Source organism: Homo sapiens, chromosome X (assembly GCF_000001405.40).
Source record: "Homo sapiens chromosome X, GRCh38.p14 Primary Assembly".
In the NCBI taxonomy this organism is placed as follows: domain Eukaryota; kingdom Metazoa; phylum Chordata; class Mammalia; order Primates; family Hominidae; genus Homo; species Homo sapiens.
Window position 1 is genome coordinate 80,212,307 of NC_000023.11, and position 288,358 is coordinate 80,500,664.

The window sequence follows — 288,358 nt, forward strand, 5'->3', positions numbered from 1 at the left end:
TGTTCTAAATAATTCAATTGCTTCAATATGTACCTGCGCTTTCATAGTAAAATATGCTTTCATATTACCACTGGTAGTCTTGTCATTCTTTTTTGTTCCCCATTTATGGTATCAGGATGACATTTATTTATATAGCATTTCTTTCCTCAAAAAACATCTAAACATTTTGCAGACATTAGCTTATACATGGAAACTAGAGACATGGAACAAGAAAAAGCATAATGAGATCTATTTGTATACCAAGGACCACTCAGAGCAGAAACTCAACATAGAGCTTCATGATATTAGAGAAAGAAGGGAACTTAGAAATTACTTTCACATTTATAGGTAAGAAACCTGAGGTTTAAAGAGAGTGAGTTGCTTAACCAAGAGCACACAGCAAGTTAGTGGCAATGCTGAGCCCAAAATTTGTATCTTCCAAATCCCACACTATTTATTACCACTAAATTATAATAAGCAAAGGTTTGTAGGATAAGATAAAGGGAAAAGAGAGAGATAAACATATTTATGTTATACCATTTTAGGACACAATCTCAACCAGAACATCAAAGATATTCAATCTTATAAATACTTTGAAGCTGATATGACCATTCACATCCTAACTTTTTAGGCTTGCACTATAGGAGAGAAATAATGCTCTAAGAAGCTCTAGTTACTAGAAAACACTCATAAGGCAGAAGTCATTTAGATAAAGTTGCCATAGTTGCGGGTCACATGTGGCACAGTTGTGTGTCATATGTGGCACGTGGCACATTCATGTATAGCTAAAGTCATGAGTTTACATTAACTTTTAGAGAGGTGAAGTTACCTTTTTCTGCTGTTTGCAGGGAAACTACTGCATTGTTTGAAAAAACAACTAAAATGGAGATTATCTTACCTTCTGGCATGTTAGATAAGCTATGGAAAGAACACAGTAATTAACCCCTGGGCTCATATGTCAGAAATTATTCTTCAAGATCAAGGCTTGAGTAGGTAGAGGGAGCTCCCTGAAAGAAATGTCTGGCAGATATAGGGCTTCCTGCCTATTTTAGAAATTTCACAAGCTACTTATAGTTGCATTCCTCAAACTGTGGAATGTGACACTCTGGAGCATCTTATCAAACTCACAGGTGTTGCACAAGTTATTTAATAATTTTGAAAAAATACAGCATTAGTCAACAGCTGTCACACACATTGTATTACTAGTTCTACTGGTCTGAAATAAATACAGTTTAAACTTTATATCATATTACATTTATTTTGACTATGTCTTTTTTTTGTGAAGCTAGGTTTACTGCAGTTGATGTGACAAAAAGTAAGTACTTAAAGGGATGAGGAGATGGTGGGGAATAGAACAACATAGTTCCTTTGTGGTGATAAAACAGTTTTATATTTTGATTGTGGTTGTAGTTACACAAATATGTACATGTTATAATATTGCACAGAACTATAAATACATATACCAATAAATGCATATAAGAACTGATGAAATCTAATTTAAATCTATAGATTGTATCATTATTACTGGCTTTTGATACTGTACTATTGTTATATAAGATATTACCATTGAGGGAAAACAAGATGATGCTGAGTCATTCATGAGGGGTACACTACCATGATCCACACACCTCCCAACACGCTGCATTTCCAAAACTGGGGATTCCGTTTCAACATTAGATTTTGCAGGGACACGATTCAAACCATATCAGATACCCAACAATATTAGTCATCATGGAATTACAAATCAAAACCACAATAACACAAAACTCTACAACAGGGTGAAGGGTAAACAAGATCTCTATATACTATTTAAAAAAATAAACTTATTGAGATATAATTCACATACTGTACATCATGCCCAATAAATGTACAAGTCAATGCTCTGTAGTGTATGTAGAGTGTTGTGCAACCATTAACACAATCAATTTTAGAACATTTTCAACATGCCAAATAGAAATTCCATACCTTCTAGCTGTTAATCATCAATCTTGTCATTTCCCCCTTTCTAACCAATTACTATTCCAGTTTCTGCCTTTATATTTGTTTGTGTCCTGAAAATTTTGCATAAATTGAATCATACAACATGTGGGCTGTTGTAACTGACTTCTTTCACTTAGCGTTACGTTTTTGAGGTGCATCTATGTTATAGCATGTATAAGAACTTCATTCCTTTTTCTTCCCTAAAAATATTTATTGCACTCTCCCTCTCCCTCTCCCCACGGTCTCCCTCTCCCTCTCTTTCCACAGTCTCCCTCTGATGCCGAGCCAAAGCTGGACTGTACTGCCGCCATCTCTGCTCACTGCAACCTCCCTGCCTGATTCTCCTGCCTCAGCCTGCTGAGTGCCTGCGATTGCAGGCGCGCGCTGCCACGCCTGACTGGTTTTCATATTTTTTTGGTGGAGACAGGGTTTCACTGTGTTGGCCAGGCTGGTCTCCAGCTCCTAACCGTGAGTGATCTGCCAGCCTCGGCCTCCCGAGGTGCCGGGATTGCAGATGGAGTCTCGTTCACTCAGTGCTCAATGTTGCCCAGGCTGGAGTGCAGTGGTGTGATCTCGGCTCGCTACAACCTCCACCTCCCAGCTGCCTGCCTTGGCCTCCCAAAGTGCCAAGATTGCAGCCTCTGCCCGGCCGCCACCCCGTCTGGGAAGTGAGGAGCGTCTCTGCCTGGCCGCCCATCTTCTGGGATGTGAGGAGCCCCTCTGCCCGGCTGCCCAGTCTGGGAAGTGAGGAGCGCCTCTTCCTGGCCGCCATCCCGTCTAGGAAGTGAGGAGCATCTCTGCCCAGCCGCCCATTGTCTGAGATGTGGGGAGCGCCTCTGCCCCGCCGCCCTGTCTGGGATGTGAGGAGCATCTCCGCCCAGCAGCCGCCCCGTCCGGGAGGTGGGGGGCAGCCCCCACCCGGCCAGCTGCCCCGTCCGGGAGGGAGGTGGGGGGCAGCCCCCGACTGGCCAGCCACCCCGTCAGGGAGGGAGGTGGGGGGCACCTCTGCCCGGCCGCCCCTTCTGGGAAGTGAGGAGCCCCTCTGCCCGGCTGCCACCCCGTCTGGGAGGTGTACCCAACAGCTCATTGAGAACGGGCCATGATGAGGTTGGCGGTTTTGTCGAATAGAAAAGGGGGAAATGTGGGGAAAAGATAGAGAAATCAGATTGTTGCTCTGTCTGTGTAGAAAGAAGTAGACATAGGAGACTCCATTTTGTTCTGTACTAAGAAAAATTCTTCTGCCTTGGGATGCTGTTGATCTATGACCTTACCCCCAACCCGCTGCTCTCTGAAACATGTGCTGTGTCCACTCAGGGTTAAATGGATTAAGGGCGGTGCAAGATATGCTTTGTTAAACAGATGCTTGAAGGCAGCATGCTCGTTAAGAGTCATCACCACTCCCTAATCTCAAGTACCCAGGGACACAAACACTGCAGAAGGCCCCAGGGTCCTTCTGCCTAGGAAAACCAGAGACCTTTGTTCACTTGTTTATCTGCTGACCTTCCCTCCACTATTGTCCTATGACCCTGCCAAATCCCCCTCTGCGAGAAACACTCAAGAATGATCAATAAAAAATATACATATATATATATATATAAGTTATTTATTTATTGCATGGATATACATATTATTTACTCATTTAACAGTTTATGGGCATTTGAATTTTCCTATTTTTGACTATGAAGAATAATGAGGCTTTAAACATTCATACACAAGTTTTGTGTTGGCATATGTTTTCTTTTTAAATTTCTGTTTTTCAATTCTCAGATATATACCTATGCTGGAATTACTGAGTCATATGGTAACTCTGTTGTTAACCTGCTGAGGAATGGCCAGGCTATTTTCCAAAGTGACTTTGCAATTTTATATTCTTACCAGCAGTGCATGAGGGATCCAATTTATTCATTTTCTGTCTGCTATTATTTATCTTTTAATTACATCTGTCCTAGTTGTAGAGTTTTATGTCATTGAGGTTTTGATTTGTAATTCCATGATGACTAATAGATGACTAATATTGTTGGGCAACTGATATGGTTTGAATCGTGTCACTGCAAAATCTAATGTTGAAATGGAATCCCCAGTGTTGGAAGTGGAGCATGTTGGGAAGTGTGTGGATCATGGTGGTATATCTCTCATGAATGACTCAGCATCATCTCCTCAGTGATGAGTGAGTTCACAGGCAATCTGGTTTCAACGTGTCATTTCTCCCCACTCTTGCTCCTGCTTTTTCCATGTGATGTGACTGCTCCCATTTTGCCTTCTGCCATAAATAAAAGCTCCCTGAGGCCTACCCAGAAGCCAGCAGATATTAGCACCATGTTTACTGTACAGCCTGCAGAAACGTGAGCCAATTAAACTTCTTTTCTTGTAAATTACCCAGCCTCATATATTTCTTTATAACAATGCAAGAATGGCCTAGCACAGTAAATTGGTAGTGAGGAGGGGGGAATTGCTATAAAGATAACTGAAAATATGGAAGCAACTTTGCAACTGGGTAATGGGCACAGGTTGAAAGAGTTTGGAGGGCACAGAAGAACACAGGTAGACAAGGGAAAGTTTGGAACTCCTTAGAGACTGGTTAAATGCTTGTGACCAAAATACTACTAATAATATGGACAGTGAAGTCCAGGCTGATAAGGTCTCAGACAGAAATGACAAACTTATTAGAAGCTAGAGTGAAGGTAATTCTTGATATGCCCTAGCAAATAACTTAGCTGTATTGTATTCATGTCCTAGGGATCTGTGGAAATTTGATCTTGAGAGTGAGCACTCAATGTATTTGGTGGAAGAAATGTCAAAGCAGCAAAGCATTCAAGATGTGGCCTGGCTGCTTCTAACAACCTACACTAAGATGTGGAAGCAAAGAAATGACTTAAAGTTGGAATTTATATTTAAACTGGAAGCAGAGCATAAAAGTTTGAAAATTTGCCATCTGGCCATGTGGTAGAAAAAAGAAGCCTATTTTCCAAGGAAACATAAAAGCAGGCTGTGGAGAAACAATGTGCTTGAGAAATTTGCATAAATAAAAAGGAGCCAAGTGCTAATAGTCAAGACAATGAGAAAAAAACCTTGAAGAATTTTCAGAACTTTGTGGTGGCTCCTCCCATCAAAGGCTCAGAGGCTTAGAAGGAGAGAATAGTTTTGTAGGCCAGGACTAGGGCCTTGCTGCCCTGCAAAGCTTCAGGAAACTGCTCCCCACATCCTGGCCACTCCAGTTCCAGCCACATATCAAAGGGGCACAAATACCATTCAGACCACTGTTTCAGAGGGTGCAAGCCATAGTAAGCCTTGGCAGCATCCATGTGGTGTTTAGTCTGTTGGATAACAGAATGCAAGAGTGAAGGAAGCTTAGCAGCATTGGCTTGATTTCACCAGATGTATAAAAAAGCCTGAGTGCCCAAGCAGAAGCCTGCTACAGATGTGGAGCCCTCACAGAGAACCTCTACTAGGGTAGTGCAGAAGAGAAATGTGGAATTGGAGGTCCCCACTGGGTCAGTGCCTAATGCAGCTGTGAGAAGGGTGTCAACATCCTCCAAACCCTAGAATGGCAAATCCACCAGAAACTTGCACCTCACATCTGGAAAAGCTGCAGACATTTAATAAACTCTGAAAGCAGCCCTGGGGCAGAGTTGCTGAAGGCCTTGGGAGCCCACGTTTTGCACCAGTGTACCCTTTGTGGTTTTGATTTGTAATATAGTCAAAAGAGATTATTTTGGAGTTTAAAGATTTAATTACTTTCCTGCTGGGTTTTGAACTTTTGTGAAGCCTGTAGCCCCTTTCTCTTGACTAATTTCTCCCTTTTGGATGGGGAACGTTTAACCAATGCATATACCCCCATTGCATCTTGGAAATAAGTAACATATTTTCAATGTTACAGGCTCATAGGCAGAATAAAATGAGTCTCAGATAACACTTAAAACTTTGGACTTGGTGCTTGAATGAGTTCAGACTTTTAGGGGAGTGTTGGGAAGAGATCTCTATATTTTGCAATGTGAGAAGAACATGAGATTTTGGTGGCCAAGGATAGAATCATATGGTTTGGATTTGTGCCCCTGCCAAATCTCATATTAAAATGTAATCCTCAGTGTTGAAGGTGGGACCTGGTAGGAGGTGTTTGGAACATGGGGGCATATCCTGTATGAATGGCTCAGCATCATCCCCTGGGTTATAAGTCTGTTCACCCAAGATCTCATTGTTTAAAGGTGTGGCAACTCCCTTGCACCCTTCCTCCTGTTTTCAACATGTGATGTGCCTGCTCCTGCTTCACCTTTTTTCATGAGTAAAAGCTCCCTGAGGTTTACCCAAAAATCAAGCAGATGCTGGTGTTGTGTTTCCTGCATAGCCTGTGAACTGTGAGCCAATTAAACATCTTTTTTAAAATAAGTCACTCAAATAAAATAAAATAAATCATGCACTCTTTGATATTTCTTTATAGCAATGCAAGAAGAGGTGAACACAGCATTCTTTTACATATTTATTGTACTTTTGTATATTTCAAATTATATATATGTATATATATACATGTATGTATAAATGTTTAGAGTCTTTTGGAAAAATGTCTATTGATACTTTGCCTATTTTTATTTTCATTCGTTAATAAAATTTTAACTTTTATTTTAGACTCAGGGGACACATATGGAGGTTTGTTACCTGGGTATATTGTGTAATGCAGAGGTTTGGGATACAATTTTTTCTGTTACCCAAGTCCTGCACATAGTACCCAGTAGTTTTTTTAACATTTGTCTGCCTCCATCTCTACCTCACAGTAGTCATCAGTGTCTATTGTTGCCATCTTTATTTCCCTGAGTTTCCTTTGTTTAGCTCCCACTTATCACTGAGAACACGAAGTATTTGGTTTTCTGTTCTTGCATTAATTCACTTAGACTTATAATATCCAGCTGCATCTGTGTTGCTGCAAATGACATGATTTCATTCTTTTTTATGACTGTGTAGTATTCTTTCTTAGTATGTTTCCGTTTTTAAAATTTTTTCTACATCCATTATAGGTTTCTGCTTTGTGGCCACCATGAGTCTTGCAAATAACATCTTGTGGCCAATTATTTTGAATTGATGATAACTCAATCACAAAGAAAAAAAAAAAACTAAGAAAATGTAAAATATCCCACTTTGCCCTCCCCAATTCTTGACTTCTGTTGTTCCATTTATGTCATTTTTATTGTCTCTCTATTAACACATTATTGTAGTTATTTTTCATAGATTTATCTGTTAGTGTTTCTACTAAAGATATGAGTGGTTTATACAAAACATTTGCAGTCTTAGAGTATTCTTGCCTGTGTGCTTACTTTTGCTAACATGTTTTATACTTTTAGATTATTTCTAGTTGATCATTAGTATTATTTTCTTTCATAATAAGTAACTCACTTTAGGATTTCTTGTAAGAGAGGCCTGGTGTTCATGAAATCTCTCAGCTTTTGTTTGTCTGGGAAAGTATTTCTTCTTCATGTTTGAATAATTTTGCTTATTCTAGGTTGAAATTTTTTTTCCTTCTGTATCTTGGAATGCCATCCCACTCCCTCTGACCTGTAAGGTTTTCACTGAGAAGTCTCCTGAAAGACATGTTTGAGCTCTTTGTTATGTTTTCTTTTTCTTCTTCCCTCTTGTCACTTTTAGAATTTTGTTTGTCCTTGACATTTGTGAATGTAATTAGTAAATGCATTGAGGTAGTCTTATTTGGGTTAAATCTGCTTATTGTTCTTGATCTCATTGTACCTGCAGATTCATATCTTTCCCTAGGTTTGGAAAGTTTATTATTATTTATTTGAATAAACTTTCTAATCCCATATTTTCTCTACATCTTCTTTAAGGCCAACAACTTTTTGATTTGTCCTTTGAAGTCTAAAATCTAGATCTTATAAGTGCACTTTGTTCTTTTTTATTATTTTCTCATTCTCCTTTGACTCTGTATTTAAATATAGCCCATCTTCAAGATCACTAAATCTTTCCGCTTGATCAATTTTGTTGTTGAGACTGTCCATTTTTTAAAACTTTGTCAATTGAATTTTTCAGCTCCCAAGTTTCTGCTTGTTTTTTAAATCTGTTTGTTAAATTTCTCTAATAGAATTCTGAATTTATTCCCTTTGTTATTTAGAATTTTGTTGAGCTTCCCTAAACCAGCTATTTTGAATTCCCTCTGAGTGGTTACATATCTATCACTGTAGGATTGGTTGCTGATGGTTTATTGATTCCATATGGTGAGGTAATGTTTTCCTGCATGTTTTTGATGCTTGCACATGTCAGTTGATGTCTGGGCTTTGAAGAGTTATTGATTTGGTTTGGCTCTGTGTCCCAATCCAAATCTCATGTCAAATTGTAATCCCTACATGTCAGGGGAGGGACGTGGTGGGAGGTGATTGGATCATGGGGGCAGATTTCCCCAATGCTGTTCTAATTATAGTGAGTTCTCAACAGATCTGATGGTTTAGAAGTGTGGTACTTCCCCCCCACCCCACACTCTCTCTCTCTCTCTCTCTCTCTTTTGCCACCATATAAGTTGTGCCTTGCTTCCCTTTCACCTTCCACCATGAATGTAAATTTCCTGAGGCCTCCCTAGTCATGCAGAATTCTGAGTCAATTAAACCTTTTTTCTTTATAAATTAAACAGTCTCAGGTATTTCTTCATAGCAGTGTGAAAATGGACTAATACAAAAAATTGGTACCAGGAGTAGGGCACTCTTACAACAATAACAGAAAATGTGGAAGCAACTTTGGAACTGGGTAACAGGCAGAGGGTGAAACATTTTGGAAAGCTCAGAAAAAGACAAGATGTGGGAAAGTTTGGAACTTCCTAGAAACTTGTGGAATGCTTTGCACAAAAATACTGTTAGTGATATGGACAATGAAGTCCAGGCTGAGATGGTGTCTGATGGAGATGAGAAACTTATTGGGAACTGGAGCAAAGGCCACTTTTATCATGCTTTAGCAGAGAGACTGGTGCTATTGTGTCCCTGCTCTAGGGATCTGTGCAACTTTGAACTTGAGAGAGATGATTTACAATATCTGGTAGAAGAAACTTCTAGGCAGCAAAACATTAAAGAAGTCACCTTGCTGCTCCTAACAGCATACAGTCATATGGGTTCACAAAAGAGATGGTCTGAAATTGGAACTTATGATTAGAAGAGAATCAGAGCATTTCTGTAGTGATCAGTGATGTTGAGTTTTTTTTTTTACATATTCTTTTTGGCCACATAAATGTCTTCTTTTGAGAAGTGTCTAGGATTGTTTGTTTCTTGTAAATTTGTTTAAGTGCCTTGTAGATTCTGGATATTTGGCCTTTGTCAGATGGAGAGATTGCAAAAATTTCCTCCCATTCTGTAGGTTGTCTGTTTGCTCTGATGATTGTTTTGTTGTGCAGAAGCATTTTAGTTTAATTAGATACCATCTCACACCAGTCAGAATGGCAATTATTAAAAATTCAAGAAACAATGGATGCTGGAGAGGCTGTGGAGAAAAAGAAATGCTTTTACACTGTTGGTGGGAATGTAAATTAGTTCAATCATTGTGGAAGACAGTGGGGTGATTCCTCAAAGACCTAGAACCAGAAATACCATTTGACCCAGCAATCCCATTATTAGGTATATACACAAAGGAATATAAATCATGCTATTGTAAAGATACATGCACACATATGTGCATTGCAGCACTATTCCAAATAGCAAAGATATGGAATCAACCCAAATGCCCATCAATGATAGACTGGATAAGAAAATGTGGTACATATACACCATGAAATATTATGCAGTCATAAAAAGGAACAAGATGTTGTCATTTGCAGGGACATGGATAGAGCCAGAAGCCATTATCCTCAGCAAACTAACACAGGAACAGAAAACCAAACACCGAATGTTCTCACTTATAAGTAGGAGCTGAACAATGAGAACACATAGAAACAGGGAAGGGAACAACACTCATTGGGGCCTGTTCAGGAAGCAGGGGGAAGGAGAGCATCAGGATAGATAATGCATGTGGGGCTTAATACCTAGGTGTTGGGTTGATATGTGCAGCAAATCACCAAGGCCCACGTTTACCTGTGTAACAAACCTGCATGTCCTGCACATGTATTCCAGAACTTAAAATAATTAAAAAATAACAAATTTAATTTTTTTAATAATGAAAAATGAATCACAGCATAAAAGTTTGAAAATTTTGTACCTTGACTATGTGGTAGAAAAGAAAAAAAAACACATTTCTAGGGGCCTTGCCTAGTGGAGCTGTGAGTAAAGGGCCACCATATTCCAGAAGAAAGAATGTTAGATCCAATAACAGCTTGCACTGTGTGCTTGGAAAAGCCACAGGCACACAATGCCAGTCCTTGAGAGAAGCCATGGGACCTGAGCCCTGAAAAGCCACAGAGGCAGAGCTGCCCAAGGCCTTGGAAGCCCACCCCTTGCATCAGCATGCCTTGGAGGTGAGACATGGAGTAAAAGGAGATTATTTTGGAGATTTAAGATTTAATGACTGCCCTGCTGGGTTTCATACTTGCGTGGGGCATGTAACCCCTACGATTTGGCCAATTTATTCCATTTAGAATGGGATTATTTACCCAATGTCTGTGCCTTCATCGTATCTTGGAAGTAACTAACCTGTTTTTCTACTAATATTTTACAGGCTCATAGGCGGAAGGGACTTGTCTTGTCTCAGATGAGACTTTGGACTTGGACTTTTGAGTTAATGGTGGAATGAGTTAAGACTTTGGGGGACTACTGAAAATGCATGATTAATTTTGCAGTGGGAAAAGAACATGAGAATTGGGAAAAGCCAGAAGAGGAATGATATGGTTTGGCTCTGTGTCCCCATACAAATCTTATGTCAGACTGCAATCCCTACGTGTCAGGGCAGGGATATAGTGGCAGGTGGTTGGGTCAAGAGGGCAGATTTTCCCCATGTTCTCATGATAGCGAGTTCTCATGATATCTGATGGTTTGAAAGTGTGGCGCTTCCCCCCTTGCTCTCTCCTTCCACCACGTAAGACATGCCTTGCTTCCCCTTTGCCTTCCACCATGATTGTAAGTGTCCTAACACCTACCCAGCCATGTGTAACTGTGAGTCAATTAAACCTCCTTTCTTTATAAATTTCCCAGTCTCAGGTAGTTCTGTATAGTGGGTAAAAATGGACTAATACAGTTAGGTATTTATTTCAACCCTTTGCTTGTTTGTACTCATCCCTCCTGAGAGGACTTTCCAAATATTCAAATGGGATTGGGTGTTGTCACCTAAGCCTGTTGTAATTATAGCCATTTCAGCACTAGGGGACAACCTAAGCCCAGGAATGCTGTGACTCTTTCACATTCAGATACGTAGCCTTAGTGGTCTTGAAGATAATAATTCTGTCGATTTCCATGTAAAGTCCCTCCTTCCATTCCTCCCACTTTCTCCCAATTAGGAGTATCTCTCTATGCTGGGCTGTCTGGAGTTGGGTGAAGGGTGATGCAGGCACTTCCATGGCCTCCACAGGTGGCATTTCACTGTATTGCACCTGTAACCCATGGCCTTCCAGACCAGCACAGTACTGGGGCTCAGCCAAGGTCCACAGCCACTACTGCCTGATGGCTGGTGATGTTTATCCAAGGCCGGAAGACACTTTTTAGCAATATAGTGAATCTTGCCAGAACGGATTCTATCCCAGCAGGACATCAGATTCCCTTTTGGCCTGTGGTGGGTCTAGAAATACCATCCAACAGGGACTTCAGAAATCTCCCTGGTGCTTCTTCTTCTGTAGTTATGCTAATACCCAAGTTGCAAAACAGTGTCAACACCCAAGTTGCAAAATAATGTCCTCTGTGCTCTTCCCTCTCCTGCTCCAAAGCAGAAGTAGTCTCTTCCCTTGCTTTACTGCTTAAAGTTGGGTGAGGAGGTGATGCAGGCACTCCTATGGCCACTGCAGCTGGCATGACACTGGGTTACACCACAAGCCCACTGCTCTGAGATCACTGGAGCACCAGGGATTGCCCAAGGAGTGTAGACACTGTGGTCTGACTTCCACCCAAATTTATTTGTGTCTCAAGGATACTTTAGTCAGCTAGTGTTGAAGGTGGCTGGGATATAGGTTCATCCTGCTAAGATGGGAGATTCCTCCAGGCCCAAGGCTAGTGGAAGTGCTCCCTCTGTAGGCACCAGCTGAATTTTTCATAGTGCTGTCTTCCCCTGTGACATGGAGTTACTGACTTCCAATGCAAAGTTTTACCCTCATTTTACTTTTTCTCTCCAAGCACACAGATTCTCTCTGTGCTGTGCTACCTTGGGTTGGGTAGGGGTGTTATAGGCAATGCAAGGCTATCCTTTCTACCCTCTTCAATGCTGCTTCTCCTATCATTTGTTAAAACAAGATGATGTAATTTCTCATCTGGTTTTTGTTTTTGTTTCAGTTTTGCTGTTGTTTGTCTAGTTGTTTTTTTAATGAAGGGTCTTTTGCATGGATACTTGTACAATTTGGTGTTCCTGAGGGGAGATGATCACTGGAGTGTTCTATTTGGCCATCTTACTCCACATCCTCTCAGAAAAATAAATAAATAAAAAGTTAATGATATCACATTTTATTTATCTGTTCATCTGCTGATGGACAGGCTAATTCTGTATCTTGGCTATTGTGAATAATGCTGCAATGAACAGGAAAGTCTAGATATTTATTTGAAATATTGATTTCATTTCCTTTGGAAAAATAGCCAGTAGTGGGATTGGTGGATAACATGGTATTTTTATTTTTAATTTTTTAGGTAACCTCTATAATGTTTTCCAAAATGGCTACAAATTCCCACCAACAATGTGTAGTTTCTTTTCTCCACATCAGTTTCAACACTTTTTGTAATCATTCATCTTTATATATATATATATATATATATATATATATATCTTTATATATATATCATCTTTATATATATATCATAGCCATTGTAATGGACATGAGGTGATATTTCATTGTGGTTTTCATTTGTATTACAACATAAATTACAACATAGGCTGTACAAAAAGCATGGCATCAGCACCTGCTTTTGGTGAGGGCCTCACAGAAAGTTTCCAATCATGGTGGATGGGGAATAAGAGGCAGCATGTCACATGGCAAAAGAGAAAGCAAGGCAGAGAGGAGGAGATATCAGGTTCTTTTTTAACTGACAGGTCTCATGAGAACTAAGAGTGAGAACTCACTCGATCCCATGAGAATGACACGAAGCCATTCATAAGGCATCTGACCCATAATCCAAACAATTTCAACCATGCTCCACCTCCAACACTGGAAATCAAATTTCAATATGAGATTTGGAGGTGATGAATATCCAAATTAAGATATTTGGCCCATTTTCTAATCAGGTTGCTTTCTTCTTATTGAATCATATAAATTGCTTATATAGTTTGGACATTAACCCCTAACAAGATGTATGGTTTGCAAAGACTTTCTTTCATTCTGTAAGTTGTCTCTTCCCTCTGTTGTTTGTTTTCCTGTGCAAACACTTTTAGTTGGGTTTAATTACAGTTAATTTGCTGTTGTTGCCTGTGCTTTTGTAGTCACATCTAAAAAAAAAAATTCATTGCCAAGGCTAGTATCATGGATCTTTTCCTTATGTTTTCTTCTAGTAACTTCAAAGTTCTGATCCTCTGTTTAAGTCTTTAAACCATTTTGAGTTTATTGTTGTATATGGTGTAAGAGAAGGATCTAATTTCATTCTTCTGCATGCAGATATTTAGCTTCCTCAACATCACTTATTAAAAAGACCATCCTTTATGTTTTGTGGTCTTGGCAACTTTGTTGAAAACCAATTGACTGTAAATATGTGGATTTCTTTCTGGGCTCTCTATTTTGTTTTATTGGCCTATGTTCTATTTTTATGCCATTATCATTTTGTTTTCATTACTATAACTTTGTAGTATATTTTAATATCAGGTAGTGTGATATTTTAGTGTTTTTTTTCCTCAAGGCTGCTTTTCCTATCAGGATCTTTTGTTGTTCCATAAAACCTTTTTGATTATTTGTGAACATTTTTGTGAATTTTTATTAAAATTTGAATAGAGACTGCAGTAAAACTGTAGATTTCTTTGGGTAGTATGAAAATTTTAATCATATTAATTCTTCCAATTCATATTTATTGGAAATCTGCCCCCTTGACCCAACCACCTGCCACTATATCCCTGCCATGACACGTAGGGATTGCAGTTTGACATAAGATTTGTATGGGGACCCAGAACCAAACAATATCATTCCTCTTCTGGCTTTTCACAATTCTCATGTTCTTTTCCCACTGCAAAATTAATCATGCATTTTCAGTAGTCCCCCAAAGTCTTAACTCATTCCACCATTAACTCAAAAGTCCAAGTCCAAAGTCTCATCTGAGACAAGACAAGTCCCTTCCGCCTATGAGCCTGTAAAATATTAATAAAAAAACAAGTTAGTTACTTCCAAGATACAATGAAGGCACAGACATTGGGTAAATAATCCCATTCTAAATGGAATAAATTGGCCAAATTGTAGGGGTTACATGCCCCACGCAAGTATGAAACCCAGCAGGGCAGTCATTAAATCTTAAAGCTCCAAAATAATCTCCTTTTACTCCATGTCTCACCTCCAAGGCATGCTGATGCAAGGGGTGGGCTTCCAAGGCCTTGGGCAGCTCTGCCTCTGTGGCTTTTCAGGGCTCAGGTCCCATGGCTTCTCTCAAGGACTGGCATTTTCATTTTTATGTGTCTTAATTTCTTTCATCAGTGTTTTATAGGATTCAGTGCATAGGTCTTTCACTTTTATTAAACTTGTTGCTGAGTATTTCATTGTAACGTATTGCTGAGTATTTCATTGTAATGTATATATTAGAATGCCTTATAGAAGTGAGTAATATATATTTCATTTCTAGTTTTATTTTAGATTCATAGGGTACATGTGCAGGTTTGTTACATGCATACATTGCATAATGCTGAGGTCTGGGGTATAGATGATCTGATCACCCAGGTAGTGAGCACAGTATCCTATATGTAGTTTTTCCACACATGGCCTCCTCCCTTCCTCCCACTTCTAGTAGTCCCCAGTGTTTTTTGTTCCCATCTTTACATCCATGTGTACTCAATGCTTAGCTCACATTTATAAATGAAAACATGCATTATTTGGTTTCTGTTACTGTGTTAATTTATTTAGGATAAGCCCTGATCCAGTTTCTCTGTGTTTTTAATCATTTAAATTAAGCTTTAAAAAAATCTTCTCAGGTTGTGGTAAATTTGTGATGCCAATTTTCCCACCCAGTCTTGCCCCACTCTTCTAGCATTAGAGCTTGCAATCAGCTCTGGGAAGCTACAGGTGCCTCTAAGAATCTCCCAGGGTTGTGCATGGGGGTCTGAAACTAAAGAACCACACTATCAGTCTTTCTTTGTCCTTGCATAGACCTGAAATCTCCTCTTATCTGCATCATAACTTCCAAGCTTAGACGACCACATGCTAAACTGGGATACCTAGGAAGGCTCTAACCTTGCTTGTGCCTACCAAACTTTAACTTCATCTTCAAAACTCAGAGCCAATGTGCTATGGTAGAAAAATGACAAGCAATGACATAAAATGAGATTTGAGTGAACTGAGAGTGATATAACTCTACTGGAGGGGTGAAACAATATTGTAAATATACCAACACTCCTACCCCCAAATAAGCCATAATTTCAATGCTATGTCAACCAAAACCTCAATAAGCATTTTTTCTTAAAAAAACTAATTTTAAATTCATATGTTAGGGCAAATATATAGTAGCCAATTCATGTTTGGGAAAAAAGGCACATGGAGCAGAATCTGTTCTACTAGGTATTATGACATGTGATAGAACCATAAAAATTAAAACAGAGTGGTATCAGTTGAAGACTAAACAAATAACTCAACAGAATTATAGAGTTTGGAAACAGATTATATAATTAGTATATCACATAATTAGGATATATAATTAGTATTATGATTATATAAAAATATATTTAGCAATTAGTTTATTATATGAATATATAGTTAGTAAATAATAAAAATAGGTCTTCAGAGTAGGGGTGAATAAAGTATTTAATTGTTCACTTATTGGGACAATTGGTTGTTGATTTGGAAAAAATAAAATTAAAGCCATATCTCACATAATTCAGAAAATTCCTTTAGAAACAAAGTCTTCAAAATAAAAATCAAGATTATAATAGCATTAAATGAAAGTACATGATATATAATGTGGGTGTTAGGAAATACTCTTTTTAAAGAAAAAAACAAAATGCAAAAAATAATAAAGTTTATTATATCACTAGAAAGTAGGCAGAAGACATGAACAGACTTTTCACCAAATAATATATACATGTGATAATAATCACTTGGAAAGGTGTTCAATATGCGTAGCCATTAGGGAAATATAAATTAAAACTATGTTATCACTACATACCTATCAAAATGGCTAAAATAGACAACAGTGACAGTACAAAATGCAGGTGAGGATTCAGAAAAGCTAGATCATACATTGTTGTTGGGAATAGAAAATGCTACAGCCACTCTGGAAGAATATGACTGTTTCTTATAAAGTTAAAAATACACATCATATGGCCCAGTAATTTGCACTTTGGGGCATTTATTCCAGAAAAATTAAAACTTATTTTTACAACAAAAACCTGTACACACATGTTCATTGCAGCTTTATTTGTAATATCCCAAAACTGTCAATATTGCAGTTGCCTCTTAGAAGGTGAATGGTTAAACAAACTGGTGCATCTATACTGTGGAATACTATGCAGCAATAAAAATGAACAAATTATTGATACATGAAAAACTTTCAAAGATCTCAAGGATATCTTGTTTAGTGAAAGAGTCAATCTCAAAAGGTTAAACACTATATACTTTCATTTATATAACAATCTCAAAATGATAAAATTATATTCAATCCAGGGGACCTAGTACTGGTAAAGGCACTTCCCTTCCTTTCTCCCTCTCTAGGCCCAGATTGGGAGGGAAGATTGGGAAGTACACTGTACTTCTTTCCACTCCTACAGCAGGGAAGGTCACTGGAACAGATTCTTGGATTCATATACTCAAGTAAACACATGGGGAAGCTGACAGCATCACTTCCATCAACCCAGAAGAGCACCCAAAGTACCAATGTGAAAAAATCTGGGACCTCAAGCTAAAAATCACAAAAGATAAGTGTTAATAATTGACCTTCCATGGATATCCTCTTTATAGTCTTGCCTATGCTTGCTGTTCTTACCTTTGTTTTGTTCTTCACCATGAGGCACCTTTACCAAGGGTCCATTAATCCTGAACACGAACAGAAATACCTACTCCCCTCAACAGTTATCTCTTTTTTAAAGTTTAATTGCTCCCATACAATATTTAATTTCTTTCATCAGGGGCACAATATTATTTTCAGAATGATTAGTATATTTCACTTCTCATTTCTGTTATCTTTGACACTAGATTTGTTCCCTTTAACTCCTCTTTGTATAATACCCATATTTGATCCATGCATAGTTAGCCTTGTAAAATTTGTTTCTTCTTGCCTACAGGCCAACAAACTCCAGTCACGCAACCAGAGCCTCAGACAATGGCTCCCTTTTACTGAGGACCCTTAGATAGGCCTCTGAGAGAAATCTGATTGTCATTGCCCCTAAAACAATGCCCCTGTCAGCAGGAAGCAGCTAAGATCAGTCATCATCCCTGTTCTAACGGCAGTTACATGTACCTCTTCAGAGGGGGAAATGATAGAGGGAGGAGGCAGAGAAATCCTAAAACAGGGGCAGGTACCCAGTGAAATCCCATCTTCAAGCCAAAGACAGTTTAAACCCTAAAGGCCAAGTTACAAGTAAAATTCACAGACCAGGTTGCAAACCCGTCTTCCCATTTCGCATGCTTTCCTTTGATCCCCACCTTTCACCTATTTTACATATATCTACCCTTCCTTATTTATTTTTACACTGTGCCCACCTTTGACTGTATCAAATTTTTTGAGGGGTTTGGACATGAACAACTTGAATTTTTTCAAAATCTTTTTGCCCGTCTATTGAGATGATCATATGGTATTTGTTTTTAATTTTGTTTGTGTGGTGAATCACATTTATTGATTATAAATCACATTTATTGATTTATTGAACCAGCCTTGCAAATCCAACTTGGTTGTGGTGCATTAACTTTTTGATGTGCAGCTGGATTCAATTTACTAGTATTTTGTTGAGGATATTTGCACCTATATTCACGAAGAGTATTAGTCTGAAGTTTCCTTTTTCACTTTGTCTCTGCCAGATTTTGGTATTAGGCTGACATTGGCTTCACTGAATGAGTTAGGGAGCAGACACTCCTCCTCAATTTTTTGGAATAGTTTCAGAAGGATTACTACAAATTCTTCTTTGTTCACCGGTAGAATTCACCTGTGAATCCATCTTGTCCTGGGCTTTTTTTTTATTGGTAGTTTTTTATTTTAATTACTGATTTAATTTCAGAGCTCTATATTGATCTATTCAGGGTTTCAATATATTCCTGACTTAATTTTGGGAATTTGTGTTTTTCCAGGAATTTATCCATTTACTCTGGATTTGCTAATTTGCATGCACATAGTTGTGCATAGTATTCTGTGAGGATTGTGGTCTGAGTGTGTGCTTGTTATGATTTCAATTTTTTAATGTTTTGAGACTTCCCTTATGACTGGGCATGTGGTCAATCTTAGAATATGTTCCATATGCAGATGAGAAGATTATATATTCTATGGCTGTTGGGTGGAGTGTTGTGTAGATGTCTTTTTAATCCAATTGGTCAAGTTTCAAGTTTAAGGCCAGAATTTGTTAGTTTTCTCCCTTGATGTCCTGTCTAATGCTGTCAGTGTGGTGTTGAAGTCTCTCACTGTTATTCTGTGGTTGTTGAAGTCTTCGTAGGTCAAAAAGAACTGTTTTATGACTCTCAGTGCTCCAATGTCGGCTGAATATACATTTAGTATAGTTATGTCTTCTTCTTGTATTGTATGCTTTATCATTATACAATCTCCTTAATTTTTATTGGTTTAAAATCTGTTTATCTGATATAAAAATAGCAACACCTGCTCTTTTTAATTTGCATGGTAGATCTTTCTCCAACCGTTTACTTTGAGCCTGTGGGTGTTGCTAAATGAGATACGTGTCTTTTGAAGAGAGCAGATGGTTGGGTCTCATCTTTCTTCAGTTTGATCTATTCTGCTGTTAATACTTCCAATTTTATTATGAAATTCTTGTAGTGAGTTTTTCAGCTCTATCAGTTTGGTTCTTTGTTAAAACGGTTATTTTGTCTTTCGGCTCATCTCATTTTATTGGATTTTTTAGATTCCTTGGATTGAAATTTTAACTTTCTCCTGAAACTTCCTTGCCATATAAATTTTGAATTGTATGTCTGTCACTTCAGTCATTTCCAAAATGTTAAGGACCATTCTTGGGGAGCCAGTGGACTTGTTTATGGGTAGGGGGACACACTGGCTATTTGTTTTGCCAGAATTCTTGGGCTCGCTCTTTTTCAACTGGGAGGACTGACATTCCTTCAACTGTATTGTAATTTGATTATAGTCAGTTGGCTTTGTTTCTGGATGTTTTCAGAGGGCCAAGGCTCTGTGGTGGGCCTTTTTTGTGGCTGAAATATTGCCCTTGGTTTCACAGATGAGTATATTAGCAAAATATTTTTGGTGTTCTAGTTCGGGCTGCAATTCAGTAGATGGTGCTTAAGAGTAACAGTAAATAGGCTCTTATTACACCATGTGGCTCCTCTGTATTTCTTCATGCTTTCGGGTGTGCTCTTTGGTGTGGGGTGGAGAGAGGTGACTCCCTCACTAGGTCCACTCTTGTGTCTTGGAAGAACTCCCTACAATCACTGGCATGGCATACGCTTTTCTTTTGTTAGGCATTCTAGGCTGCAGGACTTCCATGGGCAGGGGCCATGACAGGGAGATAGGCCACACCTTTCCCAGGTGGAACCTGCAGATGGAGGCATGCTGTGTTTCTGCACAGTTCCTGAAGCTTTGACTCTAACCTCTTAGGGCTCTGAGAGTGTGGGTTCCTCTCCTGCTCGTGTGCTGGCCACAGATCACCATTTGGCACTCCTAAGCTGTGCACAGTAGCCCTGGGGTATGTTTAGGCTTCTTGTTCTCTACTCAGCTTGGGGGCAGCAGGGGTCGGGACCTCAGCAGCAGTGATGGCAGACGGGCTGTCATTTGTCTCTGGGAGCTAGCTATATGACAGAGAAACACAGAGCCACTGCAAATTGGAATGATCAGCTGGGGGTGACACTTCTTTGCTGCAGGCCAAAGCCAGAGGGCCCTGCCTGGTGAAGAGATGGGGTTGGGGGGTGGCTGATGGGAGCACAGTCTGACCTCCTCTCTATAGGGTGGCTGTAGCATGCTGGAGGTGCAAGTAAAGTACTCAAGCTCTTTGTGACTCTTCCACCCTGGGGGCAGCAAGGGTGGGTACTGTGGAAGGCAGGAGCAGAGGGACTATCAGTTGCTTCTGGGAACTCCACCTCAGAGAAACAGAGCTACTGCCAATGGAATGTTCATCCAGGGGTTGTTACCAGTGGCAAATCTGTACAGGTCTGCAGCAACCTCTACTGTTGACTCCCCAGAAGGCTTTTGACTGAGGGGCATAAGGCAGAGTGAAAAACCAAAGCAAGTTGAAAGCAGGCCTAAAAGTATGTTAAAAAGCATTAGAGCAGGAAAGAAAGAAAGTGAAATACTCTTGTAAGAGGAACAAGCGGGTACTTCACAGATAAGTGCACAGTTTGACCTTTTGACTTGGAGTTTTTTATATGTTGGTAGGCTTCAGGGGTCTTGTGTCCCTTCTCTGATTCTTCCCTTGTGGTGGGCTGTCCACATGTGCAGTGACCTGCTAGCACTTGGGAAAGGCCACAGGCACAGTGAGTTTACTGGAGTTGTATGCATGCTCTCTTGAGGAGTTCTTCCCTTACCAGTCAAATGTCCCTAGAAGGTCATATACCAGTTAAACTCCAACATTTTGCCTCTTGGTGCACATGCCTGAGCCCACTCGCCTGGCTCCTGAGATCTCATCAGGAAGCTGATCACCAGTTTCAGTATTTTCCTATTGGGCGACCGCCTTTCCCTTGCACACGCTGTGACCAATTATTACTTTAGAGAGACACTTAAAAACCACCTGACATTCCTGGTGTGTGTGTGGTGAGGGAGAGACCTCTCCTGCTCTGCTCATGTCTGACTAGCTACTTACTGTACCATGTCCCCTCTCAACAATCCAAGACCCCAATTCTTTGGGGAAAGTTGATGTAAGTCAGTCTTCTGTAATTGTTTCCTGCTGACAGAAGTTAGCTGTCAGAGCAGGGTGGCTCCATGGATTGGTGAAAGTCGTAGCCACCCAGGCCCAAGGAAGACAGTGGCAAGATTTTGCCTCTGTCATGTTCCACTGATGGGCAGTCTAGGGGTCCCCTCTAGAAGTGTGACTCTAGTATTGAGAGGACAGTATCCATCACTGAGCATCTTTTGGAGCTTGATGGCCTGAACGCAAGAAAAGACAAATCAGGTTAGTAGATTGAGAAGAATGTCAAAACAAAATAAGGGGGAGATGACACCTCCAAAAAATCCCGAGGCTGCCGACATGCCCCGGTAGTTGGTGGCTATATTCATGCCTGCTAAGACGTGGGTGCATGGGGTTGCTAGCCAATTATTCTATTGCCCAGAATTAGAACATTGATTCAGGTTTTTGCATGACCCATCCCTCTTGTTTCTTCTGAGTTGTAGCCAGAGTTCACCAGTTAGTTCACAGGAATAAGCAGGGTTAGTCTGAATTGCAGACAAAAACTCAAAAACAACTGATGAGACTAGAATCTAATAATAAGTATACCATAGTTCTTGAAACATGATTTTTATCTTTCCAGTCCTCCTTTGTTTAAAAAATATCATGATAGGATTGATTAGTTTGCAGAATAAACTTGTCTTATTATACTTGGCCTGATTATTTGCATAAACAACAGCAAGAATAATTATTTGCCATATAGGCTCCCTTTTAAATTGTCTTTGATGGAACTTCATTTCATGAGGAATCAGATAAGACTTTTTTGAAGACTTAATCCCAGCCATGGGTTAGTGTCATCAATTACCTATATGAGTTGGGGAAATTCCTCTCCTCTTGAGGTCCCAAGATAACTTGGGGCTCCTTGGCCTACTGGAAAATAACATTCTTTACTTACCAGAGGTCAAGAGCTGTGTACAGAGACTATTTAGACAAGGTATGAGGCCAGTTTTCCCAAGGTGTATTTATTGGCTTTATAAGTCAAAGTTGATTCCTTAAAGCAACCTGAAACTATGCCATTCCAGTCAAAGCCTTGGTAAAATAACCAGTTTCTCCAGTTGTGTCCTGTGTAAAAGAAAATAGATTCTTACTGCACTAAGGCAAGTAACTATATTGCCATAAGTTGAGAATACTTACAAGTAGTATCTAAATTCTGGAGAGATCAAGTAAAGAGAAAACAATATGCTCTAAGTTTTGTTTACAGGGACATACTTTACTCAATTGTTAAAAGCTGTAAGGATTATTTAGTCTTTTATTAGTTTACTCCATGAAGTTAACTCCTGTTCTGCTTGATATTCATAAACATTTCAGCTTTCCACGAGAGTTCTGAAAGTTTTTCCTCTATTCTAATGTCACAATCTCCGAAGTTATCAAAAACCTGCATTTAAGAGCACCTGTTACGAGTTTTATAGTTGATTTTAAAAAACCACCTTTTAAATAGAATTAAAACAACAACTGTCTATGGATAACAAAAAGTCTTAGGGCACCCATAGTCAAAGATACAACTAAGAAGGATATTTGTTACCTCTATGGCATAATAATATAACAATTATAATTATTACTGATAACTTATATTGTTATATCAGAATTATAGGAGTTTCACATAATTTTGGAACACATACCAACAACACATTTATAAAGAGTAGATTAATGCTTTAATAAAACTCTGTTGTGCTTTTATTCCAGTGTTTAATTTATGGAAAAACTGAATAATACTCCTTTAACTTTAGGCAATATGTTTACATACAGATTTTATTTTACAAGATTAATCTTTCAAAAAACTTTCACAACTTGCTTAAATATTCAACTTTATCCTATCTAACTTAAAATAATCATTTAACCCTCTAAACCAGGCATGTACAGCTGTTTTTCCAGCAATCTCAAGTACATGTTACACTGTTAACTCTTAGCAACTTTTACTTTTGGTGAAAAACTTGATAAATAAGTGATTCTAATTATGTACTAGGTTTGGAGCCTAGGACACCAGACAGAAGTGCAGATAAGGTTTGATTCCAGTATAGCTAGAGGCATGGCTAACTCTGTGTGTCCCCATTCGTTACCTAGGTTTAAAGCAGGCAATTTGTACAGTTAAGTAATAGTAGCAGTTTATGGAGCATTTAGTAGACCAAATACCCTTTAAAATTGTACATTTTTATAACTTCTGTTTCATGATTTTTTTCATAACTTACACAGACCACCTATAACATGCTTCGACTTTCTGACTTGTCCTAAAATCCCTCTTTTTAAACAACAAGTCATTTTATTTTAGGACAATAACTTACCATACAAGATCCTTTTTTTTAATACAAAATCTTTTTCTTTATAACTTTCCTTACCAGAAATACCTTTACCTTTATAACCTTTGGATTAGACAAAAATAATTTTACTTCTGTTAGGAAGTTATGGTTTGAACTACATGTTACTGTATAAGTCCTGTGAAGGGCAGAAGATAAGGAGTTTATCTGTGTACTGTAGAGGTTTTGCCCCAAAGAGATGTGAATCTTTTCTTTTGGAGGGAGGTGGTGCTATATGCCCGTGTTACCCAACAGGATTTGGAAGAGAGTTGCTTAGGGGAGAATTAGCACAGAGTAGTCAGCTCTTGAACCCAAAAGAGAAATTTATAATTTTACTTGCCACCTCCAGAGTTGCCCTTGGCTTTGTAGTACCATTGATGACACTGATGTCTGATTTAGAAGCCAGACAGAGCAGAGAGCCCCTTCAGCTGAAGGCCATCAGGAGTTGGGATTCTGTTCCAGAGGCCATTTGGCCCTCTTGACAGTCCCATTTCCAGTGGCTGAGCTTGTGGTAGAGGGGGCAAGTCATGCACAGCTTTTTCCCATTTATTCCATTAGGACAGTTTGCCTTCCAGTGGCCTGGCTTCCTGCCCCAATAGCAGTTACCTAGAGGACTGTCCTTAGGGCAATTTGAAGGGGGCTGGTGGGCTTGCAGGGCAGCCAACAGTTGAGTCTGCCTCCTTTCCCTGTGTTTCTCCTTTTCCTTGGCCCTGTACTCCTTATTCTACTCTCAGTTATAAGAGATAGAGGAGGCTAATTTGAGGATTTCCTGTATAAGGGCACCAGGCTCTAAGGCTGACTTTTGTTATTTCCTCCATTTATTTTATAGGCCAAATAGTATTACAAAGGAAAACTAGTTGTTTAAGGTTTGGAGAAATCACACTTCCCAGTTCTGGGGGATGCATCTGAGGGGATCTGAGAGGCATGTCTTGTGGTATGGAGACATGATTACCCATCTGTGAAGAGAGAACTGAAGAGAAAAGGAAAAAAGGGAAAAAGGTATGCCCTCTTACTTTCCTCTGATCCTTAATAGGGCATTCCCCATTCTTCCTTAGGGTTCTCAAATGAATCAGTCTTACTGTGTACCCTTAACCTTAGTCTCAACTCATCACAATTACCCACTTGAGAACTTGATATACTGGAGTGAACAGTGGGCAAACTATTCATCCTTGGGGTTCCATGATGAACTCGTCTTACTCTGTACCCCTAACCTTGCTATCATCTCTGTTTTAATAGTAATTTGTCAGCCTGGGACCAACCTTCGTCTCTATCCTATTGGTCTCTTGTGCTTGCAGCCTTGGGCTTGCCTATATCCTTGTCTTCATGAACTTATAGTGACTCTCATTCAGTGCATTCTAACAACAAAATAATTATCGCTTTTCTCGGATTCCCAATTCCCATGTTCTTTAAGTAAAGGAGAAGCTTATTTTTCAGTAAACTGCCACAAGGGGGCTGACCTTCCCTTCCCCATGAGGAATACTCATGGAGTGCCTTCATATGCTCGCAAAAATAGCAGCACTTGGATTTGAGAGGGCAACGTTTATTTGCCCTCTTGATACAAAATGGTAACCTTTGGAGTACTTGGGGTTTGAGGTAAGAACATACAAATTGCAAAGGGAGAATTTCCCTTCCTCCCAAAAAGATGCTGACTCAAAAAAAGCAAGTGGGTGGGATCTTAAAGGGCCAGAGTGAGGCCATATGCTGGTGGACAAACTGCTTCAAAAGCCACCAGAAAATGAAGCCCTTGGCATAACAGGAATGAAAAGCATATGGTAAGTCATAAGGAGCTGGCAGAGCCTGAGTTTCAATTAGTGTCTGTCCCAGCAATGTGCTAGCAGACAGGGGAAGGGCTGGAGGTCATCTGAACTGGTAGGGTAAAAACAAGTATAAATCTCAGGGGATATCTGGAAGGCAGCCTGTGTCTTTGATGCTGTGCAAATGCAGCAAGAGCTGCAGGTGCATGAATAACAGGCAGTATCTGTTTAAGAAGTCACATGGCATGCAAAGAGGTGGATTTGACCCTGGGGTGGTTGGTCCAGAGTGTGCAAGGCCGTTTCAGAACACACACAGAAAAAGCACGGCAATAGGCAGTGTGGGTGTTTGAGAAAGAGACCATTTTAGTTGAAAAAGCAGAAGAAACCCCAGACATTGCACAGTTTTGAGTGCTAGCCCTACCACTCTTGTGAGCCTCCTGTCCAGGAGGGCCATTAGTGCCTCATTTCTACTTGGTGCATACCCCAATGTCCTTCCTACTCCCACAAGCCACTCCTCAGGGTGAGCTGAGAGATAAGCCAGGGTGAGGAGAGCCACTTTTGGTTGAGAGGAATCATTTTTGGGGTTGGTTAGTAAGCAGGAGAGAGAAAGGGAGAAGAAAAAAGGTATACAGGGGTTGAATACCTCCAGCCAAAGAAGGCGGGGTATAGAGGTCTCTTACCACTAGGGAACGTATCCATATCCAAGTCACTCAGCACCAAAGTATGTTAGTGGTAAAAAGTACCTGAGTCTCATAGCACCAAAATATGTTACTGGCAGCAAATCTGTATGGATCTGCAGCAACCTCAATCCTTGCCTCCACAGAAGAATTTAACCAAGGTCATAAGGCAGAGTGAGAAACCAAGGCAAATTTTAGAGCAGAAATGGAAGTTTATTAAAAAGCTTTAGAGCAGGAATGAAAGGGAGTAAAATACACTTGGAGAGGGCTAAGCAGGTGACTTGAGAGATCAAGTGTATAATCTGACCTTTTGACTTGGGGTTTTATATGCTGGCATGTTTCCAGGTTCTTGCGTCCCTTCTCCCCTGATTCTTCCCTTGCAACGCACTATCCACATGTGCAGTGGCCTGCTCACATTTGGGAGGGGCCACAGGCACAGTATGTTTACTAGAGTTGTACACATGTTCACTTTAGGCATGCTTCCTATATTAGTCCATTTTCATGCTGCTAATAAAGACATATCCAAGACTGGGTAATTTATAAAGAAAAAGAGGTTTAATGGACTCACAGTTCCACATGGCAGGGGAGGCCGTACGATCATGGCGGAGGGTAAAAGGCATGCCTTACATGGTGGCAGGCAAGAGAGAATGGGAGCCAACCAAAAGGGGCAACCCCTTATAAAACCATCAGATCTCATGAGAGTTATTTACTACCAGGAGTACAGTATGGCAGAAATGGATTATCTCCAACAGAGTCCCTCCCATAACACATGGGAATTGTGGGAGCTACAATTCAAGATGAGATTTGGGTAGTGACACAGCTAAACCATATCAACTTCCCTTACCAGTATAGTATTCCTAGAGGGAGGTCATATACCGGTTAAATTGAACCATTTTGGTTCTTAGTGTACATGCCTGAGCCACTTGCCTGACTCCTGAGATCTTATTGGGATGCTGATCACCAGTTTCAGGTTTTTTTCTATTTATTGGGAGACTGCCTTTCCCTGGTTTCAGCTGTGACCAATTATTATTTTAGAGAGACAGTTAACCACCTGACCATCACTTGATGGTCGCCTGACATTCCTGGTGTGTGTGTGGTAGGGGAGGGGAGGGCAGAGCTCTCTCCTGCTCTGCTCATGTCTGACTAAGCTACCTACTGTAACAGGGTGGGGTGGCTGTACTATGGGCCCAAGCGAGGGGCCCTGCCTGGTGAAGAGCAGTGTGTCAGAGGCTCACAGGGGAGACAGACTGGTCTCCTCTCTGTAAGGAAGCTGTGGTGTGCTGGGGGCATGAGCAGAGAAATCACATATTGTCTTCTAAAAATTATTAACCAATAGTTACTTGTGATAAATGGGATATAAATATTTAATAATGTAAGTAATTTAAACAATAATTATTTTATTTAATAAATAATTCTATCTTGATGGAAAAAATAATTGACTAGACGTATTTTCTGTATTATTTCTCATTACCAATACCTGTGAGAACCCAGGGCTGGTTTAATAGGGCCTCATGCTATTCACCTTTTACTTTGAGAATGGCAGGCCATGATATCCAGGAATAGTAGAGTTATACTTAGCAAGTGGAAGTCTAAAAAATTGACCTTTATTGTCTTAAGGATAGACATTGTATAGATCATTTCCTCTATCCTTAAACTTAGCTCTAATTTGTGTGGCAAGTAAATACAAGCATACCTCACTCTATTGACTTCACTTTATTGTGCTATGCAAAGATAGCATTTTTTAGGTTGAAGCTTTGTGGCAACCCTGTATCAAACAAGTCTATTTGCACCATTTTTCAAACAGCATGTGTTCACTTTGTGTCATTGTGTCACATTTTGGTAATTCTCATAATATTTCAAATGTTTTCATTATTATTATATGTTATGATTTGTGATTGATTATAATTAACGTTACTATTATAATTGTTTTGGAGTACCATGAACCACACTCTTATAAGACGGTGGGCCAGGCACGGTGGCTCATGCGTGTAATCCCAGCACTTTGGGAGGCCGAGGCGGGCAGATTGCCTGAGCTCAAGAGTTCGAGACAAGCCTGGGTAACACGGTGAAACCCCATCTCTACTAAAATACAAAAAAAAGCTAGCCGGGTGTGGCAGCGTGCGCCTGTAGTCCCAGCTACTTGGGAGGCTGAGGCAGGAGAACTGCTTGAACCCGGGAGGTGGAGGTTGCAGTGAGCCGAGATTGTGCCACTGCACTCCAGCCTGGGTGACAGAGTGAGACTCCATCTCAAAATAATAATAATAATAATAAGAAGAAGAAGATGGCAAACTTAATCTATAAATGCTGTGTGTGCTCTGACTGCTGCACTGACGGGCTATTCCCTTATCTGTCTTCCTCTCCTCAGGTCTCTCTGTTCCTTGAGATGCAATAATATTGAAGTTAGGCCAATAAATAATCCTACAATGGACTGTAAGTGTTCAAGTGAAAGGAAGAGTTGTACATTTCTTACTTTAAATCAAAGCTAGACATGACTAAGCTTAGTGAGGAAGACATGTTGAAAGCCAAGACAGATCAAAAGCTAGGCCTCTTGTGGCAAACGGCTAAGATGTGAATGCAAAGAAAAGTTACTGAAATCCTACTTCAGTGAACACATGAATGATAAGAAAAATACAGCCTTGTTGCTGATATGGAGGTGGTTTCAGCGGTCTGCATAGAAGATCAAACAATCCCCAACATTCCCTCAAGTCAAAGCCTACTTCAGAGCAAGACCCTAAATCTCTTCAATGATATGTAGGCTGTGTAAACTAAAAATAAAATTCTAAGCCCCCCACTGACTGAATGGACCCCACTGTGGCCAAGGGACCCCAGAAAAACCTTAAAAATAAGTTCCCAGTTATGATGGGACAGGAGGTCAGACAGGCTTCCTTATACTTCCTCCCTTTTGCAGATTAGACACAACAACTGACCAACATTTATGCCAAAATAGAGATCATAAGACTGATGGAACACACTCTTTTTGGCAATAGGATACCAAATTATAAGGGACCTAAGCCCATGCCAGACAATGGTTAAGTCACATACCCTTAAATGTAAAGAATAAACTATGTTCTAACTGCCACAAGGTTTTTCTTTTTCTCTAGCAACTAAACAAGCACTAGCCTCGAGATAGGCAATATTAAAACAATTACAACTCATCCAGTTCACAGATGCTAACCAAACCTCTGTTCTACTAGCCACAACTATAGATTTCACTGGAAAAGAGACTGATTTCAATAACTTTATCTTGGTAAGGAGACCACTGACCATGGACTGGCTCTGGCCAGTTTTCAGAGGTTGCACACTCATGTGCCTTCATGTCCTGAAAAGACTTTTTGATGTATAGTACCTAATTGTAATAAATTTAAATGTTTTCTCCACCCCAAAGTGAACATTAGTTATATGTTACATGCATGTTTCTTCAGTATGGAAGTGTCAGGACCACCTTCATGAATATTCAAAGCTCCTCCTGTAACCTGTCAAGTATGTATGTTTAGCTAGCCTCTTTAGCATAAACTTCCTACTCCAACCCCTCCTTCTTTGAAGTGCTTGTTTCTGGTCTTGGCTGCAGGCTGTGCTTCCCAGCCTGTGGGATGGCCACCTTTTAGGCTATATGCCTTATAAGAAATAAAGTCTCTTCTCCTTTTCTAATTCATACTTTTCCCGATTAACAATTGAGAGAGGCAAGGAAGCTGCAGATGAAAAGCATACAGGTAGCAGAGGTTGGTTCATAGGTTTAAGGGAAGAAGCTGTTTCCATAACATAAAAGTGCAAGGTGATGCAGCAAGTACTGATGTAGAAGCCACAGCAAGTTATCCAGAAAATCTAGCTAATACAATTGATGAAGGTGGCTAGAGTAAACAACAAATACTCAGTGCAGACAATACAGTTTTCTATTATAAGAAGATGACATCCAGGAATTTCATAACTAGAGAGGAGAAGTCAATGCCTAGCTTCAAAATTTCCAAGAACATTCTGACTCTTATTAGGGACTAATGGAGCTGCTGATTTTAACTTAAAGTCAATGTTCATTTATCATTCAGAAAATCCCAGGTCCCTTAAGAATTATGCTAAATTTTCTCTGCCTCTGCACTCTAAATGGAACAACAAAGCCTGAATGATAGAACATCTGATTTCAACATGGTTTAGCGAATATTTTAGGTGCACTGTTGAGACCTGCTTCTCAGAAAAAAAAAAAAAAGATTCCTTTCAAGATATTATTTCTCCCTGACAATGCATTTAGTCACCCAAGAGCACTAATAGAGATATACAGGGAGATTTATGTTGTTTTCGTGTCCTAGAGTTAGAAGGAGAGCCTGAAGATGTGACTGAATTGCTACAATCTAACAATAAAACTTTAATAGATTAGGAGTTGCTTATTTATAGATGAGCAAAGAAAGTGGTTTCTTGAAATGGAATTTACTCCTGGGTAAGATTCTGTGAGCACTGTTGAAATTATAACAAATGAGTTAGAATATCACATGAAGTTCATTAATAAAACAGCAGGATTTGAGAGGATTGACTCCAACTTAGATTCTAAGTTTTATTGTGGGTAAAATGCTGTCAAACAGCATCCCATGCTACAGAGAAATGTTTCATAAAAGGAAGAGTCAATCAATGTGGCAATCATCATCATTGTCTTATTTTAAGAAATTGTCACAGCCATCCCAATCATTAGCAACCACTACCCTGATCAGTTAGCAGCCATCAATGAGGCAAGATCCTCCACCAGCAAAAGATTATGACTTGCGGAAAGCTCAGAGGAGTGTTACAATTTTTTAGCAATAAAGTATTATAAATTAAAGTATGTACATTTTTTTAGACATAATGCTACTCCACACTTAATGGACTACAGTATAGTGTAAACATAATTTTTTTTATTTCTTTTTTAAGGTGGAGTTTCACTGCTGTTGCCCAGGCTGGAGTGCAATGGCATGATCTCAGTTCACTGCAACCACTGGCTCTCTGGTTCAAGTGATTCTCCTGCCTCAGCCTCCCGAGTAGACGGGATTACAGGCATGCATCACCACGCCCAAATAATTCTGTATTTTCAGTAGAGATGGGGTCTCTCCATGTTGATCAGGATGGTCTCGAACTCCTGACCTCAGGTGATCTGTCCGCCTTGGCCTCCCAAAGTGCTGGGATTACAGGTGTGAGCTATCACACCTGGCCTGTAAACATAATTTTTTTTTCTTTTTGAGACAGAGTCTCGCTCTGTTGCCCAGGCTGGAGTGCAGTGGTGTGATCTTGGCTCACTGCAAGCTCCAGCTCCCGGTTCACACCATTCTCCTGCCTCAGCCTCCTTAGTAGCTGGGACTACAGGCGCCCGCCTCCATGCCCAGCTAATTTTTTTTTTGTATTTTTAGTGGAGATGGGGTTTCACCGTGTTAGACAGGATGGTCTCGATCTCCTGACCTCATGATCCGCCCACCTCGGCCTCCCAAAGTGCTGGGATTACAGGCGTGAGCCAGCGTGCCCAGCCATTAACATAATTTTTATATGCAATGGGAAACTAAAAAATATTTTGTGACTCACTTTATTGTGATATTCACTTTATAGTAGTGGTCTGGAACCCAACATACTATGTCTCTGAGTTATGCCTATATCAGCCACTTTACACTCATCTTTGGCTTGCAAACACATCATTTGCCTTTAAGCTTTGTCCTAGAAGGGATGCAGAGAAACTCATTCAAATGAAATTGGCAGAAACTATTGTACTGGAGAAAATTGTTTTTCTGCTACCTCTCATCATCCCTGGTAGGGAATGGATGCTAACATAGCAATTAAGACAAATGCCAGTTGAATATAAAGGAATCTTTAAGGTTATTTCAAGTTATCCAACTTTGAAAGGGGGTAAAAATGATATACTTTAAAATCATATTTTTGTTCAAAGTCAACACAAGAAATACTATCCCTTAACAATCAGGAGACCATTATGGGCTACACATGTTTATTTGGTTTTTAGAAATGGTTGTATAATTTTCTTTAGTTCTTTATTAAAGGCCAAATTATCTTAGAAGCAGTAGAATATAGTGGTTAAGAACGTGAACTCCAGAGTCAGTCAGATGGGTTCTTGATTCTACCATTTATAAGTGTGTGGTCTTGGTCAAATAACTTCTATCTCATTTCCCTCATCTGTAAAATGGGTATAAGTTAGTTTGAAGGACTAAATGAGGTTTTCATGTAAAATGCTTAGAATAATACCAGACAGTTAGCAACTGATGAATAAATATTATCATCCCATCTAGTGCGACATTAGGCAGGACTACTGTACCTTTTTATTTATTTTTTAATTTACCCTTAACCTTCATCTATCACTGTCAAGTTTATACCACCAAAAATAATGGCCTTCTAATTAGAGGCATTCAAAATACCTGTCTGATTGTCTGACTGACCTACTATACCTACTTCCAAGAAGTTCTGTTGAATAATAATACTAGACTACAATATTTGGTCATCTATTATGTGAACTTGTTATTCATTCTCTCTCTTTCTCTCTCTCTCTCTCTCTCTCTCTCCTGCCTCCCTCCATCCTTCTCTCTCCCTCTGCCAATCCCTAGAACATGTGAATATGTTACTTTACATGGCAAAAGGGCTTTGTTACAGATATGATTAATGTTACAAACCTTGAGATAAGTGCTATGGTTTTAATGTGTCTCCCAAAGTCCATGTGTTGGAAGCTTAATTCTCAGTGCAACAGTGTTTAAATATGGGATCTTTAAGTGGTGATTAATCCATCCATGAGGATTAATGTCATTATCAGAGGAATTGGTTTGGTATAAAAATGAATTCAACCTGCCTTGTGCTAGCATTTTCTATCTCTATATATACCCCTCCCTCCCTCCATGAGTCTCTTTCTCTCTTTTTCCTGCTCTCTTGTCCTCTGCCTTCCACCATGGGATAACGGAACAAGCAGGCCCTGACAGATGAGGCCCCTCAACTCTGAACTTCCCAGCCCTCAAAATTGTAAGAAATAAATATATGCTTTTTTATAAATTACCCAGTTTCAGGTGTTCTGTTATAGTATCATAAGGTAGACTGAAACAATGAGATTAGCCTAGATTATCTGAGTGAGTCCAATAAAACAACACATCCTTAAAATTGGGAGAACTCTGTGGGCTGTGATTAGATGTGACCAAAGAAGAATGGTCAGAGATACGCAATATTGATGGCTCTAAATATGACAGAAGGGAGTCATGAACCAAGTAATACAGGTGTCTTCTAGAAGCTGGAGAAGGCAACAAAATAGAATTTCCCCTACAGCTTCCAGAAGGGGGCATAGCCCTTGATTTTAGCCCGGTGAAACCCATGTTGAACTTCTGACCTACAGAAATTTCCAGTAGAAAATAATTAGGATATCTTGACAAATTTCTCTAAGCCTCTGAACCCCTTATCTTTCCATTTCTTTTCAGGAGTATGGATCCAATGGCAACTCAAGATATTCTGACTGCACTAAAAGGAAGTAGAAGGAATTCACATTCCCTAAGAAAGAAGCAGGATGGTCTTCTATTTTCTTCTTCTTTCCCTATTCACCTTTAGCCCTATAATTCTCAATCCATTAATGGAACACACCTAACATACAAGTCGGATTTTTTTCACGCCTGATTCTCCCTTTGGAGATGGTCCCTACCTGGTTGTAAAAAGGTCAGCTTGACCAGTATTTCTTTTTTTTTCTGCCTTTAGTAAATGCCTGTAGTAATTTATTGGGAACTTTTCATTCCAACTTTGCTCTTCCTCTGGTAGGATTTTCAGCTGAACTAGAAAGAAAGAGATAGATACCTGGGGAGCAAAATAATTAGGAGATATTTCAAGCCACATTTCTTGCTACAAAGGGTCAAAATGCCTGTGCAACGTATTTCAAACACAGCTATGCCTTCTCTTTATTAAACTCAGTTGGAGGGATTATGGAACAGGAATACTCTCTTCATGGGTATCTGCCTGGAAGGCAATACAAACTTCTTCCTCACAAGCAAGGCTAACTGCATATTTAACTGCAGAAAAGATGGAGCTGAACTAAGCATGTCTTAGGGAGACTTCTGAACAGCAAGTGTAGCTTCTGTCACCCTCCAATCTCCCACTCCTTCTCCACATTCTTTCATTTCTTCCCTTTTCTTATCCTCTCCCTCTCCCCTTGCTTCCCATTCTCTTTCATTCCTCTTTTCCTTTCTGCATCCTAAGAGATGAAAGGTACTTGTTGCCTAGATGAAAGCTTATAATCGCCATCTACTGGATACAGGATTTAAGTACGGGTTGCAGCAGGGTATTTATGAGTATTTGCATGCTTGAATATTGTCTGTCTCTATTAAGTAATTATTTCTCTCTGACTGCACAGTTGAAATTGCTTCCTGAAAAAACACAATCTTATGCTGTTTATCAATGCTTCTTTTTCATAGAATGTGCTTCAGAGTTTTAAAGTTACAATTACTAAATTATAATTTACTAAGCCCCTCCAGGAGAGGGATTCTGCTCAACTCAACAAGTGCTTGGCACATAGTAAGAATTAGTAAATGCATTTGACGAAATATTTGAATCAATCCCTTGGCACAGAAACAAAGCCTCTCTTTCTCTGTACATCAAAGTCAACTGATTACAACAATAACCACCTAACTAGATTCCCTGAATTTTTTTTTTTTTTTTTTTTTTTTTGAGATGGAGTCTTGCTCTGTCGCCCAGGCTGAAGTGCAGTGGCGCCATCTCGGCTCACTGCAACCTCCGTCTCCTAGGTTCAAGCAATTTTCCTGCCTCGGCCTCCCAAGTAGCTGGGATTACAGGCACCCACCACAACACCCAGCTAATTTTTGTATTTTTAGTAGAGACAGGGTTTCACCATGTTGGCCAGGCTGGTCTGAACTCCTGACCTAGTGATCTGCCCCCCTCGGCCTCCCAACGTGCTGGGATTACAGGTGTAAGCCACTGTGCCTGACCGATTCCCTGCCTTTATTACCTTCTCCTCTAATCTAATCCATTCCACATTTGTTGCATTAATTTTCCTGAAGTTGAACTCTTTCTTGACAAGAGCATTTAAAAAAGTATCCAATACCTCCCTGTTTCCCACATAACGAGGTTCAGAGTCATTAGCCTTACTTTCAAATCTCCCACCCTTCAAACTTCATCCTAATTTGCTGACTTTATCTCCTATAGCCCCCTTCACAAACAAAATGATTTATTTGTTCCCAAAACATTCTGTTCATTTCACTGTCTCTGTGTCTTCTATTCAGAATTCGTCTCCCCTTCCTGTTCTTCATCTTGCAAACCTTACCTTGTCTTCAAGTTCTTCTTGTAAACTGTGTTCCCTTTTAAACCTTCTTTAGTTGTCTGCAGCATGTAAGTTCTCACCTTTAAAGTGACTCTCTTGCTTCTGAACTCCAATATCACTTTCTCTTAATGTTTCTTATCACTTTGCACTTTCTAGTTTGTATTCTAATTATTTAATACATGTTGTATTTATCCTACTAGATTGTGAGCTTTATAATCATGATAGCAAATATTAATACCTATTGAATTTTTATAGGTCAGGGTTACTGAGAGGTACTATAGGACCTAGTACGTAGGAAAGGCTTTATAAATGTTATCTATGTTAATGTTGCTGTTGTTCATTTTTTTAAAAAGATACTGCTGAGCTTACCCATTGTGCTTTCAAAAATCTTCAGCTTCAGCAGTAAGACAGAATCCAACTGTGTTTTCATCACTCAAAACTTTAATTTCCTTTCTTTTATGGATTTGTTTTTTGAAAATTCTTAGAGGTAGGCAACAATCGGAGAGCCAAGCTGCTTATTTGAAACTTCACAGCTGTGTGACCTCAGGCATGTCAATTCCTGTGTGCTTCAGTTTCCTCATCTATAATGTGGGAATAATAATAGTATCTACTTCACAGGGTCATTGTGATTATGTAAGTTAATGGGAATTAAGTGCTTATAACAATGTTTGATACATAGTAAATACTATAAAATTGTTAGCTGTTATTGTTATTGTTATTAAAGGAACAACAGCACGAAACAGGCACTTTGACATACATTGTCTCATCTAATCCTCAAAACAACTCCTTAAGGTAATAATTACTTTTTGTTTTGCAAACAGGCCAAAGCTCAGGAGAGTTTAACACTCCTCTGAGGGTACACAGTTAGTAGAGTCAGAGCATAATTCTAATCCAGATGAATATGTTGTACCCTAGAAAGCTAAGAAAATACTAATGTTAATGTTCTGAAGAGCTAAGAACATGCATAAATGTAGATATAGGAGGCAACTGTCTATATAAGCATGATTTGAAAAAGGCCCTGCCACAAAATCCTTCCACTTCCTTCAGTTTCCTTCTCTTCCTTCCTTCTCCTTCCAAGGTCTTTAATACTACTGCTATTACTTCATTCTACAGGTTAAGCATTACTCTCTTTAGACTCTTGGAAGGAATAGCATCTCAGCATGAATGAGTTTATCACATTAATACTAATAGGCATTATTTGAAGAAAGGAATCCCCAAATGGGAACCACTTTCCTTAGGGCGGCTCTGATAATAGTGCACTCCATTCAGGAAACCTGATCTAACCTGGGTTCTCCATCTCAATTTGGAAGCAGCAAATTTAGGGTAACTGACATAGGCCTAAAATATCACAGCTTTGCCACTTCCTAGACATATGACTTTGGGCAAATCACTGATTCTGTTTCCTTATCTATAAACTGAGGCTAACGATATTTCTAGTTTAGAGAGTTGTAATGATTAAATGATTTGATGCACACGAAGGGCTTACTGCAGTTCTTGACCCCTGACAAGTATTTAAGTAACATTAGCTGTTTTATTCTAGCTTCTGTTGGCTCCAGAGCAGGACAAGACCTAGCTTCTCACCTGCTCAAAGGGAGCTTTATCAGTGTGGTAAAAATAATCATAATCATAAGCATACCATTAACATTTATATGGCTTTAATTTTTTTTTTTTTTTTTTTTTTGAGACGGCGTTTCGCTCTGTTGCCCAGGCTAGAGTGCAGTGGCGTGATCTCGGCTCACTGCCAGCTCCACCTCCTGGGTTCACACCATTGTCCTGCCTCAGCCTCCCGAGTAGCTGGGATTACAGGCGCCCGCCACCATGCCCAGCTAATTTTTTGTATTTTTAGTAGAGATGGGGTTTCACCGTGTTAGCCAGGATGGTCTCGATCTCCTGAACTTGTGATCCACCCGCCTTGGCCTCCCAAAGTGCTGGGATTACAGGTGTGAGCCACCACACCCGGCCATGGCTTTAAGTTTTTAATAAGGACTTTGTAAATATTTTTGGTACTCCATAATTGAGGTAAACAAATAGCTTATATTCTCTACTTCATGTATGATGAAACTGCGGCCCTTTGCCAAAGGTTCAATGATTTATCCAAGATCACATCTTCAGTGAGCAAAAGCACAGACTAGGTCTAGGTATTCTGGCTTATGATTTTTCCATTCAACTAAATTAACTCTAAGGGACCTAGATTTGAACTCTCATAATTGTCTAGTTCTTTTGCTCGCAGCCTTTACCTCTTATGTACTTTTTCATCCTCTGCTAATGGCCTTCCCTTTTCTTTCCTCAATACAATCACCTTGTTTTTTCTATTTTAAGAAAAAACATAAGTGACTTAGACTTGCCAGTAACTTTTTTAGGTTCAGCATAATGTACAACCACAAATATGATTTAATTCGTTGTTATCCGTTTCTTGATCAATTTCAAGTTCTTGATAAATAGCATGCACACCATGCATACAAAAGTGTATTTCACCAATGAGGAAATAGAAAGCCTGTCCAGGAAGGAAATGGCCCGTAATTTTCAATTGATAAAACTGAGTAGCAGAAAATGACTAAAAAGTAAAGGTTTTCCATTGTCTGCTAGTTTTTTTTTTCCCCTGGTTTTCTTTTTCTCTTTCACCTTTTTTTCATTTTCTTTCATTTGTTCTTTTTACTCTCAAAACACCAGATTAGGAAAGAAAGTCAGGGCAAGCCTTGGGTTTCAGTTGTCCTGTTAATAGCATCTGGGCCTTGTTACTTGGTTTTCCTTTATGGCACATAGAATCATATTGCAATGTAATAGGGGTCACAGTACTATTTTTCCTTAATTTTTTATTTTCTTGGAGGTGAGGTCAAGTAGTGGTGATAAGTAATTCACATAGGAAAGAGCCAAAGAAAGAAAACTTTCAGATCATCAATTATCAAGAAGGAGGGAAATAGAGAGAATATGATCATTTTCTTTCTCCCACTTTCCCCTACATCAGTGGAATTAAAGCAGGCAGATGTTGTCCTTCACTGGTCTCTGCTAGACAGATTTCATGACTGTACTACTTTGCTATGTCTCATTTTCATCAACTAACCAACATTAATCAAACTTTTGGAAGCATCCTTATCAGTGCTGCATAATGCATCTCTGTGACTTCCTGATTCTTTCAGCTCCTGTTTGCCTCTTGTTTGGCTTTCATGTAGGGGAACAGAGGTCAGTCACTCTAGGAGATATGAATAGTCCCTTCAGCTCCCATGTATTGCTGTCACTCCACCCTGCTGCCTGTCCCCACATACCTGCAAGATGTATTTCTATTAACCAACACTGATTTGCAGGAGCCCATTCTTCAGTTCCATTTAGGTCACCTAATCTGTTTGCTGCTCACTGTCCAAGGGAATTAATTTAACATACACACGTGTGACAAACTCTCCAACATTCAATATAGTTACCAACTGTCTTGAAGTTTCTGGGGCATTCAGTCTTTGGCTACCCAAGGAGACCCAAGAACAATGAGAGAACTCTTCCAAGTTGTTTTGTTTTCTCCTTCCCTCTCTCTCATTTTTAAAAAAATAACCTGATGGGAAATTATTTAATTTGTGCATCTGAGAACTATGCATTATGATGATCAAAGGGAGATAATACGGAGTTCCAATTTAAATCAAAAGCAAACTCTAAAAACAATTTAATGAATGCCACATTATTATGGAATTATGAACTAAACAGTGTGTGTCTTAACAGTGGCTGGCATATTTCATGCTTTGTGTGTGCTGCAAAAAACATTTTGTAAATCTGTAACTTTTCCTGATTCCCAAGGTTCTCTACAAAGAATCACAGTGATATACATTTGTAATGTGTCCAATTAGGTTTTCAAATAATATTTTATTTGGAAGATATTCCCAAATTAAATATACACTCTGTCTATGTACGCCTGAGATTCTCAATGCTCTCTTACTGGACGTTGTTCAAACAACAATCTGTGCATTTTATATGAGGGTGAATGCAATAATGTTTCTTAAGAGAAAAAAATAAAGATGAAACAAATAAATTGTGATTCATTCAGTTCCCTAAAGAAGACACACCATGTTTTGACAGTCCCTGTTTGGCAACATCTGGCATCTCATGCATAGTAAAGAGTAGCAAGATGCATTGTGAATTAGCTTAATGAGGAAATTATATTTGTTGCATTTGCTTGAGACATTTAGCAAAGCCTTCATCTACATGATTTCGTCAACAAAATTTGAGAAATATGCCAGCAATATTTTCACCCCTATTTTAGGATTCATTTTCCATAGGTCACAAATGAAAAGAAATTTCTTAAACTTAGATGTCATCACACCCACTTTTAAACAACAGAGTAAGAGGCAGGAACCATAGGTTTCTGTTCCAGCCCTGTCAGTTTCCAGCTGTAAGGCCTGGGGCAAGAAAATGTGGCTTTTTTTGCTACAGCCAGTGGCTTCAGTCAAATACAGAAAACTGATGCCTTTTTACTTTCAAATTATATGAGAGCTTTCTTTTAAAAAGTAATTATTGCTCTTTTGTTTTTCCTACTGAATCATTTAAGAGTAAATTGCAAAAATCATGACTCTTCACTTCTAAATATTTCAGTGTGTATTTCCAAAGAACAAGCACAGAATTTTACATAATAATGGTACAATAATCAAATTCAGGACATTTAACATTGTCCCTTTGTCCTTGCCCTTCTTGCTACCTGGAATACCCTTTCTTTACTCCAACACTCATCTTCCAAGGTCCATTTTCTTCACAAAGCCCTCTCAGATTCCTCAATGCCACACTGAAGATTTAATGAAGTTTTAAAACATTGAAGCAAGACAGAGAGTGTACATCTTTGCTTCTGCCATTTTCTAGCTGCATGATTTTAGGAAAATTACCTAATCTCTCCAAGGCTAGGTTTCTTTATCAATTAAATAAAAATAAATATTTACTGACTCAGGCTCACCTGGGGATTAAATGAGAACATGTATATACAATATTTAGCATAGGTACACAATAAATCATACTTCTATATTTTATTACAATTTCTCTTTTCCCTGAAATCATGTAGGAGTGAATACTTTCTACTTTGTATTTCAAGCATTGGTGAAATTATTTATCTCCCTTATCTCTGACAATAATCACTTATGTATGAGTCAGAATTTTCTATGTGCAATTGGTAGAAACCCAACTCAAATTGGCTTTAGAAAAAAAAGGGAATTCATTCATAATTGAAAACTCTAGGAAAATCCAGAGTCTCAAAAATGTCAAAAGGAGTTGGTCTCTATTTTTCTTTCTGTGTATGTATGACTGGGCATGGGGGTTGCCTTCAGTAGCTCTATTCCTATATCTGACTAACTACAAATCCAGTGGAATGAAATGGATTCGTTCCAACAGATCCAGCAAAAATTAGGGAGTTAAATCCTAGACAAATTTGCCCATCCCTAAACTAAATATCTATGATTTAGGTGGCAATGATTCTGGTTGGTCAGATCTGGGTCATGTGATAACCCTGCTTGTTTCAGAGTGATGTCATCCCTGCCGGACCCACGTAGACAGAGAGTGAAAACGGGATGTTTACCAGAAAAAAATCAATGTGTGGTGACTATAAAAAGAAGGAATAGATGTTGGTAAAAAAAAAATTATATTATGGCATTTTGTAAGCCATACCCTACCTTATAAATATGGAAGATATCATAGCCAATATCCTTAGTCTCCTGCAATCAGTCTCATCCTAAGTGGCCTTCAAGACCACATACACGCTGAAGTCAATATCCTGTATAACCATGGAGGGACATACTGCAAAGCAGCTATCTTGAATATCAGATCACATTCAGTTTCCTCATCTTCCATATCTGGTCAAAATGGAGTAACAGAGACCAGATTCACTCTCCTACCTGAAACAACCAAGAGAGCCAAATAAAATATACGAAATGCAAGTTTTTAAGGCACTGGATATCAGGCAAAAAATGATAGTGATCCCTGAAAGACGGAAAAGAAATGAGGTGAGCCCTATGATTGTCCAGGTTACTGTCATCAGAGTTTCCAGGCCACAAAATAAGGACACGGAACTCTGGCAGAACATACTCCCTGTGTTGAGGAAAGAAAGCTGAGAGTCCAAAGAGAACCAATTGGTAGAGTCTGCAAAACAAAATACCAGAGAGGAGAGAGCTGCAGAGAAATAACTTTGGGGAACTGCAGAAGATACCCTTTGAATATTCAGTAGAGTACTCATCAGTGTATGCATATAAGGAAATTACTAGAGAAAAAAAGATAGATAAAAAAAATAGTGTTCATAGATGGCTAGAATTAGTTCCTGTTACTACCAGATTGGAAAACTTCACAATTCAGTCAATAAGGTACTTATTGACTGAGCTTGATTTATTGACTTATTGAGCTTGCCTCACTTGTAGGGAATAATGAGACTTGAATCTAGACTACAGACTAAAGGCCACTCTGGTTCCCTAACAAATTTGACAACAAATACATAGAATAATAAAAATCTTTCCAAGTAATTTAATTATGGCCCAGAATAAAGCTTAAGAATATTTATAGAAATTCAAAAATACCCAGTATCCAAAAAGGTAAAATTCACATTTGACATCTATCCAAAAATTAGCAGTCATGAAAAGAAGAAAATACATGCCCTAAGAAGAAATCAACCAATCAAAAGTAATTCAGAATTGAAACAAGTGTTAGAATTAGCATACAGGGATGTTAAAACAGTTTCTATAACTGTATTCCATATATTTAGTAAGCTAAGTAGAGACATGAAAGATATAAAAAGGCCCAGGTCAAACTTCTGAAGATGAAATCTACAATGCTTGAGATTTAAAATTCATTGGCTGGGATAAGCAGCAAATTACAAAATTACACCTCTCATAACAAAAAGTTAGTGAATTTGAAGACAGAGTAATACAAAAAATTCGAAATGAAACTCATAAAGGAATAAAGAATTTGAAAGAGTGAAAAGAAACATCAGCTACCTCTGGGACAACTTCAAGAGACCTAATATATGTGTAGTTACAGTATTCAAGAAAGGAGAGGCAGACCAATATTTGAAGACATAATGGCTAAACATTTTCTAAAGCTGATGAAATTTACAAATTCACAGATTCATGCAAGAAGTTCAATGACACCCAAATATAAGAAACATGAAGAAAACTAACTACACTGAAATACACCCTAATCTAATTGCAAAAAAAAAAAAGTGATACAGAGAAAATCTCAAACTCGCCAAGAGAAAAAAAACAGACAATACATACAGAGGAACAAAGATGAGAATGACAGCATTTTTCTTCTCAGGAATGATGCAAACAGAAGACACTGGAGTAACATCTTTAAAGTATAGAAAGAAAAAACAAAAAACAGCAATCAAGCTTGATGTTTGGATGTGTATCCCCACCCAAGTCTCATATTGAATTGTAATCCCCAATTTTGGTAAAAGGGCCTGGTGGGAGATGATTGAATCATTGGGGCAGACTTGCCCCTTGCTGTTCTTCTGATAGTGAGTTCTCATGAGATCTGGTTGTTTAAAAGTGTACAGCACCTGCCTCTTCTCTCTCTTCCTCCTGCTCTAGCCATGTAAGATGTGCTGCTTCCCCTTCACTTTTCGCCATGATTATAAGTTTCCTCAGGCCTCCCCAGAATCAGAAGGCTGTACAGCCTGCAGAACCATCAGTCAACTAAACCTCTTTTTAAATTACAAATTACGTAGTTTCAGGTATTTCTTTATAGCAGTGTGAGAATAGATAAATACAGAAAATTGGTGCCTAGGAGTGGGACTCTGCTATAAAGATACCTGAAAATGTGGAAGTAAATTTGGATCTGGGTCATGGGAAGAGGTTCGAACAGTTTGGAGGGCTCAGAAAAACAGGAAGATGAGGGAACATTTTGAAATTCCTAGAGACTTATTGAATGGTTTTGACCAAAATGCTGATAGTGATATGGACAGAGATGGGCAGGCTGATGAGGTCTTAGATGGAGATGAGGCACTTATTGGGAACTATCATGCTTTAGCAAAGTGACTGCTATCTTTGTGCCCCTGCTCTAGGGATCTATGTAACTTTAAACTTGAGAGTGATGATTTAGGGCATCTGGCAGAAGAAATTTCTAAACAGCGAAACATTCAAGATATAACCTGGCTGCTTCTAACAGTGTATATATATATGCATGAGCAAAAAGATGATCTGAAACTGGAACTTCTATTTAAAAGGAAAGCAGAGCATACAACTTTGGAAAATTTGCTGCCTGACCATGTGGCAGAAAAGTAAAATCCATTTTCTTGGGAGGAATTCAAGAAAACTACAGAAATTTTCATAAGAGGAACCAAATGTTAATAGCCAAGACAACGGGGGAAATGCCTCCAAGGCATTTCAGAGACCTTCGTGGCAGCCCCTCCCATCATATGCCCAGAGGCGTAGGAGGGAAGACTGGTTTTATTGGCCGGGCCCAGGGTGCTGCTATCCTGTGCAACTTTGGGACACTGCTCCCTGTGTCCCAGACACTCCAGCTCTAGCCATGGCTAAAAGGGCCCCAGATATGTCTCAGGCTGCTGCTCCAGAGGGTACAAGCCATAAGCCTTGGCAGCTTCTATGTGGTGCTAAGCCTGCAGGTGTGCAGACAGCAAGAGTTGAGTCTTGGAAGCCTCCACCTAGATTCCAGAGGATGTATGGAAACATCAGGATGCCCAGGCAGAAGTCTGCTGTAGGGGCAGAGCCCTCAGGGATAACCTCTACTAGGGTAGTAAGGAGGGAAAATGTGGGGTTGGAGCCCCCATACAGAGTCCCCACTGGGACACTTCCTAGAATAGTAGATCCTTGAATAGTAGATCCACTGATGGCTTGCACTGCGTACCTGGAAAAGCCACAGGCATTCAACACCAGCTGTTGAGTGCAGCCATAGGAGCTAAGCCCTGCAGAGACATAGTGGCAGAGCTGTCCAAGGCCTTGGGAGCCCACCTCTTGTATCAGTGTGGCCTGGATGTAAGACATGGAGTCAAAGATTATTTTGGAGCTTTAAGATTTAATGACCATCCCACTGGGTTATGGACTTGCATGGAGCCTGTAGCCCCTTTGTTTTGGCCAATTTTTCCCCTTTAGATCAGGAGTATTTAGCCAATGCCTGTACCCACATTGTATCTTGGAAGTCACTAACTTATTTTTGATTTTACAGGCTCATAGGCGGAAGGGACTTGCTTTGTCTCAGATGAGACTTTGGAGTGTGGCCTTTTGAGTTAATGTTGAAATAGATTAAGACTTTGGGGGACTGTTGAGAAGTGATTATTATGTTTTACAATGTGAGAAGGACATGAGATTTGGGAGGGGCAAAAGGTAGAATGATACGGTTTGGATTTGTGCCTCCCCACCCAAATCTCATGTTGAATTGTAATCCCCAATATTGGATGAGGGACCGGGTGGTAGGTGACTGGATCATGGGGGAGGACGTCCATGGTTTGGACTTGTATCCCCCTCCCCAACCTCATGTTGAATTGTAATTCCCAATGTTGGATGAGGGGCCTGGTGGGAGGTGACTGGATGATGGGAGAGGACTTCCCCCTTGCTGTTCTTGTGAGAGTGAGTGAGTTATCATGAGAGCTGGTTGTTTATAAGTGTGTGACACCTCCCCCTTCTCTCTGTTCCTCCTACTCTGGCCACATAAGACCCATGCCTCCTTCCCCTTTGCCTTCCACCATGATTGTAAGTTTCGGGAGGCATCCCCAGAAACAGAAGCCTGTACAGCCTGCAGAACCATGAGCAAATTAAAACTATTTTCTTTATAAATTACCCAATTTCAAGTATGTATTTGTAGTGTGTGAGAATGGACAAATACAAAGCTATAATACTACACTAAATAAAATATTTTTCAAAAATGAAATAAAGACTTCTTAACATATATAAAAGTTGAAAGAATTCATCACCATCAGACTTGAGCTACCAGAAACATCAAAGGAAATGATTTGGGCAGAAGGAAAACAATACCAGATGGAAATATGTACCTATATAATGGAATATAGAGCAGTGATAATGGTAACAACATGAAAATATCCCTCTATGTACATATATATATATATACCTTATTTAAATGTCTTTAAAAGATGACTGTCTTTAGACAAATAATTAAAATGTAATGTGTTATTGAAAACATATGTAGAAGTAAAATATATGACAATAGCAATAAGGCTGGGAGAGGGAAAAATGAAAGTAAACAAAGGCAAAGTTCCTATACTATACATGAACTAATATATATTTTAAGGTAGACTGTAATAAATTATAGCTAACAAGGCAACAAAAGAGTAAAAATGACATCGCAAAAATGCTCAATCCAAATGAAGGCAGAAAAAAATGAAAAGGTACAATTAAGAGATGGGACAAATGAAATACAAACTAAAAGGTAGATTTAAGCCTAACTATATCATTAGAAACATTAAATGAGAATAGTTTTTTAATGCCCCAATTAGTCATAGTCTTTTAATGCCCCAATTAAAAGGCAGAGGTTGTCATGTTGGATAAAGAAAAACAATACTCGAGGATATACCTACAAGAAATTCACTGCAAATATAAATACATAAATAAGTTAAAATGTAAAAGGATGGAAATCGGTATACAGTGCTACCATTTATCAAGTGAAAACTGGAGTGATTAATATCATACAATTGATGCTGGGAAAGGAAGTAAAAAACGCTATTTTCACAATGTTTGCTTGTATATATCAATAAACAAATGAACATTTTGAATCCACGCAGAAGCTAATAAAATTTTACAACTGAGTCTCTGAAAACAAATAAAATGAAAAAGCCCTGATGTGTTGTTGTGTGTGTGCTCCCACCATAGCCATTTTCAAGCTACTTGATGTCAACCAGCTCACATTTTCTGAAAATTTAAACATAGACTCTTAAGAGCCAGTCCTATTTACCACTGATTCCAGGCTATCAAAATGTGAGCATATAGTCATCATATCCTGCCAGCTGGCTCTCCTTTGAAGCAACTATATTTAGAACTTAGAATACAGTTGCTTCAAAGGAGAGTTGTTTAGAATTTAAACGCTGAAACATTAAAGGGTACACAAATGATCCATGGGCTATGAATGTATATGGTCTAAATAAAACAGGATTTCTAACAGCATTCTCCACCCTTCCTCCTTACTAAATAGTTTAGCCATTCTTATGGCCTCAATAAATCTAGGTACCTGCTGAACAAATCAACAGAAATCAGGACATTAACATTTCATCATGGAAACTATGTATGCCTGCAGAAGATGAGAGGACAGGCCTTTGGGGATGTTCAAAGTGATTCTATTTGTTAACTTCTTAAAGAAAAGTTAGTGTGAATGTCATAAATTTTATTAATTTGCAGGTCATATCAATTCGTTTTAGTCTTTTATAACAGACTGAAACTAATTTGTAACACAGATAGAGGGCAAATTAAGGGTTCTCATGATTAATCGTAAAGGAAATCTTTACAGATGCTGACTTTTAAATCATGTATTTATTATTTTTAACTTTTTAGTGTATGGGACAGAGAGGGAAAAAGGGGATGCAGGTGGATTTAGTTTTTGCTCTTTAAAAATTATTGGTAGGTAGGTGCTGAGCAATTCCACACATGGAATCTCATGTACAAAATGGGGTAGTGACAATAAATAAATTGTTGTGGGCTTTCAGGCACCATACCTTAAATATCAATGAGATAGTTTCTCATAAGTGAGACTTTTAAGCTACCACACATAACATGGCATGGGAAGTCAATTCCTCTGCCCTATCTGGCATAAGGCTGGCCTTAACTTTAAGACTAAACACACCATCCTCCCCTCAGCCCACCTCTAACCATCAAATAATAATTTTTTTAGACTATCATCAAATCTGACCAGAAACAAAAACTATCATGTCTTATCTGGAAACTAGATAAGGATGGGGAGATATATCCTGTTCAATATATGCAAGTTTTCTGTTTAGTGTGTTAGGGAGACTAAAGCAGTGTGTACTAGTTGAATGAGGTCCAAAAGTACAGACTGTTAGAAATATGCAACCTTCACTTCTCAGTTCAGAAGGATCCCTAAGTTCCTGTGCTTTACACAGCCTGTGAGGGGGAATCTTAATCACATTAATATCATGGACTCTAAAAAGAAGTAGTCCTGGTGTTTAATGGTGCATGGCAGGTCAGCCTGTGTTTATAGCTCAGGATATGAAGAGTAGGGCTTGGGAGCTGGGGTGGTGGGGGAGGAAGGCAGACAGGGACAAAATGAAGTACAGAATGTGAAATGGTGGCAAAAGCTTAGGACCTAGCATCAGCAATACTGGAATCTCCCCTGAGCTGTGCCACTAATTTCTGGTGACCTGGACACGTCCTTCTTCCTCCCTGAATTCCATTTGTATCATCTGAACAATGAAGATGTAGGACTAGTGGTTTCTAAAGGTTTTTCTTTTTGTTTGCCCCAAGAGTCAATGACTTTAGGGACTCCTTTAACCTGTCTGGCAATGATTCTTTATATCTGCCTTAAGGGAAATGGTAAGAACTCATAACCTCTTATAGGTATAAGGCCTAGTTCAGTTTACAAAGTGCTCTTCACATACATATGTTCTTTGATCCATCCTAGCAATAGCCTTCTGAGATAGGTAGAGTAGGTACTTTCATCCCCAGTTGACAGATAAAGAAACTGAAGCTCAGAGACTAACACTTAGTGAACACTTACACTTTATGTGCTAAGCATGTTACATGAATCATCTCCCTTAGTCCACACAATGACCCTCTGAAGACTTTTATGGTAGTAATATATTATTTACATTTTACAGATGAAGACACTGAGGGACAAAGAGGATCCCTGATTTGCCCATGGTCGCTTAGGTGGCAAATGCCTACGCTTCAGAGCCTTGCACTTTATACTATATACTGCTTATTTTGTAAGGGACCAAATGGAGTCTTGCCTTTGGGAACAGGGTGTAAGGATAGGAGAAACACCCATAATTAGAGAAAGCACAAACCTGCTTTGGGCAGGCATGCCCTTGGCAACACTGTGAATACAGTTTGCCTTTGCTGCCTTCTGACATCTCTGTCCCCATCAGGCATCCAGTACCAATCAAGATTTCCATAGGCCATATTCTCTAAAGCCCATAGAGGTGGTAAAGCATTTTCTACAGCAGGGGTTCCCAATTCTCGCTGGCCAGCTGGGAATCTTTAGCCTCATTTTAGAGAATTAGATTCAAATAGTTTAATTCAGCGTCAAGGTTTAAGCTTTTCGGGTGGTTCTAACGTGCAGTCAGGGTACAGAACAAATGTTCTCAATCTTGGCTGCACATTAAAATCATCTGGAAAGATTTCCAAAGTTAATGAAGTGCACAACCACCAGAAATGCTGATGTAATTGTTTTGGGGTATAAACTTGATCTGGAGATTTTTATAAGCTCCCAAGTGATATTAATGTAGATACAAGGTTGAAAATCACACATCTACCCAGAAGACCTATGATCTACTATATAGGCTTCACCACTCATTAGCTAAATAAACTTGGGTAAGTAACTTAATGTCAGACATAGTTTCTTCATCTTAAACATAAAGAAAATAATAACATTCACACTGTGAGGTTACTCTGAGAAGTAAATAACGTTTGTCAAGGGCTAATATCTGGCATGTAGTAAGTGCTAAAAAAACTAGCTATAATGATAAATTACTATGCAGGATAAAAAGTATCTGATAAACAAAATCTCACTGAGGCAATGGTTCTCAAACTTTAGCATCCATCAGAATCACCTGAAAGCTTATTAAAACACAGATTGCCTCTCTCTAGCTACATTTCACGTCTGGGGTGAAACCAAAAATATGCACTTACAGTAAGTTCCCAGAAGATACTGATGCTACTAGTTTGAACTTATAGTTCAAACTAGAGAAGCTCCATAATAAAATATTAGCTTCAGTTTCAGATTCCCCTCCAAACGAGGTTTTTGTTTGTTTCATTTTTGTTTTTTGAAAGAGTCTCACTCTGTTGCCCAGGTTGGCATGCACTGGCGATCTCGGCTCACTGCAACCTCTCCTTCCCGGGTTCAAGCGATTCTCCTGCTTCAGCCTCACAAGTAGCTGGGATTACAGGCATGTGCCACCACACCCAGCTAATTTTTGTATTTTCAGTAGAGACAGGGTTTCACCATGTTGGCCACACTGGTCTCGAACTCCTAATCTCAAATGATCTGCCCATCTCAGCCTCCCAAAGTGCTGGGATTACAGGTGTGAGCTACCGTGCCTGCCCTCAAATGAGTATTGATACATTCAAAAACCCCAAGGATGTTATTATGGTGGAACTTAAGATACTTCGGTTGACAAATAGTGGGGAGATATTTGGGGACAGGCAATATCCTTGTAAAAAGCTGACTACTCCACTTAATTTTAAGGTGAGTCCATGTCAGCTTCCCTGGGCTATTTTCCAAAGCAGGGGAGACAGAACAGAGGCTGCTCTAAATGAGATTTTGTAACAGAGTAGAGGAAGCTTCATGTTTTTTTTTTTTTTCTTTTCAGCACCATTTAATGAGAGCTGCCCTTTCCCCTCCTTCACTCTCTCCTCTAATTTAAAAAAGATCCCACTAAAGTGGCACGTCTTCACAGAAGGGTTAAATTCATGTTTAAATGTATTTCAAGGCTTATAAAACACATTAATATTGACGGGAATGTGATTATTTCCTACCAAAAACTGTCACAGAAATAAGAATGTTTTCCAGTGTCTCTGGAGAGGTTCTGACAAATAGACTAAGGCTGACAAATTTCTGCCCCAACCCTGACAGCTACTGAAGTCATCAATTCTGGAAGGGATAAGGCAGGCTGCGAGCCCAATAAGGAGGCTGGCAAACGTGTTTGCAGCATACTTTCTACTTTTCTGTGTCCCTGTCAAGTACTCCCCTCCAGCACTGGATTCCCAACTCTTCAACCATCACTCTGTTTCTGGGCAGCAGATATTATCCTTGATAAACTCCACCCCAACCAAAGTCTATTTGGACTTTTTAATTCTCTAATATCTGGCCAAGGCTAGGCAGTTGACTTGCTGAATTTAGATACATAAATTCACACTGGCCAGGTGTGGTGGCTCACACCTGTAATCCCAGCACTTTGGGAGGCTGAAGCAGGCAGATCACCTGAGGTCAGGAGTTCGAGACCAGCCTGATCAACATGGTGAAACCCTGTCTCTACTAAAAATACAAAATTACCTGGGCATGGTGGTGCATGCCTGTAATCCCAGCTATCAGGAGGCTGAGGCAGGAGAATCGCTTTGGCGGAGGTTGCAGTGAGCTGAGATTGCTCCACTGTACTCCAGCCTGGGAAACAAGAGTGAAACTCTGTCTCAAAAAAAAAAAAAAAAAAATCACCTGGATGCGGTGCCTCACGCATGTAATCCCAGCACTTTGGGAGGCCGAGGCCGGCAGATCACCTGAGGTTGGGAGTTCCAGACCAGCCTGACCAACATGGAGAAACCCCGTCTCTACTAAAAATACAAAATTAGCCAGTCGTGGTGGCAGGCGCCTGTAATCCCAGCTACTCGGGAGGCTGAGGTAGGAGAATCGCTTGAATCCAGGAGGCAGAGGTTGCAGTAAGCCAAGGTTGCGACATTGCACTCCAGCCTGGGCAACAAGCAAAACACCATCTCAAATAAATAAATAAATAAATAAATAAATAAAAATCACATTGAGGCCGGGCACGGTGGCTCACGCCTGTAATCTCAGCACTTTGGGAGGCCGAGGCAGGTGGACCATGAGGTCAGGAGTTCGTGACCAGCCTGGCCAACATGGTGAAACCCTGTCTCTACTAAAAATACAAAAAGAATTAGCCAGGCGTGGTGGCGGGCACCTGTAATCCCAGCTACTTAGGAGGCTGAGGCAGGATAATCGCTTAAAACCGGAAGGCGGAGGTTGCAGTGAGCCGCGATCATGCCACAGCACTCCAGCCTGGGCAACAAGAGAAAAACTCCATCTCAAAAAAAAAAAAAAAAAAAAAAGCATCACATTGAATGTGTGAGTGGTAGGTACTGCTTAATGGGATATTTTTTTCCAAGGAATTTGTAGCAAAAGCAGCAGCTCAAATGAATGAGTCTCAAATAGCGGAAAGCCAGGCAATGCGGCTGGTGGCATAGTTGGTAAAATAATTTGGTTGCTAGGGTGGCATTTGGGCAAAGCATGCCAATATTTTCTAGAGCAGATAAAGTGGTGGAGAGTCCTAGAAACTTAGTTCCACAGGTGGATGGGTTTGACGCTTGAGCAATCACTCAATATCTTTATATCCTGTCACTCATCTATAAAACGAGGTTAATAATATCCTGCCCTGCCTCCCTCTTTTGAGTTTTGAAATTGAATTTTCATGGCACATGTGAAGGCATGCTGTAAATTAGCAGGTGTTAGAGAAATTCAAGTTTTTGAATAGTAATGACAATGATGACGATGATGAAATAAGTGATAAATCCTTAGCCACATGAGAAAAATAGATTGAAGGTTAGTAAAGTTTCACACACCAGAAAAGATGTACTGAATAAAAAGTACTCTTGGCTGGGCGTGGTGGCTCACGCCTGTAATCCCAGCACTTTGGGAGGCCAAGATGGGCAGATCGCCTGAGGTCAGGAGTTCAAGACCAAGCTGGCCAACATGGCGAAACCCCATCTCTACTAAAAATACAAAAATGAGCCAGGCATGGTGGCACATGCCTGTAATCCCAGCTACTCAGAGGCTGAGGCAGGAGAATCACTTGAACCCAAGAGGCAGAGATTGAAGTGAGCTGAGATTGTGCCACTGCACTCCAGCCTTGGTGACAAAGCAAGACTCTGTCTCAAAAAATAATAATAATAATAAAAAAGAGGAATGTTGATGTCGTCAAATTAAATATTACCATACCTCATATCTTGGAGCCACGAAAATCCATTGATTTGATGTGGATAGAGCATATTTATCAGGCATGTCCTTCTGTGGGTCTCAATGTCCCCATCTGTTCCATGAGGGGGTAGGAGGCCTGGATATTCACAGGTAACACAATTTTCTGGGTATTCATAGGGAGGAAAGAAGCCACCAAGGAAGCTGGCTGCCACTGCTTCCTCCTCTCCTGCTCAGAGGGGATAGCTCAAGAGCCAGAGAAGAAACAGTAACACTTTGTAGGGATCTGTACATTGGAGGCTTCTTGGAGGACCCTGAGTAGCCCACTGCTATTCCCTCCTAGTGAGCTGATTTCAGTAGAAGATTTACAAGTACTCGAGACCCTTAAGGACACTAAGACGCTGGTCTACACTAGCATAGCTCCAGGTCATAAGTAGGAAATGATAGCTCAGTCAATAGCAAATACTCCAAGGACCTGAAATGATCTGAGACCACTTCGCTTTGAATCATTCTACTGTAGAGAAGCAGCTAACTTACAGGCTCTTGATGTATTTGCCCTAGTAATGGCAACCCTCAGCCCCTACCTCTCAATAGTAATTTACATGAGCAAAGCCTGCTCATGCAGAGAAGGCTTAAAACAATAAAACTGTGTGTTCAACCCCAAAGACCCTAACAGTCTGCCATCCTCAGAAGAGCAGTGACTCCTAGCTGGTCAGACCCAGTACCCATGGTTATCCAGCACGACTTGCTCCAGGAGAAAAAGCAGAGGGCTGCAATGAGGAGATTGTTATCCCTGCATAAGGTAGGTATCAAGTCATTCCATAGTTGCATTGGGGCTTAAAGATTGGGGTTGCAGTGGTGGGTAACAGACGGCGTTTCTGATATGTTTATCTCCACAAAGAAAAGAACCTCAGACAGAGATCACCCTATAAATAGAAGCACTACAATCTCTCACTTAAAGAAAATCTTATAAACCTAGCCATTATGCCTCAAATTCTACTGGTAGTGTTTAAGTATTACTGTTTTCTGAGTCCTTAAAATGGGAAACAGTACATCTACTGATAAAGAGCCAAGGCTCCAATAAGGGCTGGGCTATTTACTAACTCTTCATCCTAGTCAAGTTGCTTAAGTTTTCTAAAGTTTAGTTTCCTCATGTGTAAAAAAGGGTAAGCAATACCTTCACCAGAATTGTGATTAGCAATAACATTTAGTAAGTGCTTAACACAGTGCTCAGTACATAAGAAATGCTTGGATAAAAAAAAAGGTAGCTGCTATTACTACCTAAAATCCAAACTGTCCTGCAGAATAAATCTCCATTAGTGAGTATGGCAGACGCCTCTCTTTCAGAGACAATTTGGCAGAGTGTAAACATTACGGGCTTTGGATCCAAACAGACTTGGTTTTAAATCCAGCCTCTTTCACTCTCTAGGGCTGAGATCACTGTATCGTTATGAACCTCAGGTCCAGAGTATTACAAAGTGGGAATAATATCTTACCTTACGGGACTTTTGGGAGAATTATGACATAAAGTTTGTGACATACCTGGTACATAGTAAGCACCCAACAAACATTAGCTTTTTTCTCAGGAAAGCAATGGACTCTAACACGACATGAGGGAATGTTGCTGAAAGTAGAGCAATGGGTGTTATAAGGAAAAGGTGGGACACTGGAGACAAACTTATGTCCTGTGGCCCTGATCTAGGAGGTGGATAATTTACTGAGTTAATGGAAATGATGTAAGAATCCAGTGCCATAGAAATGTCAGTACACCATAATAAAAATGGGCTCAGGGGGTCAGACAATGTACAAGCCAGGACATTCAAGGTTTCTTCCATGCTCACTGTACTCTTCTGAGGTGTTCTTAGCTGACCATCCCACATCTGCAGACACATAATGGGCTTTTTGACTGGCTATGAGACAGTCTAGCATGAGAACTTTACCCAGTAGGTGGGCTGCTGGGACACTGATGGGATAATCCCTTTGGATCCTCTCTCATACAGTATAAAAGAAAAATTGGTTATGTCAATAATGGGTGCTGACTGGAGAAGAAACAGAGGAAGTTGATGATGGTGATCATTACATCACCACAAAGCTGTAATTCTAGAGGCAGAAACAACAGACAACAGCTTCTGAGGAGAACATTTATTAGAATTATTAATAATCCAGATCTCTTGTCAGACTGCCAAAGCAGTCTGTTTTTGCAGTTAGCAAAATGGTGTACCGCCCTCTGTGACACGTGTTTGCACGGTTAGCAAAATGGCGTACCACCCTCTGTGATTCTCCACATATCCTTATAATAAATCATTTTTAGCAGAGGTGGCCTGAGTATATCTAGGTTCCTAAGAACATAGAAGTATTTGGGTGCAAATTTCAGCCCTGCCACTCACTAGTTTTCTCATATGTAAAATGGGAAGTGTAAGGATTGAGTTAGTACATGCAAAACATTTAGACTAGTGTTTGGCACATAGTAAGTGTTCAAAAATTGTTACCTATTGAAGTAACGGCTTCTGAGTCTGTTTTCTTATCTGTAAAATGGGATTATATTTACCTCCTGAAGTATTTGGATTAGATGCAGTAACACAGGTAAAATAGTACATAGCTATATATCTGGTACTTCACATATGTTGACTATCATTTTCCTTCCCTTAAAAACAAAATATTCAAATATTTTGAATTTTGAAACACTCTTCTAGGCAGAATAGTAAAATAACTTTGAGCTTTGTGCATTGCAGGTGCTGAATATATAGATACTGTGAAAAGTTTCCACTTCAATGAGTGTTGCCACTGTGAACTTCTCTCTCACCCTCTACCCTCATATACCCAGGCTCAGAAGAATTGGGATGACTCAGGTATGGTTTTATTTGGAGATTTATATCAAAAATCTTCCTGTGGGTCCAGGCCTTCCTGGTGAGTTAAAAGGAAGCAAGATAATGTCTGGTCTCTTGCCAGTGGGATGATGTCACTATCCTCAACTTAGCTAAGCAATGCTCATTCTTTATGAGGCTTACAATAAGTGTCACACATAGAAATAAAATAAAATTTAGCTTCAGATTCAAAATTATTTATTCTGTAAATGGGCATTTCCACCTGGAGGGTCTCAAAAAAAGAATATTAAGCTAGTAAATCTCAATAAATTATAACAATTTAAAATTTTTCTTTTCCCCATCTTTACCTAGAAAAGCATCCTCCATCACTGCTCTCTCCTTTTAATTTAACCCCAGATTGGTTCTTAGATTTTATGTCTGATTGAATCTAAACAATAGTCAAAATTCCATAGAGAAAACCCTTGTTAATTATTACTTCAACACCCAGGTCCCTTTAAGTGGCAAAATCACTATGCTATGTTTTTTTTTAATGTTTTTATCTTTTCCTCACAATTATTTCATGTCATTTTGATAAATTAAAAGCTAAACATAGCAAGCTTCAGCACGATCAAGTTTCAGCAAGATTTCTAAGAAATATATATATAGAGTTCATTTTATGAACTTTCATTTGGAATATGGGACCTAACTTTAATGACCAAGCAACATATTAAATGAAGAATTTTTTTCTTCCCTTACAAAATTTAAGAACATAAAACAGTCCAGGTAATACATTTTACATGAATAAATGTCCCTTTAACATTCAATTTGGACTTTTCTAACTGAAGTTGGAAGGCTTTCAGCTGTCTGGTAGACAAAATGGATTAGTGGTTAACGTATAAACTAGTTATTAAGTACCACAGGCACTTTAGTCATTTATTTGTAGCAAGGCCCTTTCAACAACTTTGTACCTGCTACTACAGTAAGGAAGCAGTATATTTACAAGAATATAAGCAATAACAATAGACAGATTTCATTTTGGAAATTTCAGTTGAATTATTTTACCAATAAATCTTCTTGCTTGAGAGCATTTTCCAGTGTGGAAAATGAAAAGCTTGAGTATGAATACAACTTAGTTAACTTTGTAACAAATTGATTCCATTTGTTAACTTGTGGAAAAACTGCTGTGATTTCTAAGGAAGGAAAGTCTTATTTTTCTGACAGTTCACAAGGAGGAAAAAAGAACCAATCCTCACTTTGAAACATTCTGCTAAATACCTGTTTGTCTCTGGATGAACTGCCTTCAATCAATCATTTTATTAGTAGTTTTCATCGTCTGTCTCAGCAATAAAATTAGCATATGATACACTTCGAACAGCATTATGGATGAGGATTAAGACAAGGTGTGATATAGTGGGATGAGTACTAGATTTGAAATGAGACATAGTTGTGATCAAATCCCAGCTGTTTCCTAGCTGTATGAATCCATGCCATCTACTTAAATTGTCAGCCTATTTCCTGTTCTCTAAAAATCAAAATAACAATCACCCCACCTTGCACACAGGATTCTTTTGATGATTAAATAAACTATAATATGTCAAAGTCCAGATCAGTTCCTAACATAAATAGGTGCTCAATAAATGTGGAGGATCTGAATCTCTCTGTTGCTCACTCTCCTCTTCTGTAAAATGGGAGGTGGGGTTAAACTAAATGTTCTCTATGTCTTCGGAGAAAAAAAAAATGCGAAGGTCCATAACACCATAATACCACATTTAGAATTCTTTTGGGGGTAATGGTAGTGAGTTTTGGGGTAATTGCAGTGTTTCACTAGTTCAGTGCATTCCCTTCATTCTTTTCTATTACCCTTTAGGGTAATGCAACCAATGTACTCTGAAAAGATCTGTAGAAAGGGGATCTAAGGCCCAGAAAAGGGTAAAGTATTATCCAAGTTAGCAGTTAGTATCAGAGCTAGGTCTACACCTTACATGAAATCACTGTAATTCAGAACCAGGGCTTTTTCCTTTACAATCTACACAAGAGCCAATTTAGACTTTATTTTGAAGCTGCTATCTACTAGCTTCATTTAATCTATAGCAAATTAAGCTCAGTTTTTGGTTGTTGTTGTTTTCTTTGCATCCTAGCAATCTTAGGTTCTTACTTTATCCATAGATAGCTAGTACCCTTAAATTTCTGTTCAGATAGTCCAGATGGTCCTTTCCTGTAACTTTCTAAACTAGAAAGCAAACTCATCTCTGATCATAATTACTTGTTCTATCTCCTACTCCTGTTTCCTCTCTGCAGCAACATTTGGTAATAAATTAACCAGGCAAAATAATCCAGCCCATAAAGATTATCTAAAATGGTTCACAGGAAGGTGGAAGATTTCAGGTGTCTAAGCATATGAGTAGGGAAGTAATTTTTGTCAGCCACATTGTCTAAAGGATGAAGATACAGCAACATTTTTCTGAGCATTTGACCTTATATATTGAAGTAAATGACACAATCAAATAGATAAGAAAAAATCAGGAGAAAATAAGATTGATGGGCAACTAAAACTGAAGGTAAATTAAAGGTGCTATGATGTCTGTTTTTCATGACAGTATAGTCTGACATGTACTACTTTTCAATTATTAAATCAATTATCCAATTAGAAATGTAATTATACTAAAAACTAAGAGTTCACAGGTAGTGGTGCTATTGGTTTAAGAACAAATTCTAAGAAAGGAATTCTTGTTACATTTGTAAGATAATAGATGAATCTAAAAGTAAAACTTGGTGTCTATCAATGTTTTTTAAAAGACAAGTATGATAGGACTATAAACTAAAAGCATGAGCAGTTATCTTTAGATCAAAATCATGTACATTTAAGTAAGTGGTATTGACAATTTAACAATGTTTATTAAAGTCAAAAGAACAGAAACTACACAATTTCTAACAATGCAAAATAAGAAAACTCTATATTCCATAGACATTTTAGTCTGCCATAATCTCTTCTATGGCTAAAATAAAAACAAACTTACCCTTTTAAGTAGAAAGGACAAAGTATCAATTATAAACAAAATAGAAGATTCCAGCATGGAAGTCACAATCATTCAGTAATCATATTTAAATCAAACATATTTAAATAGGATTAACCCAAATTTATAAAAAGTATAATTTCTCATCTCATTAACCAGTGAATATAGTCTTCACTCATACATGTTCTCATACATGGCGGGAAACACCATATATGAATAGTGAACACTTAGCAAAGAAGTCTCTCCGCAATTGCACTTTGAAAGCCTTCATGACTTACAATGACAAGATTTTCTAAACAGATCTGCTCTTCGATAGAACTTCACAAAATAGTGGAATTTGTTCATGGATCAATCTTGCAGTAAATAAGAAAAAAACACCTAACTTACTTAACCTAGATTAGTAGCATACTTGCTAAAATAAAACTTCATCACTTCTCCACATTTGAGAATGTTATATCAGAAAATTGCATACTCATGCTAATTTGTTAATTTTATCTGGGTAAAATAAAGGTATTCCTGGGGAGATGACAAGTAGTACAACTGGTCATTTTGTTTTTAAACTCAAGGATCCTGGCCTTCCAGAATTTGTTCTTCTTTACAACCTTATAACTTTTGTGTCCCACCCCCATAACCCCATGTTATGATCCCAACTTCCATTGAGCTGGATGTAATTCACATGTCTGAGCAAAACATCTTAAGGTATTTACTGTCCATTTCATTTTCTCCAGTTATTAAAGAGTTGTGTTAAAAGAATGAACACATTTAACCAGGAATTCTAGTACATGTAACTTGAGTTGGTTCAGTTGTGTTCTCACTGTTATTTTGTCAGTTGGTTTAAAAACACAGGTTAAGAGTCATAGAAATCAATCAACAATCATATGAAAAAATGTGTATGATAAGTAAATTATATTAATACCATGTGGATTAACCTCCTTTTAAAATACAGGCCAGGTGTGGTGGCTCACACTTGTAATCCCAGCAATTTGGGAGGCCGAGGCACAAGGATGGCCTGAGGTCAGTAGTTCGAGACCAGCCTGGCCAACATAGTGAGACCCCCATCTCTACTAAAAATAAAATAAAATACAAATACAGCATGATAAGGGTTGAGTAGAAATAGGAGAATCATTAAAATGTGTTTCACAATTTCACTGGAAGTATGAAAAGTTAAATTTTGGGGGGAGTCTTAACAATGATATTTAGCAAAGAGAAAATTGTAAAACTGAACAAACCTTAATTTCTCTGGTTTAATGTTGCAGATTTTTTCTAGTTAAGTAGGAACATTATCAATGGAACTGTTTTTAATTTAAGGAATTTAAATAGTCATTAAATCACTTGTTGAAAATTCTAAAACAATTTAAATTTAAAAGCTGATAAATACAGATTAAAGTCAACTGCATTTCTGCTTGGATAACAAAAACATAAAACACAAAACAAAAATAGGTCATACCCATTGTATGACACTAAATGAGGTGATTTTGACTACGTAAACATTAAATAAACATTTCCATGCTTTTATTTTTATGTATCTCATCTCACTGCAGACAGATTTAAAACTACTTTGAATTTTTAAAATCCCAAAACTTTTATTCTGTACTTCATTCTGTATAAAGTACTTTGCAGTACTTTGGTGCTGAATTTTTTATCTAACTTTTGAGGAAGATGGTTAATATACAAGAAGCTAATGCTAGCTCTGTCAAAAATACATCCCTCACACTTTTACATATAATATATATAGAACTATATATAAAATCTGTCAAGATGGAAACTCCCTGGAATTTCTTAATGTATTGAAAAGTACAGCAAGGCAAAAGAAAGCATTATATATAAATAGTGTATAGGCAAAAAAGCATTCTGACATACATAGTATTTTTAGTGTAAGTGGAGTACAACTTATCTATACACACAAAGAATGCTTCAGAGGCAAGTGAAGTAAACAGAAGCAGCAGCTCTTTAAGTTACATTCAATCATGGTGAAGAGCAAGTCTCTGTGATAGTTTATCCTAGAGAAAGCAAATATTACAAGTCACCAAGGCAGTGAAAAATACATAACACTGTTGAAGGCTGAAAGAATGAGGGTCGTGATCAACTCAGTATACCAATGGAGGCCATATGAGTAAACAGCAAACTGTTTACTCATGAAAGCAGGATATTGGAAAACTGACAAACTGCATCTGCCACCCAGAAGGAATGCTGAGGGCAGTCACGACCCAGGCACAAGTGTTTCTTGTGAATAGGCATATCTGAAGCCTGTTAGCAATAATGTGAACCTGTGATCAATCAAGCAGCTGATCAACCATTACCTCCTCCTCCCTGCTCTTTCTACCCAACAAACACGAAGGGCGGCCAGCACGGTGGCTCATGCCTGTAGTCCCAGCACTTTGGGAGGCCAAGATGGGTGGATCATGAGGTCAGGAAATCGAGACCATCCTGGCTAACACGGTGAAACCCCATCTCTACTAAAAATACAAAAAATTAGCCAGGCGTGGTGGCGGGCACCTGTAGTCTCAGCTACTAGGGAGGCTGAGGCAGGAGAATGGCGTGAACCTGGGAGGCAGAGCTTGCAGTGAGCCGAGATTGTGCCACTGCACTCCAGCCTGGACAACAGAGCAAGACTCCATCTCAATAAGTAAATAAATAAATAAGAAGGGCTGTAGAAGCTCAGGGCTGCCTTTGCTCACTAGAAACAAGGAGCCCCCTGACCCCTTCTTTAAAACAAATCCTTTCATCTTTGTTTTCATTTCTGCATTCATTCCCCTTCGTTCAGTCCCATAGTAACCATCACATAACACTATATTTTAAATAGTCCACATTTTAAATATGATTTAAAATCCTAACTCAAATATTCACACTAAAACCAACATTAAGAGTTTAATTCTTTTAAACTTTTCAGAAAAAAATGAACATCTTAATAGAGCAGATGCTATGAAGGGGAGCAAATTCAATATCCAAACAAAACGTGCATGCAAATAGATAATTCCCATCATTACAGAGCTAAAGGCTGATCACATTTTTCTGATTTATGATATATTACAAAGTACTTTATTACAGTAGAAAAATACTCTTTATAAAAGGTGAATATATATTTACTTATATTTAATTTATATAACATGTTTAAATTATATACTATATATTTATACATATATATATATATGTATATATATATCCTAAATTACTTATATACACATCAAACACACAACAGCAAAGATAAAATCCAATCTCTACCTGTTTCATGGAAGCAACAATTGTGCCAAGAGAATCTATCTGACCCTGTGGTAGTTGCATATTGAGATCAAGGCTACAACTTAAAATTAGCAGTTGGTGGCTGGCAAGCTGGCCGAATAGGAACAGCTCCAGTCTGCAGCTCCCAGCGAGATCAACGCAGAAGGCAGGTGATTTCTGCATTTCCAACTGAGGTACCCAGCTCATCTCAGTGGGACTGGTTAGAGTGGGTGCAGCCCATGGAGAGCAAGCTGAAAGAGGGTGGGGTATCACCTCACCTGGGAAGCGCAAGGGATCCGGAAACTCTCTTCCCTAGCCAAGGGAAGCCTTGAGGGACTGTACTGTGAGGGACGCTGCAATCCAGCCCCAGATACTACGCTTTTCCCGTGGTCTTCGCAACCCGCAGACCTGGAGATTCCCTTGGGTGCCTATGCCAGCAGGGCCCTGGGATTCAAGCACAAAACTGGGTGGCTGTTTGGGCAGACACCGAGCTAACTGAAGGAGTTTTTTTTTTCATACCTCAGTGGCGCCTGGAATGCCAGCAAGACAGAACCATTCACTCTGCTGGAAAGGGGGCTGAAGCCAGGGAGCCAAGTGGTCTAGCTCAATGGATCCCACCCCCATGGAGCCCAGCAAGCTAAGAGCCACTAGCTTGAAATTCTAACTGCCAGCACAGCAGTCTGAAGTCGACCTGGGACACTGGAGCTTGGTGGAGGGAGGGGCATCCACCATTGCTGAGGCTTGAGTAGACAGTTTCCCGCTCACAGTGCAAAGCTGCCTGGAAGTTCAAACTGGGCGGAGCCCACCGCAGCTCTGCAAAGCCGCTGTAGCCAGACTGCCTCTCTAGATACCTCCTCTCTGGGCAGGGCATCTCTGAAAGAAAGGCAGCAGCCCCAGTAAGGGGCTTATAGATAAAACTCCCATCTCCCTGAGACAGAGCACCTCAGGGAAGGGGCTGTGGGCACAACTGCAGCAGAGTTAAAAGTTCCTGCCTGCCGGCTCTGAAGAGAGCAGCAGGTCTCCCAGCACAGTGGTCGAGCTCTGCTAAGGGAGAGACTGCAACCTCAAGTGGGTCCCTGACCCCCATGCCTCCTGATTGGGAGACACCTCCCAGCAGGGGTCAATAAACACCTCATACAGGAGAGCTCCAGCTGACATCTGGTGGGTGCCCCTCTGGATTGAAGCTTCCAGAGGAACAAACAGGCAGCAATCTTTGCTGTTCTGCAGCCTCTACTCCTGATAACCAGGCAAACAGGGTCTGGAGTGAACTTCCAGCAAACCCCAGCAGACCGGCAGGAGAAGAGCCTGACTGTTAAAAGGAAAATTAACAAACAGAAAGGAACAGCATCAACATCTACAAAAAGAATGTCCACACAGAAACACCATCTGAAGGTCACCAGCATCAAAGACCAAAAAAACAAAGGTAGATAAATCCATGAAGAGATAAAACCAGTACAAAAAGGCTGAAAATTCCAAAAACCAGAATGCCTCTTCTCCTCCAAAGGATCACAACTCTTCGCCAGCAAGGGGAAAAAACAGGATGGAGAATGAGTTTGATGAACTGACAGAAGTAGGCTTCAGAAGGTGTATAATAACAAACTCCTCCGAGCTAAAGGAGCATGTTCTAACCCAATGCAAGGAAGCTAAGAACCTTGAAAAAAGGTTACAGGAATTGCTAACTAGAATAACCAGTTTAGATAAAAACATAAATGTCCTGATGGAGCTGAAAAACACAGCAGAAGAACTTCGTGAAGCATACACAAGTATCAATAGCCAAATCGGTCAAGTAGAAGAAAGGATATCAGAGACTGAAGATCAACTTAATGAAGTAAAGCATGAAGATAAGATTAGAGAAAAAAGAATGAAATGGAATGAGCAAAGCCTCCAGGAATACGGGACTATATGAAAAGACCAGACCTACGTTTGATTGGCGTACCTAAAAGTGGCATGGAGAAAGTAACCAAGTTGGAAAACACTCTTCGGGATATTATCCAGGAGAGCTTCCCCAACCTAGCAAGACAGGCCAACATTCAAATTCAGGAAATATAGAGAACACCATAAAGATACTCCTTGAGAAGAGAAACCCCAAGACACATAATTGTCAGATTCACCAAGGTTGAAATGAAGGAAAAAATGTTAAGGGCAGCCAGAGAGAAAGGTCGGGTTACCCACAAAGGGAAGCCCATCAGACTAACAGCAGATCTCTCTGCAGAAAGCCAGAAGAGAGTGAGGGCCAATATTCAACATTATTAAAGAAAAGAATTTCCAGCCCAGAATTTCACATCCAGCAAAATTAAGCTTCATAAGCAAAGGAGAAATAAAATCCTTTACAGACAAGCAAACGCTGAGAGATTTTGTCACCACCAGGCCTGCCTTACAAGAGCTCCTGAAGGAAGCACTAAACATAGAAAAAAAAAAAAAAAACAGTACAGCCACTGCAAAAACACACCAAATTGTAAAGGCCATTGACACTATGAAGAAACGGCATCAACTAACAGGCAAAATAGAGAGCTAGCATCATAATGACAGGATCAAATTCATACATAACATTAACCTTAAATGCAAATGACCTAAATGCCCCAATTAAAAGACACAGACTGGCAAACTGGATAAAGAGTCAAGACCGATCGGTGTGCTATATTCAGGAGACCATCTCACAAAGACATACATAGGCTCAATATAAAGGGATGGAGGAATACGTACCAAGCAAATGGAAAGCAAAAGAAAAAAAAAAAAGCAGGCATTGCAATCCTAGTCTCTGATAAAACAGACTTTAAACCAACAAAGATAAAAAAAAAAACAAAAACAAAAACAAAGAAGGGCATTATATAATGGTAAAGGGATCAATGCAACAAGAAGAGCTAACTATCGTAAATATATATGCACCCAATATAGGAGCACCCAGATTCATAAAGCAAGTTCTTAGAGACCTACAAAGAGACTTATACTCCCACAAAACAATAGTGGGAGACTTCAACACCCCACTGTCAATATTAGACAGATCAATGAGATGGAAAATTAAAAAGGATATTCAGGACTTGAACTCAGCTCTGGACCAAGCAGACCTAATAGACATCTACAGAACTCTCCATCACAAATCAACTGAATATACATTCTTCTCAGAACCACATCACATTTACTCTAAACTTGACCACATAATTGGAGTAAAATATTCCTCAGCAAATGCAAAAGAACAGAAATCATAACAAACCGTCTCTCATACCAAAGTGCAATCAAATTAGAACTCAGGATTAAGAAACTCATTCAAAACCGCAGCACAACTACATGGAAACTGAACAAGCTGCTCCTGAATGACTACTGGGTGAATAATGAAATTAAAGCAGAAATAAATAAGTTATTTGAAACCAATGAGAACAAAGACACAACATACCAGAATCTTAGGGACACAGCTAAAGCAATGTTCAGAGGGAAACTTATAGCACTAAATGCCCACAGGAGAAAGCAGGAAAGATCTAAAATCAACACCCTAACATCATAATTAAAAGAACTAGATAAGTAAGAGCAAACAAATTCAAAAGCTAGCAGAAGACAAGAAATAACTAAGATCAGAGCAGAACTGATGGAGATAGAAACATGAAAAACCCTTCAAAAAATCAATGAATCCAGGAGCTGGTATGTTGAAAAGATCAACAAAATAGAGAGACTGCTAGCCAGAATAATAAAGAAGGAGAGAAGAATCAAATGACACAATAAAAAGTGATAAAGGGGATATCACCATTGATCCCACAGAAATACAAACTACCATCAGAGAATACTATAAACACCTCTATGCAAATAAACTAGAAAATCTAGAAGAAATGGATAAATTCTTGGACACATACACCCTACCAAGACTAAAGTAGGAAGAAGTCGAATCCCTGAATAGACCAATAACAAGTTCTGAAAATGAGGTAGTAATTAATAGCCTACCAACCAAAGAAAGCTCAGAACCAGAGAGATTAACAACTGAATTCTACCAGAGGTACAAAGAGGAGCTGGTCCCATTCCTTTTGAAACTATTCCAAACAACAGAAAAACAGGGACTCCTCCCTAACTCATTTTACAAGGCCAGCATCATCCTGATTCCAAAACCTGGCAGAGACACAACAAAAAAAGAAAATTTCAGGCCAATATCCCTGACGAATGTCGATGCAAAAATCCTCAATAAAATATTGGCAAACCGAATCCAGCAGCACATCAAAAAGTTTATCCACCATGATCACGTCGGCTTCATCCCTGGGATGCAAGGGTGGTTCAACATATGCAAATCAATAAACGTAATCCATCACATAAACAGAACCAATGACAAAAACCACATCATTAACTCAATAGATGGAGAAAAGGCCTTTGATAAAATTCAACACACCTTCAGGCTAAAAACTCTCAATAAACTAGGTATTGATGGAACATACCTCAAAATAGTAAGAGTTATTTATGACAAACCCACAGCCAATATCATAATGAATGGGCAAAAGCTGGAAGCATTCCCTTTGAAAACCAGCACAAGACAAGGATGCCTTCTCTTACCACTCCTATTCAACATAGTATTGGAAATTCTGGCCAGGGCAATCAGACAAGAGAAGGAAATAACAGGTATTCAAATAGAAAGAGAGGAAGTCAAATTGTGTCTGATTGCAGATGTCATGATTGTATATTTAGAAAACCCCATCATCTCAGCCCAAAATCTCCTTAAGCTGATTAGCAACTTCAGCAAAGTCTCAGGATACCAAATCAATGTGCAAAAATCACAAGCATTTCTACACACCAATAATAGATAAACAGAGAGCCAAATCATGAGTGAACTCCCATTCACAATTGCTACCAAGAGAATAAAATACCTAGGAATCCAACTTACAAGGGATATGAAGGACCTCTTCAAGGTGAACTACAAACCACTGCTCAAGGAAATAAGACAGGAAACAAATGGAAAGACATTCCATGGTCATGGATAGGAAGAATCAATATCGTGAAAATGGCCATACTGCCCAAAGTAATTTATAGATTCAATGCTATCCCCATCAAGCTACCACTGACTTTCTTCACAGAATTGGAAAAAGCAACTTTAAATTTCATGTGGAACCAAAAAGGAGCCCACATAGCCAAGACAATCCTAAGCAAAAAGAACAAAGCTGGAGGCATCACGCTACCTAACTTCAGACTATACTACAAGGCTACAGTAACCAAAACAGCATGGTACTGGTACCAAAATAGATATATAGACAAATGGAACAGAACAGAGGCCTCAGAAATAACATCACACATCTACAACCATCTGATCTTTGACAAACCTGACAAAAACAAGCAATGGGGAAAGTATTTCCTATTTAATAAATGGTGTTGGGAAAACTGGCTAGCCCTTGCAGAAAACTGAGACTGGACCCCTTCCTTACAATTTATACAAAAATTAACTCAAGATGGATTAAAGACTTAAATGTTAGACCTACAACCATAAAAACCCTAGAAGAAAACCTAGGCAATACCATTCAGGACATAGGCATGGGCAAAGACTTCATGACTAAAACACCAAAAGCAATGGCAACAAAAGCCAAAACAGACAAATGGGATCTAATTAAACTAAAGAGCTTCTGCTCAGCAAAAGAAACTATCATCCGAATCAACAGCAACCTACAGAATGGGAGAAAATTTTTGCAATCTATCCATCACAACAAAGGACTAATATCCAGAATCTACAAAAAACTTAAATTAAAAAAAAAAACATCAAAAAGTAGGTGAAGGATATGAACAGACACTTCTCAAAAGAAGACATTTATGCAGCCAACAAACATATGACAAAAAGCTCATCATCACTGGTCATTAGAGAAATGCAAATCAAAACCACAATGAGATACCATCTCACACCAGTTAGAATGGCAATCATTAAAAAGTCAGGAAACAACAGATGCTGGAGAGCATGTGGAGAAATAGGAATGCTTTTACACTGTTGGTGGGAGTGTAAATTAGTTCAACCATTGTGGAAGACAGTGTGGCTATGCCTCAAGGACCTAGAACCAGAAATACCATTTGACCCAGCAATCCCATTACTGGGTATATACCCAAAGGTTTATAAATCATTCTACTATAAAGACACATGCACACGTATGTTTACTGCAGTACTGTTCACAATAGCAAAGACTTGGAACCAACCCAAATGTCCATCAGTGATATACTGGATAAAGAAAATGTGGCATATATACACCATGGAATACTATGCAGCCATAAAAAAGGATGAGTTCATGTCTTTGCAGGGACATGGATGAAGCTGGAAACCATCATTCTGAGCAAACTAACACAAGAACAGAAAACCAAACACCACATGTTCTCACTCATAAGTGGGAGTTGAACAATGAGAACACATGGACACTGAGAGGCGAACATCACACACCAGGGCCTGTCAGGACGTGGGAGGCTAGGGGAGGGATAGCATTAGGAGAAATACCTAATGTAGATAATGGGTTGATGGGTGCAGCAAACCACCATGGCACATGTATACCTGTGTAACATACCTGCATGTTCTGCACCTGTATCCCAGAACTTAAAGTATAATAAATAAATTTAAAGAAATAATAATAATTACCATATGAATGTTAATATAGGCATTTTTCTTCTTTACCTAATATGTATTGTAAATTTGAATATTCCATCTTCCATTTTACCTTAGTTTACATAAAAATAAAACAAGTTCAATTTTATAAATATAAATTGAGCTTAAATATCTTCTGAATGTCAACCTTAAGATAATGAATTTACTAATTTTAAAGTATTTTTGTTGAGTCCTAAAAGTGACCCACGTGGAAGGTAATCTTATGATATAAAAGATAATAATACTGGGAAATGATCTGGTCTTCAGAACAAAAGGCCAAACTAATGGTTATCCAATATATTAGATGTACTGTAGATTACCACATTTCCTACTGTGAAGGAAAACTAATATGCTAAAAAAGATAAAACAGGCTAGATAACTCTAGCCTCACCTAATATTTGAGTTAACTTCAATTTCAGTTTTTAGCTCCTGGGCTGCCCTTAGCAGGAATCATTATTTGCATCCAGCCATACAACTGAGTTTCAGAAAAGTTAAGTACACTTGTCTGAGATCATTCTAGTGATAGACATAGGATTTTAATCTAGGTTTGACTGTCTCCAAAGCCTATGATTTTAATCTCCACTGTACCACTCCTCTAGTACATAAACTATCCTTTCTGCGTGTCTCTAAACCATTGGAGTGTATGCCAACTCCGGTATGAAAATACTACAGGGAATATAATATAATGACATTAACAGTCATTATGAGATTTATTATTATTATTATTATTATTTTTTGGAGACAGAGTCTCACTCTGTCACCCAGGCTGGAGTGCAGTGGCATGCTTTCAGCTCACTGCAACCACTGCCTCCTGGGTTCAAGCAATTCTTCTGTCTCAGCCTCTGGAATAGCTGGGATTACATGCGTGCACCACCACGCCCGGCTAATTTTTGTATTTTTTAGTAGAGACGGGGTTTTGCCATGTTGGCCAGGCTGGTCTCGAACTCCTGACCTCAGGTGATCCACCCGCCTCGGCCTCCCAAGTGCTGGGATTATAGGCTTGAGCCATCGCGCCCAGCCCATTGTGAGATTCTATAGACAGATTTTTATTGAAAAAGTAAAGACATAAAATTTAGTTGGGGGAAGCACTAACTCAATCAGCAATTAGATAGTTAAACATCTTTAAAGATGGGCATTGGTGTTTCTACATCAGTGGTTATATCTGTTTCTACTGCCAGTCACCACATATTGACATAGTCTCTTGATTTTTTAGTCACTACCCCAAGGAACATCTGGAAATATCTGGAGACATGCTTGGCTGTCACAACTGTAGGGAGGGGTGCCATTGGTATCTAGTGGGTAGAGGCCAGAGATGCTGCTAAGCATTCTACAGTGCACATGACAGCCCCCAGGATTATCCATCCCAAAATGTCAATAGTATCGAGGTTGTGAAATACTGCTCTAAACCTTATCCAAAAGTTGCCTACTGATTTCATTTACCACTGAGAGTCAGTAAGGCCATAATGTGGCAGCATTCATTTTATAAAACTTCCCTTGCTGCATTTTCAAGCCAAATCGTCTAATTTAGTCTTTAGCAGAAACAGAAACAAGTCCTTAGTCTCTTATAAAGACTATGTTTAAAAGATGGAGTCTTCTGACACAGAATGCCTTTGTTATAATACTTAACAAAAACCACCTTTCTTGTTCCCCTCCATATGGGCTACTTTAGGATTCTAACAAAACAAAATAGCACACAACTTAACCCACAGCCCTGTTCTCGAACATTACAAACCTGATTTTTAATTTATTAATCTCGATTTTAATTCTTTAGCATTAGTGATCTAAAGAGTTGATAAACTTAACTGTTTATTCTAATCAGGTAGTAGCTTAGATAGGATTTATCAACTCTATTTTCCAGATGTCCAAATCTTCTCTTCCCAGGAGAAAAGAAAAAAATAAGACTAAGCCTCATTTCAAACTAGTTCTCTACCTTTGAAAATACATTATAAAACATTAGCATCAATTTTTATTTTTTACTACTACATTATCTTGAACTAAAATTACACCAGAGAATAATAATACAACATGATTTCTACAGCAAAGATATCATAGATAAGTCATTCTCCCATGACATGAAGGGCCTGAAATAAACAGCCCTTCATGTATTATATATCCTGTTTCCAATAGCAATATCACAAAAGGGTATGAATTATTTACTTAAAAGAAACAACCAAATCATTATGCGTAATATTGCTGTCTTCTGAGCCCCTTTCACATTTTGCACATATTACTCAGTTTGCAGTACTCAAACTAGACTTATGACTCAATGGCCTAATCACAGCAGAATTATTTTGGAAGGTCCTTTTTTTAAAAAAAAAAAACTATATATTTCATACATGCAGCGAACAGTAGGTATTGAGCAAATGTTCAAACACTGCTGCTTCCTTTGATCACCTTTGTCTATTTCTTTTCATACACTAAATGAATCTATTTCCAGAGATTTTTAAGAAAATACTAAGATGACTGAAACACAGTCAAATTTTTATGAGCATGGCAAGGAATTGGATGACTGTTTAAAGTCCCTTGAAACACTAAATTCTAGGGTCACAAACCTAACTCTGGCAATTCGTGGTAAAGAGAAATATTTTCATCTATATTACAGAATTTTAGAACCTCTAGATATTAAATCAAGATTTTCCAAAATCACCTGGATAACTTCTTACCTACCTTCATCTGCCATTTCCTGAAGCAGCATATAGAATAAGAAAATGCGGATTTCTATTAAGCATTTGCTTTTTGCATGGTTTTTGGTTTTCTTTTAAAAGAGGGAAACCGGTCTCTAATTTTTTAAAAGAAAGCATTTAAAAAATATTTTGTACCACCAGAGGGAGCTGCATAATTTCAAAATTTTTTTTTTCTGAATAATACTAAATTCTAAAGCTTAAAACTATGAGGTTATGGGGAAATATTAGCAATGAGGTTCACATATAATTTAAATCTTAGTAATATAGATCTCTCCAAGTGAACCAATTTGTAAAAGCTCCATTCTAACCCACTTTACTTTTATTATGTATAATAGATTTAAATTTTAGATTACAATAATCAGAATTGTTCTTTCTGCCAGTTGATGTAAATCTGATATCAAGGCTAACTTTTTCAAATGTCAGAGATGAATAAAATATAAGTATTGAGATATTTACTAAAGTACAGGCATTCTCAGGCAATAGAGTCTGATTAATAATTTAAAAAACTCTTCTAGTTTTTAACTAAGTTATTGAAAATATTTTTAATATACAGGTGGGAATTCTAAGATATGATCCCAGCTCTACCATTAACAATGAGTATGATTTTAAGCCAATCACTAACCTTGCTGTTGGGCCTTAGTTCTTGTTTTCTTTCATTCACTTTAAAAATATTTCCAAAATATCGAAAAAGTTCATGAAATAGTAGATTCCTATGTGCATTAACATTTTGGTTTTAATTCATATCTAAAATAGCATTATTCGTGTTACAAGAATTTACTTAAATTGTATTATACAATGATTTTATTCCATAACTTCCTTTCCTCATTCAACCTTGTAAGATTATATCGAGATCTAGATATCTAGTTCATTCTCTTTAAATTACTGTATGATGTTGCAACACAGAAATAGACTCAGTTTTATTTATCCATTCTATTTTTGGAATTTAGATTTTTCTTAACTTCTCCCTATTATAGAAAATGGTGCAATGAACATTTTCGCACGTGTGTGTGTGTGTGTGTGTGTGTGTGTAAAGAGAGAGAAAGAGATTGATCTATATATATACCATTGTCTACACATGTAGGGGCTGCTTTGTGTATAAATTTGGAAGTGAAAGTACTAGGTTACATACATTTCATATACTGTGATTTATTCAACAATCTTCAAAAATTTTGAACATCTACTTTATGCCAGATATTTTACGTGCTAGGGAGGCACCAATGATGCCCTCATTAAGCTTAAATTCTAGTGTGTACACGAGAAGGGAGGGCAAATAAATTTTTTAAGAAGTATATGGTATATTAGAAAGCGATATATACAGTAGAGAAAAATAAAGCAGGGAAGGTAGACAACAGGAGGCATGGTAGGTATACTGTTGATGCAATTTTAAGTAGGATGGTCAGGAAAAACCTCACTATAAAAATGACTTAAAGACCTAAAGGAGGTAAGATAGTAAGCAACGAGTATGTCTAGAGAAAGAACATTTAAGGGAGAAGAAACTACAAGTGGAATGGCTTTCAGGCAGAAATATACTTGGTGTGTTTGACAAATAACAACAAATCCAGGTGCCTGAGTAGACTGATGAGCAATAACATGTCAGGACAGATCAAGGTAAGGCAGGCCATGTAGAACTTTATGGACCTTTGGAAACAATCTGGCTTTTACTGAGGAAAATGTTGAACCACTTGAAAGTTTTGAGAGGAATGACATGATCTGACTTGTACTAATAGGATTGCTCTCGTTGCTATGCTGAGAACAGACTGTAGATGTTACCAAACTGCTTTTCCAAAGTGGATGTGCCAATTTGAATTCTAATTACTACTCATTAGCAGGGTGTGAGAATTTGGGCAACTAAGTGTGTTCAGCCAGATCTCTCTCCATTTCTGCTGTAAATTTTGGTTAAGTTTTTATGACTAATGTTATATATATATATATATATATATATATATATATATATATGAATGTCTCCAGCACCTGGCACAATACCTGAAACAGGAGAAGGTGCTCAGTGAATGTCAGGTGAATGAGCTGAGAGGCACTTCAGATATCATCATATCCAACTCCTACATTTTACAGTTATGAAAACTGAGGCCCGGGGTAGTCAGTATCTGAGTCAAGGTCCCAAAGTTAATTAGAAGCAGAGTGATGACTAGAAATCAAAGTAACCAAGATAGTGAAACAGAACCTTATAGCAATCACACCCCCTGCAGGAACATCAAATTGAACAACTATCCATGCCAAACAAAAACAACAAACAAACAATAACAACAACAAAAACACCTTCACAAGAGCTAAAGAAACCAGGCGAATGGTCACAGTACCTGGTTTTGGAATAATCACAAGAAAAGATGCAATAAGGAGGGTGGACAGTCTCGCATTGCCTACATTACCCTTTCTGCAACCGTACGCAGCACAGCGTGGAGAGAGAATCTGTCTGCTTGGGGGAGGGAGAGGGAAGTGTGCATGGGACTTTGCCTTGGAATCAGTACCAGCCTGCCACAGTAAAACACAGCACCAAGCAGAACCCTAAGGCCCCTCATTCTAGGCTCGTGCCCAAGGATGGAGCTCCTACATCCGCCACAGGCCAGATGGGAATCTGTGGTCCCAACATGATGAACCCAAGTTGCAGCCTGCTTCACCAACAGCTGACAAAAGTAGCCTTAGGCTCTGAATAAATTTCAGTGGCAGGAAGGCTATCACAACTGCAGTCCTTGACTGAGCCCTGGTGATGCACTGGTCTGGGGCTTTTGGTTTGACACACTGTGACATCAGCTGCAGAGGCCACAGACTATCCACTTCACCCCTCCCCCAACCTCAGGCAGTATAGCATGGATAAAGACTCTTTCCACTTGGAGAGAAAAGAAGTGAGTGAGGGACTTTGCCCAGGGAACTCTCCCTGAATTTTCCCAAGTCCATCAGGGCTGGAAGCCTCAAAGCCCTCAAGAGAGTGGCAGCAAACCTAAGCTTAGGGCACCCTCTAGTGCTGAAACTGCTGCAGTGACCACAAGCTTAGTGAATTCAAAAGTCAGTCATGTTTATTTGAATTCCTGGAAAGCCTTCTGAAGAAGGATGAGGACATACAAGGCCAGACTGCAAAGACTGGAATAAATACATAATTTTTCAATGCTCAGACATCGATGCACATTCACAAGAATCAAGAACACTAAGGGCAATATGACCTCACCAAACAGACTAAAATAACAGTGAACAACCCTGGAGAGATGGAGATGTGTGTACTCTCAGACAGAAAACCCAAAACAGGTGTTTTGAGTAAGCTTAACAAACTTCACAAAAGCAAAGAGAAGCAATTCAGAAATATATCAGAGAAATTTTACAAAGGGATTAAAATAATCAAACAGTAATCCTGGAGCTGAAAAATACAGTGAATGAGATTTAAGAAATGCATTCTTGTCTTATTAGGAGAATTAATCAAGCAAAACAAAGGACCAGTGAGCTTAACAACAGTCTATTTGAAAATAAAGGAAAAAAAGAAAAAGCAATGAAAAATGTTCATGAAATCTATGGGATGGCATCAAAAGGGCAAATGTATGAGTCATTGGCCTTCAAGAGGGAGTAAAGAAAGAGAAAGGGGTAGAAAGCTTATTCAAAGAAAAAATAACAGAAAACATTCTAAACCTAGAGAATGACATAAATATCCAAATGCAGGTAGGTCAAAGATTACCAAGCAGATTTAATCCAAGTAAGACCACCTCAGACAAAAATAATCAAATTCTCAAAGGTCAAGGACAAAGAGAGGATCCTGTAAGCAGTGAGACAAAAGAAGCAAATAGTATACAAAGGCACTGCGATAGGTTTGCTGGCAGACTTAGCAAAAACCTTATAGGCCATGAGAAAATGGGATGAAATACTTGAAGTACTGAAGAAAAAATGCCTGCCAATTAAGACTACTGTATCCAGCAAGCCTATCCTTCAAACATCAAGGTGAGAGAGACTTTCCCAGAAATAGAAAAAAAAGACAATCTTCAAATTCATACAGAAATGCAAAAGACTCTGGATAGTTAAAGCAATCATGAGCAAAATGTACCAAGCTGGGGGCATTAATACAACTTAACTTTAAAATACACCACAAAGCTATAGTAACCCAAACAACATGTTACTGGCCTAAAAACAAACACACAGACAAATAGAACAGAATAGAATAACCAGAAATAAATCCACATGTTTACACCCAACATGTATTTGACAAAGGCACCAAGAACATACACTGGGGAAAGAACAGTTTCTTCAATAAATGGTGCTGGGAAAACTAGACAACCATATGTAGAAGAATAAAACAGACCTCTGTCTCTTACCATATAGAAAACTCAACTCTAAATGGATTAAAGACATAAATGTAAAAACCTTAAATTATGAAACTAATAAAATAAAACAGGGAAATGCTTCATAAAATTGGATCAGGCAAGGAGTTTTTGAATAAGATAACAAAAGCACAGGTCTATTCGTGTGATGGTTACACTGAAAGCTCAGACATTGCTGCGATGCAGCATATGCAGGTAACAAAGCTCCATCTGTACCCCCAAATATAGTTTTTTAAAAAGCACCTTTGGGAGGCTGAGGTGGGAGAATTGCTTGAGGCTAGGAGTTCAAGACCAGACTGGGCAACATAGTGAGACCCCCATCTCTACAAAAAAAAAAAATGAAATTGGCTGGGTGTAGTGGCACATTTGTGTAGTCCGAGCTACTTAGGAGGCCAAAGCAGGAGGACTGCTTGAGCCCAGGAGTTCAAAGTTACAGTGAGCTATAATCACACCATGCACTCCAGCCTAGGTGACAGAGCAAGACCCTGTCTCAAAAACCAAACCAAAAAGCACAGGCAGCAAAAGTAAAAATAGATAAATTACATCAAATTAAAAAGCTTCTGCACAGGAAAAAACACATAAATACAGTGGAGAAAGTACCTACAGAATGGGAGAAAGTAGTTGCAAAAGACCTGAATAGACATTTTTCGAAAGACATACAAATGGCCAACAAGTATGTGAAAAAATGCTCAACATCGGTAATCATCAGGGAAATGTGAGTCAAAACCACAGGGAAATATCACCTCACTCCAGTGAAAATGGCTCTTATCAAAAAGACAAAAAATAACAATTGCTTGTGAGGATATGGAGAAAGGAGAATTCTTAGGCACTGTTTGTAAGGATATTAATTCAGTACAGATATAATGGAAAAGAATATGTAGTTTCCTCAAAAAATTAAAAAATAGAACTTCCATGTGATCCAGCAATCCCCTTCCTGGGTATATATTCAAATAAAATGAAATTAGTATGTCAAAGAGATGTCTGCAATCCCATGTTTATTACAATACTATTCACAATAGCCAAAATATGGAATCAACTTGTTTCATCTAAAGATGAAGAAAATGTAGTATATCTACATAATAGAATACACTACTCAGCCATAACACAAAATAAAATCCTGTCATTTGCTCAACATGGATAAACCTGCAGGGTATAAGGTTAAGTGAAAGAAACCTGGCACAGAAAGACAAACATTGCATGATCTTACTCATCTGTGGAATTCAAAAAAAGTTGATTTCATGGAAGTAGAGAGTAGAATAGTGGTTACCAGGGGCTGGGGATGGAAAAGAGCTGGTAAAAGGAGGGACTAGCAGAAATTTGTCAATGGGTACAGAGTTAGTTTGGCAGAAAGGATAAGTTCTGGTGTTATACAGTAAGGTAGCTATAACTAATAACACCATAGTGTATATTTTAAGATAGCTAGAAGAGAAGATTTTGAATGTTATCACCACAAAGTGATAAACATATAAAATTATGGATATGACAATGCTGATTTAATCACTATAGAATGTATGCATGCACTGACACTGTACTACACACATTTGTATAATTATGTGTCAATTACAAATTAAAAAAAAAAAAAAGCAAAAAAAAAATAAATCCAAGTGTCCTGACTTCAAGTTCTTTCAAATGCAGTTGGGTTTTCTAAACTTCACTGATCATAAAATCACCTCAGGATTCCTAAGGTAACCGAATAAAAATCAGAAACTCTAAGACAGTGCTTCTCAAACTCTGTGCATACAAATCATGTCAGAATCTGGTTAAAATGAAGATTCTGATTCAATATATCTGGAGGTGGGGTTCTGAAATTCTATATTCCTAATGAGCTTCCAGGTTGTGAGAGTGCTCCTGAATCTTGTCCTACACACTTTGGGGAACAAAGCTCTAGGGGAGGGTATAAAAGAATCGTTAAATATATCCTCAATTTAAGATATACACATATATTCTTTCTTCTTAACTCTAAACCCTGAGTATAAGCCTGTTCTTTCATTATTTACCTTTTTGTGAAAAGAGCTGTTTGTGGTAAAATGTTGATGGACAGCTGTCGATTTCTTCTTAATCGACTTGGTAAATCATATTTTTTTCCATATTAGCATCCAAAGTAGTAATAACAAGTTCTCTTTTCATTTGACTAACCACATGTTAGGTGCTGGGATCAGAGAGAAGAGTGATAATGAAATAAATTTTCTATCTGAATATTTAAATTTTACAAAACTTTGTTTCTGACATGTGTCACACACAAACTAATTTCAAATTTTAATTTTCTTCATAGGAGGTCTCTGTCCAGGTTCCAGGTTTAGAAAACATCCTAGTTTTCTGAAAATTAATTCATCTTGTATTTTCTATTTGGTTCACCTCTGACTCATGCATACACAAAACACCTAAAGAGTAGGGAGGCAACATAAGAATATTTGCAATGAGATGAACTAGCTGAGGCATGGGATAATATCTAACACCAACTGGCGTCAGTGAGCCTCTAGTACAATGGCCTTTATCAATAAGTACCACTGGCAGTCAGACAGAACCAGGATCTAGACTCTAGACATACAACTCAGTACAATTCCCAGAACTTCAAAACAAGCTAGGGAAAACGCCTCCTCAGGAATCTGGGGGATGAGCAGTAACTTCCTACCATCATTGTGAAGACACACTATGTTTATTTAGCATTCTAGAGATCATTTAGGCTCACAATACCATTATAATTTGAAGTGAGATAATTTTAAAAAGTTATTCTAAGTAGAGAAGCTATACTTACTTGTGGTGTTATTAGGGTTGTAGAGCTACTCATTTTATCTTCCATTTGTTGTGTTTGAATATCCAGTGTTTCAAACTGGTGTTTGAATTTGTCCATCAAGGCAGAAGTCTGTAAAAATAAATGTGGTTATCAGAAAAACTTACACTGAAAAGATGCTGTCTGAACATAATTCTTTTTTTTCAAGGTTCTACTCCTCAATGAAGCACCCACAGACTTAACTATGCCTCACATGGACTTGTTACCTATTTGGAGGATAAAAACAAACAGTATCCTATGATACAAACAGTCTCAAAGTTTTTGTAGTCTCCTAAATATATTACTTACAAATCAACTTATGAAACTTGTCTACCTTTTCTTTAACAGAAATATACAATGTTATGTATTTATAGTCTAGGCATTGGCTATCTTATTTCTTTGACTTTTCACTTCATTAAAAGACAAATAATTCAACCATTGTGGAAGACAGAGTGGTGACTCCTCAAAGACCTAGAGAAGAGAGACAGAAATAGCATTTGACCCAGCAATCTCATTACTGGGTATATACCCAAAGTAATATAAATCATTCTACTACAAAGACACATGCACATGTATGTTTATTGCAGTACTATTCACAATAGCAAAGACATGGAATCAACTTAAATGCTCATCAATGATAGACTGGATAAAGAAAATGTGGTATATATATATACCATAGAATACTACGTAGCCATTAAAAAGAATGAGAATGAGACCATGTTCTTGACAGGGACATAGATGGAGCTGGAAGCCATTAAACTTAGCAAACTAATGCAGAAACAGAAAACCAAATACCGTATGTTCCCATTTATAAATGGAAGCAAAATGATGAGAACACAAGGACACATAGAGGGGAACAATGTGCACTGGGACCTACTGGAGGGTGAAGGGTGGGAGGAGGGAGAGGATCAGGAAAAATAACTAATGGATACTAGGCTTAATACCTGGGTGATGTAATAATATGTAAAACAAACCCCCATGACACATATTTACCTATGTAACAAACCTATACATCCTGTACATGTACCCCTGAACTTAAAATACAAGTTTTTTAAAAAGACAATTAAATCTTAGTTCAAAATCCACTGCCAAAATCACTTTCCTCACCAAGTACTTTGAATATGTCGCACCTTTACCAGCACCCTGTAGCACCCTGCAACAAATTTTGAGTTCTGATATTTATAGATCTCAAGTCTTACCCTGCCCATTGTTACTGCATTTTGACCTCTGACTGCCACAGCACCAACTCTAGCACTCATTCTTAAGAAATCAATTGCTTGATTTTTCTGGTGGATTGCATTTTCAGCATGTATTCTTGCAGCTTCCTTATTGCCTTTCTGAATAGCCTGTTTTAAACAGAGCAAAAGCAAATAAAGGCAAAAACAAAGATCAAAAGTAAATATTGGCAAAGACAGAGAGCAAAAGTACACATATTTTAAAAAGAGGAAAATAACCCCAAATTAACCTATAATCTGTAAGAGCTTATAATTAGCTTTTCAGGAAATAATTATGCACTTAATTATTAGGAGAATATATAGTCCCATAATTTTTAATCTTATGATTAGAAAATATATATTCATTGATAGTTTAAGAAATTAGAACATAGGCTGGGCACGGTGGCTCACGCCTGTAATCCCAGCACTTAGGGAGGCCAAGGCAGGCAGATCATGAGGTCAGGAGTTCGAGACCAGCCTGACCAACATGGTGAAACCCCGTCTCTACTAAAAATACAAAAATTAGCCGGGTGTGGTGGCGTGCACCTGTAATCCCAGCTACTCAAAAGGCTGAGACAGGAGAATCGCTTGAACCCGGGAGGTGGAGGTTGCAGTGAACTGAGATCACGCCACTGCACTCCAGCCTGGGCGACAGAGACTCCATCGAAAAGAAGGGACGGGGAGGGGAGGGGAAGGGAGGGGAGAACATAAAACTGTAAAAAATTGCCCATAATAACATCACTGAGCCATTACCACTGTTAATATTTTAGCATAGGGCATTCCAAGTACATAAATATATTTATTACTATATAAATATATTACAAAAGTACATACATAGAGCATACTGTTTTGGAACTTGTTTTTTCATGTAATATATTTTTTAAAAAATGTTTTAAAGTCAAAAATATATAACTACGTCATTATTTCTAAAGGCTGAACTGTAAGGATGTACCATTAACCAGGGTTTTCATGTGCTACAAACACTACTGATGGTACAGCAAATGATACTACATGTTATATAGATTTAAGTTTCTTTTCTATGCATTTATTTAAATGTTATATGAAAATAATGTAACTAACATAAATCCATGTTTTTTTCTGGTATAAAAGCTTAGGACAGAGCTAAAGTTAAGTCAATTTTTAAAAAAAGTAAATAAATAGCTCACATGGTCCTCCAATATGGCAAAACCAAGAAGGTAATTAGATTGTTTGTAACTCAAGGGATAAATGCTTGAGAGGATGGATACCCCATTATCCTTGATGTGCTTATTTCACATTGCATGCCTGTATCAAAACATCTCATGTGCCTCATAGATACATACACCTACTATGTACTCACAAAAATAAAAATAAACATTTAAAAGTGACTGAAATTTGACATCGAATATTGGATCTCTGATTATTATATTTTTTTCAATTCTTCAATAATATAAAGAGCAATGTGATAACCACACTAGTACATGCAACCCTACACACTTTCCAAGAATCTTCATAAGATAAGTTCCCAGATTCAGAATTACTGGATGCAGAGGTATGCACAATTTTAATTGTCCCACACCTAATTCTGGTAGGGACTTACATCTCTTCCAGCAGTATAAGAGAGTTTCTGCTTCTCTTGCATAGTCATCAATATGAGGTATTATGAGATATATCTGAGAGGTGAAAAGTGGTAGACAGTTGTATTTCTTTGCTTAAAAGTGAAGTTAAAATCTTTATGCTTACCCATTTGTACTTCTTCTTTCTTGAGCCATTTGTGTCTTTGTCCATCTTTCTTGGGCTTTTTCTTATTGATTTGCAAGAACATTTCATACGAAAATTACTTTTTGTTATATATGGCCTTTTCTAGATTGTTGGATGAACTGCTATTTTGTGTATGTCTGATATAAAAATGTCTAATTCTTTTATAGTCAGGTATTTCCTTTATGGTTTTTTACTATGCTCAAAACATCCATCTGTATCTCAAGGTAATTTTGGCATTTTAATCTTTTAATTACTAAATTTAGCATTTATTTTGGTGAAAAGTATAATGTAGTGATCTATAGTTTTCTAATGCCATTTACTGAAGTATTCCCTCTTTTCCTCCTTAAATATACTTAAAATATTTTTGTCTGGTGCCTAATTTTTGTTATTTTAGCTAGTTTTAAAATTCACATTATAAAACAAATGCATGCACACGGGTACAGTATTCAAGTGGAAAAGAGCATATAGTTAATAATCAGGTGTTCCTCCTACCCCAGTTGCCCTGTCTCATATCCTAGAGGTAACTGTCTTAATATACATACATTCATTTATTCAAATATTTACTGAGCATCTAGCAAATGCCGGACAGTATTCTAGGCATGTGGAATTCAGTAGTGAACCCAAAACACAAAAACCCCTGTTGTTATGGAGCTTATATTCTAGTTAAAGAATCTGACTATAAACCAGATAATTAAAATAGTATGTTAACTAGTGGCAGGTATCAGGAAGTAAAAATAGAGCAGGGAATGAGGATAGGAAGAGTTAGGATTGCGGTTGTTGAAATTTTACAGAAGATAGCCCAGAAAGACTTACTGTGAAGGTGACATCTAAGTAAATACCTGAAAGAAAAATGGTTTTCTCTCTGCTGAAGGAAGATAAGAACCTAGTCATATGGATATTCAGCACAGCAGGAAGAAAAAGAGCAAAAAAGGGGAGCTTATGCAAGCATGTGTCATTTACACAGTAGTACAATGTGTCTGAAGCAGAGTGAATGAAGAGTAGAAGAGCAGATGGAATCAGATAGATAATAGTCAGATCATATATGGCTTTATAGGCCATTTTAAGACTCTGGCTTTACTTGGAGTAGGATGAGAACAAGAACAGACAAGTGACATGATCTGGCTTCTGTTTTTAAAATGCTCTCTCTGGCCGCTGTGTTAAGATAATACTTAGGGGACAAGAGTCAGGAACAGGGAGACAAATTAGAAGTTCACTGTACTAACTGAGGTAAGATATAATGATAGCTTGGGTCACGGTAGGTGCATTAGACATTGGATAAGAAATGATTAGATTTTGAATACATTTTAAAGGTAGAAATGGTAAGATTTGCTGATAGATCAGATGTAATATATGAAAAAACAGAGGGCTAAAACATGACTGTACTCTAATAATGTTTGGTTTTGATTTTGTCTAACAGAATTACCTTTAACTGATTTTAGAAAAACCATATTGGAAAGGATGCCACATAAGGGCTTCAGTTTTAAGTTTGGTTTACTCCTTGGACATCCAAGTGGAAACATGAAATAAGCAGGTGGATAGAGGAGTCTGGAGTTCAAGGGAAAAGGCTAGGCCAGAGATGTACATTGGGAAGTCACATTGTGACAAAAGCTAGTGGTAGGTCAACTGACCACTAGACCAAAGTAAAAGCTTCAATTTTAGTGAATGGTGGTGGTATAACCATAAATGGATTGAGTACAGCAGAGAATGAAAGAAGAGTAATTGGAAAGAATTAATAAATATACATAACTCTTTCATACAGTTTTGTTAGAAATACAAAGAGATCCAGTTTCAGCTTTCTACAAATGGCTAGCCAGTTTTCCCAGCACCATTTATTAAATAGGGAATCCTTTCCCCATTGCTTGTTTTTGTCAGGTTTGTCAAAGATCAGATGGTTGTAGATATGCGGCATTATTTCTGAGGGCTCTGTTCTGTTCCATTGGTCTGTAACTCTGTTTTGGTACCAGTACCATGCTGTTTTGGTTACTGTAGCCTTGTAGTATAGTTTGAAGTCAAGCAGCGTGATGCCTCCAGCTTTGTTCTTTTGGCTTGGGATTGACTTGGCGATGCGGGCTCTTTTTTGGTTCCAGATGAACTTTAAAGTAGTTTTTTCCAATTCTGTGAAGAAAGTCATTGGTAGCTTGATGTGGATGGAATTGAATCTATAAATTACCTTGGGCAGTATGGCCATTTTCACGATATTGATTATTCCTACCCATGAGCATGGAATGTTCTTCCATTTGTTTGTATCCTCTTTTATTTCATTGAGCAGTGGTTTGAAGTTCTCCTTGAAGAGGTCCTTCACATCCCTTGTAAGTTGGATTCCTAGGTATTTTATTCTCTTTGAAGCAATTGTAAATGGGAGTTCACTCATGATTCGGCTCTCTGTTTGTCTGTTATTGGTGTATAAGAATGCTACACCTTATACAAAAATTAATTCAAGATGGATTAAAGACTTCAGTGTCAGACCTAAAACCATAAAAACCCTAGAAGAAAACCTAGACAATACCATTCAGGACATAGGCATGGGCAAGGACTTCATGTCTAAAACACCAAAAGCAATGGCAACAAAAGCCAAAATTGACAAATGGGATCTAATTAAACTAAAGAGCTTCTGCACAGCAAAAGAACCACCATCAGAGTGAACAGGCAACCTACAAAATGGGAGAAAATTTTTGCAACCTACACATCTGACAAAGGGCTAATATCCAGAATCTACAATGAACTCAAACAAATTTACAAGAAAAAAACAAACAACCCCATCAACAAGTGAGCGAAGGATATGAACAGACACTTCTCAGAAGAAGACATTAATGCAGCCAAAAAACACATGAAAAAACGCTCATCATCACTGGCCATCAGAGAAATGCAAATCAAAACCACAATGAGATACCATCTCACACCAGTTAGAATGGCGATCATTAAAATGTCAGGAAACAACAGGTGCTGGAGAGGATGTGGAGAAATAGGAACACTTTTACACTGTTGGTGGGACTGTAAACTAGTTCAACCATTGTGGAAGTCAGTGTGGCCATTCCTCAGGGATCTAGAACTAGAAATACCATTTGACCCAGCCATCCCATTACTGGATGTATACCCAAAGGATTATCAATCATGCTGCTATAAAGACACATGCACACATATGTTTATTGCGGCACTATTCACAATAGCAAAGACTTGGAACCAACACAAATGTCCAACAATGATAGAGTGGATTAAGAAAATGTGGCACATATACACCATGGAATACTATGCAGCCATAAAAAATGATGAGTCCATGTCCTTTGTAGGGACATGGATGAAGCTGGAAACCATCATTCTTAGCAAACTATCACAAGGACAAAAAACCAAACACCGCATGCTCTCACTCATAGGTGGGAATTGAACAATGAGAACACGTGGACACAGGAAGGGGAACATCACACACCGGGGCCTGTTGTGGGGTGGGGGGAGGGGGAGGAATAGCATTAGGAGATATACCTAATGCTAAATGACGAGTTAATGGGTGCAGTACACCAACATGGCACATGTATACATATGTAACAAACCTGCACGTTGTGCACATGTACCCTAAAACTTAAAGTATAATAATAATTAAAAAAATAAATAAATAAATAAAAAGAAATACAAAGAGAAGGAAGAATAGCAAGAGATTAAAATGGAGTCAGGAGACAGTTTTCTTTCTTTTTTTTTTTTTTTTTTTTTGAGATGAAGTTAAGTTTCACTCTTGTTGCCAAGGCTGGAGTGCAATAGCACAATCTTGGCTCACTGCAACCTCCAGCTCCCGGGTTCAAGCGATTCTCCTGCCTCAGCCTCCTGAATAGCTGGGATTACAGGCATGTGCCACCACACCCGACTAATTTTGTATTTTTAGTAGAGACGAGGTTTCTCCATGTTGGTCAGGCTGGTCTCGAACTCCCAATCTCAGGTGACCCGCCCGCCTCGGCCTCCCAAAGTGCTGGGATTACAGGCATGAGCCACCATGCCAGCTGTCAGGAGACAGCTTTTAAAGATTTAAGGATGTCCCTGTGTACACATACCCTAGCACTTAAAGTATAAAAAAAAAAAAAGATTTAAGGATGTTTGTATGCTGATAGGACTGATTCAGGAGAAAGAGTAAAACTGGTGATGCAGGAGAGAGAACTTCTAGGGCAGTAACATCTGGTAGGAAAGAGGGATGGAACCTAGTACACAAAGGGAGGAGTTGGTCGTTGCTAGGAGTATGGACAGTTCATGTATTGTGGGAAGGGAAGGGAGAGTTTCTGGGCAGAGATGCAGGTAAGTATAGTAGTCAGAGATTTCTCAATGAAATAGAAAGCATGGTCATCAGCTGAAAGTGAGAGTGGGAGAGGAGTCTTTTGAGATTTTAAAAAGAGAAGAAAAAATATAAAATTGCCATTTAAGAGAGTGGAAGAATAAATGGATTATGGAAATATCACCAAGTCACATGGATTCTCTTCTCTTTTAAATTCAACAACTTCACAAGATGTAAATAACAATCAAAACATACTCTCTGACCCAGCAATTTTACTTCCAGGAACTCATACTAAGGACACAATCAGATTAACATAAAGATTTATAACTCCATCTCTACAAAAAAATACGAAAAAAACTTAGTTGGGCATGGTGGTTTGTGCCTGTGGTCCTGCCTATGAGGGAGGCTGGGCTGGGAGGATCACTTCAGCCTAGGAAGTTGAGGATAGAGTGAGCTGTGATCACACCACTGCACTACAGCCTGGGCTAGAGACCCTGTCTCCAAAAAAAAAAAAAAAAAAAAAAAGATGCTTATACTGAAAACTACAAAACACTAAGAAAAATCTTAACACTACATAGAAGGGAGATTGAAGAAACTGCAATTATGCTTAACAATATGAATGAATCCCACATATATGCTGAGCAAAAGGAAGCCAGACACAAAAGGGTTTATGCCACATAAATCCACTTATGTAAAAGTTCAAAAGACAAAACTAATCTGTGGTGTTTGAAAGTCAGGAGGGAGGTTACTCTCGATGGAGTAGTGCCTGTTAAGGGGGCGGAGGTTACTCTCGATGGAGTAGTGCCTGTTAAGGGGGCATAAGGAGATTTATATTCTGATAAGTTCTGTTTTCTCATCTAAATGCTTATATCATTTGTGAAAATTCATCAAGAAGCTGTACTTGTATAATTTCTGCATGTTACTTCAATTAAATTTCTACTTTTACAAAATGCAAAAAAAAAATAATGTTCACTTATGGTGGTATTTAAAGTAACAAAAAATAGGTTAGCTATCACTTATATGTCCAATAATAAAAGGAAAATTAAGTAACATTAATATGATAGAATACTGTTTTATTAATCTAAAAAATCAAGTTCCAAAAAATAGCTAATCACAATATAAATAATAGCAAAGGGGGTAGGCAGGTCCCTTCATCCATTCGTATGTCTACTGACACTCATTGAATGCCTATTATGTATCAGGCGCTGGACATACAAAACTGAGTAGGACAAGGTCCCTACTGGTAAAAAGAGACCAAAAAAAAAATGAAAAAAAACAAGGCAACTATATTAGTAGCAAGTCCTTTATTGAAAATAAAACAGGACAACAGGGTAGGGTAATAGAGTAGATGGGCCACTTTAGGCTGGGTAGTTAGGAAAGGTAACTTGAGGGAAATAACATTTAGGTTGAAAACTGAATGGCCAGAAGGAAACAGCCCTGCAAAAATCTGAAGGGAAAAAAAAATATGTCCAGGCAGAGGAAATGCCTAATGCAAAGTCCTCAAGACAAGGTTAAGGGAGATGTGTTCCAGGAAAAATGTGAAGTCCACTGTGTGCTGGAGTAGTGTGACTGAAGGGAAGAGTAGTAAGATATGAGGTTGGAGTTGCATGCAGGGCCATATCATTTAGAGCTTTGATGGTAAGGTTTTTGGATTTTGTTCTAGGTGCATTGGGAAGACACTGAAGGGCTCTAAGCAACACAATGACATGATAATGATCTACTGTTAAATGACCACTCTGGCTATTGAGGAAATAATTGGCCACAGGGGGCAATGGTAGATGCAGAGAGACCAGCTGAGAGCTCAGGGCAGTAGCGCAGACAAGAAATGATGTGATTTGGCTTAGGACGTTAGCAATGGAGGTGGTGAGACCTAGTCAGGTTCAGGATATATTCTGAAGGTAGACTTGCTATGAACTAGATGTGGGGTAAAAGAGTAAGTAATGATGACTCCCTGGCTTCTGGCTTAAACAAATGGGTGTAGAGTTGCTATCGACTAAAATGGAAAATACTGCAGCAGAACAGTAATGATTATGTTTTAGCATAAACAAGAGTGGAAGTCAAGCATTCTAGTTTTTGAAAATATTAGGTTTGTGATGCCTGTTAGATACCCAAGGAGAGATGACAAAATGATTGCCAGATATGAGAGTCTGTAGTACAAGGAAGAAATAAGGGCGATGAGAGTATCTATCTTCCCATTCTTACCTCTCATTCATACCTCAACTTGCTGTAACCTGGATTTTGCCTCCTTCACTCCACTGAAATTGCTCTTCCTAAGGTCATCACTGTCATTCTACTGGCTGTATTTTAACCTTCTTACTTGCTAGATTTTGTGCTGCCAATCATTCATTCTCTCCTTGAATCTCCCTTCTCCCCAGGCTTCCAATATACCGCTTTTACTCCTGGTTCTCCTTCCTACTTCTCTGGTTGTTCCTTTTTGAAACTTTTTGGTTCCCCTTTTTCCACCTTCCATCCCCAATCCCATTAAATATTGATGTTTATCATATAGGCTTTTTCAACCTGGTGTGGTCCTCACTCCTTACCCTCATCTCCCTGATCGATCCCATCCATGTGGATTTATTTCTGGGCTCTTCATTCTGTTCCCTTGATCTATGTGTCTGCTTTTAAAGGTATCACTTTTTTTCATGATCATAAAATTTATAACTCTCAAATTAGTTAAAAAAGTTGAACAACAAAAAAAGAAGACACAAAGGTTATGAACAAGTAGGTCACAAATAAAAATGTCCAACCATAAAAAGACGCTCAAACTTATTCACAAGAAATACAAACTGAAACCATGAAATACCTTATTTCACCAATCATATTGGCATAAGACTAGTTTTTTGATATCTAATGTTGGCAAGAGAGTAGAGAAACTGGCATTGTTGAATAGATGGACAACTGTTCACCTTGCTTTTCTCATTAGCAGTATTCCGTTTCAATATACATGCTTATCTCAGTCTTTTCAATGTCTATGTATTACTCTATTATATGACAGTTTCATAATATAATGAGCAAGAGGGTTCTATCTATTTTTATTTATTTTCTGTTTATGGCAAATGATGCTATAAAGATGAAACTTGGCATGTCCATAAACATATGCAAATGTGTCTTCAGGAAAAAGTCCTAGAAATAGAATTACTATATCAAAAAGTATATGAATTTACGATTTGGAGAGATATTGCCAAACTGCCTTCCAAAATTATAATAATTTTCATTCTCATCAAAGTATTATGTGCCTGTTACCCCATGTCTTGATAACAAAGCATATTAGCAACCTTTCTGATATTTATAAGCCTGAAAAATACTATTTTAATTATATTTTACTTAATTTTTATAATTTTTATTTTTAGTGGGTACATGGTAGGTGTATATATTTATGGGGTACATGAGAGGCTTTGATGAAGGCATGCAATATGAAATAAGTACATAATGAAGAAAGGGTTATCCATCCCCTCAAGCATTTATCTGCTGAGTTGCAAATAATCCAATTACACTCTTTATTTTAAAACATATGGTTATTACTAACTACAGCCACCCTATTGTGCTACCAAGTAGTAGGTTGTATTCATGATTTCTAACTATTTTTGTACCTATTAAGCATTCCCACATCTGCCCCAGCCCCACATTACCATTCCCAGCCTCTGGAAACCATCCTACTACAATGTCCATGAATTCAATTGTTTTTATTTTTAGATCTCACAAATAAGTGAGAACATGTGATTTTTGTCTTTCTGAGCCTGGCTTATTTCACTTAACACAATGATCTCCAGTTCCATCCATGTTGTTGCAAATGACTGGATCTCATTCTTTTTATGGCTGAATAGTAGTTCTCCATTGTGTATACGTAAATTTTCTTTATCCATTCATCCGATGATGAACACTTAAGGTGCTTCCAAATCTTAGCTGTTGTAAACAGTGCTGCAACAAACATAGGAGTGCACATCTCTTTTTGATATACTGATTTCCTTTCTTTTTGGTATATACTCAGCAGTGGGACTGCTAGGTAATATGGTATTTCTATTTTCAGTTTTTTGAGGAACTTCCAAACTGTTCTTCATAGCAGATGTACTAATTTATATTCCCACCTAAAGTATACAAGAGTTCCCTTTTCTCCACATCCTCGCATTTGTTCTTGCCTGTCTTTTGGACATAAGCCATTTTAACTGAACTGAGATGATTTCTCTTTGTAGTTTTGACTTACATTTCTCTGATAACCAATGATGTTTATAGCACCTTTGTTTGTCATGTGTACGTCTTCTTTTGAGAAAGGTCTATTCAAATCTTTTGGTCATATTGTGATCGGATTATTAGTTTTTTTTCTATAGAGTTGTTTGAGCTTCTTATATATTCTGGTTATTAATCCCTTGTCAGATGAGTAATTTGCAAATATTTTCTGTCTTTCTGGAGGTTGTCTCCTTACTTTGTGGATTGTTTCCTTTGCTGTGCAGAAGCTTTTTAACTTGATGTGATCCCATTTGTCCATTTCTGCTTTGGTTGCCTGGACTTGTACAGTACTGCTCAAGGAATTTTTTGCCCAGATAAATGTCCAGATTTACCCAAATGTTTTATTGTAATAGTTACACAGTTTGAGGTCTTAGATTTAAGTCCTTAATCCACTTTGATTTGATTTTTTGTATATGGAAAAAGATAAAGGTCTAGTTTCATTCTTCTGGATATGAATATTCAGTTTTCCCAGCACCATTTAACGTAGAGACTGTCTTTTCTCCAGTGTAGATTCTTCGCACCATTGTGGAAAATAAGTTTGACAAAAATGTGTGGATATGTTTCTGGGTTCTCTATTCTGATCCATTGGTCTGTGTGTCTGTTTTTATACTGGTACCATGCTGTTTTGGTTACTATACCTCTAGTATAATTTGAAGTCAGGTAATGTAATTCTTCCAGTTTTGTTCTTTTTGTTTAACATAGCTTTGGCTATTCTTGATCTTCTGTGGTTCCCCATACATATTGTTTTTTCTATTTCTGTAAAGAATGTCATTGGTATTTTGACAGGGATTGTGCTGAATCTGTATACTGTTTTGGGTAGTGTGGACATTTTAACAATATTTATTCTTCCAATCCATGAACATGGAATATTTTCCCATTTTTTTGGTCCTCTTCACTTTTTTAATCAAGGTTTTAGTTTTCATTATAGAGATCTTTCACTTCTTTGGTTAATTCCTAGGTATTTAATTTTCTGTGTGGCTATTGTAAATGGGATTACTTTTTAAATTTCTTTTTCACATTGTTCACTGTTGGCATAGAGAAATGCTACTGATTTTTGTATGTTGATTTTGTATCCTGCAACTTTACTGAGTTTCCTGATCAGTTCTAACAGTTTCCTTGTGGAATCTTTTGGATTTTTCCAAATATAAGATCCTATCACCTGCAAACAAGGATAATTTGAATTCTTCCTTTCCAACTTGTATGCCCTTTGTATCTTTCTCATCTGATTGCTCTAACTACGACTTCCAGTACTATGTCGAATAACAATGGTAAAAATAGGAATCCTTGTCGTGTTCCAGATCTTCGAGGAAAGGCTTTCGGTTTTTTCCTCATTAAGTGTACTAGCTGTGGGTCTGTCCTATATGGTGCTTACGATGTTGAGGTATGTTCCTTCTATACCCAGTTTTTTGAGGGTTTTTTTTTATCATGAACGGATGTTGAATTTTATCAAGTGTTTTTTTCAGCATCAATTTAAATGATCATATGATTTTTATCCTACATTCTGTTGATATAATGTATCACATGAGTTTATTTGTGTTTGTTGAACCATCCTGTATCCCAGGAATAAATTCCACTTGGTCATGATGCATGCCCTTTCTAATTTACTGTCGAATTTGGTTTGCTAGTATTTTGTTGAGGATTTTTGCATCAATATTCATGAGTGATGCTGGCCCGTAGTTTTTTTTGTGTATGTTTTTTGTTTGTTTTTGATGTGTCTTTGTCTGGTTTTAGTACCAGGGTAATACTGGCCACAAAGAATGAGTCTGAAAGTGTTCCCTCCACCTCTATTTTTCAAAATAATTTGAGTAGGATTGGTATTATTAGTTATTTAAATGTTCGGTATAATTCAGCAGTGAAGCCATCATGTCCCAGGCTTTTCTTTACTGGGAGAATTTTTGTTACGATTTCTATCTTGTTACTTGTTATCTGTGTGTTCAGGTTTTGGATTTCTTCCTGGTTCAATTTCGGTAGGCTGTACACATCTAGGAATTTGTCCATTTCTTCTAGATTTTTCCAATTTATTGGCATATTGTTGCTCATAGTAGCAACTAATGATCCTCTGCATTTCTGCAGTATCAGTTGTAATATCTCCTTTTTCATTTCTTATTTTATTTAGATATTCTCTATTTTTTTAGTCTGGCTAAACGTTGACAATTTTGTTTAACTTTTCATAAAACCAATTTTTCATTGATCTTTTGTCCTTTTTTTCATTTCAATTGCATTTCTTTCTGCTCTGATCTTTATTATTTTTTTTCTTCTACTGTTTTCGTTTGGTTTACTCTTGCTTTTCTGGTTCTTTAAGATGCACCGTTAAATTGCTTATGTAAAGTTGTCCCTGTTTTTTGTTGTAGGCACTTAGAGCTATACATTTCCCTCTTAGTACTGCTTTTGTTGTATCCCACCGGTATGTTTCCATTATCATTTATTTCAATAAATATTTCAATTTCCTTCTTAATCTCTTCATTGACCTACGGGTCATCTGGGAGCATTTCCATGTAGTTGTATAACTTCCAAAACTCCTCTTGCTATTAATTTCTAGTTTTATTCCATTGTGGTCAGAGAAGATGCTTTATTCTATTGTGGTCAGAGAAGATACTTCATATTATTTCAGGTTTTTTTTAAATGTTTTAAGATTTGTTCTGTGGCCTAACATTATGGTTTGTCCTTGAGAATGATCATGTTCTGAGAAAGAGAATGTGTATTCTGCAGCTCTTGAATGAAATGTCCAGTAAATATCTATTAGAACCTTTTGGTCAATAGTGAATATTTAAGTCTAATGTTTCTTTGCTGATTTTTCCCTGGGAAGATCGATCAAATTCTGAAAGTGGGATGTTAAAGTCTCTAGCTTTTATTGTATTGGGGCCAGTCTATCTCTTTAGCTCTAATAATATTTCCTTTATATATCTGGGTGCTTCAGTGTTGGGTGCATATATATTTTAAATTGTTATATCCTCTTGATTAATTGACCCCTTTTTACCATTATATAGTAACATTATTTGTCTCTTCTTATAGTTTTTGTCTTGAGATCTATTTTGTTTTATATAGCTATAGCTACTCCTGCTCTTTTCTGGTTTCCATTGGCATGGAATATCTTTTTCCATCCTTTTTTTTTCAGTCTATGTGTGTCTTTATACGTGAAGTATGTTTCTTGTAGGCAACAGATAAATAAATGGGTCTTGTTTTCATCCATACAGCCAAACTATGTCTTTTGATTGGAGGGTTTAGTGTATTTACATTCAATGTTATCATTGATAAGTAAGGACTTACTCCTGCTATTTTGTTACTTGTTTTTTGGTTCTTTTGTAATCTTCTCTTTCTTCTTTCATTCCTGTCATCCTCTAGTGAAGATGATTTTTCTCTGGTGACTATTTAGTTTTTTGCTTTTTATTTTTTGTGTATCCACTGCATGTTTTTTGGTTTGAGGTTACCATGAGGCTTGCAAATACTATCTTGTAACTCATTATTTTGACCTGATAACAACTTAACACTGTTTGCATAAACAAACAAGTGAAAAGAATACTAATAAAAACTTTGCCTTAACTTCATCCCTCACTTTTTAACTTTTTATTGTTTCTATGTATATCTTATTGTACTATGTCTTGAAAAGTTGTAGTTATTATTTTCAACTGGTTCATCTTTTAGTCTTTCAACTTAGGATAAGAGTAGTTTATATACCACAGTTACAGTGTTATATTATTTTGTGGTTTTCTATGTACTTACTATTACCAGTTATTTTTGTACCTTCAGGTGATTATTTATTGCTCATTAATATCCTTTACTTTCTGATTGAGGTACTCCCTTTAGCATTTATTGTAGGACAGGTCTGGTAGAAATTCCTCAGCTTTTGTTTGTCTGGGAAGGTCTTTATTTCTCCTTCATGTTTGAAGGATATTTTTGCCAGATACACTATTCTAGAATAAAAGTTTTTATCCTTCAGCACTTTAAATATGTCATTCCACTCTCTCTGGGTCTGTAAGGTTTCCACTGAAAGATTTGCTACCAGATGTATTGGAGCTCCATTGTATGTTATTTGTTTCTTTTCTCTTGATGCTTTTAGGATCCTTTCTTTATCCTTGACCTTCGGGAGTTTGATTATTAAATGCCTTGAGGTAGTCTGCTTTTGGTGAAACTGGCTTGGTGTTCTATAACCTTCTTGGACTTGGATATTGATACCATTCTCTAGGTTTGTGAAGTTCTCTATTAGTAACCCTTTCAATGAACTTTCTACCCCTATCTCTTTCTTGACCTTCTCTTTAAGGCCAATAACTCTGACATTTGCCCTTTTAGAGTATTTTTCTAGATCCTGTAGTCATGCTTCATTTTTTAATTCTTTTTTTTCCTTTAGTCTCCTCTGACTGTGTATTTTCAAACAGACTGTCTTCAAGCTCACTAATTCTTTCTTCTGCTAGATCCATTCTGCTATTAAAGAACTCTGATACATTTTTCAGTATGCTAATTGTATTTTTAAGCTCCAGAATTTCTGCTTCTTTTTAATTATTTCAATCTCTCTTAAATTTATCTGATAGAATTCTAAATTTATTCTCTGTGTTATCTTGAATTTCTTTGAATTTCCTCAACACAGCTATTTAGAATTCTCTGTCTGAAAAGTCACATATCTCTGTTTCTCCAGGATTGGTCCCTGGTACCTTATTTAGTTCATTTGTTGAGGTCATGTTTTCCTGGATGGTGTTGATGCTTGTAGATGTTCTTTGGTGTCTGGGCACTGAAGAATAAGGTATTTATTGTAGTTTTCACTGTATGGCCTCATCTGTAGCCATCCTTCTTGAGAAGGCTTTCTAGATATTTGAAAAGACTTGAGTGTTGTGTTCTAAGCTGTTTCTGCTTTAAGGGGCACCCCAAGCTCCATAACCCTGTGGTGCTTGCAGGCTCGTAGAGGTACCATCTTGATGGCCTTAAACAAGATCCAGGAGAATTCTCTGAATTACCAGACAGAGACTTCTGTTCTCTTCCCTTATATTCTCCCAGACATAGAGTTTCTTTCTCTCTCTCTCTGTTCTGAGTCACCTACAGCTGGGGGTAGAGTGACACAAGCAACTCTGTGTCATACTACCAGTATGACTGCATGGGGCGAGACCTGATGCCAGCACAGCCCTGGTTGTCACCCAAGGCCTGCTATAACCACTCCCTGGCTACTCTTTATGTTTGCTCAAGGCCCTGGAGCTCTACAATCAGCAGTTGGAAAAGCCAGCCAGGCCTATATCCTTCCCTTCAGTGCAGCAAGGTCCTCCAGGCCCCATGTGAGTTCAAAAGTGCTGTCCAGGAGTCAGGAACTTCAGTCAAAAACCTTAGAAGTCTACTTGGTATTCTACTGTAATGTTGCTGAGCTGGCACTCAAACTACAAGACACAGTCCTTCCCAGTCTTCCTTCCCCTTTCCAAAGACAGATGAGCCTCACCCCATAGTCAGAGCCACAGCTAGCCAGCAGGAGTACTGCCAGGCTACCACTGATGTTTGTTTAAGGCTTGAGGTCTCCTAAGTCAGCTTGTGATGAATACTGCCTGGCCTGGGACTCACCCTTCAGGGTAGTGACCTCCTCTATGGCCCAGGGCAGGTTCAGAAATGCTGTCCAAGAGTCAAGTCCTGACACAGGGGACCCCAAGAGCCCACTTGGTGCTCTAACCCCCATGGCAGTGTTGGTACCTGAAGCCAGCAAGTCTCAGAGGCTCAACAAGCCCTCAATGTAGTACCTGGGTATCGCTGCTGGTTATTCAAGGCTCAAGGACTCTTCAGTTGGCAGGTGATGAATGCTGGCAGGACTGGGTCCTTCCCTTCCAGACAGTGAGTTCCCTCCTGATCTAGAGTGTGTCTAGAAATGCTGTCTGGGAGCTAGGGCCTGGAACAGGGGTTTCATGACTCTGACCAGTGCCCTATCCTGTGGTGGCTTAGCTGGCATCCAAGATGCAAGACAAAGTCTGCCCTACTCTTCCACTTCTTCTCCTCAAGCAAAACGGGTTTCTTTTGGAGCCACCAGCTGTGCAGCCTGCAATTAAGGGAAGGGTGATGCCAACACTCCCTTGACTGCCCCAGGCAGTGTTTCAGTGTGTCGTGTGTCCACACAGTCTACTGTTTCTGGGCCTACTTCCGCCATAGGACACACCTAAGAGTTGCAGTTCTTTGTTTTGTTTTGTTTGTTTGTTTTTTGAGACAGAGTCTCACTCTGTCACCCAGGCTGGAGTGCAGTAGTGCGATCTCGGCTCACTGCAACCTCCGCCCTCCGAGTTCAAGTGATTCTCCTGCCTCAGCCTCCAGAGTAGCTGGGATTACAGGCACCTGCCACCACACCTGGCTAATTTTTTGTATTTTTAGTAGAGACAGGGTTTCACCTTCTTGGCCAGGCTGGTCTTTAACTCCTGACCTCGTGATCCACCCACCTCAGCCTCCCAAAATGCTCGGATTACAGGCGTGAGCCACCGCGCCTGGCCGAATTACAGTTCTTATGGCCAAGATTGCCTTTCAAGTTTACCTAGAAACCAGGGGCACTTTGACCCTAAGTGGTGAGATTTGCAGGCACTCAAGTTCAGACCCCTGGGATTGGTCATTTCCCTCTGGCTAGGGATGGTTTAAATGTTCCCTGTGTGGGTGGGCATCAGCTAAGTTTGGTCTGGAATTCCTTTCTGCTTTAACAGAACAGCACTGAGTTCAATGCCTTATAACTACTGTCCTCTCCCTCGCCCAGTGCCCAGAGATGCTCTCTGCAAGCAGGCTGCAGCTGCCAGGGGTGGGGAAGGGGTGGTGTCATAGATTCAGAACTGCTTTTTCTATCTCTTCGGTGCCTCTTTCAGCAATATGAAGTTAAAAACAGGTATTGTGAGTGTTCACCTCATTTTCGGTTCTATGAAGGTAATTTTTTCTGCGTAATGTTAGTTGTTAACTGGTGTCCTTGTTGGGGTTGGGGGGTAAGGACAATTGGTGGAGCTTTCTATTCCACTATCTTGCTTCACCTCTGTATCTTAATTTATATTTTAAAAATAATGCATTTAAAGACTGAGTAAGGGTAAGCTCTTTTGTGTTTAAAAGACATTTTATATGCTTTGCCTAATTTTTAATAAATTGTTAGCCATTTTCTTATTAATTGGTTTAAGAGCTCTTTACATATTAAACAGATAAGCTTTAATAGCTCTACAAATATTCATTCCCAGGTATTTTTCTTTTAATTACATTTTTAGATACATGGAATTTTTTTTCAACAGAGTCAAATTTATCAGTCTTTCTTTTTTGGCTTCTGGGTTTTGTGTTTTGCAGCCCTTCCTCCAAGACTGTAAAAAAACTCACCCCTCATTTTCTCTTCTAGTATGTATATGGTTTTATTTTTATGAACTTCTATATTCGATCCACATCAAACATATGTTGTTATATGGATTTACACATTTTGAAATCAAACCCTTTGTGAGTACATTTCAATGAAAAGTGACTTTAATATGTTTTAATAAAAAATGATTGTTGTAGGCCATGTGTTGGGAAGTTTGGAAAAATTAACAGTTAAAGGAGGATGAGGACTGAAAAACTAGAGGAAAAAGCAAAGTAAACTGCAAAGAAATGTTGCAAGAGTAGAATTGCAATGCACTAGACACATGCTAAGGAACCACTACTCCTTGTCAGTCAACCACAAAATAGAAAATTAATTAGGATTGCATATGGTGGAGTAAATTGCATGTTTTAATACTGCTGTGCTTGTCTGAGATTTGATACATTTCTTAATAATTTCTAAACTCCTCAGTATACAAAAATATTAGACCAGAAACCTTTTTGGGGTTTCTTTCTTTGCAATATTTGGCCCATGTTTTTAGAAAGGGATAATCCTAATACATCAACTTTAAGTTTACTTTTTCTGCAGACTCAGCCTAAAGACTTCCATATCCTTTTCTAGAAGTTTTCCTCTCATAAAGTGTTCTCAACTAAGAGTATAGACAAAATACCCTAAGTGACTCAATCGACTCATTTTAAGGATTAGATATACACTATTATATATCCGAATATCTAAAGTAATAACTAAACTAAAATAGATCTATAAATACACACAGAAAAGAATTAGCATAGCATACCTTATACTACTATCCTCAGGTAGGCCTACTTGACGTTTGACACTTGGCTGGCATCTAGGAACTTGGATTTATGGAAGATTCCCAGAATTGGTAAGAGTGGCTCACTGTACCTAAACTGTTTGTACAAACAATGGTGATTTATGCCAAACACCTGATTTCCTTCTGGGGATCTGGAATTTTGGTATGTGCCAGGCAGAATGTGCCCATGACTGACTACTGATTAAAAACTGGGAACTCTTAAGCCCAGGGGAACTTCCCTGGTAGACATTTCACATGTATCATGATAAGTAGCTGGAGGAAATAAGCTTGTTCCATGTGACTTCACTGGGAAAGGAATCTTGCCAGCTTGGACCTGGATCCTCCAGACTTCACCCTATACACACTTTCCCTTTGTTGATCCTGCTTTATATCCTTTTACTCTAATAAATCATAGACATAAGTACAACTATACACTGAGTTCTGTGAATCCTCCTAGCAAATACACAAATCACAGTAAACATTAATGCAATGTTTAGATATAAACTTTAGAACCTGTAAAAATTTAAACATTAGTAAAAAATGTTTGATATTATTCTTAGATATAGGCTTTATACTTCATAGTAAGTGGTTTTAGCTATAAATCAAAGGATAGTCTTTAGATGTATGTAACATAGCATAGTTGCAACTTAGCCTTGTGGGCCATAATTGCACATACAAATAGTATATGCAATTAAACATAGTAATAAAAAAATCCATTATTAACTATGTAGGATAATAAGGAATTTATTTAAATGGATTCTTGGCTTAGAATGCTAAAGATATTAATCTTTCTTCACATGAAATAAACTATGTATAATTAATCATTGTTCCATGATTAATTATGCTCATTTCATGAGTTAAAAAAGTAAATATATTAAAAGTGACTTACCTTTTAATCTTGGCCTTTTCAGCCTTTTCTTCTTTATCACATTTCTTGGCATTCCTATTAAGTTCTTTTGCAGCAAACTTCAAGTAAAATAATGGCTCTGAAAAGAGCCATTAAGGATAAGGCTATTCAAAAAGTTATTTCCCCAACATAACTACCTGCAAACAAGATATTAAAATTATAAAACATATGAGATAAGATTAATATTAACCAACTAGTCACAATGCTTTTGAGGAACTGGAACAATTTCTTTATTCTACACTTGTTTTCTGTTAAAAAATATCAAATTAATAGAAATCATTGATTATAAGGGGAGAAATTACTGTGGAGAAACCGGACAGATACCACTTAACCAAGGTTAACATCACCAGTGATAAAACATTTCAGTATAATTTATCTTCTGAAATGATAAACTGAGAGGGGTATAGCATCGTTTCTATGGCATGGTTGCCGAAAACATAACCTTAATCTACTCAAGAGAAAACATGGGACAATCCTGAACTGAGAGACATTTGATATAACAGACTAGCGTACTTTTCAAGTGTCAAATTCATGAAAAGCAAGGAAAGACTGAATAAGCAGTCACAGACTGGAGGAGACTAAGGAGATATGGCGACTAAATGCAACGTAGGATCCTGGAACAGAAAGAGGATGTTAATGGAAATACTGGTAAATCCAAATAAGATCTGTGGTTTATTTATTTATCTTGTAGTGATGTTGATTTCCTTATGTTGATAATTATACTATGGTTCTGTAAGACATTAACATTAGCAAAAGCTTGGTAGAAGGTATACAAGGACTTGCTGTACTATTTTTACAACTTTTCTTTAAATCTAAAATTATTTTAAAACTTTTTAATTAAAAAAGAAAAAAATCATTAAAAAACTAGGAATAAAAGCACTCCCATAAATAAAACCACATTGAATATCATAAATCTTTCATTTTCATGTCACAAACAAAAATAAATATGAAGTATATGCACATATATATGACAAAGTGCTGCGAATTATTTAGAAACCAACCAGATTATGTAATGACTAGATCACTAAGGTATAGTTTTAAAGGGCTGGCTTTTGGATTGATTGTATCATTATTAGAAAACAAGAATGGCTTGCTTAATCTACCAAAACTAAATAATAAATTAAGCTATCTTCTTTATCTCTCAGTTGCTTCATGGCTCTAATTCAATGCCTAAAGACTCTATGTATTTTATGACCTCTGAAAAAAGGTAAATGACCTCTGAAAAAAGGTAAAATATACTTTTTAAAACCTTGTTTCTGTGTTTCTTTAGGACATTTACAAAAACGATGGAAGGTTCCTTTTTATCTATTTATTTTGAAAAGTGCACACACATGATATGATTTAAAGGGCTGACTTTTGGATTGATAATATCGCTATTAGAAAACAAGAATGGTTTCTTTAATTTACCAAAACTAAAGCTATCTTGTTCATTTCTCACTGGTTTCATGGCTTTAATTCTATGCCTTATTTATGGATAATGACAGGAATAAATGTGCTGCCCTGAGTAGTTTCCAGGCTATAAATTCTAGATATACCTAGAATTGTAAATAAGTGCATATGTATACATTTATGTGTAATTTTAATATAAAATATACCTGAAATTTGTAAGATTTAACAATTTCAGCTTGGTGACTAAGTTATATGCCCTTATATATACACACACAAATATGTATATGTACACACACACAAACACACACACACGGTTTGCCAAGGTTTCTCAATTTGGGGCCAGATAATTCTTTGTGAGGCTGTCCTATAAATTCTAGGAAATTTAGCAGCATCCCTGGCCTTTATCCAGTAGATGTCAGAAGCACCCACTCCTCTCAGTTGTAACAACCAATAACATCTCCAGACATTGCCAAAAGTCACTTGGGGTGGGGGAGGGAAAATGCACCTCTGATGAAAATCAAAATCACTAATATAGATGAAAAATATATTATTTTTCCTTTCTTTGTCTTCATTTTCTAAATTATTTCCCCAATATAATTGCTGTCTCTGTAGAAAAAGTCACTAAAGTTAAAAGCTGAATTATGATACTGACAGAGCAGGAGCACCGTCATCTCGGACAAACACTGCCACTTTAAGTTCCAGCTCCCTTTCTAGACTCATGCATTTCAAGGAAATCACTTCTAACTACAAGCAGCCAGAAAGAGTAGACAGTAAAACACAGATAAGAGAGCTCGGGAACAGTGGGAGGTGGAGGGAAAATCTCTTGGTAACTGCGAAACTTCACCCTCATACAATGGGCCCCAGTAAAACAGTGGGCCTTAGTAAGCACATTTCTTTCCCCTCAGGTACACTAAGATAGGGAAGCTAAAAGCAGACTCAGTGGGGTATGCCTGCAGTTGCAGAAAGACGTGTAGGAACAGACACAAAACTCTCTCTCCCAGATAAGCACAACAAAGAGACAAGAAGGAGTCCAAGCCTCTGACAAACTCTCCCACCCTAAATCCTTAAAAAACTCTTAATCTGTAAGAGTTTAAGTTTAACCTAAATCAGCCAGAAGCCCCTCTCAGGTTTGTTTTCTCTAAAATAAACCTGTCCTTGACTGTCAAGCCACCTTTCATGTTTCTTTCCTCTTTCTTTAAAATTCTTACATTTGGTGCTGAAACCCGGGATGGGTGTTGGGGGCAGAGGCTCTCTTGCAACCCAGGAAGCAGTGGGTAATGGCAGCTCATCCTGAATTAACTCCTGGATCCTGAGGGTCTCTGGCCGCCCACCCCACCTCTACTCTTACTTCACTTTTCAAGCGATTTGTGTGAGGAGGACAACTAATCTGAAGGGAACTGCAAGGCTCAGGCCAGGGCTACTCCCCAGTGGGCTCTCAAAACCCTCAGGTCTCAGGAATCCACCTCTGACCTCACACAATGGGTATTTCACTCCCTAACCCTTGCTCCCTCTTTTTCCCTCTTCTTTCTCTCTCTCTCTCTTCCTCGTGTGGCTCCAGTCTGGGAGGCCCTTTGCCGATTCCAACCAGAACATCCAACAGCAGACACTAATTCAGCTGACTGGTAAGATCTGCCTTCTCCTAGCTTCCTCTTGGTACTGGAGAAAGTCCGGCCTGCCATCCAGGTCCTTGGAGGACTAACGGGACTAAGCTAGAGGAAATCTTGGGGATGCCCACTTCCTTCTCAACTTAACCATCCTCTTTCGGAAACAGAATTCCGAGTCTCTGTCTTTTGTCTGGGGATACCTAGAACAAAACAGACACCCTTGGTTTCCTCTTACCAGTCCACATAGGTGCCAAACAATCCACATTCCTACGCCCTCCCCACGGGGCTGTTGTCTTTGCAACCTCACCAAACTTGGCTTACAGGGGACCCTAAATCCAAAACATTTAATTTTATACTGCAACATGACTTGGCCCCAATAGAGACTAGATAATAACAGCTGATGGCTCAAAAACGGCACCTTTAACTTTCAAATTCTCAGGCACCTTAACAACTTTATCATCAGAAACAGCAAATGACAAAAGGTTCCCCATATTTAGGCTTTCTTCTACCTTAAACCCCGCCCCTCCTCTTCTCCACCCCTTCAAAAACTACTCCAACCAGTCAAACCTCCTCTGCCATTCTCCCCCTACGGTAAGTGTCTATGGTTAAAGGTATTGCTCGGGTTCACGTCCCCTTCTCCATGTCTGATTTGTGGCAGATTGAACAGCTTCTGGGATCTTTCTCTAAAAATCCCTCTCATTATTGCAGGGAATTCCTGCATGTAACCCAATCCTTTAATATAAGTTGGCATAACATTCTTATAATTCCAACATCTACCCTCACCCTTAATAAAAAAGAGTGCTCAGCTTAATTAAAATGGATATCCAAGCTATAAGTGTATTTAAAAGGCCTTTATGTTTTTCTCTTCGTAAATCTTGTTTTCCTGAAAAAGGTTTTTTTTTTTCCAGTTGAAATTACTTTTCTCCACTCTGTCTTTCCAGTCTTGGTGCATGCATAAAAGACCCTAGAATAACTTCTGGTGGTCTGGGACTCCTTGGGAAGACAGAAAAGGCATCACAAATTCCATTTTGGGAAAAATCTGTTTTCCTTATGGAACCCCTGGAATTAGAGGTGAATAAGTACCTCTCAAAATCTGTCTTTGTCTTCCAGCTATGCTTGTCTATTAGGCCCTGAAAATTGTTTTCCTAGCCCTGTTCTTAAAGGGCCACACCCGGAGGCCAATAATCCAATTAGGAAATTAGCAAATGTAAGCCTTCTAACTACTTGATCTTCTTCTGGTTGTCTGTGTGGCTATATATGTGTTATGTGTGCAATGTCTATTAAAAAGAGCCCTAATTAATTGATTGGGCTAAGAAAAATAAGTGGCTAAATCAAATATTTTTAACAAAAAGTAAAAGCTGTGGTACCTTTCAGTTCATGTAATTTTAATACTTAAAAATAAAAACAGTCTTAGGAATTATTGGTAAAATACCAATGTTCTTAAGGTGTAAAAATGTGGTCTACATTATGCAGGTCAAATACTAGGTTTGCTAAATGTTTTAAGGTTGTAAACTGCTTCTTTAGCCTTTAAAAACTGTCAACTTGCCTGCTTCACAATTGGTAAGGCCAGAAACCTATGGAAGATGGAAGTAACTATGCCCCTAACTATGCTGGAAGAAGTCAAACTTCATCTGCATCTAGCACATAATTTAAAAAAAAAAAAACAGGTTTTACATTAAAGTTGAAAATTGCTAAAAGTTACCATTATAAGATGTAATTAAAACTACTGAACATGGATTTGCATGCAAGGTATATAAAAACAGTAAAAAGTGTTTTTAGTTAAAAATTATAGGAAGGCATAAAAATGTACATTTTGCTTAAGAATAAAAACTTGTCTTAAAATTAAATAAAATGGATGGTTTAGCAGATTGTAAAAACATTGTAAAAATTAATCCTGCAAAGAAATCTCTGTGTGTAAACATATTAACTAAACTCAAAGGGGTATTATATGGTTTTTTCTGTAAATTAAACACTAAAAGCACCACAAGGTTTTCTTAAAATGCTAATCTACTCTTTAGCAAAACTTGTCAAGGGTTATAACGGGTATGTAAAAATCTCACTTCATGGACAAACTAGGTAAAATTAAATAAAATTGTCTAGAAGGTTTCATTAAAATTAGGGTTAACATTAATAGCAAACTAATGCAAGGGTAAAATTTAACTTTCTCTCTTAAACAGAATTTTCATGTAATACAAAAGGCTAATAAATGGTTTTTGCTTTTCCAAATTTTTAACTCATCATTTTGGCAAAGCAAAACCAAACAAACAAACAGAAAACTTATGGTAATCTAAAATTATATTTTAATATCAAGCATTTTAAATTTTAAACATATTTAACAGGCTTCTCAAAATCAAATTTTAGTCTCAAAATTGTCTTTCCTAACCCCTGCAGCATCTGGAAAAAAAGGTAAACAGGATTATTTAACATGTTTAGGTACATAAAATTGCCAAAATAATGTCTAATAGGTTATATTTTAGGGAATAATATTAACATATGTTCCAAAACTGTATGGAATGTCTAAGTTTCTAGTGTCTAAATATGTGCTATTAATCACAATCAAGGTTGTTATGTTGGGTTATTGTAAACCACAAAAATGACCAAATTTCTTTGTCAGTTGTGTTTCTAACTGTATCCAACCTGGACATTTTGTTATCTACAGACAATTCTTATTTTGTTTTAATTGTCTTCTAAGATGGTTTTTAACGAAGTGGTGGAAGAAGTGCTCTCAAATGTGGGCTTCTCACAACAAAAAAAATACAGAACTCATGAAAAGCTAAAATGTTTACAAATCTCAAGCAAAACAAAAGTTAATAAAATGGACTAAACTAGTAAAAAACAAAAACAAGTTTTTACCTTTTGCTTAGAACACTGCTAATTTTTAGTTTATTTTTCAGAGTCAAGAAAACTTGTCTTAAGCTAGCTACAGCCTTTTACAACTAACTAAAGTATACTCCTTTAAACAGAATTTAAAGTGTGTTTGTTTCTCTCTGCTAGTTCCTCTAGAATTTGAAAACTAGTTACAAGTATTCTTAAACTACAACAGTATTGTTGTTTGCATCAGTGCAATAAAAATCTATTTTCTTTTGTGGCTGGGCGCAGTGGCTCACACCTGTAATCCCAGCACTTTGGGAGGCCAAGGCCGGCGGATCACGAGGTCAGGAGATCGAGACCATCCTAGCCAACATAGTGAAACCCTGTCTCTACCAAAATACAAAAAATTAGCCGAGCGTGGTGGTGCACGCCTGTAGTCCCAGCTGCTCAGGAGGCTGAGGCAGGGGAGTCACTTGAGCTCGGGACGCCAAGGTTGCCCTGAGCCAAGATCTCACCACTGCACTCCAGCCTGGCAACAGAGCAAGACTCTGTCTAAAAAAAAAAAAGGCGGGGGTGGGAATCTATTTTCTTTTGTAACAGAACAAAGTTGGAAAAACTGGTTATTTTACCAAGGCTTTGACTGGAATGATGTGCTCTCCTTTAAGGAATTAAACTTGACTGAAGGAGCCAATAAAACCCTTGGAAAACTGGCCTCATGCTTTGTGTACACAGTCCCTGTACAAAGTTTCTGACCTGTGGTAAGTAAAGACTATCAATTTCTGACAGGCCAGGAACCCCAAGTTATCTTAAAACCTCAAGAAGAGAGGAATTCAACCAACTCATAGGTATTTAATGGTAAAAATCCATCGCTGGGCTTGACTTTTAAAAGTCTTATCTCAAATACCTTCTATGTAACAAAGTTCCATCAAAGACTATTTAAAAGGCCTATGTAGCAAGTAATTATTCTTGCTGCACTGTATACAAATAATTAAGCCAAGTATAATAAAGATTTGTATTTTAATAAAAATGTGAAACTGAAGACAAAATTGTGTTTCAAAAACTATAGCACACCTGTTGTTAAATTCTAGTATTGCCTAATGTTTTTGTTTTTATTATTTTCTACAGTTTAAATTATATCCGTTACAGAACAACTCCTGGATACATCACACTCAAGTCAAAGCCTAAAGAGCTGAGAAAGCAACCCCTAACAGCCCAGAAAAATACCCTAAATATCAATGTAAAAAAAATAAGAAATCTTATACTGAAAATCATAAAAGATAACTAAGTAAAAATTACTCATCTTACTCAATCTCAACCCTGCCTCACCAAATACTTTTGTCGCTTCTACCTCTCCTTTTAATCCAAATATTAAAACCTTTTTAATGGAAATTTAGTAAGCCACCCTTGTGGGAACTGCTTTACTCACTCTACTATTTGTAGTAGAACTACATACTGTAGCACTATCAGAGTAGAATACCGGACACAGAATCTCAATTACCATAGCATTTTGGTTAATTCTTATCCTCATAGAAGGAGTAACAGTTACTAACAAAAAATAACACATGGGTCTTTCCAAACACATGCCTCTGCCTCTCATTGGGGAAGAAATGTTGCTTCTAACTCAACCAATCGTGCCTAATAAGAAACACTGCTGAAAAGCCTACAACTAATGTTTTAACCCTGCCTAATTAACCTTTTTCGTTTTTTTTTTTTTAACTGACAGAATCATGGCCATTTCGCAGACAACTGCCTCAAAACATCTACACACAGTGTTGCTCCTGCAGGCAATCTGAGACCAAGAAACTCTCCACACCCCCATCAGCAGGAAGTAACCAGAAAGAACACATCGCCCCTCATCCTTTTATAACTATAGGGCCTAGAATGACAGAGCAGGAGCACCATCATCTCAGACAAACACTGCCACTTTCAGTTCCAGCTCCCATTCTAGCCTCATGCATTTCAAGGAAATCACTTCTCTTCTAACTACAAGCAGCCAGAAAGAGCAGACAGTAAAACACAGATAAGACAGCTAAGGCACAGAGGGAGGTGGGGGGAAAGTCTCTTTGTTAACTGCCAATCTTCACCCCCTTTCGAAAGAAACTTTCATGTTTCCTCTTTCTTTAATTCTTACAATACCAATTATTTTTGATGAGTTAATATAGTTAACATATTCTTTTATGTTTTTTAAAGAATGGTTTCAGCTATGATTAAACCTGAAATTTACTGTAAACTTCAAATACTGAGGACTGACTACTGAATACGTCTTATAACTTAGTCTTATTTAATAATTAGGATTACAGTATAAAATACTGGCCAAAAAATAGATCTTTCACAACCGTGCATTCTGTTCCATAATGCTTTTTCCCCCAAAAGACTTGAGCTACTTCTAGAAATATGGAAGCCTAAAGAGTTAGAAAAACACTCTGAAATACTGAATAAACTATAATAGAAGTCCAAAAGAAGGAAAATCCGCTGGGAAAGAACAAAACAGGAAGAAGGAACTATTAGTAAGCAAGCACTGAAGCTCCTGAAACTCCCACAGTGTTGGAACTGAACTTTTTGAATAATGACAGAACCCTTGAAGGTTACAACATTAGCACAAGGGTAGGTAGAAAAATATCTTATCAGCCAGCAAGGGATTATAAGATGATATGATTAACTTTCTACGGGCCTTAGGTGGAAGCTGAGGGTGAAACAAAGGCTCTCCTACAAATTTATAGCCACAGCAATGTCATCATGTGGAGTTGGGTTTCAAATGTGTCCTCCTGGAAGGATCTGGGAAACCCCATCCTGAAATATTAAAATACTTCCAAGTTGGAGAAACATCTTCAACCCAGGAATTTTAGGATTCCCTTAGGTTTCAATGACTAGATGTATAAAACTAAAAATTAAATAAAGTTGAGGAGAAAAATAGCAGACTGTAATACAGATTGCATACAAACAGATTGTAATACAAACTGTAATACAAAATATGTAAAGGTTATATTCAAGGAGATGATGCATGAGACTCTTCGCATAACTGATGAAAGTAACCTTTAATATTTTAATTCAGGAAGCATAAAAAATGCCAAGCAGAAAATAAATCTACACTAGATATATTACAGTAAGCCTCTGACTACCGAAGACAATAACAACTTTAAAAGAGCCATAGTGAAAGTTCAGATAATTTACAAAAGATCTAAAATTAGACTCCAAAGAATTTTCAAACAAAACACTAATTTCCAAAGGAAGTACAATTGATTCATGTTGTCCAAGGTAGTCATGGTCTAATTAAGTTGCTGAGAATACCAAATTAGCAAATACTGAACCATTACTTCTAGGGGAAATACAGGAATAGGTGGTTACATTTTCATCAACTGATCAATATATAACCTTATCCCAAGACGGCCAAATAGTAACAGCTCCAGTCTGCAGCTCCCAGAGTGATTGATGCAGAAGACAGGTGATTTCTGCATTTCCAACTGAGGTACCTGGTTCATCTCACTGGGACTGGTTGGAGAGTGGGTGCAGCCCACTGAGGGCGAGCCAAAGCAGGGTGGGGCATCGCCTCACCCAGGAAGTACAAGGGGTTGGGGGATTTCCCTTTCCTAGCCAAGGGAAGCCGTGACAGACTGTACCGGGAAAATTGGGACACTCCCACCTTAATACTGCACTTTTCCAATGGTCTTAGCAAACGGCACACCAGGAGATTATATGCCATGCCTGGCTCAGCGAATCCCATACCCACAGAGCCTGCTCACTGCTAATGCAGCAGTCTGAGATCGAACTGTGAGGCAGCAGCTTGGCTGGAGGACGGGCGTCCGCCATTACTGAGGCTTGAGTAGGGACACAAAGTGGCCGGGAAGCTCAAACTGGGTGGAGCCCACCATAGCTCAACAAGGCCTGCCTGCCTCTGTAGACTCCACCTCTGAGGGCAGGGCATAGCTGAACAAAAGGCAGTAGAAACTTCTGCAGACTTAAGCGTCCCTGTCTGACAGCTCTGAAGAGAGCAGTGGCTCTCCCAGTATGGTGTATGAGCTCTGAGAACAGACAGACTGGCTCCTCAAGTGGGTCCCTGACCCCCGTGTAGCCTAACTGGGAGACACCTCCCAGACACATCCTGGTAGGGGCCGACTGACACCTTATACAGCTGGGTGTCCCTCTGAGACGAAACTTCCAGAGGAAGGATCAGGTAGCAATATTTGCTGTTCTACAATATTTGCTGTTCTGCAGCCTCCGCTAGTGATACCAGGCAAACAGTGTCTGGAGTGGACCTCCAGAAAACTCCAACTGACCTGCATCTGAGGGTCCTGACTGTTAGAAGGAAAACTAACAAACAGAAAGGAATAGCATCAATGTCAACAAAAAGGGCATCCACACCAAAACCCCATCTGTAGGTCACTATCATCAAAGACCAAAGGTAGATAAAACCACGAACATGGGGAGAAACCAGAGCAGAAAAGCTGAAAATTCTAAAAACCAGAGCGCCTCTTCTCCTCCAAAGGATCGCAGCTCCTTGCCAGTGACGAAACAAAGCTGGACGGAGAATGACTTTGATGAGTTGACAGAAGTAGGCTTCAGGAGGTCGGTAATATCAAACTTCTCCAGGCTAAAGGAGGATGTTCAAACCCATCACAAGGAAGCTAAAAACCTTGAAAAAATTAGACAAATGGCTAACTAGAATAAACAGTGTAGAGAAGACCTTAAATGACCTGATGGAGCTGAAAACCATGGCACAAAAACTACATGACGCATGCACAAGCTTCAATAGCCAATTCAATCAAGGAAGAAAGGATATCAGTGATTGAAGATAAAATTAATGAGATAAAGCAAGAAGACAAGGTTAGAGAAAAAAGAGTAATTTTTACTCTTTTGAACAAAGCCTCCAAGAAATATTGGACTATGTGAAAAGACCAAATCTACGTTTGATTGGTGTACCTGAAAGTAATGGGGAGAATGGAACCAAGCTGGAAAACACCCATCAGGATATTATCCCCGAGAACTTCCCCAATCTAGCAAGGCAGGCCAACATTCAAATTCAGGAAATACAAAGAACACCACAAAGATACTCCTCGAGAAGAGTAACTCCAAGACACATAATTGCAAGATTCAGCAAGGTTGAAATGAAGGAAAAAATGCTAAGGGCAGCCAGAGAGAAAGGTCAGGATACCCACAAAGGGAAGCCCATCAGACTAACAGCAGATCTCTCAGCAGAAAGTCTACAAGTCAGAAGAGAGTGGAGGTCAACATTCAACATTCTTAAAGAAAAGAATTTTCAACCCAGAATTTTGTATCCTGCCAAACTAAGCTTCATAAGTGAAGGAGAAATAAAATCCTTTACAGACAAGTAAATGCTGAGAGATTTTGTCACCACCAGGCCAGTCTTACAAGAGCTCCTAATGCTATCCCTCCCCCCTCCCCCCACCCCACAACAGAGAGTTAATGGGTGCAGCACACCAACATGGCACATGTATACATATGTAACAAACCTGCACGTTGTGCACATGTACCCTAGAACTTAAAGTATATAAAAAAAGAGCTCCTGAAGAAAACACTAAACATGGAAAAGAACAACCAGTACCAGCCACTGCAAAAACATGCCAAATTGTAAAGTCCATCAATGCTAGGAAGAAACTGCATCAACTAACAGGCAAAATAACCAGCTAACAATCATAACGACAGGATCAAATTCACACATAACAATATGAACCTTAAATGTAAATGGGCTAAATGCCCCAATTAAAAGACACAGACTGGCAAACTGGATAAAGAGTCAAGACCCATCAGTGTGCTGTATTCAAGAGACCCATCTCATGTGCAGAGACATATATAGGCTCAAAATAATGGGATAGAGGAAGATATACCAAGCAAATTGAAAGCAAAAAAAAAGCAGGGGTTGCAATCCTAGTCCCTGATAAAACAGACTTTAAACTAACAAAGATCAAAAGAGACAAGGCCATTACATAATGGTAAAGGGATCAATTCAACAAGAAGAGCTAAGTATCCTAAATATATATGCACCCAATACAGTAGCACTCAGATTCCTAGAGCAAGTCCTTAGAGACCTACAAAGGGACTTAGACTTCCACACAACAATAATGGGAGAGTTTAACACCCCACTGTCAATATTAGACAGATCAACAAGACAGAAGGTTAACAAGGATATCCAGGACTTGAACTCAGCTCTGAACCAAGTGGACCTAATAGACATCTACAGAACTCTCCACCAAAAATCAACAGAATATACATTCTTCTCAGCACCATATCGCATTTATTCCAAAATTGACCATACAGTTGGAAGAAAAGCACTCCTCAGCAAATGTAAAAGAACAGAAATCACAACAAACTGTCTCTCACACCACAGTGCAACCAAATTAGAACTCAGGATAAAGAAACTCATTCAAAAACACACAACTACATGGAAACTAACAACCGGCTCCTGAATGACTACTGAGTAAATAACGAAATGAAGGCAGAAATAAAGATGTTCTTTGAAACCAATGAGAACAAAGACACAATGTGCCAGAATCTCTGGGACACATTTTAAGCAGTGGGTAGAGGGAGATTTATAGCACTAAATGCCCAAAAGAGAAAGCAGGAAAGATCTAAAATCAACACCCTAACATCACAATTAAAAGAACTAGAGACGCAAGAGCAAACAAATTCAAAAGCTAGCAGAAGACAAGAAATAACTAAAATCAGAGCAGAACTGAAGGATATAGAGAAACAAAAAGCCCTCCAAAAAATCAATGAAGCCAGGAGCTGGTGTGTTGAAAAGATCAACAAAATTGATAGACCGCTAGCAAGACTAATAAAGAAAAAAGAGAGAAGAATCAAATAGATGCAATAAAAAATGATAAAGGGGATATCACCACTGATCCCACAGAAATAGAAACTACCATCAGAGAATACTATAAACACCTCCATGCAGATAAACTAGAAAATCTAGAAGAAATCGATAAATTCCTGGACACATACACCCTACCAAGACTAAACTAGGAAGACATTGAATCCCTGAAAACACCAATAAAAGGCTCTGAAATTGAGGCAATAACTAATAGCCTACCAACCAAAAAAAGTCCAGGACCAGACGGATTCACAGCCGCATTCTACCAGAGGTACAAAGAGGAGCTGGTACCATTCCTTCTGAAACTATTCCAATCAAGAAAAAGAGGGAATCCTCCCTAACTCATTTTATGAGGCCAGCATCATCCTGATACCAAAGCCTGGCAGAGACACAACAAAAAAAGAGAATTTTAGACCAATATCCCTGATGAACCTTGATGCAAAAATCCTCAATAAAATACTGGTAAACCGAATCCAGCAGCACATCAAAAAGCTTATCCACCAAGATTAAGTTGGCTTCATCCCTGGGATGCAAGGCTGGTTCAACATAGGCAAATAAATAAACATAACCCATCAAATAAACAGAACCAAAGACAAAAACCACATGATTATCTCAATAGATGCAGAAAAGGCCTTCGACAAAATTCAAAAGCGCTTCATGCTAAAAACTCTCAATAAACTAGGTATAGATGGAACGTATCTCAAAATAATAACAGCTATTTATGACAAACCCACAGCCAATATCATACTGAATGGGCAAAAACTGGAAGCATTCCCTTTGAAAAATGCCACAAGACAAGGATGCCCTCTCTCACCACTCCTATTCAACATAATGTTGGAAGTTATGGCCCGGGCAATCAGGCAAGAGAAAGAAATAAGGGGTATTAAATTAGGAAAAGAGGAAGTCAAATTGTCCCTGTTTGCAGATGACATGATTGTATATTTTGAAAACCCCATCATCTCAGCCCAAAATCTCCTTAAGCTGATAAGCAACTTCAGCATAGTCTCAGGATACAAAATAAATGTACAAAAATCACAAGCATTCCTATACACCAATAACAGACAAACAGAGAGCCAAATCATAAGTGAACTCCCATTCACAATTGCTACAAAGAGAATAAAATACCTGGGAATCCAGCTTACAAGGGATGTGAAGGACCTCTTCAAGGAGAACTACAAACCCCTGCTCCACTAAATAAAAGAGGGCACAAACAAATGGAAGAATATTCCATGCTCATGGATAGGAAGAATCAATATCGTGAAAATGGCCACACTACCCAAAGTAATTTATAGATTCAAGGGTATCCCCATCAAGCTACCAATGACTTTCTTCACAGAATTGGAAAAAACTACTTTAAAGTTCATATGGAACCAAAAAAGAGCCCGCATTGCCAAGTCAATCCCAAGCAAAAAGAACAAAGTTGGAGGCATCACGCTACCTGACTTCAAACTATACTGCAAGGCTACAGTAACCAAAACAGCATGGTACTGGTACCAAAACAGAGATATACACCAATGGAACAGAACAGAGGCCTCAGAAATAACACCACACATCTACACCCATCTGATCTTTGACAAACCAGACAAAAACAAGAAATGGGGAAAGGATTCTCTATTTAATAAATGGTGCTGGGAAAACTGGGTAGCCATATGTAGAAAGCTGAAACTGGATCCCTTCCTTACACCTTATACAAATTAATTCAAGATGGATTAAATACTTCAATGTTAGACCTAAAACCATAAAAGCCCTAGAAGAAAACCTAGGCATACCATTCAGGACATAGGCATGGGCAAGGAATTCATGACTAAAACACCAAAAGCAATGGCAACAAAAGCCAAAATTGACAAATGGGATCTAATTAAACTAAAGAGCTTCTGCACAGCAAAAGAAACTACCATCAGAGTGAATGGACAACTTACAGAATGGGAGAAAATTTTTGCCATCTACCCATCTGACAAAGGGCTAATACCCAGAATCTACAAAGAACTTAAACAAATTTAAAAGAAAAAATGAAACAACCCCATCAAAAAGTGGGCAAAGGATATAAACAGACACTTTTCAAAAGAATACATTTATGCAGCCAAAAACACATGAAAAAATGCTCATCATCACTGGCCATCAGAGAAATGCAAATCAAAACCACAATGAGATACCATCTCACACCAGTTAGAATGGCGATCATTAAAAAGTCAGGAAACCACAGGTGCTGGAGAGGATGTGGAGAAATAGGAATGCTTTTACACTGTTAGTGGGAGTGTAAACTAGTTCAACCACTGTGGAAGACAGTGTGGCAATTCCTCAAGGATTTAGAGCTAGAAATACCATTTGACCCAGCAATCCCATTACTGGGTATATACCCAAAGGGTTATAAATCATGCTAGTATAAAGACACATGCACACGTATGTTTATTGCGGCACTATTCACAATAGCAAAGACTAGGAACCAACCCAAATGTCCATCAATGATAGACTGGATTAAGAAAATGTGGCACATATACACCATGGAATACTATGCAGCCATAAGAAAGGATGAGTTCATGTCCTTTTTAGGGACTTGAATGAAGCTGGAAACCATCATTCTTAGCAAACTATCGCAAGGACAGAAAACCAAACACCACATGTTGTCCCTCATAGGTGGGAATTGAACAATGAGAACACTTGGACACAGGGAGGGGAATATCACACACTGGGGCCTGTTTTGGGGTGGGGGTATGGGGGAGATATAGCATTAGGAGAAATATCTAATGTAAATGACGATTTAATGGGTGCAGCAAACAAACATGGCACATGTACACATATGTAACAAACCTGCACATACACATGTACCCTAGAACTTAAAGTATTTTATATATATATAAAACCTTATTTTATATATATATATAAAACCTTATTTTATATATATATAAAACCTTATTTTATATATATATATAAAACCTTATTTTATATATATATAAAACCTTATTTTATATATATATATAAAACCTTATTTTATATATATATATAAAACCTTATTTTATATATATATATAAAACCTTATTTTATATATATATAAAACCTTATTTTATATATATATATAAAACCTTATTTTATATATATATATAAAACCTTATTTTATATATATATATAAAACCTTATTTTATATATATATATAAAACCTTATTTTATATATATATAAAACCTTATTTTATATATATAAAACCTTATTTTATATATATAAAACCTTATTATATATATATAAAACCTTATTTTATATATATATAAAACCTTATTTTATATATATATAAAACCTTATTTTATATATATATAAAACCTTATTTTATATATACAACACCTTATTTATATATATATATATATAAAACCTTATGTTATATGGGTTTCTGTTATAACACATCTAATTTAGTAAATATTGTTGATTCATTAACATTGACTTCACAGGCAACAGCACTGTGATTCATGCCTGAAAGAAGCTTCTCTAACGCATGGATTTTCTCCATAAGACACATCACAACGTTATTGCCCTTAGGAACACTAGGAAGCACTTCAGCAGTAAGCTTGAGGACCATTTTAAACAATAAAATTACCAACAAAAAACACAAAAATACAAAAATATGTGGCACTAAGTAGGAAGCAAAAAAGACACTTGTTTACAGTATGCAAACTGAAGAAAGAAGAACGAGCATTAATTGCCTTGTCCTGCTTCAGCTGGGAACACACACATTGGGCAAAATCAATTTTTACTGCTCTGTTTATGTCCTGGAATAACCATGAAATTGCCCCAACTATTGATTTTTCAGGTTACCAATTTTAGAAGGCAGGAAAATTTGCAAATAGAGAATCTTACGATAATGAATATCAACTGTATTTCATAAGAAACAAAATTATGTTTGACATAATGAAAAGCTTGGTGAGCATAGAGATTAGTAACCACATGGGTAAATCCAGAGAAATACTGATTATACAAGATAATTGTAACGTTTAATTTTGGAAATAAGAAGGCAGAGCTAGCATACACCATGAAAATACAATACAGACAATGGAGTGACTGAAGTTCAATATTTTAAAATCTTTGTATTATTCAGAAAGAAAACATTTCTGATTAAACTGACATTAAATAAACTACCCATGTTAAAATGTCAAGGGTACTGCTGAAGAAGCAGTGTGTAATTTCCAAAACAATAAAGGAAAAAATGGAGTGAATCACTTAATAAATCCAAAAAGCAGCAAAAGAGAAGTGAATCACAAAGAAAACAGGCCACACAGAAATTACACAATAAAAGGACAGAAATATCCCCAAAATGTCAGGATGGACTAAGAAAATATTAAAACAAATTACAACGATGTGCTTTAAACAGGACTTTAAGACATGAAGGCATAGAAAGGCTAGAGGTAAAAAGACAGAAAAAGTTATGCCCAGACAAATACTGTCCTAAAATAAGCAGCTACATCTTTATTAGTATCAATTAAAACAGACTACATAAAGCAGTATTATAATTTTTTAAGAGGGGTCACTATAAAATGATAAAAAGTACACTCATGAATTGATGAAATAATTATAGATTTCCATGTACTCCTAGCATAGCTTCAAAATGTCTTTGTGTATGCATATTTTAAACCGACAGAAATTAACAAGTCTTGGGAGATACCAATAAAACCTTTTCAGTTATCTAACAAAGCTACATAAGGAGATAGAAGTATGAAAGACCCTATTAAGAAGCAGACTTTAATAATTATACAGAGAATTATGGCTAGTTATGCCCCAATAATTTGAGAATACACATCTTCCTCAAGTATATGAAAACTCATCATGTATTGGGCCATAAAGCAAATCTGAAATAAGAGATACCAGACAAATCTACTATCTAACCATTATTCAATAATTTACTAATTGATATGCAAATTCTCTTCATGTTACAAAAAGAATGGATAAATTGTAGTATATTTCTACAATGAAAAACTATATAGAAGTGAAAATGAATATCATGAATGAATCCCAAATATCATTTTGATTAAAAAAGAAAATAGCAATATAATTCCACACATAAAATTTGGAAACATCTAATATATAGCTATATCTTAGGAATGTACATGTGGTAAAACATAAACACATGGAAATCATAAACATCAATGTTTAGATAGTGGTACCTTTGGTGGGAGAAGGAAGGTGAGTTGGTAATATTTTATTTCTTAAGCCTAGTGGTAGGTAACTGTGTTTGTTTTATTTCTTGTGGTTTTTAGGGAGATAAAGATTAAAATTACATAATTTTTTTAAATTATTCAAATAAAAGGTTAGATTAAGAGCTTATGGTCCTTGTTCCATGAGATTGTATCTTCATTTTAAAAAGGAGGGTTGTTTGAAAATTAAAAGAAAAAAAAAAGCTCATATTAAATATAAACAGATGTTCCTCAACTTACAATGAGGTTATGTTTGGATAAGCCCACTGTAAGTTAAAAATATCCTAAGTTGAAAATCCATTTAGCACCTAACCTACTGAACATTGTAGCTTAGCCTAGCCTTCAAATGTGCTCAGAATACTTACATTAGCCTGCAGTTGGGCAAAGATCATCTAACACAAAGCCAATTATGTAATAAAGTGCTGAATATCTCATGTAATTTCTGGAATACTGTAATTTAGTGAATACTTGTTTAAATATACTGTACAGTATTCAATAAATTACATAATTAAATATACTATACAGTATTCAATAAATTACACATTATATAAAGAATGATTGAAATAATGGTTGTACGGGTACTCAAAATATGGTGTCTACTAAATTGCATATCACTTTCACACTACGGTAAAGTAAAAAAATTGAAAGTAAATCACTGCTAGAATATGGACAACACTGTCAAGAATGTCTAACAATATTATTACTGAACATGTTTGTGCTTGATATAAATTTAATATAAAGTAGCAGCTTTTCAGGGCTCTGTTTTCACATATTCTTTTCCTAAACTTTAAGTATACTGTTAGAAATACAAATTTGAAGTTTATACAATGTCAGTAGCTACTTACTTTGAAATTCCTGTTATTTTGCATATAACATTATATACTTTTATGTACTTTACTATAACTCTGTTTACATGTCTAATTCTTCAACTAGACTATGGGTATCCTGGTAATAAGGATGAGTCCTAATCATCATTGTATCATCAGCCTAGTATAATGCTCAACAGAAGTGAAGTATTCGATATCTTTAAGTAAAGGAATAGTAGAAAAGTGTTCTTGCAGTGTTATATGAGTTGTGGAGAAAAAAGCACCACTGATGCTGGGGAAGAAGACTCAGTTATACATTTAAATTTACAAAACAAATTTATACCAAAAGAATGCTGTTTATTTGTGTTACATATTAGGATTCCACATACAATTTCATTCGGAATAAAAGGGCTCTGCTGCTGAAAGAGTTAGAAAACTAATGTCATAGATGTTCTGCAACATTTTTACTTCATGAACTGATATAATTAAAAGTACAAATATATCAGCACCAAAAATGTAGGAAGGAGAGTCTCAGAAGAAAGGGTAGCTCTTAAAACTGAGTACATTTAGCTTTGCAAAATAGATTACCCTTTTTAATTTTTCCCATTTTGACTTGATCATGAAACCTCATCACAGGCCAAAATATTGCACAGTATTTCAAATCTGGTTCATAACTCAATTCAGTAGCTGAATTGATGCTATTATTTTCCACATCAGCAGTCTATTTTCTCCACTGCAACATAGAGAATCCTCACTTATTGTAGTATACATAGAGGATAGTTATTTGAACAGCAGACACTTGAATTTAAGGGAATCTCATATCCTGGTTTTAGAAACTACCCAATAGTTACAAGCAGGATTTAGACCTAGGGATGTTCTCATTTCTGGCTTACCACAGAACATTCATCATCAGAGAAATGCTGGTGTCATAAGCCAACTGGGCTACATATACATATATGAATGTATTTGGCAGTGGTGCTTTGGGCATCCTTTGTTGCAAAATGAATTCCTCTATCTCAAAAGTAATTTTCCCCATGACTCAGTGGATTATTATTCCTATTTCTGCCACTGCTGCCAACGTTAATGCTTTAATACCTTACTTAACCAATATTCTCAAGTATTATGGTGTTTCACATAAAGACATTTTAAGCTGTGGTTCAGGTTCAATTTTAAATGCCTAAACTTCTTTTTTTAAAAACTGGGAATACCTTAAAAATGATTTATGCATCCTTTGAGTAATATACAAAATGGTACATATTTTCCTAATCACTCAGAATCCATCTGATAGTTGTTAATAACTGTTATTTGATGTAATTGATAGTTTTATGTTTCCTCCTTTGATGTCAGGCTGTCAATTGTCACTTCTACTGTTTGTATACCTATGTCTTGTAGCCCTCTCTCTTTCTCTCTCTCTCTCTCTCTCTCTCTGTTGTTAATATGAAGGTCTAAGAAATAATTAAAGATGGTAGATTTTGGAAAAAAATAAGTCAGTAAGTTCTGATTTATAATGACAGGTGGGCCAGAGAGCTCACATAGCTAGAGACAGAACTAGGGCAGTAACCCAGTCCTCTCGTTCACAGTCACTATATTTTCAATACCTGATCTAGGTAGTAGGATTCTTAACTGGAGGTATTCACTTCCTTGGGTTAGATTTATTCAGCCCCTGTGAGGTTTAGCACATACCATTATGCTTGCTTTTCAGTTAATATAAAACATAACCCTGACTCTGAGAAACTGATTTCAAAGGTCTCCACTAATGGCATCAGGTTTCTTTCCTCATCCCAATATCCATGCAAAAGCAAAAAACTACCTCACTTGGACCTTGAGATTGATAAATAAGGAAATCAATAAATAGCTGAACATTTAGATTTCAAATTTTCAAAAAGTATTAATTCCCTTCCTTCCAATTTTACAAAATCAAAATTTAAAATATTACATCATACAAATGTACCTTTTAAATGAGAATATATATGAAACAGACTTGTCTTCAAGAGAATCTAGGCTAGCCTTTCCCATAAAGTGATTGTGTAGATTCACATCTTTTTCAAACTCCTTTTAAAGCAAAACCCCAAGTAGACTATCAATATATAGAAAAAGTAGCTCTGCATAACCCATAGGACTCCATCAAACATGACTTAATTGTGCTGTAAGTTCTAGAGGCACTGCAGAAAATGAAGAGACTTCAGAGCCCAGCCTAGGTCGTTTACTCTATGCTTACAAGCCCTGTGGCTTTCATAGCTTTAATTTCCTCTTCTATAAAATGGAGATAATATCATTTGTCTCCCAGTGCTGCTTTGAGGATCATAGATAATGTACACAAAATCCTCAGCACAAAATTTGGCACATAGTAGTTCAATAAATGAGAGCTATTGTAATTACCTCCTTGTGACTTTGCTAAGTCACCTACATTAATTGGATAATAATAAAAAGTCTGAATGTCTCTTTAAAACATTAATATAATTTCTTTTATTTGTAGTTACACTGTTGATAGAGAAAGTGTGGAAATCAGCTATGTCTTAGATCATTGCTTTGAAATCTAAATAAGAATCATTAGGTTTCAACATATTTATTGTACATATAGAAGGAAGCCTTGCTTTTAGAATTGAATGCAACTATTTTCCTGAATAAAAATTGTTATACTCAGTTTACCATAGAAATTCATAGTAGAAATATGTCCCCTCTGCCTCTCTGAAATGGATGGAAAAACACCAAGTGAAAATAAGTTATCCAAACACAGCATGGCAGAAGCTATTTTATTCCAAGTGTCAAAAGCAGGATGATGCAATCTCCTGGGTACACAGAAGTTGGATAAAAAGCAGGTAAGAGAAAGAAAATAAAAATGTTCCACTAGCAGCTGCCCTAGAATAAGGCAGCGGTACCAATACTATAGATTTTTATTCATGCATTTGACAACAAGTGGCATTTTGCATCCAACTTTCCTCCTTTTAAGCTCACAGCATCTTAAGCATTCTTTGTATATTTAGGGGAAGTAGAGTTTGGGATCACAGAATCACAGGAAGATTATCAGAATTGAAAGGAACTTTACAGATAATTTGTCAACCTCCTCATTTTACTGATGTGAAAACTGAATTCCAGAGATGAATAACTGAGAAAAAATTGCTGAATATAAGAACAAGGAGGAATTCGAGTCCAGCTCAACTCTTATTTCCCTCTTTGCATTTTAACTTTCATAGAGAATTGCTCAGAATTGGCCCTCAAATGGAGTCAAATGATGAACCATAAATAATCATTATATTTAATACTTATTATAAAACATTTTACTGACTAGTCAGGCCATAAATTATAGGGCTACTGTCAAGTAAATTTTAAAAGCAAATTTGAAATATTAATATCTTAGTCAAAATACCATTTTTCAGCACTATCAAAGCCTCAGAGACTAAGAGTAATTAGTTCTGCTTTAGGATTTAGAGAGATTCAGAAGATTCAAAATGGGTAACATTTTTAAGGTAGCTGGCAATCTTTGCCTATAACACAGTCTGAGCTGTCTGGGTGACTATGGAAGGAGACAATACCAATCTAGAACATCCATCTCTCTACTTTCAGAATATGTACAGTACTTATTACCTACTTTGTTGGTTCTTAACCTTTTTCAGGTTAGAATCTCTTAGAGAAAGATGACAGCTGTAGACAGTCTTCCCAAGAAAATGCATATGCTACCATACAAAATTTTGCACACAATTTCAAAGAGTTTAGCAAGTCCACAGTGGGATCAAGAATTGCTGTTCTACAATGAGAACATATGGGCACAGGGAGAGGAACATCACATACTGGGGCCTGTCAGGGGGTGGGGGGCAAGAGGAGGGATAGCATTAGGAGAAATACCTAATGTAGATGACGGGTTGATGGGTGCAGCAAACCACCATGGCACATGTATACCTATGTAACAAACCTGCACGTTCTGCACATGTATCCCAGAATTTAAAAGATAATTTTTTTAAAAAAAATGCTGTTCTATCATTCATCTCAGTTAATATGCGCTTCCTTGTATTGTTATTTATTCCCACCCATGTGTGTCCTGGCTTCACTAGATCAAAAGCTGCTCAAAGTTGGGGATGGATCTTATAACCCTCTATGTATCCATAGCCTAGGTGCATTGTTTAGCCCATGGTAGAGATTCAAATATATGCTAATAATTAAATCTTAATAGAAGGTAACTTATTTTGTGCCCACTATGGCCCAGTGCTGTTTAAGGAAATGAGGATTCAAAGATTATAAATATAAAAGCCATCCTTCAACAACTCACAGTCTAATGAAAGAGATAAATAAGTAAACATATGATTACAATGGGAGGCTTGGGGAGGCTACAGATGGTAAAACATGGGGAAAAGAGGACAGCATAGAAACTGGTGGGAACTGATACTCTCATATTCCTAGTTTTGGAGGGGATGGTAGGTTAGAAGATTAGGAAGATGGAAAACCTCCTGTAAATGAAGCACGCTTGAGCTAAGTCCAACAACAACAAAATGAGTTATGAGTTACCCAGAAGAGAGGTAAAACTGTAGAGAAGCAAAAAGAGAGAAAGCGAGCAAGAGAGAGCGACCGCGTGCGTGTCAGAGAGAGAAAGCTTGGACCAGAAAAGTATCCCTTATTTTTTTACTATTGTTTCATCCCTATAGTTAATCTAACCCTAGTCCCTAAACACCTTGTGCAAATATTGCTCCAAAGACAGAAGTCAAAATGATCATGCTAATCGAATTGTGTCAGCACAGTCTTCTTATATACTATAACAAAGGGATTTTTGCATTTATAAAGGTGACAAGTGTTACTCAAGATAGAGCTCAACTTATTTATGGAAGAGGGCTCTGAGTCCATATGTCATTCTCCTGTTCTATACTCCAAGAAAAAGGTCTGGACTGAACATATTCCACATAAATGAACCAAGAGACTTAATCACAGCCAGATGGTGTGAGTCAAGTTAAAGCTCCTTTTTTTTTTTTTTTTTTTGGTAGACTGAAGGGAAGTTAATCGTTCACTTTTGTTGGGTATTAAACTATTGATAACAGTACCATTAACTTTGATTACAGTCAGGCATTCCTTTCAGTTAAAGAAAATTGGTCAGTATAGTAGTTATCTTGTTACCAGAAATTACATGAGGTAGATTTAGACCAAAAATAACTTGATTAGAGTAGGAAACAAAAACTCATTTAGAGCTATTACCTCAAATACTTCTAAAGGTTCTGGGAAAAGGGATACGATTTGTAATTTATTTCCTCATACTTAAAAGCATGTTCAAAACTTTACAATTTAATAAGCACTTCCATTTCATCTTCACAACAGCTTTATAAGGTTGGCAGGTCAGTTATGCATTACAGATGAGTAAGCTTTGCAGGAGGCTATATGACCTGTCCTAACTCACAGGCTTAAGATAAACTGGGATTAGAAATTGATTTGACTCATATTCCAGTGCTCTTCCCTTTATTATGCTAATACAACTACACTTTCTTTATTATCCTTTAAACTGTAGTGATAAGTAGACCTTTTAGTCATCTACTATGTTGATGAAATGACCTATCGGTGCCCATCAAGGGTTCATATTTTATTCTCGGCCAGTCCGGCACATGATATAATGTTAACAATATTCTCAGTATGGCTTACATAATTCTTTCACCAAATGTCTTTCTATGTTGTAGGCTTACAAACGAATGAAGCTAAAAGAGCTTTAACATGAGCTATCAAACAACTACTATTACTCACATTTTATTATTTTGCCAAGTTTCATTCAGTGGCAGTATACCAAGCTATTCTATTTTCCATAATACCAACTCCTTGAAGAAGAGGAATTACAACATTTCCGTTGTGAAAAACAATTTCATCCTTTAATTCAGGGCTTTAGACAGCTTGGTTCTAAACTCTGACCTCATTTCTTAAGTGGGAACACAGGTGCAATTGATGAATTTTATAGCTTTAGGGAACTATATGAGTTTCCTCATGTGTTAAATCCTATTATTAAGCAAGCAATCATCTTAGTTTGGAGGCTTGGTGTTAAGCACTTTACCTCCTTACCGGTCACCTCCACCCAGGAAAAGAAGTGAAGTTCAACAAAAGCTATCTGCCCTAGTACTGCACTCAAAACCTACACCTACACCCTAAACCTCTGGCAAACTCCTGTTGCCTTGCCTCTGTTCTCGCACAGTTTCCCAACAATTTCAAAGAGGACGAATTCACTAAAGGACAGGTGACAGAAGCTCTCAGAGTGGGAGGGCTCGCGCTCTAAATCTCAAACCAGTGCGGCGACTCCCCTGACCATTCTTTAAAGCAGTCCCACCTCCCCTGATTCTAGGATGGCAGCGAGTCCCAGGAAAAAAAAAAACAAAAAACAGAAAAACTAAAACCAAGCTGCTGGAGCCCACCAATCGGTGCCAGCGCTCTCAGCCCTCCACAGCTAGACCAAAAAGGTCACTACCAGGCACCTCCCAGGGTCCCAACCTCTGCCCTCCCCACCTTTCCCTATGCCCTAAGAGCAGCTTTTCAAACAGGAAAGGATACTCCCCATATTCGACGTGGTCCCACGACTTTTCGCGGGAGGCGAGTGCCCGGGGCAGCAGCACGAGTGGGATGTGAGGTCGCCCAGAGTCCTGCGCTAGTCCTGAATAGCCGGCACGCGCAGCTACTAGGTTTGCAATCCCATTTCCTGTTTCTGCTCCTGGACCGAGGGGGCGGGGCCGGGTGCCTCCGAGGGGCGGGGCTGGTGCAACTCCAAAATGGCTGCCGCGGGGAGCGGCGATTAGAACGGGTTCCAGTCGCTTGGGGGCGTTGGGGGGCTGGAGGGCAAGAGGTTACGCGCCCCAGCTCCCACCTTGGGTCCTTCGCCTGCACCCAGTCTAACCTGGCACCTAAAGGTTTCGTCACCCAGCCAACCTTCTAGTTCTTTCTTTTGTCCTACTCCAAAGTCTTCTTAACCTTCCGCCCCACCTCTTTCCTCAGATTTCACTCTGTCCTTGGCCCCTCACCATTGTCTCAGAGTTTAAGCCTTAACGGATGAAGGAAAAAGGTATAGGGCTTTTAACGTATTTTTCAAAAAATTATAGTCGTATAAAATAAGGGTCTAAGGGATAGCGCGGCTGGTAAATTTGAGGTGTGAAGTTCACTTATGGCGTTAAAAAGCTTCGTGATCCTTAAAGTTGTAGGCTAGACTTAATAGGTAAAGTTTATGTGAAATATGTATTCGCACTAACTTTTTTTTTCAATATATATATAAGATACGAAAATTACTACAAAGTCTATAATGTGCAAGGAGGTTAAGTGAAATACTAGATAGTAGTTGGCGTTTTATATGTGACATGAAAATGTTCCAAAGTTATTAGACACTATGGATTTATGGAAAGGAAGGGCATCCTGGGAATTGTCGATTCGTTTCAATTCAAAACCCTTGGAAATTCCAAGGAAGAACTGAGATTTTGCTTTGGGGAAAACAATTAGTATATTCTCTTACTAAGGAATTTAACAAGTTTGACGAATTTTTTTCCCATCTTTAGTGTTTCAATATATAGGGGAAATAAGCATCTAATTGGATAAGTTTCTTTTTATCTTTGTTTCTTTTTGAAAGAAAGATGGATCTAAAAACTACTGTTTTACTCTTTAGTGTTAATGTAATTGGTGGTAGGCTTCAGACTGTTACCCTAACTACAAACCTTCGATGCTGGAAAAACAAACCTTTTAAAATACAAGGTTCTAGGAAAGTACAGCCTGGAAACCACTTCAGTAGGTGAAACTGTATAAAGATTGCTTTATTTTTGATGTCCCTATATATTTGAGAATTAAGACTTTACAGAAACAGATAAAACTTAGTAGATTTCATCACTGTTTGATCAGTTTCTATACTAGATAAACAGTTGTATTTCGCTGTTGGAGAACTTCTTTTGGTATAAAGATAAAAAACATTAAAAAAAAAGATTTTCCCTGGACTCTTAGTATTTTTTTAACACAGCTATTTCAAAAAAATCCATATATAGACCAGAACAATCCACTAAAGCTAAAGCATTTTCAAGTTTCATATAAAGTTCCTAGACTTATATGTAGCTAAGCTATAAGAATAAGCCTTTTTTAAAAAGTGTTTTGAAAATGTTTTGTGGAATTTCTTAAGGAAAAGGTCTTTAGGATAGGATCAGTTTTTTAGTAAAATTAAAATCTGAAGATATTTGTTGTTAGGGTATTTGTTGTTGATGTCCGCCTTAAGTAAAAGACGAATCGTAGCCTGTGCTGACCATTTAGAAAATTAAGAAGTGGTTTTTGTTTTTGTGAGTTCCAAACTAAATTTGACTCCAAAAATTTCCCTCTTGTTTTTTCTTAGATATCTGATTTCTTAAAGCGAGGTTTATATTTTTCTTAACACTTAGGCACAGAAATAGCATTATTTATTTAAAGTACATGTGTATTCATTCATTTATAACTGGTGTTGTTAAAAGCAACGAACAAATCTGTTAAAGTAAAACTTTTTATTATAGAGAAAATATAAAAAGGAAAGAAAATATAACATTTTAGTTGTATATTAAATATTGAATACCTATAAAATATTTATAAAATGTGTGTGCAAAATAAAAGCAATATTACAAATATATACTTGTGAACTATCACCCAATTTAAGCAAAAGGATATTATACCCTTTAAGTTCCCTTGTATACTCCTTTCTAATCACATTTATTTTCTTCATTTTTAGAGGCAGCTGCTGTCTTGAATTTATGTATAATTTTTCTGTTTTATAGTTGTGCTATAGTATTTGCATCTTTAACCAGCATATCCTTTAGTGATGCCTATTTTTTAATTTTGTATACATGAAATGATACTGCTTTTCTTCTTCTGTGATTTTTGTAACTCATAATGTTCCTCAACCAGGTTATTGTGCATAGGTATGGCTCGCTTATTCATTTTCACTGTTCTAGAGTTTTCCACCATATGAATATATTGTAATTTATCTGTTCTGGTGATGGACATTTGGGTCGTTTCCAGTAAATATGTTAGGATGAAATCTGGATATGCTTATTTTATCATAGTAATGATTAAGGTTAACTTTTAAAAATCCAAATGTTATCTTTAAAAATATAATTTTCCTTTTTTTTTTTGGAGTTGGAGTCTCGCTCTGTTGCCCAGGCTGGAGTGCAGTGCAATCTTGGCTCGCTGCAACTTCTGCTTCCTGGGTTCAAGAGATTCTCCTGCCTCAGCCTCCCGAGTAGCTGGGACTACAGGCCCACGCCGCCACACCCGGCTAATTTTTTGTATTTTAGTAGAGACGGGGTTTCACCGTGTTGCCCAGGCTAGTCTCAAACTCCTGAGCTCAGGCAATCCACCTGCGTCGGCCTCCCAAAGTGCTAGGATTACAGGCGTGATAATTTTCCTCTTTCACTGTAGGCACAATTATTCATTCTTTATTATATTTATTCAGATTTTTTGTTTTGGATCATCTTACATCTTGGCTTTGCTTCTTCCTGTCTACCAGATTTAGTAATACCTTCTACCCTGTTTCACCTAAATAGGTTGCTACCTTTTTCTCCTTTCACCGTTAGAACAGGGCTACAATAGTAGAGACAATAGATGTAGGATCTTCCAAATTGTTCTTTGGGGACCTAATTAACTCTACTTATGAAAGCTTAGCTAAAGTAACATCAGTCACATATTGATAAATCAGATATGGCGGATACTTAGAAGGTGTGAATTTGACTGGGATAATTGAGATGTAAAGAACCAATACAGTATCTTAACTCAGCAGCTATTGAACATGTTAAAATTTGACATGAGCAAAACTAATGTGGAAAATTGTAATTCCTCTGTAAATTGAGTAATTTTTTTATGATTAATTATGCTTAGTTCTCTAAATGTTTTGAACCCAGTGTATTACAGAGAACAAACTTTGTTTAAGTTAAAAACATTTATGAAACAATTCCAGTCAAGATTCTAAGCCACTTAATTTTTAATATTATGATTGTTTTGTGTTAACACATTTTTTGTTGTCTTCTAACAAATGATTTTAAGATGATCAGAAAATTAAATGGTACTTGACAAACTCCCATTGAAGTAAAAAGAGTTCACTAGAAATGAAGAGAGCATAGTGTCATATTTCTCAAACTTTGATGTCCTTTTTAAAAATGCAGATTACTGGGCCTCACTTCTGCAGATTCTGATAGAGTAAATTTGCAGTGAGATCCAGGAATCTGTGTTTTGCTTCTGTTTGCATAATGGAAATAAGTACTATAGAATTATACAAATCATTTATTGCATAAAATAGCTTAACTGGGCTGAAACTTAATAGTTTACAGAATGTCTCATATACATCATTTCATTTGATACCTAAGGTAATCTGAGGTAATCTGGCCAGGTATTATCCTTTATTTTTAACCAATTAGAAAAACAACAAAAAAATTCCAAAACAAACACAGCAACAACAACAAAAACAGAAGCTCAGAGAGATTATTTGGTTTGCCTAGGTATTCAACCTAGGTCTTCTTGATTCCCAGTGCAGTACTTTTGAATGTGTGTAGCAGATAGGCAAAGCAGAATCACAAATAAGACCACTTCTGTTGCTTGGTTTCTATAGCTCAGGTGCCCATTTAGTATAAGAGTAAAATGAGGACTTATTCTAGCTGACTGGAAATCTTTCTAGTTTGTATATGAAGAAATAGACTCAGTTTCCTAAAAATTTGAGAGAGGTCGAAACTGAGGGTCTTTCCTACTTATAATAGAAAAACTGTTTTTTCCCCCTGGGCAAGCAGAGTACACTTTGCTGGTTTCATAGTTCTGGTGTTTTAGGTTTAATTTGAACATTAGACTAGCCTAGAACTCTTCAAGTGACAAGTAAAAAGATTAGAGCTACAGAAGAGGTAAAGCACTATTAAGAGAAGCAAATAGATGATATTGTAGGGAACAGAAGCTTAAAGACAAGAGAAGTGGGTTTTAGTGGTGGTCACAGGTGACCTGAAAAACTATCCAATTCATAATTTGGAAGTGACAAATAAACATAAGGAGACAAGATGAGAAGCTGAATGTAGGATTTAAATGAATAGAATAAAATGAAAAAAAAAGTCTTGGAAAATTAGAAAAAATAAATCTACATGTTTACTATTTCTCAAAGTGCTAATATTTGATCTTTATTTTAATAACAAATATCACGTTTGGTGATTATAATAGATAGTTATCGGAAATATATATATATATATAGAGAGAGAGAGAGAGAGAGAGAGTTATCAAAAAGATTGTTTCTCTAAAAATCTTTGATTTTAACAGAATATCCAAGACATATAATTTCTCTTTGACAGGAAACCTTTTCAAAACTTGAATAATAAAAATGAAGTTTTATTATTACTTGAGTTGATTGATTATTAAAAGATGATATGGTAGGAAATAATAAAACATTTGCTATTATTACAGATACTTTAGGGATAATTCCAAATTAGGTTTGAGAATTGTAGGATTCAAAAATTCTTCAATGTAAGCATAGTGCTCAGAAAACTCATTTTTAATAAACATTTTCCTTATCTCTATGATTTTACTATCCAAGAGCTGTTTGAAAAAAAACTCTTAAGGGAAGAAAAAGCAAAAAGAACAGACTTATCAGAAGGGCAGGTGAGGGCAAGGTTAAAAACAAAGCAAAACAAAAAAGGCTCTCTTAAAGGACTATACTACTCTGGACTCCTGTATCCCATTTTACTGACCATAGAACCTACACATTTAATTCTAGATATGGCTTTTATTTACTGTTACTTTCTTACTACTCTTCATTCTAGATTGATTCTCGAGTCTCTAATCCAAAATCTGTCAAAGTCATGGTTGTTACTACTTTACCTGGTAATTGGTTGGAACAGAGTGTAGCATGCTTTGTAAATTTCTCAATTTCTCTTTGTTTTATTACCCACATTCTATGATTTTTGAATATTTTTTCTAAAATTTGCAATAGTATGTACCAAAATTCTCACCTCTAGATCATAGTTTCTCAAGCAGAACTGTAGACATTTCGGTCTGTACAATGTTTTGAGGAGACTGTCCTGTGTAGTGTAATACTTAGCAGCATCTCTGACCTCTACTGCCCAAATGCCAATAGCACCTTCTTTCCCAAGTTTTGACAGCCCAAAATGTCTCCAGACATTGCCAAATATCCTTTGAAGGACAGAATCACCCCCAGATAACCATTTATCTAGCTATAGAATTATCTAATGCTGTCTTTACATTAAACCAACAGACAAATGATGACAATAGCAACAGAAATATCTTTCAGCCCACTCTTTTTCAGGATTAGCCACAGCAAGAGCAAAACACCCACTCTTTTTCAGGATTAGCCACAGCAAGAGCAAAATAACAACATCATTCCTAGCTTTTGAACCAGTTTTCTAAAGTTGGTAAAATATGAATCCAATACTTTGAAGTCATTGTAAAAATTTTCACTTTGGAGGCAGTGGAAAGAACAGGGCATTTGGAATCATTCATTTGTGACTATGCACATTTGCAAAAATTCTCTGAAGTATTTACCAGAAGTGGGATTACTGAGACACAGGGTAGAAATAGCTATTTTACTGTAAATAAAAGAAATACTATTTTATATGTTAAAAGATTTTATATATTGCAAATGATGATTCAGAAAGGAGTTAAATTAGCATACATCTTACGGAAAAGCTGGCTTTTATATGGGATTTGTGCCTTAAAAGTCAGACATGACTGCTTATTTCAAAAACAGTTCAATGAAATATTGATTGCCTACTGTGTGCTCAGCATTGCTCATCTGACATTATCAGAAACAGAATACTGAGCTGGATAGACTATGGGTCTGATCCAAAATGGCTTTTATTATGTTCTTGTTCAGTCAAAAGGAAATACTATTTACAGGACAAGATCAGTGTATAAGGCAAAAGTCCATAAAGCATATCAGGTTAAATTCCTATCTGATTTGCATAGCTAGCTCTGATCTAGGTTGGTAGTATGCTTTCATCCTCTCTAAACCTCAGAATTGTAAAAACCATTGTTTGTCAGTTGTAGCTGAGGTATACTGAAAATAATTCTTTTCTTTTTTTTTTTTTTTTTTTGAGACGGAGTCTCGCTCTGTCGCCCAGGCTGGAGTGCAGTGGCGCGATCTCGGCTCACTGCAAGCTCCGCCTCCCGGGTTCACGCCATTCTCCTGCCTCAGCCTCCCGAGTAGCTGGGACTACAGGCGCCCGCTACCACGCCCGGCTAATTTTTTGTATTTTTAGTAGAGACGGGGTTTCACCGTGTTAGCCAGGATGGTCTCGATCTCCTGACCTCGTGATCCGCCCGCCTCGGCCTCCCAAAGTGCTGGGACTACAGGCGTGAGCCACCGCGCCCGGCCATAATTCTTTTCTTAAAATGTGTATTGGGTAAGGCATATGAAGATATATAGAGAAAAAATACATATCATTTAACCTACCATGTAACTAGAATAAAAGAGACATTCAATTAAAAGGTAAATTCAAAATAAGAATTTATTTTAAAAAAAGGAACTATAAGAACTATAAGTCAATCTCATGGGTACCCTTGGCCTTAGATGACAGCAACTTACTCAAATGATACTTATCAGACTTTTCATAGAACTTTACATTAAGATGTTCACTTTCACTACAACACGTCTCAAATTCCATATTTGGCCCAAAAACCATACAATTTTGTTTCATAAATGATTGTGTGTCTAAGCTGCCTGAAAATAAAACAGTGAGAGTCTATGGTAACTGAGCTCAACTGTCCCATTTCTAAGTCAGGTCCTAAACTGAGGCTTAATGAGAATGAGGCAATGATCCAGACTATATAGAAATTAATAACTTTCTATTTCTTTTTTATTCAGATTATTTGTGAAAAGAAATTATCTAACACTTCTCATCTATCTAACTGGAGTTTCACTAGCTGGAGGTAAGATAAAAAGGTTAGAGAGAAATAAATTTTTAAATTGGAGGAATAATGAGGGATTATTTAACTTGTTAAAGACCATACATCAGATTAGTGTGAATTAACCCTTTCATTTTTTATTTTAGCTTTTAGACAACCCATAATTCAAGATGTATTTATGAACAAGGTAGAAAAGAGTATCTTGAAAATTCTCTTTGACAATTATGTTAATAAATAATGTATGATTTCAATAAGCAGTTGTTCAAATTTGGAGAGAGAGAAAACATTATGTACATGTGTTTGGCAAGCATATTCTCTATTATATGATTTCTGCTTTTGTCTGTCTTTTGTTTAAACCACTAGCATTTTTTTCTGTTAGTTTCTCCTTTCTTATTAGTCTATCTTTATTTTTTTTTTTACAAATTACCATATTCATCCTCATTACAACTCTCTGGATACTTTTAAGTCAACTTTATAAAGGAAACTCTAGTTCAACCTATTTTCTATACTTTACACCCAGAATAGGATCTACAGGAATTCACAGACTGCAGTACAATTAAGATGAAGATTTAGTTAATAGTCTCATATTATACAAATGCAGCTCATACCAGGTACAGGAGTGCATTAATGCTCAGATATTACATGTTTCTTGATATTTGCTAGAAACCTATTAACTTCTGACAAGGTGCCATCTACAAATTTGGTATTGAACATTCAGAGTGGTGCAGTCACTGTGGCATCCCCTAGTAAACAACTTTGGTTAAAACATAAATTGTTATTATATTTTAATATGTGTGCCTTATTTCTTTAATTAGTTTATAACTTTCTTTAGGACCAGGTCATTTTATTTCTTTTTTTTTTTTTTTTTTTGTCTGAGATGGAATTTCACTCTTGTCGCCCTGGCTGGAGTGCAATGGCACGATCTCGGCTCACCGCAACCTCCGCCTCCTGGGTTTAAGCGATTCTCCTGCCTCAACCTCCCGAGTAGCTGGGATTACAGGCATGCACCACCACACCCAGCTGATTTTTTTGTATTTTTAGTAGAGACAGGGTTTCTCCATGTTGGTCATGCTGGTCTTGAACTCCCGACCTCAGGTGATCTGCCCACCTCAGCTTCCCAAAGTGCTGGGATTACAGGCATGAGCCACCGCGCCTGGCCCATTTTATTTCTTATATGACTTTGGACACCTGGAACCAACAGAACTCCTTGCAAATAGTTTAAACTTTGTATACTTTTAATGGTTTATTTTTTTAATTAGTCACCTTTTATTTTAGGTTCAGGGGTTACATGTGCAGATTTGTTACATGGGTAAATAGCAAGTTGCTGGGGTTTGGTATACAAATTATTTTGTTACCTGGTAGAGTGAACATAGTACCCAATAGGTACTTTTTTGAATCTCAGTCTCCTTCCACCCTCCTCCCTCAAGTAGGCCCTGGTGTCGGTTTTTCCCCTCTGAATCAATGGGTACTCAAGGTTTAGTTCCCACTTATGAGTGAGAACATGTGGTATTTGGTTTTCTTTTCCTGAATTAATTCCCTTAGGATAATGGCCTCAAGATGCATCTATGTTGCTGCAAATGACATGATTTTATTCTTTCTTATGGCTGTGTAACATTCCATGGTGTATATGTACCACATTTTCTTTATCTAGTCCGCCGTTGATGGGTACCTGAGTTGATTCCATCTCTTTGCTATTGTGAATAGTGTTGTAGTTAACATATGAGTGCATGGGTCATTTTGGTAGAACAATTTATATTTCTTTGGGTGTATACCCAGTGATAAGATTGCTGGGTCAAATGGTAGTTCTGTGTTAAAGTTTTTTGAGAAATCTCTAAACTGCTTTCCACAGTGGCTGAACTAATTTACATTCCCACCAGCAGTATGTAAGCATTCCCTTTTCTCTGCAAACTCACCAACATCTGTTATTTTTTGTTTTTTTTTTAATAATAGCCATACTGACTGGCGTGAGATGGTATATCTTATGGTTTTGATTTGCATTTCTCTGATGATTAATGAAGATGAGCATTTTTTTCTTATGCTTGTTGATCATATATGTGTCTTCTTTTTTCCTGATAATACTTTAGTTCAATTGTCACAAGGTTATTGAACTTCAATAACTTTGATATTCATGGATCATAGCAGAAGTGGTAGTGCTTAGTAATGTTCCATGAGTAGCACTCTTCTAGGTTAAGCACACATTTCAAAAAGAAGTTTCAATAAACAATTTCTTAAATAATATTAAGAATAGAAATGTTATATTCTCAATTAAATATTATTACCTGTTTGCTTAAGAGACCCCTTCCCAAGCAAAAGATTAATTTAGATACTTTGAAGCCTGTGAACACTAATTTTAACCCATGTTAGTTTCCAGTGCTTTTCATTCATAGCACAAACTCAATGTCAGTACCTCTTATATGTGCTCTTATACTTAGAAGATCTAGGTCTTTACCTATAAACATAGAAAGAATAAAGAACACTCACTTTTAAAAACAGAATTACTCTCAATAAAATAATGTTTATTTATAATGAGTACTAGTACTCAGAAATAGTGACAGTTTAAGAAACTAGCTGCTTCCTCAAAGAATGGTCAGAAAAGTTGGAACGTTTTTTATTCTTGTTACCTCCCCTTACACCTTTATATAGTTCTTTGTCATATGTCTAGTTTTTCTTGCTATATCCTATATCCCTATATATCCTATATCCCTATATCCATGTATCATCAGAGATTCCAGAGATTCCTTCCAGTTTCGCTTGAGAGTCCCTTTGTAAAATGCCAGACCATTTCCCCTTTGTCCTCACCTCTTCATCTTCCTTAGAACTTAATTCCTAAGGGGATCTTGAAAGATCCACCAAACATTCCAGTAGGTCTTGTAACTGGCAAATTCCTTTTGGAGTGCAGACTATTTGACCTGAGACATCTTTCTTCATCACCTGGGGTCACAATCCAGGTGCATATTGGAGGTGAGAAGTTGCAACATGATGAGGAGTCTACCTAGCATATCATCACTGTGATAAAGTGGGAAAGGTGCTCCCAGGGATTACCCTGTTAGCATCCCTGCCTTACTTGTCCCACTTTAATTTTCCAAACATATGAGTGATTGTTGATAGAAGGATTCCGTTTTTCCTGCATATTCTCTGGAGCAATAGAAACTAGGATATCCATTTATCATTTTGTCTTCAAGCCCTCTCTGTAGCAAATCTTGGCTCTCTCTTTAGCCAGCTTAGCTTCTCCTCTTTTCTTTCTATTGCCAGAGTTGCCTGGTTAGAGCTTACAATGGTAATCTGCAGGGTTTCCATAAGGGTCCCTTTTGCCCTTGCTCTAATTCTCTTGTCACTCTGGCTTTCACCATGACCAAACTGAAGAAAGACCATTTTGTCCTAATCCAGTGTCTTCCTTGCCTTTTTACGTCCTCCCTCCCCAGTTATTGAGAAGTAACTCCTACATTTTTCATTCCTATTCTTGTCTATTTAATAACCCTGTGTATAGATCTGTTATAGTCATATTCTTCATTTGACTGACCCTGGTAATCACTGAACAGTTATAAACCTTCAAGAATTGTCATTTAAATGGAATCATACAGCATGTAATGTTATGTGACTGGCTTCTTTAACTCAGCATAATGCCTTTGGGATTCATCTATAAGTGGTTCACTGTATAAAAAGTGTATTCTTTTTTATTACTGAGTAGTATCCCATTATATGAATGTACCAAGTTTGTTTGTCCATACACCTGCTGAAAGATATTTCGGTTATTCCCAAATATCTTTGGGATATTTACAAATATAACTGCTGTGTATATTGATATACCAACAGCCAGGTGTGAGATTGCCGGGGCATGTGATAAGCGTGCTTAACTTTATAAGAAACTTCAAAACTGTTTTCTGGAGTTGTGATACCATCTTGCATTCTTACCAGCACTATACAAGAGTTCTAGTTGTCACATACCTTCACTGGCACTGAGTATTGTCATTATCTTTTATTTTAGATATTCTTATAGGTATGTGCTTGTATCTCATCATGTTTTTTATTTGCATTTATCTAAAGGCTCATGATAGTGCGCAGCTTTAATGTGCTTGTCATATTTATATCATGTTTAGTCAAGTGTCTGTTGATTATTTTGTTTATTTTTTTGTTTTTTACTTTAAGTTCTGGGATACATGTGCTGAATGTACAGGTTTGTTATATAGGTATACATGTGCCATGGTGGTTTCCTGCACCTATCAACTCATCATCTCGGTTTTCAGCCCCGCATGCATTAGGTATTTGTCCTAATGCTCTCCCTCCCCTTTCCCCCCAGCCCTGGACAGGCCCTGGTGTGTGATGTTCCCCTCCCTGTGTCTATGTGTTCTCATTGTTTGGCTCCCACTTATGAGTGAGAACATGAGGTGTTTGGTTTTCTCTTCCTGTGTTAGTTTGCGAGGATGATGGTTTCCAGCTTCATCCATGGCCTTGCAAAGGACATGAACTCATTCTTTTTTATGGCTGCATAGTATTCCGTAGTGTATATGGGCCACATTTTCTTTATCCAGTATATCATTGATGGGCATTTGGGTTGGTTCCAAGTCTTTGCTATTGTAAATATTGCTGCAATAAACATATGTGTGCATGTTTCTTTATAGTAGAATGATTTATAATCCTGTGGGTATATACCCAGTAATGGTATTGCTGGGTCAAATGGTATTCCTGGTTCTAGATCCTTGAGGAATTGCCACACTTTCTTCCACAATGGTTGAACTAATTTACACTCCCACCAACAGTGTAAAAGCATTCCTATTTCTCCACATCCTTAACCAGCATCTGTTGTTTCCAGACTTTTTAATGATGGCCATTCTAACTGGTGTGAGATGTTATCTCATTGTGGTTTTGATTTGTATTTCTCTAATAACCAGTGATGATGAGCTTTTTTTATGTTTGTTAGCCACATAAATGTCTTGAGAAATGTCTGTTCATATCCTTTGCCCACTTTTTGATGGGGTTGTTTGGTTTTTTTCCTGTAAATTTGTTTAAGTTCCTTGTAGACTCTGGATGTTAAACGTTTGTCAGATGGATAGATTGCAAAAATTTTCTCCCATTCTGTAGGTTGCCTGTTCACACAGATGATAGTTTCTTTTGCTGAGCAGAAGCTCTTTAGTTTAATTAGATCTCATTTGTCAGTTTTGGCTTTTGTTGCAATTGCTTTAGGTGTTTTAGTCATGAAGTCTTTGCCCATGCCTACGTCCTGAATGGTATCTCCTAGGTTTTCTTCTATGGTTTTTATAGTTTCAGGTTTTACATTTAAGTCTTTAACACATCTTGAGTTAATATTTGTGTAGTGTGTAAGGAAGGGGTCTGGTTTCTGTTTTCTGCATGTGGCTAGCCAGTTTTCCCAGCACCATTTATTAAATAGGGAATCCTTTCCCCATTGCTTGTTTTTCTCAGATTTGTTGAAGATAACATGGTTGTAGATGTGTGGTGTTATTTCTGAGGCCTCTGTTCTATTCTGTTGGTCTATATATCTGTTTTGGCACCAGTATCATGCTGTTTTTGTTTTGGTTACTGTAGCCTTGTATAGTTTGAAGTCAGGTAGCATGATGCCTATAGCGTTGCTCTTTTTGCTTAAGATGGTCTTGGCTCTTTTTTGGTTCCATATGAAATTTAAAGTAGTTTTTTCTAATTCTGTGAAGAAAGTCAATCGTAGCTTGATGGGGATACCCTTGAATCTGTAAATTACTTTGGTCAGTATGGCCATTTTCACGATATTGATTCTTCCTATCCATGAGCATGGAATGTTTTTCCATTTGTTTGTGTCCTCTCTTATTTCCTTGAGCAGTGGTTTATAGTTCTCCTTGAAGAGGTCTTTCACATCCCTTGTAAGTTGGATTCCTAGGTATTTTATTCTCTTGGTAGCAATTGTGAATGGGAGTTCACTCATGATTTGGCTCTCTGTTTGTGGTGTATAGGAATGCTTATGATTTTTGCCCATTGATTTTGTATCCTGAGACTTTGCTGCAGTTGTTTATCAGCTTAAGGATATTTTGGGCTGAGACGGTGGGGTTTTCTAAATATAAAATCACGTCATCTGCAAACCAAGACAATTTGACTTCCCCTCTTCCTATTTGAATGCCCTTTATTTCTTTCTCTTGCATGATTGCTCTGGCCAGAACTTCCAATGCTATGTTGAATGGGAGTGGTGAGAGAGGGCATCCTTGTCTTGTGCCGGTTTTCAAAGTGAATGCTTCCAGCTTTTGCCCATTCAGTATGATATTTGCTGTGGGTTCGTTAGAAATAGCTCTTATTATTTTGAGATATGTTCCATCAATACCAAGTTTACTTAGAGTTTTTAACATGAAGGGGTGTTGAATTTTATTGAAGTCCTTTTCTGCATCTATTGAGATAATCACGTGGTTTTTGTCATTGGTTCTGTTTATGTGTTAGATTACTTTTATTGATTTATGTATGTTGAATCAGCCTTGAATCCCAGGGATGAAGCCATCTTGATTGTGATGGATAAGCTTTTTGATGTGCGGCTGGATTCGGTTTGCCAATATTTTATTGAGGATTTTCACATCTATGTTCATCAACGATACTGTCTTGAAATTTTTTTGTTGTTTTGTCTCTACCAGATTTTGGAATCAGGATGATGCTGGCCTCATAAAATGAGTTAGCGGGGAGTCCCTCTTTTTCTATTGTTTGGAATAGTTTCAGAAGGAATGGTACCAGCTCCTCTTTGTACCTCTGGTAGAATTCGGCTGTTATTCTGTCTGGTCCTGGGCTTTTTTTGGTTGGTAGTCTGTTAATTACTGCCTCAATTACAGAACTTGTTATTGGTCTATTCAGGGATTCGACTTCTTCCTGGTTTAGTCTTGGGATGGTGTATGTGTTCAAGAATTTATCCATTGCTTCTAGATTTTCTAGTTTATTTGCATAGAGGTGTGTATAGTATTATCTGATGGTAGTTTGTATTACTGTGGGATCAATGGTGTTTCCCCTTTATAATTTTTTATTGTGTCTGTTTGATTCTTCTCTCTTTTCTTCTAGTCTGGCTAGTGGTCTATTTTGTTAATCTTTTAAAAAAAAACAAGCTCCTGGAATCATTGATTTTTTGAAGGGTTTCTCGTGTCTCTATCTCCTTCAGTTCTGCTCTAATCTTAGCTATTTCTTGTCTTCTGCTAGCTTTTAAATTTGTTTGCTCTTGCTTCTCTAGTTCTTTTAATTGTGATGTTAGGGTGTCGATATTAGATCTTTCCTGCTTTCTGATGTGGGCATTTAGTACTTTAAATTTCCCTCTAAACACTGCTTTACCTGTGTCCCAGAGATTCAGGTACATTGTCTCTTTGTTCTCGTTGGTTTCAAAGAACTTCATTATTTTTGCCTTAATTTCATTATTTACCCTATAGTCATTCAGGAACAGGTTGTTCAGTTTCCATGTAGTTGTGCAGTTTTGAGTGAGTTTCTTAATCCTGAGTTCTAATTTGATTGCACTGTGGTCTGAGAGGCTGTTATGATTTCTGTTCTTTTGCATTTGCTGAGGAGTGTTTTACTTCCAATTATGTGGACGATTTTAGAATAAGTGCTATGTGCTTCTGAGAAGAATGTATATTCTGTTGATTTGGGGTGGAGAGTTCTGTAGATGTCTACTAGGTCTGCTTGGTCCAGAGCTGAGTTCAAGTCTTGAATATCCTTGTTAATTTTCTGTCTTGTTGATCTGCCTAATATTGACAGTGGGGCGTTAAAGTCTCCCACTATTATTGTGTGGGAGTCTAAGTCTCTTTGTAGTTCTCTAAGAACTTGTTTTATGAATCCAGTTGTTCCTCTTTTGGGTGCATATTTATTTAGGTTAGTTAGCTTTTCTTGTTGCATTGACCCCTTTTCCATTACATAATGCCCTTCTTTGTCTTTTTTTTATCTTTGTTGGTTTAAAGTCTTTTTTATCACAGGCTAGTATTGCCACCACTGCTTTTTTTTGCTTTCCATTTGCTTGATAAATATTCCCCCATCCCCTTATTTTGAGCCTATCTGTGTCTTTGCACGTGAGATGGGTCTCCTGAATATAGCACACCGATGGGTCTTGTCTCTTTATCCAATTTGGCAGTTTGTGTCTTTTAATTGGGTCATTTAGTCCATTTACATTTAAGGTTAATATTGTTATTTGTGAATTCGATCCTGTCATCATGATGCTAGCTGATTATTTTGCACATTAGTTGATGCAGTTTCTTCATAGTGTCATTGGTCTTTATATTTTGGCTTGTTTTTGCAGTTGCTGGTACTGGTTTTTCCTTTCCGTATTTAGTGCTTCCTTCAGGAGCTCTTGTATGTCAAGTCTGGTGGTGACAAAATCCCTCAGTATTTGCTGTCTGCAAAGGATTTTATTTCTCCTTCAGTTATGAAACTTAGTTTGGCTGGATATTAAATTCTGGGTTGAAAATTCTTTAAGAATGTTGAACATTGGCCTCCATTCTCTTCTAGTTTGTAGCGTTTCTGCAGAGAGATACGCTGTTAGTCTGATGGGCGTACCTTTGTAGGTAACCTGACCTTTCTTTCTGGCTGCCGTTAACATTTTTTCCTTCATTTCAACCTTGGAGAATCTGACGATTATGTGTCTTGGGGTTGCTCTTCTCAAGGAGTATCTTAGTGGTGTTCTCTATATTTCCTGAATTTGAATGTCGGCCTGTCTTGCTAGGTTGGGGAAGTTCTCCTAGTTAATATCCTGAAGTGTGTTTTTCAACTTGGTTCAATTCTCCCTATCACTTTCAGGGACCCCAATCAATCGTAGGTTTGGTCTTTTTACATAGTCCCATATTTCTTGGAGGCTTTGTTCATTCCGTTTCAATGTTTTTTTTTTCTCAAATCTTGTCTTCACTCCTCATTTCAGTAAGTTGATCTTCAGTCTCTGATATTCTTTCTTCTGCTTGATTGATTCGGCTGTTGATACTTGTGTATGCTTCACGAAGTTCTTGTGCTGTGTTTTTCAGCTCCATCAGATCATTTATTTTCTTCTCTAAACTGGTTATTCTAGTTAGCAGTTCCTGTCACCTTTGTCAGGGTTCTTAGCTTCCTTGCATTCAGTTAGAACATGCTCCTTTAGCTCAAAGGGGTTTGTTATTACCCAACTTCTGAAGCCTACTTCTGTCAACTCATCAAACTCATTCTCTGTCCAGTTTTGCGCCCTTGCTGGAGAGGAGTTATGATCATTTGGAGGAGAGGAGGCGTTCCGGTTTTTGGAATTTTCAGTCTTTTTGTGCTGGTTTTTCCTCGTGTTCGTGGATTTATCTACCTTTGATCTTTGAGGTTGATGACCTTGGATGAGGTTTCTGTGTGGGGGTTCTTTTTGTTGATGTTGATGTTATTGCTTTCTGTTTGTTAGTTTTTCTTCTGACAGGCCCCTCTTCTGCAGCTCTGCTGCAGTTTGCTGGAGGTCTACTCTAGACCCTATTTGCTTGGGTATCACTAGTGGAGGCTGCAGAACAGCAAAGACTGTGGCCTGTTCCTTTCTCTGGAAGCTTCGTCCCAGAGGGGCACCAGCCTGATACCAGCCAGAGCTCTCCTGTATGAGGTATCTATCAACCCTTGTTGGGAGGTATTCTCCCAGTCAGGAGGCATGAGGGTCAGGGACCCACTTGAGGAGGCAGTCTGCCCCTTAGCAGAGCTGGAGTGCTATAATGGTAGAATCCTCCTTTTCTGGATCTGCTGCTTTCTTCAGAGCTGGCAGGCAGGAATGTTTAAGTCTGCTGAAGTTACGCCCACAGCCCCCGCTTCCTCCAGGTGCTCTGTCCCAGTGAGATGGGAGTTTTATCTATAAGCCACTGACAGGCTGCTGCCTTTCTTTCAGAGATGCCCTGCCCAGTGAAGAGGAATCTAGAGAGGCAATCTGGCCATAGCCGCTTTGCCACGCTTTGTTGAGTTCTGCCCAGTGCGAACTTGCAGGCCTTTTTAGCGCTGTCGGGGGAAAACCACCTACTCAAGCCTCAGTAATGGTGGATGGCCTTCCCCCCACCAAGCTCCGTTGTTCCAGGTGGACTTCAGACTGCTTTGCTGGCAACAAGAATTTCAAGCCAGTGGTTCTTAGCTTGCTGGGCTCTTTGGGAGTGGGACCTATTGAACGAGACCACGTGGCTCCCTGGCTTCAGCCCCCTTTCCAGGGGAATGAATGCTTCTGTCTCTATGGGGTTCCAGGTGCCGCTGGAGTACGAAGCAAACAAACAAAAAAAAAAAAAAAAAAAAAAAAAACTCCTGCAGCTAGCTTAGTGTCTGCCTGAACAGCTGCCCAGTTTTGTCCTTGAAACCCAGGGCTCTGATGGTAGAGGCACACGAAGGAATTTCCTGGTCTGTGGACTGGAAAAACCATAGGAAAAGTGTAGTATCTGGGCCGGATAGCGCAGTCTCTCATGGCTTCCCTTGGCTGGGGGAGGGAGGCCCCCAACTCATTGCACTTCCTGGGTGAGTCAACAGCCCACCCTGCTTCTGCTTACCCTCCGTGGGCTGCACCCACTGCCTAACCAGTCCCAATGAGATGAACAGGCTACCTCAGTTGGAAATGCAGAAATCACCTGCCTTCTGCATTGGTCTCCCTGGAAGCTGCAGACTGGAGCTGTTCCTATTCTGCCATCTTGCCAGCAGCCCTTGTTTACTTTTTAATTGGTTTGTCTTATTCTTAAGTTTTGAGATATCTTTGCATATTCTGGCTATAAGTTCTTTGTAAGATGTGTGACTTGCAAATATTATCTCCCAGTTTATGGCTTGTTCTTTCATTATCTTATTTTTTAACTTTTATTTTACTTTCAGGGATACATATGCAGGTTTGTTCAATAGATAAATTGTGTTTCATGGGAGTTTGGTTTACATATTATTTTGTCACCCAGGCAATAAGCATAGTACCCTATAGGTAGTTTTTTTTAAATTTTCGCCCTCCTCCTATCCTCTACCTTCATCTAGGCCCTGGTGTCTATTGTGCCCTTCTTTGTGTCTATGTGTACTCAATGTTTAGCTCCCTTATAAGTGAGAGCATGTGGTGTTTGCTTTTATTTTCCTGTGTTAGCTTACTTAGGATACTTACCTCTAGCTCCATCCATGTTGCTGCAAAGGAGATGATCTCATTCTTTTTATGGCTGCATAGTATTCCATGGTGTGTGTGTACCCCATTTTTTAATCCAGTCTACCACTGATGGTCATTGAGTTTGATTCCATGTCTTTGCTATTGTGAATATTGCTAAAATGAACATATGCATGCATGTGTCTTTATGGTAGAACATTGTATATTCCTTTGGGTATACACCCAACACTGGAATTGCTGGGTTGAATGGTAGATCTGCTTTAAATTCTTAGAGACATTGCCAAACTGCTTTTCACAGTGGCTGAACTAATTTACATTCCCACCTGGAGTGTACAAGCATTCCCTTGTTTCCACAGCTTTGGCAGAATGTGTTATTATTATTATTTTTTTTTACTTTTGAACAGTTACCATTCTGTCTGGTATGAAATGGTATCTCATTGTGGCTTTGATTTGCATTTTCCTTATGATTAGTGATGTTGAGCATTTTTTCATATGCTTGCTGGCCACATGTATGTCTTCTTTACAAAAGTGTCTGTGACCCGTCAGTTTTTCCTACCTGCCTTCAAGAATTTTTCTTTTGTATTGACTTTGGAGAATCTAATGACTATGTGTCTTGGGGACAGTCGTCTTGTATGGTATCTCACAGGGGTTCTTTAAATTTGCATGTTGATCTCTCTAGTGAGGTTGAAGAAATTTTTGTGGACAATATCCTCAGATACGTTTTCCAAGTTGTTTGCTCTCTCTCCATGTCTTTCAGGACGGCCAGTGAATCATAGGTTTGGTCTCTTTACCCCATATTTCTTGGGGATTTTGTTCAATTTCCTACTTTTTAAAATTTTTATCTACCTGCATTGATTCACAGGAGGGGTCTTCAAGCTGTGAAATTCTTTCCTCAGCTCAATCTATTCTGTTATTAATGTTTCCAATGCTTTCTGAAATTCCTATAGTGATTTTTTCTTTTCCAGAAGTTCAGTTTGGTTCTTTCTTAAAATGGCAATGTTATCTTTCAATTCTTGGACTGTTTTACTGTATTTTTTGGATTGGGTTTCAACCTTCTGTATGTCAATGAGCTTCCTTGCTATCCAGATTCTGAATTCTATGCCTGTCATTTCATCCATTTCAGTCTGGTTAAGAGCCACTGCTGGGGAGCTACTGCATTCGTTTGGAGGAAGGAAAACACTCTGGCTTTTAGAGTGGACAGAGTTCTTGCGCTGTTTTTTGTTTTTGTTTTAGTTTGTTGTTGTTTTTAATCATCTGTGTGGGCGGATGTTCTTTTAATGTTTGAAGTTGCTGTCTTTTCGATGGGGCGTTTTACTTTTATTCCATGATGCCCTTCAGGGTTTGATTGTGACATGAGTTGCATTTAGTCAATTAGTTTTGTTCCCGGATGCTTTCAGGGGGCAAGTGCTCAGCTCAGCACAGCACACCTGGGCCATTTGTTCTAACCCCGAGGGCTTTGACCAGAACCACAGCTTTGTTCTCTGGCCCCTTGAAGTTAAGCACCTGCTACACTAGAGTGGCAGAGGTGTTTTCAGTCAGCTGGCAATAACACTCCAAAAGGGGCTGCTGGCAAATTCTACTGGCAGAGCAGTAGCTAGTCATGGGTGAGTGAGCTCTAGTGGGGTTCCGCCTGCAAAAGCACTTTGATGGGTAGCTGGGCTTTGCTGGCAAAAGAGCTGTAATGGTGACTGCTGACACGCACTTTGACTGGGCAGCTGAGACTGTTTTGCAAGTGGGTATGGCCAGGCAGAGGCTCTGGGAGAGGCCAGCAGACCACAGGGGTGCTGAGATTAGACTGGCCCTGTCCCACGGCCAAGATAACCCTGCTCTGTCCAGGTCCAGCAGCTAACAAGGGATAAAGCCACCTAAAGGAATATGGCAAGCCTTGGGAGATGGTTGCCTATGGCCATGCTCCACTGCAGCTGTTCCTGGGCCAAACCTTCTGGGCTCTGCACAGGCTGGAATTATGTCTCTGCCAACTCTCCAGGCAATTTTCTCTGGCAGCTCAAATGTCTGTGGGGGTCGTTGGGTCTCCTACAGCTTGAATTCTGCAGGTTTGTGACCATAGTGAGCCATTCTATTCCCTTTTCACTTACCTCTTTTCTAGAGCTGCTGGGGGCCAGGAATGATTCCTGTTGCTCCACAACCCTGTGTAGGGTTCCCAGCTTCCTCCCTTTTCAGCCTGGGGTCTGCAACCTCTTTCTGTCTACTTTCAGTACATTCTTTCCAAAGATCCGTTAGGAGTGGGCCAGTCTACTTGATGCTGTGGTCTCTCTTGGTAGGAGAAGCTCTTCCCAGCTGGTCTAGTTGACCTTCTTGGCTCTTGTTTATTTACCAACTTCTAGGGTGTCCCGGTATCCTATCTGTGGAACTCCCAGTACCTGCAGTTCATGGGGCCACAGAGGCCAAGGCAGAGCCACCTGGTGAGTGCCAAAGCCAAGAAGATGCAGCCATGGAGATGAGACCCCATCTAGGAAGGCAGTCCCACTTTAAATATTTTGAGGTTTTGTTATTACTTTTTTATATTAGAGCTATTCCTTTTATTCAGAGATAGAACTGTCTTCATATTCAGTTACATATCGGTAATTTGGAGAAATATGCAAATGTTTGAGGGGTAAGAAATTTGGAAAAGATAGAAGGCTTAGAAGAGAAACTCCTAGTTTATTTACAACAGACAAAAATGTCTGTTAAAATCATCTTTCTCCTTAAGTGAATATATCTAAAGTTGAGAGTAGCCTATTCAATATAAATAACAGAGTCTTTTGGCTACTTTTGGTATCAGTAACAGCATGAATCAGCTTCAAACAAAATGACGAGTGTAAAATAGTCTCTTATGAGCCATAGGTGTCTTTGGGCAAATAATGAGAAAAACTGATCAATTTTGGTGCTAGTAAAATTGTTCCTGATTTTATGAATCTGATCTCTTTATGAATGGTGTAATTACAAGTTAGTTGACTGATCTTATAATTTTACAGTTATTAAATATATATTAGTTAGAACACCCTTCTTGTTAGATTACTTTTTAAGAGAAATGTATTATCCTAACGCAAAAGATTCTTATTGTGAATATCTTGAAAAGAACTTACGATACCAATATAGTTAAGTATTAAAGGAAGCAAGTTCTGTTTTATTAATATTTTTAATTATATATTAAGAATTTTAGTATAGAAATGTAGAAAGAAGTTTTTTATTTTTTTATTTTTTAGTATACTTTAAGTTTTAGGGTACATGTGCACAACGTGCAGGTTTGTTACACATGTATACATGTGCCATGTTGGTGTGCTGCACCCATTAACTCTTCATTTAACATTAGGTATATCTCCTAATGCTATCCCTCCCCGCTCCTCCCACCCCACAACAGGCCCCGGTGTGTGATGTTCCCCTTCCTGTGTCCATGTGTTCTCGTTGTTCAATTCCCACCTTGGAGTGAGAACATGTGGTGTTTGGTTTTTTGTCCTTGAGATAGTTTGCTGAGAATGATGGTTTCCAGCTTCATCCATGTCCCTACAAAGGACATGAACTCATCATTTTTTCTGGCTGCATAGTATTCTGTGGTGTATATGTGCCACATTTTCTTAATCCAGTCTATCATTGTTGGACATTTGGGTTGGTTCCAAATCTTTGCTATTGTGAATAGCACTGCAATAAACATACATGTGCATGTGTCTTTAGAGCAGCATGATTTATAATCCTTTGGGTATATACCCAGTAATGGGATGGCTGGGTCAAATGGTATTTCTAGTTCTAGATCCCTGAGGAATCGCCACACTGACTTCCACAATGGTTGAACTAGTTTACAGTCCCACCAACAGTGTAAAAGTGTTCCTATTTCTCCACATCCTCTCCAGCACCTGTTGTTTCCTGACTTTTTAATGATCGCCATTCTAACTGGTGTGAGATGGTATCTCATTGTGGTTTTGATTTGCATTTCTCTGATGGCCAGTGATGATGAGCATTTTTTCATGTGTTTTTTGGCCGCATAAATGTCTTCTTTTGAGAAGTATCTGTTCATATCCTTTGCCCACTTGTTGATGGGGTTGTGTTTTTTTCTTGTAAATTTGTTTGAGTTCATTGTAGATCCTGGATATTAGCCCTTTGTCAGATGAGTAGATTGCAAATCCATGCTCATGGGTAGGAAGAATCAATATTGTCAAAATGACCATACTGCCCAAGGTAATTTATAGATTCAGTGCCATCCCCATCAAGCTACCAATGACTTTCTTCACAGAATTGGAAAAAAACTACTTTAAAGTTCATATGGAACTAAAAAAGAGCCTGCATTGCCAAGTCAATTCTAAGCAAAACGAACAACGCTGGAGGCATCACGCTACCTGACTTCAAACTATACTACAAGGCTACAGTAATTAAAACAGCATGGTACTGGTACCAAAACAGAGATATAGACCAATGGAACAGAACAGAGCCCTCAGAAATAATGTCACATATCTTCAACTATCTGATCTTTGACAAACCTGACAAAAACAGGAAATGGGGAAAGGATTCCCTATTTAATAAATGGTGCTGGGAAAACTGGTTAGCCATATGTAGAAAGCTGAAACTGGATCCCTTCCTTACACCTTATACAAAAATTAATTCAAGATGGATTAAAGACTTCAATGTTAGACCTAAAACCATAAAAACCCTAGAAGAAAACCTAGGCAATACCATTCAGGACATAGGCATGGGCAAGGACTTCATGTCTAAAACACCAAAAGCAATGGCAACAAAAGCCAAAATTGACAAATGGGATCTAATTAAACTAAAGAGCTTCTGCACAGCAAAAGAAACTACCATCAGAGTGAACAGGAAACCTACAGAATGGGAGAAAATTTTTGGAAATGTAGAAAGAAGTTTTAAAATACCCTCTCTAAAATGGAATAAAAAGGAACTATAGTGAAGCTTGTAATCATAGAAAAATTGTGATCAGACACTTCACAAAGAATACACATATTTTATTATAACCAAGAGTTTACCTTTTGCGTGAAGCTGTCTATGGTTTTGTTTATTTTTTATTTTTTTGGAAATATTCTTTGGAGAATAGTTTCTTATATAATATCATCGTACAAATGTCATAATAGTCAGGACTTACCTTTGTTGAATCTAACCAGTCAATTAGTGCACATTTTTGGATACATTCTGTTATTTCACAGCTCAATATAAGAAGGAAATGTAAGACGTGAATTCTGTCCTCAAGGAAGTTACTATGCAGTTGTAGAAATCAAACTGACGTACATTAAACACATGGAAAACATTGTGTTAACTTTGCAGCACTGGCTCTAAGTAGAAGAAAATAGTGTTGACTAGAACGTTTAAGGTTTCATGAAAGAGATAAGACTTAAAAGATTTGGATAGGTCAAGGGATGAAGGAAAGTATTGCCAGATAGGTAGAACAACTAGATCAAATACACAGAAGTAAAGATTAATACCTGTTTCTAACACTTCTCAAAAGTAAACATTTATGCTGCCAACAAACATATGAAAAAAAGCTCATCATCACTGGTCATTAGAGAAATGCAAATCAAAACCAGAATGAGATACCATCTCACAGCAGTTAGAATGGCAATCATTGAAAAGTCAGGAAATAACAGATTCTGGAGAGGATGTGGAGAAATAGGAACGCTTTTACACTGTTGGTGGGAGTGTAAATTCAACCATTGTGGAAGACAGTGTGGTGATTCCTCAGGGATCTAGAGCCAGAAATACCATTTGACCCAGCAATCCCATTACTAGGTATATACCCAAAGAATTATAAATCATTCTACTATAAAGACACATGCACACATATGTTTATTGCAGCACTGTTTACAATAGTAAAGACTTGGAACCGACCCAAATGTCCATCAATGATAGACTGGATAAAGAAAATGTGGCACATATACACCATGGAATACAATGCAACCATAAAAAAGAATGAGTTCATCGTGGATGAAGCTGGAAACCATAATCCTCAGCAAACTAACACAAGAACAGAAAACTAAACATCGCTTGTTCTCACTCATAAGTGGGAGTTGTACAATGAGAACACATGGATACAGGGAGGGGAACATCACACACCAGGGCCTATTGGGGGGTAGGGGGCTAGGGGAGGTATAGCATTAGGAGAAATACCTAATGTAGATGGCAGGTTGATGGGTGAAGCAAACCACCATGGCACATGTATACCTATGTAACAAACCTGCACGTTCTGCACGTGTATCCTAGAACTTAAACTATATTTTAAAAATTAATACCTGTTTCCACTCTAGAGATATGGCTGTGTTGGCTGAGTCAGGAACCCTACGTTAAATCCTAACTGGGAGATTATAGAACTCTGGTTTTTATATAATTAAATGATGTATTTCTTGTTTATTTTATAGCATATGTTCACTGGTAAAACCACTACAAATCAAATAAGCATATTAAGGATAATCTTAATCAACTTTCCCCTAAGTAGTAAATCCATATTAAAGATTGCAGTTGGTTCAGGGCTATGTGATATTAAAAGAGTTTTATACGTTTCTGAATCAGATGAGCGAGATTGAGAAATCAGTTTATAGCTTTTCCTGTACTACCTAATTACAAAATCATCTTTCCCCATTGCACTTAATATAATACAAAAGTAATAATGCCACAATAAGATCTCATTAGTACTAACTCAATGGCCAGAGAACTAGACAATTTATAATTTGTGAATAAAATTCAGGTTATCGATATTGAAAGCCATGTTCTTTTTTCTCCTTTGAAGAAATTTTAAATAACTAACTTTTTTTGGATGAGATGTCTACAGTTCTAATAGAGGAATAACATATAACCCAATTTAGGCATTTAAACCAAAATAAGTGACATTTTGGTTCAAGTATAAATTGGTTAATATTTTGATAGTTTGGATCATTTATTTTAGAAATTGTTGGTGCTAGCCATACTCAAACTGGCAAAATGTTATTTAAGTCAGAATTTTGGAATAAAATAATTTTGCATTTAGTCTAAACTAGAACTATGAAATCGTTTTTGTTAAATTATGATAATTATTTTTCTTAAAGTTTTTGGTCTTAAGAGGTTACTAGGAGGGTTGCAGATTATTGTTGGCTACACATGATATGAGAGAATAATGGTATGTGGTTTATGATAGTCTGTCTCCAGAGAGGTTACAGAAGAGTAGCTCAGATTCTCTGGATATTTGGGATAAAGGCACATATATTGGAAGAACCAAGGAAACTCTTTACTGATAACTGTCCATATTGAAGTAAAATTGAAAAGTATTAAAAAGGTAGTTCCAAGTCAAGCAAATTAGTTTTATGCATTATTCTCAGTATAGCTGACCTTAAGGTTTTTTAGATGAGAATCTTAAAAAGCTGGACATGGTAGCTCTTAAAGATCTAGTTTAACACTTCCATTTTGCAGAGAAGCAAATTGAGGTTCATAGTGGTCAGGTGACTTGCCAAGTGCCATATACAATATTTGAGTCAATGTTAGAATCAAGATCTCCTTCCTTCCAATCTAGTCTTTTTGTTTTTACTGTATTTCCTATGTGATTTAAAGTTTGTTGTTTAAAAGATGCTAACCCAAATATACCTCATCACCGTCCTCTCATACACCTCAGTATTCATGATTCTTATGTTATCCTGTTTTGATATTCCCAAAGGAGATAACTCAATATGGCCAGCAACGTTTCAGTATGAATTAGTTTATCAGTAGTTAAAAGTTTCAAAATCTAGAGGAGATGGGCACAGGTAAGTTTTGATACAGAAATGGAAAAGGAAAGGTCCAGAAAATGTTATGACCGGAGGTTCAAGGAGACTTAACCCGATATTTCCCCTAGGAGCAATGGTTCAGTATTTGCTAATTCAGTGTTTATTGTGACTTTGTAAAACATAATTACTGCAAATAATGAGAATCAACTGTACATGTATTCTTACTGTGTTTTTAGTGCTTCCTAGTCTGATAGGAAATGTCTTTTTTTGATATGTTTTTATCATTTCTTTCAGTCCAATTAATGGTGTATAGCTGCTCTCAAACTTTAGTACATATGTGGAATTATCTCTCTTTATACTTTATTTATCATGTTGAAATTTTTTGATGATAACTTTAGTATATCTTTATTTTGTAATTAAATACAAATTATCTCAAAAGACCTCAGTTTATAGTGTTATAAGTAGCCTGAGTTGCATCAGATGCTTTTAATATTGCAGTGCCACCTAATATAGACACAGTTCTTGGACATGTGTCTACAGCATTGATAAAATTTACTTAGCACTATTTTTAAAATGTCATTATTTATTCATTTAAATTTCAACTTTTATTTTAGATTCAGGTGCTGCATGTGCAGGTTGGTTACATTGGTATATTGCATGATGCTGAGGTTTGGGATATGTGATGCTGAGGTAGTGAGCATAGTACCCAATAGGAAGTTTTTTATCCCTTTCTCCTCTTTCTCCATTCCCCCTTTTTTGGAGTTCTCAGTGTCTATTGTTCCCATCTTTGTAGCCATATGTACCAGGTGTTTAGCTCCCACTTAAATATGAGAATATGTGCTATTTGGTTTTCTGTTCCTGCATTAATTCACTTAGGATAATGGCCTCCAGCTGCATCCATGTTGCTGCAAAAAACATGATTTTATCTTTTTTTTTTTTCTTGAGACGGAGTCTTGCTCTGTTGCCCAGGATGGAGTGCAGTGGTGCCATCTCAGCCCACTCCAAGCTCCGCTTCCTGGGTTCACACCATTCTCCTGCCTCAGCCTCCCGAGTAGCTGGGACTACAGGCATGTGCCACCACACCCGGCTAATTTTTTGTATGTTTAATAGAGACGAGGTTTCACCATGTTAACCAGGATGGCCTCAATCTCCTGACCTCGTGATCTGCCTGCCTCGGCCTCCCAAAGTGCTGGGATTACAGGCATGAGCCACCGTGCCCGGCTGATTTTCATTTTTTATGACTTTATGGTATTTCATCTCAGCCCAATTTTTAAAGTAAATACTTAGTTCTCTTCTACTCCCTATGTAGTAGCTGGCTGCCAGCATTTTGGAGTTTTGCCCTTTGCTTTTTTATTTTCCTTGCTATATCTCCTTTCTGTCCATTTTTTTCCCGCTTAATTAGTTCCCTGTCAACTGATCCAATTTTTCCTAAAATTCCTACCCTAAAGACTTAGCATAATAATACAGCTCACTGTGGTCCCAGAGCCTCTTCCCTCTAATGGGACTCTATTCCATTTAATCCAGAAGTTGCCACTGCTCTTTTTAAAGATTGTGAAATAAAACCAGAAATCAGCCAAATGCCTTAGAAAATTCTTAGATGTAATTAATCAGTGTCAATATCTTCATCTATTATTTTCATTGTCAGAAAAAAAAAGTGTTTCTAGGTTAAGGTAAATATAAAAGGATAATCAAGACTGAATAAAAATCTCAAACCTGTTTAAGATAAATTAACATGTGGAAAACATTGTATATTGCTATACAAAAAAATCTACTAATGCAGTAAGATTTTTATTTTTTCTAAGCTGTTACTAGTTTAATAAAAGCCATGTAATTATAATGAGGAATTTGGGGAGTGTTAAAAAGTACTTAAAATGTCTTTAAGATTCTTATTCAAAATTTATTTTAACCAGCTATTACACTGCTTTTCTGTGTCATTGGCAAGCTTAGATAGGGTCTTTGTTAACTGAATATTTTAAAATACCATGACATTTTGATATATTATTATTGAATTGATAATAAACCAATTACTGCATTTCCTAATTTATAGCATTAACTTGGAACACATTGAATATAAAAACCAAATTTTCCTGTTAAATTAACTTACTTAATGCAAGATGTGGCATAGAAGTCATTTTATGAGTATATCCAGGTTAGAGGATATTTTGACCAATGTTAAAATTTTACTGTTAGTCCCATAAACTTTACAAAGTTAACATTTTGTTCTAAACCCTACTACCAACAGTGACTTTAAAAGTGCATACTTTTATGTCTTTTATACAAAACTATTTAATGGCTTTATTTAATATTTTATTTGATTAACTATATCATCCAGTGTTCATTAATTGCAATGTGCCGTAAAGTTCGAAACACTGTTCTTTATGAAACCATTTCCTGTCTTAGTTTCCATAACATACTGTTCTTGTTTTACTCCTGACTCTGCCCATGCCTTCTCAGTCTCCTTTGCTGCCTTCTCCTCTATCTGTTCTCTAAAGTTGTAGTTCATAAAGCATTTGTCCTGGTTCCTCTTCTGTCTCTATGTTTTCTTCCTAGATTGGTTCTTCCATTTCTGTAATATTTTTGACAAGTAAAAATTGTATTTAAGATATGCGGTGTGATGTTTTGATACATGTAGACATTGTGAAATGTTTAACCACAATCAAGCTAATTAACATATCCATTACCTCACATAATTACCTTTGTGCATGTGTGGTGAGAACACTTGAGATCTACTGTCTTAGCAAATTTCAAGTAAACAATACAATATTATTAACTATAGTCACCATCCTGTACATTATTAGGTCTCTAGAACTTATTCATCTTATAGCTGAAAGCTTGTGCCATTTGACCATTTTCATAACTTTTAGCAACATCTATATACAAATTACTCCCAAATTTAGATCTCCAAAACCCTGAACTCTAGCCTCAAAAACCCCACTGCCTACTTTACAAGCTGATGTCTCTCAGGCATCTCAAATTTAACATGTCTATAAATGAACTAATGATTACCCCTAATTCAGGACAGGTGCATATACACCCATACACACACACACTTTTTGTTACTCTCTTTACTCCACGTGCAGTAAATGACACTGGTATTTGCCCACTTTGTCAAACCAGAAGGCAGAGATTAATTCTTTACTCCTCTTTCTCACATTTCACATTTGATCCATTATTAGTTCCTATGGACTCTACCTCAAAAACATTTCTGGATCTGTTAATTTATCTCTATTTAAAATGAAATGATACTGAAAACTACTCATTGGGTTTCTCAATATGTACTCTATATATAAACTTAAGAGTTTTAGTACAGTTAGGATAGGGAAGGTAAGATTGCATAGGGTTAAAAGTGAGTGAAAAGGCTCTTTGAAGAGGATGAGGAGAGATCAGGGGTCACTTTTCTTTGTTTTTATTAATATTTTGTTTGAATATGTAACTTTGAAGTCTTGACTTAAAATGTATATCTATATATAATATGTAGATATATAAAATATATTACTATATATTAGTTAGAAGTTTCCTCTTTATTTGTATTTCTCACTGGCTGATCTACCCTACCCACAATTAGGTAACTTTTTACTTTTATTACTTTAAAAACATTATTCTAGAGCTTCTGTTTGCAAATATAAATATATAGTGATATTTTATCTCCAAGAGAGATTTTTTTTCTTTTTTTTAATATGGGAAATCCTGCATAAAAAATCCATAGCAAGGTCCTCCCTCATTTGTTGATGCCACTTTTCTTTATCAGGATGGAGAGCATAAAGTAAGTCCTTGGTGCCTTCCTTCAGCCTAGCTTCACCTATGTAGAACAGAAATCTCTCAAAGTTTCTTTCTGGTATGGAGATACCACTCCAGAGTCTCTGGTAATGACAAGGGTTGTTTTTTCTTCTTTACATATTCCATTGGCCATTTTCGTGGGAAATTGTGAGTTATGGAACTTAGATGCTGATATTCAAATTTTGGTGTTACCAAGACATTGTAGATTATACTTTATACTTAAAATTTTGTGAGATCAGGAAAAAATTGTAAGGAATTATATTTCCAAGTTTTCAAAGTACTTTTTTTATTTTTAATGATATAGTTAGTAGTGTTCCTAATGTTAAGAAGCTTATTGTTTATGGAAAGTCACCTGATACAGAGTAAGTATTCTGCTTATTTTCTATGTAAGAAACATCAGAATCATCCACTGCATATGTTTTCATGGCTTGGTGTTTACTTTTTAAATGTGTGAAACATAAAATTTCTGAAATTTTTGTATATTTAGATCCATCTAAAACTAAAGCTCCCAGAAATATAGGAGTCCATAAAGAGTAGTTTTAGGCCAAGCTCGGTGGCTTATGCCTGTAATCCCAGCACTTTAGGAGGCCGAGGCGGGTGGATCACTTGAGGTCAGGAGTTCGAGACCAGCCTGGCCCACATGGAGAAACCCTGTCTCTACTAAAAATACAAAAATTATCCAGGCGCGGTGGCAGCCACCTGCAGTCCCAGCTACTCGGGAGGCTGAGGCAGGAGAATTACTTGAACCCGGGAGGCAGAGGTTGCAGTGAGCCGAGATTGTACCACTGCACTCCAGCCTGGGGGATAGAGCAAGACTCTGCCTCAAAAAAAAAAAATGACTTAAAAGAGATTAAATGAGATAATATACTTAAAGTATTTAGCAAACTACAAGACAGACAATGTTCAATGAAAGGTAGGAGTCATTATTTTATTAAAAGGAGCAGTAATAGAATAATTGTAATAGTAATAGTAGTTGTTCTTGTCACCATATTTTATTGTGTCATAGCAAATGTGAACTCTCTCCCAGGAGACTTTTAACTAACTGATTAATTCAAAGGTCTCACTTGTACTGTTCATTAGTATTTCATGGTATGTTAAGAAAAGTTGACAGTATTGACAGTGTCATTATTTATAATATTAAATAGATCTCTCTAGTGGTGAGTTTGAGAGAGAGAAAGAGAGAAGACAGGGAGTGTGTGTGTGTGTGTGTGTGTGTGTGTGTGTTCCATATGGACTTATTCCACAAATGTATTATGAAGCCTTAATTATACAAATTATTTAATGAAGTAAGCATTCTTATTGAGAAAATAGTAAAATGTCTTATTTACCTAGTACTTTGGGTTTAATGTAGATCTTAATATCATTTACTCTATAAACTACCTTTAGAATTTTGCCTTTTTATTGCCATGCACTTAAAGTAGTAATACTTTCCCAAACAAGTAAAAACAAGTTTTTGCCTGTTATCATTTTACTTATTAAAGAACTTTTTGTAATTTTCCCTTTTCTCACAGAATGCACAAGTGCTAAATGTTTTTGAAATAGCATAACAAATAAGCAGTTTTTAAAAGAAAAAGTCATATATTGTATTCTGCTTGATTTTTAGAAAAGGGATAAGAGAATGAATGCTTTATTAAATACTCACTACACATTTTCCCACTTAATCATCAAATAGCCATATGAAGTATATTATTGTTTTCCACATTTAATAGATGAGAAAACTAAAGTAACAAAGATTAAATAATTTATTCATGATAACAGTTTATGAATTACAGATATTCAGATTAAAGAGCAGTTATGTTAGGACTCCAAGACTATCATATTTTCTACTATACAATTCTGCTTTTAATCTTTATTGAGGAATCTATAATGTTCAAGGTACCATGCTGGGTACACTTACATAATATGTTATCTCATCTTAATTTTCATAACAACCATGTGAGATAGAAAATATATGCATTTTATACATGAAAGATGTAGGACTTTCAGAATGTAAGTAATTTACCAATGATTTTATAGATATGAAATGGCAGAGCTGGAATTTGATTCTCTATCAGTCTAGTAATTCCAGAGCCTAAAATCTATCACACTTTTAAACCCAGAGAGTTAATGGGAAAAGACCCCAATCCAATAACACTTCATGTCTTACTAATCATAATGTGACATGATCCCCTTTACTATGAGTTTTAAAATTTGTCTTAACATTAACAGTTCAATTACAATTAGAATTCTGATTTTGAGCAATCATCAGAGAAACACAAATCAAAACTACAGTGAGATAATCATCTCACCCCAGTTAAAATGGCCGTTATCCAAAAGACAGTAACAACAAATGCTTGATGATGGTGTAGAGAAAAGGGAACATTCGTACACTGTGGTGGGGATGTGAATTAGTAAAACCACTATGGAAATGGTTTGGAGGTTCTTCAAGAAACTAAAAATAGAGCTACCATACAATCCAGCAATCTCACTGCTTGGTATATGCCAATAAGAACGGAAATCAGTATACAGAAGGGATATCTATACTCCCATGTTTGTTGTAGCACTGTTCACAATAGCCAAAATTTGGAAGCAACCTAAGTGTCCACGAACAGACAAATGGATACAGAATATGTGATACATATACACAATATAGTACTATTCAGACAAAAAAAGAATGAGATCCTGTCATTGAAACAACATGAATGTAAATGGAGGTCATTACATTAAGTAAAATAAGCCAGATACAGAAAGATAAACTTCACATGTTCTCACTCATTTGTGGGAACTAAAACATGAAACAGTTGAACTCATGGAGATAAAGAGCAGAAAGTGTTTATCAGAGACAAGGAAGGGTAGTGGGAGTTGGAGAGGGGGAAGTAGTGATGGTTAATAGGTAAAAAAGTAGTTAGAAAAAATGAGTAAACTCTAATATTTGCTAGCACAACAGGGTGATTACAGTCAATAATAATTGTACATTTAAAAATAACTAAAAGAGTATAATTGGATTGTTTGTAACACAAGGGATAAATGTTTAAGAAGATAGATATCCCATTTATCATGTGATTATTATGTGTTGCATTCCTGTACCAAAATATTTCATGTATTCTATAAATATATACACTATGTACCCATAAAATAAAAATAATTTTAAAATTACCCAGAAGAAATAATTCTGAAACTAGTTGAAGAAAAGTTTATCTGCAGGATCCATTCTCTGTACATATTCCCTGGTTTGAGTCAGCAAACTCTGGAATTATATTTCCTAGAACAGTGAGGGCCTCCTTGACTTTCACTCAGCCTGGAGTTCCATCTTTTCTCAAACCCCAGTAATTCCTATTCATTTAAGATGGCTCAGATGTCAATCATAGGAACCTTTTATTGGCCACTCCGCACTGCCTTCTTGTATATTATTCTTTTTACTGGCAGGTTGTATTTATACTTTTTGGGTTATTGTTTCCAACTCTATTGAACTCTTTGAAGGCAGAGATTCTATTCATCTTTTATCTTGTTGGTCTGTCATAGTGCCCGGTGCCTCGTAGGTATTTGAGAATTATTTATTGCAGTCAATTGATTTAAATTTTATGTATATCTTTGCCAAAGCTGTACACATTTGAGCAGTGATTATCTTCCACCAACTGATCTGAGTCATTGCAAGAGGTTGATATGTTTTTATTGGCAACAAGAATTGACTGTAGCTTGAATAAAATGCCTTATACAAATGTACATATTTTTAAAACAGAATTACTTAGAGCTGTTACTGAATTAGTGTTATTGTTATATAGTTATTCAGTCAGTGACACTGAAGATGACAACTGTCAGGTGGGGTTGTGTGAATCTTTTTGGTGTTTAAAATAGCTCCTCATACTCAGAAAGCTTGGGGACCATGGAAATCAGGAACTTGCTGCTTATATCAACCTTTTTTTTCTTTAAAACACCAGTTACTATCACTTGTGAATGGCAAAAGTTCAATATTATGTCTATGTTATTTCAATAAGTATTTCTTCAGCTCTTATTTTTTTGCCAGATCTTTCCCTAGATACTGTCAAGAAAACCCAGAGATATAAAATATTTCTGGACTTGCCCTTGTGTATACACATTGTGGTTATTTTTGCTGCAGTTATCCAGTGATATCAGGTACAAGTGACTTGAGGGCTTAGATTATTCAATTAGTGTCTGTTTTCTTTGCATGGTATTTCACTTATGTTAGACACATTTTAATCAAGAAACTTGAAGTTTTTCATGGACATGAATAGTATTTATTCTATATCATGACTTAAAGGAAAGAGATGTTTCATAGCACATGCAAATGTTCTCAAATAGGAATTCAAAATAAAAATCCAAATGTAAGGAGAATCGTATTTAGATTGTACTTAGATTTTTATCTTTGTCCTGAAGAAACATTCCATTCTGAATGTGTAAAATAAAGGGAATTTTGAAAAATACAACAGTGAAAGATCAAGACAGAAAAAATGCCAGATCCCTAACATTTGAAATGAGTTAGCTAGCATTTAGAAGGAAACTTTATATGTCAATTGGTAAGTTCCAAAGAAAAACAGGTCAAAATACTGTTTATCCCCAACAGCTAATATTATTGTTACCTAGAGTACAGTTGACCCTTTAACAACATGGTTTGCGTTGCACTTGTTCACTTCTATATTTTTTAAAAAATAAATGTAGTTAATCCTCCATACTTATAGGTTCCCCATCTACAGCTAAATACAGATGGAAAATACAGTATTAGTGAGATGTGAAACCATAGATACATAGGTCCCATTTGTCTTATATGCAAGTTTGGCAGGGCTGCCTGTAGGACATGAGTATTATGGATTTTGATATCTGTAGGTGTTCAGGGGGCAGTGTCCTTGAATCAGTCCCCAAAAGATACCAAGGGATGACGGTAGTTTCTTCATAAGCATTTATTTATTTTTATTTTTATTTTTTAGAGAGACGCTCTTGCTGTCTCTCAGACTGGAGTGCAGTGACAAGATCAGACCATAGCTCACTATAGCCTCAAACTCCTGGGCTCAAGGGATCCTTCCACCTCAGCCTCCTGAGTAGCTGGGGTAACAAGTACGTGCCACCACACCCAACTATGTTTTTTTTTTAATTTTTTAAAATTTGTTTTTGGTAGAGATAGAGTCTCACTGTGTAACCCATGCTGGTCTCGAACTCCTGGCCTCAAGTATTCTTCCTGTCTTGACCTCCAAAGTGATGGGATTACTGATGTGAACCACCATGCCTGGCCCACAAACCTTTATTAATTATAGGAGGCAAATAAAAAAACAGCCAAATTGTTTGCATTCAACTCTGATGTGATACGCTACAATTAAACCTTGAGTGGATCATGAAATTATTATATACTTTTTTGACTTAAAGTACTTTTCTGATTATAAAATACATGTTAATTGTTGAAAATACAGAAAAAGTCTTTAAAAATCACCACAAGATATACAATTTATATTTTTCCCAATAGTTTTCTACTCATGTGTATATGTATAGCATATGTTTCACAATTTGGATCATATTATATGCAATTTTGCATACAGTTTTAACATCTTGAATGTTTTTCAATACTATTAAGTAATATTTTAACATGACTTTAAATGGCTGCTTAATAGTCTGTTATCTAAAATGTGTCTGACTTTTACTAGAGGCTTAAGTTTCAGTAAATATCTGTGCATAAATCTTTGTTTATATTTATTTTTTAATTCCTACTTTAAGCAAATGTGCTATCTCATTGGTTTTTTTTTAGTATACTTACAGAATTGATAGACATTGGCAATAAAAGATAAATAAGATATGTTGTTACTTCTAGGACTTGAGGGTCTAATGAAGGAGACAAACTTGTAAACAAATGATATGACAATACAATATGAGGTTTTTAACAATATGAAAAAATATGTATATGTCAATGTGCTAAGGAAACCAGAGGAGGAAACAACTATAACTCTATATGAAACTATATAATTCTTTGATTTCACTTGCTCATGTAAAATTTCACAAAACTTAGTTATTCAGCAGTGATAAGGAGAATAATTTCTTGAGTATTTGGGAATATCATGAGAACCATTCCCAATGGAAGTGTATAATGATTCCATTTTGTTGAGCTGCTTCTTACCTCCTAAGAGAGACTTTCTCAAAGTATGATCCCTAGACTGGCAGTGTCAGCATTACCTGGGAACTTGGAAGTACTATTTTGAGAGAAATCTTTTTTTTCTGAGCAGGAGGTCTTAACAGTGGGCTTCAAATATCCTCTAAACCATGCTATAGACATACAGACTATCATCCAGGCTTTGTTTTTCTATTTATAGGGCATAGAAAGAGTACATTTATCATAATTAGTAAGGATTCTAGGATTTTCAGGATGGTAAAAGAGCATTGGCCTCAACTTAAAGTCACCAGCTGCATTATCCCCTAACAATGGAGAGTCAGCCTGTCCTTTGAAGCTTTGAAGCTAGGCACTGACTTCTCTTCTACAGCTATGCAACTCATAGATTAGATCTTCTTCCAATAGAAGGCTTTTTCATCTACACTGAAAATATTTTGTTTAGTGTAGCCACCTTCATCAATTATCTTAGATCTTCCCGCAGCTTCTCCTTCAGCACTTGCTTCACTTTGCATGTTTGTGTTTTGGAGATAGCTTCTTTCCTTAAACCTCATGAACCAACCTCTGCTAGCTTCAGACATTTCTTCTGTAGCATCCTCACTGCTCTCAGCCTTCATTGAATTGAAAAGAGTTGGGGCCTTGCTTTGGATTAGGCTTTCATTCAAGGGAATGTTGTGGCTTCTTTGAACTTCTATCCAGACCACTAAAACTTTCTCCATATCAACAATAAGGCTCTTACGCTTTCTTATCATTGCATTCACATTTCTTATCACTGGTGTGTTCACTGGAGTATCACTTTTAATGTCCTTTAATAGCTTTGTATTTGCATTCATAAATTGGCTATTTGGGGCAAGAGGCTTAGTTTACAGGAGTTGGATCATCACAGTCCCAAAAGACTAAATCCTGAATGCCATGATACCAAATGTTGATCAAAATCCTGAAAGAGCAAATTCCCTGAAGTTTAAATTACTGAAGTCTTCAATTTCTAACATCTAAAATTCCAAAAATCCCAATCAGAAGATACTTGCATTATTTTAGGCAGAACTGTAACCTTTTAGTTGTCTTTATGTGTAAATTAAGTATGGTTTAAGGAGATGGTTTAAGGGTGTCAAGTTGACAAGGGGTGGACTTGTAGACCTGACTGGATTCAGGAATACCTAGAAACCTGGTAAAGCAATTTGCTATACTATGTATTTCATCTTCACATTATTTTCAATACTATAGGTATAAATTGGGTAGAGACTTTAGAGAATTTTAATTCATTTTGTGTATTTATTTTTGCAAATTTAACTTCACAAAAGCGCATTATCATGATACTGTGTGTAAGCATTGTGTGTATATATAAAAACATTGCAACTTCTTCAATAAATGAAGAGAAGTCTTTATTGTATATCTGTATTTGTGAAAGATAAAATTTCTAGAGATCTCGTCTCGTGGGATGATTGCATATGTAATGTTGAACCATCATGGATTTTGATTGATCTCATAAAAAGTATTAGGTTGAGCCAGGTGCGGTGGCTCATTCCTGTAATCCCAGCACTTTGGGAGGCTGAGGCGTGCAGATCACTTGAGGTCAGGAGTTCGAGAACAGCCTGACCAACATGGTGAAACCCCGTCTCTACTAAAAATACAAAAACTATCCGAGCGTGGTGGCACGCACCTGTAATCCCAGCTACTCAGGAGGCTGAGGCAGGAGAATCGCTTGAACCTGGGAGGTGGAGGTTGCAGTGAGCCAAGATCTCACCACTGCACTCTAGCCTGGGCAACAGAGCGAGACTCTATCTCAAAAAAAAAAAAAAAAAAGGATTAGGTTGCTTGTTACTGTATTTCATATTACCAAAGTTACAAAGCTAGATGCACACAATAATCAACCATAGTGATATGTATTTATACATTTCCCTTTTTGCCTATATCTTAATCAATACAATTTGTCTGCTCTTAACTGTTATACCTACACGACTGTCACTAGTATTGCAAAAATATGTATGTTGCTATTGCCTATTTCATTGTGTAAAGTGGCCTCTGAAGTATCCTGTCATGTGTATATGTTTCTCAAATAAGATCCCCTTTTAAAATGTAAATATACATTTTTAAAAATAATTTTTAAAATTATTTTTTTCAGAATTACATTTCCAGGATTTTGATCATTCAGGATTGTGATGTTCTGGACTTTATAGTTTAGGGATTTTGATTTCTCAGAATTTCAATATTTGGGATCTTGGCATTCAGGATCATGTCTTTTTGGATTATGATCTGCTTCCAATTTTCGACCTGTTGTAGCTTTTGAAATGCCTTATTCACTAAGCTTAATTGTTTTTAACTTGTGATTTAAGGTGAGAGACATGTGACTCTTCCTTTTGGTTGACCATTTAGAGGCCATTGTAGGGTTATTAATTAGCGTCATTTCCATTGTTCTTTTAGTCATGAGGCTGGACTTAGATTTGAATTTGGAGTGAACTCTGGAGAATCTTCTTATAATAGATAAGGAAAATGAGGCACAGGAAGGTTAAATAATTTGACCAAAGCTATATATCTATTCCTCTTGGTTAATCCTTCTCTCCTGATCTCCCATATATATTTAGTCACATCACCAAGTGCAATTGTTTCTAAAGCTATAATGCTTGGCATCTCCCCATTTTTCTGTTTTCTCTTTGCTGTTATCATGCTCCTGGGCTTTTGTCTGTTACCCATCTAATATATTTCATGTATATTTTTTAGATTAATCTTCACAAAAGCATTTTTTAAACTTTTAAGTTCAGGGGTACATGTGCAGGTTTGTTATGTAGGTAAACTCATATGTCATTGGGTTTGTTTTATAGACTACTTTGTCACCCAGGTATTAAGCCTAGTACTGATTAGTTATTTTCCTGTAGCTCTCCCTCCTTCCACCCTCCACCCTCGACCCTCTGAAAGGCCTCATTGTGTGTTGTTTCCCCTATGTGTCCATTTGTTCTCATCATTTAGCTCCCACTTATAAGTGAGAACATGTGGTATTTGGTTTTCTGTTCCCACATTAGTTTGCTAAGGTTAATGACCTCCAATTCCAACCATGTACCTGCAAAGGACATGATCTTGTGCTTTTTTTGGCTGCGTAGTATTCCATGGTGTATATACACCACATTTTCTTTATCCAGTCTACCATTGATGGGCAGGCATTTAGGTTGATTCCATGTATTTTCTATTGTGAATAGTGCTGCAATGAACACACGTGCGCATGATAGAAGATTTATATTCCTTTGGATATATACTCAGTAATGGGATTGCTGTTGCTGGCTCAAGTGGCAGTTGTGTTCTTAGGTTTTTGAGGAATTGCCACACTGTTTTCAACAATTGTTGAACTAATTTACTCTCCCACCAGCAGTATATAAGCATTCCTTTTTCTCCACAACCTTGCCAGCACTTGTTTGGTGATTTTTTTTTTACTTTTTATCCATTCTGACTGTTGTGAGATGGTATTTCATTGTGGTTTTGATTTACGTTTCTCTCATGATCAGTAAAGGTGTTGATAGTTTTGCCATGCAAAAGTTTAATTAGATCTCATTTGTCAATTTTTGCTTTTGTTGCAGTTAAAAGCATCATTTTTAATGGTTCACTTTCATACTCAGAAACTTTAGGTCTCCCTGTGACCTACAAGATGAAACCTAACATATAGATATAGAGGTTGAGTATTCCTTATCCAAAATGCTTAGGACAAGAAGGGTTTCAGATTACAGATTTTTTTGGACTTTGGAATATTTGCATTTTACTGGTTAAGCATCCTAAATCTGAAAATAAGAAATGCTCTATTGACCATTTTTGGGGGGTGTCATGTCAGCTCTCAGAACGTTTTGGATTCTGGAGCATTTCAGATTTCAGATTTTTGGATTTTGGATGATCAACCTGTATTTTCAACTTGGTGTCCTACAATTATTCTATTGTCTATATAAACCTGTCTGATTTTTTCATTTCCTCCCACATGCATGCTTTGTGTATTCCATTTCTGTTCTTTCATTGCTATTGTCTTGCATTCTGTTTCCACTTGTAGTTTAAATTTTTTTCTTTTCTGGAATATTCACTTCATCTCTGTTACCCATTTATCAGAATTCTACCTATCTTTCAAAACAAAACTTAAATTTCATACATAGAAACCTTTTCTGATCATACTCATTCTCTCTGTTCTCTTAGCTGTTATACTCATTTTCTGTGCAGTTAATTGTATATTTAATTGTATGCACTGCTTGTGTTGCTAGTTGACCTTTCGGGTGTATATATCTTATTTTCCTAGCTTGCTTGTAAATTCTTAGTAGGCAAGGACAGTGCCTTATTTTTTTGTGGTCCCTAAAGTGTCTTATTGTAATAGGTGCTCAATAAGCATGTGGTTTGCAATATTGAAGACATGATAACTTTATAAGTTTTGCTGCACTGAAAAAGTCCTCATTGTTTACAGGTTTCTAATTGTATTTTCTACAATTTGTCCATGTATATTTTCAGTCAGTTTAATTCAGGTGACCTTTTCATCCATTTGCTTTTTTTCTCTTTATTTTCTACCTCCTTTGTGTACTCATTTCTGGACAAGAAACTTCTCCATGGAAAACACTGTTTCTATGATGTTGATACAACTCATGTTAATTTTTAGTGAAAGCTTATGTGATAATTATTTCATAGTATTTCTTAACAAAAAGCAGAAACCTTTAGTGACAAATAATGTGAAAACTCAAGTATCTAGCCTACAGAGTTCTGATAAACATAGCCCTCTTTGTAGAGTGCTGTTGGTATTTTTATTCTCTTAAGATTGTAGCTTTGTATTTATTGATGATTCTGGTGAAATGGAATACCTGCTTGTAATAAGTAAGGCAATAAGTACTATTTGCCATATGCTGTTTCATTTTTATTTGATTGAAATATATTTTTATGTGTCTAGATAGTAAATTGGATAACAACAGTTTTCTGAAATGTTCACACTGTTGGGCTAGATAAGAAGTTTCAGTGTTTTTTTTTTCTTTGAGGAGTATATGATAGCTCTCTAAGACAGTTTGGTATATTTCACTACTTGTAGTAATTAACGTTTATGGCCCAATTGTTTATTCCATTTGATTTTAATTTTCCTCTGTTTAAAGAACAAGAAGTAAATACTGAATTTTAAATCTTTTTTTGTTAATCTTCATTTATAAAATCAATAAAGTACTGAAAAGTTTCTGTACTTTACAGTATTTCTGTTTTCTATCATAATTCGTTAATAGTATATACATAAAAATATATCTGCTAGATGGCTATAGTCAGATAATTATGTCTTTTATTTAAACACTGATGGCTGAAATTCATCTTTTTCTTTAGCATGTTACTTTCCTTTATGTATTGTAGTAAATATTAACATCCTCTCCTAATTTCTCGTGTCTAGGCCATCTTTGGTCAAACATTCTTTTTAAATTTAACAGAATGTGCAATAAGCATATGTGTTTTAAAAAACTATTTTTAAATTGGCTAATATTATCATGTTATTGGATCTCTATTGTTCATGTGCTGATTATTTTGTACATAAAATCCCTGCTGGATTTTAGCTCTCCCCATGTAGGTTTTTCTTGCTGAGTAGCCGATGTATGTATATTCAAGGAATAAAATTTAATCTTATATTCTCTAATCAGAAAGTCCCATAGAAAAGTGAATTTTCTGTCAGAGATCTGTAATATATTTTAAGGTCAAACATAGCACTTTGGGTTATTATCCATTGTTTTGAATTATTTATATATCTTCACTTCCATTTTAGCACTCATAATAAATATTTAACAGTTTACTTCCTAGATCATGATACATAGTTAATTACAATAGGAAATTCAAGATATGTTAAGAATATAGTGAGCACCTGAGTCAGGGAGAGGACACTATCAGTAGGGATAATGACTATTATAGGGGCTGCTGGGGTCACTTTGATTATTTCCCCAATTTTTATTTTTTTCATGTTTAGTCTTTATTGCCAATAGACACTCCCAGTGAAAGTCATCCTTGCAGATAATAATCTTAAAGGGTAGGATTATTACAACTTCCTATCAAATAATTGGCAATGATTTTAATTCATATACTTACCCAAACTTAACTTTTATATTAATTGATTATAATGTTGCTAGATTAGTGATAATCATTAATCATTATGCAAAACAGTACTTTTTGAAAATTATACTTTAAGTTCTAGGGTACATGTGCACAACATGCAGGTTTGTTACATAAGTATACATGTGCCATGTTGGTTTGCTGCACCCATTAACTCATCATTTACGTTAGGTATTTCTCCTAATACTATCCCTCCCCCATATACCCACTCCACGACAGGCCCCAGTGTGTGATGTTCCCCGCCCTGTGTCCAAGTGTACTCATTGTTCAGTTCCCACCTATGAGTGAGAACATGTGGTGTTTGGTTTTCTGTCCTTGCAATAGTTTCCTCAGAATGATGGTTTCCAGCTTCATCCATGTCCCTACAAAGGACATGAACTCATCATTTCTTATGGCTGCATAGTGTTCCATGGTGTATATGTGCCACATTTTCTTAATCCAGTCTATCATTGATGGACATTTGGGTTGGTTCCATGTCTTTGCTGTTGTGAATAGTGCCACAATAAACATACGTGTGCATGTGTCTTTATAGTAGCATGATTTATAATCCTTTGGGTATATACCCAGTAATGGGGTCCCTGGGTCAAATGATATTTCTAATTCTAGATCCTTGAGGAATCGCCACACTGTCTTCCACAATGGTTGAACTAGTTTACACTCCCACCAACAGTGTAAAAGCGTTCCTATTTCTCCACATCCTCAGCAGCACCTGTGGTTTCCTGACTTTTTAATGATCGCCATTCTAACTGGTGTGAGATGGTATCTCATTGTGGTTTTGATTTACATGTCTCTGATGACCAGTGATGATGAGCATTTTTTCATGTGTCCTTTGGCTGCATAAATATCTTCTTTTGAGAAGTGTCTGTTCATATCCTTTGCCCACTTTTTGATGGGGTTGTTTGATTTTGTCTTGTAAATTTGTTTAAGTTCTTTGTAGATTATGGATGTTAGCCTTTTGTCAGATGGGTAGATTGCAAAAATGGTCTCCCATTTTGTAGGTTGCCTCTTCACTCTGATGGCAGTTTCTTTTGTTGTACAGAAACTCTTTAGTTTAATTAGATCCAATCTGTCAATTTTGGCTTTTGTTGCCATTGCTTTTGGTGTTTTAGACATGAAGTCCTTACCCATGCCTATGTCCTGAATGGTATTGCCTAGGTTTTCTTCTAGGGTTTTTATGGTTTTAGGTCTAAGATTGAAGTCTTTAATCCATCTTAAATTAATTTTTGTATAAGGGGTAAGGAAGGGATACAGTTTCAGCTTTCTACATATAGCTAGCCAGTTTTCCATTTTTTTAAATAGGACATCCTTTCCCCATTTCTTATTTTTGTCAGGACCATTATTAAATAGGGCATCCTTTCCCCATTTCTTATTTTGGTCAGGTTTGTCAAAGATCAGATGGCTGTAGATGTCTGGTGTTATTTCTGAGGCCTTGGTTCTGTTCCATTAGGCTATATCTCTGTTTTGGTAGCAGTACCATGCTGTTTTGGTTACTGTAGCCTTGTAGTATAGCTTGAAGTCAGGTAGCGTGATGCCTCCAGCTTTGTTCTTTTGGCTTAGGATTGTCTTTGCAATGCAGGCTCTTTTTTGGTTCCATATGAACTTTAAAGTAGTTTTTTCCTATCTGCAAACAGAGACAATTTAACTTCCTCATTTCCTAATTGATTACCCTTTATTTCTTTCTCTTGCCTGATTGCCTGGCCAGAACTTCCAACACTATGTTGAATAGGAGTGGTGAGAGAAGGCATCCCAGTCTTATGTCAGTTTTCAAAGGGAATGCTTCCAGTTTTTGCCCATTCATTATGATATTGGCTGTGGGTTTCTCATGAATTGCTCTTATTATTTTGAGATACGTTCCATCAATACTTAGTTTATTAAGAGTTTTTAGCATGAAGGGCTGTTGAATTTTGTCGAAGGCCTTTTCTGCATTCTCTTGCAGAAAAGGCCTTTTCTGCATTCTCTTGCAGAAAAGGCCTTTTCTGCATTCTATTCTGCATTCCATTCTGCATTCTATTGAGATAATCATGTGGTTTTTGTCTTTGGTTCTGTATATATGATGGATTACGTTTATTGATTTGCATATGTTGAACCAGCATTGCATCCCAGGGATTAAGCCAACTTGATCTTGGTGGATAAGCTTTTTGATGTGCTGCTGAATTCGGTTTGCCAGTATTTTATTGAGGATTTTCATATCGCTATTCATCAGGGATATTGGTCTGAAATTCTCTTTTTTTGTTGTGTCTCTGCCAGGCTTTGGTATCAGGATGATGCTGGCCTCATAAAATGAGTTAGGGAGGATTCCCTCTTTTTCCCTCTTTTTCTATTGATTGGAATAGTTTCAGAAGGAATGGTACCAGCTCCTCTTTGTACCTCTGGTAGAATTCGGCTGTGAATCCATCTGGTCCTGGACTTTTTTTGGTTGGTACGCTATTAATTATTGCCTCAGTTTCAGAGCCTGTTATTGGTCTATTCAGGGATTCAACATCTTCCTGGTTTAGTCTTGGGAGGGTGTATGTGTCAGGGAATTTATCCATTTCTTCTAGATTTTCTAGTTTATTTGCATAGAGGTGTTTACAGTATTCTCTGATGGTAGTTTGTATTTCTGTGGGATCTGTGGTGATATCCCCTTTATCATTTTTATGGCACCTATTTGATTCTTCTCTCTTTTCTTCTTTATTATTCTTGCTAGTGGCCTATACATTTTGTTGATCTTTTCAAAAAACCGGCTCCTGGATTCATTGATTTTTTTGAAGGGTTTTTTGTATCTCTTTCTCCTTCAGTTCTGCTCTGATCTTAGTTATTTCTTGTCTTCTGCTTGCTTTTGAATTTGTTTGCTCTTGCTTCTCTAGTTCTTTTAATTGTGATGTTAGGGTGTCAATTTTAGATCTTTCCTGCTTTCTCTTGTGGGCATTTAGTGCTATAAATTTCCCTCTACACAGTGCTTTAAATGTGTCCCAGAGATTCTGGTATGTTGTGCCTTTGTTCTCATTGGTTTCAAAGAACATCTTTATTTCTGCTTTCATTTCATTATGTATCCAGTAGTCATTCAGGAGCAGGTTGTTCAGTTTCCATATAGCTGTGTGGTTTTGAGTGAGTTTCTTAATCCTGAGTTCTAATTTGATTGCACTGTAGTGTGAGAGACAGTTTGTTTTGATTTCTGTTCTCTTACATTTCCTGAGGAGTGCTTTGCTTCCAACTATGTGGTCAGTTTTGGAATAAGTGTGATGTGGTGCTGAGAAGAATGTATATTCTGTTGATTTTTGGTGGAGAGTTCTGTAGATGTCTATTACGTCTGCTTGGTGCTGAGCTGAGTTCAAATCCTGGGTATCCTTGTTAACCTTCTGTCTCATTGATCTGTCTAATATTGACAGTGGGGTGTTAAACTCTCCCATTATTATTGTGTGGGAGTCTAAGTCTCTTTGTAGGTCTCTAAGAACTTGCTTTATGAATTGGGTGCTCCTGTATTGGGCGCATATATATTTAGGACAGTTAGCTCTTTGTGTTGAATAGATCCCTTTACCATTATGTAATGGCCTTCTTTGTCTGTTTTGATCTTTGTTGGTTTAAAGTCTGTTTTATCAGAGACTAGGATTGCAACCCCTGCTTTTTTTTGCTTTCCATTTGCTTGGTAGATCTTCCTCCATCCCTTTATTTTGAGTCTATGTGTGTCTTTGCATGTGAAATGGGTCTCCTGAATACAGCACACTGATGGGTCTTGAATCTTTATCCAATTTTTCAGTCTGTGTCTTTTAATTGGGGCATTTAGCCCATTTACGTTTAAGGTTAATATTGTTATATGTGAATTGGATCCTGTCATCATGATGTTAGCTGCTTATTTTGCCCGTTAGTTGATGCAGTTTCTTCCTACCATCAATGGTCTTTACAATTTGGCATGTTTATGGAGTAGTTGGTACCAGTTGTTCCTTTCCATGTTTAGTGCTTCCTTCAGGAGCTCTTGTAAGGCAGGCCTGGTGGTGACAAATTCTCTCAGCATTTGCTTGTCTGTGAAGGATTTTATTTCCCCTTCACTTATGAAGCTTAGTTTGGCTGGATATGAAATTCTGGGTTGAAACTTCTTTTCTTTAAGAATGTTGAATATTGGCCCCCACTCTCTTCTGGCTTGTAGAGTTTCTGCTGAGAGATCTGCTGTTAGTCTGATAGGCTTCCCTTTGTGGGGAACCTGACCTTTCTCTCTTGCTGCCCTTAACATTTTTTCCATCATTTCAACCTTGGTAAATCTGACAATTGTGTCTTGGGGTTGCTTTTCTCGAGGAGTATCTTTGTGGTGTTCTCTGTATTTCCTGAATTTGAATGTTGACCTGCCTTGCTAGGTTGGGGAAGTTCTCCTGGATAATATCCTGGTGAGTGTTTTCCAGCTTGGTTCCATTCTCCCCATCACTTTCAGGTATGCCAATCAAATGTAGATTTGGTCTTTTCACATAGTCGCATATTTCTTGGATGCTTTGTTCATTTCTTTTTACTCTTTTTTTCTCTAAACTTCTCTTCTTGCTTCATTTCATTCATTTGATCTTCAATCACTGATACCCTTTCTTCCACTTGATTGAATCAGCTACTGAAGCTTGTGCATGCGTCATGTAGTTCTCATGTCATGGTTTTCAGCTCCATCAGGTCATTTAAGGTCTTCTCTACACTTTATTCTAGTTAGCCATTCATCTAATCTTTTTTCAAGGTTTTTAGCTTCCTTGCAATGAGTTCGAACATCCTTCTTTAGCTCGGAGAAGTTTGTTATTACCAGCCTTCTGAAACCTACTTCTGTCAACTTGTCAAAGTCATTCTCTGTCCAGCTTTATTCCGTTGCTGGCGAGGAGCTGCAATCCTTTGAGTAGAGGTGCTCTGGTTTTTAGAATTTTCAGCTTTTCTGCTCTGGTTTCTCCCCATCTTTGTGGTTTTATCTACCTTTGATCTTTGATGATGGTGACCTACACATGGGATTTTGGTGTGGATGTCCTTTTTGTTGATGTTGATGCTATTCCTTTCTGTTTGTTAGTTTTCCTTCTAACAGTCAGGTCCCTCAGCTGCAGGTCTATTGGAGTTTTCTGGAGGTCCACTCCAGACCCTGTTTGCCTGGGTATCACCAACAGAGGCTGCAGAATAGCAAATATTGCAGAACAGCAAATATTGCTGCCTGATCCTTCCTCTGGAAGCTTTGTCTCAGAGGACCACCCGGTTGTATGAGGTGTCAGTCGGCCCCTACTGGGGTGTGTCTGGGAGGTGTCTCCCAGTTAGGCTACACGGGGGTCAGGGACCCACTTGAGGAGGCAGTCCGTTCTCAGAGCTCAAACACTGTGCTGGGAGAACACTGCTCTCTTCACTGCTGTCAGACAGGTACGTTTAAGTCTGCAGAAGTTTCTGCTACCTTTTGTTTAGGTGTGTCCTGAGGAGGGGTCTGCAGAGGAGGGGTCTGCAGAGGCAGGCAGGCCTCCTTGAGCTGTGGTGGGCTCCACCCAGTTCAAGCTTCTGGCCACTTTGTTTACCTACTCAAACTTCAGCAATGGCGGACGCCCCCCCCCCACTGCCAGGCTGCTGCCTCGCAGTTCAATCTGGGACTGCTGCACTAGCAGTGAGCAAGGCTCCGTGGACGTGGGACTGACTGAGCCATGCACAGGATATAATTTCCTGGTGTGCCATTTGCTAAGACCATTAGAAAAGTGCAGTATTAAGGCAGGAGTGTCGCAATTTTCCTGGTACAGTCTTTCACGGCTTCCCTTGGCCAGGAAAGGGAAATCCCCCGACCCCTTGGCTTCCTGGGTGAGGGGATGCCCCACCCTGCTTCAGCTCGCCTTCCATGGGCTGCACCCACTGTCCAAGCAGTCCCAGTGAGGTGAACCATGTACCTCAGTTGGAAATGCAGAAATCACCCATCTTCTGCATCGATCACGCTGGGAGCTACAGACTGGAGCTGTTCCTATTCGGCCATCTTGGAACAGATCCAAGGTAGTACTTTTAAATTTGCTTTAAAACTACTCAAATTTTGAACAGTGCCCCTTCTATTAATTTATAATTTTAAAAGCTACTTTATATGACATTCCACGATTTTAGAGATATTTCTCATACCCTTTTCCAACTGCAGCAAACTCTGTGATGCTTCATGCAGACTCACTTTATGAGGTGAGCATATCTATCTTTCAGCCACTATAAATGTTGGCCTCTAACAGCTCACAAATTACTCAGTCTCCAGAGAACTGCCCTTGGCTGATGAGTGCCTTCTTTCTTCTAGAAAAGAAGACACAGTTTATAGCCACCAGGTCACTGAATAACTAGTGTATCTTCATATATATAAAAGTACTGATTTTTAAAAAATCAAAATCATTTGTCCTCCAAATAAACTGTTTCTCATTGCTATCATTCCCATTAATAAACAGCAAAACTTGGGCCGGGCGCATTGGCTCACGCCTGTAATCCCAGCACTTTGTGAGGCCGAGGCAGGCAGATCACAAGGTCAGGAGATCAAGACCGTCCTGGCTAATACAGTGACACCCGGTCTCTACCAAAAACACAAAAAATTAGCCGGGCATGGTGGTGGGCACCTGTAGTCCCAGCTACTCGGGAAGCTGAGGCAGGAGAATGGCGTGAACCCGGGAGGTGGAGCTTGCAGTGAGCCGAGATTGTGCCACGGCACTCTAGCCTGGGCGACAGAGCGAGACTCCATCTCAAAAAAAAAAAGTAGTTGAATCTCTGAAAAGACCAATAACAGGCTCTGAAATTGAGGCAATAATTAATAGCTTACCAACCAAAAAAAGTCCAGGACCAGATGGATTCACAGTGGAATTCTACCAGAGGTACAAGGAGGAGCTGGTACCATTCCTTCTGAAACTATTCCAATCAATAGAAAAAGAGGGAAAAAGAGGGAATCCTCCCTAACTCATTTTATGAGGCAAGCATCATCCTGATACCAAAGCCTGGCAGAGACACAACAAAAAAAGAGAATTTTAGACCAATATCCCTGATGAACATCGATGCAAAAATCCTCAATAAAATACTGGCAAACCGAATCCAGCAGCACATCAAAAAGCTTATCCACCATGATCAAGTGGGCTTCATCCCTGGGATGCAAGGCTGGTTCAACATATGCAAATCAATAAACATAATCCAGCATATAAACAGAACCAAAGACAAAAACCACATGATTATCTCAATAGATGCAGAAAAGGCCTTTGACAAAATTCAACAGCCCTTCATGCTAAAAACTCTCAATGAATTAGGTATTGATGGAAGGTATCTCAAAATAATAAGAGCTGTTTATGACAAACCTATATCCAGTACCATACTGAATGGGCAAAAACTGGAAGCATTCCCTTTGAAAACTGGGACAAGACAGGGATGCCCTCTCTCACCACTCCTATTCAACATAGTGTTGGAAGTTCTGGCCAGGGCAATCAGGCAGGAGAAAGAAATAAAGGGCATTCAATTAGGAAAAGAGGAAGTCAAATTGTCCCTGTTTGCATATGACATGATTGTATATCTAGAAAACCCCATTGTCTCAGCCCAAAATCTCCTGAAGCTGATAAGCAGCTTCAGCAAAGTCTCAGGATACAAAGTCAATGTGCAAAAATCACAAGCATTCTTATACACCAATAACAGACAAACAGAGAGCCAAATCATGAGTGAACTCCCATTCACAAATGCTTCAAAGAGAATAAAATAGGAATCCAACTTACAAGGGATGTGAAGGACCTCTTCAAGGAGAACTACAAACCACTGCTCAATGAAATAAAAAAGGACACAAACAAATGGAAGAATATTCCATGCTCATGGATAGGAAGAATCAATATTGTGAAAATGGCCATACTGCCCAAGGTAATTTATACATTCAATGCCATCCCCATCAAGCTACCAATGACTTTCTTCACAGAATTGGAAAAAACTACTTTAAAGTTCATATGGAACCAAAAAAGAGCCCGCATTGCCAAGACAATCCTAAGCCAAAAGAACAAAGCTGGAGGCATCACACTACCTGACTTCAAACTATACTACAAGGCTACAGTAACCAAAACAGTATGGTACTGGTATCAAAACAGAGATATAGACCGATGGAAAAGAACAGAGCCCTCAGAAATAATACCACACATCTACAACTATCTGATCCTTGACAAACCTGAGAAAAACAAGAAATGGGGAAAGGATTCCCCATTTAATAAATGGTGCAGGGAAAACTGGCTAGCCATATATAGAAAGCTGAAACTGGATCCCTTCCTTACACCTTATACAAAAATCAATTCAAGATGGATTAAAGAGTTAAATGTTAGACCTAAAACCATAAAAACCCTAGAAGAAAACCTAGGCAATGCCATTCAGGACATAGGCATGGGCAAGGACTTCATGTCTAAAACACCAAAAGCAATGGCAGCAAAAGCCAGAATTGACAAATGGGATCTAATTAAACTAAAGAGCTTCTGCACAGCAAAAGAAACTACCATCAGAGTGAACAGGCAACCTACAGAATGGGAGAAAATTTTTGCAATCTACCCATCTGACAAAGGGCTAATATCCAGAATCTACAAAGAACTTAAACAAATGTACAAGAAAAAAACAAACAACCCCATCAACAAGTGGGTGAAGGATATGAACAGACACTTCTCAAAAGAAGACATTTATGCAAACAAAAGACACATGAAAAAATGCTCATCATCACTGGCCATCAGAGAAATGCAAATCAAAACCACAGTGAGATACCACTTCACACCAGTTAGAATGGTGATCATTAAAAAGTCAGGAAACAACAGGTGCTGGAGAGGATGTGGAAAAATAGGAACGCTTTTACACTGTTGGTGGGACTGTAAACTAGTTCAACCATTGTGGAAGTCAGTGTGGCAATTCCTCAGGGATCTAGAACTAGAAATACCATTTGACCCAACCATCCCATTACTGGGCATATACCCAAAGGATTATAAATCATGCTGCTATAAAGACACATGCACACATATATTTATTGCAGCACTATTCACAGTAGCAAAGATTTGGAACCAACCCAAATGTCCATCAATGATAGACTGGATTAAGAAAATGTGGCACATATACACCATGGAATACTATGCAGCCATAAAAAAGGATGAGTTCATGTCCTTTGTAGGGACATGGATGAAGCTGGAAACCATCATTCTCAGCAAACTATCACAATGGCATGTTCTCACTCATAGGTGGGAATCGAACAATGAGAACCCTTGGACACAGGAAGGGGAACATCACACACTGGGGCCTGTTGTGGGGTGGGAGGAGTGGGGAGGGATAGCATTAGGAGATACACCTGATGTAAATACCGAGTTAATGGGTGCAGCACACCAACATGGCACATGTATACATATGTAACAAACATGCACATTGTGCACATGTACCCTAGAACTTAAAGTATAATAAAAAAAATAAAAATAAAAAATCTAAAAAAATAAAATAGCAAAACTTGGTAAATTTCACTTCAAATTTTAGTTGTAGGATCGTTATTAATAAAGATAACTCAGTATACAAGGAGGAATTTTTCTTCCTACCTATCCTTGCCCAGTGTGGATTCAGAAATTAAATCATTTTAATTTTGTGAACTGCTTAATGAATCAATTTAGAGAAGATTAGGTGTTTGGTTCATATGAAAACAAAATCAACAGGGCACTACATGAAAAACTGCATATTGAAAAAAACTAGAGTTTAGCTGTTCAATTCTTATGTGAGAAGACAATGGGGAAAAAACCAAAGTGCTAAAATGCTAAGAAAAATTAAAATGTTCAATCTACAATTCCGGACCAACCAGCCTCAGTCATTTGTAGTCCTCTAGAGATCCAGTAAGCATTTATCAACTAAAAGGAAAGAAAAAAGGTAAACAACTCTTATCAAAATGGATAATTTCATAAGTATGCAAAGCTACTCTGTCTTGATCCATGGTGAGTAAAACTGGTTGTTAAATAACTAAGCATAGTTTACATCATGTGGCAGCTTTAAGTATCGAAGTTCCCAGATGAAGAATGCAGACAGTTCCAATGTCAAAGATTGCAGCCAAGGGTCTTCTTAGGGGGCACATCTCCCTCCATGGGATTGGTTCCTGATGCCTTATATACCTTTTGTAGTGCGGTCAGATTTTACTGGTTGCTCTTGATGCTTGTAGATATCCCCCAATTTCTGGGCATTGCAGAGTTAGGTATTTATTGTAGTCTTCATCGTGTGGGCTCATTTGTATCTATCCTCCATGGGAAGGTTTTCCAGATATTCGAAGGAACTTGGGTGTTGTGATCTAAGTTTTTAGTTACTGAAGCCTTATCTGTGCTAGAGAACACCCCAAGCCCAGTAACACTGTGGTTCTTGAAAACTTGTATTATGTACCAGCTTGCTGGTCTTGGATATGATCTCAAAGTATTATCTGGATTACCAGCCAGAGACTTTTGTTCTCTTCCTTTACTTTCCCCGAAACAAAGTCTCTCCTTGTGCTGAGCTGTCTGCAGCTGGGGGCGGAGTGACACAACCCCCGCTGTAGTCACCACCACTGAGACTGCCCTGGGTCAAACCTGAAGCCAGCATAGCACTGGTCTCACCCAAGGCCGAGTATAACCACATCTGGCCACCGCCTATGTTTTCTCAAGGCCTTAGGTCTCTACAGTAAGCAAGTGGCGAAGCTGGCGAGGCTTCTGTCCTTCCCTTTAGGGCAGCAAGTTCCCATATTCCCCAGGCAGGTCCAGAGAACCAGGGTCTGGAGTTGAAAACCACATAAATATATTCTATTCTGTATTCTACTATGGCTCATCTGGCACCCAAACCACAAGACAAAGTCCTTCCCACTGTTCTCTCCTCTTTCTACAGACAGAGCAGTCTCCCCTGCTGGCCACCACTTCCCCAGGCCCACAGGGAATACTTCCAGGATAACACTGATGTTCATTCAAGGGCCAAGGGCTCTTCATTCGGTTTTTGGTGAATGCTTCCAGGCCTGGGACTCAACCTTCAGGGCAGTGAGCTACCCTCTGGCCCAGGGAAGGTCCATAAATGCTGTCCAAGCGCCAAGGCCTAGAATCAGGGACCCAAAGAGCCTGCTTGGTGCTCTCCCACCAAGCTGTGGCCAAGCTCACACCTAAGCTGCAAAACAAAGTCCCCTTTGCTTTTCCCTCTCCTTTTCTCAAGCAGAGGGAGTCTTTCTGGATAGACACCACAGCTAGGAATATGCTGGGTCACAACTAAAATCAATGTGTCACAGAATCTCACGCAAGGCCCATGATGTGTACTGGCCAGCTACCACTGCTGATTAATCAGGGCTCAAGGGCTCCTTAGTCAGCAGATGATTAATCCTGCTAGGACAGGGCCCTTCTCTTCAAGGCAGCAAAGTTCCCTTCTGGCCCAGTATATTTCTAGAAATGTTGTCCAGGTTCTGGGGCTTGGAATGTGAGCCTCACAACTCTGCCTGCTCCCCTATCCTACTGTGGCTGAGCTGGTGTCCAAGTTGTAAGACAAAGTTCTATTTATTCTCCCCTCTCCTCCTCTCAAGGGGAAGGAACAAGTCTCTCCAAGAATTGCTAGTTATACTGCCTGCGGTTGGTAGAGAGGTGGTGCAATTACTTACTTGGCTGCTGCAATTAGTGTTTCATGTTCCCCTCAACCCCCAAATCCACTGGCTCTGAGGTCAGCACACCGGGACCTGCCTAGGATTTGCAGTCCTTGTGATGTAGACTGCCTTTCAAGTTTATGCAGGACTCCAGAGCACTTTACCCCACAGTGGCAAGGCTTGCTGGAACTCAGTTTCCAACCACTAGGATGGACAATTTCCATCTGGCTAGGGCTGTGTCAAATGTTCCCTCCATGATCACTGGCTGAGTTCTTCCTGGTGTTGATTTCTGCTGTGAGAGGGCAGCACTGAGTTCCAATGTGCAGTTCCACAATTGGTGCATTCTCATTCTCTCAAGCGCGGAAATTCTCTGCACCATGTGGCCACTACTAAGGGCTGGGGAAGTGGTGGCATCAGCAATTGAAGACTGTCTTTACTACCCTCTTCAGTGCCTGTCTCAGTGATATTAAGACCAGATACTGTGATCACTCATCTGATTTTTGGTTCTTACAAAGATGCTTTTTTGTGTGTAGATACTTACTATATTTGATGTTCCTGTGGGAAGGATGAATGTTGGAGGCTTCTGTTCTGCCACCTTGTTCTGCCTTGGGTTCTGTAAGCATTAATTTGAGAAGCAAATTAAATATTAACGTAGATTTGCTAAGTAGGCAATTAGATATACAAGTCTGGAGTTCAGCGGAGGGTTTCACCCTAGAGCTTTTAAGTTGAGGAGCCATCACCCCATAGATGGTATTTAAAACTATGAAATTCATGAGATCACTCCAACAGTAGGCATAACATAAAATAAAAATCTTAGTGCTGAGCACACCTCAAATTTACAAAGTCAAAAAAGTACAAATGAAAGATTGAGTAGAAGTGGCCAAAAAGATAGTAGAAAACCAGATGAGTGTGGGTCCTAGAAACCAAGAGAAGAAATTGTTTAGAAGACGAGATTGACCAAGTGTGGCAAATGCTGCTAATACGTCCAGTAATATGAGGACTGAGAAATAACTATTGGATTTAGCAACTTGAAGGTCACTGGGAAACGTTTTAGTGGAGTGATGTGAAGAAATAAAATGGAGACAAGACATATAGCTTACTTTACAAAGAGTATTTTTGTAAAGGGAAAAGAGAAATAGGATGATACTAGAGGATATTAAATCAGGGTAGTGTTTATTGAGAATGGAAGAAATAACAGGAAGATTCTGTTTTGATGAAAATGATACAGTAGAGTGGGAAAGGATGAAACTTCAGGAGAGAGGAGGGAATCAGCAGAACAAAACTTTTGAGTATTTGAGAGGATGGGATATTATACACAGGTGGAGGGATCTGCTTTGGCCAAGAATGTAGGAAATTCATTCATAGTTAACAAGAGAGAAGGTAGCATAGATAGCCATGAATGAAGATAAGTGAGTAGAAGTAGGTTGTAGGAGCTTGTAGAAATTCCCTTCTGACTGGTTTTATTTTCTTATTGAAGTAGGAAACAAAGTGCTCAGATAAGAATGAGAACTGGGGAGGTGTTGAAGCATTAGGAGAGAGGAGAAGGTATAATAATTGTCTAGGAAAGTGGAAGAGAGAATAAACTATAGAAGTTTAGTATGATTGCCTAGCAACATTATCATTTCATTCACTTAGTGGTTATTAATATTAAAGTGAGACCTATAAGCATAGTAGTGTTATTCTCTAGGCACATTCACCTGCATGACTTCTGTCAAGGAGTAGGCAGAGACTTGGCATACCAAGTATATATGATGCAGTGAGACAGAAGTTATGATAACTGACGTTATATATAAGGCACTGATTATAATGAATAAGCATGAAATTTAGGCTCAGTATGTAGAGAAGGCAGGATAGGAACAAGTTGAGGAACAGTGAAAATGTGGTAAGATCAATGATTTGTAGATCTAATGGGAACATAGGACTATTGGAATCAGGGTACTATAACATACAAGCTTGAAAGATAAGATGCTCAGAGAGTAGAGTACTGGAAATTGTGATAATGGAGGAATCGCAGTTTCTAGTCAAGAATATGAACATGGGAATAAATGTCCTCCACAAGGTGGAAGACAAGATCATTTGAGAAGAAGGACAGATACTGAGATGCAAGGGTATTGGAAGAAGTACCTTTATTGTGGATGTTGAAATCTTCAATAACAATGAACGTTCTTGTGTGTATGCTGTTTATCAATATAGAAACAAATATAATTACCAAAAATATTCCTTTATCAGAGTTGCATCTCTTAGAGAAAGAACAACTATGAAACAGAAGAACTGAATTCTAGCCTGGCTCTGTTTGCTAATAATCCTCATGATCTTTGGAAAGCTAATATTCAATTACCTTTCTCAATGTTAGTTTTCTAAAATTTATTCACTCATTTATTCATCAAAAATTTTGAGCACCTTTTATATACCAGCCATGTATTAGGCGTTATGGAATATAATGGTAAGAAAACATGCAAGGTCTCTGCCTACACAGGACATTCAGTGTGACAGTGTGATAATTGAGAAATTGCCATAAGAAAGCAGAAATACATAGTTACAAAAGGGCACAGAGTCCTTTAAGTAGTACATAGCTGCGATATACTAGGGAGGTGAGGTTAATATAATTTTATTCTTTTTTAACTAAAATGTATTTGTGAAAAGATAAAAGCAAATAAAGAGGAATTAAATGATCTTACATTATATACTTTAAACTAAATAATATTCTGCTACTTTTTAAACATTATTCATTCTGAATTATGGCATAATATAAAGCTTTTTACTCCAACTTAAAGTAAAAACTTCTTTCTAAATCATCATGCATTCTTCATTTCTTAAAATTCTGGACATCTTGCTATGAAAAGCCTTCTGGTGTATGTACCTTAACCTTGTGTATAAATGATATGGGAATCTGCTATGATAATAAAAATATATCATGTCTGAAAAAGTGAACCCTGAGAAGTATAAAGTATACACACATTATTTATAAAATATCAGAATTTTGTACTGAAGCATCTATTGAAACTTAAAAGTGGTGGTAAAAAGTATATGTGAAGATGCGGACTAAAAATATAATGAGAAATTATGATGTGATTCTCTATAGGCAGTGTTCATTATATTTGTATTTGGGATAATCGTAGACCCCGTTTAGGGAAGTTTAGTTGAGGTGCCGCTAGGCACTAGACACATTCACTCTTAAAGCAACCTGTCTTTGTTTACTCTAAGTATGGGATAGTATAGCAAACCTCCTGAAAGGCAGTTTGGTATAATAGAAAGAGTAGAGCATGGTTTTTGGAACCAGTTAGGCCTAGGATTTTTATCATGCTTCTACCACTTAAAAGCAATGTTACCTGGAAAGAATTACTTCATTTATTTAAGTCTCAGATTCCTCATCTTTAAAATGTAGGTAATAATATCTGCCTCAAATGATAGCTAGAATTAAATGGCAGAAAGAATATAAATGGCCTAATAATCCCTAACGCTTGGTAAGAGCTTGGCAAGTTTAGTGTCCTTTACTTTTCAGCTCTTTGTGATGTGTTTAAGAAGGATTTAGGTTAATTAGCTCTTTTTAATAATAATCTCTTAAAGAAGGATTTAGGTTAATTAGCTCTTTTTAATAATAATCTCTTAAAGAAACCTACAAATCTTTGTGGGTTTAACCATAACTCTTTGAAATAAACGTTATGCTTTTCCACAAATAACTTTGAGGCACTATTGAAGACCATTCTTAATGGGCCAATTTCTGTGATCTTACTTGGTTTCAAATTTTTAATATTTTATAGCTTTATTCTCATTTTATTCTTTTTTTTTTTTTTTTTTTTTTTTTTTTTTTTGAGACGGAGTCTCGCTCTGTCGCCCAGGCCGGACTGCGGACTGCAGTGGCGCAATCTCGGCTCACTGCAAGCTCCGCTTCCCGGGTTCACGCCATTCTCCTGCCTCAGCCTCCCGAGTAGCTGGGAGTACAGGCGCCCGCCACCGCGCCCGGCTAATTTTTTGTATTTTTAGTAGAGACGGGGTTTCACCTTGTTAGCCAGGATGGTCTCGATCTCCTGACCTCATGATCCACCCGCCTCGGCCTCCCAAAGTGCTGGGATTACAGGCGTGAGCCACCGCGCCCGGCCATTCTCATTTTATTCTTAAAATTTATCTTCTCTAAACTTTTTTTTGCCCTACAATATGATTAAGATTTCAGTGATGCCCATCATTTACATGATAAAAACTCTTATTTTCCTTCTCTTTATGCTTTCTAAAACCCAATTTACACAGTCACATATATGTCTTTAAAAGGCTTTTATAAAAAACTATTACTGGTCCAAGAAGCTACAACAACCTCTGTGTGAAACTGACCCATGGCTCAGGAGGCATACATTCAGGAAAAATTTTTTTATATTCTTTGTGAATTATTTGACAACCAACTTGTTGGTTGAACATAATGTGTCTCGGTGTGTGTATGTGAAAGTTTATTCTGTTTTGGGATCTCTGAGCTTCTTGAATCTGTGATTTGATGTATTTTCTTGTTTTTGAAAATTATTGTCCATCATCTCTCCAAATATTCCTTTGTTCACTATTTTCATTCTGGGATTCCAATCACATTCATATTAAACAATTAAATATTGGCTCACAGGTATTAGATGCACGATTCTCTCATTCATTCATATTTCTCCCCTCACTCCTTCTTTTTTCCCGTTTCTCTCCCCTCCCATTGTGTTTAAGTTTGGGTAATTTCCTTTGTTATTACATATTACAAACTTGTATATATTTATGGGGTACAATGTGATTATATAATTTTTTAATACAATGTGGGATGATTAAACCAAGTGAATTAACATATTCATTATTTCAAATATTTAACATTTTTTGTGATGAGGAATTTTCAAATTTACTAGCAATATTGAAATATAGAATACTCAATTATTAGCTATATTCACCATGCTATGCAGTACATCTAAGAATAAATCAAATTTATTCCTCTTATCTAACTGAGACTTTGTAACCTTTTACTATCATTTCCTTATTCCCATCACCTCCCAGCCTCTGGTAACCACCATTTTACTCCCTGCTTTTATGAGCTCCATTATTCTAAAGTCCCTATATAAGTGAAACCATGCAGTATTTGTTTTTTTGTGTGTGTTTGGCTTATACCACTTAGCATAATATTCTGCAATTCTATCCATGTTTTTGCAGATGACAGAATATCTTCCATTTCAAGGCTGAATAATATTCCATTATTTATATATACCATATTTTTTACCCACTCATTGATGGATGAACACTTAGGTTATTTCCACATCTTGGTTATTGTGAATAGTGCTGCAATGAACATTACAATGCAGACATCTCTACAACATATTGATCTCAAATATTTCAGGTAAATGCCTAGAAGAGGGATTGCTGGATCATGTGTTAATCCTATCTTTAGTTTTTGAGGAACCTCAATACTGTTTTCCATAATGGCTATACTAATTTATATTCCCACCAACGGTGTACAAGGGTTTCCTTTTCTCCATATCCTCACCAACACTTGTTATCTTTCATCTTTTTGATAGTAGTTATTCTAACAGGCATAATGTGATATTTCATTTTGCTTTTGATTTTCATTTCCTTAATGATTAGTGATGTTGAGCAGTTTTTTTTTTTCATGTATTCGTTGGCCATTTGTATGTCTTCTTTTGAGAAATGTCTATTCAGGTCCTTTCCTTTTTTTTTTTTTTTTTTTTTTTGAGACAGAGTTTCACTGTTGTTGCCCAGGCTGGAGTGCAATGCTGTGATCTCAGCTCACTGCAACCTCCCCCTCCCAAGTGATTCTCCTGCCTCAGCCTCCCGAGTAGCTGGGATTACAGACATGCGCCACCACGCCCAGCTAATTTTGTAATTTTTTTAGTAGAGAAGGGGTTTCTCCATGTTGGTCAGGCCGGTCTCGAACTCCCAACCTCAAGTGATCCACCCACCTCAGCCTCCCAAAGTGCTGGGATTACAGGCGTGAGCCACCATGCCCAGCCTGCTTATTTATTTTTTATTATCAATTCTTTATTACAAATTTTAATTAACACATAATAATTGTACATGTTTGTAGGTTACAGTGTGAGGTTTTGATACATGTATACATTGTGTAATGACCACATCAGGATGATTAGTGTATCTCTCATCTCAAATTTTATCATGTCTTTGTAGTGAGAATATTCAAAATTTTCTCTTCTAGCTATTTTGAAATATGCAATACATTATCGTTAACTATAGTCACCCTAATGTGCAATAGGATACCAGAACTTATTTCTCCTATCTAATTGTAACTTTGGACCTGTTGACCGATCTCTCCCCATTCTCTCCTGCTCTCTTCCCTCCCCAGTCTCTGGCAAATACTTGTATTTGCTATTTCTATGAGAACAACTTTTTTAGATTTCACTTGTGAGTGAGATCATGCAGTATTTTTCTTTCTGTGTCTGGCTTATTTTACTTAATGTAAGCTTTTCAGGTTCATCCATGTTGTTGCAAATGACAAGTTTCATTTGTTTTTATGGTTGAGTCATACTCCATTGTGTATATATGCTACATGTTTTTTATTCCTTTGTTCATTGATGGAAACAGATTGATTATTTATCTTGGCTATTGTTAGTAGTGCTGCCATAAGTATGGGAGTACAGATATCTCTTTGACATATTGATTTCATTTCCTTTGGATATATATACCCAGTAGTGGGATTGCTGGATAATATGGTATTTCTGTTTTTAATTCTTGGAAGAGCCTGTATACTGTTTTTTATAATAGCTGTGCTAATTAATATTCTCACCAACAGTGTGTGTTTCCTTTTCTCCACATCCTTCCCAACACTTGTAATTTTTTGTCTCTTTGATGCTAATCATTCTTTTTTCAATTGTAAATTGATAAGTAATAATTGTACATATTCATGGGGTAAGATAGTGATATCTCAATACATATAATTTATAGTGATCAAATCAGCATAATTAGCATATCCATCATCTCAAACATTTATCATTTATTTGTGTTGGGAATGTCAAATATCCTTTTTCTAGCTATTTGAAACCATATATTATTGTTAACTATATTCATCCTACAGTGGCGTAGAAAACTAGAAGTTATCCCTCCTATTCAGCTGTAATTTTGTTATCCTTTAACAAATCTCTCCCTATTCCTCACTTCCCCCTACTCTTCCCAGCATCTAGTATCCTCTGTTTTACTTTTTTGCTTCTGTGAGATGAACTTCTTTTTAGCTTCCACATATGAGTGAGAATCTGCAGTGTATGTTTCTGTTCCTGGCCTATTTTTCTTAACATAACCTCCTCCAGTCCTTCCATATTACTGCAAATGACAGTTTCTTTACTTTTTATGGCTGAATAGCATTCCATTGAGTATATATACCACACTTTCTTTATTCATCAGTTATTGGAAACTTAGGTTGATACCATATCTTGGCTATTGTGAATAGTACCACTGGGAACATGGGGGTGCAGATGTCTCTTTGATGTAATAATTTCATTTCCTTTGGATTAATTCCAAGTAGTGAGATTGCTGGATCATATGGTAGTTATAGTTTTAGTTTTTGAGGAAACTTTATACTGTTTTTCTTTTTTTTTTCTTTTATTGATCATTCTTGGGTGTTTCTCACAGAGGGGGATTTGGCAGGGTCATAGGACAATAGTGGAGGGAAGGTCAGCAGATAAACAAGTGAACAAAGGTCTCTGGTTTTCCTAGGCAGAGGACCCTGCGGCCTTCCACAGTGTTTGTGTCCCTGGGTATTTGAGATTAGGGAGTGGTGATGACTCTTAACGAGCATGCTGCCTTCAAGCATCTGTTTAACAAAGCACATCTTGCACCGCCCTTAATCCATTTAACCCTGAGTGGACACAGCACATGTTTCAGAGGGCACAGGGTTGAGGGTAAGGTCAGAGATCAACAGGATCACAAGGCAGAAGAATTTTTCTTAGTACAGAACAAAACGAAAAGTCTCCCATGTCTACCTCTTTCTACACAGACACGGCAACCATCCGATTTCTCAATCTTTTCCCCGCCTTTCCCCTCTTTCTATTCCACAAAACCACCATTGTCATCATGGCCCGTTCTCAATGAGCTGTTGGGTACACCTCCCAGACGGGGTGGTGGCCGGGCAGAGGGGCTCCTCACTTCCCAGTAGGGGCGGCCGGGCAGAGGCGCCCCTCACCTCCCAGACGGGGTGGCTGGCCGGGCGGGGGGCTGACCCCCCCACCTCCCTCCCAGACGGGGCGGCTGGCCGGGCAGAGGGGCTCCTCACTTCCCAGTAGGGGCGGCTGGGCAGAGGCGCCCCTCACCTCCCGGACGGGGCGTCTGGCCGGGGGGGGGGCTGACCCCCACCTCCCTCCCAGACGGGGTGGCTGCCGGGCGGAGATGCTCCTCACTTCCCAGACGGGGTGGTTGCCGGGCGGAGGGGCTCCTCACTTCTCAGACAGGGTGGCTGCCGGGCGGAGGGGCTCCTCACTTCTCAGATGGGGCGGTTGCCAGGTGGAGGGTCTCCTCACTTCTCAGACGGGGCGGCCGGGCAGAGACGCTCCTCACCTCCCAGACGGGGTCGCAGCTGGGCAGAGGCGCTCCTCACATCCCAGACGGGGTGGCGGGGCAGAGGCGCTCCCCACATCTCAGACGATGGGCGGCCGGGCAGAGATGCTCCTCACTTCCTAGATGGGATGGCGGCCGGGAAGAGGCGCTCCTCACTTCCTAGATGGGATGGCGGCCGGGCAGAGACGCTCCTCACTTTCCAGACTGGGCAGCCAGGCAGAGGGGCTCCTCACGTCCCAGACGATGGGCGGCCAGGCAGAGACGCTCCTCACTTCCCAGACGGGGTGGTGGCCGGGCAGAGGCTGCACTCTCGGCACTTTGGGAGGCCAAGGCAGGTGGCTGGGAGGTGGAGGTTGTAGCAAGCCGAGATCACGCCACTGCACTCCAGCCTGGGCACCATGGAGCACTGAGTGAACCAGCTCCGTCTGCAATCCCGGCACCTCGGGAGGCCGAGGCTGGCGGATCACTCGCGGTTAGGAGCTGGAGACCATCCCAGCCAACACAGCGAAACCCCGTCTCCACCAAAAAAATACGAAAACAAGTCAGGCGTGGCGGCGCGCGCCTGCAATCGCAGGCACTCGGCAGGCTGAGGCAGGAGAATCAGGCAGGGAGGTTGCAGTGAGCCGAGATGGCAGCAGTACAGTCCAGCTTCGGCTCGGCATCAGAGGGAGACCGTGGAAAGAGAGGGAGACGGAGACCGTGGGAGAGGGCGAGGGAGGGAGAGGGAGAGGGAGAGGGAGAGGGAGCTATACTGTTTTTCATAATGGCTGTACTAGTTTACATTTCTACCAACAACATATAGGCATTCCCTTTTCTCTACATCCTCACCAGCGTCTGTTACTTTTTGTCTTTTCGATAATAGTCGTCCTTGCTGGGGTGAGATGATACCTTATTATGATTTTGATTTTCATTTCCCTGTTGATCAGTGATGTTGAACATTTTTTCAAGTATCTGTTGGCCATTTGTTTGCCTTCTATCAAAAATGTTTGTTCAGATCATTTGTCCATTTTTTTTGTTTGCTGTTGAGATATTTGAGTTCATTATATATTCTGGATGTTAATCCCCTGTCAGATGAGTAGCTTGCAAATATTTTCTACTATTCTGTACATTGTGTTTCTACTCTGTTATATATAACATTTCCTTTGCTGTGCAGAAGTTTTTGGTTTGATATAATCCTGTTTGTTTTTTATTTGCTTTTGTTACCTGTATCTTGGGGTCTTTATTTATACAATCTTTTCCCAGACTCATGTTTTGAAACATTTCACCTGTGTTTTCTTTCAGTCGTTTTATCATTTCAGGACTTACATTTATGTTTTTTTTTTCTATTTTGAGTTGATTTTTATGTAGGGTAAGGAGCAGTAGCCTAGTTTCATCCTCGTGTATATGGATATCTAGTTTTCCCAGTACCATTTATTGAAGAGAGTGTCCTTTCACCAATTAATTTTCTTGGTACCTTTGTCAAAGATCAATTGGCTATGGACATGTGGATTAATTTCTGGATTTTCTGTTCTGTTCCATTGATCTATGTGTCTTTTTTTTTTATAATGCCAGTGCCTTGCTGTTTGGGTTACTACAGCTTTGTGGTACATTTTGGGGTCAGAAACAAAATACTAAAATTTCTATGGAACCATGAAAGACCCTGAATAGCCAAAGAAAACCTGACCAAAAATAACAACGTTGCATGTATCATACTACCAGACCTTACTCATTTTTTAAATTAGATTGTTTTCATTCTATAGTGTTAAGTTCCTTATATATTTTGGACAATAATCCCTTCTCATATGTGTTGTTTGCAGATATTTTCTCCCAATCTCTAGGATGTCTCTTCATTTTGTTAATTGTGTCCTTTGTTGTGCAGAAGCTTTTTATTTTGATGAAATCCCATTTGTCTATTTTTGCTTTTGTTACCTGAGCTTTGGGGATCAAATGTAGAAGATCATTGCCCAGAACAGTGTCATGTAGTTTTCTCCCGTGTTTTTCTACTAGTTGTCTTATAGTTTCAAGTCTCATTTTTAAGTCTTTAGTTCATTTTGAATTGATTTTATATATTGTGTGAGATGAGAGTCCAATTTAATTCTTTTGCATGTGGATATTGGTTTTCCCAACACTACTTATTGGAGGGGTTGTCATTTTTGCATTGTATATTCTTGGCATTCTTTTAGAAAATAAATTGACTATAGATATGTGGATTTATTTCTAGGCTTTCTTTTTTTCCCATTGGTCGATGTGTCTGTGGCTAGTGCCATGCTGTTTTAATTACTATCACTTTGTAGTGGGTTTTGGACATAAGCCCGATAGACACAATCTGAATGCCATAATACTGAATGTTGAAATCCTGAAAAATCAAAATCCTGAAAATGTAATTCAGTAAAAAAGAATTTTAAAACTATTCAAAAGACATGTATTAACATTTTTAAAGGGGAATTATTGGAGAAGCAAAAATACAACACAACACTGTATAGGCCACTTTACACAATAAATTGTAAGTAAGTGATTCTCTGCTTTCAGAGCACCAATAATGATTAGCTTTTAAACTTTTTTTTCACCATTAAGTAGCCTTATACACTTACTACAGCCTTTTTGTGGGGAAACAATTTCACAGATCTCTTCCATTGTGTTGTAGGGGATACAGTAAGAAGAAATGATATTTGACTTCCCAAACACCAAATCTGTATTAGGGCTCTCCAGAGAGACAGAAGCAATAAGATATGCATCTAGGTATTTGGGAGGGAATATATTAGGGGAATTGGCTCAGATGATTAAAGTGGCCAAGGCATCCCATTACAGGCCTTCTGCAAGCTGGAGATCCTGGGATGCAAGTAGCATGACTCAGTCCAAGTCTGAAGGCTCCAGAACCAGGGAAGCTAGCTGATGGTGTAACTCTCAGTCCAGGGCCAAAAACCTCAGGACCCAGAGAGATATTACTATTAAGTCCTGTACTCCAAAGGCCAGTGAAGCTAGAGTTCTGATGTCCAAGGCAGCAGATGAAAAGTCTCGGCTATCAAAGAGCGAACCATTTGCCTTCTGAATGTGTTCTTTATGGGTCTCTGGCCTATTGAATTGTGCCTACCAACAGTGAGGACAGATGTTCACTAAGGACAGACTCACATCCTAATTTCCTATGGAAACACCCTCACGGACACACCCAAAATATCACTTTACTGAGTTTCCAGGGATTTCTTAATCCAGTCAAGTTTACACCTAAAATGAAGCCCGCAAATTCATCTCTTGACAACTTGGCATCCACACATATCTCCTTAAATAATACTTAATTTCCAAATAATGACAATAACTGGGTTATAGCTCTGCCTAACATGATGCAGTGAATATGATGCAAATACCCTATATGCAACTGAAAATGCACTAATCTGTTCCCCCGAATTCAGCTTTCAGGATTTCAGCATTCAGGATTATAATCTTTTGTGTTTGTGATTTTCTGGATTTGATGTTAGGGATTTTTAGACTCTAAGGATTTAGACTTTAGGAATTGTCATCTTTTATGGTTTCAGTTCAGGATTTCAACATTCAGGATTATGGCATTCGGAATTGTGTCTTTCAGAGTTATGATAGGCACCTTGTGGTATAGTTTGAAATCAGGTAGTATGATCTCTCCAGCTTTGTTCCTTTTGCTCACGATTGCCTTGGCTGTTTGGGTTTTATGTTTTGGTGGCTCCATATTAATTTTCGGATTATTTTTCTATATGTTTGAAAAGTGACATTGGACTTTTTATAGTGATTGCATTGAATCTGTAGATCACTTTGAGTAGTATGGACATTATAACAATATTATGTTTTTAAATCCACGAATGTAAGCTATCTTTCCATTTATTTGTGTCTTCTTCAGTCTCTTTTGATAACATTTTATAGTTTTCATTATAAAAGTCTTTCACCTGTTTGGTTAAATTTATTTTAAACTATATATATTTTTGTAGCTATCATAAACAGGATTATTCTTGATATCTTCTTTGGAAAATGTGTTGTTAATGTAGAGAAATGCTACCAATTTTTGCATATTAACTTTGCATTTTGTAACTTTACTGAATTCATTTATCAGTTTTAACAGATTTCTGCTGAGGTGCTTAGGGTATTCTATGTATAAGAACATGTCATCAGCAAACAGCAAAAATTTCACCTCTTTTCCTGTTTAGATGCCTTTTATTTCTTTCTTTTGCCTTATTGTTCTGGAAAGGATGTCCACTACTATGTTGAATAGATGTGGTAAAAGTAGGTTTCCTTATCTCGTTCATGATCTTAAAGAAAAAGGTTCTACTTTTTCACCTTTGAGTATAATGTTAGCAGTGGGCCTATTATATGTGACTTTTTTGTGTTGAAGTACATTCTTTCTATACCTAATTTTTTGAGTGTATTTACTATAAAAGGATGGTGAATTTTGTCATTTTTTCTGCATTTAATGAGATGATCATATGATTTATGTCTTTCATTCTGTTAATGTGATATCTCACATATATTAATGTGTGAATGTTGAACTATCTTTGCATCTAGGGATAAAACCACTTGATCATGGTGAATGATCCTTCTAATATGTTGTTGAATTTAGCTTGCTTGTATTTTGTTGAGGATTTTTAAACTATGTTAATCAAGAATACTGGCCTGTAGGTTTCTTTTCTTGTGACATTCTTCATTTGGCATTGGCATCAGGATAATTCTGGCCTTATATAGTTTGGAAGTATTCTCTCTGGAATTTTTTGATAAAGTTTGTGGAGAGTTGGTATTAGCTGTTCTTTAAATGTTTGGTAAAATTCAACAGTGAAACCATCAGCACTTGGGCTTTTCTTTGATGGGAGATTTTTTGTTACTGATTCAATCTTCTCACTTGTTATGGATCTGTTAAGATATTCTATATTTTTCGGGATTCAATCTTGGTAGGGGTTGTATGTGTCTAGAAATTTATCTGTTTTTTCCTAGGTTATCTAATTTTTGGCATATAATTGTTGATAGTAGTCTGCTAGGATCCATTGTATTTCTGTGGTGTCAGTTTTAATGTCTCTTGTTTTATTTCTGATTTTATTTATTTGAGTTCCTTCTCTTTTGTTCTTGGTTAGACTAGTTAAGGGTTTGCCAATTTTGTTTGTCTTTTCAATAAACTAACTCAGTTTTATAGATTTCTTGTATTATTTTTCTAGTTGTGATTCCATTTATTTCTTCTCTGATATTTATTATTTTTCCTTCTGCTAACATTGGACTTAGTTTGTTATTTTTTCTATTTCATTAACATCACATTAACTTATTTACTTGCAGTCTTCTTTTTTGATATAAGTATTTATCGCTAAAGACTTTCCTTTTAGAACTGCTTTTGCTGCAGCCCATAAATTTGGTATGTTATATTTCCATTTTCATTTGTCTCCAGAAATATTTAAGTCTCCCTTTTCTTAATTGGCCCACTGTTTTTTCAGGAGCATGGTATTTAATTTTCATGTATTTGTGAATTTTATATAATTTCTCCTGTTATTCATTTTTGGTTTCATACCATTGTGGCTGGAAAAGTTACTTGATATGATATCAGTGTTCTTAAACTTGCTAAGACTTGTCTCGTAGGCTAACATGATCTTTTCTGTAGAATATTATGTGTGTACTTAATAAAATGTGTATTCTGTTGCCATTAGATAGAATGTTCAGTATATGGCTATTAGGTCCATTTGGCCTAAAGTATTTTCACGTCCAGTGTTTGCTTATTAATTTTATGTCTGGATGATCTTTCCATGATTGAAAGTGGGGTGCTGAAGCCCCCTACTATTATTGCATTGCAATCTGTCTCTCCCTATGGTGTAAAATTATTTATTTATAACGTCCCTATGATGCATGCACAGTGAGAGCAAAGTGCTCCAGAAAGTGGTTCTTCAAATGTTGATGCTGGTAGAATTAAAGGTAATATGTTTCGCTCATATTTGTATTTTTTACTGTTGCTCAAATATTTTCAAGTGAACATGTATCAATGATATTAAAATGCACTCTTATAAACAATCAATTAAATGCATTTCAAGTAAAAATTTAAAATAGTCTGGTTTTTTCTTAAGGTTTAAAAAAATGAATCTTACACAAAAATTAGCCCAGTGACAAGGTAAAATACCCTTAAGACATTGTTATTTACCTGATAACATGCTATTATTTTCCCTTCTTAAACCAGCATTTTCTCGCAGTTTTTACAAAATGATATCTGATGGTTTTAGAGACCTTGGCATCTTTTACTAGCAATACACCTCATTGAATCTGAGTATATATCAGTGCTTTCTAATAACACTGGGTTTCTCAGCCTCAGCACTGTCGACATTTAGGTTGGATAATTCTTTGTTGTGGCAAGCTTCGCTGTGCTTTATAAGATGTTTAGAGTATCCCTAGCTGGATAATTCTTTGTTGTGGCAAGCTTCCCTGTGCTTTATAAGATGTTTAGGGTATCCCTAGCTTCTATCCACCAGATGGCCAGTAGCAGTCCTCATGCCCCTAGTGGTGCCAACCACAAATGCCTCCACACATTGCCAGATATCTGCTTGGGTGGAATTTGTAGATTGCTTTGGGTGGATTGGCCCTTGTAACAATTGTGAGCCCCAAATATCTGAGACAGGTCTCAGTCAATTTAGAAAGTTTATTTTGCCAAGGTTAAGAACACACCCCTGAGGAAGTCCTGAGACATGTGCCCAAGGTGGTCAGGGTACAGTTTGCTTTTATACATTTTAGCAAGACATGAGACATCAATCAGTATATGTACGATGTACATTGGTTTGGTCCGGTAAGGTGGGACAACTTAAAGTAGGGGCTTCCGGGTTAGAAATAGGTAAGAGACAGAAAGATTGCATTCTTTTGAGTTCTTGACCAGCCTTCCACTGAATACACAATTTCGTCTGGTTCAGTGAATCTGTGTTTAATAACATTAATAAAATAATAACATTTATAAAAAGTTTAAAACAATATCATCAGAATGGGATCACAGGTCATTATAAAATAAGTCATTCATTTAGCCAAAGTGATAACTCAGAGATTTCAAAAAAAGACAGAAACCTTTATTCTTTGAGAGTGGAGACTTAATTTCTGAAACAATGTGATGTAATAAAGATAGCACAAGACCAGTTAAATCTGTCTCTCAAAATCTTGTAAAAAATCTATAAAATGTTAATAATATTGACCATAAGATATAATTTCCATAAACCGGTTTGTAACCTTTATAATTTTGTATTAAGGAGTGTGTTAATGCTCCGAGAAAACCTTGTTTATCTGACACAGGGGCCCGCATGCTGGTTTTGTATCAGTGTGCCTTTGATATTAATGGTTAATTTCTATAGAAACTGAACTAATTTTATCTCTTAAAATCGGCCCTTAAATCTCATGCACTCATCTCTTCCGCAATAGTTTCTGGGCCTTGAGGAGTTAATAAAAACTATTGTTTTAATTTCTGGCCCTGTGTTTCACGAATGCAGTTTATTTTGACTGGCATCTTCTACCAGGCCTGAAGATGTGGCTTAAATTGCTGTCAGTGTTTAAGATTTAGCAGGATCTGGTGTCCTTTTTAGATGCAGGAGTCAAAGCCCTGTAACTCAATGGCACAAGGACTTTAAAAACACATACAGAAAGTTACATGGATGTAATAACCTTAATTTAAAGAATTTTTATAATCTCGGTTTTTTTCTAAGCAAACCAAAACTTAATAATACTGACATAGGAATTATTTCAATAAAACATAAATCTGTTAGGCCAGGAAAAGGCAAAAGAAAAGACCTTCTGCAGTGCACAGAATATTGTTGGAAGGAAACACTTCCTTTAGACCTTTAAGAAAACATTTTTAGCATCAGGCCACAAGAAACAGAACCCGAGGGGAAAAAATTATATGAACTGAAAATGAGTTGAAGGAGAGCGTTATTATTTTTCACCCTTTAAAAGGGGAGAGAAAACTGAAAACAGTGAGACACAATAAAAGTTGAACTTTGAGTTTATAAAGAATTAAAATCTCTTATAATTTAAGAGTAAATCAATCTGTTAAGAAAATTTCAGGGGAGGAGCCAAGATGGCCGAATAGGAACAGCTCCGGTCTACAGCTCCCAGTGTGAGCAACACAGAAGACGGGTGATTTCTGCATTTCCATCTGAGGTACCGGGTTCATCTCACTAGGGAGTGCCAGACAGTGGGCGCAGGTCAGTGGGTGCACGCACCGTGCGCGAGCCGAAGCAGGGCGAGGCATTGCCTCACCTGGGAAGCGCAAGGGGTCAGGGAGTTCCCTTTCTCAGTCAAAGAAAGCGGTGACGGACGCACCTGGAAAATCGGGTCACTCCCACCCAAATATTGCGCTTTTCGGACCGGCTTAAAAAACGGCGCACCACGAGATTATATCTCGCACCTGGCTCGGAGGGTCCTACGCCCAGGGAGTCTCGCTGATTGCTAGCACAGCAGTCTGAGATCAAACTGCAAGGCGGCAGCGAGGCTGGAGGAGGGGCGCCCACCATTGCCCAGGCTTGCTTAGGTAAACAAAGCAGCAGGGAAGCTCGAACTGGGTGGAGCCCACCACAGCTCAAGGAGGCCTGCCTGCCTCTGTAGGCTCCACCTCTGGGGGCAGGGCACAGACAAACAAAAAGCAGTAACCTCTGCAGACTTAAATGTCCCTGTCTGACAGCTTTGAAGAGAGCAGTGGTTCTCCCAGCACGCAGCTGAAGATCTGAGAACGGGCAGACTGCCTCCTCAAGTGGGTCCCTGACCCCTGACCCCCGAGCAGCCTAACTGGGAGGCACCCCCCAGCAGGGGCACACTGACACCTCACACGGCAGGGTATTCCAACAGACCTGCAGCTGAGGGTCCTGTCTGTTAGAAGGAAAACTAACAAACAGAAAGGACATCCACACCAAAAACCCATCTGTACATCACCATCATCAAAGACCAAAAGTAGATAAAACCACAAAGATGGGGAGAAAAAAGAACAGAAAAACTGGAAACTCTAAAACGCAGAGCACCTCTCCTCCTCCAAAGGAACGCAGTTCCTCACCAGCAACAGAACAAAGCTGGATGGAGAATGACTTCGACGAGCTGAGAGAAGAAGGCTTCAGACAATCAAATTACTCTGAGCTACGGGAGGACATTCAAACCAAAGGCAAAGAAGTTGAAAACTTTGAAAAAAATTTAGAAGAATGTATAACTAGAATAACCAATACAGAGAAGTGCTTAAAGGAGCTGATGGAGCTGAAAACCAAGACTCGAGAACTACGTGAAGAATGCAGAAGCCTCAGGAGCCGATGTGATCAACTGGAAGAAAGGGTATCAGCAATGGAAGATGAAATGAATGAAATGAAGCGAGAAGGGAAGTTTAGAGAAAAAAGAATAAAAAGAAATGAGCAAAGCCTCCAAGAAATATGGGACTATGTGAAAAGACCAAATCTATGTCTGATTGGTGTACCTGAAAGTGATGGGGAGAATGGAACCAAGTTGGAAAACACTCTGCAGGATATTATCCAGGAGAACTTCCCCAATCTAGCAAGGCAGGCCAACGTTCAGATTCAGGAAATACAGAGAACGCCACAAAGATACTCCTCGAGAAGAGCAACTCCAAGACACATAATTGTCAGATTCACCAAAGTTGAAATGAAGGAAAAAATGTTAAGGGCAGCCAGAGAGAAAGGTCGGGTTACCCTCAAAGGGAAGCCCATCAGACTAACAGCGGATCTCTTGGCAGAAACCCTACAAGCCAGAAGAGAGTGGCGGCCAATATTCAACATTCTTAAAGAAAAGAATTTTCAACCCAGAATTTCATATCCAGCCAAACTAAGCTTCATAAGTGAAGGAGAAATAAAATACTTTACAGACAAGCAAATGCTGAGAGATTTTGTCACCAGCAGGCCTGCCCTAAAAGAGCTCTTGAAGGAAGCACTAAACATGGAATGGAACAACCGGTACCAGCCACTGCAAAATCATGCCAAAATGTAAAGACCATCGAGACTAGGAAGAAACTGCATCAACTAACGAGCAAAATAACCAGCTAACATCATAATGACAGGATCAAATCCACACATAACAATATTAACTTTAAAAGTAAATGGACTAAATGCTCCAATTAAAAGACACAGACTGGCAAATTGGATAAAGAGTCAAGACCCATCAGTGTGCTGTATTCAGGAAACCCATCTCATGGGCAGAGACACACATAGGCTCAAAATAAAAGGATGGAGGAAGATCTACCAAGCAAATGGAAAACAAAAAAAGGCAGGGGTTGCAATCCTAGTCTCTGATAAAACAGACTTTAAACCAACAAAAATCAAAAGAGACAAAGAAGGCCATTACATAATGGTAAAGGGATCAATTCAACAAGAAGAGCTAACTATCCTAAATATATATGCACCCAATACAGGAGCACCCCGATTCATAAAGCAAGTCCTGAGTGACCTACAAAGAGACTTAGACTCCCACACAATAATAATGGGAGACTTTAACACCCCACTGTCAACATTAGACAGATCAACGAGACAGAAAGTCAACAACGATACCCAGGAATTGAACTCAGCTCTGCACCAAGTGGACCTAATAGACATCTACAGAACTCTCCACCCCAAATCAACAGAATATACATTTTTTTCAGCACCACACCACACCTATTCCAAAATTGACCACATAGTTGGAAGTAAAGCTCTCCTCAGCAAATGTAAAAGAACAGAAATTATAACAAACTATCTCTCAGACCACAGTACAATCAAACTAGAACTCAGGATTAAGAATCTCACTCAAAACTGCTCAACTACATGGAAACTGAACAACCTGCTCCTGAATGACTACTGGATACATAACGAAATGAAGGCAGAAATAAAGATGTTCTTTGAAACCAACGAGAACAAAGACACAACATACCAGAATCTCTGGGACACATTCAAAGCAGTGTGTAGAGGGAAATTTGTAGCACTAAATGCCCACAGGAGAAAGCAGGAAAGATCCAAAATTGACACCCTAACATCACAATTAAAAGAACTAGAAAAGCAAGAGCAAACACATTCAAAAGCTAGCAGAAGGCAAGAAATAACTAAAATCAGAGCAGAACTGAAGGAAATAGAGACACAAAAAACCCTTCAAAAAATTAATGAATCCAGGAGCTGGTTTTTTGAAAGGATCAACAAAATTGATAGACCGCTAGCAAGACTAATAAAGGAAAAAAGAAGAATCAAATAGACACAATAAAAAATGATAAAGGGGATATCACCACAGATCCCACAGAAATACAAACTACCATCAGAGAATACTACAAACACCTCTACGCAAATAAACTAGAAAATCTAGAAGAAATGGATAAATTCCTCGACACATACACTCTCCCAAGACTAAACCAGGAAGAAGTTGAATCTCTGAATAGACCAATAACACGAGCTGAAATTGTGGCAATAATCAATAGTTTACCAACCAAAAAGAGTCCAGGACCAGATGGATTCACAGCCGAATTCTACCAGAGGTAGAAGGAGGAACTGGTACCATTCCTTCTGAAACTATTCCAATCAATAGAAAAAGAGGGAATCCTCCCTAACTCATTTTATGAGGCAAGCATCATTCTGATACCAAAGCCGGGCAGAGACACAGCCAAAAAAGAGAATTTTAGATCAATATCCTTGATGAACATTGATGCAAAAATCCTCAATAAAATACTGGCAAACCGAATCCAGCAGCACATCAAAAAGCTTATCCACCATGATCAAGTGGGCTTCATCCCTGGGATGCAAGGCTGGTTCAATATACGCAAATCAATAAACGTAATTCAGCATATAAACAGAGCCAAAGACAAAAACCACATGATTATCTCAATAGATGCAGAAAAAGCCTTTGACAAAATTCAACAACCCTTCATGCTAAAAACCCTCAATAAATTAGGTATTGATGGGACGTATTTCAAAATAATAAGAGCTATCTATGACAAACCCACAGCCAATATCATACTGAATGGGCAAAAACTGGAAGCATTCCCTTTGAAAACTGGCACAAGACAGGGATGCCCTCTCTCACCACTCCTATTCAACGTACTGTTGGAAGTTCTGGCCAGGGCAATTAGGCAGGAGAAGGAAATAAAGGGTATTCAATTAGGAAAAGAGGAAGTCAAATTGTCCCTGTTTGCAGACGACATGATTGTATATCTAGAAAACCCCATTGTCTCAGCCCAAAATCTCCTTCAGCTGATAAGCAACTTCAGCAAAGTCTCAGGATACAAAATCAATGTACAAAAATCACAAGCATTCTTATACACCAATAACAGACAAATAGAGAGCCAAATGAGTGAACTCCCATTCACAATTGCTTCAAAGAGAATAAAATACCTAGGAATCCAACTTACAAGGGATGTGAAGGACCTCTTCAAGCAGAACTACAAACCACTGCTCAAGGAAATAAAAGAGGATACAAACAAATGGAAGAACATTCCATGCTCATGGGTGGGAAGAATCAATATCATTAAAATGGCCATACTGCCCAAGGTAACTTACAGATTCAATGCCATCCCCATCAAGCTACCAATGACTTTCTTCACAGAATTGGAAAAAACTACTTTAAAGTTCATATGGAACCAAAAAAGAGCCCGCATCGCCAAGTCAATCCTAAGCCAAAAGAACAAAGCTGGAGGCATCACACTACCTGACTTCAAACTATACTACAAGGCTACAGTAACCAAAACAGCATGGTACTGGTACCAAAACAGAGATATAGATCAATGGAACAGAACAGAGCCCTCAGAAATAACACCGCATATCTACAACTATCTGATCTTTGACAAACCTGAGAAAAGCAATGGGGAAAGGATTCCCTATTTAATAAATGGTGCTGGGAAAACTGGCTAGCCATATGTAGAAAGCTGAAACTGGATCCCTTCCTTACACCTTATACAAAAATCAATTCAAGATGGATTAAAGACTTAAACGTTAGACCTAAAACCATAAAAACCCTAGAAGAAAACCTAGGCATCACCATTCAGGACATAGGCATGGGCAAGGACTTCATGTCCAAAACACCAAAAGCAATGGCAACAGAAGCCAAAATTGACAAATGGGATCTAATTAAACTAAAGAGCTTCTGCACAGCAAAAGAAACTACCATCAGAGTGAACAGGCAACCTACAAAATGGGAGAAAATTTTCACAACCTACTCATCTGACAAAGGGCTAATATCCAGAATCTACAATGAACTCAAACAAATTTACAAGAAAAAAACAAACAACCCCATCAAAAAGTGGGCGAAGGACATGAACAGACACTTCTCAAAAGAAGACATTTATGCAGCCAAAAAACACATGAAAAAATGCTCACCATCACTGGCCATCAGAGAAATGCAAATCAAAACCACAATGAGATACCATCTCACACCAGTTAGAATGGCAATCATTAAAAAGTCAGGAAACAACAGGTTCTGGAGAGGATGTGGAGAAATAGGAACACTTTTACACTGTTGGTGGGACTGTAAACTAGTTCAACCATTGTGGAAGTCAGTGTGGCGATTCCTCAGGGATCTAGAACTAGAAATACCATTTGACCCAGCCATCCCATTACTGGGTATATACCCAAAGGGCTATAAATCTTGCTACTATAAAGACACATGCACACGTATGTTTATTGTGGCATTATTCACAATAGCAAAGACTTGGAACCAACCCAAATGTCCAACAATGATAGACTGGATTAAGAAAATGTGGCACATATACACCATGGAATACTATGCAGCCATAGAAAATGATGAGTTCATGTCCTTTGTAGGGACATGGATGAAATTGGAAATCATCATTCTCAGTAAACTATCGCAAGAACAAAAAACCAAACACCTCATATTCTCACTCATAGGTGGGAATTGAACAATGAGAACACATGGACACAGGAAGGGGAACATCACACTCTGGGGACTGTTGTGGGGTGGGGGGAGGGGGGAGGGATAGCATTGGGAGATATACCTAATGCTGGATGACGAGTTAGTGGGTGCAGCGCACCAGCATGGCACATGTATACATATGTAACTAACCTGCACAATGTGCACATGTACCCTAAAACTTAAAGTATAATAAAAAAAAAAGAAAGAAAATTTCAGTGTTCTAACCAAGTCTTTAGTGTATAAGTGGTTTTCTTAACATCAAAACCCAATCTCTAGAAAGACTTTTATAAATGATTTCCCTTTAATTATAGACAAATTGACACAAATCATTTACTACATGCTTGAACTTACTGTTTTATCCTAGACATTCGTCTTTCTTAAATAACTAGTTGTTTTATTTTAGGACAAAAATTTACCGTACAAGATTTTTTTCTCATATAAAATTATTTTTCTTTTAACCTTTCTTGCCAAAAATTCCTCTTTATGTTTATAACTTACTTTACATTGTTCTTATTCACTGATTACCTTTACATAATTTTTAAAATAACTTTTAAATAACCTTTGAATTAGACAAAAAGTATTTTTTAATAAGAACACATTTCTTTTTTTCAGAAAAAGTGTTTTCTTGTAATTAAAAAAAATTGGAAATGACCCAGACATTTAATAACTATCAATTATTTAGCTTAATATAACTTTAGATTTTAAATTATATGACAGGATTATCTACAAGCATTTATTCCATTACATTTACCTAATTAATTATTAATTGGCTTTGAGAGTCTACGGCTTTTCGAGGCACATGGTGCAAACTGCCAGTGGAGCTACCATTCTGGGGTTTGGAGGATGGTGGCCATCTTCTCACAGCTCCACTAGGCAGTACCCCAGTAAGGACTCTGTGTGGGGGCTCCAACCCCACATTTCCCTTCCACACTGCCCTAACAGAGGGGCCCCACCCCTGGAGCAAACTTTTGCCTGGGCATCCAGGCATTTCCATACATCTTCTAAAATCTAGGAGGAGGTTCCCAAACCTCAATTCTTAACTTCTGTGCACCTGCAGGCTCAATGCCACATGGAAGCTGCCAAGGCTTGGGGCTCCCACCCTCTGGAGTCACAGCTCGAGCTGTACGTTGGCCCCTTTCAGCCATGGCTGGGGAGCAGCTGGGACACAGGGCACCAAGTCACTTGGCTGCACACAGCAGGGGGACCCTGGACCTGGCCCACAAAACCACATTTTCCTCCTGGGCCCCCGGGCCTGTGATAGGAGAGGCTGCCACGAAGGTCTCTGACGTGGCCTGGAGACATTTTCCCTGTAGTCTTGGGGATTAACACTAGGCTCCTTGCTACTTCTGAAAATTTCTGCAGCCGGCCTGAATTTCTTCTCAAAAAACAGGCTTTTCTTTTCCACTGCATTGTCAAGCTGAAAGTTTTCTGAACTTTTTGCTCTGTTTTCCTTTTAAAATGGAATGCTTTTAACAGCACACAAGTCACCTTTTGAATGCTTTGCTGCTTAGAAATTTCTTCTGCCAGATACCGTAAATCATCTCTCTCAAGTTCAAAGTTCCACAAATCTCTAGGGCAGGGGCAAAATGCTGCCAGTCACTTTGCTAAAACATAATAAGAGTCACCTTTTCTCTAGTTCCTAACAAGTTCCTCATCCCCATCTGAGACCACCTCAGCCTGGACCTTATTGTTCATATCACTATCAGCATTTTTGTCATAATTAATTATTATTTTTTAATAGTTTACCCAGATTACTTATGAAAAATATGATAGTTATTTAAAGTTTAAAGTTTTCTTGTTAAACATTTATATAACCTGTGGATTCCAGGTTTTCCTAAGTAAGAACATTAAAATTAGATAAATGTGGGGTTTTTGTTTTGGTGTTACTATATTTTTTTTTTGCCAGTAAGTCAAGATTTAGTTGTTTTCATTAACCAACCAATGTTAAATGTCTTATTTATTAAATTTTATGTAAACAAAGATAATTCTCTTTTGAGCCACATTTACAGATTTATAACCCTCATACCAAATTTTGACATCTAGCAGAGATAAATAACGTATGCTGACAATTGTGAAGCCATTTCTAATTCTATTTCACCAAATTTTTAAAACCATATTATTTATTAAAGATTTAGTTAAGCCATGTGAACTTGAAAAAGCATTTGGCTTAAAGTCTCTATATTTCTGATTAAGTATTTGATTTAAGCACCTTTTTAAAAAGCCAATTATAGTTCTTTTATACATTTTTAATGGTGAAACATCATATATTTGATGCGTAAATACATAGACATATTCGACATGTAGTTAGGAGTAGACCTTATAGATTCATAAGACATGGTTTTGAAATGTGAGGACATGAGATTTGGAGAGACCAGGGGCAAAATGATATGGTTTGGCTTTGTCTCCACCCAAATATCAACTTGAATTGTATCTCCCAGAATTCCCACATGTTGGGGCATGGACCCAGGGGGAGGTAATTGAATCATGGGGGCTGGTCTTTCCCATGCTATTCTTGTGATAGTGAATAAGTCTCCCAAGATCTGATGGGTTTATCAGGGTTTTCCGCTTTTGCTTCTTCCTCATTTTTCTCTTGCCTCCACCACATCAGAAGTGCCTTTCACCCTCACCATGATTCTGAGGCCTCCTCAGCCATGTGGAACTGTAAGTCCAATTAAACCTCATTTTGTTCCCAGTTTCGGGTATGTATCAGCAGCATGAAAATGAACTAATACACACATAATTTGGAGCTTTCCTTTGGATTTGATCAAGTCAGAAAGAGTTGGTCAAACCCAGTGGGAAAAAGACCAAAACAACAACAAAAACAGAAACAAGCAAACAACAAAAAAATAGTTAAGCAAAGCAAAGAATTGCACAATTTATGTGATTACTGAGCACTCCAGTGGTAAGGAGAAATGAAGATCAGCTGGTTGTTAATCTTAACTTTAGTGAAAACAAAATTCCAATTCAGGTATTTACCTTGGGATGGGTCTGAAGCTGTTCTCTGTCATCCTAGAAGCAGGAAAAAACTCAAACTCTCCTTCCCTGTTGGAAGCAAACTCAAACTCCAGGAAGGAGTTACCTGCCTTCCATCATGAAAGCAGGAAGACTTGCCTTTGTTGTTGGCAGCAAGTAAAACTCCAAAAAGAAGGAGTTGTACAGTAAAATAAACTTTAGATCTTGACTAAAGCTTGGGAGGTCAGGGATTCTCTGGAGGGGGAGCTTCCAGGCCTCAGAAAATTGTCCTATTGGTTTGAACCATAAAGATAGCTCAAGCTGGTACTGATAGATTTGTCATAGATCAGGGGCACCTCCACTCAGAATCCCTTCATGGCCACCAAAATGTGAACCCCAAATATCTGCAACAGGTCTCAGTCAATTTAGGTTTATTTTGCCAAGGTTAAGGACGTGCCCGCAACAGCCTCAGGAAGTCCTGAGACATCTGCCCAAGGTGGTCAGGCGTACAGTTTGTTTTTATACATTTTAGGGAGACATAAGACAGGTCTTACAGTCAGTATGTGTAAGACTTACATTGGTTCAGTCTTGTAAGGTGGGACAACTCAAAGTAGGTGTTTCCAGGTTAGAAGTAGATAAGAGACAAAAGGTTGCATTATTGTGAGTCCTTGATCAGCCTTCCACTGAATACATAATTTAATCTGGCTCAGTGAATCTGCATTTTTACATAAAGAATAGGGGAGAGGAAGCAATGAGATATGGATTTGTCTCAAGTGAGCCTCAGAGGGATGACTTTGAATAGAATAGGAAACAGGTTTGCCTTAAGCTGTTCCCAGCTTGACTTTTCCCTTTAACTTAGTGATTTTGGGGTCCCAAGATTTATTTTCCTTTCTCACAATATTGATTTTTCCTATATATGAACATGAAATGCTTTTCCTTTTTTGTATTATGTCTGATATTTTTATCAGTGTTTTGTAATTCTCATTGTAGCAATCTTTTACCTCCCTGCTTAGATGTATTCCCAGGTATTTTATTCCTTTTGTGGCTATTTTGAATGGTATTGCATTCTTCATTTGGCTCTCAGCTTGGATGTTGTTGGTGTAGAGAAATGCTACTGATTTTCATACATTAGTTTTGTATCCTGAAGATTTGATGAAGTTGTTTATCAGATCAAGAATCTTTTGGGCAGAGCCTATAGGGTTTTCTAGGTATAGAATAATATAATCAACAATCAGTGATAGTTTGACTTCCTGTCTTCCTATTTGGATACCCTTTATTTTTTTGTTGTTTGTTTGTTTTGCCTGATTTTTCTAGCTAGGACTGCCAGTACTGTGTTGAATAGGAGTCTTGAGAATGGGCATACCTGTCCTGTTCTGGTTTGCAAGGGAAATCTTCCAGCTTTTGCCCATTAAGTATGATTGGCTTTGGGTTTGTCATATATGGCTGTTATTATTTTGAGATATGTTCCTTCAATACCTAGTTTATTAAGATTTTTTAACATAAATGGATGTTAAATTTTATCAAAAGCCTTTTCTGCATCTATTGAGATTTTCATGTTGTTGTTGTTTTTAGTTCTGTTTATGTGAACATTTATTGATTTGCATATGTTGAACCAACCTTACATCCCAGGGATAAAGCCTACTTGATCATGATGGATTAACTTTTTAATGTGTTGCTTGATACGGTTTGCTGATGTTTTCATGAGGATTTTTGCATCCATGTTTATTAAGGATATTGGCCTGAAGTTTTCTTTTTTGTTTTGACTTTGCCGTTTTGTGGTTATCAAGATCTTGTTGGCCTCATAGAATGAGTTAGGGAACAGCACCTCCTCCTCAGTTTTTGGGACTGGTTTCAATGGGAATGGCACCAGCTCTTCCTTATACATTTGATAAAATTCAGTGTGAATCTGTCTGGTCTTTGTACTTTCTGATTTTTAGGCTTTTTATTACTGATTTGATTTTAGAACTCATTACTGGTTTGTTCAGGGATTGAGTTTATTCCTGGTTCAATCTCAGTTGTTGTATGTTTACAGGAATTTATCCAGTTATTCTAGGTTTTCTAGTTTGTGTGTGTAGAGGTACTCAAGGTTTTTTTCTTTTTTTTTTGTATTTCTGTTGGGTCAGTGGTAATGTCCCTGTAGTCATTTCTGATTTTGTTTATTTGGATATTCTCTCTTTTGTCTTTACTAATCTAGGTAGTTGTCTATCTTATTTATTCTTTCAAAGAACCAACTCCTGGCTTCATTGATATTTTGAATTTTTTTTTTTTTTTTTTTGCATCTGAATTTCCTTCAGTTCGGCTGTGATTATGGTATTATCTTCTGCTGGTTTGGAGGTTAATTTGCTTTTGTTTTTATTTTTCCTCTTTACGTTATGTTAGTTGGTTTTTTTTTTTTATCTTCCTAACGTTTTGATGTCATCGTTTAGTGTTATAAACTTCCCTTTAACACTGCTTTAGTTGTGTCCCAGGGATTCTGGTATGTTGTCCCTTTTTTCTTACTAATTTCAAAGAATGTCTTGATTTCTGCCTTAATTTCCTCGTTTACCCTGAAGTCATCCAGGCACAGGTTGAATTTCATGTAACTGTATGGTTTTGAGCAATTTTCTTAGTATTGATGTCTGTTTGGGGTGGGGGGTGCTGTGGTCTGAACATGTGGTTGGTATGAATTTTTCTTTCTTTCTTTCTTTCTGGAATTTGCTGAGGATTGTTTTTTGGCTGATTGTGTGGTCAATTTTAGAGTATGTGCCATGTGCAGCTGTGAATTTATATTCTCTTGTTTTTCAGAGAATTCTGTAGATGTCTATTAGGTCAATTTGGTCAGGTGTTGAGTTCAGGTCCTGAATAACTTTGTTAGTTTTCTGCCTCAATGATTTTTCTTATACTGTCAGTGGGGCATTGAACTCTCCTGCTATTATTGTGTGGTTATCTAAGTATCTTTATAGGTTTTTAAGAACTTGCCTTATGAATCTGGGTGCTCCTGTGTTGGGTGCATATATCTTTAGAATAGTTAGGTCTTTTTGTTGAATTGAACCCTTTACTACTATATCATTTCCTGATTTCTCCTTTTTGACTTTTGTTGCTTTAAAATCTGTTCTGTCTGTAATTAGTATAGCAATCCCTGCTTTTTTTTTCTATTTTCCATTTGTATGAAAGATTTTTCTTCATCTGTTTTCTTTGAGTCTGGGTGTCATTATATGTGAGATTGGTCTCTTGAGGACAGCATACCATTGGATCTTGTTTCTTTATCCAACTTTCCAATTTGTACCTTTTACTTGAGGCATTTAAGCCTTTATGTTCAAGGTTAATATTGATATGTGCAGATTTCATTCTATCATCATGTTATAAGCTATTCATTATGCAGATTTGTTTGTGTGTTTGCTTTATTGTATCAGTCATCTGTGTGCTTAAGTGTGTATTTGTGGTGGCTGGTAATAGTTTTTTTTTTTTTTTTTCCACTTTTAGCCCTATCTTCAGGACCTCTTCTAAGGCAGGTGTGGTGGTAATAAATTCCTTTAGCATTAGCTTTTCTGAAAAGAATCTTATTTTTCCTTCGCTTATGAAGCTTAGTTTGACTGGCTATGAAATTCTTGCTTTGAATTTCTTTTATTTAAGTATGCCGAATACAAGCCTCCAGTGCCTTTTGGCTTTTAGGGTTTCTGTTGAAAGATCTATTGTCAGCCTAATGGAGTTCCCTTTGTAGGTGATCTGCTCCATTTTCTCTAGCTTCCTTTAACATTTTTTCTTTCATTTCAACCTTGGAAAATCTGATGACTTTGTGTCTTGGGTAAGGTCATCATGTATATTATCTTGCAGGGATTCTCTGCATTTCCTGAATTTAGATGTTAGCCTTGTTAGTGAGCTTGGGAAATGTTCATGAACAATATCCTGAAATAGGTTTTCCAAGGTGTTTGCTTTCTCTCCTTCTCTTTCAAGGGTGCCAATCAGGTGTAGACTTGGTCGCTTTACATAATCCTGTATTTCTTGGAGGTTTTATTTATACTTCTTTAATATTTTTAAAAATTTTTTTCCAACTGAGTTATTTCAGAGAACCAGTCTTTGAGCTCTGAGATTATTTCCTCATTTTTGCCCTAAAATGCCACAATTCACTCAGTAACATAAAAATCATTCTTACTTGAAAAGGGATCTTTAATGATTTTTTTTTGAGTCAGGTTCTTGCTCTTTTGCCCAGGCTGGAGTGCAGTGGGGCAGTCATGCTTCACTGCAGCCTCGAACTCCTGAGCTCAAGTGATAATCCTACCTCAGCCTCCCAAATTGGTAGGATTACCAGTTCATGCCACCATGCCCAACTAATTTTTTAAATTTTTTTTCAAAGACAGGGTCTCATTATGTTGCCCACACTGGTCTCAAACTCCTGGCCTCAACAGATCCTCTTGCTTCAGCCTCCCAAAACTCTGGTTGATTTAAAAAGTATATGTATCCAAAATGAGTCAAAAGAGAATGACACTATTGGTCAAATTGGGAATTATGACCTTTGGAATGAATGGGGATGAAACCAGAATATTTGGATTGCTAAACAGCTATTTAGCAGTAGTTGTCTTTTGACTTCTGTTTTGTCTTTTCTTCTCCCAAAACTCCTTCCTCCTATCTTCTTTCTCACTGATACTTGTACTATCTTTGTTATTATACTGTTTTGACTTTTTATATTGGTAAAAGACATATTTTTAAATCTTTATAAAAAGATAGTTGAGAATTTGACCTATATCTGATATATGTATTTTATTTTAGAATTTGACCTATATCTGATATATGTATTTTATTTTAAACATGTAGTACTTTACAGAATTCATTATTGCTGATTAATGAAACTGCCTTATGACATTTTCAGATTTCTTTCCAATAACCCTTGCTTGTATATTAAATGGCACCCTACAAAATATCTGATTTCTTATTCTACTTAAAACCCCTCCTCCACCCCCTACCTAGCTAGCTAACTCTTTGTTCATCATGTCCATTTTATCTGTTACTCTTTTCATGAATTTCTTTGCATAATTTGTTTTTTATTTTTTTCAATGGGATCATAGACCCTACCTCTATTCTTCACATTCTTTTGAATGAGGATTGAGTTAATTAAAGCACTTAATACCTGACACATTATAAGCATCATATAATTTTTAGTTATCATTGCCATTTAATTATGTTTAAAAATTCTACACTCAAAAGTTTAAAATTAAAAACTTATATTCAGTATTATATATATCATGTAATGTAATTTTCATATCTTTAAGAAACTGTACACGTATATTTTTCTTTAAAATTAAACTCCAGTGTAACATTCTTTATATACAAGGATTAGGATTATAGTCTTAAATGTTACTAAAAATTATTTATTTCTTTGTCATATATTATACTGCCAGGAAAACATTGAGTAGGTATCTTGTTTTACCTTTGGCCCCTCCAAAATGTATTTAGTCTTTTCTATGTTTTACTGGAAAATGCTATAAATTATCTATCTTAAAAATATCACATGGATCACTGGCTTAGCCAGACAATTTTCTTCCTATATCTACCTATTTGCCTATCTTTGTAATCTTGATATTCTTATTCAAACAGTTATGTGATAGTTTCTATAAATTGGACATACTGTAACAAAACATTATTTTGAGAAGAACTCTGTCTTTTAAATGTTCTTTTTAAAAATTAGTTGTTGGCACTCAAAACAATTATACTTATCAACCATAATACTTTTTTAACTGTTTCTTTTTGAGACAAAGGCTTGCTCTGTTTCTCAGGCTGGAGTGCAGTGGTGTGATCATGGCTTACTTCAGCCTTGACCTTCTGGGCTCAAGCAATTCTCCTACCTCAGCCTCCTGAGTAGCTGGAATGACAGATATGCATCCCCACACCGAGCTAATTTCTTTTTATATTTTTTATAGAGTCGAAGTCTCTCTATCTTGCCCAGGCTAGTCTTGAACTCCTGGGCTCAAGTAATCCTCCAGCCTCAGCCTTCCAAATTGCTGGGATTACAGGCATGAGCCACCATGACCAGCCTCTTTTTAATTGTTTAAGAATTTTTTTTAAAACAAAAACATGTTCACTTGGGGGTAAAAATTAAATAGAGAATATTTTCCCAAATTCTGTATTTCAGAAATTACAACTTAATTTTGAAGTTACATGTAGGCAGTTACAATACTTACAAAACAAAAATGTTTGCCTATCTGTGTGAATCTGCATGGTTTAACTGGTTATTTTCACTATTTTTTTCTCCTTCCTCCCTCTTCACTATTTTTTAACTTAAGTTCAAGTATCTTGAGGAACCTGTTTTTAATCTTTAATATATCTAGTATAACATTGTCTTTTTTGAGATTTGGGACTCAGAATTGCCCTATTTAAATTTATTTTTTGAAAATTCCCCCATCTATAAGAGCATTAATGATGCAATAATAATATTCCTTGTCTCCTGGCAACAGTAACCCTGGAATTGCAGCAAGTGAGGTGTAGAGAATGTGTGGAGATCAGGTGATGCAGAACTCTGGTAAAGGATGTTAGTCTTCAGAGTAAGACTGTTAAATTCAGCAAAGTCTACTATCAGAAGACACGGTGAGCAATCTTGTAGAAAGGGAGTTTTTCTTTTAGTTTTAACTCTGAGCACACATCAAAATTGACGTTTAATTTATATTTTGTCCAGAAACTTATTTGATTCAACTAAAATATCTTTGAAAATTATCTCTTTCATTAATAACTGTGCCCAAAATCATGGCTGTGGTAAAACTGAACTCAGTTAATATGTTTAAAAGGGCATCAATAATTGTTTTAATATTTTATTTTCTGAACTAGCTCAAGAGTAAGAGATAAAAGACATAACTGATACGTTGATATAGTATTAAGAATTATGTTTTTTCAGAACTCTAGAGTAAGAGAGTTACAAAACTCCCTACGTCCTACATTAATTGACTGACACATTGACATCTCAATAAATAGCCTGATGATGGATTATTTTCAAACTTTAATTTGTTTCTGAAGTGAAGTATTAAAAGACTATACCTAATTCCTTTTTTGATATCAAATGTTTTTAATTACTACATACCAGTGAAAGAAAGTTATTGTCAGGTAATCAAGCATGTTTACATATCTGTATTTTTTTTATATAGTCCTGAACTTCCTTTTCAGATTATTTTTTTTCCTTTAAAGCACTCATGTCTTATCTCATTTGTATAGTTTTTGTTTGTTTGTTTGTTTTTTAGATGGGGTCTCACTCTGTCACTAGGCTAGAGTGCAGTGGCATGATCTCGGCTCACTGCAATCTCTGCCTCCCAGGTTCAAGCGATTCTCCTGCCTCAGCCTCCAGAGTAGCTGGGACTACAGGCATGCACCACCACACCCAGCTAATTTTTTTTTGTATTTTAGTAAAGACGGGGTTTCACCATGTTGGCCAGGATGGTCTTGATCTCCTCACCTCGTGATCTACCCGCCTCGGCCTCCCAAAGTGTTGGGATTACAGGCGTGAGCCACCGTGCCTGGCCTCACTTGTATAGCTTTTAAGTACCTTAAGAGTGAAGTTACCTTATTTTCCTCTAGTAGAACAATTTAATGCAAGTAAAGTTTAGAAAAATAATCAAATTAATCATAAACTGAATGGATTTTATTAAGCCAATTGTATTTTAAAATAGCAAAGACTGCATTTTGAAATTGTTTCTTTAAAGAATGCCATTATCATTCACCCTTTTTCTCCTATGAAAATTAACTGCAGATGTGAGAGAAAATATGAGGACCTGAATATCTGTAGCCAAACTAAGAGTAGAAGGTGTTGAAATGAGGGAGGGGACTTCCCCATGATAAGGAGACTTAAGGAAAAAAGTGACTAGAAAAAAATGCCACGTCTTTCAGCAAAACTGCCTTCTGAGCGTGAACTTAAATTTGTATTTGTGTTGGAAATGCTTGAAGAAATGTGAGGAGAAGGAGGAGTTATTTGTGTGTCGGGGGGTGGGAAAAAAAGTGGAGGTTACTGAGTGGGAGGTTGGGAATTCATGGGGCAAGTCATTATTTATAAGAAAAAAAGGGAAAATAGTTTTTGGTATAGGAAAGGAGAAAGGTAGTAGTATCCCATGGGAGAAAGTTCAGCAATGAAGGAGAATGGAAAGTAATAAGAGATCACCCCACCTAGGGTAGGTAGAATCCATATGATTCCTTCTTTCTTTATTTCTCTCCCTTTAAAAAAATGCCTTTCATGGCTGGGTGCAGTGGCTCATGCCTGTAATCCCAGCACTTTGGGGGGCTGAGGTGGGTGGATCACGAGGTCAGGAGTTCAAGACCATCCTGACCAACATGGTGAAACCCCGTCTCTACTAAAAATACAAAAATTAGCTGGGCATGGCAGCGCATGCCTGTAATCCCAGCTACTCGGGAGGCTGAGGCAGGAGAATCGCTTGAACCTGGTAGGCAGACATTGCAGTGAGCTGAGATCGCGCCACTACACTCCAGCCTGGCAACAGAGCTAGACTATGTCTCAAAAAAAAAATTGCATTTCATTTTATCTTTCTTTAATGGCCCCTTCTCTTGCTTGCCTACTAGCAGGCTCCCTCCTGAGCCTCACGCTAACACCACACCCCTGTAGTTTTTCTCCTTGATGGGATGGGTTTGAGGAGAGCAGCAGTTGGTGAGGTAAGTTTTAATGTCTGAGAGGGTGCGGTGAGTAGACGGGGAGAGCTATGAACAGAAGTTTTTTGGGTTTTTTTTGTTAGTAAAAGGCTTTTTCTAGAAACATTGGGATGAGTTTCTACTTTTCTCCTTCCTCAGATAGTGTTTAAGAGGGATGTGAAAGATGTATATGGTGTTGGCTATAATTCTGGAGTCCCCTTCAGAGAATACTTAATTCCTTGAGTGTTGACAGGGTTATCCACAGAGGGGTTAGTGATTTGGAATGATGTGGATAAAGCTTATGAGGTTACTGGGTTTACTGTGAGGGTCATGGCGAGTTGTACAGCATCCAGTGCAGAGAGAATGGCATTTTGGTCTCACTAGGTGGCTTTACCTCCCAGCTTGCTTGAAAGCCTGTTGTACTTCAGAGTATTCTCAGCGATTCCCTTCAAAAGGGGCTGGAGATTTCTCTGGCCAGCTTGCTTCTCTGAAATTGGTGGCAGTTTGGAGAGGCAGCAACTCTGCATCATTTACATCAGAAGCAAGAGAAGCTCACTTGGTGACTGTTGAATTCACATAGCTATAAATCTTTACCAGCTACAGCCACTGGAAGGGGCAGAGGAAGAGTAGGAAGGGGAAGTAGTACTACTGTTGTAGTTTTCCCAATGAAGCAAAATATGTAGCAGTATTTTGTTGTTTGAGATAGTATCCAGAGTTTTTTTTTTATATTTAAGAGAATTAAGGAGCGTGGACACAAGGGTGAATTTCAAGTGAAAGTTTAATAAGCAAAAGAAGAACGCTTTCTGCAGCAGACAGTGGGGCCCAAAGGGGTTCCCCACCATGAGGCCGGGGTTCAGGGTTTTTATGGACCGGGATGGGAAGGAATGTGCATAGTTTGCAGGCTGTTTTGAGGAAAGTGTGATTTAGCTTGGTCTGGGACCAATCAGGAGCTGAAGTGATGATTTATTGGGGCTACCTAGCTTGGCCCAGGACCTAGTAGAAGCTGAAGTGAAAGCTTGGCCAAAGACCTTGGCCCTGGGACCAATTAGGAGCTGAAGCAATGATTTATTTAGGCCGAGCTTACGGTTTAAAGCATGTTTAGAAAAGAAAAAAAAAAAAGTGCCCACCAGAACCTACTGGAGCACCCCATGTACATGCCCACATAAGGAGAAGAGACTATTTCCTGGAAGCCTGCTGGTTATACAAAGGACAAAGACATTTCTATGCAGAGTCTTGTTCTCTTATTACCGTGGCTGCAGGCATGTCTTAGGCACAAAGAACAAAGGTTGGGCCTTGTTTCTTTATCTGAGTGGGCCAGAGGTTTGTGCAAGTTTTCTTATCTGTGCCTGCAGCCTGATTTTTCAGGCTGTTTCTCCAATTACAGGAGTTTTACCAAGGGCCCACCCTAACTGCCACCTTTTCTCTCTTATTCTCCCCCTCAGGAGTGGAGACCCTAACTGCTGTTAGGGAGATTAAGCGTTGATTTTTTTTTTTTAGCTACTTTTTGCTGGAGATGGGTGTTGTGTGGGGAACAGCAACTAGGGTTTCTTTTGGGGCTGGCTTAAGGGTCCTTGGAAGAAAGGCATGTTTATGCATGGTTCCTTTTGCATTACCATTTGTAGCTTGATAGCCGTTAGATGAGAAGAAACAATGTGGGTTATTAGAGTACATGTATTAAAATGAAACAAGGATGGAGGTAAAGAAGCTTAAAAATTCCAAGGCTAAGTGATGGCTAGTTATGCGTGTTAAGATTTGGGTTCATGGGGCTTGGCTTCGGTTAGCTTTCTTGGTTTTACTTTTTAAACAAAGAAACTTGTGGGTTATGCGAACTTTATTTACTTTTATTACCTGGCAGGACTTGTGGGATAATTGCCCAGAACTAGAGTATTGTTTTCGATTTCTACATTACCCATTCCCTTTTGTTTCCTTTGAGTGGTAGTTGGAGATTGCTGGTTGATTTACAGAAATAGGGTTAGTTTAAAATGTAGGTAGGCAAGAACTTGAAAACAACTACTGAGACTAGAAATTAATGACAGCTGTATGATAACTTTTGAAACATAATTTTTTCTCCAGTCCTCATTTTTGTTAAAAACAAATTATGATAAGATTGTGTTGTTTGCAAAATAGACTTTAGTCTCATACTTGGCCTGATTATTTACAGAAACTGCAGCAAGAATAATTACCTTTACATAGGCCTTTTAGATGGGCTTTGATGGAACTCTGTTTTACAAGGAATCTTAGATAGGACTTTTTAAAGCTGAGCCCAGCCATGGGTTTGCACCCTTAAATACCTGTGAGTTGGGTAAACTCCTTTTTTTCTGAGGTTTCAAGAGCATGGTGTTCTGGGCCTGTTAGAAAATGACTTTTTTACTCACCACAGATTAAGAACCCTGTACAGGGACTGTGTAGACAAAGTATAAGGCCAATTTTTCCAAGGGGCTTTTTTTGGCTTTTCAAGTTAAGCTTGACTTCTTAAAGGGAAACACATCCTTTTAGTTAAACCCTTGGCAAAACACCAGTTTTTAAATTGTCCTGTTGCAAAAGAAAATGCATTCTTATTGCACTGATGCAAACAATATATTGTTAGAAGTTAAGAATGCTTACATGTAGTGTCTGAATTTTAGAGGAACCAGGCAGAGAGAAACAAACATGTTTTACATTTTGCTTTCAGGAGTATACCTCACTTAATTGTTAAAGGCTGTATCTAGTTTAAAATAAGTTTTCTTGACTGAAAAACAAGGATTAGCAATATTTTAAGCAAAAGTTAAAAAGATTATATTAGCTTTTTATGAGTTCAGTCCATTCAGTTAACTCTTGTTTTGCTTGATATTTATAAACATTTCAGCTTTTTATGAATCCTGTATGCTTTTCCATTATTAGATACCTGCATTTGAAAGCACCTGTTAAAGTTTTACAGCTGAGTTTAAAACATTTTTTGAAGAGGATTAAAACAAGACAATTGTCTTAAATGACAAAATGATCAGGGTGTTTACAGTTAGAAACACAATTGTCAAAGAAATTTGGTTATTTTTGTGGTTTACAACAGTTTAAGATAATTTCAATTATAATTGATAGCATATATTTAAACATTAGAACTTTAGACATCCCATATGGTTTTAGAACATATGTTAATAATATTTACTGAAGGCTGGGCACAGTGGCTCATGCCTGTAATTCCAGCACTTTGGGAAGCTGAGGTAGGCGGATTACAAGGTCAGGAGTTTGAGACCAGCCTGGCCAATATGGTGAAACCCTGTCTCTACTAAAAATACAAAAATTAGCTGAGCATGGTGGTGGGCACCTGTAATTCCAGCTACTCGGGAGGCTGAGGCAGGAGAATCACTTGAATCCGGGAGGCAGAGGTTGCAGTGAGCCAAGATCACGCCACTGCACTCCAGCCTGTGCGACAGAGTGAGACTCCATCTCAAAAAATAATAATAATAATAATAATATTTACTGAAATATAACCTGAAGAAGATTAAACATTACTTTGGCAATTCCATGTATTTAAACATCTTTAATAATTCTGTTTACCTGTTTTCTGGATGCTCTAGGGGCCCGCTGTAGCATCCGAAAGCTAGGTGTTAGGAAAGTCTATTTATTTTGGGAAGCCCATTAAATATGTTATTGGTTTAAAACACTTGATATTATGAAATGGAATTTTAGATTACCATAAGTTATTTATTTTTCTAAAATGATGACTTAAAAATTTGAAAAATCAAAAGCCTTTTATTAGCCTTTAGTATTACACAAAAATCCTGTTCAAGAGAGAAAGCCAAATTTTACCCTTGCATTAGTTTACTATTAATGTTAACCCCAATTTTTAATGAAACCTTGTGGACAATTATATTTAATTTTCACTGGTTTGATCATGAAGTGAGATTTTTACAAACCTTTTATAACCCTTTACAAATTTTACTGAAAAGAAAACCTTGTTGTGCTTTTATTTTAATGCTTAACTTAAAGAAAAATCTATGTAATACTCCTTTGAATTTAGTTAACATGTATATACAGAGTTTTCATGGTAAGATTAATTCATACAGTTTTTCCACAGTTTGCTTAAATCTTCTGCTTTATTTTATTTAAGAAAATTCTTTATCCCTAGGCAAAATGTACATTTCCATGCCTTCTTACAATTTTTTAGTAAAAACACATTTTACTGTTTTCACACGCCTTGCACGTAAATCCATTTTCAGTAGTTGATATGGTTTGTCTGTGTCCCCACCCAAATTTCAACTTGACTTGTATCTCCCAGAATTTCCACATGTTGTGGAAGTGACCCAGGGAGAGGTAACTGAATCATGGGGGCTGGTCTTTCCTGTGCTATTCTCATGATAGTGAATGAGTCTCACGAGATCTGATGGGTTTATCAGGGGTTTCCACTTTTGCTTCTTTCTCATTTTCTCTTGCTGCCACCATGTAAGAAGTGCCTTTCGCCTCCCACCATGATCCTGAGGCCTTCCCAGACATGTGGCACTGTAAGTCCAATTAAACCTCTTTTTCTTCTCAATCTCAGGTATGCCTTTATCAGAAGCATGAAAACAGACTAATACAGTAGACTTAATTACATGTTATAATGGTAACTCTTAGCAATTTTTAACTTCAATGTAAAACTTGGTAAGTTGTTATAATTATATACTAGGTGCAGATAAAGTTTGATGTTTTTCAGCATAATTAGAGGCATATGGTTACTTTCATATGTCCCCAGACCTTACCCATTGTGAAGCAGGCAAGTTGAACAGTTTTTAAAGGCCAAAGAAGCAGTTTAAAACCTTAAAACATTTAGCAAACCTACTATGTGACTTGCATAATTTAGACTACCTATTTATATTTTTAAGACATTTGCATTTTACCAATAATCTTTAAGGCTGTTTTTATTTTTTAAAGATTAAAGTCACATGAACTGAAAGGTACCAGAGCTTTTATTTTTCCCTTTAAAAAATATTTGATCCAAGGGCTTATCCTTTTTCAAGTTAATTAATTAGAGCTCTTCTTAAATAGACATTACACACACAACACATGTATAACTACACAGACAGGCAGAAGAAAATCCAGCAGCTTAGGGTGGAACCATTTAAGAATAGGGCTCAGAAAGTATGTAGTTTCTGTGGCCTGACAAACAAGCATACCTGGAAGGCGAAAATAGATTTTGAGAGGTATTTATTTGCCTCTAATTTCAGGGGTTTAATGAGGAAAACAGATATTTTTCCCAAAATGGGATTTGTGGTGACTTTTCGGTTTTCTCAAGGAGTCCTGGGTTACCAGAAGTTATCCTAGGGCCTTTTATGCATGCACCAAGAGTGGCAAGACAGATTGGAGGAAAATAATTTAGTTGACTGAGAAAAAACGTTTTCCAGAAAAACAAATTTATGAAGAGAAAAACATAAAGGCTTTAAAAATATACCTATAACTTAAATATCCACTTTTAATTAAGCTGAGCACTTTTTAAGAAAATTATTTTTTATTAATTAAAACTACAGAGAGTATAAACAGTGATTCTTACTATTTCTTTTATCAGTTTATACCACTATCTGTTCACAATAATGTTCAGGTTTTCTAGTTTTCTCTGGAAGAAAGTGGCTGCATTCAGACGGGGAGTTTTTTAGGTGGACTGCAGATCACTCTAGCAGCAAAGCTTGATATTTGAGGAGGTGATTGTCTGTTAGCCAGAGACTTTCCCTAGAGGACAGCAGTCTTGCTATATTGTGTGGGGTGTAAACAGTTAAGTTATTCCCCATGGTTAACCTGTTGGCTTCTGGCACCTGCAAAGCCACCACTGCAACTTCTTAGAGGCAGGCTGGCCATCCTTTAGCCATTAAGTTAAATTCCTTGCTTAGGTAACCCACTGATTGTTGAGCTGCACCTTGAGCCTTAGTTAAAACTTCCAGGGTTATTCCCTTGCTTTCTGATACATAGAGATTAAATGCCTTCCTTATGGGAAGACTGAAGAAAGCTGCTGCTTTCAAGCAAGGCTTGCTTTAATTGTTTAAAGGCTTTTGAGTTTTACGTTCTTAAGTTAGGGAGTGAGTTTTATCTGCTCGAGTTTCTTTTATGAGGTGGTATAAAGGGTGAGCTATTCCACTGTACCCAGGTACCCACAGTCTGCAAAATTCATTAATGCCTAAGAATCCTCTTAACTGTTAAAGTAAATGGGCTTAATCCTTTTCTCACCTGGTGCTCTCATCACTTTTGATAAGGCTGACTTACATACTTTACTGAAGTCTGACAGAGCTGAGCTTTAGATTTTGAGACCCTATATTCCCTTTTAGCTAAGAAATTATGAAGAGCTTTTAGTGCCTTCTAGAGAAGCCCTTCACGATTGTGCAGTGGGAGGAAGGGAGGCCTGGACTGGGGAGGAGAACAGAAAGACCAGCTTCAGTGTTTAGAAGGAAGTTTACCTTCCTCCCTTTTACCTCCAGAATTACCCAGGGCCCCTGAGTCATAATGGCAGTCTGAGTTGATGGAGCCGGGGGGTTGAGCCTCAGGACCCATTAGTCCTGCTGGATCATTTGTGAGACAGGCCCTGGACCTGGTGACTTGCACCTCTGGAGACATTCTGCCTTTTAGTGGTCCCCACCACAAGCTGGACAGGGTTGAGGTGGCTTTTTTATTGCCTGGGCACTCCCTTTTGAAGTGTTCTGGCTTGCCATACTGATAGCAATTAGCAGGTGCACCAGGGGACTCTGGATTTTTGTTGTTGTTGTTGTTTGTTTATTTTTTGAGACAGAGTCTTGTTTTGTCGCCCAGGCTGAAATGCAGTGGCACAATCTCGGCTCATTGAAACCTCCACGTCCTGGGTTCAAGCAATTCTCCTGTCTCAGCCTCCCGAGTAGCTGGGATTACAGGTCCCTGCCACCACGCCCAGCTAATTTTTTTTTTTTTAGTAGAGACAGGGTTTCACCATGTTGGCCAGGCTGGTCTCAAACTCCTGACCTCAAGTGATCCTCCTGCCTCGGCCTCCCAAAGTGCTGGGATTACAGGCGTGAGCCACTGCACCCAGCCAGGACTCTGGATTTTATAGGCCTGTGAAGTGGCCACTACTGCTTCTGTTCTTTTCTTGTGCTTCCCCTCTTTTTCCTGGGCCTCCTCCTCCTGGTTTCTCTTGTAAAAGACCAAGGAGGCTGTCTTCAGGAGGTTTTTATAAGGTACCCTTTGGTCCCATAGCCTGCTTTTGTAGTTTCCTTTTGATACCAGGGGCTTCCTGAGTAATAAATACATCTTTTAAGATTATCTGTCCCTCAATTGAATTACGAGATAGGGAGGTGTGTTTCACTAAAGCTTCTCTCAGCCTTTTTAAAAAGGCCATCTGGTTTTTGATTTAACAAAGACAGTTTAGAGTAATTAAGATGTTTGGTTCTGGTTCTTTGCATTCTATTGGGAATGGGGATCCTGCTTTTTTTTTTTTCTTCACCGTCTTTCCCTTTTTGACTGGGTTTCTCTGTTGACTGGCTATAGGAGACATGGTGTTTGTCTCTGAATCTCTCTGCTGCCTGTAGGGCTGCCTGCTTTTTGGCAGCCATTAGGATTTGGCTAGGAGTAAAAAAACATTTCCCCATGCAAGATTAAACACTTGGGTTAGATTTTGGAAAGCCTTTATATATTTATTGGGGTCATTAGAAAACTTGCCTAGGACACCCTTTATTTGTTTAAGGTTCTGCAATGAGAAGGGAATTTGAACCCTAATAGTACCATGTCCATTGGTCATTTCCTACAGAAGCAACAGCGAAATTAGGGGTTTCTTGGGTGTTACAGCCAGAGGAGCCGATGATATGACTGCTGGGAGCCCTGGATAAGGGGGAAAGGTAGGGCATTTAGAAGTTGCATTTGAGAGTTCCCCAGGGGTTTGTTTTTCTGACTTTGGGGAGTTATTTTTTGTAGGCTTGGCTGATATGACTGCCAAGAAGGGCAGGATTAATTTTACAATGCTTATAAAGATCTGGGTTATCTTGCAAGGCAAAGAAAGCTTGTACATAGGGAACCTCAGACCATTTGCCCTCCAGTCTGCAGAAAAGATTTAGTTGTTGGATAGTATTGAAATTAACACTTTCCTGAGGAGGCCAGGCCTTCTGTCCCTCCTGAAGTTGGTAAGATGGCCATGCACTTGTACAACAGAATATATGCCATTTTTTTTCTTTTGAGTCCTAGGGTCAAAGGAGTTCCAGTGTTTTAGAATGCACTCAAGAGGAATACAGACTGCAGATGGTTTGTTACCCAACTAGAAAAGAGGCGGGGGAAAGATGTCTCCTTTCTCTTTTCTGAGTGACCCAGAGTGACCCTAGCCCTCCATCTTGCTGGTTTCCTAGACACACTTGGCCCATAGGGCTCCCAAGATACCCTAGGGGCCTGGGAGAGATTATGTAGTAGTTGGATTTGGGCAAGACTCTTTAACAGAGGGAGTGTTTTAATACTATCTCTGGCTTCCCTTCCTATGGCCCCAGTGAAACATTAGAATTCCAGAGAATGACACCAATTGACTTCCAAATATAAAATCCCATTGTTGTTTAAATGTCAATGTAGTTACATTCAGAGCATGTGCCTTAAAAGAATACAAAGATTGAATGGCTGTTTTTCCTTTGATGGGGACAGTACCAAGGCTGGAATCTGTCTTACCGGGATGGCTTCCTCCTGGCTATTGAAAGTGGAGTTTTTCTGACTACAAATAGGGTATGGGGCCTGATCACTGATAGAGGGATGTAAGAGAGAAAAAATTGGGGGAACTAGAAATTTGGGGCAAAGAGCTGACAAGGCTCCCCAAGGAGAAAAATTCCATCCCACTAGATGGCGCTGTAAGGTCTGAAATGTTAGGTAAAAACTGACTCCAAATTCTTTTTAGACAAAAGTTAGAAAGAGAGTTTTAGGGCTTGATAGGCTGTCTTAAAGTATGCCTCCCAGCAGAAGAAAATTGTGTATTAGTCTGTTTTCATGCTGCTGTTAAAGACATACCTGAGACTGGACAATTTACAAAAGGAAGAGGCTGGGACACCTGACAATCATGTTGGAAGGCAAGGAGGAGCAAGTCATGTCTTACATGGATGGCAAAAGGCAAACTTGTGCAGGGAAACACTCTTTTTAAAACCATCAGATCTCATGAGACTCATTATCATGAGGCCAGCACAGGAAAGACTTCCCCCATGAATCAGTTACCTCCCACCAGTTCCCTCCCACAACACATGGGAATTCAAGATGAGATTTGAGTAGGGACATAGCCACACCATATCAACTTTTTCATAGAAAAGTATTTTAGTTCTGCTGGGAAGTGCTGGCTTCTCACATGGGAAAAGGAACAGCTTAAATGAAGGAGGGGATAGTTGCTTGGGGAGAAATAACTCCCTGTTTAACTCCATTGAGTGCTATTGTTGGGAGATAAATAGGTTTTCAGATAAATAGGTTTTCTGAATAGATTCAGATCTTGGAATCCCCCATTTTAAGGAAACCACAGAGACAATAATTCGTTGAATTACATTCCTAAGGCTCCAGCTGACTTTGCCCAGTAAGACTATATCCCCAGGTTGCAAAAACACCCACAACATTGCATACAAAGCAGGGATAGGAAACATGATAGTTGCAAAAAACAAAAAAAGAAGGAAAATGTGATAGAAAAAGACTGGAAGTCCTTTTGCCAATTCTCTAATGGGCTGTTGGTGACTGGAGTTAGTCCAAGGGCCCCCAGGTAACACTGAAGTGTAGCCTCAGCCAGATACCTTCAGTTGCCCCAGGACCTCCTTCCGGCCTCACGTGACAGCTAGGTCCTTTGTGAAAGGAAACTGGATTGGAACAAAGTCAACATTTTCAACACGTGAGGGCAAAGGGGGATTGAAAAAGTTCTCTCCAGCAAGCCTTTCCCCTGAGTCTTTAAGTCTGGCAGTCACACTATTCGTTTTTAACTGGCCGAAAGGAACCCACTGTTTTTGTTTGCTCTTGAGAGAAGAAAACTTAAGACAAGAAGCCTTGGAAATGAAAGTAAAGAGTTAATGTTCTGCTCTTACTCATCCTTTAGATGAATTCCTTTCTTCCCAGCCAATGCAACAAAATATGTTGTATTTTTGCCAGTGCACCAAAATATGTAGCAGTATCTCATTGTCTGAGATAGAACATGGAGTTCTTTGTCTCATGTCCAGGAGAATTAAGGAGCGCAGAAACAAGGGTGAGATTGGAGCAAAAGTTTAATAAGTGAAAGAAGAAAGCTCTCTGCAGCAGAGAGGGGTGCCCAAATTGGTTGCCCACCATGAGGTTGGGGTCCGGGGTTTTTATGGACTGGGAAGGGAAGGACTATGCTTAGTCTGTAGGCTTTCTTACAGAAAGTGTGATTAAGTTTGGCCTGGGACCTTGGTCCAGGACCAATCAGGAGCTGAAGTGGTGATTCATAGGGGCTACTTAGCTTGGCCTGGACCTATCAGGAGCTGAAGTGAAAGCTTGGCCCTGGGACCATCAGGAGCTGAACTGATGATTCATAGAGACTGGGCTCACAGTCCAAAGCTTGTCCAGAAAAGGAAACGGAAGTGCCCACAAGAACCCACCATGTACATGCCCACAAAAGGGGAAGAGACTATTTCCTTGAAGCCTGCTGGTTATACAAAGGACAAAAGCATTTCTATGCTGAGCCTTGTTCCCTTATTAAAGTGGCTGTGGGCATATCTTAGGCACAAAGAACAAAGGCATTTCTATGGAGGGCCTTGTTCCTTCATCTGAGTGGGCCAGAGGTTTGTGCAAGTTTTCTTATCTGTGCCTGCAGCCTGATTTTTCACTGCCTAACTTTTCTCTCTTACTGCCACACTACAAGGGAATGGTGCTAAACCTGAAAGAAATCAGGCAATGATTTACTTAGAACAGTGTACACTTTTATCCTTAGAAGCAATAGACAACAGCCATAGCAACACAAACAAGTGAACACAGCAAGAATTGTATTTATCTGGTTTAGGGCCGAGTGAAAAGCATGTGGTAAGATTTCTCTGGGATTAGGGGCAGAAGTTTAGCCTGGGGAAAGCTTATGAGCACCAAGCTTTTAAATTGAGAACTTTTTGGGACTTGTATGCTATTTTCTCTTCGTGTTTATAGGTGCCTAGCATGTTTATCTTAATTGTTCCAATGAACCTTTCACCTAAGCCTCTTAAGTCAAGGATCTTTTAGTATGGTTCCACCTACATATAAGAATTTCAAGAAGTTATTTCCCTATACATCAAATGACAGGAAACTGGGAATTTGCATAAATCTCAGTCAGTAAGAACACTTTGACTCTTAAAATGGGAAATGGAGGCCAGGCATGGTGGCTCATGCCTCTAATCCCAGCACTTTTGGAGGCCGAGGCAGATGGATCACTTGAGGTCAGGAGTCTGAGATCAGCCTGGCCAACATGGTGAAACCCCATCTCTACTAAAAATAAAAAAAAATTAGCCAGGCGTGGTGGCAGGCGCCTGTAATCCCAGCTACCCAGGAGGCTGAGGCAGGAGAATCGCTTGAACCTGGGAGGTGGAGGTCACAGTGAGCCAAGATCGTACCACTGCACTCCAGCCTGGGTGACAGAGTGAGACTCTGTCTCAAAAAAAACAAAACAAAAAAAAAAGGGAAATGGAGCTAAGCATAGTATTTTAAAAGAGATGATCATAAAGTAAAAAAAAAAAAAAGACAGATCAGGATATAAATAGCACTAACATGGAAAGTATATGCCTGCCTCCTTGTAGGTCTGAATAGAAACTAAAACCTTTAACACTCCCATCATCTTTTGGTACAAGATAAATTGAAGCCCTCCTCCTCCCAGCATGGGTCAACCCTGAAACAGATTGCCTACATATATGTCCGAGCATTACCCAATATATAGTAGTTAAAAGTGTGTGAAATAACTTCATTTTAAATATAATTAAAGACATTTTTAATTAAGAAGAATTAAAAATAAACATCTCTTTTTCAAGCTTCACAATTATCTGAGGTACGTTTGTGAGTGGCTATAAATTTTGGAAATGACCACATTCATTAGTAGAATCCTGGACAAGTGAATTTTTGCAAATGTTGTTTTGGTATATGAACCTTATTGCAACTAAAATGAGTTTGTGAATTGACCCAAATTGGAGCTGTTTTAGCATTATCTATAGTAATGTGAGTCATTTTTTGGAAGGAAATTTGAAAATGACTAATACTATAAGTGAACAGTTATTGAGAACTCTCTTCTGAAACTTCGTTTTTTTCTTTGTTTTTTTTTTTTTTTTGAGACGGAGTCTCTCTTTGTCGCCTAGGCTGGAGTGCCATGACACGATCTCGGCTCACTGCAAGCTCCACCTCCCAGGTTCATACCATTCTCCTGCCTCAGCCTCCTGAGTAGCTGAGACTACAGGCATCCGCCACCATGCCCAGCTAATTTTTTTGTATTTTTAGTAGAGATGGGGTTTCACTGTGTTAGCCAGGATAGTCTCGATCTCCTGACCTCATGATCCGCCCGCCTCAGCCTCTCAAAGTGCTGGGATTACAGACTTGAGCCACCGCGCCCAGCCCCCTTCTGAAACTTTGAATGCTATAGACTCATAACATCAACAGTGTTAACATCCACAATGTATTACAGCATAAATGATACAGTATTTTGTGATGTAAGTATTGTTCTGCAATTCAAGCACTACAGTCAATTATATAAAAATCATAATTACACAATAATAAAAGTTTAATATATGCATGCAAACAGCTTAATCTTACTATGACTTCCTCATGCTTATTTAAATCTGTTGTGTTTGGCTGTTAAAATATCACACATCTAGATTACAATTCCAAATTCAACAATACAGAGATAAACTAAATATTATACTTTTTACCTAGATAAAAACACTGGAAACATGTAAAACCGTTTTCATTTAAATTGTTACACTTTTTGATTGAAAACTTTCATCCTTTGCCAGATTTTAACCTGAAATATGTTTCAAGATTGCTTTGTAATTATTTTTAATGTAATGTACTAATACAGAAGTCCTCAAAGAGGGACAGACTAACACATTATTGAAGTCAGTCAACAAATTTTACCCAAGGTATCTATTTTGAACAGATTATAAAATAGCTGCCCATTTAGAACAACTGATAAACACATTCTGATTATGGTATTTATAAAAGGACCTTCATAGGTTGTCTACAGAGCTTAATGTTAATACTACTTCTTATTGAGAACAAAGTTCCTTTAAATATTTTGCATCTACAGTTGGACTCTAAACACATATTTAGTTCTTTCTTTTGTAAGCAAAACTTATCTAGATGTTAGTGGAACAAAAAACTAGTGAATCTAATTGAAAGTAAAAACTGGCTCTTTACAATTTCTTAATTTCCATTTTATTTCAAACACATTTTAAAGCTTTAGCTATTACAGGAATAAATTAGTGTTACAACCATAGATAAAGTATCTGCCTTAAGGTGTTGCAACTAGGAATCTTCATTTAAAGATGGGGTGAACAACATGAGGTCAACTTTCAGTATATGTACCTCTATTTTTTTACACTCTACTACTAGTTTTCCATAGCCTATAATCTAAACTATTCTGTGGAATAATATCTCCCTTTAAATGGGCATATATTCTGATTTGGTGGCTATTCTAAGAATTACTTTAAGGTTATATGGGTATCTACTAAATAGAATATCTGAATATCTTATCTGAATGTCTACTAAATATAGTAGACATTCAGAAAAGAAAATATGTATAATTATTGTAGATTCAAGATATCTGGGAAAATTAGGGAACTCTTTGATGTATAGAGAAAACTGCAAAATATCAATGACTTTTTCAAGGCAAAGTATATTAAAAGTGCATTTGTTTTCAATCTCATTCTTTTTTATTATTATTATACTTTAAGTTCTGGGATACATGTGCAGGACGTGCAGGTTTGTTACATAGGTATACACGTGCCATGGTGGTTTGCTGCACCCATCAACCCGTCATCTACATTAGGTACTTCTCCTAATGCTATTCCTCCCCTAGCCCCCCAACCCCGATAGGTCCCGGTGTGTGATGTTCCCCTCCCTGTGTCCATGTGTTCTCACTGTTCAACTCCCACTTATGAGTGAGAACCTGCGGTGTTTGGCTTTCTGTTCCTGTGTTAGTTTGCTGAGAATGATGGTTTCCAGCTTCATCCATGTCCCTGCAAAGGACATGAACTCATCCTTTTTTATGGCTGCATAGTATTCCATGGTGTATATGTGCCACATTTTCTTTATCAGTCTCATTCTTATTGATACAATAAGGACTATTGGAAACACACTTCTACTTTTAATTAGCTTTCTCTATAATTAGGCAACTAAAGCACTAGGGCTCTCTATTGGTACAGAGATCACTTTTGTCCCATTAAAAACAACTCACTTGCTTTCCTTTTTACTGCTTTTACTATATTTGGTATCTTTTTGCTTTGGGTTAGCACAATAAACAAGCAAAAAAATTATCTGCAGTGTTGATAGTTGAAAAGAAAAGCAAATTTCACTGTCAAGATGATTTGATTAAAAGGATTTCTCTTATTGCTACATAGCTATTTTAATGCTTTATTCCTTTTACAGCTCCCTCTATATTTCCCAACAATTATTAAAAGAATATGATTTGAGCACCCAACTAGTTAACTGATATCACAACTTTATTTTTGAAGAGCAAAATGACAAAACAGTAGACATCTTACATTTTTCATCATGGAGCCAGACACAAAGTTAATGACTGGGTGAGGGATCTTTCTGACCTTGCCTGGCTTATTGGTCCACAAGTATCAAAATCAGTATTTTATTTACTGTTGTTCCTTTCAGTATTGAATGAGTAAAATACCAATGGTAGTTTTCTTTTGGGTTAAAGTAATACTACAGGTTTTACTTTTGACTGAGTGAAAACAATGCAAGACACTTCCGTGAGATGATTAACACTTTATTTTATAGTTTTTTTATTGAAGTATACTATTCAGGGTATTCTACGATCTTATTGAACACAGTATGGAAACACCAAATTGATATTATTTGATAAGCATAATCTTTTCTTCTTGATATAAGAAAATACTATTTTTTTCTGAAATAGGTATCTGTATTTTAAAGGGATAATGGTTGATTATGAGTAAATCATTGTTTAATTAAATACTGAACTGTTATTTCTCACAGACATTAATATTCTCTCTTGGAAACAAATGCAATGTGTCAAATAAAATATCTAATACCTCTTTCCAATAGTCAAATCATGTTTAATACTTCTTTAGACTGGTAAAATATAATACATTCAGACCAAAATCTTGTTGTTTGTTTGTCTATAGGTACGTATATATGGATATATAACTTGAAAGTTTCTAAAGTACAGGAATTCATTTTTATATACAATCATTTATTATAGGTAAGGGAACTAATTAGATTTAGGACCACAATACAAGCTTTAGAAAGACTTTCTACTGGCCTTAATGTCCAGCTCAGAAAACAATATTGCACTGCTGAAATGTTTTCAAAAGTTTATGGCTTAAAAGAGCATTCACTTTGATTAGAATTTTCTGTATTATTTAATGTAATGTTTTAAATTAAGTGGAAATAGCCAAAATATGAGGGACTAGGAACTGCTATTGAGACTACTTTTCCTTTACCGTTTCTTCTCAGTTTTCTTCAGTGTAGCAGTTCTTAAAGTGTCATTCCCTGACCAGCAGCATTAGCATCATCTTGGAAGTTATTAGAAATGAAGATATTCTGGCCCCACATCTGACCTGCTAAATTAGAAACTCTGGAGGTGGGACCCAGAAATCTGTGTGTTTACACACAGATAAAATGATTGCTCTAAAATAGTGGTTGTCAAATTTTAACATGCATTAGAGTTACTAACCATCTGTGTAATTCTAATGCATGTTAAACTTTGAGAACCACTATTTTAGAGCAATCATTTCATCATTTCTTCTGTGTGTATGTATGCGTCTGTGTGTGTATGTATGTATGTATGTATGTATGTATATAATTTTCAGGACTGTCGGCCATGGGGCATCATTATATTATTTGTATATAATATCTATTAAAGAACTTTATTTTTGCTTTTATTATCTTGCAGTTTTTCTGGTTGGTGTATTACTTTATTCAGTGATAATATGAAAATTACTATCTTCACTGAAGGATCTACTGAATAATCATTTTAACTCAACTATATTGCATTCTTGAAAGCAATCCTTTCAATGTAAGTATGATGTCTTTTCTCACTGTCTTTGAAAATATAGTTCTAATATTAATATAGACAGGTAAAGAGTGGCTAACTTCTTATGTTTCCCATCGTCAAAGGGAACATAGAGTTGTAATAGGGAGAACAATTACATTTTCTTTATTATACAAATATCCATTCATAGTCTTTTGTGATATCTTGACAAATTGCTTGCTTTGCTTTGCATTCCCAGATGAATTTAACCAGTTGAATAATGGAAACCACTTTGCATTGATTTTGGCATTTACTGTAGTCAGATACATTACAGGCATACTAATAGGTTAGGCTAGATGGGAAAAATGTTAGCTTAAAGGATAAGTATATTGGGAGAAGACAGGGAGCCAAACAAGATTTAAATATTCTGCAATGTGAACTACTGCTGATCTCCACATTTTGAAAACGATAATTAGAAATTTCATGTTTTGTGCTTCTATTGAGGTTTATGTGGAAAATTATTGAAGAGTTTCTGCCTTGAATTTGGAATTTTAACTTATGAAAATGTAGCTTTATAATTCATACTCAATAAACACACTTTCAGTAAATAAAAGTTGGATTGTACCCAAGACAGTATTATAAGCAATATGGGTGGCTTTGTTGCAGTTTTTCCACCTTTACCATGACATTCATCCAAAGTTTCTATTTAGCCATACTTTTTGCTTCAGAAAATTCAAATTAAGTTTCCCAACAAGTTTTCTGATGTGCTGTTTTTGATATATGGGTGATTAACTCTACTATATGCGGTTAAGTATGGAGCCATAATCTACACATTAAGATAAGTCCTATTACTTTAATGCCATATTTGAAATTTGTACTAATAACACTGCATTGATATTGTACATTATGTGAAAATGAACAGTAGCTGTGCCAAAAGGAGCATAACATTATTGTCAAATCTTGATTATTCATGTTAATAGAGGTCAGCATTTTTGGAGGCATGTATAGATTCCAGATCAGTACAAATCACTTATATTTACTCCATTGTGACATGTATTTTATTATATTTTGTGCTTATATATGTCTATATGTATACATATATATGTTTGAGTATATATGTATCACAAATTTTTATCATAATTAACGCTTTTTTCTAGGGCTAATTTTAAAAATTTGTAATTTTCATTTTCTTATGTAACAGTAGAGGTAGTTAGTGACATGGTAACTCAGAATTTGTCAGTTAGTAATGATATGGAATAAAATAGACTTGATTCCAAAAACAAGCTTTCATAGTTATGGCTAGAGAAAGGTTAAAAAAAACCTAACTGGTTATTAAAGCCTTGATTTAGACAATTGAATAATGTGTTGCTCACGCAAGGACACCGTTTCTCCACATCCTGGCAAGTTGTCATCACTGTTTCTGTAATTATTATGAAATACTAGGCCTAAACTATTTTATGTGTGTGTGTTTAAAGCTTGTAGGTAATTGAAAAGACTAGAATGTTTGGAAATCACTAGCATAGATAATTAAGTGGCAATTGGAAAGTTGCATACTGATGGACAGTTTTTCTACACCACTTTCCTGGTATAAAGTGAAGTTAAATTTTGGACCACTTTCTTATCTTTGCAAGATCTTACTGCCATTCTGTTTGGTAAACAAAATCCTATCTTCTCCCTTCTCTGATATCTAGGAGCAGATCCAAGATATTAAGTAGGGCTTCCAATTTCTTGGTTTGAAGGATATCTCTTGATCAAGGACTTCTGCATTTTGGCAATTTTTTTTTAGTTAAGTCTCTGGATGGTTTTATTTGTATATAAGTGTCCTGTCAACTTTTGTTTGGGAAAGAATTTCGTAATTTCAGTAATGTCAATATAGCAAGATAAATGTTTTCCTTTATTTTCAGATCATAGATGATTTACATGGAGACTGTAGGCCTAGGATTAGACCATTGAATTTTTTAAAATTTTTACTGATATTGACAATGGAAATTTGCCATTAAGGAAAGGAAAATATATATTTGCAAAACAAATTTGCACATGAAGAAGGAATTTTAGAACTTTTGCTGTATCATAAATTAAAATCTTAACAGTTTATATGTGATATTTAAAAAATATTTATTAGGTAAATTGTTTTTCTTCCTAAAACCTTTACATGAAGCCAGCCAGTGTTATGAACTATTCCTTTTCTAGATTGAGAATTTGAGCATAACAAACTGTTAGCTTCTAATAATTCAGTGATAATTTCAGAAGGAACTAGAAAATAAGATTACCAGTTCTCATTGCATGTTGTATCACTTCATGTAGCATCTTGCTCTTTCCAGTGTCCTAAAGATGCTATATAGATCATTTCATTCGATAGATAAATTACCAAATTCTGAAAGCCTGATATGTAATCAGTTTGGTCCATCCATCTTTAAGGATCGATTTGGATATTCACGTAGCTGATCAAACTGTATAAACATTAGTCATTAAAGTGGCTTAAAACAAGCATCCTATTTCATGGGTCATTTCATCATATAATAAAAATAAATATTCAGTCTGTAGTTCATATTTCTAGGGATTACATACAGAGAAACAGAATAGGTTTAATTTTTCCTTCTCACTAACACAGATATGCTGTTGCTTAATAGGCCTTTTGCAAAATGCATGGACTATCAAAGTAGTCCACGTAGATGTCAAATAAGATGATTATGTTTGCTCTAGTTCTACTAGGGAAATACATAATACTAAATTTCAAATATTTATATTCTGTTTTGATAGCTCCTTAGATAGGCAAAATATGAATACTGTCCACACAAATCTTAGGCTTCATATTGTTTTTTATTTCTGGAAGTCAGGAACAAATGCCTAACCCCAAAACTATGTCCATGTTGAATGTTATTTACTTTCCTAGATTTATTTGTTTAGACAACTTATTAGCGTACTTGAAGATCCATGTAATCACTGTGATTGTACATAACAACATAATTGTATCTACTTGCATTTATAGTGTTACAATATATTATAAAATGTTAACTTCCTAACATTCCCTAAACTATAAAATTATCTGAGCATATTATATTGCAAATCTGCAGTGAACATTTTTTAAAGCTTAGGAATCTTATGAGTTTATATATTCTTATTCTCATTTCAGGTACAAATTTAGTAGTCTCATCTGTTTTTCATTTTAAATTGACATTCCTTCAACTAACATTTTTTAAAGGGCTACTGGGCACATAGAAGAGGTGATAAATTAGGTACTTTCCTTATTAAGGAATTAAAGGAGCTCATACTCTAACAGAAGACTTCAGTAATATTCTTTTAAGTAAGAGCAGTTATATATGAGAAACTGAAAAGTATATGAGAGAGTGATCTGATGCTTTTGGGATTAAAGATTATATATATTGTTTGTAAACACTATGCCATTGAGTCCATTGGTTCTAACACAGAGACATGTTATCTGGTCTCACTTTACAATCATGATAATTAATCTCAATGATACATTATGGTTATCCCATGAACAAAATTTATATCACCAAAGAAATACCATCATTATAGTATTTACATGAAGCAAGATTAAAAAAGGCTACCATTTTATATCAACAGTCATTACAACTCCAGAAAATTCCTGAGAAATCTGTTTGCATTCATCAATGTATCTAACATCTTTGACATAATAATTGTGGCTTTTATTTCACTTTTATATTTAAACATGATTAAATATATTGGTAATTTCCTCCCTAGTATTATCATGGTTTATGTTGAGGGTAAGTCTATTTTTAACTTTTTCATATGCTTTAGCATTGGTTTTAAGGTGCTAACATATTTCTTCCCAATATTTTGTTTGCTGTCTAGTGATCTACTGACTTCACAATGTCTGAAATCAGATTCACCAATCTCACTTGGGATCAAGTTATAACACTGGATCAAGTGTTAGATGAAGTAATTCCAATTCATGGAAAGGGGAATTTCCCCACAATGGAGGTAAAACCAAAAGACATCATTCATGTTGTGAAAGATCAACTCATAGGGCAAGGAATTATTGTTAAAGATGCCAGATTGAATGGTTCCGTAGCAAGTTACATACTTGCAAGCCACAATGGAATCAGCTATAAGGATCTGGACGTTATTTTTGGTGTTGAGCTTCCAGGTAACGAAGAATTTCAGGTTGTTAAAGATGCAGTTCTAGACTGTCTACTTGACTTTTTACCAAAAGATGTAAAGAAGGAAAAGCTCTCCCCAGATATCATGAAAGACGCTTACGTACAGAAATTGGTCAAGGTTTGCAATGGGCATGATTGTTGGAGTCTTATCTCCCTTTCAAATAACACTGGGAAGAATTTAGAACTAAAATTTGTGAGTTCACTCAGACGGCAGTTTGAATTTAGTGTAGATTCCTTTCAAATTGTTTTGGATCCCATGTTAGACTTCTACAGTGACAAAAATGCCAAGCTAACCAAAGAATCCTATCCTGTTGTGGTAGCTGAAAGCATGTATGGAGACTTCCAGGAAGCAATGACACATTTGCAACACAAGCTCATATGTACCAGGAAACCTGAAGAGATTAGAGGTGGTGGCCTTCTGAAGTACTGCAGCTTGCTGGTTCATGGCTTCAAGCCAGCCTGTATGTCAGAAATCAAAAACCTAGAACGTTATATGTGCTCTAGATTCTTTATTGATTTTCCTCATATAGAAGAACAGCAAAAGAAAATTGAATCATACCTCCACAACCATTTCATAGGTGAAGGAATGACCAAGTATGACTACCTTATGACCTTGCATGGAGTTGTGAATGAAAGCACTGTTTGCCTCATGAGTTATGAAAGAAGACAGATTCTCCACCTGATCACCATGATGGCTTTGAAAGTACTTGGAGAACTAAATATTCTACCCAATACACAAAAGGTAACTTGCTTTTATCAGCCTGCTCCGTACTTTGCAGCTGAGGCAAGGTACCCTATTTATGTAATACCTGAGCCACCCCCCGTTAGCTTCCAGCCATACCACCCACTGCACTTTCGTGGATCAAATGGTATGAGTTAAAAAATACACATGCAACCATAGAAACTTTGATTTAATTAAACACCATTTAAAAGCAAGTTTCCAAATGTAAAATTCAAGATCTGTTTTTATTTTTGTACAGTTACCAATTATTTTCAATTACAGTTGATGGAATAGTAGTTACCAACTATTTTTGATCAATTAAGCCATCATAGTAAATACAATATCTATAAACCAACCACTTTAAATGTTTTTCAAACGTTATTGACTAGCTATAATAACTTTCAAATGTTGTGTTCCCCTTGAAGTGATTTTCAAATCTTTTGACTACTTGTGACTTTCAAATTTACTGTGACAAATATATTAGAGATGCCTGCATCTTTGACTATAACATAAAAGGACAGATTCATGTTTTAAAATTAAGATGTACAGTGAAGTATCAAATTTTTTATATTCAGTCAGTTCCTTTGTTACATTTAGTTCTTTTTTTCTATTGAACAATACCATCAATAAATGTTCAGTACTTAACAGAAATGCCTAATTTCAAAAGCAACAGATTCAGAAGACATTAAAACCCTGGACTTTTCAAGCATTTTTTTTTGACAATTAAATTGGGTTGGATACAAAAATCCTACTATAGTTTAAAGGAATACTGGAAAAAAATGGTTCTGGAAAGCCCTGGACATTAGTAATTTGTCATCTATATAATAAAACATTTAGTTAATTTGTGGATTTGAATAACAATACCATACAGCTGTGCAACTACTACTGAGATCAGATACAGGGTTTTTTGCCCCTCAAAATAAGTTAAAACGAATGAAAATGACCAGCTCTGAATGTGAAAGCTTTCTATCATCATCTACTACAAAGAGACTCTAAATGGCAAACAGGAAAAAAACAGGCAGAGGTTTATAGCCATAGCATTTACCATTTTATGGCTTATTTGAAAAACATCTTTATGTTGAGAAACATTCCATTTCAGTAAGTTAAAATATTTTCATTGTAACTAAATGAAGCAGGTTTTTCATTTTGCCTTTACCAAAGATCATTTTCTAACATGCCACTCAAGTGCCTCTTCGTGTGAATTTTTGCGTAACACTATAATTTATTCAACAACTGTATACCTTTACAGTATATCTAAATATATACTTACTACATCGAGTATACTGCTAGAAAAATCTACCAGTGGGATTAAAAATGTATTTTCTTCCCATAATGAAAATAATTCATGACCAATATTACCTGAAGTGTCAGAAGAGGAGCTGTCTTAAATTAATATGGATCAGGCCATTGGAAAACTTCAGTATTTCCACTTGGTTATGATTTTTTGTGAGTTTCCATTTCAGTTTTTATTGACCATCACGTTTTCTATCACAACATGACCTGACAGTTGTATCCCGATAATTTGCCAGTTATAGACTGTGCTTATCTTCACTGTATTACAATATTGGACAGAAGTACACCAAATACGGCATTTTCAAATAACCAATATTTCTGAGATGTTTTATACCACAGCACAAGTGGCCATCAGTATATTTTTAAAGAATTATATATCACAGAACCCTGAGGCTTTAAAACACTATGGACTTACCACTTTCTTGACAAAGAATTTGTAATTACAATAAAATATTTAGAAATGAAAGGACTATGATTGTGATGTCATGGGTATAGATTCAGTAGGTTCAATATTTTCCAGAGTGGTATTTGACACTGAATAGCAGAATTCTGAAGCTATTTGGAAATATCTCATACCCCATGTGCTCCCATAGCTTTCTTTGATCCCATTGAGAATTTAAACTCCTTCTTTCCTAAAAAGCAAATTATTTATGGTATTCTCCTAAAGCTTTAAGTCCTGATGGAAGAATGGCCTGAAAGCTAGGTATGTTCTCCTAACATTTTAAGCATGTATTTCCCTTGTAACAGCAAAGCTCTCAGAACTGCTATCTATGATTTTCTCAAGAGAAAGAATTTAAACCTCTTGAATGGGGATGGTATCACTGAAGAAAAAGCTGTAGCTTTATTTCTCATGGCTTGCTTTCTATAGATACCGTTACCAAGCTAGTACTTTGCTCCCAACCAACCAGAAAAATATCAGTCTTCAATAGTGTATGAATATCTCTCCAGGATTAGGCTAGTTCCCTTGAGAAGGAGTATTATTTCATTCTGCTGATTAGGGTAGTAAATGGAAAAGTTTTTCTGTAAATTAATGAATGCTAGCCTCTTTGCCAAAAGGAGTTAATAGAAGTTATTTTTTTAAAAACCCTACTCTAAAGCATATGACATCCCATTACCAAAGAGAAACAGTATTATCTTTGCCTGTTTAATATGTAGCCATTTTATTTTGTACAAACGCAATACTGAGTCTTGGTTTAGGAAGTTTTTTTTTTTCAGGAACCTAACCAAAACCAAAAAAGAAAGCAATTTTTAATATAATTCTAACATTCATATCTGTGAGACAAATTTTGTCAGCTACAGATACATATTTTTTAAACCAGAATATTCTTGTATTTCAAAAATATCCACACATTATTATCAAACTTCTACAAGTAGGGTATTTATAACTTTTAAAGTTTTATATATTCTTCTAATAGTGACTCATGCCCAATTTAGTTGAACAGAATTGAAAGAGAAGGATTAACTAGTTGATTTAATTTAGAGAAAAGCCATCTAAATTCAAGACAAAAATATCAGAGCTAGAAATGTCAACTTCCCCTCAAAACTCGGAAAGCCTTCTGTGCCCAAATTCCATCTTCTTACATCAGCAAAGATCTATTAAAATACATTCAAATTAGAGAGTTTAACATTTGTCTTTAAAGTCACAGTTTAGTTATGCATTGATAAAAATAAGATGAAAAATGCCTCAGATACAATTAAAAATCCTTTTTATTCAGTGCATCTATTACCTGGAAGTAGTCGTTCAACTTTAAAAATATGGGAAGTTAAAGCATATAATTGAGAACATTGTTGAAGTTTTAAAGTTTCCAATACTTTTCAAAATTACATTGATTTAAGAGCGCATATGTCTCACTCATTGAAGATTTTCAGAAATATAACTTACATTGTAAATTAACATTAAAACAGGATTGGGAGATATGTAGAACTATAATTTGGTAAATATTTTCATGAAGACCACTTTGATAAGGCATCAAACCCAACATTTTAACCTAATCTGGGATTTATTTCCTTTACCATTGTAAAATAAAATGCATTTAACATTTTGTTTTTAGTTGTGCTCTCTATTTGGTGGTTATATTCTGTAAGTTATAATGTTAAAATTTATGTAATAAGCATTTGGAAATTTTATTGCTGACCCACTGCTCCATTTAATGAATATTTCTTCAGCACATATTGAAAGTAGCAAATCTGTTGGGATTTCAGTGTTTTGCTCTTAAATCCTCCATTAAGGAAACAGTTTTTCTTGAATTTTACAAGTTTTAACAGAAAACATATTATTTAGCATATATGCTATTTGGAAGCCAATTCAGCATGTAACTCGTGATCTTTGAGCGTAACACATAATTTCTTTTGCTTTTTTATGGGGGAGTGTAAGGTGATTTTTTCACAATTTTCATGTTTAAGGCAGTGCTACATGGATGTATTTGTTTTAAACAACAACAAAAACACACTTTTTGTCTATATGTAACTCTTGAAAGAGCAAAAGATAGACAATAGATGAACAGCTGAATTTTATGTGCATGTGTTTTTTATGGCCCGTCAAATAAACCAAACCTCCCTGTCCTAGAAAAATAGTATCATATAGATATACATTTTAGTAGCTCAGAGCAAAATAATTAGCCCCTCTAAATGCATAAAATGACCTTTCTAAGAAAGAAATGTCTTCAGAGGGCCCTCTTTGAAAAAATTTTTCTTCTTAATTTCCAAATTAAAATTGATGAGTCGAATAACCCAACCCAAGTAATGTCATGGTAATTTTTTTGACAATTCACTTGTTATATATTTTAGATGGTAGAATTTGAACCATTCTCTAAAATGCTAATAAGTAGTCCACCTTATGTTATGAATAGACATGGTTCAGTCACACCTGGTCCTTTGGCTCAACTACAGAACCCAGAAACATGGGATTGAATTCTTGTTTTAGTATTTGTATAACTCCAATATCAGTGGGGGAGGTTGATCTTCATGAAAATGACAGTAGAAGTAGTATGAGTGTTCACACTAATATTCTATTCAGTAATTTCACTTTTATTATAGGAGGACAACATAAATAAAATTTGTCTATATAGCAGGTGGCTTTAATCCCAAAAGGAAAAATAATACAGGCATTGTCATATTTTTAACTTGTAAAATCAGAGTTAAAAAGCACATTCTTCTATTATGTGTAGTACTCACTTCCAATATTTTTAAAATAAAAATTGATATTAGATAGCCATTACATGTATGTGTTTTAAAAGTTATTATAAATGTTCACTTCTCCCGAGTAAAATTAAAGATTCAACACAAACATATGTTTGCAGATATTTGAACAAACAGAATTGTAAATAATTTTCTCTAAGCTTCACATGTAACCTTTTTGAACGCAAAAGATTTCTACATAAATTATTTTCTTTATGGTTTTGGGAGTTTTGTAAGGTAGTTTTGGACATTGAGAGTTAAATGCCTTAAAAAACCAATGGTTGTTAAGGCAGTGAACTTCAGATAACTATTGTCTTATCGAAAGATTTGCCGTCAGGTAAAATGCATTTAATAATGTCAGCAAGTAAAAAGTGTAAATTTTAGCAGTTTTAAGGTTAAAAATTGACTTCCTTTAAAAGCACCTAAATACATATTTCAACTGAAAGGCATTATATTCTTCTAGATAAATAATATGTGTACCAAAACAGAAACCATGCCAGGAAAGTTATCTGATTTCAAAATGTAGAGGACTATATTCAATATGCTGTGAATAGATTTCTATGAAATTCAGCAACTATTTACTAAGTTAGGGAAAGTACCTCTATAGAAGAGATATATAAATTCTGGTAATCCTGACAGTTTCCAAAAAGGGAGCATGTATTCCATTTTCCTGAGGACCAAGTTTTTAATTCCTCCCATTTTGCTTCCTCATTTTCTTCATTTATTGAAATGATACCTCTTTATGCTCACAATGATAAGATGCAAAAAATGACATCTGGGGGCAATTTGTTACTGTTTATATTACCAAAAGACAAAATGACACTATGCCAAGTTTAATTACTAGTGAGGGAGAGTCTAGAAATGTCATGATTATTAGTCAGGTAGAATTGTGTTTGTGGATGGTCCCGTTCTAGAAGAGAAAGCTTTCATGTGTGCATTATAGAGAGTCCAATTTTAGGAGTTCTAATATTTCAAGATTTCCCTTAACTACATATACTAACAAGACTTTAATTCAGAAGCCATGATTCTAGAGATAAAAATTCACTTCTCAGTTCTTGCAAAACCCAGGAATTCTAGGCAGCTAAATGTGAAGAAATGACTTAATTGGCTTACTGTATCATTTAGAGCTCAGACTGGTATAAATTATAAAATACCTTTCTTTAGTAAGAAGTGTCAAAATTATTTTAAGCATCATTACGTGATACTGTGTAATTCCTGGGAATTTTTAAAAGATAAGTTGCATTTCAGTTTAGATTTGAATATATAAAAATTATAAGTAAAATCATTTAAACTTTTAAGAAATGAAAGCCACGTCAATTTAGATTTCATACATAAAATTATGTCAAATCATACAAACTTACACATTTTAAATTCCTATAGATTTTAAATTCCTATAGACTTAATGGTACATTATGATGTAAAACTTTTCCTAGATGATTCACCTTCATAAATTATAATGCAGTATCATATTTACTGAATAAAGTTCAGTATATTTTATGTATTTTATTCAAAAAGATTAAATATTTTTTAATAAAGATTGGAAATAACCCAATGGATTATCTGCATTTTCCAGATCTCAACTCATTGTAATTGGACGATATTGTTATATGAATATGTTTTCAATTTGCCTTTAAGTTCTTTTGACACAGTTTAGTTGTTCAATTTATAGATGGCTGACGCTAAAACTATAAGTTGACATGGCAAACTCTGATTTGATCTTTAAATAAAAATGTTCCAGTATTTTTAAAACAAATCCCGTATATCTCTGGAAACCACATTCACTTTATATCCATACACTACCACTAGACTAAATAGAAAAGTATCATTCTCTTGGCAGTAGTCTCTGTTTAGATTGAGTGAAATCAGTGTTAGTAACTTTTCCTTCTAGTTTGAAATAAGCAACTACAACTTTTTTTTTAGGAAATTTTTATTGTGGATATGTTTAAACATGCACAAAAATACAGAATGAGCCTTCTCCTGTACCCATGCCTCAGCTCAGGTTGTTGATATTTGCCAGTTCTGTTTTACGTATCCCAGCTCTTATACACACACTCATTTGCATGCTTTTTTCCCCCTCTGAGGTATTTTAAAGTAAACTTCAGACATTATGTAATTTCACTGTAAATTTACCAGCCATGTATCTCCAACTGATAAAGTTTAAAAGAAAAATAAGCACTTTACCATTATCACACCAAAGAAAATTATGAATACCTTTATAGATATACCTTATACCTCAATTAATGTTCGGATTTCCCCAAAAGGTCTCAGGAATGTAATTTTACCATTGAGTTTGCACAAATAAAGATCCAGCAAGGGCCACACATTGCCTTTGGTTTATGTGTCTTTCAATCTTCTTTCAATCTTGTCAGTAGTATTTTTGCCCTGCCTCCGCCATTTCTGTTGTGCCATTTGTTTTGGGAGGAGACTGACCGTCTGCTCTGTAGAGCTCCGCAGTTCTGAATCTTTTTGCATCCTCTTGGTGCGCCCTAATACAACATTTTTTGAAGTTCTTCTGGGCATAGAGTTAATGTCTCAACCTACAAAACAGAGAATTAAGAAGAATTAAGACACTTATTCAGATAATTCACATCAGTAACATGTCACTGTGTAATAAACAATGCAACAAATACCTAAGTTATTTATGATCCAAACCATTGAATAACTGTGTTCTCCCATATGAAGCAGACCAAAAATAACTATTACATATGGCACAAGTCCTACAATACTGTTTCACGATGTGTAAAACAATTCATCTGATAAAGAATAAAGTGAGAAGAAGATCTGACTTCAAATCTAAACACACAAATTGGATCCGTAGGTATTTATCTTAAAGATATGTCTGAAGTTTCAGTTAATTCAAATTCAATTGTTTAGCATTAAATAAAATATTAGTGAAAGGAATTATAGTCACTGAGTGGGAAATGAAACAGAAACATCTAAATGTATTTACCCAGAACCCAGTGAAATTGCTGACACCATTTCCTATACTATTAAATTAAGAAGAAGTACAGTTTAAGTAATTCAACTTTTTAGGAAAATTGTGAATATAAATATAGATTTATAAAAATTTTGGACACCTTTTTAGCCTTCTAGTTTATATCACCAGTTCTAGTTTTTTAGTGCAAAAATATTTAAGTGTTCTGAAAAACTTACTGTGTTTCTGTAAATGAATATTTTGAGCAGTATTTCAGTAGTGGGTCATCTAAGACATGACTGAAATTTCCAATGGTGAGTTAAATGTCAATCTTTGCTTTCATGTTGACTATATGTTTGTTAAATAAGAACAGTTTCTTACCATGTTGTTATTCATTACATAGTTCTGAAATGTGTAGCTACTATTTTGGAAAATGTATTTTACTGTTAACAAAAAAATTGTTATATGAGCAGTGTGGGCTCTTTTTGGTGAAAATTATTTTTAAATAGATTATAATAACTGTAATAAGTATAACTGTACTCTTTATTATTTATCTAATAGTTTTTATACCTGTTTTGTCTTGTGCTTTTGTACACTATAAGGAAAAAACACTGTAGAAACTCTGTTATTAGATTAAAATGATTTTTAAAATAAAATCACTGGGAAACATACAGCAATGTGCCACCTCCAAAATGGGTAAATGCCTATTATTTCAAACATCACCAAATTGCTTACAGTGTGTTCAGAACAGTACGTAAGAAGAAAATTTACCCTGGAATTTTTACAGAATCCCCAGTGATTTCATTAGAAGTTGTAAATATGGAGCATGCGAAGAGACTGATCTTCAGTATATTATGGCTCTATATAATTGACTTTTACCATGTACCAAAAAATAACACCGCCCACATAGCTTGAGATAATTATCATATTCTTGTAGATATCTAATGCCCGGGTAGATTCTAAAAAAGACCCAAAATCCTTTAGTTCACCTCATGTGAACAACCCTTGCCTCTTAAAAAAAAATGCATTTTTTCAAAATTCACTCAGTGACCACTATCTCTGAAGAAATGATCTTCTTCACCGATAGCTTCATCATACAAATGGTTTGCATTCATTCATTTCCCAAACTTCATTTGATTTTACTTTGGTAAAGTTTACTTATCTTATTCTCCCTCTCAAATAAGTGTTACCTACAGTATGTTGGATAAAAACATAATTGGTGATGAAATAAATAAAATAACACCATCATTAAGGGAAATTTATCAAAATGTTATGATTTAGCATTGACTCCACCACCTACACACATTAGCATCACACATTTAGCAGAGCCAGATAGTGTATCTAGCCAGGTCTGTATGTGCTGAGCACATATCCAAGCAGTTATCATAAGTGATCACTCCAGTGAAAAAATAGATTTGAATAGAGGCTTTATTAGAAGAATAAGAACTATGGAAAAAGAAATTGTGAAGATAGCACAACGCTCAGTATAGTTTTCTTGAAATTTAAACAACTTCAGCAATAGCCTAGCAACTCTACAGAAGATTATCTTGTGTGAAATATGGATCAATGTGTCTTTTTTTTTTTTTAACTTTAAGTTCTGGGATACACGTGCAGAACATGCAGGTTTGCAGGTTTGTTACATAGGTATACATGTGCCATGGTGGTTTGCTGCACCTATCAACCCGTCATCTAGGTTTTAAGCCCCGCATGCATTAGGTATTTGTCCTAATGCTCTCCCTCAGCTTGCCCCTACCCCCTGACAGGCCCCGGTCTTTAGTGTAAATGCTCTTAAACTGAAAATGGTGCATTTTCTCTACATAATGTAAATTACCAGATGACTGAGGCTTGAAGTAAAAGACATGATTACAATAGAAAGCCCAAGTGATCCACCAACACTATCAAGATGGTTTATCCTTTAATATGCAAGGATAAGTTGTGCCTTGTCTGGCACTTCAAACTTTACCAGAAAGCATAGATACTTTCCACATTTACATAAAAATAGCCAACTGTAAATTTAGTAATAAATTGTGGGAAATAACAAATGCAAGCCAAAAATATCCCTGTGTTTGTCCAATGATGTTTTGTTTGTAACATGCCAGTGAAATCATGGGTAATATTTTTTAACCACCATTTACTTATGTAGTATATTTTATCAAGTACTGTAACATAATTTTGTTATTGAGCATTAGTAGATAAGAGATTTGTTTACTTTGAAAACTATGACAGTGATCCCACTAAGTTACTTGTATATTACCTAATTTCTGATTAGACTAGGTGATTGCTGCACTTTGCCCTCCCTCCACATTATTTCCAATGTCAAAACAAAGTAGAGACACATTATTCCTATAATTATATTCTCTTTTCTGTCCAAAGTGGATATGGTCTCTATTAGGATTATCTAAAATTATCTACTTGCACCATTTCTTCAAAGGTACACTTTTTTAAAAAAATGTGAACAATCGGCGGGGTGCGGTGGCTCACACCTGTAATCACAGCACTTTGGGAGGCTGAGATGGGCGGATCACGATGTCAGGAGATCGAGACCGTCCTGGCTAACACGGTGAAACCCTGTCTCTACTAAAAATACAAAAAAAAAAAAATAGCCAGGCGTGGTGGCGGGCGCCTGTAGTCCCAGCTACTCGGGAGGCTGAGGCAGGAGAATGGCATGAACCCGGGAGGCGGAGCTTGCAGTGAGCCGAGATCGCGCCACTGCACTTCAGCCTGGGTGACAGGGCGAGACTCTGTCTCAAAAAAAAAAAGAAAAAAAAACAAAAATGTGAACAATCTTTACACATGTTTTAAAATAAAATTTTGTTTAAAGACATAAAAGATGAAGAGTAGCGTGCTATTCCCCATCATTACTCACATTAAGTTCTATTACATAAAATGTTGCCCCTCTCAGCTGCTTCTATATTCCTCTCTTTATCCTATGTTATTACAGAATTTTAATATCTAAACTCAACAGTTGCCATGGAAAGAATTACAACATTAAAATAACAAGATTAAAACAACACATTGAGTCTTCTTTAGAATATGCATATACATAGGAAATGAACCCCACAATTTCTCAACACTGTAGTAAAGAGAGACTCTGTTCCCCCACATCCACGTGCAAGCATTCATGGGTGTGGCAAGTACTTAATATACATGCAATGAAGGAAAATAACTTTCACAATTTCAAAGGGAAACAAAAAATTGATATACATGAAAATTGTCTTAGGTTATAGCTAAAATAGTAAAACTGTTTAGTTTTCTAGACACGTAAGATGGTAATAAGACAAGGACATGAATTTGAATTGAGAGGAATTTTCAACTAACTTTATAGAAAACTTTCAGAAAATGAGTCTTCTGAGAGTAGTGTCCTGGGAAGATAATTATCATATTCTTAGGGGTTTCTAATGCCTGGGTAGATTCTAAAAAAGACTCAAACTCCTTTAGTTCACCTCACGTGAACAATCTTTGCCTCTGAAAAAAAAATGCTTTTTTTCAAAACTCACTGAGTGACCACTATCTCTGAAGAGGTGATTTTCTTCACCCACTCCAATGCCTAAATGAAGTAACTTTGAACAGCCCCACAGGGGAAACCCTTAGAGAAATTGCTAAGTGTGGCATTGTTTACTCCTTTCCAAGGACTCAGGCTCCTGTGCATTTGACTGTGCATCCTAGCACCACTACCACTTCAACCCCATCATTTTATTCAGCTCATACATGTGTATATCCTGATGTGATTCTCTTCCATGGGCTGTACTGAGTAAATCCCTCCATGAAAGTATTAAAAGTGAATTCTGCTAATGGCTTTCTTTTCTTAGATCATGTGAAATATCCAGAGTGAAGTCAGTAAAACTGGTGGAGTAAAGACTTCCAAAAAAATTTTTTTGAAAAGAACAGATGGAAAAAAATGTTAGAATTAATATTTTCCAAACTCTGAAAATTATCCAAAGTCTTGCAAGAACACACAGAGAAAATGTGGCTGAATTTTAGTTAGAACAGCAAGCTTTGTGGCATTTTCAGAGCAGTTGGAGGTTCACAGCAAAATCGAGCAGAAAGTACAGATATACATGTATGTTCTCACATGTCCCTTTTCCCTCACACACCCAGCCTCCCCTGCTATCAACATACCACACCAGAGTGATGTATTTGTTACAATCAATGAACCTACACTGACACAGCATTGCCCAAAATCCAAAGATTATATTAGGGTTGACACTAGGTGTTGTACATTCTATGGGTTTTAACAAATGTATAATTACATGTATCCATCATTAAAATATTACACAGCTGCAGTGTCCTGAACTAAGCTGTGTGTTCTGCCTCTTCATCCCTACCTGCCCCCTAACCCCTGGCAACCACTGATCTTACTGTAACCATAGTTTTGCCTTCCAGAATTTCATACAGTTGAAATAATACAGTATGTAGCCTCTTCAGATTAATTTCACTAATAATCATGTATTTATGTTTTCTCCATGTCTTTTCATGATTTTATAGTTCCTTTTAAGTAAAGAATAATATGTCTAGATGTACCACAGTTTATTTATCCATTTACTTACTGAAGGGCCTATTGGTTGCTTCCAAGTTTTGGCAGCTATGAGTAAAGCTGCTATAAACATCTGTGTGCATGTTATGATGTAGCCATAAATTTTCAACTCATTTGAGTAAATACTAAGGATAATGATTCCTGGGTCCTCTTATAAGAATATTTTTAAATTTTTAAGAAACTGCCAAACTGTCTTCCAAACTGGCTGTACCATTTGGCATTCCCATTAACAATGAATGAGAGTTCCTGTTGCTACACATCCTCACCTGAAATTGAAGTATTTGGATTTTTTGCCATCCTAATAAGTGTGTAGTGATATTTTGTTATTGTATTAATTTATAGCCCAGCAGAAAGCATTTCCTTTGTCCCTACAAAGGGAACACCCAGCAGAAAACATTTCCTTATCTTTAAGCCTACCACTCACACTGCATGTACTGGTCACCCTCATTGCTTGTGTCAATCGTGTGGAAGGCAGTTCAGTTCGTTTGAAGCATTCATCTTCCTATGCAAAGCTGCCACATGGATAAGATAATTCAGTCTTGGTATTTTTCCTGAGAGCCACCTACCACATATTTTCATGAGGTGACAATGACCATACGCTTCTAGACCACTTCCTCACTACGCCCCATTCAGGACAGATATCGACAGTGTTCCTTCCTCATAGGACCCAACAGTTTTCCTTGTTTGACTGCTGAGTCCCCTTGATCAGGCAAAAATAACTCAAGCATTTCCATTGCTGGATTTTTGTGGGAGCATGAGGGACTGTACAATAAGGAAGGCTTCTTCACTCTGAAGATCACCGAGCCCACTTCAGTGTGGTACTGGGACTAACCAGTCCAATTATTGTGCATTGATTTTTCTCTATTTCTTGGGTTTTTAAATTTTCTACACATTTTCTTAAATGTCAGGTATTCTACCCCACCCTCAAGAAAATAAAATTTTTTTAAAATACTATACATTGGGAAAGACAAATAGAGCAACACTTCTACAAGTAAAAATAGGCTTGAGGAGCATGACAGTGTAAATGCTTACACAACCAGTCTTACTGAGTATGCTCAAGAGTGAAATGTTATCACCGATTTGTTTTGCCTTTTTTAATCCTTAGGAATTAAACGCAATTTTTAACATAGAACACTTGATCAGTAATGAGTATAACCTTATGTGTCAATACTGTTGTACAAATTGGAGGTGGATGGCTTAGTTCAGAGCTAACCACCCTAACACTGATCCATGGCACCAAAGAGTAAACTGTTTTCATATATGTTATTAACATTCTTGGCAGCAGGAAATTATGAAACGACCCCTCCTTTTTCATTTACATTGCCAAGGGAAATATAGCAGGCTGCAGGAACCCAGTACAGTTGTAAAGAGGGCTGTGGCCTGGAATCCTGATGCCACACACATTTCCCTTGCACATCCCAGGTCGTCTTAAGCACCACAAGATGATGCCCAGCAAGCCCACTCACTCTTGCCAATTCCTGCCCAGGAATTTGATGGAGATGCCGAGAATAGCACACATGTCCTTTCTTAGATTGTACTCCCACTCCCCATCCCCCATTCTTAGCAGAAGAAAGCATAAAACATCTTTTGACTTGAATATTTGCCCATTTCAGAAAGCCACACCGTCACCATATAAACTTAAAAAAATAAATCAAAACATTGTGTTCACTGGGTTGACACCCAATCCATTTCAAGTGTTCTCTAAGCATGTTTTTTAAAACCAGTGTATCATCCTTGAGAGACTTTCTTCCAACTGACCACTGTTCATGTAAATTATTTTAGCAGTGCCTTTATAACAGTGTTTTCAAAGCATCTTACAAGTTCCTAATTTCTATGAACTTTGCCACCAAACAAGTGAAGAATGGGAAATGGGAAGGAAAACTTGTTGACAGCTATTTGGAAATCAGTAACAGTGGGAAAGAGGAATATGTCACATAAAAGTTTGAAGGACCTAGAATGAAATGAGCTATCTGGAAACTTACCCTGGAGGGGTGAAGATTCCCAGAATGTTAGGCAAGATAAAGATTCAGCTTGTGTAATTACACAGATTTGTTCTAAAGTCTTGTAAAGGACTGAAATATCAAGTCTTCCCATTTCTACTGGCAAACTAGAAAAATGAAACCCCCTGCATACAGGCCCCTCCGGATGCTTGCCTGAAAAGAAAACCAGCTAAGAAACTCTGGATTCTCTCCTATGATGTGTCCTCCTAAAGCCCAACTCAATTGCTTGTTAGCAAATCTATGCTTCTGAGAACTTAGGTCCAGCTATAGGCACTGCTAACAGTAGTGGAGTGAGGTAGCCGAGTGGTGCAGAAGAGGTGTCTCTTTTCGCACCTGTATGCAGTGATTACATCAGGTCGTCCCTTGGACATCTTCCTTCCATTCCTCAGCAGGCTGCACCACAGAGCTCTGTTCAGTATCAGGAGACTCAATGCAAGAAGAGTGCCAGAAAATCCAACTGATAGTGGGATGAGGATTAAAACCTTAATGGCTTATTAAGCAATGAGGTCTGCAATGCCATCCAAAGGACGTCCAATCTTGATGTTGGTCTCTTTCCAGGAGACATGAAGGATTCATGATGCCCACATCTAATCCTAGTGTGGCATCCACTTTTGAAGCCTGGAGATTGTAAGCAACTTTTGATACACAATGAACTGGAAGTTTAAAAAAAGGAAATCAAAACAACCAAATTGGGCCCTCAATGGATTGAATAATGGCCATCAACATTAAAAAAAAAAAAAGGATCTTCTTGATTCAGTGTACTGATACAAATACCAAGTTTTTTCTGAATAACTCTCACAGACACCCAGAAATGTTTTACCAGCTATCTGGGTATCTTTTAGCTCAGTCAAATTGACATAAAATTAATCATTCCATACACATTCATACACTGTCTTATATTGTTTGCCCCAACATTTGAAACTATGTTGCAGACTTTATAACAATTTACCTCTAAATAATTCAGCATAATTTTTTAAGAATAAAGATATTCTCCTACATAACTACATTATCACATAAAACAAAATAAATAAATCTCTTATGTAATCTAATATCCAGTCTGTATAACAATTTTCCTAATTGTCCTACAAACATTTTTAGAGATTCTTTTCTATACCTGAGTTTAACCAAATTTCACATATGCTGCATTTGTTTTTACAAACAATTTATTTTGACTACCATATTTTTCTGCCTAAGACACATATACATGAACACACACAATAGTAACAGATAATATTTATGCATCTACTACTACAGGTACTGTTCTGTGTATTCCATAGATACATTTAATTTTTGCAGCAATTCTGGAAATAGACACTGCTATTATTGCAATTTTATAGATGAAGCAATTAGGGCACAGAAAGGTAAGTAACCTGTCTAAATCCTCACAGATAGTACGGAAGAAGAGTCAAAATTTAAAATGTAAACTCAGGCATCTGTTTTAGTAGTCCTGTTTTTGACCACTATATTATCCCACACCTTATATATCTACACATATGCTTACATGCAGCACAGGCACAAAAATGCGCATACACAGAATATATGTAGTGGTGGCTGTGGCTTGGTTATTGCATCACTCTTTGGATGAATTTGTGTCATAATTTCCTCATCTATAAAATAGAAATGATTAGTTTCTACAACATAGGGTTATTTTGAAAGTTACCTTTCTAAAGTGTACAGAATACAGTCTAGCAGAGTAAATGCTCTAAAAATTTAGCTCTTATTATCATTATCCTCAGACAGAATGTGAGTTCCATTAACAATACTATTATTTCTATTTTTATTACATTTGTAGGTAGTATGTCACTGGATAAATTTTACACTGAGCATTAAATTATAGCATTGCCCAAATGCCATGAAATACGGCACAATTGTGAATGGCATAAACCCTTTTTAAAATAAAGTTTCCAATTATTTCAATTACATTTATTTTTATAGTTCAGTCTTAAAGAGGCCTTACTCAAATTCCTTGATGGATTTGTAAAAAACATAGAATTTTTGTTACATTCTTGGGTTAAAATCTCATATCCACCTTACTTAAACTCTGAATACCTGTGTCTTTGGATACATTATTTAATCTCTCAAAATGTTTTCTTCTTTTTGGCATGGTGAGAAAACTAGAAAAAAAAACCCAGAACATTTCTGAGAGAACTACTCACTTTTCTTTTTAAAAAAAGTATTACAAAATTTAGAAAAACTACTAGACATTCTGCTTTGGATGTAGTGCTGACTAAAAGAGTAATAAGTAAACCAAAAATAAATGTGACTTCTGAGAGAAATTGATTATGTTAGAGCCAGTGACAATGACAGGTCAATTATGTGTTCATTGGATTGCATTCAAAACAGTTTTGAAAGCAGAATTTGGACCATTTATGTAAGATAATCACTTAGTTAACTTCAAAGAAAGAACAAGTTTTCATTTAACATTTTGATGATGTCAACTCCACTTCCAGCAGTATTGTCTGTGAAGGTAGTAGTGGTGGAGCTTCTGTAAGCAACCAAAAATCTTTATTGGGTAATCTAATTGTATTATTTAGGATTCTCAAGAAAAAAAAAACAGAATGATCTCACAGACTCTCTCTCTCTCTATATATATATATATAATTTGTGCACCAAGCCCAGTGATACGTAATTTACCTATGTAATACACCTGCACATGTACCCAACTCAACCTGAAATAAAAGTTAGAAAAAAAGAAAAACCTCATTTTTATAATTCTGTTTCTCCAGAACCACTCTTGGTACCAAAATCTGTGTGAGGGTTCTCCAGAGAAAGAAATCCAGTAGAATATAAAAAAAGTAAGGAAATTTATTATGAGAATTGGCCGATGTGATTATGAAGGCCCATAATACTCATTGGTGATTCTAATAAAAATTAAAGTTTGAAAGCCACTAATACAGATCATTGCTATGATGGTTAGAAGTATAATAGTTAACTTTAAGTATCAACTTGGCTGCACCATGGGGTGTCCAGATATTTGGTGAAACGTTATTTATGTGGTCTGTGAGGATGTTTCTGAATGAGATCAGCATTTGAAATCAGTAGACTCAGTAAAGCGCATTGCCTTCCCCAATGTGGATGAGCATCATCCAATCCCCTGAAAACCTGAATAGAGCAAAAGCTGGATGAAGGGAGAATCTCTCTCTCTCTCTTACTCTTTCTCTGCATAGGTCTTCTCCTGCATTCTGACTTGGGCTGGAACTTACACCATTGTCTCTCCTACATCTCTCTCTCTCTCTCTCTCTCTCTCTCTCTCTCTCTCTCTCTCTCTCTCTCTATATATATATATATATATATATATATATATATATATATTTACTACCTATATATAAATCTCTTTCTCTCTCTCTCTCTCTCACTCTTTCTCTGCATAGGTCTTCTCTTGCATTCTGACTTGGGCTGGAGCTTACACCATTGTCTCTCCTACTTCTCAGACTTTTATATTGCAAATGTTGAGACTTCTCAGCCTCAATAATCACATGAACCAATCTCATACATACATATTTATATATATATATATGAGAGATTTTATATATAGGCGATTTATATCTATATCTATAGATATAAATTGGTTCATATGTTTATTGAGGCTGAGAAATATATATTATATATAAATACATATATAAACATATACATATATAAATACATATATAATATATAATATATATTATATATATTATATAATATATAATATATATTATATATATTATATAATATATAATATATATTATATAATATATAATATATATTATATATTATATAATATATATATTATATATTATATAATATATATATTATATATTATATAATATATATATATATGAGATTGGTTCTTGTGATTACTGAGGCTGAGTCTCAACATTTGCAATATAAAAGTCTGAGAAGTAGGAGAGACAATGGTGTAAGTTCCAGCCCAAGTCAGAATGCAGGAGAAGACCTATGCAGAGAAAGAGTAAGAGAGAGAGAGAGATTCTCCCTTCATCCAGCTTTTGCTCTATTCAGGTTTTCAGGGGATTGGATGATGCTCACCCACATTGGGGAAGACAATGTGCTTTACTGAGTCTACTGATTTCAAATGCTGATCTCATTCAGAAACATCCTCACAGACCACATAAATAACGTTTCACCAAATATCTGGACACCCCATGGTGCAGTCAAGTTGATACTTAAAGTTAACTATTATACTTCTAACCATCATAGCAATGATCTGTATTAGTGGCTTTCAAACTTTAATTTTTATTAGAATCACCAATGAGTATTATGGGCCTTCATAATCACATTGGCCAATTCTCATAATAAATTTCCTTACTTTTTTTATATTCTACTGGATTTCATTCTCTGGAGAACCCTCACACAGATTTTGGTACCAAGAGTGGTTCTAGAGAAACAGAATTATAAAAATGAAGTTTTTCTTTTTTTCTAACTTTTATTTCAGGTTGAGTTGGGTACATGTGCAGGTGTATTACATAGGTAAATTACGTATCACTGGGCTTGGTGCACAAATTATATTGTCACTTAGGTAACAAGCAGAGCACCCAATATGTACTTTTTTGATACTCTCCCTCCTCTCACTTTCCACCCTCAAGTAGGCCCTGAAGTCTCATTTCCTTCTTCATGTCCATGTGTACTCAATGTTTAGCTCCCACTTATAAGAGAGAACATGCAATATTTGGTTTTCTGTTCCTATGCTAATTCCCTTAATATAATAGCCTCCTTGCAGCTAACAAGATGGCCAAATAGGAGCAGCTCTGGTCTGCAGCTCCCAGCGAGATCAACACAGAAGGTGGGTGATTTCTGCATTTCCACCTGAGATACCCGGCTCGTCTCACTGGGACTGGTTAGACAGTGGGTGCAGCCCCTGGAGGGCGAGTACAAGCAGGGTGGAGAGTCGCCTCATCCAGGAAGTGCAAGGGGTCAGGGAACTCCCTCCACTCACAAAGGGAAGCTGTGAGGGACTGTGTCATGAGGAATGGTGCATTCTGGCCCAGATAATGTGCTTTTCCCATGGTCTTTGCAACCTGCAGACAAGGAGATTCCCTCTGGTGCCTATGCCACCACAGCCCTGGGTTTCAAGCACAAAACTGGGTGGACATTTGGGCAGACACCGAGCTAGCTGCAGGAGTTTCATTTCATACACCAGTGGTGCCTGGAACACCAGCGAGACAGAACTGTTCACTCCCCTGGAAAGGGGGCTGAAGCTAGGGAGCCAAGTGATCTAGCTCAGTGCATCCCACCCACATGGAACCCAGCAAGCTAAGATCCACTGGCTTGAAATTCTTGCTGCCAGCACAGCATTCTGAAGTCAACCTGGGATGCTCCAGCTTGGTGCGGGGAGGGTCGTCTGCCATTACTGAGTCTTGAGTAGGCAGTTTTCCCCTCACAGCATAAACAAAGCTGCCCAGAAGTTCTAACTGGTCAGAGCCCACCACAGCTTGACCAAGCCACTGTAGCCAGACTGCCTTTCTAGATTCCTCCTCTCTGGGCAGGGCATCTCTGGAAGAAAGGCATCAACCCCAGTCAGGGGATTATAAATAAAATGCCTATCTCCCTGGGACCGAGCACTTGGGAGAAGGGGTGGCTGCGGATGCAACTTCAGCAGACTTAAATGTTCCTGCCTGCCATCTCTGAAGAGAGCAGTGGATCTCCCAGCACAGTGCTCAAACACTGCTAAGGGACAGACTGCTTGCTCAAGTGGGTCCCTGACTTCTGTGTCTCCTGATTGGGAGACGCCTCCCAGCAGGGATCGACAGACACCTCATACAGGAGAGCTCTGGTTGGCATCTGGTGGATGCCCCTCTGAGATGAAGCTTTGAGAGGAAGGAACAGGCAGTAATCTTTGCTATTCTACAGCCTCTGCTGGTGATACTCAGGCAAACAGGATCTGGAGTGGACCTCCAGCAAAATTCAGTAGACCGGCAGCAGACAGGCCTGACCGTTAGTAGGAAAATAACAAACAGAAAGGAATAGTATGATCATCAACAAAAAGAATGTCCATACCAAAACCCCATCCAAAGGTCACGAACATGAAAGACCAAAGGTAGATAATTCCACAAAAGTGGCGAGAAACCAGTGCAAAAAAAGCGTAAAATTGCAAAAACCAGAATACCTCTTCTCCTCCAAAGGATCACAACTCCTCGCCAGCAAGGGAACAAAACTGGACAGAGAATGAGTTTAAGGACTTGACAGAAGTAGGCCTCAGAAAGTGGGTAATAACAAACTCCTTCACGCTAAAGGAGCATTTTCTAATGAAATGCAAGGAAGCTAAGAACGTTGAAAAAAGGTTAGAGAAATTGCTAACTAGAATAACGACTTTAGAGAAGAATATAAATCATCTGATGGAGCTGAAAACACAGCATGAGAACTTCGTGAAGCATACACAAGTATCAATAGCCAAATCACTCAAGTGGAAGAAAGGATATCAGAGATTGAAGAACAACTTGATGAAATAAAGCATGAAGACAAGATTAGAGAAAAAAGAATAAAAAGGAACAAACAAAGCCTCAAAGAAATATGGGACTATGTGAAAACACCAAACCTACATTTGATTGGTGTACCTGAAAGTGATGGGGAGAATGGAACCAAGTTGGAAAACACTCTTCAGGATATTATCCAGGAGAACTTCCCCAATCTAGCAAGACAAGCCCAACGTTCAAATTCAGGAAATACAGAGAACACCACAAAGATACTCCTCAAAAAGAGCAACACCAAGACACATAATCATCAGATTCACCTACTCCTTGAGAAGAGCAACACCAAGACGCATAATTATCAGATTCACCGAGGTTGAAATGAAGGAAAAAATGTTAAGGGAAGCCAGAGAGAAAGGTTGGGTTATCCATAAAGGGAAGCCCCTCAGACTAACAGCAGATCTCTCTGCAGAAACCCAACAAGCCAGAAAAGAGTGAGAGCCAATATTCAACATTCTTACAAAGAAGAATTTTCAACCCAGAATTTCATATCCAGCCACACTAAGTTTCATAAGTGAAGGAGAAATAAAATCCTTTACAGACAAGCAAATGCTGAGTAATTTTTGTCACCACCAGGCCTGCCTTATAAGAGCTCCTGAAGGAAGCACTAAACATGGAAAGGAACAACTGATACCAGCCACTGCAAAAACATACCAAATTGTAAAGACCATTGACACTATGAAGAAACTGCATCAACTAATGGGCAAAATAAACAGCTAGCATCATAATGACAGGATCAAATTCACACATAACAATATGAACCTTAAATGTAAATGGGCTAAATGCCCCAATTAAAAGACACAGACTGGAAAATTGGATAAAGAGTCAACAACCATCAGTGTGCTGTATTCAGGAGACCCATCTCACATGCAAAGACACACATAGACTCAAAATAAAGGGATGGAGGAATATTAACCAAACAAATGGAAAGCAAAAAATAGTAGGCATTGCAATCCTAGTCTCTGAAAAAACAGACTTTAAACCAACGAAAATCAAAAGAGACAAAGAAGGCCATTAAATAATGGTAAAGGGATCAATTCAGCAAGAAGAGCTAACTTTCCTAAATATATATGTACCCAATACAGGAACACCCAGATTCATAAAGCAAGTTCTTAGAGACCTACAAAGAGACTTAGACTCCCACACAATAATAGTGGGAGATTTTAACACCTCACTGTCAATATTAGGCAGATCGAGACAAAAATTAACAAGAATATTCAGGACTTGAACCCAGCTCTGGACCAAGCAGAACTAATAAACATCTACAGAACGTTCCATGTCAAATCAACAGAATATACATTCTTCTCAGCACCACATCACAGTTATTATAAAATTTACTACATAATTGGAAGTAAAACACTCCTCAGCAAAAGCAAAAAATGGAAATCATAACAAACAGACTCTCAGATCATGGTGTAATCAAACTTGAACTTAGGATTAAGAAACTCACTCGAAACCACACAACTACATGGAAACTGAACAACGTGCTTCTGAATGACTACTGGGAAAATAACGAAATTAAGGCAGAAATAAATAAGTTCTTTGAAACTAATGAGAACAAAGACACAATGTATGAGAATCTCTGGTACACAGCTAAAGCAGTATTTAGAGGGAAATTTATAGCACTAAATGTCCATAAGAGAAAGCAGGAAAGATCTAAATTGACACCCTAATATCACAATTAAAAGAACTAGAGAAGCAGGAACAAACAAATTCAGAAGCTACAGAAGACAAAAAATAACTAAGATCAGAACAGAACTGAAGGAGATAGAGACACGAAAATGCCTTCAAAAAATCAATGAATCTGGGAGGTGTTTTTTTAAAATATCAACAAAATAGATAGACCACTAGCCAGACTAATAAAAAAGAAAAGAGAGAAGAATCAAATAGACACAATAAAAAAATCATATAAGGGATATCACCACTGATCCCATAGAAATAAAAACTACCATCAAAGAATACTATAAACACCTCTATGTAAATAAACTAGAAAATCTAGAAGAATAAATTCCTGGACACATACACGGTCCCAAGTCTAAATTCCTGGATACATACACGGTCCCAAGTCTAAACCAGGAAGAAGTTGAATCCCTGAATAGACCAATAACAAGTTCTGATATTGAGGCAATAATTCATAGCCTAACAATCAAAAAATTCCCAGGACCACACAGATTCACAGCTGAGTTCTACCAGAGGTACAGAGAGGAGCTGGTACCATTCCTTCTGAAAATATTCCAAACAATAGAAAAAGAGGGAATCCTCCCTAACTCATTTTATGAGGCCAGCATTATCCTGATACCAAAACCTGGCAGAGACACAAACAAACAAACAAAAATATTCAGGCCAATATCCCTGATGAACATCAGTGCAAATATTTTCAATAAACTACTGGCAAACAGAATCCAGCAGCAGATCAAAAAGCTTATCCACCATGATCAAGTCAGCTTCAACCCTGGGATGCAAGGCTGGTTCAACGTATGCAAATCAATAAACATAATCCATCACATAAACAGAACCAGTGACAAAAACCACATGATTATCTCAATAGATGCAGAAAAGGCCTTCAACAAAATTCAACACTCCTTCATGTTAAAAACTCTCAATAAACTAGGTATTGATGGAACGTATCTCATATAATAAGCTATTTATGACAAACCCACAGCCAATATCATACTGAATGGGCAAAAACTGGAAGCATTCCCTTTAAAACCAGCACAAGACAAGGATTCCCTCTCTCACCACTCCCATTCAACATAGTATTGGAAGTTATTGCCAGGGCAGTTAGGCAAGAGAAAGAAATAAGGGGTATTCACATAGAAAAAGAGGAAGTCAAATTGTTTTCAGATGACATGATTGTATATTTAGAAAACTCCACCATCTCAGCCCAAACTCTCCTTAAGCTGATAAACAAGAGCAGCAAAGTCTCAGGATACAAAATCAGTGTGCAAAAATCATAAGCATTCCTATACACCAATAATAGACAAACAGAGAGTCAAATCATGAGTGAACTCCCATTCACAATTGTTACCAAGAGAATAAAATACCTAGGAATACAACTTACAAGGGATGCGAAGGACTCTTTAAGGAGAACTACAAACCACTGCTCAAGGAAATGAGAGAGGACACAAACAAATGGAAAAACATTCCATGCTCATGGATAGGAAGAATCAATATCATGAAAATGGCCATACTGCCCAAAGTAATTTATAGATTCAAGGATATCCCCATCAAGCTACCATTGACTTTCTTCACAGAATTATATAAAACTACTTTAAATTTCATATGGAACCAAAAAAGAGCCCACATAGCCAAGACAATCCTAAACAAAAAGAACAAAGCTGGAAGCATCACGCTACCTGACTTCAAACTATACTACAGGCTACAGTATCCAAACCAGCATGGTACTGGTACCAAAGCATATATATACCAATGGAACAGAACAGAGGCCTCAGAAATAACACCACACATTTACAACCACCTGATATTTGACAAACCTGAAAAAAAAAAAACAGCAATAGAGAAAGGATTCCCTATTTAATAGATGTTTTTGGGACAACTGGACAGCCATATGCAGAAAACTGAAACTGGGCCCCTTTCTTACATGGTATATGAAAATTAACTCTAGATGGATTTAAGACTTAAACGTAAGACCTAAAACAATAAAAACCCAAAAGAAAACCGAGGCAATATGCTTCAGGACATAGTCATAGGCAAAGACTTCGTTACTAAAACACCAAAAGCAATGGCAACAAAAGCCAAAATTGACTAATGGGATCTAATTAAACTAAAGAGCTTCTGCACAGCAAAAGAAACTATTATTGGAATGAACAGGAAACCTACAGAATAGGAGAAACTTTTTGCAATCTATTCATCTGACAAAGAGCTAATATCCAGAATCTGCAAAGAACTTAAACAAATTTCCAAAAAAAAAAAACCCACTCCATCAAAAACTGGGTGAAGTATATGAACAGACACTTCTCAAAAGAAGACATTTATGCAGCCAACAAACATATGAAAAAAAGCTCATCATCACTGGTCATTAGAGAAATGCAAATCAAAACCACAATGAGATACCATCTCACACCAGTTAGAATGGCAATCATTAAAAAGTCAGGAAACAACAGATGCTGGAGAGGATGTGGAGAAATAGCAACACTTTTCCGCTGTTGGTGGAAGTGTAAATTAGATCAACCATTGTGGAAGACAGTGTGGCAATTCCTCAAGGATCTAGAACCAGAAATACAATTTGACCCAGCAATCCCATTACTGGGTATATAGCCAAAAGATTATAAATCATTCTACTATGAAGACACATGCACACGTATGCTTATTGCAGCACTGTTCACAATAACAAAGACTTGGAACCAACCTAAATTCCCATCAATGATAGACTGGATAAAGAAAATGTGGCACATATACACCATGGAATACTATGCAGCCATAAAAAAGGATGAGTTCATGTCCTTTGCAGGGACATGAATGAAGCTGGAAACCATCATTCTCAGCAAACTAACGCAAGAACAGAAAACCAAACACCACGTGTTCTCACTCATAAGTGGGAGTTGAAAAATGAGAACACATGTTCACAGGGAGGGGAACATCACACAGCAGGGCCTGTTGGGGGGTGGGGCGCTAGGGGAGGGATAGCATTAGGAGAAATACCTAATGTAGATGACAGGTCGATGGGTGCAGCAAACCACCATAGCATGTGTATAACTATGTAACAAACGTGCACACTCTGCACTTGTATCCCAGGACTTAAAGTATAATTTAAAAAAAATTAAAAAATGATTATAGCCTTCAGCTCCATCTATTTTGTCTCAAAGGACATGATATCATTCTTTTTTATGGCTGTGTGATATTCCATCACGTATGTGTACCATATTTTTTATATCAAGTCCACCACTGATGGGCATCTAGGTTGATTCCATGTCTTTACTATTGTGACTAGTGCTGCAGTGTACATAAGCATGCATGTGTCTTTATGGTAGAATAATGTATATTCCTTTGGGTATAAATCCAGTAATGAGACTGCTGGGTCAAATGGTAGTTCTGTGTTAAGTCCCTTAAGAAATCTCTAAACTGCTTTCCACAATGGCTAAACTAACATACATTCCAACCAACAATGGCTTGACCAAGCCACCCAATCGCATCAATTCTTCCACCAAAACTGGAGAAAATTATCTAAACAATTTCAACTTACCCAAAGACTAGCTAAACAAATTATCCTGCGATGCCCAGATTGCCAGCTCACAGGCATGTACCTTCCTTCAACAGCTGTTAACCCTGGAGGACTAGGACCTAATTATTTATGGCAAACAGATGTTACACACATCCCTGAATTTGGAAAAGTTAGATACATGCATGTATTCGTTGATACCACCACTCATCTAATTAGTGCACATGCACTTCCTGAAGAGTCCACTCGATATGTCATTAAACATCTTCTTATAACTTTTGCATTTATGGGGAAGCCCACAAAAATTAAAACTGATAATGGTCCAGCTTGTGCCTCTCGCAATTTCAACAATTTTGTCACACGTGGAATATCCAGTATTCCACAGGCATTCCATATAACCCCCGAGGACAGCTATAGTAGAACGTGTCCATTTCACTCTTCAAAAATATGCACAAAAAACAAGGGGGAGTATGAGTAAGGACCCTGCAACACTACCAGCACAAGCCTTATTACCCTTAATTTTTTAAATTTAGATGATAAATCTCAATCAGCTGTAGAAAAGCACTTGCAGGTTTGCAGTTTTATGGAAAGATGTAAACAGTAACGCAGGGTGTGGTCCAAATGAATTGTTAACGTAGGGAAGAGGATATTCTTGTGTTCACACCCCCTCAGGTCCTCTTTGGATTCCAGCATGATGCATCAAACCATACTATGGCATGGCTAGGACCCAACCTGGTACCAGAAATGAAGGAACTGCCCTACAGGACTCGCAGCCCCGGATGATGCAGCTTCCTCGAACGACACGAGTCCTGGACATTACCTGGGGGATGCTGAAGAAGACAACTCAGGAGGCTGAACGAATTCTGCTCCAGACACAGACACCATTCACTCCGGATAATGTGTTCCTTGCTATGCTCTCTGTTGTACATTGCAACTTGCATAGGGTATTGATCCTTCTTATGCTCTCACTTTGTCTGCAACCTGTACCTGCTACACTCTATTGAGCTCGTATCTTAGATCCGCCTTTCTTTCACCCTGTCACCTGGCCAGACACCCCCTTCCCTGCCATTAATAACGTAACTGCTTGGCTAGGAGGGATAGATTTACCCCCAGTGGGGTTCCTCATTAATGGCACACAATGGACTAAGGTGCCAGGTAACACTACATATCACTCTACTATCCTCTCACTGTGTGTAAGTTATAAAAGTTTTAGCTCTTACTGTGTACCTGCCCAAACACAATTAAGGCTACATTATGGCAAAGGAAATGCCTTAACAGTCTTAGCTGCAGGTAGCCTCAAACCGGGCAATGCAATAAATGCCACTTTCCCAAACATTCCTTCCTGTGCTAAAGAACAAAGCTGGGGAAGTAATGGATTCCACTTTAGCTGGGAGGTCTGTCATGGGGGGCAAGCCTGTAGCCTCCAGTTAGGTAATTATAACATCTTAGGCAGCCTTACTGATGTCCTCATCCATCATGGCATCAATCACAGTTTCGCAGCCACATCTCATTCCCCTATGATTTGGACCAATGAGGGGATGAGATATCCCAGACTCCAAGGAAAATCCATGCCACCCCAAGACACTTTATGGTGCCTGGGACATCTTAGCACCTCCCTTGACACCTGGCATGGGGCATATCATAATTTCAGTCACAACTATACTATAACCTTTATTGATAATCACACTGATTAGTGCCTAATTTGCACTACCTATCCATATTTTTTCCTTATGGGAACCAATATTTCTATTACACCACAAAACCCTGAGTTTGTGACCTGGGTGCAGGGACAAGCTTGGTTCGCCTCATGTATCACTAATTACAATATATCTAATTTAAATATTACTAGTGTCATGGTATTGAGGAGACAACCTGAGGCATTCCTACCAGTCAATTGACACACAATTGGCAAGGTTCCTCTGCCTTTGCCACCTTAGAATGTGCTCTGTCCTAGGTCAGAACCAAAAGATTCATAGGCACACTTATAGCCTTTATAGTCTCAGCCATAGTCATCCTAGCAACTGCTAGTGTGGCTGTAGCATCTATTACTGAATCAGTACAAACAGCTGCTTTTGTAGATAATTTGGCCAGAAATGTGTCTAATGAACTTCTCTTACAGCAGGGTATAGATCAAAAGATTCTTGCATGTCTGCAAGCCCTCGAGGCTGCCTTGGAATATGTAGGGGAGTGACAAGATGCACTGGCATTCTAACAGCAATTACACTGCAACTGGGAGCATAAACATGTCTGTGTCACTTCTCAACTATGGAATCAATCAATACATAGTGGGGATGAGAGGAAACAACACCTCTGGGGAACCTTTCATGACAATTTAACAGCAGACATAAGGCCACTTAAAACTAAAATTTTAGAATCCCTTCACACCATAGATCTACACACCCAACAAACAGCAATATGGAAGGGTGTGTGAGATATTCTCTCCTGGATAGACCCCCACTCCTGGGGGTCACTCTTTGATTGGAAAAGAATGTTGTTGATCATACTCATGTTTGTCTTATGTTATTTGTTAATTCTAGGTTGCAAAGCCAGAATAAGAGCAGTGACCACCTTGCCTGACAGACCTGTTGCTGCACACCTCTGTACTCTTCAATCAATAAAGCTGGATGCAAAATAAATAAATAAATAAATAAATAAATAAATAAATAAATAAATAACAGAAAAGGGGGATATGTGGGAGTTCAGTCAGGGTGGTGGGAAAAAGTATAGTGAAAAAATTATAAAAATAGTTATAGGAAATAGACACAAACCTTCTTGAAAGGCCAGGGGGATTGCATAGCTTCAGTAAAAGATTTGGCTGAAGGCAGCCTAATCCTCTTATCTTGAGTTAATAGCTTAAACTAGATACAATGGAATGTAAGGAAGTTTATCTAAATAGCTTGTGTACTCATGTGGTCCTAAGACCAACCTTTGATCATTTATGGGCAGAATGGCTCTGGTGGGGGAGGGTGACCAGATTAATTACCCACAGGTGTGTTGACTCAAAGCCTTTGTCATTAAATCTGTGCTGAATAAATGCCCACAGGGCCAGCTTTATCAAGGCTGATGCTGCAGACTCGAGCAGCAGAGCCCCTTAGCCGGACTGACAAATAAAATATCTGCGTCAGTGTACATCTTTCATCGGTTGCTGGGTCAGGGTCTGCAGGACGAACCCCACATCCTGCTCTCTCCTGTGGGTATTTCGTGCTATAAATTTTCCTCTAAGCACTGCTTTAGCTGTGTCCCAGAGATTCCTGTATGTTGTGTCTTTGTTATCATTGGTTTCAAAGAATGTATTTATTTCTTCCTTAATTTTGTTATTTACCCAGGAGAAGCTTGTTCAGTTTCCATGTAGTTGTGTGGTTTTCAGTGAGTTTCTTAATCCTGAACTCTAATTTGATTGCACTGTGGTCTGAGAGACTGTTTGTTATGATTTCCATTCTTCTGCATTTGCTGAGGAGTGTTTTACTTCCAATTATGTGGTCAATTTTAGAATAAGTACAATGTGGTGCTGAGAAGAATGTATATTCTGCTGATTTGGGGTAGAGTTGTGTAGATGTCTACTAGGTCGGCTAGGTGCAGAGCTGAGTTCAAGTCCTGAATATCCTTGTTAATTTTCTTTCTCATTGATCTGTCTAATATTGACAGTTGGGCATTAAAGTCTCCCACTATTATTGTGTGGGAGTCTAAGTCTCTTTGTAGGTGTCTAAAAACTTGCTTTATGAATCTGGGTGCTCCTATATCGGGTGCATATATATTTAGGATAGTTAGCTCTTCTTGTTGCATTGATCCCTTTACCATTAAGTAATGCCCTTGTTTGTCTTTTTTGATCTTTGTTGGTTTAAAGTCTGCCTTATCAGAGACTAGGATTGCAACCCCTTTTTTAATCGCTTTCCATTTGTTTGGTTAATATTCCTCCATCCCTTTATTTTGAGCCTATGTGTGTCTTTGCACCTGAGATGTGTCTCCTGAATAAAGCACACTGATGGGTGTTGACTCTTTATCCAATTTTCCAGTCTGTGTCTTTTAATTGGGGCATTTAGCCCATTTACATTTAAGGTTCATATTGTTATGTGTGAATTTGATCCTATCATTATGATGCTAGCTGGTTATTTTGCCTGTTAGTTGATGCAGTTTCTTCATAGTGTCAGTGGTCTTTACAATTTGGTATGTTTTTGCAGTGTCTGGTACTGTTTTTTTTTCTATATTTAGTGCTTTCTGCAGGAGCTCTTGTAAGGCAGGCCTGGTGGTGACAAAATCTCTCAGCATTTGCTTGTCTGTAAAGGATTTTCTCTTTTGCTTATGAAGCTTAGTATAGCTGGATATGAAATTCTGAGTTGAAAATTCTTTTTTTAAGAATGTTGAGTATTGACCCCCACTCTCTTCTGGCTTGTAGGGTTTCTTCAGAGAGATCCATTGTTAGTCTGATGGGCTTCTCTTTGTTGGTCACTCAACCTTTCTTTCTGGCTGTGCTTAATCTTTTTTTCCTTCATTTCAAACTCGGTGAATCTGACAATTATGTGTATTGAGATTACTCTTCTCAAAGAGTATTTTTGTGGTGTTCTTGTATTTCCTGAATTTGCATGTTGGCCTGTCTTGCTAAGTTGGGGAAGTTCTCCTGGATAATATCTTGAAGTGTGTTTTCCAACTCGGTTCCATTCTCCCAATCACTTTCAGGTACACCAGTCAAACATAGGTTTGGTCTGTTCACATTGTACCATAGTTCTTTGAGGCTTTGGTCATCCCTTTTTATTCTTTTTTCTCTAATCTTGTCTTCACGCTTTATTTCATTAAGTTGATATTCAATCTCTAATATCTTTTCTTCCACTTGATAGATTCAGCTATTGATGCTTGTGTATGCTTCACAAAATACTCGTTCTGTGTTTTTCAGCTCCATCAGGTCATTTATGTTCTTCTCTAAACTGGTTATTCTAGTTAGCAATTCCTCTAACATTTTTTCAAGGTTCTTAGCATTTTTGCATTGGATTAGAACATGCTCCTTATCTCAAAGGAGTTTGTTATTACCCACCTTCTGAAGCCTACCTCTGTCAATTCATCAAACTCATTCTCCATCCAGTTTTGTTCCTTTGCTGGTGAGGAGTTGTCATCCTTTGGAGGAGAAGAGGCGTTCTGGTTTTTGGAATTTTCAGCCTTTTTGTGCCTATTTTTTTTCATCTTCATGAATTTATCTACCTTTGGTCTTTGATGTTGTGACCGTCAGATGGGATTATTTTGTGGATGTCCTTTTGATGTTGATGCTATTTTTTTCTGTTAGTTTTCTTTCTAACAATCAGGTCCCTCTGCTGCAGGTCTGCTGGAATTTGCTGGAGGTCCACTCCAGACCCTGTTTTTCTAGACTTATCACCAGCAGAGGCTGCAGAACAGCAAAAGTTGCTGCCCGTTCCATACTCTGGAAGCTTTGTCCCCAGGGGACACCCACCAGATGCCAGCTGGAGCTCTGCTGTATGAGGTGTCTGTCAACCTTTGTTGGGAGGTGTCTCCCAGTCAGGGGGCATGGGGGTCAGTATCCCACTTGAGGAGGCAGTCTGTCCCTTAGCAGAGCTCAAGCACTGTGCTGGCAGTTCTGTTCCTCTTTTCAGAGCTGGCAGGCAGGAATGTTTCAGTCTGCTGAAGCTACGCCCACAGCCATCCCTTCCCCCAGGTGCTCTGTCCCAGGGAGATGGGAGTTTTATCTATAAGCCCCTGACTGGGGAACCTGCCTTTCTTTCAGAGATGCCCTGTCCAGAGAGGAGAATTCTAGATAGGCAGTCTGGCTACAGTGGCTTTGCAGAGCTGTGGTGGGCTCCACCTGGTTTGAACTTCCCGGCAGCTTTGTTTACACTGTGAGGGGAAAACCGCCTACTCAAGCCTCAGTAATGGCAGACACCCCTTTCCCCACCAAGCTCGAGTGTCCCAGGTTGACTCAGACTGCTGTGCTGGCAGCAAGAATTTCAAGCCTGTGGATCTTAGCTTGCTGGGCTTCTTGCGGGTGGGATTTGCTGAGCTATACCACTTGACTCCCTGGATTTAGCCCCCTTGCCAGAGGAGTGAATGTTTCTGTCTTGCTGGTGTTCCAGACGTCACTGAGTTATGAAAAAACTCCTGCAGCTAGCTCAGTACCTGCCCAAATGACCACCCAGTTTTTGCTTGAAACCCAGGGCCCTGGTAGCGTAGGCATCCAAAGGAATCTCCTGGTCTGTGAGTTGTGAAGACTGTTGGGAAAACATAGTATCTGGGTTGGAATGGACCATTCCTCATGGCACAGTCCCTCATGGCTTCCTTCCGCTAGGGGAGGGGATTCTCTGACCCCTTGCACTTCCCAGGTGAGGTGACACAACACTCTCCTTCTGCTTGCCCTCTGTGGTCTGCACCATCTAACCTGTCCCAGTGAGATGAGCCGGGTACCTCAGTTGGAAATGCAGAAATCACCCATCTTCTGCATTGATCTCACTGGGAGCTGCAGACTGAAGCTGTTCCTATTTGGCCATCTTGCCCAAGTCCCCTGTATTTTTAAAACACCAACTCTTACTTTGTTTTGATCTTTTCTTTTTTTTTTTTTAGTTTTTAGTTTTTATTTAATTTATTTCTGCAATGATCTTTCTTTCTTTTTTTTTCTTCTACTAACTGGACTTAGTTTTTTGTTTTTGTTGTTGTTGTTACTTCAGGTGTTATTTTAGATGATTTATTTGGGATATTTCTTGTTCTGTAATATAGGCATTTATTTTTTGAACCTCCTTCTTAGAACTGCTTTTCTCATATCCCATATATTTTGGGGTTTTTTACTATTGTCTCCAGATATTGTTTAAATTTCCCATTTTATTTCTTTTTTGATTATTTATTGTTCTGGAGCATGTTGTTCAATGTCCATAGTTTGTAAATTTCTCAGAATCTTTTCTGCTGTTCATTTCTGCTTTTATATCATGTGGTCACAAATACTACTTGTATTATAAATCTTAAATTTGGTAAGACTTGTTTTTTGGCTTAGCATGTGGGCTGTCCTGGAGAATGTTTCATGTGTGCTACAGAACATTGTGTATTCTGTTGCTTTTTGATGGAAAGCTTTTTACAAGTCCATCTATTAGTCATGGTTTTCCAGAGTAACACGACTGATAGGATAACTATATCTATATATTTGCCTATATAGGCAAGTATATAGATCTAGATACACTTAGATATAGATAGATATAGATATAGAGATAAATGTATGAGAGCAAATTTATTAGGGGTGTTGGTTCACATGATTATGGAGGCTGAGAAGTTCCACCATATGCTGTGTGCAAGTTGGAAAAACAGAAAAGCATGATTCATTTCAAGTCTGAAGGCCTGAGAACCAGTAGGGCTGATGGTGTAACTTTCAGTCTGAAGTTGAAGACCTCAGAGCTTGGATGACTACTGGCACAAGTCACTAAGTCCAAAGGTTAGATAACTTGGAGTTTTGATGTCCAAAGGCATGAGAAGACAGGTACCCCAACTTCAGAAAAAAGAGAATGAGTAAGTTTGTCTTTCTTTGCACCTTTCTTCTATTTGGGCCCTCAGCAGATTGAATGGTACCAACCACTTTGGGTGAAGACAAAGTCTCCATGCAACGCTCTTCACTAAAGTTGACATTGGCAAAAAACTGCAGAGAACCTCAGTTGCCACAGCTGTCTGTATCTGCAGTAGCAGTGAGGGCTGTTATTGTGTTCTACAGTGCTGAAGATTGCTGGGGGTTTTTAAATCTCTTTTTCTCTCACGTGGATGTTTTGGCTGAGGTGTTCTTTCTTGGTGCCATCTTCTTCTTGCTGGTGTATTTATGGTGGTGATACCACTGGTGTCTGATGTCTAGTGCTCATGGTGCAGATGTCTGAAGTATGGACACGTAGAAAAACCACAGCTCCGTATGCCAACATTCTGGTGCCACTAGTGCCTGGAGTGCTGGCACCACCACTGCTATGTCAGTAATAACATGCAGGATGCAGGCACATACAGAGGACCTGCAGATCTGGGCTCTGTAGCACAGGTTTATGAATAACTACTGCTGTTCCAGGAACCAGAGTGTGGACATGCCTACTGTAGAAGTGGCTTCACAGCAGTGGAGTTTCTCCAATGTCTGATGTGCCAGTGTTTATGGAGCAGCTGTTGACTTCAGGTCTAGAACTTAGACATCATGAGAGCAATAATTTCTCTTGAGCCCTGGGCATGATCTAGCTAACTGTGAAAGTGACTCCAATGTCAGAGACATGGACGCTCACAAAGTAGTGGAAGACCCATGTTCTAGAGTGCAGTGCATGCAGAGGGACTGTGGCTCTGGGGCCTAGGGTGGAGTTAGCCCAGTGGAAATTGTCATTGCTCCAATTTCTGATGTGTTGGTGGATGTGGTGCACCTGTGGATCTGCTGTCTGAAGCACAGGCTCATGAGGAGTGACAGTGTCTCTAGGGTTTGAAGCATGTGTTACCTCACTGTGGTGGTGGCTTAGAGAATCCCACAGCCTTTATGGAAAGGATGAGAGAGGCACTAATAAAACACACCTTTTTATCCCCTGATTCAGTTGAGAGACAGCTCATTCTGAAAGACAAGTTCATTACACATATTGTTCCCGATATTAGAAGGAAACTACAGAAGCAATCTATAGGACCAGATAGCAACCTAGAGAACTTCCTGAGAATAGCCACTTCAGTCTTTTACAATAGGGATCAGGAGGAAGCCCAAGAAAAGGAGAGGAAATACAAGAACAGAGGCTCTAGTAGCATGATTGCAAGCTTGCAAAGTCTAGGATCCCTGAGGTGCATCCACTAGCTGTTATCCATGTGGCAAGTCATGGCATTTTAACAAGGAAGGCCCAGGCAGCAAGACAAAGCCACCTTGACCCTGTCCAGCCTGTGGCAGAGACCACTGGAGATGGGTCTGTCCCCAGAGGTAGAGGTCACTGGCTTCCGAACCAGTCTCACAGATGTTTCAGCAGGACTGATGGGTCCTGGGGCTCAAACCACTGGCTCCAGTGACTCAGACAGTTATTACAGCATAGGAGCCCCAGGTAATTCTGGAAATTGAAGGAAAGAAGGTAGCTCACCTTCTGGATACTGGAGTCAGTCTCTCTTCTCCTAATTTAAGTCTCTCCTCTTACCATAGCATGACCACAAGGGATATCTCAGGGAGAACTCTAACCTAATATTTTTCTCAACCTCTTAGCTGCAGGTGGGGGGACCTACTATTTACACGTCTTTTTAATCATGCCTGAAATTCCCACTCCTTTATTAGGTAGAGATATTCTAGTTCACTTGGGGGTTAGCATCCATATAACCCTACAACAAACTATTTGTCTCCCCCTGATGGAAGCTAACATTAATCCAGAAGTTTGGGCAACTCAAGGAAGAATAGCTATAACCACTAAGGCAGTCCAGATCTATCTTAAGGATCCAACTTCTTTTCCTAATCAGAGACAGTATCCCCTAAGGCCAGAGGCTAGGAAAGGGCTAGAAGCCATTACTAATAACCCAAAGATGCAAGGCCTCCTCAAACCCTATAGTAGCTCCTGCAACACCCCAATATTAGGAGTGCAGAAACCCAATGGGGAATGGAGACTAGTTCAGGACCTTTGCCTCATTAATGAAGCTGTAGTTCTAATTCATGCAGTGGTACCTAATCCCTATAACCTGTTAACTCTATTTGAGTTAATGGTTTACAGTTCTAGATATAAAGGTTGCCTTTTTCTGCACACCATTACATCCTGACTCTCAATACCTGTTTGCTTTCAAAGATCCCTCCAGCCAGACCACCCAGTTAACATGGACAGTGCTGCCTCAGGGATGTTGAGATAGTCCTCATCTGTTTGGACAGGTACTTTCAAAAGATCTCTCTGAGCTCTCTCATCCTCAAGTTAGCATCCTCAAGTTAGGGTCTTGCAGTATATTGATGATATCTGCTCTGTGCTCCAACTGAGGAAGATTCTCAGAAAGGAACTTAAGCTCTTCTCAACTTCTTAGCTAACAGAAGATACAAGGTTTCAAAACTGAAGGCCCAGCTCTGCAAAACCTCAGTGAACTATATAGGCTTAGTGCTGTCTGAGGGGGCCAGAGCATTAGGGGAAGAGAAGATTAAGCCAATTTCCTTCTTCCCTGCCTCCAAAACCCTCAAGAAACTAAGAGGATTTGGGGGCATTACAGGATTTTGTAGACTATGCATACCTGGGTATCGTGAAATATCCCGTCCATTATATAACCTCATAGAAGAAACTCAGGGAGCTAAAGCTCATCGTCTAACCTGGGAACCTGAAACTCAAAGGGTCTTCAATCAGTTAAAATAAGCCTTGCTTAAGGCACCAGCTCTCAAACTTTCTGTAGGGAAGGCCTTTGCTCTGTATGTATCAGAAAGTAAGGGAATGGTCTTGGGAGTTTTAACACGGGCCCAAGGACCAGCTCAACAGCCAGTGAGTTACCTAAATTAGAAATTTGATTTGCTGGTTAAAGGATGGCCAGCTGGCCTCTAAGCCATCGCCTCAGTGGCTCTGCTGGTCGCAGAAGCCTCCAAATTAACCCTGGGAATTGATTTGACTGTTTACACCTCACATAATATGGCAGGACTACTGCACTCTAGGTGAAGACTTTGTCTAACACATACCAACTCCTTAAATATCAGGCTCTCTGTGAGAGGGTTCCAACATCTAATTAAAGGCTGTTCTCTCCTAAATCTAGCCACTTTCATCCCCGAGGAAACGGGAACATGAGCATAATTATGAACAAGTCAGAGTACAGACCTATGCAGCCTGGGAAGATCTCAGGGAAACTATGCCTAGAGAACCCAGACTGGACCCTCTTCACAGATGGGAGCTCTTTCATAGAACAAGGTATCCATAAGGCAGGATACACAGTAGTCACTCTATATGACATCAATGAAAGTGTCTCTTCTCCCTCCAGGCACAAGCACTCAATTAGCTGAGCTAATAGCTCTTACAAGAGCAAACTGATTTAAGGAAAGGAAAGGCAGCTAACATTTACACTGACTCCAAGTATGCTTTCTTGGTTCTCCATGCTCATGCTGCCATTTGGAAGGAAAAGCATTTTCTTACCACCAATGAATGGACCACCTATAAAATATCACCACAAAATTAACAGATTATTATCCTCAGTTTTCCTTCCATGAAAAAATAGTGATGATGCATTTCTGTAGGGGACATCAAAAGGGAACAGATGAGGTAGCCAAAATAAATAGATTAGCTGATCAGGCGGCTAAGTCAGCAGCAAGGAAGCTTCCAGACATCAACACAATTCAAACTCCTCTAATCTGGGAAGGCTCCATAATAGAAATTAAACCTCAGTACTCCCCTACAGAAATAGAATGAGCCACTTCTCGCCGGTATACATTTCAGCCCTCAGGATGGCTACAGTCAGAAGCTGGCAAACTTCATTTGCTAGCCTCCAGCCAATGGAAAGTCTTTAAAGTCCTTCACCAAGCCTTTCACTTGGGAAAGGATAAAACTTATTAATGTGCCGAGAGATTGTTCTCAGCAGAGAATTTACTAAAAACAGTCAAGCAAGTTGTTAATGCTTTTGAAGTCTGTCTTAAAAATAATCCCCTGAACAGGCGGCTCCTTCCTTCTCAAACTCAAAGAATAGAAAATTATCCAGGTGAGGACTGGCAAACAGATTTTATCCACATGCCAAAGACAAAAGGCATTCAATGCCTGCTGGTATGGGTAGATACCTTCACTAACTGGGTAGAAGAAGCATTTTCCTGCCATACAGAAAAAGCCTCTGAGGTAGTAAAAGTATTAGTTAATGAAATAACTCCCTGCTTTGGTCTATATAAGTATCTTCAAAGTGGCAATGGGCCTCAAAGACACAAGGGGTCTCAAAAGCACTAGGCATATAATATCGTCTCCATTGTGCTTGGAGACCCCAATCCTCAGGAAAGGTAGACAAAACTAATGATATTATCAAGAGACACTTCAGAAAATTATCCCAAGAAACTCACCTGCCTTGGGTCACTCTTCTTCCCACGGCCTTACTACAAATAAGAAATACCCCTTCAAAATTAAGTCTTAGTCCTTTTGAGATGCTGTATGGATGGCCTTTCCTTACCAATGATTTTCTATTAGATCAGGAAACCTCTGAGCTAGTTAAGCATGTAACCTCTCTGCTCACTTTCAACAGGAATTAGCACAGTTTGTGAAAGTCAACCCCCAGGAAATTGGACCCCTTCTATTTAAGCCAGGAGATTTGGTGCTGGTAAAACTCTTTCTTCTCTGTCTCCCTCCCTAAGCCCAAGCTGGGAAGGGCCTTACATTGTTCTTCTTTCAACCTCCTCAGCAATAAAAGTTATGGGAATTGACTCCTGGATACCTCACACTTCAGTCAAAGCTTGGAATGCTGATGGAGCAACCCCTGACAGCCCAGAGAAATGTCCTGAATATCAACGTGAAAAATAGGAGATCTTAAGCTGAAAATCACACAAAAAATAAGTAACTGAGTAAGAACTACTCACCTTACTCATCTCACACTTACCTCACTAAATACTTTTTGTCACTTTTACCTGTCCTTTGAGATTCATCACCAAATATTACAACTTCTTTTTGGTGGAAATTATTTACTATGCCACCCTTGCAGGAATTGCTGTACTCACTCTACTATTTGCAGTAGGACTATATACTGTAGCACCAGCAGGGTGGAATATTGGACAGAGAATCCCAATTACTGTAGCATTTTGTTTAATTATTATCCTCATAGCACGAATAACAGTTACTAACAGGAAGTAAATGTGAGTGTTTTACTATCACTAAGTCTGTTAGGACTTTTTATCACACTTAGTAATATGTCACATCCTTTAGCTCCTATAATATCCACCATGGCCCATTTGTACAAGACTAATTGTTGGGTCTGTCCTAAGCAGTTTGCTCAATTCAGTGGCACTAAGGAAACTTACAGTGACCTGGAATTCACTGTCTTAGGATTACCTTTGTTGACTTTACCTTTAACCCTTAAAGACTTATCAGGCATAAATGGGACACGGTATGGGAGCACTTTCAACTGGGTAACTTACTCCTCTCAGGAGAACACTCTGCCCCCAGTGCCGAAGAACACTCTCCCCAAAGACAAGCTTCACACCCTCAGGGTAGGAAAAGTTGACCAAGTGACAGCAAATGCCTCCCTCTTCTTTAAAAGCAGCAGGGAAGGACCACACTTGGGAGATCTCAGATATTTTAGCATCACATTTGTAATTGCTGATAGTTCAAAGATTGGGGGAGGAGACCACAACAAGTGTGATCTAAAAGGATCAGACGACCTAGTGGGGGGCATTCAGAATCTAGCCTCTCCTGGTTGGAAGGACTCCGATGGGAGTGGCATGCTCTAAGTAACCACCTTAACTATAATCTAAAGAATAACACATGGGCCTTTCCAAGCATGTGACCTCATGGAATTCCAGACCCTTGTATGATGTTTGCTAACAGTAGTGGCTTACAGATATGTGGGCAACCTGGAGACATCTGGACTGCTAGCCCTTGCCAGGCTAGCAGGATCATCTAAGATATTGTCCAGGGCATATAATATCTCTAATTTTTTGAAACTCCATTTGTCAGGTGGACCCTTCTCACTTGGCATGTCAAATTCCAAATGGCATCATAAATAACTATCCTAAATATGCATACCCTTATCCCAAGGATTCCCCTATTATATGTAAAGAAGGGAAAATTCTAATATATGAGAAAAATCTGCCGGTGTCTCTCACAAGCCACAACTTAGAACCATCTCTTCAAGGAACGGGGCTATCTTTTCTTTGTGGCTCCTGGATACACTTAATCCTCCTAAGGCATTGGAAGGGAACTTGTACTTTAGTATCTGTAGTTACCGACTTATTATTTTTAAATTCTACTCAGATGACAGCATCATCTGGGGACATCCCTAACTTAGGCTCTTTTCTAGAAAACTGCACTATGTAGAATATGCCGGACAAAGAGATCTATCATTTCTGTGCCCTCATATGGAGATTTAACTGAAAGGGCAGACTGGGGAGGGCATGCACATGACAATCCCATCTTAGAAAAAACATGGATGGGAAATCCTACAGCCAGAGGTCTATTCTTATTTATGGGTGTCCCTCTCCTTGAAAGATCTGTACTTTATATCTCTATTAGGATGCACTGAAGATGGAAAGCAATTCTAGATGCCATAGAGCCACAATAGCAATCTATAGACTCTTTAGCCTCAGTAGTAGAATAAAATAGACAGGCCTTAGATGTCCTTAAATTTGAAGTAGGAGGTACCTATGCACTTTTAAATGAAACATGCTGCTTCCAGATTAACACCTCTAGTAAAGTAGAGGAAAATCCACAGATACTCAAAGATCAAATCAAAATTATTGACAGGCTAAGATAAAATACAGGCTTCAGCCCCAGGTGGCTACAATCCCTCTTTAATGAATCCCAGTCTTCCTTACGGAATTGGTTAACTCCTTTATTAAGCCCCCTTTTGCTTATGTGTCTTGTATTAATATTTGGACCTTGTAACTCAATACTAACTTGAATTGTTTCCTCTCATCTAGAAGCAATCAAACTCCAAATGCTGCAGCAAAGTGAACCACGCATGGACATGCCATTCTTCCAAGGACCAACCCCAGGAGGAGCCCTAGCTGCTGTTCCTCACTTGATGCCCCTTTTCACCACGAAGTAGCCAGAAAGAGTTGTTGCCCAAAACCCCCTAACAGCAGTTAGGGTGACATCTCCTCATGAGGGAATGTTATAGGAGTTATTAAGAAATTATTTTAGGCAGATAGAGAGGATAAGACGTCCTTGGTAAGGTTTGTTTATTTTAAAGAAGCTCCAGAAATGTTTCTACTCTAGCAGAAAAGCAGCTTGAAGGGCAAGGCCAGCTGGCAAGCTTTGATATACAAATGCCGGCCATTAGAAACTGAGTCCATCCAATATGGCAATTCCCACTCTCTTCTCCTTGTCGCCCTGTGTGCCAAGCATCATGGCTGTCCCCAGATCACTCCATGTGTGCAGGACATTATGGCGCCCTACATTTGCATATTAAAAGGCTAGGGTTGGAGGGCCAGTTTTTTCACGGGCTATGTGAATTGCATACCTGGTCAAACCAATCCCCTGAGCACTGTGCAAATCATACACCACTTCCTCCAGCATCCTAGTATAACTGACTGTTTTCCACCACACTCGGGCTTTCCTCTCTTGGCTTGGAGTCCCCCTCCCTCTGTCTCTGTGCGGGGGAGTTTCTACCTTCTTTCTTGCCTATTAAACTCTCCACTCCTTAAAACCACTCCATATGTGTGCGTGTAATTTTATCTAATCAGCGTGAGGCAAAGGACCCTGGTTTTCCTCCATTCATTGGAGCTGTATCACAAGATATGAGTACTGATGAAGTGGTGGCAAAGCTGGTGTCTTGAGTGCAAGTATGCACAGAGTGACCACAGTTCTAGGGACCAGGGTGGGTCTATCTTACAGTGGCTCTGGCTCTAGTTTCTGAAATGCAGTGATACGTGTGCTATGGCTGTGAAGATGGGTTCTGGATTGTGGGCAGGGAGTGGCCATTGCTCCAGGTCCAGGGTGGCCATGGGGTTGGAGAGGTCTTAGCCCTTGTCCCAGACCAGCACAATAAAACCTCCTTTTTAAAGGAGTGGATGCAGAAGTGTTTCTTTCTTCAAGAGTTTTGCCGCACCAATGGTTGAATACCTCAGTGACAGAAACTGCTGGTGCCCTCTACACAGCAGGCAATTGGAGACCATGGTGGCACCCACTGCATTAACAATACTGATGGGTTCCACCCTTGTTCTTTGTTACTAGCTTTCTCCAGACATCTCAAGTATGCCAACCTACCCAACAATATTTTCTGTGCAGTTATTCTCCATTTTTTGTTGCAGGATCTTAATTGGAATCTTGAGCTCTTTTGAGCCTTTTTTCATTCAAAGATAGCTGTCTAATTGTTAATTTTTGTGGTAGGATGAAGAATAATTTCCCACTCTGCCATTTTTCTGACATCAATCCTGCATCAGATATTTTGGGACTCTGATGTTTACAATTGTGATATATTCTTAGTGAATTGATGCTTTCATTAATATGTAATTTCCTCTTTTGTCTCTTGCAACAGTATTTTACTTACAGTTAATTTTGGCTGATATTTGTATAGCCAACCCAACTATATTTTGATTACTGTTTTCATATAATATCTTTTACTATTCTTTACTTTTTTAATAAATCTTGTGATCTTTGTTAAAACCTGAGCATTTGAAAAACAGCTACCTACCTTCTCATTCTTTTCAAACTGGTTTGTATCAAGGCAGTTCTGTACTTAGTTGCTGGGTATTATTTGAACTTTAAGATTAACTCAGAATGAAAGATTAAGGCCTCTGGTCTTTTCTGAGCATGCAACACACACATATCTGGGCTTGTTTGTGGCTTTTTCAATTTTCTTGTATACATAACTGCTTTTTAGTGTCTTAATTTCCCAAAGAATCTAACCCCAGAATCTCCTCAGAGCCTTAGGTGGTCTGTTATGTCTCTTCACCCATAATAACTTTCCCCAGGCATCTGTAGATTTTAGCCTCCCTGCAGCTTTCTCAGCAGCACTCATTTCTTCTCCCTGTCTGAGATCTGAGTTGCATCACTGCTCTGTGCCTGAGATCCAAGTTAGGCAAAACAGAGACCAGTCATTCAGGCAGTCCCCAGACAGGTTAGAATGTTACAGTTAAGATCTGCTGTGCTCCCTTTGGTTTCAAAGGAGGGAATTGAAAACTAAGCTACCACTTTCTTCAGACCAAGACTGTTCCATGCCAGGGAAGGAGTAGGGCAAGGTTGAGTAAAAATGTCATACAATTTCCTACTGTTTTGAATGTCATTAAAAAAAATGGTCATTCAGTTGACGGTTATAGACCCTTGAAACTTTTCAGGAGCTTTTATACAATAATGTTAAACAGTTTTTGGTGTTTTTGTTTGGTTGTTCTGCCTTTTTTTCCCATGTTTCCATGGAGGAATGAGGACTTGGAGCTTCTTAATGCACCAATTTACTGATGTCACTTATCTAATCTCTACCTTTAAATTGAACCATTAATATTTACATTTAAGGTAATTATTGATATGTTAGTATTTAAATCTTTTATTTAATTACTTGTTTTCTGTGTTTCTTATTCTTTTCTTCCTTTCTGTCTTCCTGTTAATTATTTAAACATTCTTGGAATCTACCGTGATTTTTTTTTATTGTATAATTTTGTATAATTTCTTTGTGGTTGCTCTGTGTACTATAATATATGTAAATTTGAGGCTGCCTGCTTCAGGTAGTCTAGCCTGCGTAGTTTCTAATGGATGGAGGAAATGGACATGGAAGCACACCAGGGATTTCCCATTAATGCTGCTGAGCAGAGCAACAATTGCTTGTGAGCACAAGATGCTCATGGCTAGCTGACACTGTGGCTGGGACTCCAGGGACATCCCAGAAGCTTCCAAGAACACTTTGTCTCAGGGATTCTACCTTCTTTTCCCTTATGGCAACAGCTGCTGGTAACACTTCACTGATGCAAGCAAACATGCTGTTTGGGGTAGTTAATGGGCTTCAAGACTGGGTAAGTCACTCTGGTGTGTACAACTTGGAACACCTTCCCATTCATCTGGGCTTTTCCTTCGAATAAGCCACTTTATGGTTGTATTCAGTTTGGGTACCCTGGTAGAAAAGGGAATAGTTGTCAGAATTTTACCCAATTTGAGAACTAGTTCATTTACATTTGTCTGTTTTTGTGGATCCCAGTCTTACATATTTCAAAACATGGAAAAGTTCAAACACATGGCAGATTTTCTGGGACTCCAGCTGATTACATAATACAGCCCATTTTTATTCTCATTTTAAACTGATGGGAAAATTACAGCAATAAAAAGTCAGAACTCACATGGCTAACTGGCAAATATAAAGTTAAATAGTCTTCTAAAGCTCTCTATCTTTTCTTTTCTGACTCTGCTGTTATTAAGATACTGGTGTTGAGATAAAACTATAATTTAAAGTTACTTGAAGCTTTTGTTTTGCTTATATCGTTCAGCCACTTCTAACTAAAATATGGACATTAATAACTCATTTAGATCTGATGAAAAGGATGAAAGAAATTTTTCAAAAATTAAACTACCATGGAAACTGTTACTCAGGAGTTTGATCAACAGCCTTCACTGGGTTAGCTGTCAGGGCAAACAAAATTTAGCCATGTAAATAGGTTCCAATTTTGTCTGAGAAATAATTTGAATTCAAGTATCTTTTATAGGACAGTGAGTTTGTGATGCTGTCTCATGGCTAGAATTACAAAGTGACTGGATCTTTGTGTTTGTATATATATGTTTACATGTATTTATATGTATGCACATGTATTATATCATGTGTTGTGTTAACATGCTACAAAATTAATTTATAAGTAAATGAGTATTCATAAATTAAATCCAAAATGCTATCAAGTTCACATGAATTTAATCATCTTCAGAAAATAAAAAGGATTTTAAAATTATTAGTAAAATAAAAATAGAAATGTTTTAAGAATTCTTAACATATACTTTTGTCTATGTTTACTGATTAGATAAGTTTTATATTTGTCTCTGTTAGAAATGTTAAGGCATCAGAGTGTGGCACAAAATTTATAGTACTATAAAGAGAGGCAAAAACAGAATAATCTTTGTGTGATTTGTGATAAGTAAGACCAATTTAATATTGTTGGTTTAATAAAAAAGAGTTGAATCTTCAGAGTTATTGGCACAAGGCCCATGTGTTTAAATTTAATATCATAGCTTAGGTAAACACCTGATGTTCACAGGCTTTAAAAATGGTTAATAGGAAAAAAAATCCTAGTTATCACACAATTTCATAAGTTGTATTCTTATTGAGAAAAAAGTAATTTTTTGTAATTTGGAGGTTATTTAAATGTTAGAAATGAACTGGTAAGTAGAATAGAAAAGTATGAAAAAAAGTTATGAATATAAATATGTATTTTGGTAAAAAGGTTATTTTTAAAAAAGAAAATGATTTTATATGAGAAAATACCTTATACATTGAATTTTTATGAAATAAAATGACTGGTTATTTAAGAACGTGGTAGTATAGGACAAATCAGAAATTCAAAGCATATCATAGATGGTCTGTGTAAGTCATGATAGGACTTATATAAACAGGACCTAAGACCATGCCAGGCAAGGGTTAATTCACAAACTCCTATAATTTAAAAGTAAACTGTATTCTAAGTGCCACAAGGTTTTGTTTTAGTTTTTGTTTTTTTTCTCTATTAGCCAAACCAGCACTGGCCTTGAGATCAGCTGACTGACTTCCAACTCCTGTTCCACCAGTAATAGCTACAGCTTTAATTAGACAAGAGATTAATTTTGGTAACTTTCTCCCAATAAAAGACCACTGACCATGGACTAGTTCTGGCCAATTTACAGAAATTGCACATGAGAGTGCCTTTGTGTCCTGAAAAGACCGTTTGACACATACAGCCTTATTAAATGTTAAGTTTCCACCCAAAAATGAACATGAGTCATATATTACATGCATATTTGTTTCATACACATTTGTCAGGACCACTTTCATGAATATTCATAACTCCCCCACAACCTATTAAATATGTATATTTAGCTAACCTATCATCAATCCCCACAGGAGCTCCAAGTACAATTGAGAGTGAAGAACATGTGCTATAATTAAGACTAAATGCTGTGTGTACATCCAAGATAACTCCAGAAACACCCTCAGCCCTATATGACATGCACAAGAAAACTGAACTATGTCTTATCCACAATGCCCTTAAATCAATGGCTCTTTGTATGATTTGGATCAGGCCCCACCTGGTAAAAAAAAAAGTTGCTCATAATTTTAGTCATGATTATAGGGATCAGTTTATTCTATTGCTGTAGACTGTATTGCTGTTACACAATCAACATGATGCTCTAGCAGATCTCTTTTGTAAGTCCAAGGACTTGCAAATACTTTCATCTCCATGTGGATAGGTTCCATTCCACCATCCCCTAACCATGCTCCTTTTCAGCAGGAAGTAGCCAAAATGAACACATTGCCCATTTTTCATAGAAATGGAATGAAACTTGACAGTGGGGTTAGGGGTTGTAACCAGGGACCTCAGTTTTAAAAATCACCCACTTTCTTTTTCTTCCTTCCCTTCCCTCTCACCTCTTCATTCCTTCCCCCTCTAGACACTCTCCTCTGGCAGTGCATGCTTGTTTTAAAAATTCCTTAGGTTAATCTTGAAACAAACTACACAAAGGGCCCCTGTGAAATCCTCTTGCCTAGGGGGAGTTGGAAACAAAGCCAACCACCATGGGCTGAAGTTAACACAAGCCAGACCTCTTGATAAGTGATTACCCAAGATAGCCATCTGAACAAGACACACAGTGGCTGCAACCTGGACAACTCCCACATGTCACTCATACCAAGTTTCCCTTTAAAAGCCCTATGATAAACTTTAAATTTTGAGATGGTACTTTAGAACTCTAATTCACCAAGTTCTTGTTTTGTTGGGTCTCTGATTAAATTGCTTTTCCTCCCACCAACCCTCACCTGTTGTTTTCTGGTTTTGGAGTAGCAAGCAGCCAAACCTGAGTCCAGTTGCATTATCACAGCCTACTGATATGAAGGTTTTATGATGGTGTCATATATGGAAAACTACGTTCATTTAGATCCCTTACTATCTACTTTTTTAAAAATTATACTTTAAGTTCTGGGGTACATATGCAGAATGTGCAGGTTTGTTACATAGGCATACATGTGCCATGGTGGTTTGCTGCACCCATCAACCCATCATCTACATTAGGTATTTCTCCTAATGCTATCCCACCCCTAGCCTCACATCCCCCAACAGGCTCCAGTGTGTGATGTTCCCCTCCCTGTGTCCATGTGTTCTCATTGTTCAACTCCCACTTATGAGTGAGAATATGTGGCATTTGGTTCTCTGTTCTTGAGTTAGTTTGCTGAGAATGATGGTTTCCAGTTTCATCTATGTCCCTGCAAAGGACATGAACTCATCCTTTTTTATGGCTGCATAGTATTCCATGGTTTATATGTGCCACATTTTCTTTATCCAGTCTATCATTGATGGCATTTGGGTTGGTTCCAAGTTTTTGCTATTGTAAACAGTGCTGCAATAAACATACATGTGCATGTGTCCTTGTAGTAGAATGATTTATAATCCTTTGGGTATATACCCAGTAATGGGATTGCTGGGTCAAATGGTATTTCTAGTTCTAGATCCTTGAAGAATCATCACACTGTCTTCCACAATGTTTGAACTAATTTACACTCCCACCAACAGTGTAAAAGTGTTCCTATTTCTCCACATCCTCTCCAGCATCTGTTGTTTCCTGCATTTTTTCATATGTTTGTTGGCTTCATAAATGTCTTCTTTTGAGAAGTGTCTGTTCATATCCTTTGCCCTCTTTTTGATGGGGTTGTTTGTTTTTTTTCTTGTAAATTTGTTTAAGTTCCTTGTAGATTCTGGATATAAGTACTTTGACGGATGGATAGATTGCAAAAAGATTCTCCCATTCTGTAGGTTGCCTGTTCACTTTGATGATAGTTTCTTTTGCTGTGCAGAAGCTCTTTAGTTTAATTAGATCCAATTTGTCAATTTTGGCTTTTGTTGCAATTGCTTTTTGTGTTTTATTCATGAAGTCTTTGCCCATGCCTATGTCCCAAATGGTATTGCCTAAGTTTTCTTCTAGGATTTTTTATGGTTTTAGATCTTATATTTAAGTCTTTAATCCATCTTGAGTTAATTTTTGTATGAGGTGTAAGGAAGGGATCCAGGTTCAGCTTTCTGTGTATGGCTGGCCAGTTTTCCCCTACAAGATTTATTAAATAGGGAATCCTTTCCCCTTTGCTTGTTTTTGTCAGGTTTGTCAAAGATCAGAGGGTTGTACATGTGTGGTGTTATTTCTGAGGCCTCTGTTCTGTTCCATTGGTCTATATATCTGTCTTGGCACCAGTATCATGCTGTTTTAATTACTGTAGCCTTGTAGTATAGTTTGAAGTCAGGGAGTGTGATGCTTCCAGCTTTGTTCTTTTTGCTTAGGATTGTCTTGGCTATGTGGGCTCTTTTTTGGTTCCATATGAAATTTAAAGTAGTTTTTTTCCAATTCTGTGAAGAAAGTCAATGGTAGTTTGCTGGGGATACCCTTGAATCTATAAATTACTTTGGGCAGTATGGCCATTTTCACCAAATTGACTCTTCCTATCCATGAGCATGGAAAGTTTTTCCATTTGTTTGTGTCCTCTCTTATTTCCTTGAGCAGTGGTTTGTAGTTCTCCTTGAAAAGGTCCTTCACATCCCTTGTAAGTTGTCTTCCTAGGTATTTTATTCTCTTTGTAGCAATTGTGAATGGGAGTTCTCTTATGATTTGGCTCTCTGTTTGTCCGTTATTGGTGTATAGGAATGCTTGTGATTTTTGCACATTGATTTCATATCCTGAGACTTTGCTGAAGTTACTTATCAGCTTAAGGAGATTTTGGGCTGAGACATACATGGATTTTCCATTTATTCAATGGTAGCTCTGATAGCAACAAATTCTTTTAATTTTCCTTCATCTGAAAATAGCTCTCTTTCTCATTTATTCCTCGAGGATAGTTTGCTAGATATAAAAATCTCAAGTTCTTTTCTTTTAAAGCATGAAAAACACATGAGTTTTATTTGGCCTATGTTGTTTAATCTCATTTTATTGCTTGAATTGGTGTTTGCTTACAGGTATGTTGATTCTCTCTGGCTGCTTTCAAGATTATTTGTATGTGCTTAGTTTTTAGCTTAATTAAGTATTTTATGTCTTAATATAAGTTTCAATGGTGTTATGGGAGATTAACTCAGCTTCTTGAATCTGTTAATCTCTATATTTTACCAAATAGGGGGGTGTTTCAGCTATTACCATTCCTGCTACTTTTTAATGTTTTGTCATTGTCTCCACATTTCTCTCAGTCTCTGTTCATATTTTAAAATCTATTTTCTTTATATTTCTTATATTTTGTAAATTTTATAAATTCTACTGGTTTTTCTTCAAGTTTACTAATTCCATCTTCTATGACACTCTATTTTTAGCCCATCCAGAAAGTATTTGTATTCCTGCTAATGTATATTTCAGTTATTATAATTTCTATTTAATTTTCATTTTATAACCTATTCATTTGCTTAAATTCTTATTTTGCCTCAAAAATTCATGTTTTTGAGGCATTTTTATGACATCTGTTTTAAAATTCTTGTTAAAATTTCAGCATTTGATTTGTCTCAGTGTTAGGATCAGTTGACTGGTGTTTCTTATTCACATTGTGGTTTTCTTTGTACCTGGTATGATGGTTGGTTTTCAATTGTATCCTAGACATTTTGTCTATTTTGTTAGGAGACTGTATTCTATTTAAATCTTTAACTCTAGCAATGAGTCACTATGTTTAGGTGTAGCACTCAACTGTTGGCCTATTTTTGTTAGCTGTGATTCTGAGGACAGATTAATTTTCAAAGCCTTTGTGGTGCTATTATGGTTTGCTTTGTTTATCTTATACATCTGGGGTTCCCAGTGTCCCTGCTTGTTCTGCCTGAGAGTATGAAAAGAGTCTCCCAAATGACACATCTTTATTTCTCTAGGTGGTGTAAGAGATTCTCCAGGCAAGTCCTCTGGAACTGAATGCTTTAATTTGGGCAGTTTGTTGTGGGAACCCTCTTTATAGAAGAGACAGAAAAAACTTCTAAACCGTTGTTATGGCAGAATGCACTTTTTTGGAGCCAACTTGCTGCCTGGTGTCTCAGTGGTAAAAAAGAATTTCAGGAGCAATAGGAGGGGGGAGAGCTTTCCTGTCCCAGGTTGCTGTTTTGGTCAAATTATCTTTGCTGATAATCCTAGCTTGATAGAGTTGACCAAACCAAAACATTGCTTAGGTGAGAATTTTCCTAAAAAAATAAATATTTCATGAATAAATTATATTAAATTATAACAAAGTATTTAGAATGATTAAACATTTTTAAGAGTCTGCAATTACAAATAAATCACTGTAGATAAAGAGAGGCCAATTCTTTGAAATGTGAAATATTCCAGGTTAAAAATGCCCTGAGTGACTGAAGCCATGAAGCATTGTTTCTTCATGGAAATAGAACTAGGATCCAGTCATAAAGCTATGTAAAACAGCTCTTAAGCTTGTACTCAAGCTTAGAGGTAAGAGAAGTTTTATGTTATGGCCAAGCTGCCTTCAGCAGATCCTCCATTCATTGAACTTCTTGAAAGACCAGAGGCAAAGAAATCATACCTCCTTCATGTTTTTCTTTCTTAGATGGGCAGTAACAATACAAAAGAATTGAGAGGTTTGTATGACAAAAAGCACACATTTATCAGATAAAATTTTTAATATAATTTTGAACTGGGAGACTAAAAAATTAATGAACAATTATTTAGTTGAAACAGTAGTAACTTTGCATTTAAATTATAAAGTAGAACAGTTCATTTCATCATTCCCAGAAAGAGAATAATCTAGATGATAGGGCAGACAGACTGCTCAAGTGTTAAGGACAAGTGTTTATAGGAGTAAAGTGTAAGGTTAGTATTTTAATGGAAAAGTAATATAATTTGTATTTACAGAGTATTTTACAGATTGTGGTATGTTTTATATCTATAATCAATTTGGTATAAATTACCATATCCTGTAAATGTCATTACTATTCAAAGGATTGCTGGTTTCAAAGCAACTGAACTTAAAATTGCAACGTCTGTGTACTACAATGTAAGGAATTTCACTTGTTTATAAGTCCTTTATGCTGTTACTCAGAAAATGTTTACCCCTACTTATTCACTGTTCTAAGTAACATGGTGATCTTATTTACAACTGTACAGTTGATTATAAGTAGATAATTTAATGAAGAATGGGAGGAGAAAAGGAGAGGGAATCCTAATGTCAGGCAGATTAAACTCTTCACTATAAGACAGAATACAGAGTTGAACAAGGCCTAGGAGCAAGGAACCCCATTTCCTAGAGGAAATAAGGATACCTATTGGGGTTTAAATATGATTACTACAATAAAAGGAAGTAACACTCCATGAATATGTGGGTGAAAACATGGCGGAGCAAAGAAAGAAGATAGGCCTAGAACACTGTATTGTTAAAAAAAAAGTAAGGAATTTCTAAATAATAATAATAATAAAGTGGTGTGAAAGAGACAACAGGAACCAGCTGGAAGGTGCTCTCACTGACAAAATATGGAAAAAGTATTAGCACTAAAAAAATTACTGATAGTAAAGGAATGAGGGAATGGATAACATATAAACCTGAGTCTACACACAAATAAATAAATAGCTCTTCCTTAGAGTTGTACATTAACTAAAAAATCTACAATTGATGGAGTTAGAAAATGATCATTTGGCAGCTATTATAGTGACCATTGATTTATGTAAAAATCATCAATGTAAGCCATAAGTAGTGAGTGAAAGTTTGACATGAAGCAACATCACAAAATCTCCAAGAATTTTTCCAAAAAGTATTAATTACAAAGGGAAATTGGTAACTTCTTGGCTTAGAAATATGGTGGATACACACACACACACACACACACACACACACACACACGCAAATGCAGATGGGACAACATATATCAATCTTTAAATCTGCTACTTTTTTTTTTTTCACGAGACATAGTCTCACTCCATCGCCCAGGCTGGAGGGCAGTGGCGCGATCTCGGCTCACTGAAACCTCTGCCTCCCTGGTTCAAGCGATTCTCCTGCGTCAGCCTCCCGACTAGCTGAGATTACAGGCCTGCGCAACCATGCCTAGCTAATTGTTGTTATTTTAGTAGAGACGGGGGTTTTTCCCTGTTGGCCAGGGTGGTTGAACTCCTGACCTCAGGTAATCTGCCCTATTCGGCCTGCCAAAGTGCTAGGATTACAAGCGTGAGCCTCCACACCTGGCCGGTACTACTTTTTTGAACTTGTCTTTAAGTTTTACACTATACCAGAATGAAAAGTTACAACAAAAAGCAAGAGGATACAGAAAAACTAATAAAAAGTAGCTATAGGTATACAAAGAATGCAGAAGTCTGTATTATTTACTCAGTGTAAAACAGGCTTGAAGATGTCAATAACCCTTCAGGCATTTCCTGCAAGCTGTACACTAAAAGCCCAGACTCCATCAATATGCAATGTATCCACATAACAGAACTGCACTTGTACTCTCTAAATCTATAAAAATAAAAACTAAAAATTGGAATTTGGCACCCCACCGCCTGGGTTCAATTCTTGGAGCCATTATTTACTAGCTAATAACCTTTGGAAAATTTAGTAACCCCTTTGTGCACTGTTATCATTTGTAAAATTGTAATGATAATTATATATTTTTATAAGATTGTGGTGACAATTAAATAAGTTGGTTATGTAAATTGGTTAGAATGAAAGAATATTTGGCACATAATAAAATCCCAGTAAACATTGTTATTATTATATTAATGTGAAGCATTATTACTGAAGCTAATAATTATGATCCTTCAAGAAAGTTTGGAACATATTGAAATAACTTTATTTAAGAGTAGAACAAACTACATAAAATATATAAGAATTTTCCTCCTCAAAATTTATCATGTAAAAATTTGAAATTGCTGAAAACCAATGATAAAGACAAAAAATTTTAAATAGAGGAAAAAACATATGTGTACAAAGAAACAAATATAAGGATTTTTAAAAAGTTTCAAAATAATGCAACCAAGAAAATAGTGAAGCAATATGTTTAACGTACTGAAAAGAAAAATATCCAGCCAGGCGCGGGGGCTCACACCTGCAATCCCAGTACTTTGGGAGGCTGAGGCGGGTGGTTCACTTGAGGTCAGGAGTTCAAGACCAGCCTGGCTAACATGGTGAAACCCCGTCTGTACTAAAAATTTAAAAAGTAGCCAGGCATGGTGGCCGGCGCCTGTAATCCCAGCTACTCAGAGGGCTGAGGCAGGAGAATTGTTTGAACCTGGGTGGCAGAGTTGCAGTGAGCCAAGATCATTCCATTGCACTCCAGCCTGGGTGACAGAGTGAGGCAAAAGAAAAGAAAAGAAAAAGAAAAATATTCAAAAACTAAAATGTTATATACAGTAACTAAGTAGATAACTATAAGGAATTCTTAAAGTCATTACTTAAATCTTTGTAAAGATAATCACTTTTTTAAAGTAAAAAATAATAGCCTGGTACTGTGGGGTTAATATCCATAGAAATAAAATATATGACAGTCATAGTACAAAAGACACAAGGGCATAAATGGAATTATAGCATTATGAGTTTATTACACTATATGTGCATTGGTAAAATGTAACTTTCAGGTAGGTGATAAAAGTGAAAATGAATACTATATATAAAGCATAAAACAATAATTAAAATAAGACAAGGAGGAGTTACAGTGAATTAAATAGCAAAAATAGATTAAATGAGATCATAAAAAACCTTCAAACATACATACTATCACTTTAAATGTAAATAGTCTGATCACCTTGATTAAAAAGCAGAAATCGTCAAATTTAATAAAGGATCAAAATCCAAGTCTATGTGGCTGACAAGAAGTGCACTTCTTATATTTATAGCACAAAACACCTATATTAGAAAAGTAAAACCAATCTAAAATCTATTTTCTTTGTTTCTTTTTGTTTGTTTTTGTTGTTTTTAAACTTTTTAACTTTTATTTTATGTTCAGAAGTACACGTGCAGGATATGCAGGGTTGCTACATAGGTAAACGTGTGTCATGAGGGTTTGTTGTACAGATTATTTCATCACACGTTTATTAAGCCTAATATCCATTAGTTATTTTTTTCTGATCCTCTCCCTCCTCCCACCCTCCACCGTCTGATAGACCCCTGTGTGTGTTGTTTGCTTCTATGTGTCCATGTGTTCTCACTTCTACTTATAAGTGAGAGGATGCCATGTTCGAACTTCTGTTTCTGCATTAGTTTGCTAAGGATAATGGCCTCCAGCTCCATCCATGTCCCTGTAAAAGACATAATCTCATTCCTTTTTATGGCTGCATAGTATTGCTTTGTGGATACGTGCCAAAGTTTGTGGTGTATATGTACCATATTTTCTTTATCCAGTCTGTCACTGATGGGCATTTAAGTTGATTCCATGTCTTTGCTATTGTAAAGAGTGCTGCAAAGAACATACATGAACATGTGTCTTTATGATAGAATGATTTATATTCCTTTGAGTATATACCCAGTAATGGGATTGCTGAGTCTAATGGTGTTTCTGTCCTTAGGTATCTGAGGAATCACCCCACTGTCTTCCACAATGGTTGAACTAAGGTACCCTCTCACCAACAGTGTATAAAGCATTTCTTTTTATCCACAACCTCACCAGCATCTTTTATTTTTTGAATTCTTAGTAATGGCCATTCTGACTGGTTTTAGATGGCATTTCATTGCGGGTTTGATTTGCATTTCTCTAATGATCAGTGATGAACTATTTTTCATATGATTGTTGGCCACATGTATGTCTTCTTTTGGTAAGTGTCTTTTCACGTCCTTTGCCTACTTATTAATGGGGTTGTTTTTTTTTTCTTGTAAACTTAAGTTCCTTATAGTGATGAATATTAGATCTTTGTTAGATGCATAGTTTGCAAGAATTTTAACCCATTCTGTAGGTTGTCTGTTTACCCTGTTGATGTTTCTTTTGCTGTGTGGAAGCTTTTTAGTTTAATTAGATCCCATTTGTCAATTATTGCTTTTGTTGCAATTACTTTTAGCATCTTTGTCATGAAATCTTTGCCCATGCCTATGTCCTGAATGGTATTGCCTAGATTTTCTTTTACGGTTTTTATAGTTTTGTATTTTACATTTAAATCTTTAATCCATCTTAATTTTTGTATGTGCTGTAAAGAAGAGGTCTAGTTTCAATTTTCTGCACATGGCTAGCCAGTTTTCCCAGCATCATTTATTAAATAGGGAATCCTTTTCCCAGTTCTTGCTTTTGTCAAGTTTGTCAAAGATCAGATAGTTGTAGATGTGCAGTCTTATTTTTGTGTTCTCTATTCTGTTCCATTGGTCTATGTGTCTGTTCTTGTAACACTACAATGCTGGCCCCCAGCTTTGTTCTTTTTGCTTACGATTGCCTTGGCTATTCGGGCTCTTCTTTAGTTCTACATAAATGCTAAAATATATTCTCTAGTTCTGGTAAGAATGTTAGAGGTAGTTTAATGGGAACAGCATTGAATCTATAAATTCCTTTGGGCAGTATGGCAATTTTAACAATATTAATTCTTCCCATTCATGAGCATGGAATGTTTTTCCATTTTTTTTATGGCATCTCTGATTTCTTTGAGCAGTGGTTTATAGTTCTCCTTGTAAAGGTCCTTCACTTCCCTTGTTAGCTGTATTCCTAGGTTTTTTACTCTTTTTGTGGCAATTGTGAATGGGAATTTGTTCATGATTTGGCCCTTGGCTTAAAGGTTATTAGAGTATATGAACGCAAGCAATTTTTGCACATTGATTTTGTATCCTGAGACTCTGCTGAAGTTGCTTATCAGCTTCACTATGATTTTGGCTATGGGCTTGTCACATACGGCTCTAATTATTTTGATGTATGGTCCTTCAATACCTAGTTTATTCAGCGTTTTTAACATGAACAGATGTTGAATTTTATCAAAAGCCTTTTCTGCATCTATTGAGATGATCATGTGGTTTTTTACTTTATTTCTGTTTATGTGAGGAATAACATTTATTAATTTGCATATGCTGAACCAACTTTGCATCCTGGAAATAAAGCCTACTTGATCTTGCTGGATACTCTTTTTGATGTGCTATTGGATTCAGTTTGCCAGTATTCTGTTGAGAGTTTTTGCATCAATCTTCATCAGGGATATTGGTCTGAATTACTTTTTATTGTCACATATCTGCCAGGTCTTGGTATCAAGAGGTCACTGGCCTCATAGAATTAGTTAAAGAGGAGTCCCTTCTTTTTGATTTTTTTGGAAAATTTCAGTAGGAATGGTACCAGCTCTTGTTTGTACATTCAGCTGTGGATCTGTCTGGTCCTGGGATTTATTTTTTTTGGTTGGTAGGCAATTTATTACTGCCTCAATTTCAGAACTTGTTATTTGTCTGTTCAGGAATTCAATTTCTTCCTGGTTCAGTCTTGGGAGGGTGTATATGTCCAGTAATTTATCCATTTTTTCTACATTTTCCAGTACATGTGCATAGAGGTGTTTATAGTAGCCACTGATGATTGTATGTCTTTGGGGTCAGTGGTAATATCCCCCTTATCATTTCTGATTGTGTTTATTTGAATTTTCTCTCTCTTCTTTAACAGTTACCACTAGCAGTCTATTTTATTAATTGTTTAAAAAAGACAGCTCCTGTTTTCACTGATCTTTTGAATTTTGTGTGTGTGTGTGTGTGCCTTTATCTCCTTCAGTTCAACCATGGTTTTAGTTATTTACTGTCTTCTGCTAGCTTTGGAATTGCTTGCTCTTGGTTCTCTAGTTCTTTCTTAGTTGTGATGTTAGGTAAGAAACTAGGAAAAACAGTAAATACAACTGAATATTTGCAATCAATAAAATAATAAATATCAGAGGATGTAGGAATAAAATTCAAAAAAATGATAGAGAAAAACCAATGAAGATAAAATCCCTCTAGTTATTCAGGAAAATCAATAACATCAATAAACGACTAGCAAACTGGTCAGCAAAATAAGAGAGAAGACACAAATTACCAATATAAGATATAAGACAGATGACATTCTTATGACTTCTACATTAGCCTATTTCAAATTATACTACAAAGCTATAGTTACCAAAACAGCATGGTACTAGTATAAAAATGTGCATACAGACTAATGGAACAGTATAGAGAACCCAGAAATAAACCCAAATACTTAAAGCCAACTAATCTTCAACAAAGCATACAACAACATACATTGGGGAAAGGACACCCTACTCAATAAATGTTGCTGGGGAAGCTGGAAAGCCACATGTAGAAAAATGAAATTGGAGCCTCATCTCTCAGCTTATACATAAATCAACTTAAACTGGATCAAACACTTAAATCTAAGACCTGAAACCATGAAAATTCTGGACGATAACATCGAAAAACCCTTCTAGACATTGGGTTAGGCAAATAATTCATGACTAACACTCCAAAAGCAAACGCAGTAAAACCAAAAATAAATAAATGAGGTTTAATAAAACTAAAAAGCTTCTTCACAACAAAAGAAATTATCAGCTGACTAAACAGACAACACACAGAGTGGGGAAAAAGTATTCACAAACTATGCCTCCAACAAAGGACTAATATCCAAAATATACAAAAAACTCAAACAAATCATCAAGGAAAAAACAAATAATCTCATTAAAAACTGTGCAAGTGACATGAGTAGAAAATTTTGATAAGAAGATATACGAACAGCCAACAAACATGAAAAAAGCCCAACATCACTAATTATCAGGGAAATGCAAATTAAAACCACAACGAGACACCACCTTACTCCTGCAAGAATGGCCAAAATTATGAAGTCAAAAAATAACAGACGTTGGCATGGATTTGGTAAAAAAGGAACACTTTTATTCTGCAAGTGGGAATGTAAATTAGTACAACTATGGAAAACAGTATGGAAATTC

At 37.6% G+C, this 288,358-nt stretch overlaps 1 protein-coding gene and 1 pseudogene across 3 annotated transcripts, besides 2 other annotated features; one reads left to right on the top strand and one right to left on the bottom strand.

Annotated features, from left to right (window-relative positions):
* Positions 3,770 to 4,969: an enhancer, noted in NCBI's record as "P300/CBP strongly-dependent group 1 enhancer chrX:79471575-79472774 (GRCh37/hg19 assembly coordinates)". NCBI's record gives its function as "activates an origin of replication core promoter dependent on BRD2, BRD4, P300/CBP, MED14 and CDK7 cofactors, with strong dependence on P300/CBP, by STARR-seq in HCT116 cells {active_cell/tissue: HCT116}" and the evidence as "EXISTENCE:reporter gene assay evidence [ECO:0000049][PMID:35650434]".
* CHMP1B2P (charged multivesicular body protein 1B2, pseudogene) lies at positions 16,183 to 123,012 on the bottom strand (annotated as a pseudogene). Its single transcript, NR_110646.1, has 6 exons — positions 122,910 to 123,012; positions 97,773 to 97,927; positions 78,572 to 78,718; positions 77,358 to 77,465; positions 76,600 to 76,751; positions 16,183 to 22,284 (listed from the first exon to the last, which is right to left on the bottom strand). The product of NR_110646.1 is annotated as a charged multivesicular body protein 1B2, pseudogene (transcript).
* Positions 105,304 to 105,598: a silencer, noted in NCBI's record as "tiled region #5203; HepG2 Repressive non-DNase unmatched - State 24:Quies". NCBI's record gives its function as "represses a minimal TATA promoter and a strong SV40 promoter by Sharpr-MPRA in HepG2 cells {active_cell/tissue: HepG2}" and the evidence as "EXISTENCE:reporter gene assay evidence [ECO:0000049][PMID:27701403]".
* On the top strand, positions 123,198 to 233,003 carry TENT5D (terminal nucleotidyltransferase 5D). 2 transcript variants are annotated; one of them, NM_001170574.2, is made up of 5 exons: positions 123,198 to 123,258; positions 123,344 to 123,410; positions 130,194 to 130,258; positions 226,304 to 226,426; positions 230,216 to 233,003. In NM_001170574.2, exon 5 carries the CDS (start codon positions 230,234 to 230,236, stop codon positions 231,401 to 231,403), a length of 1,170 nt encoding a protein of 389 aa, NP_001164045.1. In that variant the 5' UTR covers positions 123,198 to 123,258; positions 123,344 to 123,410; positions 130,194 to 130,258; positions 226,304 to 226,426; positions 230,216 to 230,233; the 3' UTR covers positions 231,404 to 233,003. The 2 variants fall into 2 exon arrangements, with proteins under 2 accessions (NP_001164045.1, NP_689843.1); NM_152630.5 differs by lacking the exons at positions 123,198 to 123,258; positions 123,344 to 123,410; positions 130,194 to 130,258 and adding an exon at positions 208,141 to 208,257.

Coding starts and splice junctions, on each gene's coding strand:
- TENT5D (NM_001170574.2), top strand. CDS start 230,234: ATGTCTGAAATCAGATTCACCAATCTCACTTGGGATCAAGTTATAACA.